The 221,686-nt window shown below is 37.8% G+C and overlaps 2 protein-coding genes and 1 pseudogene across 3 annotated transcripts; 2 read left to right on the top strand and 1 right to left on the bottom strand.

Annotated features, from left to right (window-relative positions):
- The first annotated feature begins 9,299 nt into the window (after positions 1-9,299).
- On the top strand, positions 9,300-50,945 carry Gfral (GDNF family receptor alpha like). The gene is made up of 9 exons (XM_057768794.1): positions 9,300-9,321; positions 13,588-13,722; positions 16,605-16,757; positions 26,714-26,770; positions 27,572-27,902; positions 31,022-31,272; positions 48,021-48,113; positions 48,566-48,638; positions 50,882-50,945. Exons 1-9 carry the CDS (start codon positions 9,300-9,302, stop codon positions 50,943-50,945), a joined length of 1,179 nt encoding a protein of 392 aa, XP_057624777.1.
- Positions 50,946-76,002: 25,057 nt separating this feature from the next.
- On the bottom strand, positions 76,003-186,677 carry Hmgcll1 (3-hydroxymethyl-3-methylglutaryl-CoA lyase like 1). Of its 2 annotated transcripts, XM_057767464.1 has the most exons (9): positions 186,331-186,677; positions 146,145-146,225; positions 145,837-145,944; positions 131,423-131,518; positions 129,479-129,627; positions 121,718-121,781; positions 119,083-119,271; positions 79,831-79,956; positions 76,003-76,497 (listed from the first exon to the last, which is right to left on the bottom strand). In XM_057767464.1, the coding sequence occupies exons 1-9, from the start codon at positions 186,436-186,438 to the stop codon at positions 76,387-76,389; spliced, it is 1,032 nt and encodes a 343-aa protein (XP_057623447.1). In that variant the 5' UTR covers positions 186,439-186,677; the 3' UTR covers positions 76,003-76,386. The 2 variants fall into 2 exon arrangements, with proteins under 2 accessions (XP_057623447.1, XP_057623448.1); XM_057767465.1 differs by lacking the exons at positions 145,837-145,944; positions 146,145-146,225.
- Positions 186,678-195,492: 8,815 nt separating this feature from the next.
- Positions 195,493-195,650, top strand: LOC130873918 (COP9 signalosome complex subunit 9-like; annotated as a pseudogene).
- The last annotated feature ends 26,036 nt before the right edge of the window (positions 195,651-221,686 follow it).

Below are 221,686 nucleotides of genomic sequence, written 5' to 3'. Positions count from 1 at the left end.
GGTTGTAAGACACCTAATATGGGTGCTGGAAACCAAACTTGGGTCTTCTAGAAAAGCATCAAGTCTTCTTAACCACTGAACAATCCCTCTAGCCACCCTTGGTAACGTTCACTACTGTTAACTTCAATTACTTAAGAAAAAAATAGCCGGATTGAATAATTGTCTTTATCAGCTTGCTCTCGGGACATGCCTGTGATGGATTGTTTGGATTGGCTTCATTTTGCAGAAGGGTCTAGCCCACCATGGGAAGTATAATCCCTAGGCAGATGATCCTGGATTGTATAAGAATGTTGAAGAGCATGAGCCTGCAAGCAAGCCAGAGTGAGGCAGCAAACAGTATCCTCAATGACTTAGCCTTGAGTTCTTGCTCTGCTTAAGCTAAGAGTTTTCCCCTTTCTCTCCAAGTTGCTTTGGTCAGAGTGTTTTATCAGGGCATCAAAATAAAATTAGGAAGTTAGTAACAAAAAAGTAGTGTTTCCTATTTAGGTAGATATTATATGAAAGGATGTATGATCAAAGGGGTTCAGTTCTCACCCATATTTACCCAATGCAAAGAATATTTGGAGTTAAATCAAGTTTTTCTCGGCAGAGACTAAAGAGGGAAAGTTTCCTATTCTGCATAGAAATGCTTCTGTTGAGTTCACCAGCCGATGGAAGGCAGGCTGGTCTGGACAGAAGCAGCACATTAGCATCGCGAAGAAGAGCTGATCCTACTGCCTAGAGTTGCACATCACTGAAAGAGAAACCAGGCTCTAGCTGGAAATAGTGTTGAGCATGTAAAAGCTAGTGGGCAGCAAAAGCAAATTTAAAACTCATGCGATGAGATAAGTGACAAGCAACCAAAGGATTGTTAAGGTAGAATTGCATGCTAGAAAGCTTAATAATAACCATGTAACCCATGAGTTCGAGACCTGACATTGCTTTGTTGGTTAGATATCAGATAGGTTTCCATAAAATGGCTTCTTCTTCTTCTTCTTCTTCTTCTTCTTCTTCTTCTTCTTCTTCTTCTTCTTCTTCTTCTTCTTCTTCTTCTTCTTCTTCTTCTTCTTCTTCTCTCTCTCTCTCTCTCTCTCTCTCTCTCTCTATATATATATATATATATATATATATATATATATGTATGTACATGTATGTTCTTTTTTCATGAGTGTTTTGCCTGAATGTGTGTCTGTGCACCACATGTGAGACCAGAAGAGGACATCGGATTCCCTAGAACTAGAGTAGCTGATCCCTATAAATTGCCATATAATGCCTGGTCCTCTGTGTGAGCCGTCAGTGCTCTCAACCATTGAGCAATCTCTGTAACCTCCATAACAAATACAATTATCATCTAAAACAAGTCAGTGGCAACAAGGTTGGAAAATACAAATGTCGTCTAGATATTTTAATTTGGGGTATAAGAGCAGTCATATTGTGTTTGCAATGTGTCCTGGCATGGTCCACTTTAGCAAAAGTGCTCCGACAAGAGCTGAGAGCGCCAAGAACTTCAAAGGCATTCACACATTTGTCATCCTTGTTAACAGCATTCTTTCTTCCTGTGTGGACAGTGAGGCTGAGTTATGAGCACACGTAGAAGTTCACTCCATCAAACTTCCTTTCTCCTCTTTTCTAGTATGTGGTGCCACAAGCACCAGAAACTAGCCAGTTTGCTAGTCTTATAGCCAAAATATGCTAGCACCTGCCCCACAGCTGCCTGCTCTGCATGTTGCTCTCAGTAATAGTGGTATTTCTATAGCAATGTAGTGGATGAGACACTCTTATTCTCTCTCTCTCTCTCTCTCTCTCTCTCTCTCTATATATATATATATATATATACACACACACATATATATGTATATATATGTGTGTGTGTGTGTGTCTTTTTCTCTGTGTCTGTGTCTCTGTATCACCTCCCTCTCTGTCTCTCTCCTCCTCTTTTCTATCTCCTAGGAGTGTTTTGGTATATTACTATCGGCAAGAGGAAAACAGACACATTTCTATGAGTTCTCACCTAGGAGCCTCTTAGATCAAAACCTATCCCCAGGCCAAGTCTCTGAAACTCTTTAGCAGGGCATCTTGCAACAGTGCACCTTCCAGCCTGCTGACATGTTTACATCACACTATATATCCTACCCTATAATCCTAAATCCTTCTTAGATTTTGTGTATAAGTGGAAAAAGGAACTGTGGGCAACGGATCCAGAATGTATCAAAGGTTGACAATTTGAGACAGTCAATCAATCTAAAAGAATACTTCCCAGGAATATTCTTGAAAGTACCATCAAATACTGCTCTAACAAGTTCTAAATACAGTAGAAAACAAAGACAATGAGTAAGCAGTAGGAAATCTCGATACCCAGATTTACAACTTCAAACTGAAATTCATTATTTACTGGGTAGGATTCACTTTAAATGCAGAATCCCAAGTGGAGTGAATGTCTTAAAGAAGCTGAAGTCTATTCATCTTTCACACAGGGTCCAGAGAAGGGGTTGTGTCTTCACAGTCTGCAGGGTGTGATCTAGGATTTAACTCCTTAGAGAGGAGGAAGCATCACATAACAGTCTGCAAGTGATACAGGCCTTCGGTTCCAGTCACAAGATTAGAGAAAGTTCTCAGGTTTGAGACTACCCCAAGTGTTACTGAAGCTATATCTGCTAAGAAGAAGAAGGAGAAAAAAATGAGGAGGAGGAGGAGGAGGAGGCAAAAGAGAGGATGAGGAGGAAGAAGAAGAGGAGGAGGAGAAGAATGAGAAGGAGGAGGAAAGTTCTCAGGTTTGAGACTACCCCAAGTGTTATTGAAGCTATATCTGCTAAGAAGAAGAAGGAGAAAAAAATGAGGAGGAGGAGGAGGCAAAAGAGAGGATGAGGAGGAAGAAGAAGAGGAAGAGGAGAAGAATGAGAAGGAGGAGGAGACCGGATGATACAGAACATCTGCATTTGCACTTTTCAGTACCTTTGTGGAGATAGGGACCACCTGTTTCAAATGTCAATGAGGCCACAGTACAAAGTGATTAAATGATACTTCAGGTAAGATTTGGGAAGAAAAGTCTCATAGATATCCACGGGAAAATCAACACTTCTGCAGTGTTTAAAGTGGGGCTTTAGATGCTTGGTAGCTTGAAAGTTCAGGAAAGTTGTCAGAAAAGTAGATATCTGAGTGATAGAAGTAACTCAAGGGACTGGAGAAATGACTCAGCTTTTTAGAGCCCTTTGAGAGGACTCAAATTCTGTTACCAGCACCCACATGTCAACTCATAATGCCTGTAATTCCAGCTCCTGGAAGTATAATGCTACTGGTCTTCCTTAAGACAAGCATTGTCGTGCATACACCGACACAGGACACATAATTAAACAAATAAAAAGAAATAATAAAAGCAATAATTTTTTTATTAATTAATTAATTTAATTATTAAAGATTTCTACCTCTTCCCCGCCACCACCTCCCATTCCCTCCCCCTCCCCCAATCAAGTCTTCCTCCCTCCTCAGCCCAAAGAGCAAGCAGGTTTCTCTGCCCTGTGGGAGGTCCAAGGACCACCCACCTCCATCCAGGTCTATTAAGGTGAGCATCCAAACTACCTGGGCTCCCACAAAGCCATTACATGGGATGTACTCACTCATATTTGGTTTCTAGCCATAAATAAAGGACATTGAGACTATAATTCGTGATTCTAGAGAAGCTAAATAAGAAGGTGAACCCAAAGAAAAACATATAAGCATCCTCCTGAATATTAACCTTCATCAGGCGATGAAAGAAGACAGAGACAGAGACCAACATTGGAGCACTGGACTGAAGTCTCACGATCCAAAGGAGGAGCAGAAGGAGAGTGAGCACGAGCAAGGAACTCAGGACCGCGAGGGGTGCACCCACACACTGAGACAATGGGGATGTTCTATCGGGAACTCACCAAGGCCAGCTGGCCGGGGTCTGAAAAAGCATGGGACAAAACCGGTCTCGCTGAACATAACGGACAATGAGGACTACTGAGAACTGAAGAACAATGGCAATGAGTTCTTGATCCTAAAAGCAATAATTTTAAGAAAACTATTGATATAAGAAAATGGCAACAAAGGCATCAAGACAAATATATATTATAATAAAACCAAGTAGTTGACCAACCATACTAAAATTCTAGTTACCAATAGTTTATAACAAGCATATTTAAGTTAGTAAGAAAAAAATCTAAATTAAAATTATAAGCAAAGATACTCTGAGCATGTACAAACAAAAGTACAGCTGGTGTTAGTCAGGCAAAGTAAAAATTAGGTGAAAACGTGACAAAGGGGACATTAGGACAGGATTAAATGTGCAACCCAAAGTCATAAACTTCACAAATTTGAGAATATACTAACAAAATAGAGACACTGTAAATATAAAAAAACTGTGTAAAATTCAAATGTTAGATAGAAAACTTAAATAATTACATCTGAATAAATCTATTAATATTTATATATGACACATCTGTGTAAAATATATTTTGTTCGTATGATGTTGAAATATTTACAAAAGTTGTTAATTTATTTGTCATCCAGAAATCCTTGATAAATGCAGACAGAGATGTGGTCAGCCATTTTAATGTTAATTGACTAATGTTAGCTCATAAATAGAAGCAGTGTTCTACAGTGATTGTGATCAACTATAGATTAATCTCATTGTGACCTTGGAAAGTTGCTTATATTCCATACTGTTCAATTCCATATCATATCAATAATATTAGGAAAATAATAATTTCTTTGTGTGTTTGGGTGTGTGTGTGCACAGTGTGTTACTTATGTTGGTGAAGGTTAGACATGTGTGTGCAGCTCTACATGACATGCTTGAGTGTATGGATGGAAGAGGTCAGAGATCCACGTCAAGTATCTTCTTCAGGTGAATAAAAAGGTTTATCACTTAGCTTGGTACTCATCAAGTCCGTTGGATTGTCTGGCCAGTTAGCTCTAGGTAACTGCTGTTTCCACTGCACCTGAAGTTGCAGGTGGACTCCACTGTTACCGACATTTGTAGTAAGAGGAGCGGCGGGCTGTGTCCCACCGCCTGGCTAGCTTAACCCCAAAATAATTACACAGAAACTGTATTCATTTAAATACTGCCTGGCCCATTATCTCTAGCCTGTTATTGGCTAACTCTCACATCTTGATTAACCCATCTCTATTAAATGTGTATAGCCACTTGACTGTGGCTTACTGGCATGAGTCTAACCAGTGTCCATCTCAGGCAGCAGAATCATAGTGTCTGTCACACTTCCCTTCTTCCCAGCATTCTGTTCTGTCTACTCCGCCCACTTAAGGGCTGCCCTATCAAAAGGCCAAGACAGTCTCTTTATTCAACCAATGAAAGCCACACATAGAAAGAAGAACCTCCTACACGAGACATTTACTTGGGTACTGGGGATCTGAACTCAGATCCACATGCTTGCACGTCAGGCACTTTACTGACTCATCCTGCTCCCCAATCACAAAAATAATAGTTTCTACATCATAAAGCACTTTGGAAAAGTAAATGTTGCAGCATAAACCAAATGTTTCAGATCACTATAGTTCATAGTATACACAAATAATATTAGTATGAATATTAGCTCAAAAGTTAAAAGCATTTTTTATTTGTTTGCTAAGAGTTGCTTTTATCGCTTGACTTTTGAAACCAAAGGTCAATTGACAAGCTCTGTTCAGATGCACCCAACCTGTGTGCATCTTTCCTATTTAGTAGCATAAAGAGATGCACTCACTCAGATTCTAATACATTCTCTCACATATGATTAGCATTTTGGAGAGTTATCTGAGAATGTGTTTTTTTTCTTTAATTAAAATAGATTCTTTTTCCATAATATATTCTGATTACAAGTTCCCCTCCCTTTACCCCTCTCAGGTCCTCCCCACCTCCCCTTCCAACCATATCCACTCCCTTTCTGTCTCTCTTTAGAAAAGAACAGGCTTCTAAGAGATAATAATAAAACATAACAAAGTAAAATATAATGAGATAAAGCAAAAACTATCACATTGAAGTTGGATTAAAGAGACCAGCAGAAGGAAAAGAGTCCAAGAAAAGACACAAGAATCAGAAACCCATTCATTCATACTCAAGAATTATATAAAAACACTGAACTGGAAGTCATAATCAGAGGACTTGGTACAGACCCGTGCAGGCCCTGCACATGCTGCTTCAGCCTCTGAGTTCATGTGAGCTTTAATGGTGTTTGTTTTGAGGGCCTTGTTCTCCTGCTGTCCTCCATACGCTCTGGCTCTTACGTTCTTTCAACCTCCTCTTCTGTGGGGATCCCTAAACTTTGAGGGTAGGGAAAATGCATGCTTTTTAAAGATATCTTATTTAAAACAAAACAAAAAATGAAGTGGCATTAATTCAAAATAACTTATATTGCATTATTATTATTATTATTGCTTTGTATGAGTGCACATGTGTAGACGTGAGGACACAACTTGTTTAATTTAGTTTTCTTCTACCACATGGGTCCCTGGGATTGAACTCAGATCATCAGGATTGGCTTCAAGTGCTTTAAACCTCTGAGCCATCTCACTTGTCCACAGCTCAAAATAAGGTAAGGAGTGGAAGCTGGAGGCATAGCTCAATGACTGAGCAAGTTCCCTTAGGTGCAATCCCTGGGGCTGTATACATGTGTGTATATATGGAACAGGAAGGAAGAAGAGGAGAAGAGAGTGAGAGGAATCGTGAACAGTGGGTGACATAGAAAGACAGACTGAACACAGCAATAGGGAAATAGAGAGATGGTGAGGGAGGGAGACAGTGAAAGATGCTGGAAGAGTCACAGAAACCGAGCACACTAAAATCAGTATACAGACAACATCTATACATACAAACAAGAAAAACACCTAGAATTATCTTCTTATTTCTGTGATAAGATATCTAAATATTTATTTTAGAGATTAAAGACTTAGGACCATGGTGAGAAAACTGAAAATTTTCTGTAGCAAGGAGCCAGGTGTTTGCCAATTGACGAGAGATGCACAGAACAGATTCCAATCGCATGTGAATGTTGTAGGTGCCACCCTGTAGAGTGGAGAAAGTACTACTGACGATATCTAAAACCCTGGTAGAGGGCAGACATTAAAATAATGTGATTACAAATAAAGCCAGTGTGCTGGCTATTTGTTCTTATCAATTTGACTTCACCCATAATTAACAAAAACCCAAAAATAGAGGGACATACCTATGAGAAATTTTTGCTTAGATTGATGTGGGAAGATCCACTTTTACTACAGATTTTTTTTGAGGTGAGAAAACACACCTTTAATTCAGATCTTTTGAAGTGGGAAGACTCACTTCTAATCTGGTCCACACCTTTTGCTGGAAGCCTATATAAGGACATGAAAGGAGGAAGCTTGCTATCTTTGCCTGCTTGCTGTTGCTCATCCTGGCATGTCCATTCTTCACTGGCCTTAAAGCCTACTTCTTTAGGATTCCAGTGTATACTGAAGACCAGCTGAGACATCTATCCTAAAAGACTAAGCATCTACTTGATATATAAAGGTCCAAGAGGCCTTCCATGACAGCCATTGTTGGGTTAGCTGGACCACAACCTGTAAAGCATTCTAATAAATCCTCTTCCTATACATATATAAAGAGATTCTGTAAGTTTAGTTATTCTAGAGAATCCTGCCTGAGACAGTCAGTCAATTAAGTAATGCTATTTTCTCCAGTGTGGTAACACAAAGATAATTAAAGCTCATTTGTTTTTTGTTTTGTTTTGTTTTTTGTTTTTTTTTAATGTATTTGAAGATCACAAGAAATGGGTACCAGAACATAAAATGTGAACAATTATCTAAAATATGAACAAGATGAGAGGAAGGTACTGAAACCAGCAGGAAAGTGATGAAAATTATATTAGAATTTATATTGAAGTATAATAATATAACAGAATGAGACAACATGAGTCATGAGAAATCTATATGCTAAGTTTTATCTTTCAGTTATTATATCACCAAGATATAGCCCATTTCGTATGCTGTGTTCACAATGTTGTGTTGGTACTTTTCCATCAGGAGGTGGGGTCTAGGTCTATCCCTCCTTGGAACTCAGCAAAATTTTGCAGTTGCCTCCCCCAGAACACTGCAGTGAATTATGTATCCTGATTCTGGAGGTTACTCACGAGAGTCACTACTATATTTTGTGTATCCTTGAGATTTGTCCCCTCTGATTTAATTCATGCACTCAAAAAGAGAAGAGATTAATTTTTATGGTACTATATTTCTCCTATCAAATAAATCACTGGGTGTAATATTGCCATTAGCAGACTTCTGTTGTACAAAACCTACATACAAGCATAATGTAATTTACAACCATGATGTAATCAATCCATTTTCAGAGAAGTAATGTCTGATATTAAGTCTTTTACTTAAATCTGCAGAGATAATTTATAGTGTTATAATTTCAGTTCATTGGGTTTTAGTAAACTGTATGCATTCTGAAAATAAAATCTGATTTCCCTTCTAATGTAAAATGAACATTAACAGAATGTAATAGAAACAGTAAATTACAAGGCAGTGGAAACACAGATGCTCCTCTTTCATTTTCATCTCTTTTTGTTAATTTCTCGCCAAAGGTAATACTTTATATTTACTAAACATAGATTTTCAAAGGGATCAGGGTAATTCGCTTCATTGAATTTCAAGGAAGTTGTGGATTAAAGTGAGGAATAACTGACGATCTGGTGAATAGTTAGCTTCCTGTGGAGGATTTATGCTTCTCTGAAAGGAATCTTTTTTCACACTGAGACTGGGTTTTGAAGAAATGGGAACATGTCACAGAAGTGACATAGTTTTTAGTCATCTTGGGGTTTGAAACATTTGCAAACATGAGACATATCTATCTCACATTTGAATGTATCTTGGATTTACATATTTTCCTGGGTTGTTTATGCCATTGCTCCTTTTCTATATCCTGAAATTATAAGAAATTGACTTAATGAGACATAGTCATGAATAGGGGACTAAACATGGTCAAATGTCTTGGAAGACTGTTATATCCAGGAAGTACAGCTTAGGATTCTAGTCAATGTGCAGAGAATGCATCATTTCCCCTGTTATTCTGTTTGCAAGCTTTTGTGGAAGCTTAATATCCTGGGTTTGCACACTGAGGAGAATAATTGAATTTGGATATAATTAGGAAAGTTCACAGCTCAGAACAAATTGGTGAGGAAATGGTGACATCAGAAGCTGACTCTGATTGGCGGTGTGTTCTTATGAAACAAGAGCAGAAACGGAAACCTTATTCCAAAAGTTTCAGTTGGAAAGTTGGTTGGAGTCAGCACTTCTGCTTTTCTCCCAGGTGAACAGCAAAGTTGTTCAACATGATAGTGTTCATCTTCCTGGGTAAGTGAGCTGTGTGGCTAGTTCTGAATTGATTGCAATATTAACTCTTTGTAAACTGAATGCTGTCCCATCTAGCTTAAGTTCATGGAAACAGCCATAAGAAATGCCAATGATATTACCAACGTGTGCTTTGATGTTATTTACTGCTTTCGAGAAATGTGCATTTACCTGCAGTCACTTGTTTCTAACTCTATAGAAAATACAAAACATGAGCTTTTCATTGCTCCATCACATTGCTCCTGTAAGTAAAATAACCTAGATGACTTTGAACCACTTATTAAGATCTATTTTCTATATGTGCAAGAACTTTTGAAAAATGCACCTATCCAGTATATACTCATAAGTTAAAGATGACAAAGTTTTATTTTTCTATTTAGCTTTAAAAGCAGATTAAAGGAGGGAGAGAGATAGAGAGAGAGAGACAGAGACAGAGAGACAGAGCAACATAAACTGTCCCTCTAATTTTCAACCCTAATAACCAGGATCACCTGAGGCAAGCAAAACTGCTGAACTCTGTATTAATTCTCTGCTCTTGAGTGACATATATGGCCTCTAGGTAAAATGTGGGCTCATCTCTCTTGCATTGGGTAGTTGTAAGAGACTGGTTCAAATAATTTTCCTTTAATATAGAGCCCACAAAAGTCTACTTGGTAGATATGTGATTGATGAAGGTTAATATGTTAGCATCTATGTATTGATTTCAGAATGAGGGAGTAATTGTGATTATACTGGATATTAATAAACAAACTGGAATATTTTCTGTGCTATAACTATAGTTGTTGATGAATGGGACTAAATAAAACCAGAAAATAATGTAGGTTATACCAAATTACATTTAAAAGAAAGGGAAACAAAATAAATAAAATCCAAGAAAATTAGCCAGGAAGTAAAGGATCATTTGTACATTTTCAATCTCTCCATGGAAATTCTTGTGTTGAGAGGTATTGCTTGTTCTTGTTTTTATAATGTTTTCTTATTTCTTTATTAGTTTCTAGTATTTATAGCTTCATTATATAAAAAACTCTAGTAGCTTCAACTTTGTAGCAAAGTATCAGATCACACACACCATGTCCCTTCTTCCTCAAAGCCTCAGCTGAGAAGGCTATTGTCATTTGCTGTCATCTTTTACTTCCAAATAACACAGAAAACAGGTTGTGTGAGAAAAGGAAATTATTGGTTAGGACTGAAAATTTCTCTATCTTGCCCAGCTCTTGTTCAGTATTATATATAATTACATGCTATGACGAAGCAAAGTCCTGTTGCCCAAAACTATGGGGGAAATGGTGAATTTGTTAATGAACTTTATACATCCTTAAGAGGGTAATATACTTTACATTTCTTTGTGTTACTACTTTTAACATGACTTTTTTTTCTTTTAACATCAGTAGAATTTTTAACAAATCCCATTTCAAATATCAAGCCCATAAATCATAGCCAGGAACAAGAAAGGCAGGGTATGGAAAGAGAAAGCTGGGCTTTGGTTTCTTGCGGGTCAAATCATTGCATGATTTCTTTAGTCCATTAGGTACATGAAAATGCTGCAAAATTCAAGTGGAATACTCAACAAGCAGTTGAAAAGGAGAAAGACATAAGACACATTTGAGGAAGAGCTTACATAGGATCACTACGATGAGGACCTGGGGAGGGTTTCCTAACTGAGTTGGTCACATATGCCAACATGACTGCTATGCCAGCTTTGGGGACTCTGAGCTAAACACATGAGCCTACCCTCTTAGTGTAGAAACTCAGGAGGAATTATATGGGGCCCAATCAATTTTTTTGGATTCTTAGAAAACGAGAGTTGGAAAGAGGTAACACAAAAGAAATTTACTTTATACCTTATAACACTATATTGCCACAGAGAACCACAATTAACCCCTTCATGTAAAATAGGTAGATGCCTTGGCCAAACAAAGCTTGTAGTACCTATATCTGACTCCATTGGTATTCTTATATTTTTGAATTTATTGAAAAGGCAAGTATCTGTTTTATATGTTTGCTAAAAGAAATTGATTTAATTGTAAAATACCTAAATTAGGATTGCTATTGTCTTGATTGCTTTCAGAAAACTTTCCTGAAAATAACTTGTAAATACCTGTATGATTTATTAGTTATTATATAGACCTCATCTGTTAAGAGCTAAACTGATGTAAACCAACATATACTAACTGGATAGTTGTAAAATGCATCTGTGTGTTGAGAGTACAACCCTGAATTGCCCCTATTACCTATCTAGCAAACCTAGAGAACATAGTGTTGTAGAGAGGCCCATGAATACACACTGCAGGGCAAGAAATTCTACGCTTTTGGGATTTCTAAGCTTCAAGGGAGACAAAATAGGGGTGTGTGCTCATTTCGGTGATAGAAAAAAAAGTAGAAACTTCAGAGTTTTCCATAACATAGATAATGATCACAATCAGTTTTAAAGGACAAAGTGTTATCCCAGAGGACAAGGATTAGATTGTTTACTAGAGGCCAAAGGGTAAACTTCAAAGAGGAAAGGCAGCTTGGAGCGCTGCAAAAAGTTTTATGATTTCTGGGTTGCATGTGATAAAGAATATGAAAGTCATGTCATGAGGAGCCACCCAAAGAGACTAAACAAAGAAATGCAGTACTAAAAGTGTGTTCCATACATAAGGTGACATAAAGGACTGCTCTGAGTCAATCAAATCCAGAGAGCAGGCAACTATCCAGGGAAAGATGTTCGAAGTGCAGAGGCACAAACTTTGTAGGGAGAGAGATATGGGGCATGAAGTTGGGGATGCATTAAAGCATCTTTCATGAATTGTTTGGATGTCTACCCTATCAGTGCCATTGTTGATGAAGTGCAGGGATTCACCATAGAGGACTGATGAAAAGGAGAAGGTTAAATAAATCTGAGTCTGGAATCTTGTCTACAGCATGCCAATAGAGGAAATACTCTTTATCTAGGCTTCGCATTGAAACTATCAGCATTAAATCATATATTTGACAATCTTTAGTCTAGATTTTTATATCAGACCATGAGAGAAAGAGGATTTTCCCTGAAGAGTATGAATAAAACCAAGCAAGTTCTGGAAGCAGAACATAACATGAAAATATATTTTAACTGAGCATTAAGGGGATGACAGGTCTCAGTGGATGGTATAAGGTGGTGAATCATCAAGAGATCTAGAAGAGACCCTTTCTAGAGGAACAGGGAGACTCTAGGAAAACAAATCATCCAAGTGACCAGACACTGACAGATGAGTCAAAGTCTTAAAAGTGTCATGTGTGATGTTAAGGGGGTGATAAAAGAAATTTGTTAAAAAGAGGTTTAGGGACTGGAGAGATGGCTCAGAAGTTAAGAATGCTTGTTGCTCTTCTCAAGTATACAAGTTGGGTTCCCTATGCCCATGTTTGGCAGCTTGCAATCACATTAAAAACCAGCTCCAGGAGATCTGACTCCCTCTTCCGGCCTCCATGGGAACCCACACATGTATGCATAAGTGCACATACACACAAATTGAAATAAATCTGTTTTTAGAAGTGTTTTTGATGGAACAAAAGGAATAAAAAAATTTCACAAGTCGAAAAGTAAACGGAAAGTGAGAATGCGGAGCTGACAAATAATAGACCTTGTCTAAGAATCTTAACACATCGCAGCAACAAGTAAGGATGTGTAAGTATTTCTGTGCTTTGTGGGATTGGAATTCTTTGGGTATAGGCCCAAGAATGCTAGCGCTTCATCTATCTTCAGTTTTTGGAGAATCTTCCACAGCAATTTCCACACTCCTGCCAATAGTGTATAAGGGTCTTTCTTCACATTCTCACCAGCATTGGTTGTTTGTTTCCTTGACAAAAGCCATCCTGCCTGATGTGAGATGCAGCACCAATGAATTATGCATTTGTACTTCCTTGATGACTTAAGGGTACTGAACATCTTATCAAACAGAGGGACCATGTGGCGGGAGGAGGAGGATAAGGGAGAAGCCATACAGGGTCAAGTAAGACTAAGATACAAGGATGCATACGTCTGAAAATGTCACAATGAAACCCATTACACTGTATGATAATTAAAACAATTAATGAAAATTACCTATTTACAATAGAGAAATACAGAACTATGGGGAGTGGGGAAGAAAATTTTTTTCTGCCTCCTAATAGTTCTGCCACATAGTATTGCCCATAATTCTGTCTTTCACTGTCAATAGCTTAGATTTGAGGGAATTTAAAATTTGGACACCAAACTGTAACCCTGTGAACATGTCGTTGTTTTCTTGTTGTTGCTGCTGCCGTTGTTCCAAGTTGCGAGGCTAAGCTCAGAAAATGAATCCTCTTCCCAGACAAACGACTGTGCACATTTAAGGCAGCAATGCTTGATTGATACAAATGGCTGTGAGCAGTCATGGAGATCAATGGAAGACACCTGCGTTGTTCCAGGTAAAACCCAGTGTATTAAGTCCAGTTCTAACAATGCCGGCGTCTCCATCAGCAGAACTCCAAGGATTTCACGGGGTGTTGTAGATGACTTCTCTCCCTGCCCTGGAGAGAGGACAGAAATATTTAACCCATAGGAAAGTGACAACTGTCACACCCAAGTGCTCACACATTTGCTCAAGAATAAAATATTTTAAGATGAGGTCAGAAGATGACAAAAAAAAAAAACCCTTACTTGTTTTAATGATGAAATACCTAGTTGACTAGAGAAAATTAAATGTTGTATTAAAATATTATACTTAATATGCCATAAATCAAAAGTTATTTAATATGTTAGCAAACAAATGAGTCATTTGCAATACATTGTGATAATATTTGAATAATTATTTTATATGTGAAGCAGGGAGAAAAGTACCCAAGTATACAAGTAAATAATTCAATTACTTTTTTAATGAAAAACGTTATAGGTTAAAGGCAAATTGATTTTTAACCAGAAAATGAAATACTGGTAATTATAAATGACTTATTTTTTATTCATAAAATGCTGAGTGTTAGGAGAATTTTAACTTTTCATAAAAAAAATTAGAACCACTTGCATATCTTTTAATATAGTTTTAGTAACAAATACAATAAAATAGGTTACAACAAAAGAGCAAACAAAACAGTTAAAGTGACAGGATAGTGGAGACTAAACTGCACACCAGCCACCCCGTATAAAATCAGCTTGGATATTATTGAACAGCAACCATCATTTAAAACACAGAAAGCTTTAAAGTAGTTTGGGAAGCATTCTGTGGGTGGACACACACACACAAAAAAAATATTTTGTTTAAAAAGTTGCTTCTAATCTGTTCCACAATAGACATCCTGGTATTCTGACTCTTGTGATCTTTCTGCCCTCCGCCCACATGAAGCTCCCTGAGCCATAGATGCAGGAACAGGGATATAGATGTATCTGCTGGGGCTGGCTGAGATCTACTGGGGCTGGCTGCAATCCACTTGGGCTGACTGGGATCCGCATGATTTATTGATCTCTGGACTGTATCCAGTTGTGATTTTGTGTCATGGCATCTATTTACTGTGAAGAGGAGCTCCTTGGGACTGGAGAGATGGCTCAGCAGTTAAGAGCACTGACTACTTTCCAGAGGACCTAGGGTAGAGTTCAAACACCCGCATGGCACTTCACAGTTGTCTATACCTCCAGTTCCAGGGGATCTGATAACTTCTGTTCTCCACTGACACGGGACATGCATGTTGTACAGAGACATACAGAGTCAAAACACTCAACACACACACACACACATAAATCTTAGAGAGAGGGGAGGAGGAAAACTACTTTGATGAAGAACTAATAGCTGCATTTGTCTGAGGGTAGAAGGATAAGATTTAGAATGTAGTAGGTCTAATAATCTTCTAAGATCCATGATCTCATTAGTCAGGGGAAGTTAGCTAGGTTTCTAGTAACAGACATGACTGCTTTCCTGTCGAACAGGTCTTCACTCCAATTAGAAAGCTACTGGTTACCACCAGCATGTGAGTGACACTTACTGCACCTTTATGAATATCTTTCCAAAGTCTGTTTGAGAAACAGTCTGCCACAGAAATGGCTGTATAAACAGGATTTGAACAATGGCAAGACTAATAGACACATTAGTGAGGAAGGGAAAAATCTCAGTAGAATCACTCCCCTGGACAAGGAACTACAGGCGTCTGATGACTGCCAAGAAGGGAGTGTTAGTCTCTTCAAGAGTTGAGGGGCATAATTGGTTGTTTAATACAAAGTATCAGCCTTGAAACATATTCATACAAGCAATAAAAACAGACTCAGTAGCTTTTTTTTTATAAATCTGTGCAAACACACACACACAGAGAGAGAGAGAGAGAGAGAGAGAGAGAGAGAGAGATCATCTTTCTCTCTATGTAACAAATCAGAGAATAAAAGACTATCAGTTTGAGAGTGGGAGTAATTGAAAGAGTAGGAAGGAGGGGATTTGAGAGGAGCTTGAGGAAGGGAAGGGAAGGGAAGGGAAGGGAAGGGAAGGGAAGGGAAGGGAAGAAGGGAAGGGAAGGGAAGGGAAGGGAAGGGAAGGGAAGGGAAGGGAAGGGAAGGGAAGAAGGGAAGGGAAGGGAAGGGAAGGGAAGGGAAGGGAAGGGAAGGGAAGGGAAGGGAAGGGAAGGGAAGGGAAGGGGGAACAATGTGATTGTATTGTATAATTACAAAAAATTATATTGTATAATTGTAAAAACTGTATAAAATTTTTAAATAAAATAAAAATGAACCTGGGGGTACATGTGTAGCTCAATGGTAGTGCATTAACCTGATACATAAGCAGGCAAATTACACCCCTCTTAGGAGGGATGAGGGGGGCAAAATAGAATGAGTAAGCTGTCCCTAGGCAGTGTGGTCAAGTTTCTCTCTTTTCTGATTGTTATTTGTAATTTCTATGCATTGGAGGACTTCTTAGTAATTACACTAGTAACTCCAGCCTTGATCCAGATGCTTTTATATCCTCAATGGTGGATTGTTTAAAAACAGAGTCCAGAATTTATGAGTATTAAACAAATCCTGATTGATTCTGATTCACTCAGTGTTCTTTGGCACTTTCTGAGTAACTTAAATATCAGGGGGCCTGGTACTTTGAGTACTATACCCGTATAAAATTTAATATTTATAAATTAAAAGGCATCCCATAGCTGATAATATTTCTGTTTATTGTTAAAAATCTGGAGGATAAAGTCACTTTGATGAACACCCTTTAGCAAACCAAGATAATTTCTAAACTCATTAATTTCTTGGGTTGATGCATTAAAACACTTTGGGAAAAAGAACTAAAATTTATATTCAGATTAATATCTTCAGTATTATATGTGATTATGAAACCCAGGTGAATCCTGCAAGATAAATAATTCATCACATTGTAACCTGAGTATCCAGTCTTTGGTGGCAAAAGATTTCCGATTTAAAGAGTGTCTTTGTATCGATGACCTCCACTGTACAGTGAACAAACTTTTTGGGAAAAAATGCATCAATAAGACAGGTAATATTCATTGAATCAGTTTTTTATTTCAAACCTAAATCCTCCTCAGTCATTGTGCATTCATTTTTGTAGCACATTTACTGAATTTCAGTTGCTAATATTTTATTGATATGTCTGAGTTCAAGCAGGATATTGATATATTTTCTTATGTTAATAATTCTGTTATATGTCTAATGCTGGCTGTTAAAGCTAAGTTGAAAAGTACTCTCTTTTCTGTACTCTAGAACAGAGAAAGAATTGAAGCTCTTGCTTTCTTCAATTACTTTCTTCAATTACTGGTTTACATAGTACTATAGCGGCACAATTCATTACGTGATACATAAAAAAGTAAATTTGTGTGATTAATTGTTATAGAATTGGCCTAGTTTTAATGTCACAAGTGAGCTTTTGTAGCTTATCATCCATTTTACGTATTTATATTGTAGTTTTTTCCCATGTGACTATGACTTCAATGTCTATAGATCTCTGTAATATGCTGCTCTTAATAGTTTCTGGTTGTCGTTTTAGTATGTGTAGAAGTTGTACTGTTTTTGTTCATATGTTGATAGTTTGTTCTCTCTCTCTCTCTCTCTCTCTCTCTCTCTCTTTCTCTCTCTCTCCCTGTGTGTGTGTGTGTTTCTCATATTTTGTGGGGTTCATTTGACTATAGGTTGGCCTTCATTTTCAGCTTTCTTTTCTTTAACACGAAATGATGACAAACACTCACCTGTGTATGAATCAGCTGTAACACCCCCACATTGTTGTTAGATCTTGTATTCTTTGGCTCTTTTGGTCTTTGGGGGCTCACAACCCAGCTCTCAAATAAATTACATGGAGTCCTATTCTTTCTTGAAAATGCCCAGTCTTAGCTTGGCTTATTTCTAGTCAGCTTTACTTAACTTAAATTATCCCATTATCTTTTGCCTTTGGGCTTTTACCTTTCTCTATTTCTGTGTATCTTTTCTTTCCTTCTTAATCTGTGTCTGGCTGTATTGCTGTGTGGCTGTCCCTTTCTTTTCTTGCTTCTCTATCTTCCCTTCCCAGATTTCCCCTCCTATTTTTTCTCTCTGCCTGCCAGCCCCATCTACCCTTTCTCCTGCATTGCTATTAGCCATTCAACTCTTTATTAAACCAATCAGGTGTTTTACACAGGCAAAGTAACACAACTTCACAGAGTTAAGCAAATGCAGCATAAAGGAATGTAACAATCTTTGCATCATTAAACATATGTTCCACAGCATAAACAAATGTAATACATCTTCAAATAATATTTCACAACACTCCAAATCAAGGCTCAGGAAACATTGAGGAATAGAGAGTAGAATGAGTAAGTGCAGGAGGAGGTATGAAATGCTGCTCTCTGGACATGATACAGCTAATGCCAAGTAAACCCACACCATCCATGGTTGCCTGCATGAGACCCACACAAAATAAGGCCTTTTGAAATTCCAGCATGGGTGGAGAAGAAGCTCCCAAGGCCCGACCCTTAGCAGAGAAACTACTGGCATTAGATGGTTAATGATGAAGGGCAATGACCTTAGTTTGGAGATACTGCCGCTAGTAGTTTGTCCATGTTCCGTGGATATTTCCATATCCATTTCCCAAACAGAATTAATTTGACTCAGTGGTCTACCACTACTACTACTAGGAAAAGAATGATAAGAATAGAAATAAAGAATAAAGAAGAGGACATAGAATTTGGAGTGAGACAATGAGACAATTTGGTGGGTCTTATGAGAAGCCAGAGAAACCTATAGGGTGTGGATATGATCAAACTACATTGTAAACATGTATCATAATTTAAAAAAATAAATAATTATAATAATATAACATAGTAATACAAAAATGATAAAAATGTACTCTGCACTCTGTTTCAGCTCATTTTATAAGGAGTCTAGCTAGCAACACTTTTTTCATTGAATCAATTCATTTTTTGTCAACTTACATACTTCTTTTTCTAAGAGGGAAAAAGCAGGACATAATCGCAATTAGATCAATGCAAAACCAAACTTCAATAGTGTGTAATTAATTATCTCAGTGTCCAAGTGTCTGGGATTCATACACTCTTCTGACCTCCATACAGCTTGGGAAGCTCCACATCTTTGGCTCTGCCCTAAACAGAACACACAGTCTATCTTGTCGGCTTATTCCATACATACTGCTGTTTTTGGTGGACACCCCATATTCCTAGCATCTCTAATATACTGGAGCCCCCACTGTAACTCCATGAATAATCTTCTGGCCTCTCTCTAGGTATTTTGAGCCTAGTACTTAATGTCAAACCTCAGTTTCTCTCCATGATTTCCTTAATCCTTGAATCTCCATTTCCACTTAAACTGAACCTTTACAAATGGCCTCCTGGCTTCTCTGAAAGGATTCCATCATAACCACAGGGTAACACGCCTCAGCTTCTCTCCATGACTGTTCTGTGCCTTCAAAACCAATACCAAGTGGTAGCCTCTCACGCATTACCAAGCTCAGCTGTTCTCATGAGATGTAGCCTTTGCTCCCCTGAACTACTACTCTTCTCAGAAGAGTTCACCTGAATGTCCTTTCAAATTATCGTCTCCTCTGCTTCATCACTCCGTTAATGTATAGTTCATTTAAAAGTTGTTAATTGTCAGACACCAGAGTTGTCCTAGGTGCCTTTCTTGTTGATCTTTAGTTTAATTCTGAAGTCAAGAAGCCTATTTCAGACTATCTCAGTTCTAATGAAATTCAAAATTTCTAGGTATCACTTTTACAGTGTGCTGTGTTCTATGTGATAGCTATGCACTCACCCACAATGAACATGTGCATAGAGTATTTGACAACATAGCAGAGGAAATAATTGTGACTTCAAACATTTCATAGAACTGGTAGAAATTCGGTGTCCTGGGATTCTTAGGGAGGAAAAAAGAAATATGTGTTGAAACCAGAGGCAATAAAAGGAATTAATAACCATTTGAGAAACAGCAAATTCTTTGTTGTGCTGTACTGTAAGATGGAACAATATCTCAAGATGATTTGAGAAAGAAACCAGATGCTATAAATCAGGGACAGTTGGACTTACTTGCTTTTATGACATGATTAGATTTAATGCTTTGCTGCTAGGAGCTGTTGCATATTTTAAACAGAGAAATGCAAAATTGACCTTTTTTTAAATGTCTCTTTGAGGAATTGGAAGAGAATGGAAAAAAAAAGTGAGATATCACCCTTGTCCAAACTAATGAGAGGTGACACATTTTCAAATTAACACAGAAGTCCTGAGAATTATAAGATACACTTCAGTGAAAAATTATGAATTATAATCATGAGTACTTGGTGACCAGTTGGGAATGTGTGTGAAGGCATCTAAAAAGTCAGGAAGAATAATAACATTTGTTAGTGAAATTTCACAATCTAATTAAAGAACCCAAAAGTTGACAAGTTGATGAGAAACATTGTGGCTACTGTAACGCCCTCCGTCTCTACTCAATCCCCCTTCCTTCCCATCTCCCCACAAATTCTTTTCTACCATTCATATCATTCTCTTTTCTTTCTTTCCTTTAGCAATAGGGAGAAAAACTACAAACTATTAAATTTCAAAAGCCAGAATAAAAAGAAGGCAGGGAGGGTAGTCAACCATTCTAGATGGGAGAAATTAGTACCAAAGGGTGTGGAAGTGACATTATTTTGGTAATTAGTATGTCTTCCTTAGTTTTAGGTTGAAAGTAGACTGAGTTGCAGTCATTTGAAATGTTATTCAAATGGTGACTCATTTTTTTTCCAAGACAGTAAACTCTTAACGATGGCCATCCTCATGCCATTTTCACAAAATACCATCAGTTAACAAGTACAGACAAATTCAGACAGGTTGAACTCATTTCACATGAAAAAAAAAAGTGTTTTTCACAGAATACAAATTCGTTTAAGACTGCAGTGTGAAATATGGACAATCCGGGCAACAGAATCCTTCTATCCACTGACCTGGAGGTGGAAACCTAAATGATTCCTCAGGGGCATTTCATTATGGACCATTTGAGGGCTGCAGGTACAAAGAGCACCTAAGAGACTGCCTACAACTCAGCTTAGAGAGCAAAGGGGCATGATAGCTTCAGTCTCATCATTCATTCTATTCCAGGCTCAGCGCTCTCCGCAAACCCTTTGGTCACACTGCAGGAAGAAAAGTCTTTCTCTTTCCATGGTGTCACTAAAACACTCCCCAGCATTTACAAACCTACATGATTAAGTATGTACATTTTTGATTATGTCAAAGTTTCCAGAATAGTCCCTGAAACTTACTATACTATCATCAAATTTGTTGTGTAAATACTTAATTTCTCAAAATTTGATCATATGTTGATTCATAAAATAGTTAGATTCAGTTAATATAGATAGGCATATCATAATCCCTGGTGCAATGGACATAAACCTTAGTAAAGGTGTTTAGTAGCTAATGTCATAGAGCAAAACAGACATTTAGGATTATGTAATTTAACTTGGTTTATTTCATATATAGTTATAAATTATATATATGTATATATATATTATAAAACAGATTTATATTTAAGTAGATGCAAAGCTTATTAGAAAAGAATCAATGAGGAACTAATTGCATGAGGCCAGCCTTCATGCACATATATTTCACATATATTTCACATATATTTCACAATGTGTGACCAGGCTTGCAAGCTAAGATTGCCTCTGTTCTTATTAAAGAGTCTGACTTACAGCAATTTACTGTGCGCTCTTGTTTGAAAACTGTTCGAATTCTACAATAGTGTGTGTTTCAAAGCATATTCCAGAGTTATAACCAAGGACAAGTTTTTGTAATGGTACCATAAGTAGATTGTAAGTAAATATTTACAAAGCATGAAGTTAGGAATATGGTGTTTTTCTCATATACCTACAAAGCATTTGAAAAATTGAAACTGTGACAAACACTTGTGTAATAAAACCAATAAAAACAACTTAAAAAAATAAATAAGGGAAGTATAATCCCCTCTAAAAAAGACCAGCGAAGGAATACCAATGTCCATGATGCTCACTGTGGAGGTCATCTGAGGTACCTTGGAGGAAGATAAACATTTTAAACAGACCCCAAAGCCTATGCTAAGGGTACCCAACTTTATAATGAAATTGGATTTCTCATCTTCTTCCTATGGAATGAAAGTGATATAAGTTACTGGCTCTATGAATAGACTCACAGGAAGGAAAATTGCTACGTGAGTATGGCAAAAAATATTGTACTTTATTATGTGTAAAAGCAACATATAAATTGTAAATATGTATATATTTTTGTTTATTTTGTCTTATTTCATGTGTGTGGATAAATATGTGTGGAATTAAATTGTATGAGGAGCTAAGGAAATTAGGGAAAAATACCTAAAAGGAGAGAAATAAGAAAAACATCTGAGAAATCTTTCAACAAAGACACATTTAAAAAAGGAAAAAAAGTCTTAAAAATGTATGGGGGAAATAGTGTACTAAATTTACATATTTAAATTAATCGAAATTTGTGTCAATTATCAAAATATAATGAAGACAAAAGCAAATAAAGACAAAGTATCTCCAAGAGAAACTCAGTACTCTGTTATGGATGTATGTGATTGAAAACTTGCTGTGTCAATCTTCCTAAATTTCAGACCATTTGAAGGAAATCTTTCAAAATAATTTTCCAATATTTTTGAAAGATATTGAAATATCTATAAAAATGTTTCTATATTCTTAAAAATACATTAAAGAGTCATGACCACATAAAGAGTAAATTGATCTATTCTTAAACCATTCTTTTACTTTATTCATAGAGCTGGTACTGCCCTCGGATTTGGTGCCACAGTCAAATGTCACAGGAGGGCTCCAGAGAAAAGATGATCCATCCGTAAAGGCTGAAAGAAAGAGTGACTGTGTCACAGCAGTGGCGGCCTGCCAGGAATCCCAGCACTGCACTCTGCTCCATGAGAGCTTTAAGAAAGCCTGTGGCAAAGGAACAGCACAATGCCACACCCTTAGTGGCCGACTGTTGTGTGTGGCCCTAAGACAGAGCCTGACAGAGACAGTTTTGTGGGGCTGTCAGTGTGCGTTCCCTTTCGAAGGAAACTGCATTCAGATTTGGAAAAGTTTATTTGAAGACATTTGCATACAGGATACTCAAATCGATCAAAATCCCACCTTCAGTCAAGACAATGAAGATGGACTCAAGGAGAACTTTGCTTCAGGTTGGTCTTCAGGATTAATTTAGGAACATTGAATTAAATCACACCAAAAAGAGCTAACTAAGTAATAATTAATTCCTGGTTCTATCTGCCATTTCTATCTTGAAAGTTTATCAAATTTCTCTTGGAAGTTAAATGTTTGTAAATCTCCATACCATGACGATAGGCAAAGGGTATCAGAAAAAATGAAGCAATGTGATTTAATTTGCTGGCATGTTGTCAATGTTATTTATTCATTTATTCACTGACCAAATGCTTAGGAAACATTAACAATGTGTTAGGTCTATGTAGTGAAAAAAGAAAATCTGTCTTTCATTGAAGAAAATCACTATATTTTAAAATTAAAGAAAGAAACAGGTGTAGTGGCACATGCCTTTAATTCCAGAACCCAGAAGGCAGAGGTAGGTGGATCTCTGTGAGTTTGAGGATATTCTGATCTACAGAGTGAGTTCCAGAAGAGCCAGAATCACACAGTGAGATGCTGAGAGAGAGAGAGAGAGAGAGAGAGAGAGAGAGAGAGAACAATAGATAAAACATAGCAAGAAATAGTCCTTAGTTTCTACCTTCCCATGGTAAGTTCTAAACCCCTGAGACAAAGGAGCAAATAAACAAAACCACTGCTCTCTAGAAAGGAGTTTTCATGACACTTTCCTGAGAGACATATGCTGTGAAGCCCATTTCCGTGCAAAGGACTGAGATGAATACTTAGCCAAAAAGAAAAAAACATGAAAAGAACATACAGGAAGTGATAGAGAAGATGAAATACAATGTGGTTGCTATAAGAACTTAGCTGCTTGCACACAACACTGGACTTGCAGAATTTTCTCCTGTTAAGGCAAGGGACTGATCCTTTGTCCTCCTCTTGTGGATCTCTAGTGGAAATGACTGATGTCCCAGGTAAGTCAGTAGCCTGTCGGGTAAACACAATACCTGGAAAAGCACCAGTTAAAAATGAGCTCTCACTCAACTATACTCACAACTGTTATGAGACTTTAATGTTTGTGCAGCAAATGCATGTTGGATGATGGACCAGCATAAAAAATGTTAGATTCTGGATAGATGCTTATATTCGTGAATCACACAAGATGCATGAACAGTAGCTGAAGTTAGTCCTAAGGTTTTTTTGTTCATTTGGTTACCTGATTTTTTTGAGTAACTAACTCAAAGATACCACTGTCATTCCTTTCATTAATATGGAAAGTTCCTGGAAGAAAAGGCTTTAGTGGGGGACAGAGGAGATATCCAGATCCAGATGTGTGCATGTTTGAGTTGCAATGTTTTCTAGATATCCAAATGATGGCCTCAAGTTCTAAGTATGAAATTTATGTTTGATTCCATATATGGCATAGGGATATGAAATTTGCATAGAGGGTGAAAACTGAGAGGAAGGGATCATTCATTTATAAATTAAGAGCCTATTGGACTAGTCAAGATTAATACAAAAAGTTTATGGTGTCTTAGACCAAAATGATAGCATAGTGAGATGATGCCAAATTGTCAAGCTGTTGGTTCAAGTGAGTCAATGAGAGAAGAATACAGAAGTTGATATAATGAACAAAACTTCTCTACCTGATTCCATACGGAAAGTAAAGAGTCATCCATAGCAAAGCAGGGAAGCAGGCTGGAGAAGAGCCAGGCTTCAGTACACGAAAATCCTCTGTTCCTTGGCTGATTCTAGCAACTGCCTTTGAGGACTTTGTTTACATTAAGTATTAGGAGAGAAGCTGTCTTCTGTTTTACTTAATTTGATTTATCATCCATCATAGAGAAATACATCTATTAGTTTATTATAAGCATATTATATGAGATTATAATATTTAAATCAAATATTTGAAAGCAGTTAGCTCTAGACACTGTCATGTTAAGGAAGAGAAGAAAAATGGGAGCCATTCTGACACTAATTTTAGAAATACCTTGTAGTTTTTGCTGCATTTGTATATGATTGTATAACTCAAGTGAGGTCTGATTGGTGCATAATTGTTTAGCCCCAGGACATACTGACTTTTAACTGTTATTCAATAATGAAACTGTTTAAAATATGCCTGCATAGATACATATACAAACATAACATACACACTTCTGGAAATGACATGAGGTTGGCATTTAATATACAGGCATTTTATTGTACTGCTTATGGAAATAGCATACTATCAGAAATGAAGTTCACTTGTTTTATACTAAATGTAAATATTTTGCTGTTTGGGTAATAACTACTCACACAATGAGTTGGTTGTTCTGTGCAGGCTGGGAACAAAGCCCCATAGACTAAATGATCTTGAGGGAAGAAGCTTTATTCATCACAGATTGGAAGCAGAAAGCCCAGATAGCCAAGGGTCTTCATTTGATGAAGTCTCTGTTCTTCCTTGGCCTCTTGCTATGTCTTTAAGTGACCCTTTCTTGATGTGTGCTAAAGAATGGGTATGGGAAGGGATGGAAGAAGCGCATGGTGCATCTTCTTTTAAAAAACAGTAGCCTATCCAATCAGACCTGTTTCCCATTAGTATGACCTTATTTGTCCCTCACTGATTCCTTAAAAACACTACACACACACACACACAAACACTTGGTGTTAGAGCATTAATATTCATGTTTGAAAGCAGAGCATAAACATTCAGTCAATAACAAGAAAGTGATTATAAATTGATGGGTAAAAGGTATTTCCTGAATAAGTTTTAGTCTATAGCATAGACTTGCCAGTTTATCCAAGTAGTGGTACTTACTGTATTAATATTTCTATGTTTTAGAAAATCTGTATGACTCACCAAAATCTGGTCTTTGTTTATTTGTTCGCTCTTTGGAGTTTTATTCAATATAGGTTTGTCCCACAGAAATAGAAGTCAGCTCTTCCTCAGAAAGGCAGGAGGTTTGGATTTTAGAAGAAATGATGATTCCTTGACCTAATCAATAGAAAAATAAAATTATAAAGTTCAGTTAGGGCAGTACAGAGTCTATGGAGGTTGGAGCTCCCAGCACTAAGAACTTGCCTATAGTTGTACAATAGTTTGCTTGCAGTAGGCTCAAGTGCAAGGGGCACAAACAGTTCAACAAGGACAAGTTCAGTCTTGCAAGAATGCTTGTATCAGAAAAAGTTGATGTCTTAGTAACAATTGTAAAAAAAGTACATTAATTAAATGTTTTTAAATGAAATTCTGATCACATTGATTTCCTTAACACTCTTTCCACAGGCTTGTTGTTGCTTCTTGTGTTTTATGTTGACTTTAGCTGTGTTTATTTTTTAGGAAGCCTTGAGGTATCAGTCACAAGGACTGCATGTTGCTATTCTCAATATGCCACTGGTACCCAGTTAATGCTTGTACAATGAACGATTCTGTCTATAAAATTTTCTAGTTCTACCTGCATGAGTCCCAAGAATTCTTAGAGACTAAGATAATCAGAGGTGGAAATGACTATAAAATTCCATTTCTACCTGATTTATGATACTGGTTTTATGGAAATTTATTTTCCTTTACTTTCTTTTTCTTTTTCTCCATCTCTCTCTCTCTTTTTTTTTTTTAGAGAATACTCCTTCTGTTCTTTTGTCTTCAGATCTTTTTTTTTTTTTGCTTCACTGTTCATGGTGTAGTGATTAACATTACTTTATATTCTCAAGTAACTGAATCCAAAATCAAGACATTTTCAATTTTCTGCATGATTTTTCTTTATCTATCTCTCATTAATTTTAAATATTAAAAGTTAAACAAGTATCATACACATCTATACATATTTGGTTGACTATGCATGCATAGCTTATAGGAAATTTTGAAAACTATTCAATAGTAAATTGGTTTATTTCCTTTCCAGATAACATGAAAAAGGATAATAAATACAAATGGGATCTAACTACTCCTTTGTACCAAGGTAATGTGTATAAACTATCTTTTTATCTACATTATAAACTGGATGATAAGGTTTAAATGTTATTATCAGAATTTTTAACGATATACAGATATAAAATAATTTGTGTAGTTTAAAGGTTGTATAAAACATGCTGCAAAATCATGATATTCTTTCCAGTGAGTATTATGAAAACAATAACTTTGCCCTTCTGTCCTCTATTTATGGATGTTTTGAGAAATATTCTTCCATTAAAATAAAAGTTTGGGCCAATTTTAAGTATATTTTGATCATACAAGCCAATTAACTGTTTTTGTGTATGCCTATAGTGACAGCAGAGGCAGCAGTTATATATATATATATATATATATATATATATATATATATATATATATATATCAGAATGTGAGCATCTTCATAGGCAGAACTATGTAGAACCTTGGTTTAGAATTTCCTACCCATCCCCAGTTAACTGTGACCAAACAATGACTTTGACTCCTGACTGTGAGCTCACAATAAGTTACATAGTTCAAAATGTTTCTGAAGAGTTATTACTTGTTTTTGAGAAACTTAGAGATTTTTTTTCCATTAAAGCTCCCCTTTTGTCCTATCCATTCCTTACCAATCTGGACTACAATAAGCATATAGTATTGATGAAAGAAGATTGAAAGATTGCACCCTCAAGCCTCAGTAAATTTATACTTTTAAAGAACTCATAGCAGCCTGGTACACCTTTGTACTCAGCTTAAATTCTTATAGTTTTGTTTACAGGTTCTAACTGTGCAACCTTATTTTCCTATGACCTAGGCATTTTATTGTTTTCAGGATTCAAACAGATGCAGTCTTGTTTGGAAGTGACAGAGGCATGCGTAGGGGATGTGGTTTGCAATGCACAATTGGCCCTTTACCTTAAAGCATGCTCAGCAAATGGAAATCTGTGCGACGTGAAACACTGCCAAGCAGCCATACGGTTCTTCTATCAAAATATGCCTTTTAACACTGCCCAGATGTTGGCTTTTTGTGACTGCGCTCAATCTGATATACCCTGTCAGCAGTCCAAAGAAACCCTTCACAGCAAGCCATGTGCTCTGAACATCGCCCCACCCCCCACTTGCCTCAGTGTAATTCACACTTGCCGAAATGATGAATTATGCAGGTGAGTAAAAACACACATACCTTGCTTTCTTATTTCGGCACCTTATTTATTATAGTCCAATCCTAACATTTGATCTCCTTCCATTGCTGGAGTTCCCACCATTGTCCAAAACAGTGTAAATAAAGCCAGACAATTCTCATTGTGAATCTGTGGTACATGTGTGGTATCCTGTTTGAAATTCAAATGTAAAATGCAGAGTAGGGTTTTACTGTAGAGAAACCCACTGTGTTGAATTGTGATGGCCTATATTTTTTTAAAGATCGTAGTGTGTGTGTGTGTGTGTGTGTGTGTGTGTGTGTGTACGTGCAGACAACAATTTTCATGAGTTGGTTATCTTCTTCCACCATTTGGGTTCTACAATTTTAGCTCTGTTTATCAAGCTTTTTGAAATTATCTTCCATCCCTCATCTATCTCACTGGTCCACAGTCAGCTCTTTAATTAGTCTTTTTTCTTAATGATTTGATTACAGAATCTCTGTTGTTGTTTGGTTTTTTTTATCTGTTTTAGATAAGGTCTTCCTATGTATACAAGGTCAGCCTTTAGTTGACAATCTTTCTGCCCTCAGACCCCTGGATACTGGGTTACCAGGCTACCAACACACATGGCCTGTTGTGTTGGAAAAAGCTATTAATTTTGACAAGGTGACTCTCCAAATTCAGAATAAATGCTTTTTTTTCTCAGCCTGTGGATTGAGAAGAACAAGGTACTTCTGACTATGGCATAGGCTTTCCCAGCAAACCTGTGTACTCAATATCAGAAATGTATTCCTTCCCTGCTTTCTCAAGCTCATGCAGTCTGTTATGAAGGAAAGTAAAGCTAGTTGTTTGTTTGTTCATTCAAAACACACATGAATTGGGCATCTCTCTAGGCATCAGTTAGAAGTGTCTGTCCAGCTGTTTGCTGCAGTCAAAGAAGACAGTTAATTAGAAAATAGGTAACATATAGAGTTATGAGTGATGTTCATATTAAAAGGGTTCTGAGGGAGAAATGTGATACAGTTTAGAGATTTCGATTGAGTTCGTTTTCTCAGCCAAATCAAGATTTAAAAGACAGGGGGAAATAACAGGTAGCAGCAGAGAAAATGCAAGCACTGCAAACAGAATCAGCATTAGAGAAAATGTTTACTGGGGGTGAGGAAGGACACACATGCAGCAGATACACAGAGAAGACCCTCCACTAAGCAGATGAGAAGCTCAGGAAGCCAAAAAACTTCCAATCTCTTCCCGGGGACTGTTTTTTTGTTGTTGTTGTTGTTGTTGTTGTTTGTTTGTTTGTTTGTTTGTTTGTTTTAAGTCTCTGAAGAGTTTTACCTTTCTTAACTTAGGGGCTGGTCAGTTTGAAGAAGCCAGCCACCTTGGCACCTCTGCCTATCTGTCTGCCTACCAAGGTGTCTAACTCCTTGTCTCTCAAAATGGAAGGGGGAAACTGTTGTAAAAATAGGGTCATCTGCATCAGGAATGATAACAGAAATGTCATAATTAAGTTGTAACCTCAAAAGAGTCCAAGAAAGAGAGTCAAAAAGTTGCAACTTAAAGAATGCTCCCAAAAGGAGCATTGGACCTAAATGAAAGAAACGACTGAGTAGCTCTCTTAAATTACTGTCTGAGAGGGCACAAAGCAATCCAACAGGCAAGATATTGCAATGGCATTGAAAGCGCATGCCACCCTCTGATGGAGTATTGGAAGCAGAAAGCAACAGAAAAGGAAGCCAGAAACTAAACAGGGTGAGGCACCAGGGCTTGGGGGCTACTGCCCTGGAGAGGCTCTTGAAGATTTGGAGTGACAATATGAGTAATCTGCACCCTCTGCTGAAACTTCCATTCTAGCTGCAAGCTGACATCCAACTGTCCTGTGCAGGTATTCATGCTTAGGAACCACGAATGAATTCAATATGTCTGACTCTTATCTTCTCATTGAGGTTCTCATTAGCACATGTGATTTTACGTCCAAGGTAAATTTATCTCTCCAATGATTAGAAACACATGGTTATGTAGACAGTTTGGGATATGAGTAAGAAATTCAGGAAAAAAAATGAGAATCAGAAATAAACAGAGAGGGAGTTTTAACAGGTAGTCCCCAGTGGTCTCACGCTAGCCTAGGTCTTTCTGCTCCAGCTTCCTAAGTCATAGGATTACAGGTTTGTCATATGTACGCTATGTCTAATTTTTTTGTAATCAAACTTGGTGGTGTGTGTGTGGGGGGGGGGGTTGGTCACAGTCTATGGCCAAGCCAGGTTCAACCACTTATCCATAATAAGTCAATTAAAGGAGTCAGATTATTAGTGAAAAACAAACAAAAAGGAGACTTTGTCAATGTTTCTTCACTGGGAAAAGGAAAGAATAGATTCAGTGAAACTCCCCACCTCCAAGTCCACCTTGAGGGAGGCTGAAGCGGTATTAACATTTAAAGAGAAAACCAAGGTTTTTCATTTATAAGCAGCTCTAATCAAGTTGTTGTCCTGCCCATCGTTGCCTGGGCTTCATTCTCATCTGGTAAGGTGAGAATGGACAGGTCATTAGAATTTGTGAAATCTCTTTTGGGGAGACATGTTCCCCAGCCTTAGTTAAACGTCTCAAAATAATTTTGCAAATTCTATTTGGTATAATTAGGAACATGGAAAAAGAATAAAGTACGGTTGAAAGGGAAGAAAGAGGGAGGGAGAGGAGCAGAGAAAAATGTACAGCTCGATAAAAATCAATAAAATAAAGAAAAAAGAATAATGTCTATCCCATTGTGTAGGAAAACTGGAGTGGAAGTGCCTTCTTTGAATTTTCCTGGTGGGGGACAGTGTATAAATGTTAGCTCCAAAATCATACAACATTTAAAGCTTTTTAATAAATCTCTCAGGTAGTTGACACTGCAAACATCACCCGTTGTGATAAACATATAGTGGTAACGAACATCTGCATGAAAGGACAGTAATTTGTAGAGTTTTGCTGCTTTTTTTTTCTCCACATTCTGTATAGCGGCAACATTTGAAAGCACAAAGTTAGCTTTGGACGGGAACCTAGACCTCATTTTGCCCCATGCGAGTGTTTCACTAGGTGAGAGAGCATCACATCCTAATGGGAAATCTCTCTAGTCATAGGCTAATTCCAGTTCTTCACTCTTTTCCTAGGACACACTATCGAACATTCCAGTCAGAATGCTGGCCCCGTGTGACAGGGAAGTGTCATGAAGATGAGACTTGCATGAGCACATTAGGCAAGCAAGATCTTACTTGTTCTGGCAGTGACAGTTGCAAGGCCGCCTACCTGGGAACCTTTGGGACAATCCTTCAAGTGCCCTGTGCTTGCAGGAGCATTACCCAGAATGAAGAACCTTTATGCATGACTTTCCAGCACATGCTTCATAGCAGATCATGTTTCAGTAAGTTATCCAACTGAAAGATTGTTGGGGGAGGCTGCTCGTTTGTTCCCAGCTGCTCGGTCCTGAAATAATCATACACAAACCATATTATTTGCAATACTGTTTGGCCAATGGCATAAGCATATTTCCAGATAGCTCTTATACCCTAAACTAACTCATCTCAATTAATCTGAGTATCACCATGAGAACATGGCCTACCGCCAAAGTTTCGGACCTACAGAGGCATCTGTCTCTGACAGGGGTTACATGGCTTCTCCCTGATTCCTCCTACTCTCTCTATAAATCTCTTTCAGCCTGGCTTTGCTCTGTTAAGGCATTGACCAAAAACAGCTTCTTTATTAACCAATGACAATAAAACATATTCACAGCATATATCAGCTCCCACATCGAAAGATTGTTTAATCTACTTACCTACACACACATCTATCCTTTTTTCTACTATACCATAAAAATGGTAACCAGTGAACCCCTACCAAAAATGTTCATGAAGACAATTGCATTTACTATTTTGGTTATGCTCTGGTTTTACTTTCTTTCTCATTTATCAGAAAGTGATTCATTTTTTAAGTTGATGAGCTACTACTGATTATCATTTATTGATTTTTAATACGAAAATCATATAAGGCTTTATTTACATGCTAAAAATATTCATTATTCATAGTTATCTAACCACAAGTCAGCTCCAAACATGAACCTAAAATCATTTATTATTTAGCCATTTAGCTGGACAGTTTTAATCACTGGCTTTGGGTGCATTGTGGGGACACTTTCGTCTAGATTTGAGCACATATCGGCACTCAGACCTCATGACTCTACTGAGGCTGGATTGACCAAGATAGTATTTAGGAAGCATTGTTGGCTGGTACCGCACAGCTCTCCTCTGGTGTTTCCTTCAGCAGTATAACCGGTGACTGTCGCATGGTGCAGCAGGATTCCTGGTGATTAAGACCAAACATACAGGCATTTATAAAGTATCTCTTCCTTTCATACTGGAAATATGCCGGTGAACAAAGCAAGATACATGCCAGCCTCAGAATGACTGGGGAACAAACTACAAAAGGATGTGGGCTGTCAAGGTGGGCTTTTAGACAAATTTGATTTTAGGTAGGATTTAAGCTGTTCTGTGCCTGAAGTATACCTTTCCTTTGATTTATTTTTCTCTCCCCTAGGACTTAACAAATCTGTTAATTAACCTCTAATGATAAGATGAAAATTACATTTCTTTTAAAGTTAATCTTTAATGTAAGGAAAAGAAAACTGAAATTTAAGGCCTGGCCTTAGTTAGAGTTGGGTCCTCTGACAACATTCTCTTAAGATTCTCGAACTGTTTTGTGAAAACAGCTCATAGGACATCCCAGAGGCACTTGAACTTGAGCTCATGTGTGTTCTGTCTGCTGTCACTCTCGTCTCACCATTGACAGTCAGTTTCCAGAGAGCGAACCGTCTCTCCCTGGTGACCCAGCCCTGCACCAGTCTAGTGCAAAGAGGTTGCCTGTGCTCATTGTTTTCCCTTCCCTTTTGCACACTGATCTGTGCCCTAGATCTGATAAGGCTTTTGTAACTGGAAGGACTGTGGCTCTGCTCGGTCTTATCTCTTACTCATGGTCTACAGCCAACTCTACTCAGTATTAGAGCTCACATTTTAATCCTCTCATCTCTTTTTGAAAAACTATTGAGTTTCTATCTCAAGTAACCATTCTTTTTTGAAAACTTTACATAATGCTAATGTGGAATAGCCCATTTATAATGTCATTCGTACTATTTAGTAAGATGTCCCATCTGAACTGGAGTAATTTGGATGTTGAATCTCCCTTTCTTGTTGTACAGAATTATTGGTCTCTGTAGAAAATGAAGGCTTTGTGTCTTCCCAGACTCCAGCAGGCATTTCCCACCTACATGACTGCTGCGTATTCCTGCATAGTTGATACTTATACTGTGGCAGTACCCCACTTCAATCTGCACATTTTTTATGCAGATATCTATATGACTAGTTTCTTCGACTAATAACACCAAATATCAGTAGATTAACACTGACTTAATTACTCACCAACATGAAACAATTATGAAGAGAACAGATGGAATGAGAATTGAAGATTATCAAAATTCATGTCACCAAGCTATTTAGTGTTCTCCTACTAGGTGACTGATTCTCCTCTGAGTTCATAGAATCCAACCAACACATCCACCCTGCTAATAAAGAATACAAAAACTGCTCTTAATACTTTGGTGGGTCCATCCTAAGTGCCTCATTCATCACTTTCACTTTGACTAATTTGCAATGGAAGCAGGGTAACACAGTTCACTTCTGTGCCTGCTAGGAAGGAAAATGAATTTGGTATATATTTAACCTATCTCTGCCACTGTAGCTCCAACAAAATATATAAAGCTATGACTCCTTAATACTGATCCAATTAATTTATCATTATACTGGGAAGTACAAATTCATGTTTGAACATGTCTGTCACATATGCCAGAATACAAACCATAGAGCAATGGATTATGGGTAGTAGTCTATTTGAAACCATTTTTGAAGAATGGGAGGAGTCAATATTTTGCACAGATATATGTAGTTTTCTTCTATTTCATTGAACTAAAACTTGCTCCTTTTGGATCATTCTACAGTGCTTTGTAAATATACTATGAGACTATGTCATCTTGTCAATAGAGCAGAAAATTTCATTGCCTGGGTATAGGGATGGTGAAAATAAACCCTGCAGACTTACATCACCTAACCCATTAACTTTACCTTGTTATAGAGTGCCCACTTTCCATCACTAGTACGTATTCTTCCACACACCACTCCCCATCACTTTGATGTCTACCAATTTCTGTATTTGTACTTTCAAACCATTGACCTAGAAATGAACCTAGAAGTAAGACTTACTTCTAGACACTTTTTCCAGACAAAGCTAACTTGAATACCATGCACATACTGCCAGCAGACAGGGTTTTTCTTCCACACTGTTCTCTAGGGCCACCTCTGTTTTTGCAATGTATGGAAGATGTCCATGAACAGTAATCACTGGCACACTGCTACACTCAACTTTTCCTTGAGTCAGGTTTCTAGCTGATCCAATAGTATCCAATAGGAGATGTATTTCAAATGACAAACAGGCCTTGTGTGTGCCATGACCTTGTTCCACAACACAAGAGATGTGCTCTCTAGGGAAGCTTATCAGAGATTGTACACTGCACTGAGAAAGAGATTCAGTGTATCAAGCGACAATTATTATTATCCTAAACACACTACTTTAAAACTATTGTTTGGGCTTAAATTGGGCTTCTAGTAATTGGGCTTCCAGGGTTTTATTTCTGGATTTTTCTCATACTTTACAAAGACTATACATATCTTCAAGATTTTCTGTTAAGTGTCCACAGAAGTTCCCCCAATTTTATTTGGAATAATTATTCTGTTATAATGAAGGAAGACCCTGATAGCCACAAACACAGCTCCAGGGAATAAATTGACATTGAATTTTTGGTTCTCCAATTTGAAACATCCTCAGAAATATCAACAGACTTTCTTATATAAAACCAATCTCACAGCCGGGCGGTGGTGGCGCACGCCTTTAATCCCAGCACTTGGGAGGCAGAGGTAGGCGGATCTCTGTGAGTTCGAGACCAGCCTGGTCTACAAGAGCTAGTGCCAGGAAAGGCTCCAAAACCACAGAGAAACCCTGTCTCGAAAAACCAAAAAAAAACCCAATCTCACCCAGATAACTCTTATGCTCTTACCCTCATGGGGAAAAATTCAGTCTGCACTGTCCGGTCTGAGAACCTCTTTCACATTCACTTACAGCTCTGAGAATAAGACAGGTCTGTGTGGGAAAAGACAAGGCTGCTAGGAACAAACCCATCAGTTCCTCAGGAAGCACATTTTGCCCAATCCTCCCAGACAGCTGTGCATACACAATAGCTCCTCTAAACAAACCATGAAAGGGTGAATCAATATACCCATAGAAGAAGGAGCAAAGCAGTTATATACTGTTCCTACGCAGCAGCCCTGTCCTTGAAAGCAATCAGTGTTCTTTCCCTTGTTAGAATTCTTCTAATTATGTTTCCAATTAAAAGCCTAAATCTTTCTGTTTTTAGAAAGCTATGTTTTTTATTAATATTTTTTAGAAACCAGCATCTACAGAATTCAGATTATGAGCTACATACACCTTCATTTATATTTTGAAGAATTTCCAACATCACTACTTAATCTCAATGACAGTGGGGTGGGGGCATTGAATGAAGGACATGTCATACGGTACTTAACTCATGACATCTACCAGGCACAAATACTTTATTAGCAGATCTTATCCTATGAATATAAATTGATTTTTCCTCATGGTTAAAAAAAATTGGCTCTTTGTCTGTACTTACAGATAGAGTTAACTGGGTCCTTCTAGCAAATAAGAGTAAGTTCCCTTGAATAAATGACAGCATAAATGAGAAAGGCTACGTAAGTATAGGGATCTCTGTCTCTGAGCATCATGTTTATTGATTGCCCTACACTTAGGTCAGGAAGAAAGGTCTTACTTTACAGACTGTAGAGACTCTAGAGTTTACCTCAATCTTTTATACTTCATCTTAAGACTGAATTTTTCAGTTCAGATTTTAAGCAGAAGAACCAGGAGCTAACAAGCACTGCTGCAGACACTCACTGGAACACAAACACTGGTTGTCTTTGCTTCCCAACACTGCTCTTGCATACCGATCTACTTTTCTAAGTTCTAAGTAGTAGGTGTCTATTTCAAGTCAATACTTGAGATCATATCAGTCCTGAAAATAAGCCTCTATGCTAAAGCAATTATGTTTTTTAAAGTGTACATTACCTAAGCTGCCTATGTTTTGACTGTATTTACCTGAAAAGATAGAAATGGAAGAAGATTGTTTTCAATATTTCTATATCAAGCTTACTTTCATGAAATATTGGGTGCTTATGTATTAAGTGGATACACAGTCTTAAGAAAAGACCATTCTGGCCATTCTATACTCTAGCATTTAGTTTCATTTTATAACCTCATTTCTTCATAGACATCATAAACATGATAAATAAAAACCATTGCATTCACTAGGCAGAAGATTTATTCTTGCCTGACAGCATTTGTCTGCCTCTTTCTCAGTGAAGGTCTGGCTCCAGAAAACCATTTCATCACTCGCTGCATTCATAGTCAGTCTTTTAAACCCAGCCATAGATGCAGGATGGTGTGTAGCACATCACTGCACATTTTTCTGTACTCATAAATATTTGCTCTCTTTAAGAACAATAAAGTCTGTGAAGATGAATTAATACAGGGCCAAACTTATCTTTTAAAATATTTGTCTTAATTTTTAGTGTCATGAAATCACTGTCTCCCTAAGAAGGAGGATTATACACTAGAAATAAAATGAGGAGCAAAGTGAACTGTGAAAGACATTCCCATTCAATTTTATCTGTCTGTCTTTCTTCTCTCCTCTCATACACATGCATACACAGAACACACATGCACGCGCACAGACACGCATGCACACACACACAACCATTTCTTATAGCCAAATCATAAGGCAGTGGTCCAGGAACTTTATGTTAAGTTCTGTCTTTAAATAAACCTCTTGAACAAGCCAAAACCACTGACTTTTTCTTGGTGTCTACACAAAACTCTAATTCAAGTTTAGTTTCCTTCAAATTCAATCCAGGTGCTAAAACAGTCTTCTGGTTTTCAAGGAACAGTCAATAGACTTTCTCTAGTCTATATTCATATTTATTATGCAGTTGCTAAGCATTCAAATATGTTGTATTTTCTGGATTAAAGTGGCTCCATGGTGAATTTGTAGGCCATCAAATTCATAGACACTCGCTTATAAATTTTTTTTCCCTTTAGAACTCTGTGATTATTAGATCTTGTTTTCATTGTTTGAAAAGGCTTTTGTGTTTTTTAGAGATCAAGCACATATATTTTAAGTTAGCAATAAAAAGAATAATAAAAACAAACACACAATTTCTTTAAAATGAATTCAGTTACAAATCGATGTAGAAATGTATAACCATGGTAAATTCTGTAAGTTTTGCCTTTAATATATGTTAATTTAAAGACTTAGAATTCCAAATGTTTTTTAGGGCTTGGATCTCAGAAGAAAACTGGTATTTTTATATTTTATTTGCTTTCAAACATATAATATAAACAGAGAACCTTCTTGTACTTGCTTTCTTTTCAGGCCAACTTTTAAATGTGGATTAGAAACCATGATCAACATAAACAACCCTAAAGGTTTACTGTCATGTTTGAAAATTAATAGAGTTTAGTGCAGAGTGTGGCTTTGGAGAGGCAACCCAACACAAGCAAGTATCTACTGGGAATGATTGTCATCATCTCTAAGCCAGAATGCTGTCACAAAAATTGTAGAGATGATTCATGGGAAGTATCTGAAACTCAGTGAACAGTGACTTGGTGTAAAATTGAGAAATATGGAAAATCACAGAAATTCACAGGCTTGGCATTGTAACGATGATGTTGTAGGCTGATGATAATTTCTACAAACCCTAAGAAGTGGCTTCTTAAATGCAGTGTTACAGTTGAGCAACTGTATGGCATGTGTTCAACTAGAACTAAACAGAAATACATTTATTATGTATGAAATTATATTTTAAAATGTTAGTTCTTTCTGAGGCAAGGTGAATAGTGAACACTGAATCGCTGTTCACTGAGTTCCAGATACCTGCCTACGAAATCTCCTTAAGAAAAGCCCAGAGAAGCCTCATACTCTAAGAAAACCTTCTGCCTCTAAGTCCAGCTTTATATTTTCTTAAATTATTTAAAATATTTTCTAAATTACTTTTATACTTTCCCCTCACAATTTTATACATGAATACAAAGTTTTTTCACCATATCCATCCTTCCCTTCCGTCCCCAACTCCTCTTGCATCTTCATTCAAGAATTCAACAGCAACAGAGCTACTGTGACCTTTTCCTTCCTGGTAGTAGCCAGCATAGCACCTTCATTCATCAGTTTATGAACATCATATCTTCTCCTGTTTCCTACATATGGTGAACAGAGCATCAGTGAACATGGGCAAGCAAGTATCTCTGTAGTAGACTGCAGAATCCTTAGGGTATATGCCCAGAAATGGTATAAACTGGGTCTTGTGGAAGATCTGCTTTTAGCTTTCTAAAGAATCTCTATGCTGATTTGCATATCAGATCCACCAGTTTGCATCCCTCTTCCAGCAGTGACTGAGCATTCTTCATTCTCTGTGTCTTCCATGGCATTTAAAGTACTTGTTGTCATTTGTCTTAATCTCAGCCGTTTTGATGCAGGCAAGATTAAATTTCAATGGAGTTGTAGTTTGCAATTCAGTGACTGCTAAAAGCATGGGATAGTTTTTTAGGTCATTATGTTTGGAGACTGTTATTGTGTGCCCTTAAGTCTGGGTCTCTGTTTTGTTTCATTGACCTACAGGTTTGTTCCGTTTATTTGCCAGTGTAATGCTGTTTTTATTACTCTGATTCTGTAGCATTTCTGAGGTTCAGTATGATTGACCTGACAGCATTATTCACAGTACTACTTGTACCAATCTATGAGCATTGAGACATCTTTCAGTCCTCTAGTGTCTTCCCAAATGTAGAAGTCTCTCACTTCCTTATTTACATATTTTAGTGTGGTTTAGAGGCTAGTGTAAATGGCACTAATTCCACGTTTTCCTTCTCAGCATGGTTGTTACTTCTATATAGAAAAGTGACTTGCTTTTATAAGTGAATTTGGTATCCTGTGACTTTGCCGCTAAAGCTGAGTGAGGAAGCCTCTCTTGGACGACACCACCTCTTCGCTTTCTCTTTGTACCCTTTTTCTTATTTTGTCTTATGGCTCTAGCTAGGGTTTCAAGTGTTGTATTGAAAAGGAATGGGAATAGTAAACAACCCTATTCTTATTCTAATGGAGTTTCTTCCAGTTTTCACCATTTAGGGTGATGTTGGCTGTGGGTTTTTCTTTTATATATAGTATTAACTTTACATGTATTGATTTGCTTAAGTTAAACCATTCCTTCTACTCAGAATAAAGTCAGCATGATTGGGGTAGGTGACTGTGCTTATTAGTTTGTCAACTTGACACAAACTAGAGTCGTTTGGAAAGTCGGGACCTTAACTCAGAAGATGCCGCCATCAGATTGGTCTGTAAGCAAGTCTGTGGGCATTGTCTGGAGTAACAATTGATTCAAGCGGGTCCAGCCCACTGTAGGCAGAGTATTGGCTCATATGAAAACAAAGCTGACTCATCCACTGGAAACAAGCCAGTAAGCAGACTTCCTCCATGGCCTCTGCTTCAGGTTTGTCGCTAGGCTCTTACAATAAGTTCCTCCCTGACTTCCCCTCATAATAGACTGTAAGACATAACGTAAACTAAAGATTTTTCTCCTCAGATTGCTTCTGGTCATGGTGTTCATCGCAGCAATATGAAAGCAAACCAAAACAATGAACTTTTTTGTTTTATTCTTTTTTTAATTGATTTTTATTGAACTCTACATTTTCCTCTGCTCCCCTCCCTGCCTCTCCCCTCTCCTTCAACCCTCTACTGTAGTCCCCATGCTCCCAATTTACTCAGGAGATCTTGTCTTTTTCTACTTCCAATGTAGATTAGATCTATGTATATCTCTCTTGGCATCCTCATTGTTGTCTAGGTTCTCTGATTGTGATTTGTGGGCTTGTTTTCTTAGCTTTATGTTTAAAAAACACTTCTGAGTGAGTACATGTGATAACTGTCTTTCTGGGTCTGGGTCACCTCACTCAAAATGATGTTTTGTAGAAGGAGCTGTGGGCAGGCCTGCTTTTCGTCCCGCCCGGCTCCCACATGGTTAGCTTTACACCCGAAATAACAACACACAAACTGTATTCATATAAACACTGCCTGGCCCATTATATCTAGCCTCTTCTTGGCTAACTCTCATATCTTGCTTAACCCATATTTAGTAATCTGTGTAGCACTATGAAGTGGTGTCTTACCGGGAAAGATTCAGCATGTCTGACCTGCATCCATCTTGGGCCGGAGCTTCATCGCATCTGCCCTGGAGAGGAGCAGCATGGTGTCTGAGCTCACTTCCCTTCTTCCCAGCATTCTGTTCTGTCTACTCCATCCACCTAAGGGCTGGCCTATCAAATGGGGCAAGGCAGTTTCTTTATTAACCAGTGAAATCAACAGATTGACATGTGACCTTCCCATATCAATGTTTTCTAGATTCATCCATTTCCTGCAAAATTCAAGATGCTGTTATTTTTTTCTGCTGTGTAGTACTCCATTGCATAAATGTACATTTTCCTTATCCATTCTTCTGTCGCAGGGCATTTAGGTTGTTTCCAGGTTCAGGCCATGACAAACAATGCTGCCATGAACATAGCTGAGCACATGTCCTTGTGGCACGACTGAGCATCCTTTGAATATATACCCAAAAGTATTACTGGGTCTTGAGGAAGGTCATTTCCTAATTTTCTGAGAAATTGCCACACTAACATCCAAAGGGGCTGTATCAGCTTGCATTTCCACCAGGAATGCAGGAGTGTTTCCCTTTCTCCACAACTTCTCCAGCATAAGTTGTCATCGGTGTTTTATACCTTGGCCATTCTTACAGGTGTAAAATGGAATCTCAGAGCTGTTTTGATTTGCATTTCTCTGATGATTAAGGACATTTTATTCTTATATTCAGTAATAGGCTTTTGATTTTTAGGCCACCAACCAGCTCCCCAGTCATGACACAAGACTTGTTATTAGTTATGAATGCTTAGCCTTATCATATGCTTGTTGTACTAGCTCTTATAACTTAATCTGTTTCTCTTTATCTACTTTCTGCCTTGGTACTTTTTAGCCTTTCTTTCTGTATATTTTACTTTCATTGCTTCTCATGTCTGTCCTGCTGGCAGCTGCCTGGCTTCTGACTCCAGGCACGTTCCTTTCTCCCTTGTTCTCCCCTCCTTCTTCTTCTCTCAAGAAAAGATTTCTTTCACCACTTATTTTCTCTGCCCACCAGCCCCTCTTATCCTTCTCCTGCCTAGCTGTTGAGCATTCAGCTTTTTATTTGACTGTGTAAAAGTACTCATTCTTTCAGGTAACTGAATTGAAATTTGGAGTAAAATGAGTGTTCTCTACTGTAGATTATCTTTTATTGCTTTGTTTTTAAAACTATGAAAATTATTGTATTTTGTTCTATCTCCTAATAGCATATGTTTGTTTGTTTATATTGTATGTTTAAATCTATATTACATACTTTTTTATAATAAGCAGTAAACTGGACAGTGGTGATACAGACCTCTCAACCTAGTACTCAGGAGATATAAGCTGGCGAATCTTTGTGAGTTTAAGGTCAGTATGGCCTACAGAACTAGTTCTAGAACAACCAAGACTACTCAAAGAACCTCTGTCTTTGGGGACAAGAAGGAAGGAAGGAAGAAAGGAAGGAAGGAAGGAAGGAAGGAAGGAAGGAAGGAAGGAAGGAAGGAAGGAAGGAAAAAAGACAGTTATTTCCATCTAAATTTACTTAGAAAATGGAGTAAAGTTTTGCCATCAGCAAACCCAGTAAGTTTGCCATTATGTTCCACCATTGCCAGATTTTGCTGTCTATGTTTATGGATTTAAATCAATGTGAACGTGCCTCTTGGTTTTTTATTTTGAAAGTACATGCATAGAAGGCATGTTTTGAGAAACTAGAATCCAGGTTGCATAGAGACCCTGCATCTCCTTACCTCTGAATTTTGACTATGAGTGACAACATGCTAGCTTGTTTTTTAGTTTTGTTGGAAAACACTCCAAACAGATACTCTAAGGAATTATCTGGCACATTTTATTTGAGGTTCTTTCAAAATTCAAAGTTCTCTCCAGAGAAGATAGATGGAAGGGATAGCCCAAAGACTCATCGATTCCAGTTTGGAAAAATGCTAGCTTTATTTTTGCCACTAAGTTTTCTTGCACACAAATGTTACCAATCAGATCCAGCTGGTTCACATTTTGTCTGCAGACCTGAAACCCAGTGAATTTGGCTTGGCTTCTTATTTTGCAGAAAAGGTTTCACACGGCTCAAATCTGGAAATACTGAAATATACAAACCCTCAACAAGAACAACAGGAGAACATCTGACTCCAACCTTCACTTTTCCCAACTCTGCTCTTAAAGGCTTAGGTGTTTTTAGGGGAGAAGGAAAAGTCTGCCACTGAGCATGAACTGATGCATGAATCATCCATGACTACCTTGGCTGTGTGGTTATGCCAAAAAATAAAGATTAAAGAGTTGCCACTGATGAGTGAGACAGCTCACATTTTGGCATCACTATAGAGGACAGAAACATTTAAGATCACGGAGGGAAATAAGGAAAATACAAAACAATATTGTTACAATTTGAACAATTACAGTCTTTATTATGTGAAGGCATTGTGTTATCTTTTCCATTTTCCAGCCTATGCTTTCATTGGCTTCATCCAGTCCCTTATTGCCTATAATTGTGGGTGGAATTCATGCCAAGCCTGCATAAAACAAGCAGTCTTTGCTCTATACTTTCTGTGCATCAAGGTTGTGTATGTGAAGTCATAAAAGTCATTTATTATGAGCGTGTGTATTCCTGGCTTAAAAGCCAAGTATTCATGTGAGAGCAACAAAATACTATCAGACTCTTCCCATAAAACACCACATGTGGGCATTTAATAGTTACTGCTCTGGCACCTACACTTGGGAATATTATCTTAAATGGGGGATTCCTATAGAAAAGGATATTTGGTACTTAAACAAACTCAACCTCTTTGATGAGGCCAGTAAGTAACAAGTAAAGCTTTTCTAGGAATTCACTGGTAATGTCAAAAGGTTTATCATCTATTAATATCGGGTTTTCCAAATTTTCTGCTGGAGTACTTTTCATGAGCCCACCAAAATCCCCACAACATTAAAAGCATTGCAAGAATATTCAAAAATCACTTCACTGCCCTGTAAACTGTAAGAGCACTCAAATAGCTTTTATTCTCTTCATTCATTACCTTCAACCAATCAGCTTTCAAACAAGAAAAATAATGTGGAATGGTCTAAACTTGCCTGATGGCCTACAGGAGTTCTTAGTGATGTCTAAACAATGTGCCTCTGTAACGCAGACCACAGACACTTTCTCTTCCTCGTTTTCCTCTCTGTAGGGTGCGGGGGGCTTCTTTGTTTTGTTGGTTGTTTTGTTTTGGGTTACCACCAAGGTTGCCAAAGCTTTCCCCACCATCAATACTCTTTTAGTTTACAAAAGTTGGGTTTATATTCTGTTGTTGCAGAATCACCTGGGCTTGGTGGATATAAACTCCCCAGAGTATTGTGTCAAGGACTTTCAAAAATAACTCAGTTACTTAAGACCCTAAAGTTCACTAGTTTCTGGTTGTGTCGACTTTGGTTGGAATGTCAGGCACTCTGACAAGTGAAAGGCCACATAAATCAGTTGACAAGGCTTGTCTTCAAGGGAAAATTGACCACACTGAGCCACTGTGATGTGTTATGGGGTTCTGCTCACAAAGACTTAGCTGGTGGTATTGTAAGTGTCCAGGCCACCATGATTCAGTCCCCCTCATCTACAGGCTCCCTTCTCCTAGTGCAGCAGACTGTCTAAACTTTACAACAGTATTCTGTTTATGCTACATGTGGTAGCTATTACCTTGAAAACATACACGAAGCATGTGTCTACAGCCTTAATAGCTACATCCAACACTTCTCCACGCTTGCTCTGAGCCAGTCAGCTTCTCTCACTGTTGCATTCTAGCACTCGTACCCTCTAATGGATATATTGTTGCTTTTAATTGTTTTTGTTCTTTAAATACTGCCAGGTACCTGGCTCAAAAGAACCTTTAACAGGGTGCTGTCTTCTACTGATTAGGTATTGGCTTAGTACCTAATAGGATTTTACTATCTCTATGTCTGATTACACATCTCTACCAATTACGTGTTTTTGACTCCTATTTTAAAAAACATAAACCCAGACATTTTCTCTCGCTTATCATGATGAGAGGTTTATATGGCTTACGACAATTTCTCTTTTTTAAGATTTTATTTTTTATACTCACATTTGAATACTGTGTGTTTGTCATTGCCCCTCTCCTTTTCCTCCCTCCAACTCTCCCCATGCCCCCAACTACTCAAATTCATTGTTTCTTACCCATAGTTATTATTATTGCTGTGTTTATAAATACAAATTATTGCCTTTATTTAGTGCTACTCGTCTTATGTTTTTATAGGACTGACCAGTTAGGATTGGATCATCCTGACGCAGACCAATTCTTCAGCTCTCAGCACTCATTAATGTCAGTAGTTCTTCATGTCGGGGTGGGACCTTGTAAGAGTTCTCCCATTCACCTTGGCAGTTAAACCTGAGTGGTATTAAGAAGAGCCAATAGTGAAAAATAAAGGGAAAATGGCGGTTCAACTTTAAGCAGTCTTGAACAAAATAATTTCACTGTAACAGCTGAAAAGAAACCTTTGATACTTGAATTGAGTCTCATGGAATATTCTGAAGATTGCATGGTTGCATGGGATTGCAAGGAATATTATGAAGATATCTGAAAATGTATCACTGAGAAAAGGGTGAGAAGAGAGGGATGAGGGCATGCCCTGAGACACGATCACCTAGGGATGACAGCAGGCTTAGACATGTTGTACACAGTGTTGAAAAGGTACATGGGATCAAGAACACATCTCCAGTGTCTGTGAGGATTCTGAAAAACAAAATATATAAATTTCCATATTTCTGCATAGAATGTTATTTAAATTTGTTTCTTAGTGTAATGTTAAAGTAAATCTAGATTTACCACCAAATATACAAAAATTTTATAATGTAACTAAAAACGTTTACTTTCTCTAAAATGCAGACTATGATGAATAAGACAGATGATAAGGGGCTGAGGTAACTCTCAATCTACCAACTTCAGTTTTATCGTAATAAACCCCCACAATTTATAAACATTAAGGAAGACTGTCAACTTGGTTTTAGTAGCCAACAAACCTTTGATAACACTAACCTACCTTTCTCATTGACATTCAGTGTCCTGCCAGGGAGCAATATTTAAGTAGCATAGTGACTGGTAGACACATTACGTCTCTGACCTTTTAGATTTTGCTCATGAGTACCATCGAATGAAACTTACTGAATGAGATATTTTCTTCTATTTTTCTAGCCATTAGTAATTATCTTAGTTCTATACATAAAAGACTGCAAAATTTGTCAGAATAGATTTTTCGTGTATAACAATAAGTTAAATTGTGATATCAAACCAAAACAAGCATCCCTACAAAAAGAATTTCCAAAAGGAAATTCATATTATTTGAATAATTGATCAGTCAATGTCTATATGTGTGTGTGTATATATATACTGAGTCCATAATAATACTAAAACTACCAAAATATCATAGAATTAACAAGAAACTTTTGTTTCTCATGTCATTATATATTAGACATAATTGCATTATCACTTATTTTATTGAAAGCCTGTATGTTCAAGTTGATCAAAATTAATTCTTCCCCTCAAGGACCATTAGTATAAATGGCTCAGTGTATAACACAGATAACAAAATTTGCCTCATAAACACAGAAAATGGAAAATACCCAAATTGTACATCTGTTAATTTTGTATTCTGACAGGGTGTATTTTTCAATTTCTAAGACCCGGAAATGAAAAATAGTGTGAACTAAAAATGCTTTAAATGAATTAGAAGCTAAAAATCCTGAAAATAAGCTTCTAATGCCACATCACTGCTTGCATATTTTTTGTCTTCTTTGGGATTCTTCCTGTTCCACCCAACAATTTCTGTTACTGAATTTTCCAGTGAACTGAGGGTTAGTAAGGGAGAGCTTATGGCCTGGCAGTTGGCTACGTGAAGCAAAGATTGGCTGCAAGCTTTGTTATTACATCTTCTCATCTGCTTTCTTTGATAGAGATTTAACCTTGAATGTCATTGCGTACAAATTTCCTGATTGTTCTGAACTATAATGCCTTAACAAAAGAAACCTATCTATTCGTAGTTATATTTCTAGGTCCCCAAATGACTGAAACAATCTGCAGCAGAGGACAGCCAGCTTTCCTGTATGGAGGCTTTCCTTCATCCCCTACCTCTTAAATGTTTGGATCATCAGACAAATTTGCTTGTGAACTATTCATTTTGCATTCTTCTTTCTGTTGTAGCTACATGTGATGATAATTGGCTGTACATATCCATTAATTTTTTATTTTGTTATTTTTTAAACAAGAAAACAAACTATGTTTTTTTATTTTACATATCAATCCCAGAACCCACTCCCTCCGTCACCCCATTCCTTCCACCAATTCTCCCCACCCCACCCCATCCACTCTTCAGAGAGGGTAAAGCACATTGCTTTGGGGAGGGTCCAAGGCTCTCCCTACTATACCTAGGCTGGGAAAGGTAATAAATCCATTAATTAATCATCAGGATTTTATCTTCTTAATGGGTAAAAGTTAGTGTAAACATTCCTTTACCCCACAACCTCTCCAATAGGAAACAACCTTCCTCAAGACCCAGTAAATATACCACTTTTGGGTATATATCCAAAAAAATGCTCAATTGTGCCACAAGGACATGTGCTCAACTATGTTCATAGCAGCTTTGTTTGTCATAGCCAGAACCTGGAAACAACTGAAATGCCCCTTGACCAAAGAATAGATAAGGAAAATGTGGTACATTTACACAGTGGAGTACTACACTGCAGAAAACAATAACGACATCTTGAATATTGCAGGAAAATGGATGGAGCTAGAAAACATTATTTTGAGTGAGATAACCCAGACACAGAAAGACAATTATCACATGTACTCACTCATAAGTGGCTTTTAAACATAAAGCAAAGAAAATCAGATCATAATACCAGAGAACTTAGACAACAATGAAGACAATAAGAGAGACTTACATGATCTAATCTACATGGAAAACAGAAAAAAACAAGATCTCTTGAGTAAATTGGGAGCATGGGGCCCTTGGGAGAGGGTTGAAGGGGAGGGGAGAGGCAGGGAGGGAAGCAGAGAAAAATGTAAAGTTCAATTTAAAAAAAGTTAGTGAAAGCAATGTATATCACAGAAAAAATACGTTTTTTGACCTGGCCACAAAGAAACATGCCTTTTATAGTAGTGAGGCCAGCAGCATCTAAAAGGACTGAATTTCTCAGAGTTGCCCTAGAAGATTATTACCTCCACAGAGAAGCCAGTAGTAGCCCTTCAGGAAGATAAAGCCAGTCTCAAGGACAGAAACTGGGAGTCTTCAGATTGGTGAGAGTGCAAAGGAGACGTGCCAGTGGAACGAAAGCAGCCTGGTTTCAGGTCTGAGCAGAGGGGCTCCACGTGTTGAGAGGCTTTCCTATGCAGGAAGCCAATACCAGTGGTTCTCTGGAAAACATGATATCTTTAAAACAGACTGAAATAATACTCATGTAAAGAAGAAACCTTCTCCAAGATCCAAACGGGAAGTCTAGATACACGGTCCTCTGTCTTTCCTCCCTGTGCAAGGCCCATGAGTCCTTCTATAACATGGAACCTTTTTTTTTTTAATTATGACCTGTAGGGAACAGATTTCTTTAGTGAAATTCGCTGATTAAATATGGCAGGGACACACTATTAAAATTTTAGCATTCCCACTTTCATATAAATCTTTGGATTTATGAAACAGTGTCATAGAACCAGATTACTTTGATTTACTATAATATGAAACAAACTATAATAATTTGATAAAGCTAAAGTATGAATCTTAAATATTCAGTATCAATTTTTATTATTTTCTTTCAGATTATCCAACTCCTAATGTCAAAGACATTTCCTCATATAAAAGAGAGCATTCAAAGGAAATTACTCTGAGTGGGTTCAAAGCTCCCTTCAATGGTCAGTTAAAAATTGTCTATGAAAATAATGCTTATTTTCTCTAAAAGTGTAACTAATTAAAAAATATTTCTTTTTACTTTTTTTGAGATCATAATACAGTTACATCATTTCCCCTTCCCTTTCCATCCTGCAAACCCTTGCATATCCCCATCCTTGGTCTCTTTCAAATTCATGACCTGCCCTCTTTATTTATTGATAGTTGCTGCATACATACAAGTATATGCATATATATTACTAATATAACCATCTCAGTCTGTATGTTACTGTATGTGTGTTTCCAAGATTGGGCATTTGGTATTGGATAGCTGATTAATGTCTTCTTCTTTGGGAAGATCATTTCTCCAGCTCTCAGTATTCCTTAATTGCCTGTGATTCTATAGATAGGGTTGAGGCCTTCTGCCCACCTCATCCACATCAGCATATCCAGTAATTTGCTGATCTTTACTTCCCAGGAGAACTAGTCTATGTTGTGTTGTGCATGATCGCTACCTGTGGAATTCTTTTCTTGGTGATGCTCAAGTTGAGGTAAGTAAATGTATCTCAGAGGGGGCGGGCAGACAACACCAAGACCTGAAAATGAAGGTATTACATACAACTTTATGTGGGACAGGTCTATGGGAACATTATTTAGACTTCAAATGTAAAGAAAATGACCACGGGGGATTGGTTTAATGATATAATTACAGGTACATATGGATTATGCCCTTCCATTTAAAATGTTTATCAGTATTTCACCTGGGTTTTCCTTAAAAAAAAACTGAACTATGTTGTTTACAGTTCATGTTATTTAGAAAAATGATCAACTCAGGGAAGGTACATATTGTATAATTCATTTACATTTATCTGAAGACGTATTTTTTTCCTGTAGCTTCCTATGTATTGACAAGTTTTGCTCAAGTTTTAATATATATTCATTGAAAGACATATTCAATGAGACCTCATATGTCATACCAATAAAAAGAATGCCACCATCAGATATTAATGTACTCTTTGGAAATCCTTTTCCTTAGCTGCTTTCATTGCCAGAATGTGTTGATTTTTATAAGTCTCTGGGTTATAAAATATCTTTACTTGTTTAGTATGCCTAAGTGAATAACTTGCTAACTTTTAATTTAAAAGAACAACTGGGAGAGAATGCAGTTGGTATGTTTTATATGAGAGAATAAATAAAAAGAAAAAAGTAAAGTATCAAGTTCATTTGCTCATTCATTATACATGAATGCATGAGTATGTTGAATTTGAATATCAATAATCTTTATATGTGCTTCTCTTTGACATTTGATAACTATAAATAAAAGTTTGCTCAATCAACTGCACAGTACATGTACACATTATTGCTTTCCCAGAAGCAAACTAAGAAACCTAATTCCTGGACTTGACAACCATGCAGGAATAATAAAACTGAAGTGAAGAGATGAACAGCTATAGCAAAGGGCCATGTACATGATGACTGAATGCTTTGCCTGAGGACACTCAAATTCATTTATTTTTAAATGCAACAAGGGTTTAAAAATGTAACTAACTACTTCTCAGCTTCAACCCTTCTAAGCATTTAACATTTTCTAAACATGTAATTTAACATCTACCAAAAGCAGTACCAACACATACTGCTACAAGACATTAAAAATTCTCTATGAAGATATGGGTTCTGATATATTTTTTGAAGTCCAAATAATTAAAAATCATTTTCTAGGGGGTGAAAAGTTCAGTTAATCAACTTTCCTTTATATAGTTTTAAATATTTAAAAGCACCACTCAATTATTCTGCTTGCCTAGATATTCCACGACAATCACACTGTTTTGAAGGCACATAGTTTGCTAGCCCTGTGAAACCCATAGAGTTATGGCTCTTGATATTACTTTTTAACCACATACATCATACAAAGTTGACATTGGCTAAATGGGCTCATGAGGCCTCAGATACAATACACCACAGATAGACATGCATTGGAGTTCCCATGAAATAATTATACCTCTTTTTTGTTTGAACAAAAATACACATTTCTTTTTTAGAGGACAGAGTATTGTTATTAATATACATAACATTTTGAATTTACTCTAATATATATTTTGCTGGTTTGGTTTTGGTTTTTCTGTGGTACTGAGGATTGAACTTAAGTAGACTACTAAGGCAAGAGTTCTACCATTGAGTCACAGATTTTGTTTTAATGGATATATTTAAGGAAATTATTCATACTACTAAGTAAAAAGTGTTTCCCATGTAATTTGAAATTTACTGTGTTCTGTAATCAGACCTAAAATTAAGAATATGGTAAAAATCAAAGGTAATATGAACAAAACATACATCATCAACCACAAAGCTTCCCCTGCCACCCCTGATAAAGAATTATACAATGTTCCTAAAAGATTTCATTCATATGTCTTTGATGGCCTGTATAACCATGCTTGATACTTACCTTAAGTCACTATTAAGAGTTTCATGTGTGTTTTATATAGTCATACTAAATTAAAATACTCTGTCTTAAGATAAGCTTTCAAGAAACTTATAGTTTTAAACTGCAGCACTGAATAAAAATAAAAAATAACGTTACATACTTGAAAATTGGCCATTAATTAAGATTATTGGGAAACCACAGTAAAATATATGATGGTCCTCAGAGTCCTTAGAATATTCAACTCTTGAAACTTTACATTCAGGAACTTCATTATCCCCATCCTTCAACAAAGACTCCATCCCCAAAGATAAGCACCCACATTTGTAATGAACTGACACTGGAATATAAACTTTTTCTCTTGTTTTTCTATAGGATAGCAAGTAAAAAAAGAGAGCCCTCACCTATTGAAATAGCTGGAGGTGTCATTACTCAGTGAGTCACAGAGCACTATGAACTGCAAGTCTTTGTAGGAAACCAACGCAAAGTTACATTTGCCAACAATACGATTTAAGATGGATTTGATGATAGTAGGTCATTATATACAACAATGCCTGGCACAATAATATGGCATAATGGTCACAGAACCTATTTTTTCTTAATAATATGAGTAATTTGATGTCATAACTAGTTGATAACATTTCCTTTGAAGGCAAAAAGTGCCATCTAAAAGGTTAACATTTTTGCTTGAACAGTATCACTGAACATATCAACATCTCTTATATGATTTGACATAGTTAGAGCATGCCTTTTTTTCCAAACAATCTTATAGTTTCTCATTAACTTGATAAAATGAAAATGCTAGTGCAAATGTTGAATATATTTGATATGTGCTTATTCTAACTCAGTATCTGATCATTAAACAAATTAGTAACATCAAACGTATTTGGTTATATGATTGGTTGTAAAAATAACAACTGATATCCTATGAATTTTATAATTTAAATAGTATTGAATTTTACTTTTAGTCTGATGTCTTAATATTCATAAATACATAAAACAACTCCAGTGGCTGAAAAAAGTCAATGTTCCCTCCAATAATAATGTATTTTGTGCATTTATTTTTCTTTGCTGATTAATCATCATGAAACTCTGTAATAATTAAACCATACTTAGGTTGACATTTTCTATACTTTTTATATTGCTACTTTGGTCTGGCTTGCCATTAGTGTAATTGTATTTGAACATATACTTACCAGATAATGAATAAATGCATTAGAAATGCATACAATTGTATTAGCATTCTTTGTTCAGAATCTTAAGGTTGAATTGTCTATAATCATACAAAAACATAAATATTTAATAAACCAAGGACATCATGCTAGCAATTAAAGACACATTTGGAACTGAAGGCAAAATATTTTCCTCTTGCTTGGTCTCATTTTTTATTAAAGTACCTACATTAAATTAAACTTGAATCTAACATTTTGCTCTGTGTATTTAGAGCAACTAAAAAACCATAGTTTACATTTGAAAACAAACAAGACTTGGTATATCACAAATAACCACAAAAGACTGCCAAATAGTCTACTGCTGCAGTTCTCAACCTGTGGGCCACAACCCCTTTGGGTCTTTAGAAAACAAACAGCAAACAAACAATCTTCTATAAAAACAGGAAACACACATGCAGACTCATATACACTAAGAATTAAAACTATAAAAACAGAATTGAAAACCATAATATACAATCACAAGACCAGGGAGGTCAATAAATGCTTGAACAAAGCAACATGAGACAAAGAAAAAATCTACAAAAATACCATTTCTTTCATTTTGTTGATAATCTACTGCTGGGCATAGAGTCTGCCCTAAAATGTGGTTTATAAACCCAACGAGATATGCCACTAGAGGAAACTCATTCTTCTATTTCCAAGCCATTGTCATCAAGACACAGCTTCCTGGTAAGGGATGGGAGATTTTGGCTTGTTGCCCTCTTTGAGCACTGGGTCCCATCTAGCTTGGAACTGTTCAGATACTGTGCATACTGTCACAGTTCCTACAAGTTCCTATGTACATCAGTTCTATTGAATCTGGAAGACATGGTTCCCTAGGTGTCCTGCATCGCCTTTGGCTCCTACAATCTTTCTGCCTTCTCTTCTACCTAGTTCCCTAAGCCCTGAGGGGATGGGCTCAATGAAGACATCCCATTTGGGACTGAGTGTTCCAAGACTTCTACACTTTGCACATTGTCTACTTGTAGGCCTCTGTGTTACTACCCACCTACTGCAGGAGAATGCTTCTCTGATGATTGCTGAGCAAAACAATCATCGATAGACATAAAAGAATATTATTAGACGTCATTGTGTTGCTACTAAAGCAAAATCTTATCTCCTGGATGAGAAGGGCAATAAAACAGGACAACAGCAGAAGGACACAACATCCAACACTTTAGAAAATTTAAAGTCACCTGTCTCTAGAATATGGTACCTAGCTATTGAGACAGTAGGTGTCTGAAACACAAAGGGCCCTTAAAGACAGAAGAATCATCATAAATGTCACTTGAGGGCTCTCTCATATCATGGCATTCTTTTCAACCCTATCATTTCTTCTGTCTTTGCCAATGCCTTTTAGAAACATGCCTCCTCTTCTCTGGGCCAAGGACTCTTGCTCAGTGCCTCTCTAACACTTACTTCTCTTTTCCCTTAGATCACTACATCTCACTGTAGCTGTTTCTTCATTGTTTTTCTCAATAAATTGCAAGTCCCAGTAACTGTATCTGTTGTTTCTATTCTTTAGCACCTAGTATACATTCAGTAAACAGTTGTCCAAAGAATCGATTGCTTCATTTGGAAGGCTCTGGGGTGCTATAAAGCTGTGTTTTGAAACTCTATTCACAGCCTGCCATGGCATGACCATTGTCTACTTAAACAGTCAGCAGATATTACTCAATATCTTGCATAAGGTTAGGCCCATTACTTTCAGTTATGGGGCTGTGGCTTACCAAGCCATTCCCTTTAGAGGGACTTATAGACAGTTAACAGTACTCGAGGAAAGGACTGATAAAGTCCATTGCTCTTGAAGGGTGTATAGATGCTTGACAGTTGCTGGGACAGAGAGTTCTTTCAGCAGTGGTGTAGCTGCCTATAAGCCTCCAGTGTGTCTGTCATACTTTCATGCACACTCTTTGAAGTAATTCTAGTTAAACTCATTCTTGCACCAAACCCTTTCTTTGGTCTGTTGTTGTATTCTATCTGGGATGAATGGATATTTTCATGTCTCCCCAGAAAAGATTCACACAATATGAAGTTTAAAAAAAAATTAACTGACAAGATTTCTGAATGAATAAAAGTGAGCTAGGAAAAAATGTAAACAAAGGGTTGGAAAATTCCAAGACTTACCTCTAGAAGGGATTATAATACTAATGTCACAAGAAACATCTGCAGTGATGAATTTGCTCAACACTCATTTACTGAGCAAATGTGAAACATCAGTCAGTATCCTAAGAATTGGAGGTACAGTTCTGAACACATCAGATCTAAACAAACCCCTCAAATATTTAAAAACTAAAGATGCACAAAAGGGTTGTACATGTGCAGGTTAGTTGGAGGCTGCTCATTTGTTCCTGGCCACCCAGGCAGACCCAAAATAGTCACACAGAAACTGCATTAATTAAAACACTGTTTGGCCAATAGCTTAAGCGTATTTCTAGCTAGTTCTTGCATTTTAAATTAACCCATTTCTATTATCCTACACATTACCATGTGGTTGTGACCTACCGGTAAGGTTCAGCCCAGCATCTGTCTCCTGCGGTGGCTACATGGCGTCTTCGTGACTCCACCTTTTCCCTCCTCTATCTGCTTGGAATTCCCGCCTTGCCCTATGTTTGCTGTTATAGGCCCAAAGAAGCTTCTTTATCAACCAATGGTATTCACAGCATACAGAGGGGACTCCCACATTAGTGTAGTTCTGTACTACGTGTATCACGAAAGCTGAAGGAAAGTGGTCCAGAAGAAAAGGAGGACTGAGAGGACAGAGAAGGAGGAATAGGCAGGAAGAATATGCTAAATGATTAGTATAGACATCTATAATTTTTAAATAAACATTTTAAAAATATATATAAACTAATTTCTGAGAAGTGATAAATGTGACAAATAAATGAACAGGTTGGAATGATAGTAGGATGCTAACAGGAGATATTTTAGATGTAATATTAAAAAACTGATGTTTTTTGTAAATAATACATGAAATGGAAAGGTATTGGGGATTATGCATTTGTAGGAAGTTGAAGTTATAAAGATTGTTTTAAGAACATTAAAATAGGCTTTTGAGGTCAATGGTTCTACCATGGCACCATTTGGAAAATTACTCCACACACAGGAGAATGAGACTGGGAATGAAAGTCCACCATGCCAAGTCATCTTCGTAATTGCCCTCACCATCACACAGCATGGGTTTCCTGACCTCGGGTTTCAGTTGAGCTTATCCAATATAGAAAAACAGCATATTAAAAATATAATTCCCAAATCCCTCAGGCTATCACCCTAGGCTCTCCTTTTGCCATTCACATTCTATCAGTGTGGAAATTTCTACATGAATCTGTCCTTCTGGTTTCCAAAACCACTTCGTCTCTTTTTCCTTGCAGGTTTGTGATACTAGCATCTAACTTGTTACTAATCCTGGGTCTCAAAGTTACCATACTGCTCATTGTAGTTTTCCTACAACTACTCAAACAGGAGTGGAGACTCCTTAAATCAAGGACACTCGAAGGTCATTAGATACCTTGAGATATAGTCTATCTATTTCTTATTGGTTCTCTTATTGATGATAATTCCAGATATAAACTTGCTAATTTTTAAGCCTGCAGAGTATCCATGTGGGATAACCTAGCAGTCAAGTAGAAAATACGTTGAATTAGATCTGAGCTGGATCTGGTAAATTTTGAGTTTTCTACTCTCTTCCACACATCCCTTTGTTACCACTGAGAAGGCCACTTCACACAGCATATTCACTGTGGTATCATGTGGAAAAGGTCGATAGGTCTTTTTTTCAAAAGACCTTAACCGTGATAAAGTTCTCTCAAGTACAGTCTTAGTTACTTTTCTATCTCTGTGAAGAGACATGACCAAAGTATCTTATAGAAGAAAAGGTTTATTGGGGTTCACAGTTCCAGAGGATCATTTCAGGGGACATGGCAGCAGACAGGCAGGCATGGTGCTGGAGCAGTAGCTGAGCATTTACATCTTGATCCAGACACAGCAGGCAGGAAAAGAGCAATTTAACTGGGAATACCATGCGCTTTTGAAACCTAAAAGTCAACCCCCAGTGACATGCTTCCTCTAACAAAGCCACACTTCCTAATTCTTCCTGAACAGTTCCACCAACTGGGACCAAGCTTTGCATCACGCTTTATGAGCCTTTGGGCTCATTCAAACCACCACATTCAAACCATCCCAGGAGCTATCCAATTATTCCAGTAATAGGAGTTTTCCTTCTGCCTGCTTCTGCCTATTTACCCCTGGTCTGCTTTCCTCTGTGTCCTTCTCATGAATTTCCCCAGGATCTCCTGAAATGTTGGCAGCTACTAGGGAGGACTCAGCAAGGTCTGTTGGGCAGGAGTTTCAGGTACAAGAGAATCACTCTACAGCTCATCTGTGTTTCCTTGTTTTGTTTTGTTTTGTTTGCTAAATCTGTATCCTATTGTCACTCATGTCAAAATTATTACAAATTAACAGTGAATAGAATAAACCTTTTAAAAAAATTTCCAAACTAGTCACAATTGTAAGCCTAGTAAATTTAGGACTAAAATCTAAACAACAGTGTCTGCATTTCTTCTCACGTTCCTGTCAGCCTGGCTTGCTGTTACAAATCGCTACTCTCCTTAGAGCCTAAGGTGAGAACTGTCTGAACTGAATAAGGCATGGCACTTGAGTTTCCCGAGTTATTCCCAAAATACTTCTCTGAGGCATCAATGTTTGTTCAAATGACACTGACTGCACTCCAACAATAAGCCAGTAGAATGACTGCCACCAAACTCTCCTCTTAGATAAACCTGAAACAACCTAGATGTCCTTCAATGGAAGAATGGATGAAGAAAGTATGGAATATATACATATTAGAGTACTACTCAGCAGTAAAAAACAATGACTTCTTGAATTTTGCATACAAATGGACGGAAATTGAAAACACTATCCTGAGTGAGGTAAGCCAGACCCAAAAAGAGGAACATGGGATGTACTCACTCATATTTGGTTTCTAGCCATAAATAAAGGACATTGAGACTATAATTCGTGACTCTAGAGAAGCTAAATAAGAAGGTGAACCCAAAGAAAAACATATAAGCATCCCCCTGAATATTAACCTTCATCAGGCGATGAAAGAAGACAGAGACAGAGACCAACATTGGAGCACTGGACTGAAGTCTCACGATCCAAAGGAGGAGCAGAAGGAGAGTGAGCACAAGCAAGGAACTCAGGACGGCGAGGGGTGCACCCACACACTGAGGCAATGGGGATGATCTATCGGGAACTCACCAAGGCCAGCTGGCCGGGGACTGAAAAAGCATGGGACAAAACCGGTCTCGCTGAACATAATGGACAATGAGGACTACTGAGAACTGAAGAACAATGGCAATGGGTTCTTGATCCTATTGCATGTAATGGCTTTGTGGGAGCCCAGGTAGTTTGGATGCTCACCTTAATAGACCTGGATGGAGGTGGGTGGTCCTTGGACCTCCCACAGGGCAGAGAAACCTGCTTGCTCTTTGGGCTGAGGAGGAAGAAAGACTTGATTGGGGGAGGGGGAGGGAATGGGAGGTGGTGGCGGGGAAGAGGCAGAAATCTTTAATAATTAAATTAATTAATAAAAAAAAAAAGACTGGAAAAAAAAAAGATGAAAAAAAAAAAAAACCTATTGTGATAAATACAGCTAACCAGAGGTCCATAATGCTCAGTTTTCTTAACCACAGAGGCTTCAAGTTTAAATTAATAAAGATTGGCAGACTTAAATATAACCATACAATTTTATTATGTTGTGGATTTTTTCTGTCTAGTTTATGTAATTATGTTATCTATGAAGTGTAATGAATGATTTTATGTTGAGTGTAATGGATATCTGATATTTTTTTGTTTAACAGAGATATAACCAGATAAAATATTTTCTAAATCTTGTATATCTAAGAGCAACTATAGAAACTCTCTGAAGTAAAATATCCATTCTTAAACCTCAAGTTTGCTTTGGATACATGGTCTCAGTGCAAATTAAGCATAGTCTTTGATTCACAAGTAAATATTTTAAAATAAAATTGGCACATGTTGTGGGTAGACATTCTTTAAAGGATTAAGAAAGACAATATATCCTTTGTTATGTTCCATAACATGGCATTAAGAGAAACTCTGTGTGCCTTTGGGGCAGTAAGATGCAAATAGACTCAACATAAAATATTTTAAGAAGTTGCTGGGCAGTGGTGGTGCACACCTTTAATCTCAGCACTCCTTAGGCAGAGGGATCTCTGAGTTCAAGGCCAGCCTAGTCTATAGGGTGTGTTCCAGGACAGTCAGGGCTACACAAAGAAACCTTGTCTTGAAATTTTTTTAAATATATGTTGAATTTTCTACAAAGATATATGTTTCTACATATATATATAGAATATACATAGAATATTTTAATCGTAACAAAAATTATATAATTTTTCTATAAGTTTTATTTTCAGTACTGCGAATTGAGCCCAAGCTCTTGCATATGCTTTCAGGCATTCTACTACTGAGTTACTTACACAGCCCTATTTATAGAATTTAAAAAAAAAATGGTAGTGACTAAGCACAGGAAAAAAATTCTCAAAGAGTCACAGTATTAGATACAAAGAACTACTAATTTAACAAATATCAATCATATTTTATAACATTCCAATACCCAAGAACCACCAACAGTTTCCTCAGCTGTATTAAAGTTTTGAACTTGCTAAACAAACAAGAATACCCATTTTAAGCCTCCAATTGTTTTTTTGAGTTTCTTATATTAAATTCTGTATATTTGGTTCACAATCCAATGGTTGCCTCTGTGTTTCCTTTTTAACTTTGTAATCTTATGGAGTTGTAGTTAGCTATTTTTGCTTTGTTTTTCTATGGTTTGGGGGTTAGATCAACTCTTTTAATCACCGCATACCCAGTGAAGTATACAGTCTATGGGAGGAATCTGCCTAAAACGGGTGAGGTTATGAGATACAGTCTACAGATACACATAGGTCATACTGGGCCCTGTTCTGTGGTTCTGAAACTTCAATCCTTCTAAAATGACAGATTCCTGGGCTCTACTTCCAAAATTTCTCATTTGAAAATTTGCATTTCCAACAGATCCCACAGTATGCTAACACTCCTCCTCTGGGGGCCACTGCAAGTAGATCTCAATTCTTTATGTTCATTTTAATATTCTGACAAACTTTAGACTTTCTGATATCCTCACCCTTTATCAAAGATGACGACTAAATAGATACATCATGGTGCAGAGTATTGGCATACTTTTTATCTCCTGGTCTTTTGATAGATCTCTAAGGAGTAAAGGAGTCACTGTGCATTCCATGGGAAGTAAAATTTTCAGTTATTTCCTGTGTACATTGAAATATTAATCAGTCATGAGTAAAAGTCACGTTCAACTTCATTCTTCAGTTTTGGCTTCCTGTCAGTGTTCCGGTACCATGTTGATTTGACATACAATTTGCACACATCTTGTTGTTGAGAAGCAAGAAATAAGGAAGTCATAGTTGGGAAGTTTCCTACACTTACCTAGATGCCAATGCTACTCTTCTTTGGACCCAAGTCCATGCTAGGATCAACCATGAGTAGGCGCTGATGACTGAAAGGGGAGGAATTAGTTGTTCAGAAGGGATGGGGTCAGGATGTCAAAGTTGGACTTCTTACCAATCTTTCTTACGCCCCACTCTCTCCAAGGGTCAAGACACCTATGATATTTGTGACTTTTTCAGCCTCACACCTCCCACAGATTTTCTATTATAAATTTCAATACAGAATGACAACTTAAGTCTGCAAAAGTTGGATCATTATAGGTACAAGTTTTGAAAGCTTAGAAATGGCTCTCTAAACAATGCCTGGCTTTTAATTCTGTTGCTTTCATGTGTATTTGAAAAGGCTAGTGTTGAACTCAAACTCAACAATGGCTGCTTTATTCTGAGACTGGAGTCAACCTGTCTCTCTGGTGATGAGTGCTGCTCCCTAAGTTATTTCAAAGTTGGAGAATATCATGATTTAAGGAAACCAAAATTATGACTATATGGTTTAAACTGTTCCATTATTTTTCTTTTACATGCCCACAGTGGTTCAATTGAAAATGGTTAAAGTAAAAGCTACTTCAATCAAAAGTTAATAAACATAAATAAGGACATAAGGATAAGGGAAGTTGGAAGAACTAGGACTTGAAGTCAGGTAGAAGAGAGGAAGGATAAAAAAAAAGTAGAATTCTAGAGTTTGAGAATTTGCATCCTTTCCTCTCTTTCCGACTTCTGAGATGTCTCTATTGCATACAAAAGTGATGTGGGATCCCCCTCTGTATACTGTGAAAGCCATTGGTTAATAAAGAAACTGTTTTGGGCCTGTGCATGGAATAGAGGTAGGTGTGGGGGCGGGAACTAAACTGAATGTTAGGAGAAAGGAGGCAGAGTAAGAGAGAAGCCAGGTAGCTCCACGGGCCAGATAGAACTTTACCCAGTAAGTCACAGCCACATAGCAATACACAGATTACTAGAAATGGATTAAATTAAGATATAAGTGTTAGCCCCTAAGAAGCCAAGCGGTGTTCTAAATAATATAGTTTCTGTGTGACTATTTCAGGGCTGAGCAGCCTGAAACCAAAAAGTGGCCTCCACCAACACAAAAGACCAGAAAGTTCTTATGTTATGGACAGCATTACAAATTTTAAAGGATAATTTTGTCCTTGTGTTATTATGGTTACCTCGTTATCATCTGCAAGTCATTTTTGTATGACAACCACAGCTCAGAGAGAAGACAACTCTAGGTCAAATGATTTTCCCACATTGGATTTCACTTCTGACCAGAATAACCAATTTATTAAATCCATGTGGTGCAGCTCTCTGTTTAATCCAAACATTAAATACTTTGATTCCTTTAATAAGTGATTTTTCTGCCTATATGATAGATATTGAATCTGTCCTGCACAAAAATTTCCCTTTATAGTCATCACAAATCTGGAACTCCTACTTGCAACAAAACTCACTTTGTCCAGATTTATGTTTTAATTTCCCCTCATCTGCATTCATTTGCCTTTGTTTTCTCCCTGATTTGCAACAACGATTCTGATAATCACTGTATAAATTGCGTAGTTTGGATTATTGTATGGTAATAAGCAATCATGAGCTCCTAATGATTTTTAATAATAACAAGGTTGGAACTCTGCCACTTTTGTTCTCTATCATCATGGTACAGTTTCGCTATTGGTCAGCGGTGATGACTTACTGTTGCCTGATCTGGAAGGTTTGGGCTGACAAAATCACTGTCCTCTGGAAACTGAAGCTTACAATAGTGAACATGTTTACCTTTAAAATTCCTATCTAGAAGAAACATGTGTCTTTCTGTTCATGTTTCATTGCTCAATACAATTCATGTGTTTGTTTAAATCAGTGAGGATGGGAAATGAGCTCTAGAGAAGCCAGGGGATATTGGGGGAATAACATGGCAGTTTAACAAAATAGGTTGCATTTATTTAAGTAATTACTCTACCTGGCACTATTCCAAGATCCATATATTTAATATACATCAGAGTTTTGTTTGGCATGTACTAAGCTTTTCTTTATTTTACAGATAAATAACAGTGAGCTTAGAGAGTCTAAAACATGTTTCAAAGTGATACAGTTGATAAGGGACAGAGCTGGGGCCGAAACTTGATTTTCGTCTCAGTCCAGGCTCTACTGTTTATTACACTGTATGTGCTCCAGAACCTCTCCTGGGATGGGAAAGAGACCACACTTTTAAACATGAGAGACTGATAAATAAATGAATGGCTCCCATTAGCACTTCAAGATTAACCTAGTTTGGATGGCTCTGAGTTTCTTCTAAACCTACTTAAGAAATCAATTGCTCCTGGCCCAGAATTGCTTCTAATAAGCAAGTAATGTCCTCTCACTGGAAACAAATGAACTGCAGCCTGCGTAAACGTATAGGTAAGGGCTTCAGGAAAACAGTAAAATGTGGGATCAACTGAGAGGGGTCAAAGAGTTCAGCGACTTTTGAGAAATAAAAATTACGTACACAGTGTCATTAAAGTACAAAAGAGGATGAAAGGAAGAAGAGAAGCCAAGCTTTCCTTTTGTCTTCCCGCCTTCCTTGTGTTAAGTCAGAAACATTCTAATTTAGCTTGGCATCCACTCCACTGTTATTGAACAGGTGGCTTCACAGTTACTGGATCTCATTTCTTTTGCATAAACAATGCTCTTACTTCCCCAGTGCTATTCACTAGGGTGATTTTTTTTCTTTCATTTCTTTTGAGATTTCTTTATTTAATTTTTTTGTATATGAGTGTTTCATCTGTTTATATGTATGTGCGTGACAAGCACACCTGTGTCCAAGGAAGTCAGAAAGGGGCATTTGCGCCTCTGCTACTGGAGTTGTAGATAGTTTTGAGCCATCATGTGGATGAAGAATTGAACTCCAGTCCTCTGCAAGACCAACATCTACTCCTAACCACTGGACCATCTCTTCAGCCCCAAGTAATGACTCTTATGGTATCACTGAGGGTGGTTAATCAAACACATTTTGAGATACTGTTATCATTCTGAGTATGGCAAAGGCCTTGCTTCACAGTGATGAATGTTAGCCAGGCAGTGGTGGCACAAGCCTTTAATCCCAGCATTTGGAAGGCAAAGGGAAGTGGTTTACTGTGAGTTCGAGGCCAGCAATGATGATTTAACTACACAGATACCTTTACAAATTAACACTAATCATGGCAGCATTAAAGCATTTTAACAGTATATTCAATTTAACTTTTCATTATTTTTGACCTAAATTGTACAGAAAAGCGATATCCAAATTTAATCATTTTTAACTGGAACATTATGGTTAATTTGTACTCTGTATTACAAGGGAAGTATTGGTTAGCATTGTCAATAGCTGATCATTCATAGACAATAACACACTAGGGGGTTAGAATAATTTTTAATTGTGCATAAAAACTAACGTTTGAAGCTCCTTTTTGCATGCTTAATTCTTTAAATCCTTAATTAAGTACATGTTAATGTTCAAAAACTCTACCTATGAGACAAATAAATATTGCTATCCACACATTACTATAACAAAAAACTTAAAATTTTCTGTTTTTAATATATAACCATGTACTAAACATATCTTCAAATGTATTAAAATCTACTACACAGCCTACCATAAAACTAACAGGCCTTCGAACAGGTGGATAACATAATTTTCTTTTTCCTAATGTGTACCAGAAACTAAATTGCATTTTGCCTTCAATAGAAACCCAACCATTCGGTTATGGTAAACTGGCTTGACAGGAAGTTTATCTTAAGACATATGTAATCCTTGCCTCTTGTGTATCTTGATATTTGGGGAATATATTTTCTGGGGAGAACATATGGTGGAGCAATCTTTCAGGTTACCTGTTCTGACCCTGAGTTTGCATCACGGGAAGAAAATATGCTTCCAATTAAAATTGTCCAGTGGGAATCCTATTCTTTATGAATTCGGGGTGAAGAATAGCTGAGGAGTCTGGGCTGCGTCTGACGGCTGGTGCAAAGCACCTCGAATCAATAAAACTCTTATTAATTCTATCCTAAGTATTTGCTATTGGCTCACATGGACATGATTCTAAGAGAAAGAAACTGTAGATCTGGGAGTTTCTAATGCAGGTTATTGTAGGGAAGAATGCTGAATATTTCTAAAATGGCCTCTGTACTGACAGAAATAATGGCAACTAAATAAAGAGTTGCATGCCAGAAATTTGTGCATCAAGAATCATAAAGAAATGTAAAGACATAATTTATTTCTCTACATCGTTTTTCTACAAAATAAGACATCAAACTTTGAATTAAGGTTATATAGCTATGGCAGAGATGAGGTCCCAACTATTCGAACTCACTTTCAGATCTGATCCAGCCGCCTACACACTCCTCCCTCCTAACTGAGCCCTGCAGAGTTCTGAGTCTATAGACTATTCTGATGCATCAGGTAAAAGCTGCTTAAGGGAGATTTATCTAGTTTTTATTTTCTCTTCTCAAAGAATAGTATTTAAGATTCTTCTGGGGTTTTTTTGTCACCCAGTGCAAAATAACACAACACAAAACCTTGTTAATTATTCACTAGTTTTCTACTGTGTGTCTCTATACTGTCTTTTTCTGGATAATATTTTTTAACCTCTTTATTTATTATAGTGACTGGCTCTCACTAAAAAAATCAGCATTGTGACTAAAAAGTAAGAAGGGTTAACCTTTATTCTTTTGCTATAAGATTCTCACCTGACAGGTGGTGGTAGCACACATATTTAATCCCAACACTCAGGAGGCAGAGGCAGGAGAATCTCTGTGAGTTCCAGGCCAGTCTGGTCTACAAAAGCTAGTTACAGGACAGGCACCAAAGCTACAGAAACCCTGTCTCGAAAAACAAAAACAAAGCGAAAAGATTCTCACCTAATTGCTATGATGTGCATAGGGCTCACACGTCCTCCAGGGTTCCATATATTGAAATTCAACCCCAATTGTGGGATATGGCACTAAGAGAGAAAGTCAAAATGTTATCCAACTCTGGGTTTAGAAGTGTGGCTTTCAGAAGGTGACCAGGATTAGAAAATACTTTTAAGGGCACTGCTGTGATTGAATCTGGTTTTAAAGAGAGGACAACAGAGGAAATATCTATGTACTCACTGATGATCTAAGTTACAGCCAGAAGACCATCACCAGATGTGACCACTCACCTGAAACCTCCAAAAGTTAATGCTAAACTATGCTTCTGTGTATTGCTCCTTTCCTTGTTGGCATTGCGGCATTAGTTGCAATAAAACCTGGCTCCTGCAGAGATTAAAGCAGATAGTTCTCACTAGCAGCCAGTAGATAGGAAGATGTAGCCACTGTCTTCTTTATATTAGCTAAGTTCTAAGGAACTGGTATACTCAGAAATGTTTGTTCAAATAATGGTGTCTTATCAAATGGTAAAGCGAGCTATTGTTAGTGGGTCTTTAACACTTATACGATTTTACTTAAGGAATACACAGGTAAGGGGGGTGACTGCATGGTTTCACTCATTGATCACATTATAAAATGCAACTTCAAGATCTGCCCAAATGAGTTCCTTGAACACCGTATAATTTAGAAGTTCCCTATATACTTGAGTTTACTTATCTGTCTTTCACCCTTTTCTTCTGTCCTTCTGCCACAAACGCCTTCTGTGAATTTTCCAAAATGCGTTGTGTGTCTGTCTTCCAGGCTTCTTTATATATGTGTTCTCTTTTTACAGAATAGTCTTTGCCTCCTCTCTTCAAATTTTACCACCTTATTCCTCATTCAGCTCTCGTCTGAATCATTTATTATGTCTCCAGGATAGGCATGCATGGTGCTGGTTTTGTGCACTTTACTCTGAGCTCCTTCACATCACATCATTTGTGTAATTTTATTTGAGGAAAATTTCTATAATTGCCTGGTTGTCATTTTACAGGGAACTATTAGTTATTTTACTAATTGCTCTGGCTCCAACACATGATAGAAATTGGTCCCTATTTATCACACTTGACACCGTTGTTTTCCAATGATCCAGTTTCACACACTCCACACAGGGATCTCTAATTTTGTGAGAAGTGACAAGTTTCTCAAGACAAAATGTTTGCGTTTATAGACTAAACAGTGTGATGTAATCCAGTTGTGCTCAGTTACATTCGGGGTTCCTTGGAGAGCTACACAAAGATAGATGCAACGAGATTGTTGCCGTCACTTCTATCCTTGAATGTGAATGGAAACTTTAAGCTGTAGTAGCTACCTTGGGACCATGAGGAAAACATGGAATGATGAGAGTTAACTTGCTTCTAAAATATCAAAGACAATTAAGTCAAGATGACACTATAGAATGATGCCATCACTCACAGGAGCTGGAGGGGACAGAACTGCTTACCTACGAATGCTGTCTGTGAAGAACAAAGCACATAGCCATCCAGAACTGAAATGGCTTAGGTGATAAAAAAAATAAGGCGATACTGCATGTCTTTGTGATGGGAGCGTCTCTGTAAGATCCTGCAAAGAATGTCTCACTGACTTCTAATGAATAAAATAAACTATTCTGAAACAGCTATCCAACTAATAACTATGGTTTCTATCTGAACTTTTTCAGGGGCAAGAAGGATGGCTTAAGTAATTAAGAGCACTTACTGCTATTTCAAAAGACCCAGGCTCAGTTCTCAGGACCCATGTGGTAGTCACAGCCACCTGTAACTCCCGTTCCAGGGATCTAACCACTTTACACACACCCACATGGTGCACTACATGTTCCCAGAAAACAATCATACACATAATTTTTTTAAAATTTTTTTCAGTTGGTTTATGGGAGAATCAACAAGTCTTCTGCAGATTACTGACTCACATGTAAAACATACCTAACAGGTCCAAAAATCAGATATATCTAGGATATTAGTTAACTTTCTGCTGGGCTTTACATCTTCAGAGAGCTAAAATAATATGTGAACTGAAATTTGTCGTAAGAACAGGTTTGTAGAAGTAATATGGACTTAGCCCATTGAGATGAGGCTCTTATTCCACTTATTCTGCCTTATTCATCTCAATATTTATTGAGGATTTTTACCAAATAAAGCTTATCATAACATTTCCAAATAAATAAGATGAAAATTATGTTGATTTATTTCTTCATCAATAAATGCTATAGTAAAAGTATTACAATGAAGAAACCTTCAAAAGAAAAATGTGAATAGATTGATATATATGGTATATTCTCTGTATTTAAAAATCTTAGGAAAATGTCTCAAAAGTTGGCACAGCACATTATCACATTGGAAAGGAAAAAAATATGAATATTACCATGAGAAGATGTTAGATAAGACTCAGTTCCTTGAGTGAGAAAGACAGCAAGACCAAGAGCATAGTAAGGAAGGCTGGAATAGAAGATAACAAGACTAAAAGCTAAAGGGCTGTCCCCAGTAATCCACTCCCTAAAGGTTTCACAGCCTTCCCAAAGAGCATCACCTGCTGGAAACATAGTATTTAAACACATGAGCCTGGGGAGACCATTTCATATTCAACCTGTACCACCAGTGGAGAAAAGAATGACATCATTATATGAATCATATGTTACATAGCAATGTTTTCTAAGTTGAAGCAGTCCCTCCAGGAAGGAGAAGGGATGTTCATGAGACTCAGGAAGTAAGCAAATTTTATATGCACACAAAAACTAACACTAAAACTGATGGGGCACCCTCCCCAAAGTTATAGTCACACTAAGCGAGTGATGAGGAGGGAGGTTCTTACCAGCCCAGTTACACAAAGCAGAGTCCTGAACTTGTTAGCTGCTTACAAGCCAAGCAGAGAGTCCCAGGACAGCAATTTTCCTATGAGGCAGACTTTATAGAAATGCAGCTGGGTTCACATCATTCCTACTCCTGTAAGATCTCCAACATCTACCTACTCCCTTGCTCATCTGCTCATCTGCCAAGAGTATAAGACAATTTACCAATCTTTTGACATTTACTGACTTTGGGGCATTTGAAATGTAAAGACTGTCCTGATTAGTTGTGGGGGTTTTGTTGTTCTTGCCTCTCTCTTTGTTTGTTTTGTCAGTGTGACTCAAGCCAGAGTGATGTTAAAAAAAAAAAAAAGAGGGGGGATGAATATTCATTGAGAGAAAGGCCCAATACACTCAAGCCTATAAGGCATTTTCTTGAGTTATGTTTGATGTGGAAGGGCCCAGCCCTGTGTTCCATCCCTGGGTGGGTGGTTTTGGATTCTCCAAGAAAAAAAAAAAGTGAGCAAACCAGGAAGAGCAAGTCAACACACAGTCTTCCTCCATGATTTCAGTTCCTGCCTTGAGTTTCCTGCCTTGGCTTCCCTTGATAATGGACCTTAATCTGTAAACCAAATAAGCCCATAGTGTGATAAACATCATCTTTATCACAGCAATAGCAAACAGACTAAGACAAATATTGAGCCTTGTGCTTGATGCATGTTTAATCGTTAAAATTCTTATAAAATCCCAAGGCAAGTTGCATTACGCACATTCAGGAGAGGCTACCTCGGGATGCAGAGCTCAGTAGATGAAGCAACATACAAGCATCCCAATTGAAAAGTACACAATTTGGTGTTTGGGATAAGTTGTCTTTCGGATAATATGGCAGTCCTTTTAAAAACAACACAGCCTTCACATAAACAGAGAAGAGGAGAATCTTTTACGAGCACATCTCTTGGGGTTAACTTACAGTAGAATAAGACTGGGCCATGAGAAGGATGATACTTAACATTTACTGGTCACTGAGTAAGTGCCAGGCACTTTGCCAAACACGTAGTATTTTTTTTCATGGAATATTTACCTTAGATATACAAAGACTTTTTGGTGGGGTATTGTGTGTGTGTGTGTGTGTGTGTGTGTGTGTGTGTGTTTTGCAGGTAAAGGCAATGATGTTTAAAGGCATTAGATGAATTTTACAAGGCTGCATAGCATTGAGTAAAAGCCAGGACTAAGAGCAAGCTGCTTGTCTCCAGAGCCTAAAATCAGGTGATTCCATAGAAGCCCCAGGGAAACAGAAACACACTGACCATTAAGTCCCTGTCTACTTGCAGTGACATTGTTTGCTGCCCATCCTCCCTTCTGCCAGCTGACATCTTGTTTCTCGTCTTTTTTCTGTCTATTCCCCCAGTGACTTTGATTTACTTTTATATTTATTTTTTTAAACAGCAGATCCCTGGTCCTCTAGATCTTACAATCTTTCTGTCCCCTCTTCTGTGGTGTTCCCTGAGCCTTAAGTGCAAGAGCTGTGTTGTAGACTTACCACTGGCACTGGGAACCCCATAATATTCTCTGCATTTTGACCAGCTATTGTTTTCTGCAATGGTCTCTGTCAGCTGCAAAGAGACGCTTCTTTGATGAGAAATCAGAGCTACACTCCTCTGTGGGCATAAGGATAAACATTTAGGATGCAGTTAGGAATTGTTCTGGTTTAGCAAAGTGGCAGTAGAAAGTTCTCCTCTAAGATCTATGGCCACACTAGCCCTGGTCAGTCGGCTAGGTTTCCTGTACCAGACATGATTACCTCCTATCAAATGGACCTTAAGTCCAATTAGATACCTGTTAGTTACTAAAATTATATGAGACACGCTACCGCGCCTTTAGAGCTATCTTGCCATGCTCGTTATTGTTCGAGCCATGGGGGTCACAGCTCAGTAGGAACTTGGTTGTCCCTCCGTTGTCATCTTCTATAGCATCTTCCGGTACTGTAAAAAGTAGTTCTCAGGGAAGAGCTTTTCAGGTCAGATCCAGCTTGAATCCTCCATGCCCTGTGTCTGAAATTCGTGTCTTCAGCAATAGGGAATTTCCTTCGATCCAGGAAAGGCAACCAAGGGCAACAAAAACAGACTTTATTGTTTCAGGAGTCTCTTAGATTCCTCTGATCAAGAGACAACTAAACCATATTCCATTCCACATTATCATATTTCATCCGTCGCTTGAAAGATATTTGGGTTGTTTCCATTTTCTAGCTATTGCAAGGGCAGTGATGAACACAGCTCAGCAAATATCTGCAGAGTAAAATGTTGTATTCTTTGGACATATGTCAAGGAATGGTATATAGATCATATGGGAGATTTATTTTTAGCTTTCTGAAAATTCTACATACTGATTACCAGAGTGGCTGGAATCCTGCTAGCAGTGAATGAGGGTTTGCTTTTCTCCACATCCTTGCCAGCATTCCATATCATTTGTTTTGTTGATTTTTTATCATTCTAACTGGGATAAGAGGAAATATAAAACTTGTTTTGATTTTTTTTTTTTTTTTGCATTTTCTTAACTGCTAGGGATGATGGACCAAGTTCTGGGGTATTTTTTAGCCACATTGATTTCCTCTCTTCATAACTGTAGCCTATTTTTTGAATGGGTCGGTTTTTGTTGTTGTTGTTGCTGTTGTTTCTCTTGACTGTTTTTTGTTGTTGTTTTTGTTGTTTGTTGGTCATGCATTCAGCATCTTAACAATCCTCTGCCAAAGCACAGCTAGCAAAGATTCTCTCCAATTTTATGGGTTATCTCTTCACTCAATTGTCTCTAACCTAAATTCCCTAGCAAATAGAGTCATACTCAGAAAGTTCTTGCCTACACCTGCATCTTGTAGGATACTGCCTAAGTTTTCTTCTAACTATTCCTGCATTTTCAAGTTTTACATTGGGTCCTTAATCCATTTGGAGATAATTCTTTTTTTTTTTTTTTTTTGCAAAATGATAGATATGGATCTAATATTATGCTTCTACTTAAGAACATATATTCTGATTGGAAAAAATCAACTCAGCAAGAAAGCAAATAAGTTAAAAATCCACAATAAAATTTGGTAAATTGTTGAAATATTCTGGGTGAGCAGGCCTTCTGTGGGGCCTGCCTTCTTCAGGTGAAGAGTTCCAAAGTGCTTAATCCCAGGCTCAAAAATGAGATTCAGGCATTCCGCAATTAGTGCCCGGCTACTTAAACTAAGCCAAGTGAGAAAGAAACCATGGGTTTACCTGTTACCTCCTGTAGATCTGCGTGGATCTGTTTGGGACTGTTGCTCTGACTGCCCATACCAAGCTTGGCACTCAGCAAGGATTCAGTAACTTGTAACTGGATGAACGGATGACTGATATGTAGCATGCCCACCATGTTTGTGAACAGAAGCTTAAATATCGCGAGACTTCTCTGGCCAGTCCCACTTTGGTCAGTGAGTCTCAGGGTTACTTGAGATTATGCTGCAAAGTTGATGCTGAGTTTTTCATCGCAAGGAGCCAGTCATGAGCCGCGAAAGCAGAAAGGATACGAGGTTTAAAGAATCTGGTCGTTGAGGTACCGATTTGAACTGCAAGCACTTCAATTTCCAGGTTCTTTTCTATTGTTGGTTTGGTTTGGTTTGGTTTGGTTTGATTTGGTTTTTCAAAACAGGGTTTCTCTATGTAGCTTTGGTGCCTGTCCTATTAGACCAGGCTTGCCACAAACTCACGGAGATTCTCCTGTCTCTGCCTCCTGAATGCTGGGATTAAAGGCGTGCACCACCACCGACCAGCTCCAGGTTCTTGTGTCTCTTTACAATGAACAGTGGGTTTAGAGACACATCCATATCTACAAGAAAGGAATGAGTTCATTACAGGAGAAAGACAGAGGAGCTGGGAAGTGTGCCAGACATCACTGTGTCCTGGTTCTAAGAAAACAGAAGGAAGAGACAGGGTAGTGTTTTTGGATTAGGTGGAACTCAGCCACCTTGTTTGAGGAGCAGGTCAAAGACACAGGTTAGAGTATGGTGCTTGATGAGGAAAATGCTATAAAATATTTCAACACAAAACTTATGATGTGTATTAGACACCAAGGTGATCTTAAACAAGCAGAACAGCCGAGTATTTACCAACTTAACTGCACAGGTCTTGTTAAAATGCAAGTTGTGGCACGGTAGGTATTCCTTGCTTAAAAGAGAACCTGGTGACCATGATCCTGTCCGGCCTGAACCCATGGTAAGCAGGACAGATGAAGGTAATTGCGTGTTTTGAGTCTGAAGTTAACGATACAGGACCAGAAGAAGAAGCCCCAAAGCAGTGGAAGTAAGGAAGACTGAGCCAGGAAGGATGTGGGATACAGAGGGAGTGCTATGTAGTAAAAACAGAAAATACTTAAAGCAAGTGGGAATGTGTCACTGGCTGTGTGGTAAAAATGGAATGAGAACAGTTATGTAAGTTTCGACTTAGTGTGAATTAGGTGTAGGAGACCATCAGGAGAACACGTTAACCTCTGATACAGGGCAGATGCTGTTATTCATTCACCACACAGCAACCTTAAAGTGGTACCATTCCTCATGATCCTTCACTGTACAGCCCCCACCCATGTCTGGTGGGCTTTTGATACTGCCTAGAGGAGCCCCTGACAATGGACTGGTCCAATGAATTCAAGGCCAGACCAGGATGTTTTGGAATCAAACTTGTGGACCAATAATATCAGCTTCCTGTCTTTGCTCAAACTGATCAACCCTAAATTAGAACAGAAAGACCACCACAAAGACCCATAAAAGCCCCATCCCTCAAGGAAAGACCTGCCTTTGGCTTTCCAAGTATCCCTGGACTTTGCAGAGTGATCTCTCTGTTACTTGATCTATGTGTGTTTCCTTGCCCCCAGTAAAGCCCTTTTCTCTGGATGATTCTGTCTGCTTCTGCCTGCTGTGTTTGAGAATTTCCCCCACTGTTCCCTGATGACATTTTCCCCTACCTTTTAATTTTTTAACTGGCAAAACAAATGAACCTGATCAAGACCTCCTAGATGACAATGCTTTCATATTAAAGTCTACACCATTGCAATAAAAAATTATTTCATTTCCTGCCTGTCCCAGAGTAGTTGGAGACAGGCTTTTCCCTTGGGCTTACAGACTCACCTCTTTTTTGTGTAACATAGCATATATTTCCATCAGAATTTATATTCTGACCCCTCCCAGACGCGTATTTAGTTTGTCCTCCTGGTCTGGTCCTCGAAGAACAAATGTCTTCGGAAAGGGTCTGTCATGATACTCAACTCAATAAAACATGGGAGGAAGCTTGGGAAGGTGTAAGTGTATACTATGCTTTGAAGATAACAAATCACAGGAAAAGCAAAAGGCTCTGCCCACACTGAGAGCTGTGTGGAATGCAAGGCTGGAGGCGCTGCAATGAACTTGCACTCTTAGGAGCTAGAATCTGCAGGGGAACGACACCGCGGTGTGGAAAAGCCACTTGTAACATGAATGAGTCACTGCGTTAAACACCAGTGGAAAACCAGATCCTGAATATTTGCCAGATAAGTGAGTTTTAAAAATTATTGTTTCAGGTTTTTCTGCTTGCCTACAGTTTTTTCTTTTGTTCTTCTCTCATACATTACATCCCAACTTTGCCTACAGTTTAAAATATACTAACTGATGTGACCCATTTATAATATTTTATATTGTTTATAATATTTATATCTTTTATCATTTTAAACCACATAATATTTAATGCTGTTATAAGAGTGTAATGTTTTTGTCTATAGGGCATTCATTGCCAAAACTTCGATTGTTTTATCTTTTTTTCTTCTCTCATTCTGTCCCCTCTCCTGACTGTCTTCTGTAACCCAGTCTTCACACGTCATTCCTCCCCATCTCTCTCTCTCTTCACTTTTGAGCCTACATCACTCAGGCACAAAATCCATATCTTCCAGACCATGAGAGCAAAATGATCATGGATATTTACTGGACTCTTCCTTGTCTATTGTTTTAATTCACAATTTGTTTCTGGTTCTGAGTCTTTAGTTTTACTTATTTACAAATATGAAAGGGACAATATATATGAACTATTTACTCAAGGCTGAATCCTTTGACTCATATTGAGAATTATGTATTAAGATGATAGAGTATTCAAAATTATCAAAATTAAAAGCATATATGTAGAAATTAAGAGCCATATGTGCACACCTAAGAAAGTCTTTATTAAATTTTATATTAAATAGAAAGCTAAAAAGGTAACATTGGATTTACAAGAAAATTAGCATCAGATTAAATGCTTGCTTTGAATTCATAAATGTAAGATTTACAAAACTTTATTTTCAGAATGCATATTCCTTTCTGCTTGTTGGTTTGTTGAGTGGGGAGAACAATGCAGGTCCTTACACATCCTAGGTAAAGTGATCTACTATTTAGCGACAGTCCCAGCCCAGAAGTTACAGAGGCCCTGTCTATCACTGAAGAGCAACACATCTATAGATTTCAAGTCTAAACATACTTCAAGTTCCAAGATACATAATAGATGTTTTCCTTAAGAATCAGGACAGGCTCCAAAGCCACAGAGAAACCCTGTCTCGAAAAACCAAAAAAAAAAGAATAGATGTGAAGAAAGATTATTGCCATTCACAGTCCACTAAAAGTTCTATTTGCTTTGTCAATCTTAAGCCTTTCTAGGTAGAATCAAAGGAAAAATTGATATCAAAATATGTGTGGTTGAGCTTTTTGTTTGTTTTTTTCAGGGGTCCTGCAATAATTGCAAATCCTCTTGGTTAGCTGAAATGCATTGGGAGAACTCTTTCTAAGAACTTCAGGCAGGATAGGGAGAGAAAGGGATGACAATATCACACTAGTTTTTGTCAATGCAATCAGACAATATCAAGGTAGTTAGGGAAGTTAGCTGGTACACTGAGGTAGGCACGTGTAACTGTGTAGCACTGTATATGAGATTTATATTTACTGCGTCCTTGGAAGAGCTCAGAGCTTCATTTTTAAAAAAAAAAAACAACACTGGTCACTGCTTTTACAAGTAGTTTGCATAAGTAGATGTTTCCCCAAGTATCTCAAAACTGAGCACTCCATGACTATGAGAGAGAAAAATCAACTTCCCAAGAAATTGGAGGGATCAGCACATTTGATGCAGCCATCTTAGGGTTTCGATTGCTGTGAAGAGACACCATGACCACGGCAACTCTTATGAAAGGAAACATTTAATGAAGTGGCTTACAGTTTCAGACATTTAGTCCATCATGGTGAGACATGGTGGCATGCAGGCAGACATGGTGCTGGAGAAGGAGCTAAGAGTCCTACATCTTGACCCACAAGCAATGGGGAGTGCTCGGAGACACTGGGAATGGCTTAAGCATATATAAGACCTCAAAGCCTGCTTCCAGCATGACACATTTCCTCCAGTAAGGCCATACCAACTCCAACAAAGCCATGCCTCCTAAGAGTACCACCCCCAGTACGCTCATGGGAGCAATTACATATGTAACTACGCTGCCCTGTGTGCAAGAGAGGCCTGTAGAAAGATGGTACTGAAGCATAACTGGCTGCATCTTTGCTGCCTCTGCTTCATCCATATTCCAACCTGGACTCCCAAGCACAGAACTGCTTTCAGTACTCTGGAAGAAAAGCATGCTGCCACAGAGCCTACTGAAGAACCATGTTACAAGCTGACAAGCTGGAGCCGTCCGTGGAAATTTATGTTTCTTTGTCAACCCACATGTTTCTACTCTAAAGGTACTATGTACCTTTAATGGTATTTTGATTCTAATCAATATCCTACTTATTTTCTGGAATATTTTCATTTTAATACCTTTACTGCGTTCTAGGATGTCTGTGATATTTTATGTTAATGGATGTTTGACCTGCATTTATGCCATGTACAACTTGCCTGACTAGTACATGCAGAAGCCAGAAGAAGCCATCAGATACCCTGAACTGGAGTTATAAATGGTATTTAATCACCATGTGGGTGCTGGAAATTGAATATTGAATCCAGGTCCTCTGGAAGGACAGTCAGTGCTTTTAACCACTGGGCCATCTTCGGGCCTTGATCTTTGATGTATTAATTTTGTTATCCCTGGCAATGTTTGTTTTGGCACAATAGATAGCATTTCTACCACTTCAACTTTAAAATAAGCATCCTAAAGTCAAACCAAAATAAATAGATCTAGGGTACAGCAAGTCAATGGAAACAGAATTTTTATCAGTTAAAAATCATATTAACATTCTTTAAATCACAACAGAATTTCCTTTGCAATTCAGAAGTCAGCTAGATATTATGGAAATAGACTGGCGTCTGTATCAGCCTCCTGTCATCGCTGTCCCTTGGACACCAGGACAAAAACTAGACCTTAGAGTTTCTCTTTGTTTAAATAACATTGAACTTTTTCTACAATTGATATAATTGTAAAACACAGCAAACTGGATGCATGGAGCAAACATGGGAGGTATGATGTATTTTCAGGATATGGCATCTTGCCATTGACCACAGCATCTTGGAGCACAGTAAAGTCATTGAAATAGTTAACAGATGTTAGCCATACTTGAAGTATAAAAGTTCTATTGCTAAAAATTATGAAGGGTCAGATGAAAATTTGGCTCTCGGTCCATAACTTAACAAACTTGGCAAATGGAAAGTCGGGATCCATAGGCAGAAAACACAGCGTCAGGGCCACACACTCTGTGTTGTGTTGACGCTCGTAAACTACTAACAATATGTACCCTGTGGTAAGCTGGCTTGGTGAAGGATTAACACAGTACTGGATACTTCGAGAAATCTGAAGTCAGTTTTCACATCGACTAAAATAAAAATTAAATGAATTCTGTAAGCGCAAATGAGCAGGCTTTGTCCACATCCAGAAGGCTGCCCACCAGTGTTAAGTCTCAGCTTGCAATTCAACCGACGGCTGGTACTGCCTTCCCTCTACGTCGTGGTCTAGCCAGTGATAATCTTTTTATAGCATGGTTTCTTTCCCAGCTCTTTATTTTTTTTGTTTAATTTATTTATTTATTTATTAAAGATTTCTGCCTTCTCCCCGCCACCACCTCCCATTTCCCTCCCCCTTTCCCATCAAGTCCCCCTCCCTCGTCATCCCTAAGAGTAATCCAGGTTCCCTGCCCTGTGGGAAGTCCAAGGACCACCCACCTCCATCCAGGTCTAGTAAGGTGAGCATCCAAACTGCCTAGGCTCCCACAAAGCCAGTACGTGCAGTAGGATCAAAAACCCATTGCCATTGTTCTTGAGTTCTCAGCAGTCCTCATTGTCCGTTATGTTCAGCAAGTCTGGTTTTATCCCATGCTTTTTCAGACCCAGGCCAGCTGGCCTTGGTGAGTTCCTGATAGAACATCCCCATTGTCTCAGTGTGTGTCTTTTTTTTTTTTTTAAATTAACCTCCACTTCAGAATGGGCTGGCATTAATGATTCTGTGATGAATTGGGACTGAAATGAATCTTTTAACTCTCAAATCCTACAGTCATTCAAGTCGAGCTTTGAAGGTGGCTTGTGAGACTTTGGAGTTTGTGGTTTTATTCACTGCCTTGCAGATAAAGTCGCCAGCTTCCATCACCTTGTAGAGATTCACACCCTGGCAAGGAAAAGAGAAGACACTGAATGGGATGGGGAATAAGAGTGAAAGAGAAAAGAGATGAAGCAAATCCCTTTCCTCACTAGTAGTTGCTTAACTGATTAAAATTATGAAACATTGTTTTGCTCACTATTGATTCAGGGTCAGCATTTATTTCCATAAACTATGTAGGCAGTGCTTTATTTCTCCACTTTATGAAGACATAACTCCTCTGAATAACGGTCTAATTCACAAACACCTCTGATGTTTAAGAAGGATACTTGTAGAATTTGAAAACAGCCCATAAAGTATTAGGAAAGAGAAGCTAAAATAATAATGGGATTGGAGAAGTTTATAGTGAGAAACTGAATTGGGAAAAATAATGTTTCTATTATATATAAAGAAACAAACTGGATGCATTTTTATGTATTACAGGAAAGATGAATGCTTTCTTCCCCCTTTTCTTTTTCTTTCTTTTTTATTTACCATATACAGAATCAGAATTGTGACATGGTATGAAATGGGGAACTGTAAGTCAGAGAAAATAAGCAGTATTTAGAATACAATTTTATATATAATGGCACCTTCTGTGCCTAACACTTTCTCTGTGTTAAGAATAAATAAAAGCACTGAGGCTAGGAGAATCCATGAATGACAGACCAGAGTTGGTGTGAAGGCCAATGTCAGGGCACAGGCCCCATCTGGGGGCCTTGAAGTAACAACAGTGTTCTTCCCAGTACTTTTGTTGTGCCTGGGGGACACATATATGGGCGTGTCCAACATATGTTTGCCTTCATGCAGCATCTCACGTGCCGTTACATCCTTCTTCAACTAGAAACAGTGAGACAACAATGAAAATTAATCTTCCCTAGAAAACTGCTAGTAGTTATTTTTAATATATATGGAAACTGAGTTTCTCCTAAAATTGACAAGAATAAAAATTCACAATGCTTCATAACATGGCCATTTTAGTTTTTCTTTCTTGAGATGTTTTGGAACACTCTTTTTATTATCTTTTAAATAATGGCTACGAAAATGTTTTGTAAAATGATTCTTTAAAAATGGCCTTGATCTTCTTTTACATTATGAATTTGTTTTCAGGGTAGCAGCATTCTTTCTGATTCGAGAAAATTGTTTTTGTCATGGAGCATCTGAGTCTACTTTTTAATTTAAATTCCTAATCCAATGATAGCTAAATAGTTTCATATGTCTTACATTTCTGAATTAGATCCAGCAAGGGTTTGATGGAATATTTCAGTCATTAATGTTACTCTAAACTTTGTAAGAATTCCATTTCTAACAATTATGCATAGAATATGCTAATATTATCTCAAGAAAAAATTTTGTTTTGGTATTTCTCTATAATTTCATTTCATTAACTGACATGATTATAAAAATACTGTATTTAATCTTGTAATTTATCAGATGTCTAGAAAGTAATAGGATATGTCGTGTGATTTCACATAGATTATACCTTATTTTGTATTCATGAAGCTTATGTGTACACGGGCAATCACAGACTTATAATTATAAATTTCTGTACTATACTTAAGTCTGTGAAGAGAGTATGCCCATATTATTAAAAAGACCAAGTAAGTCATGAGGAAAGAGTAGAAAGAATATGCCAGGGAAAGGCTGTGGAGGTGCCACTCATGTTTTATGTGCCAGGGAAAGGCTGTGGAGGTACCACTCATGTTTTATGCCGTGGCAGGAATAAGAATCCACAAGAGTCACTGCAGGCAAAGAAGACCAACACCAAAGACCTAAAAACTAGCACAGTGTATATGGATGATGAAGAGAGCCACGGTGCATATGGGTAGCAATGGGCAAACCTGCCACAGATGTTGTTTGTAATGGAGAGGTACCAACAGGCCAGAGTGGGTTATGCAGCAAATCTTCTTTTGGAGGAAATACAAGCTCACTGATAGTTGCTTAAGCAGAATCATAGTATGTGCATCCTTGCATTGCAGATAATGTCTTAAGGTAGTGATGAACTCAAATGCAAGTCTGGAACCACAATTAGTGCAGGAGATGAACACTTGGCAAAGAGCTAAGAGTCTATAATTACTTGCTCTTGTAAGTAACTAGGACTGTGGTTCATAGTGGCTGCCGTGTTCCTTAATATTTAAATCCTCCTTAACTCAACCAGGGTGACATTTGGTTTTCTGGAATTTGGCACTGAAACCTAAACTTACGGAATATGTTTAATGCTGTTGTTAATTAGATTCAGTTCATTTCATTTAAGTTCTAAGAAAGGATCCATTTCTCTTCATTTTCAGTCTCTGCCTTCTAAAATAATGATTAGGCCACTGTGTAAATAAGCCAATACTTTTCTACAGAGAAGATGAGCAATAGATTTTGTTGTTTATAGACAACAGCTGTTAGTGTTTGGTGCCAGGTAAAATCTCAATGAATATTTATTGAGCATCTGTATGTTACAGACACTGAGTAAGAATAAGCTATAATGACTGCATTTTAACTGTCCAGAAAATTAGAAGAATAAACATTATCATGTTACAACTCTAGGGGGCATGAAGAAATAAAAATACAGAATGCCAAGGAAGCACCAAGATCCTTACATCTTTACCTGATGATAGTCGGAATGGCGCTAGGAATGGACCAGTTGGTGGTACCTTACTATCTAAAATAAGGCATGATGTAAACGACCAGTCAGAACCACATGGAAACATAAATGAGAGAAGCAGTGAGGAACAAAATGTAATGGCAGGTGAGTTGGAAGCCGTGGGATATTTGGAGTAATTACAGTGAGACTAGAGAGAAAGGAGGAGAGGGGGGAATTTATGTTGTAGCTATCTGATCTTTTTATTGTTTGGACATACAGTAATCTCAGAATAGTTCTTACATTTTCCAAAAAGTAGAATTTCTCCTGTGCTGATAGATTTTGTTACTAAACATAAAGAAATCTCAGTGTTGGCTGCAGCTGGTGCTAGCATATAAGACCTACCATTGCTCATACTTAGAAAGAGGCTGTTCTTGCCACCTAGTGTCTTACATCTCAAGCTTTATTAAACTTTGCTTTTCCGCTGACCATTTGCAAAATGTCAGAAGTCTGAGACCAACATAATAATCACAGCCTGCCTGAGAATTTCATCTTCTATGAGGATCCATACAAAAAAAAAAAAAAAACCCACAAAACTACAAAGCATTGTAATCACAAGGACACAAGCTCTCAGATAGGAAGTATGCTTTCACTGTATTTTCCTTCTGTGCCTTACTGCAAATAGCAAACGTGTAGGAAAACTTTGACCTCTGCTGCTTTAAGTTTGAGAAAGTATGCCTATTTGAACCTGAAAAGAAAGCACGGATATTTAAAAATATGTTAAAAGAACTTACTGTATCGAGTCCTATGCCATTAAGCATATATATCAAGTCCTCAGTGGCTACATTCCCAGAAGCACCTTCTGCATAAGGACAGCCACCTAGCCCAGATACAGCAGAGTCCACCACATTAACTCCCATCTGAAAAACAAACACCAACACCTAAGGACGTGCACGTGTGGACTATGAATCACTCATTTCTATTCAGCCTGTCGTGAAGAAATAGCAGGCAAATTTTAAACCTTCTGTTTTAACATAGTCACTATTCACTTGATGCTAGAATAGTCCCTGGGCAGCCAGTCCCTTTTCTAAGTTTGTTTGACCAACAAACACTCTGCTAAAGATCTTTGCATCTGTGACAGTCTCGTACCAAGACATAAAAGGTAGGGTTTTGACTCTGTGTTCTCTATAACAGCACAGCTGGTGGGGATATAGCTTAAAGTAAGGTTAATTCATCTATGGTTTTGTATATTCTCTGATTTCTCTGAAGCATTGCATGAATAACAAAATATTTCCAACACTACAGCTCGAAATCAAAGTCTCAGAAGACGAACTTGTGGGCGGTAGTTAGGGCTGAGGCTAATATCTGCAATAGGCTTGGTGGGCCCGATTTACCTATCCAATTTACCAACGTTATTTTGCCCACAAAACTCTGTTACTCTGGAAGTAAGAGGTGTTTAAGAGGCAAGGTGTTCATCTCCAACTACAGCACTTCACACACTCATTGCTATTTATCAGTTTTAAGGCTTTCGGTGCATAACTCACATCTCTCACCAAAACCCACATAGCATCCCCACATCACAGGGAGGAACCACCAGGAGAGCAGGTTCAGGGAATCTGTGCAAGTGCATGGTTTGGTGCAGAATTTTGTTGCCAGAGGACCATTCTGCCTCCATCCACAGTCTCTGGAAGCCGCACATTTGTGAGGACTAAATGTTTGGACTTGGGGATGCAGACGACAAAGAGTTTGTTTGCTGAGACTATGGAAGATAAATGCGCAGTGATGTCAAGCGAAGACCTGGGTATCGGCTGTTGATAATATAAAACGGAAGCTGAATGTGCCATCCTCTGGGAAAGCTGACAGCTCAATAATGGGAGCGCGGACTGGAGAAATAATCAGTTCTTCACTAGTCAGCTAATCTATTTAGGGTAATTTAACCCAGCATCCAAAGAGACAGAAGTTTCAATGGTACCCACTAGAATTATCTATGGTCCCTTAAAAGTGCTAGTGGCAACTCCTTCCCTGCAAATTAGTTAAACCAGTTCTCTAATATGAATGGGTTCTGTTGTGCCTTTGAGCTGTTTCTGGTGACTTTCTGAAGCCAGGGTCCTTATTCACCCCACTCCTTTAGATCTTGGGTATGTGCCTGTTTTAATCGTAGGAATGCTCTGCACTCTGCAGTACCAAGATGCTAACAATGTGGTGAGGACCAAATGCTGATCCAGGAAAGGCAGAGGATCGTGGGAGGATTTGAGGCTAAAGAGACTCAAGGTTGTGAGGAGTCAAGGGCAGATAAGACGCTATTTACCAGCACAGACTGTTAGGTAGGCAGCAGCCTGCATGTACCTAGGCACATGCCAGCACCTACGGGCCACATACAGGCAGACACAGGAACACACAAAGACCAATGCGCTGGCTTCTTGGAGGTAGGCACATAGGCCTACAGACAAGACACACATACACAAGCTCCTGAAAGTAGAAACGGAGGTCTCAGACACCAAGGTCTTATTGGTACAAAACATACACAAAAGGTGGCATTCTGCCAGTAATAGCTATATAACAGATTACATCCTGCTTACTTTGGGGGTCAACCTGGTCTAAGCCACACTGTGATGATTCATAACCCCCAGGTGGCTACTATTATGCACCTTATCTAATACCATATAGCCACAGCAAGGCCATGCTGTTCAGACACAAACCTTACAACCTTCTGTCACAAATACCGTGGTTCTTCCACATTTCAAGGTAAGTGGTTTTAGAAAGAAGAACTCAGTAGCTGCAGCGCACAACGCCTGTCTGCGCTCTATGCGCTACCATACAGTTCCCGAGCTTCAGGCAAGGGGCTGGAGGTTGAAACATACAGAAACACACAGAGACAGACAGACAGAGAGACAGAGACATGGACCTCTAATCACTGGTAAGAAGCCCTTTATTCAAGAGCACCATGGAGGCTTATATACCCAACAGTCAAGTGGGCCAACAAGTGAAAACCTCATCCTCTGATCCTCAAGGCCAAGGCAACATGTACTCGTGAAGCAGAGCTGGTAAACGACTTTGACACAGCTTTCAGTGACTCAAATCAGAAGGAAAGTAAAGATCTCTAGCAGGGAAGAGCAGCTGGAAGCCAGGACTCCAAATGGCCCCAAAAAGTAGAGGGTAAGATAGAAAAAAAAGCAAAGCTGCTAGCACAGTGGGTGTGAGGTGGCATCAGCCTACCACCTGGATGATTCACTCTTGATGTGTAAAAACCTTGAACCACACTCATTTTCTAGCTAAAAAGTAACTAGACCCTGTAAGGACAGGTGTCCCAGAAGAAAACGCATTAGTCTATCAAAAACAAAAGCAGTTTTTAATCTTAATTGCTCTGTAGAAGACAGTGAAAAGACAAAATACATTCTTTTTTTCATTTTCTTTTTTAAAACTATGTATAGGCTTGCTGTATATTATTATGTTTAAGTATGTTCCTTGTCTACATGGGAAGTAGAAAAAGACAAGATCTCCTGGGTAAATTGGGAGCATGAGGATCTTGGGAGAGGGTTGAATGGGAGGGGAGAGGCAGGGAGGGGAGCAGAGAAAAATGTAGAGCTCAACTAAACATAAAATAAATGAATAACTTAATACATAATTTTAAAAGGTAAGACTGTAAGAACTGAAAGTCAACAAAATTCCAGCTAGTGGGAATTTAAATTGAAATTTTATGAGGAACAATTATTATCAATATCCAGGATTCCAGAAATTCTTTACCAAAGATATCCTGTCTTGTAATGTTTAATATATCATAATGTATAAAAAATAAGATGATTAAAATCAAGTAAATAGATGCAATCATCTATGAAAAATTCATCACAATTCTAGAAGGAAAATTATAAAACAATTAAAATGTCATGTAAGAAGCAACTTAACCTGTGTCTATAAAGCTGAGTGACAATGCTGCATAAACACAATTAAGGGATAGAAATGGGCACTAAAATGATGCACACTATACAGTCACAGTCCCTCTTAAGAATTTTTATGACATGCACACCAACATGCTAACAGCATTGGCGATCATGCACAGGGTGGTTATTCATTTCTTTTGGAATTTCCTGTCACCAGGCTGATTGTGGGGCATGACCTTGAACTTCAGATCCTATTACTTCGACCACTTGGGTACTGAGATAACAAACATGTGCCACCCGTCCTGGTTTCATGTGATGCTGGAGACGAAACTTGGAAATTCCCATGTGTAAGGTCAGGCTCTCTACCAACTGAACTCCATCTGCAACCTACATGGAATCTCTTTTCATGTTAATCCTGTTTCTTTTGTCAGTGACTCACAGTGCTCAGTGCATCTAAGTAAATAGAAAACAGAGGAGTTTTTGCACAAGCTGGTTAGTCAGTATAGGATAATAAAATGGAAATGATTTTCAGTAAAAAAAAAAATTCCTGAATTTTACAGTTAGCATTATTTTGCACAATCTTCTATCTCAGGAGTCTAAGACTGCAAGGATAACCCACAGCATGCTCCAGTAAAGGTAGACATTAAAGGCAAACTGGAGAAGGCTCTTTGCCTTTTTGCTAGTGATCAGATTAGCTCTGGACACAGCTCTCAGGAAGCTATAACTACAGAGTAGATCCCAAGTTTAAGTAATCAGTTTTAAACAGAGTTCATTCTTTATATTACCGTTGAAGAGAAATCAATATTCTATCCTATACTGGGCATAGTGGCACACACCTTTAATCCTAGCCATCTGAATACAGGTGGATCTCTGAGTTTTAGACCAGCCTGGTCTACATAGCAAGTTTCAAGGTAGCAGAGTTACATAAAGAGACTCTGTCTCAAAAATCAAGTCAAAACAAAACAACCCTCCAGCCCCCCCACCCCCCACCCCCCACGTCAAATATTTGAGACCACTGAGATGGCTTGTCTGGGAAAGGCACTAGCCACCAATCTGATTTTGAACCCTGGGAGCCACATAGTGGATGAATAAAAACAAATCCCAAATCTGTTCTCTGACCCTCACATGTGTGCCACAATGCGTGCCCCACTCCTCATAAATAAATGTAATTTGAGACTGGAGAGATGGCTCAATGGCTAAAAGCACTTCTTGTTCTTCCAAAAGACCCATGTTGTGTGTCAGGAACCCACACTGAGCAGCTCAGAACTGCCTGTAACCCCAACTCCAGGGGATCTGCAGCCTGCTTCTGGCTTCTGCAGACACCTGCATCTCCATAGCATACAGACACACTTGCATGCACACAAATAAAAATAAAAAATTAAGAATTGGAGAGATGGAGAGATGACTCAATGGTTAAGAGTGCTTACTGCTCTTTCAGATTAATTAGACTTTCTTGCTAACATTCAAACCGTGTGGTTTACAGAGTGTAATGCTAAGATACCCTCTGCTCTCTGTGAGCACCGGAGCAGACATGGTACACACAAACTCACACACACACACACACACACACACAAATAAACAAGTAAATCTGTAATAAACTTAAGTCCCTTTAGAAAATATTTTTAAGAAGCATAACATGACTTTGAAAACTATTTCATGATATTCAATAGTCCCTAAATTCCCTCTCAATTATATGTAGTCTTCTAAATAAAAGGCTTTCCAGTGGGAAGTTGGGATGATTAATCTCCATTGCCCACTTGATGGGACATGCTTGGGAAAGATTATAAATTTACTGAAGTGAGAAAACCCACTGCGGGCAGCAACACTCTTTAGACTGGGGTCCTGAACTGAAGAAGGAGGAAGAAGTGAGTAGAGCATACATCCCTTTCCTGCCTGACTTTGAACACAATGCGATCAGCTATCTTGGCTTCCTGTGGCCTTGATTTTCTTACCATGATGTGTGCAAAGATAAACTTTCTTCTCTTCAGTTTTTTTTCCCCTCAGGCACTTTTGATACAACAACAAGACAACTGATACAGTAATGTCATCCAGAAACTAAATTATACTCAATTACAGCAATTTAAAAATGTAGTACATATGCATAATGGAATACACTCCCAAAAGAATGGCATTGCATCATTTGCAACAACACAAATGGAATTGCAGATCTTTTCAAGAACTGAAGCAAACAAAGAATGGGAAACAAATACCACAGGATCTCCTTATGCATGTGCAGGTAACAGAAAAAAGAATTCCCTAGAACAGGATAGTAGAATGGGGAAGGTGGGGATGAGCAGGGCTTTGATCAATGGCACCAGACTTCAATTAAATGAGAGTAAGAAATATTTTGCAGGATGTGATTACAGATAATGATGATAAGTGATAGATGTTAAAAAGACAGGAGAATGAATTTAAAATGTTTTAAACCATGAATGATGAATGTTGAAGAGATAGATATATTTCATGTGATTTAAACATTGCACAATGTTAGTCCATGTGTGGAGGCACCTGTCTCTAAGTTCAGCACTCAGGATGCAGCTGGTGAATTATGAAGCTGAGGGCTCTCTGACCAGCATAGATAGAATGACTTGTGTCAAATGTAAAAGGAAACAAACAGAATCACAATTTGAATACACATTAAAACATTACATGGTACTGCATAAGTACCAATTTTATACACCTGTTAAAATAAAACAATAAATAAATTATATGCTTTTACTTCTAAAAAAAAGCTATTGAAGAAATTTCTAGTCAAATTTTGGAAATGGTGATACCAAACATGTAGACACACAGAACAGACAAAGAAATATTTTTTATTCAATTGTTTTTAATAGAGGACTATGTTTAGAGTTCATAACTAAAATCTTATCATCATGCATATTTGAAAATAATGCACAGTCCTCTTATCCTTATTTCAGAGAGATTATCAGCTTTAGAGAATGTCCTGTATCTCATTAAACACAAAGCTTGACTTAGGACAGGTTCTTGATGGGTGTGTACAAGGTTGTGTGAGTGTGTGTGTGTGTGTGGATTGTGTTTGTGATGTACACACCACAAGCTTTCATTACACTACAATAGAAACAGAAGGAACATTGCCAAACTCTTTTTATGAGGTTACAATTACCCTGATACCCAAACCACAGAAAGACATTACTAAGAAAGAGAATTACAAACCAGTCTCACTCACGAACATACATTGATGCAAATATACTAAATAAAATATTGGTAAATAAAATCTAAGAACACATCAGAACCATCATTCACCATGATCAAGTCATCTTCATCCCAGAGATGGTTCAACATACAAAAATCTGTCAATGTAATCCACCATAGCAACAAACTGAAAAATAAAAACCACATGAACATCTCATTAGATGCCGAAAAAGCTTTCAAAAAATACAACAACCCTTCATGGTAAAGGTCTTGGAGAGAGCAAAGATACAAGGAACATACACTGCAATAAAAGCAAAGTATTTGACTTTTTATTTCTTTATCTCAGAAGCAATGTCCATCTTGAGATGAGCAGCCACGTGGTGGCAGTGTAACATCAGAATCCCCAAGTTCACATGTAGGGATCACAACCCACTGGGTTCCAGTCAGAGAGGATAGCTAATATGTAAAACAATCCATCAAGTAAACAACTGTTTTACATTTAAAATAAATATAAGAGCAATAAGGCTGCAGAATGCATAAGGACACAGTTAAAATATTCTTTCTGTGTTTGTTCACTTCCTCCTCTGACTTGAAATATTTATTAACTGAAACCAGGATTCCAGTAACTAAACATAAACTCCCGGCAGTCATGGTGGAACTTAGCATTAGAAACAAAAATAATGAAATCCTGTGTCCTGTATGCCAAGAGGTAACTTATGAGAATCAAAGAAGACCCCAGGCCTCAAACACAAAATAAAGCAAAGCAAACAATAACAAAAACACTTAACTGAATGTCCTTACTGCCCCCATTTACTCCTCCTCTAACCAATCAATAAACCAGCCCTATGACTTCAGCTGTGTTTCCCAAATGAGCTCTGCAGATCTGTGTGAAATTGATATTAACTGCCATCTCTGGGAAGCAATAAATTGGGTATGGATATATCGTAAGAGCAGAAATCAGTTCTTGTGTTAAATGTACAACAAGGATAAAATAGTTAATAATTTATGTAATAGAAACTATCATGGCATTGTTAATACTTTCAAAGAATACTTAAAGTTTGAATTAATTTTTGAGGAGATAAAAGAAAATAACAAGATACTCTGGTATAAATTTGCATTTCCAGACTGTATCCAGTCCTCTATAACAATCGTGTGTCCCAGGTACTCAGGGCAAACGGACTTTACTAGAGAATGGTTACTCTATTCACAGTTCTCTTCTTCTGGCAGTACAATGATCACAGAAATATTCCGATCCATCTCATCCACTCACTGAATTCAGTTCTGTATGTGATTGTTTTCAGTGTCACCCATTTTCTCCTCTTAAATTTGTGTTTGTCGATTGTACGCTACAGTGAGCTTCGCAACAGTGTATATGTAAAATTCATGTACACAGTGAATTTTAGTCATACTAAACCCTGTTGTACACTTGCTCCCCTTACTGCACAGAGTTATCTACTTTGCTTCTTCTTGGGCAAATATTACTTCTATCTCTTTGTTTCTTTATCAATCACCCATGGTTTCCAGCTAACAAATTTAATATAAAATATCCAATGTCCCTTCAACATGGAGGAATTTAATGAGCGTCTGGTTTCTGTCAATAGATAAATATAAGGCAGGACCTAAACGTCCACACCTTTAACTCTTAAATGATGACTAAGGTTCAGGTTACTTCAGTAGCAAGAGACAGAACTGACATTAAAACATTATACATGTCAACACTGAGATGCTAATAAATGCTGCTTCCTGACTTGCACATTATTTCTTGAAATAAGAACATTTACATGTCAAAAATAGTCTGAGGTTCTAGTTTAATTGAGGATTTCTGTCTTCTATGCCAAAAAAATTCAGCATTTGCTCTTAAGAACACTAAAAATATGCATTGTTTCAAATCCCAAAATGAAAGTTAATGCATAAACAAGATTGGATACCCATAATCTTTTGATCTGACTGTGTAAGAATTACAGATCATTGTCGCTCTTCACCGAAGCTCTGCTTCATCTTCTTCCAGGATCCAGCCACACACTGGCAAACTGCTGCTGTAGCTAAACACGTGAGATTGTGCTTAGGCAATAGCATGTGAGCAACTCCATACGTGCCCTTTCTCAAACAAGTTCTTTCTCTCAGCAACTATGCGGCTTTTTCCTTTCAAATAATCAAACACAAATGACATTGAGGCCTGCAGAAATGGTGACCATAAGCAAGAAAACACCTGGGGTCCTAGATGATCACATGAGCCCAGACCATACACAAGGAATGAAGAATAGGCGAAGCAAACGCTGAGCCGTTGTTCATTTTGACCTATTTAAGAATATCCAGCCAGAACACAGTTACTAAGCTCTTGGCTACCATCTGCTGTTTGACTCATTTCTTTTTATTTCCTACATTCTTAGTTTCCTCTTTTTGGATAACTGCTCTTTTGTTAATTGCTATTTTTATGTTTATATTTTGTCTATGATGGTAACAATATTTTTACTTCTAAGTTACTTTGTGAATGACTCTATACATGTGTGAAATTGTCAAAATTGAAAAGGCAAATAAATAAGTAATAAAACAAAAATAATAATACCCTATAACACCTGTACTATCCTTCTTTAATTATAATTACCTTCTAATGGTGTAACAATAGACGGACCTCAGAACAATTGGTTTTTAATTTCTTCTTTGTACTTTCATTTCTCTTCTTTTTGTTTACATTCCCCACTTTTCACTTCTGTATAGAATATCCCACAATATTTATTCTGTGTGTGTGTTGTGTGTGTATGTGCGTGTATGAGTGCTGTTGCTTACAGATACTAGAAGAGAGCATCAGGTCCCCTGGAGCTGGAGTTAACAAGTGATTGTGAGGTGCCGTGTGGGTGTTAGGAAACAAATTCTGAGTTAATGCTCTTAACTACTGATCTATCTCTTAAGCCACTGTTAGATCAATTAAAACTTTAAATTTATTTACTATTCCATATCTGAGCTCTCTAAAGAACTTGTATAGGATAAGAAAGGCAGAGACAAGGCTTTGTCTTGATGAAAACTCATTTGTGTGTGTGTGGGGGGGGGCAGACCAAAAAAAAAACGTGAGTTAGGGAAAGAGAACATTAGAACCCCAAAAAGAAAATAGTCCCTAAACATTTACAGTTCAATAACTAACACTACAGAAAATTAAGAAAGTGGCATTAAGTGGTGGCATCCACTAGTTTTCCATCATTGACAAGCTCTGAAACAAATATCGTCATCATGATGACAGAGGACAGCGGAGCTATCAGTAGATTTAAAGGCAGATGAAAAACACACAGTTTAGTGTTTTATCAATTAGTTAATAAAGACCAAACTTTGCAGTGGGTAACAGTTAATACAGGGACTCATAACTAGTCAAGGTGCTAAAATACACAACTATGGTGCTAAGTCCTGAAAATAACATCCATTAAAAAATCTCCCTCTGCAAGGATCAGAGCACATCACAGAAAAGGCAGATGCACATGCAATAAGGTGAAGTGGGGGTAGGACTAGATGTGAGGGAGATCACAGGAGTGGGGAGGAGAGAGAGAGTGACGAGGGGAATATACCCATAATGCCTTGTATATGTGTGTGGAATTGTCAGAAATTAAAAGCGTAAATAAATAAGTAATAAAGTAAAAAGACAAACTTCAGTTTGGTAACCTCTGGCACTGTTGACCATGTCATTTTAATATTGCTATTTTGCCTCCCGGTTTCCCTAGTTGTAAAATGAAGAAGACTGCAGTGCTTTCCAGAGCTGAGGGATGTGCGGATCACACAACATCTAGCACTCAGCTATGTAGAAGAGGGGTCAGAAAGATCCTAATGGCCAGAATGGTGGAGGACTTTAAGGAAACAGACACAACAGGAAAGACACACATAGGAACTCAAAGAGACTGTGGCTGAAGGCACAAGACCTCCACAAGCTCAAGACAGGCAGGGTCCCAACAAGGAGGAGAAGGTGAGGGTGACAGAAAGTCCCACCTCTAACCTAGAGACTATTTGCAATTGATAGCTGCTGAGAGAGAAAAAGTTGATTCTCTTCAATAGAGTGATGCTGGGTTTATCAAAAGCAGGCTCTAAGTCTAGGTGAACCTGTAGTTGGTTGGCTAGGGACTAGGAACAGGGGATGGTTTGGACAATGGGAAAGAATATGATAAAAAATATATTGTTTGAAATTCTCACTGAATAAATAAAAATGTTTGAAAATTAAATAAAAATCTGTGTGACATGCTTACTGGGGAAGAATTATGCTATGCACAAAGACAAGAGTCGTGGATGGAGCTGGCATCTCTGAATGAGAGGAAGGAAGATTACAGACAGCATTTAAGTTAGATGCCATAGGACGGTTCAAATTCAAAGTGTAGAATGGTACCTTACACAGGAAAAAAACAACAGCATTCTTATGACTAGTGGCCATAGCACAAACAAGAAGATGAAGAAGTAAATTAATAGAGGAAGCTATTATTTGAGGTACTGTGGAGCAGGCAGATAAAAGTTCAGAGCTATGCTAAAGAAACAAGGGCGCTGGATCTTTTGAGAAAAATTAGTGATCAACCTAGTCAAAAATATAGTACTTGAGTCTACAAATTCAGAGTCCAGAAAAGATTTGACCATTGCATTCTGGCTCTTTGACGCAAGCTCTCAGCCTAGCTTTCCTCTTACTGTATTTTGCTGAGTTTGTACAAAGCTGGGGGAGGGGAGAGTGACGAAGTGCAAGGAAAGAGGACAGATCCGCATAGCTGTGTAAACCGCTCCCCCCTCCCCAGTGGTGGAGACCACTTCATGCTTTTATAATAATCTAAAAAAATCACAGGGCTTTACAGTCAGGTAATAGGCAAACCTCCTGTGCAACTGATCCGTTAACTAATTTTAAGTGAGTTGAGCTGCTCTAGGAAGTTACAGGGTCACAAGGATTTCAGCTATGAGCTGATTCAGAACAGGCTTTATTTCTGGACTGTTTCTGGTAAAGAGGTAAATAGCTTCCAATTTTGAAACAGATGCTGATGTGAGGCCCCTAACAGTTACAGCTGAATGCCAATAAACATAAGCAAAGAGTGGAGCAACAAAGATGGGAACTGATTAAAGGAGAAAAGAACTGGAAGTGCAGTGTTTTGGATAGAGGGTAAATAGTGCTACCCGTATTGACAAACCAGAGAGGGCTGTGAGACTATGCAGAGCAGCTGTCTGGAAGAAGTCAAAACAGCAAGGAATATATTGGCTTGAACATCACTCTTCTGATCCTGCACTATATGGCATGATACCTAGACTCAAACAAGCCATTGTGAAAAGTACTTAAAGTATAACTGGTGAAGTAATTATAGAAATACAAGATAGACAGACTCCCAAGAGCAAGCAAGTCTGTGAATGGAACAACTGGGGTTGGTCCAACTCACGAGACAGCGTTACATATTTGAGGGTAGGGAAAAATAAACATTTATGTTATTTATTCATTACCTGTGTTTACCCCACGAACCATAGTTCCTTAAACACCCAGTGTGTGTGTGTGTGTGTGTGTTGTGTAATGTGCACTGAGGTTGATCACTCCTCACCTGGAGCCATCATATGTTCCACCACAGATCTGGACAGAGAACAGAGGCAAACAAATCATCCATTTTTGAGATCTCTCGTGTAAGAACTACAGGCAAGCACTGTTTCTGTGAACACTGGCAACCCCAGACCTTCAGTTCTTAGAAAGTAAAAGTAGATATATCTACAATTAATTATACATGAAATAATAAAGTGGGTTGTGAACAAAACAGCATATTCAGAAAACATTATGTAATTAATGTATGAGATAATTGTGCATATTTTCTTAGAAAAGACAGATGTAGATAAAGAAAGACTGTTAGTCACATAATTTAAGATGTTTCTGTGGTCAATAAAAATTCTGTATAATAAGAATACAGAGGAAAATGTAGATTTTGGTTGATTTTGAAATAACTCTGGTCACCTATTTCTTCTCAAATGTTAGTACTCAAATAATTATCTCTCCATTTCTGAAATACTAAGACAATCTAAACTTTATAGAAAGAGATCATCAACTTTGAAAGCAGACTTTCTACAAATACTGGTTTAGTTTGCTCAATGTATTATTACTTCTCATATTGCATAGATAGATGATAGATAGATAGATAGATAGATAGATAGATAGATAGATAGATAGATGATAGATAGATAGATAGATAGATAGATAGATAGATAGATAGATAGATACAGATAAATGCCTCAGAAGTCCCGCCCTGTGCCTTTTACAATCTTTCCATTTGCACTGATCTTATGTTACCTGAGCCTTAGGTGTATGGGAATTGTTATGGATGTACTAATTGGAACTGGATACTTCATAGTCACTTATTCTCTGCATTTTGATTAGTTGTGAATCTGTGCAGTAGCATCAGTCAGCTGCAAAATGAGGCTTCTTTGATGAAGGATGAAAACCATATCCATGTTTATAAGGATAAGTGTTGAAAATATAATCACACACACACATACAGTTTAGGAAGACAGTAGTTGTAATTGTTTTAACTCTAGGTTCTATGACATCTACAGTCATGGGTAGCTGACAAAGTTTTAGAACCAACTACGATTTCCCCCTTGTTGAGAAGGCCTTAAGACCTACTAGACAACCCTTGGTAATACTCAAGATCTAAGTACCACTATAGCATCATTGGGAGATCTTGTCAGTGCGAGTCATTGTTGTGTTTCACAGGTTTAAAGCTGGGTAGGACTATGGGTTATTTTTCTCCTGGAAGCTTGCAGAGTATTGAATGTGAGAGCTAGTCCTCAGGAAAGAGGATGCCAAGTGAGCAACAGGCTGAGTCCCCAAGTACTGTGCCGCAAGTGTGTGGTGTCTTCAGTAACAAGGTCTGATCTCAAGTTCTTGTTGTTAGCCAGAGGCAATGACAACAGCCTATATTGTTTGGGGGATGACTCTTGGACCAACTTGAGCAACAATCTGAAGAGATGTTGTCCTTGCATGGCATTGAAGTATATGTTATAAAATCTACAACACCTATGGGAAGCACTATCACTCTGTATGCCAAAACTCCACTAAAACAATAAATATATACACACACACAATGTGTATTTTAAGCAAACTTATAAAATAATATTTCCTTATAGCTTTTTCTAACATTGTTACTGTTAGTTTTCTCTCCTTCCTCATTCTCCTGGGTTTTTTTGTTTGTTTGTTTTGGTTGTTTGTTTGTTGTTGTTTGTTTGTCTGGTTAGGGTTTTTTTTATCATTTTATTTTTCAAGACAGGGTTTCTCTGTATCTTTGGAGCCTGTCCTGGAACTACCTCTTGTAGACCAGGCTGGCCTCATACTCACAAAGATCTGACTGCCTCTATCTCCTAAGTGCTGGAATTAAAGGCGTGTGCCACCACCCAGCCTCATTCTCCTTTTGCATTGCACCCCTTTCTCTAGTTAAGCCACCCCATTCCCCCCTTATATTACCTGTGTCCTATGATCTCTTTTTCTTAAACACAATCTTGTCTTCCCTCATAGTCCCTTTCATTTTTTGACTCCTATGGTAACTTCAGGTTCTGTCCTCAAATATAAAGATTTGGAGCTAGGATACCCAAATAGGAAAGCGCACATTTATGCTTGTCCTTTTGGGTCTGAGTTATCTCAAGCAATATACCATTTTCTAGTTCTGTCCTTTAACTGCAAATTTTATTATCTCATACTTTTGCAACTAAATAAGATTCTATTATATATGTAGACAAATACAGTTATATCTGTCTATCTCACATTTTCGTATTTTTTGTTTTTTATTTATTCTTTTCTCATACAACACATCCTGACTGCAGGCTCCCATCCCTTCATACTTCCCAGAACCCGCCTCTTACCTCCCATCCACCCCAGACACACAGATCCTCAGTTTCCCTTCAGAAAAGAATAGGCCTCCCAGGATATCAACCAAACATTACATAACAAGATGTACTAAAACGATGCAATATCCTCATAATAAGGAAGGATGAGGCAACCTAGTAAGAGGAAAAGGGTCTCAAGAGCAAGCAAAAGAGTCAAAGATTACCCCAGCTCCACTGTTAAGAGTCACACGAAACCCCTAGCTAAACAGCCACAACATATTTGCAGAGGACCTAGCTCAGACCTGTACAGGCTCCCTGGTTGTCACTTCAGTCTCTCTGAGCCCCTATGAGCCCTTCTTAGTTGATTACGTGGGTTGTGTTCTCCCAGTGTCCTTGACCCCTCTGACTCCTTTAATCCTTCCTTCCTGTCTTCTGTGGGCTCTCCTGTGCTATCCCTAATATTTGGCTGTGGGTCAATATCCATTCAGCTAAAGGATATTTATGTTTTTTTTTTTTCCATTTTCTAAATACTGTGAATACAGTGGCAGAGAGCATGCCAGAGCAAGTGTCTGCGGAGTAGAAGACGGAGTCTTCTGGGCACGTGCCAAGGAGTGGTATAGCTGGGTCATATCTACTTTTACCTCTTTGTGAATTCACACTGATTTCCAGACTGGCTGCAAAAGTTTGCAATCCCACCAACAATGAGTGATGGTTTTTCTTTCCCCACATCATCGCCAGCATTCATTGTCAGCAGTTTCTGTGATCTCAGCCATTGTGACTGGAGTGAGATGAAATCTCAGAGCAATGTTATTTCACTGGTTGCTAAGGATGTAGAACTGAACACTTCTTAATATAGTTCATAGTCATTCTTTTACTTTTTCTTTTGTGAACTCTCTGCTCAGATCTGGTACCCATTATGTTTAAAAAAATTGTTGATAGTGTCTTATTTATTTAGTTTTATTGATTCGTTTAATTTTTGGCACTTATAACTTTTAATAAAGATTGTTCTTTCCTCTTGAGGATCAATCAGTGTTTCCCATTGATATGTTTTGTTGGCTGGTCTCAAACTCAGAGACATCTGCCTGCCTCTCTGTCTCCCTACTACTAGGATTCAAAGTATATGTTATGCCCAGCTGATTCCTAGTTGATTTTAACTTTAGTTTTTTGTTAGAAAAATATATATATTATAAATTCCATAAGCTTAGATATTCATTATGTAGATAACAAAATGATTGTCATTGCAAGTAAAAATTTTGCCAGGAACTGACATCGCTGTATTGTTTTTGTTGCTGTTATTGTTTGTTTTCCAGACAGTAACGACACTGGGTGTCTGTTCCAGATTTCTTGCAAAACAGTTTTGCATTGCAAGTTACTGAGTTGTTAAGACCAGCTCAGGGATCAGTATCACCACTTTCACTGTTGAGGACAGAGGCTTTTGAAAGTGGTCCTTATACAGTCATTAATAGTTTTCAGCGTATAAAACCAAGTGAACTTTAGTAAACACCCAACAAAAAAGCACACACATTTCCTTTGACAAGTATTTCCCATGGCCATTGTTCAAGAATTCTTTTACACAAAAGTCTTGTTTGGGTTCCGTATTTTGTTCCACTTTATAAATTTTGGCAGAAATGTTGCTCCATGGAATCACAAAAGCCCCTGGGTACCCAAACAATCCCAAGCAAAAAGAACAGTGCTGGAAAGATTACCATTCCAGATTTCAAGATCTATTACAGACTCATTTTTTAATTGGGCTGTTTATTTCCTTGATGCTTTGGGTTTTTTTGTTTGTTTGGGGCTTTTGTTGTTTTGTTTTTGTTTTCTTTTAGTTCTTTTTATATTCTAGACACAAATTCTCCATCAAATGCATGGCTGGCAAAAACCCTCTTCCACTCTGTGTGCTTCCTCTTCACTCAACTGGCTGTTTCCTTTGCTGGACTGAAACGGTTTAGTTTTTATGACAATTGTAGTTTCATTTGTCAATGGTTGGCCTTAATTCCAGAGTAAATGGAGTTCTTTTCATAAAGTCCTTTTAAAAATCTGTATCCTGTAGAGACTGCTTATGTTTTCTTTCTCCAGTTTCAGAGCTTCGGGTTTCATATTGAGACCTCTGGTCCACTTGGAGTTTATTTTTGGGCACAGTGATATATAGAGATATGAATCTAATTCTATTCCCCTACATGTGCACATCCAATTTTCCTGGCACCATTTGTTGAAGATTCTGCCTTTTTTCTACCATGTGATTTGAGACTTTATCTCATGTATTTAATTACATGCATTCATATATGGGGGTTCTGTTTTGTTTTATTGGTTTACGTCTGGTTTTGCATCAGGATTTTCTTTGTTACACAGTATCTTTGTTATCACAGGTCTATATGTAGCTTGAAATCTGATATGGCTATCCATCCCTCCAGCAATATTATGTTCATTCAGGTTTGCTTCCATATGAATTTTAAGGCATTCTCCTATTTCTGTGAAGACTATTGTGGGAACCTTGAGTAGGATTGCCCTGAATCTGTAAATTGTTTACAGTAGAATGGTCATTCTCACAATATTAACTCCACAAATCTATGAGCAGGGGAGTGCTTTCCATCTTACTCTTCCTCAGTTTCTTCAGAGATTCAAAGTTTTCATTGTAGATTTTTTCCATTCCTTGTTCAGGTTTATTCCTAGATACCTTCTTTTCTAATATTATGAGGGGAAGTTTTTCTACGATCTCTCTCTCAGCATATCTGTCTTTAGGATACAGAAGGATTACTGACTTTTAACAGCTACTTTTGTATCCTACCACTTTGCTGAAGTGTTGATTATGTCTAGTTTTCTGGTGGAATTATTAGGTTTCCTTCCACATACTGTCCTATCTTCTGCAAACAGGGATTGTTTCACGTCTTCCCCTTTGTGTATGCCTTTAGTTTCCAATTTTTTTTCTTATTGCTCTATCCAGGCCTTCAAGAATTATATTTAAAAGGAGTAGAATAGTGACTAGCCCTCTCTCATTTTAATTTTGATGTCACTGCTTTTTAATCCATTTAGGATAATGCTGACTGTGGGTTTGTCAAATAAAGCTTTCTTTATTTTTCAGTATCATCCTTCTGGTCCTAGTCTCTCTAGAGTTTTTATCATGAAGAAATTTTGGAATTTTGTCTACTTCTATTGAAAGAGTTATCAGATTTTAATCCTTAAGTCCATTTATATGATTCATTAAATTTATTGATTGTGTATGCTGGCCCATCTTTGAATCTCTGGGATAAAATCAACCTGATCATTGTGGGTGATCATCTTTTCTATACTCCTGCATTCTGTTTGCAAGTATTTTATTGAGAACTCTTGCATACCTCACAATACAAAAGTAAGTTCTGCAAATGTCTATAAGCATATTTAGATTTTACATGACTGCCACTTTTAATTTTTCCAAAGAATCCTGCAAAATATTAGGTTTTATTATGACAGCTTTCACATAAACTTTATTTTTGTTGTTTCTCTACTCTCTGATTCTCCTTCCCTGTCCCCTCTTCCCTTACATCCTTCTGTAGTCTTATCCATCATATAGACAGGACATATACATTAATTGATTAAAGCAAATATATTTGCACTTATGGTAGATTATTTTCCAAATAAACATTGTGAATATTTTGAATGCACTTCAAGACAAGGACACTGCTTATCATGCTGTAGCTCTCCATACTTCTCAAGAAAAAAATTCTAAAACAAAGTTCTTGTTTGTAAAGCATGGGATCTTTTAAACAAAGTTCTTTTTTGTAAAGCATGGGATCTTTTAAGACCTTGCAGAAAACATTATACACTCTAGGTAGGAAAAAACCACACAGAGACACACTTAAAATTATTTACATTGATCTGATCTATGACAGAACACTTGCCTAAACGAGGCATATTGAATTCATTTCACTATTACCATTATCCAATGTGGCAGGGGCAACATTAACTATTACTTGTAAGTTCAGTAATTCATGTTTTTTAATATCCTTCAGTGTTGGGAATCTTTAAACCAGCATTTTCTATTGTTAACTGTGATGTCGAGTTTTAATGCCAACATTATTTATCATCATAACATTAACATCATTTAAAAATTTGTCTATGCAAAGTTAGAACATTTCTGTGAGATATAAAATACATGCTATAACTTAATCTCATGAAAGAACACTTCACGATGCTTTGTTACTTTTTTCCTTGCATGGTGCTACTACAGAATTTCAAACCAAAAGATCACTTGACTCTTATACCGTATGTGAAAAGAAATACACAATGTAATTTGTAGTCAAGCAGTGTAGACATCCTAAAGAATAATGACCCACTCTGTGTTTTTAGTCATCTACATGTTCTTTTTAAACAGTAAAGGTTTTTTAGGTTTTTTTTTTTAATTCCTTGAAAGAAAGACCTTATCTTTGAACACACTACATACTTAAGTTATAGAATGTGATGAAATCAAACTGGTGTGAACATGGAGCATAATCCTTACTGAAGAGCTTTCCTAGTGCTGGCAGGCCTATGCAAGCTGCCAGTGGAGAAAAGTAATCATCAGTTATACCCAGCTATAAACCCGGAACGCTACAGTAATGACTAGCATGGCCAGGTATGCCTCTTGTACAATAATGGCATGATGTCTATGAGAGCCAACCAGTAGGAAAGAAGCTTCCTAGTCAGTAATGAATTGATTTCTCCATGCTCTGTGACTTTCAAAAAGTAGTGTTTGGAGTGAATCTTTGGGTTCAGCTAGTAGAGGTCTTACTTTTAAAAGCTATTGCATGTGCACAAAACAAAGTCATCCTATGGACTCCCTACACCTGGGGCTCAGCTATACATTTAGCCATACAATGTGAGATATACATCCTATATGCAAATATTTTCAGCTTTTTTCTTTCTCTTTTCTTTTTTTTTTTTTTAATGACTGTGTCAGCCAAGTTTGAGATGTCAGTGAAGACTTGTTAAAAGCAGTTAGGACTCAGTGGCTATGCCACCTGACAGACCGCATTCTTTCTTTACCTTAAACTGAATGACAACTAAAACCACATTTCAGATGAAAACAAGAAATTCATGAGACCTAGAAGCTCAGGGCTTTCAATTTTAAATAACTTTGCAAGGACTTCCAGAGTTTGACTTCAGTGGCAAGTGTGCTGCTCCTTACACAAGGAAATCAAGTGGGTTTCAAAAATCCCTGTAAGTGATAAGAGCCTCAAGCAACTGTTTATCTTGACAGCGTATGCCATTCCTTGCACATAGGTAACTAAGCGTAAGCACATATGCTAGATTCTGAAATTGAGACTAATACTATAATGCACGCTCTTCCTCACGAATCAGTGCTGTAGTTCAAGAAAGGAACAGAGAAACTGTGGGTGCAATGAGCCAGATGACAATAGGTGAGGGTGCCATGTAGTCCCAGAAACAACTGCTCAAGAAATCTTTCTTTTTTAATTTAAATTTTTTTATTCATTTTACACACCAATCACAGTTCCCCCTCCCTCACTTCCTACCACTCCCCCCAACTTCCCCCATCCCACCCCCATCCACTCCTCAAAAAGGTAAGGCCTCCCTGGGGTGTCAACCAGGCTGAAGGCGCAAGTCATAAACAATCCCACACCAGTTTGGAATGGGCTCCAAAAAGCCAGCTCATGCACCAGGGATAGTTCCTGATGCCACTGCTAGGAGCCCTTTAAAGAGACCAAGCTACACAACTGTCACCCACATGCAGAGGGCCTAGCATGTAAGAAATCTTTCTAAATTGCAACTTGAAGAATGAATAGGAGTTGTTGAGGTGGAGGGGGGTGAAGGTTGCCATGGAGAGGTACCTTTTCAAAGACCTCTAATACAAAGAGTTTGATAGTTAAAAAGGACCATGAGGCACAGGGCAAAAATGGAAGGTTTGCAGCAGTCCAAGAACTTAGAATGTTTCAAGAATATGATATTGAGGATGTAATGGAATATCAAGAAGTATCCATGCACAATCTAAGATGTATCTAGCAATACATACTGTAAGTTTATGTTGGATGGAAGTTTCACGATTTGGAAAATTGTTTGAGAATAAATTGCCCAACATTATCTCCTACTCATATCTCGGAAAAATTAGAAAACAGTTAAATCTAGAACCTAACAAAGCACAGTGCCTTGATGTGACACTCAATAACTGTCAGGAGACCTCTCATGAGGAACACAGCAGGATGCTTTCACGCACAATGTTGCCTGATCCAGAATGACTAAGGTTGGGAAAACAATTGACAGCAATTTCTGGCAAGGATGTGGGAGAAAGGGAACCCTCATTCACTACTGGTGAGATTGCAAACATAGTGCAGTTACTGTAGAAATCAGTGTGATGAATTATCTAAAAGCTAAAAAAGAGACCTACCAAAAAGTCTTGACATCCTATTCCACAGATACTTGCTTAGCCATGTTCAAAGCCACTATGTTCATACTACACAGGGAATGGAAGCAAACTGAACATCTTTCAGCTGATGAATAGATAATGAAAATGTGGTATATATACACAATCGGATTCTATTCAACCGCAAAAAAAAAAAAAAAAGAAATCATGAGATATGCCGATAAATGAATGGAACTAGAAAATATTGTGCAGAGTAAGGCAACGCAGACCCACGTTTTCTTATTCATAGATCCTAACTCTGAAATTTTACTTATGAGTACATAACCTGGAGTAACTTCAGATAACAGGAAAGTACAAAATACCAGAAAAACTGGGAAGGGTGGTGCAAAGCAATAAAACAGAGGGAGAAGGGTGTGGAGGGAAAGGAATAAGAAGGTGTAAATCTAAATCACTCTCCAGCTCTGCTGAGGCCATGGGCTTTAAAGAACCCACTACTATCACTTCTCTAATCCAGTGTAATTTCTAGCTTTATTCTAAATATTTATCTTTATACCCTCACATATCAAAGGAATTTCTTTTTTCTTCAAACAGAGAACATTACAAAAATCCACAACAGTTCAAAGTGCAGAGAACAGGTGCCCATTCCCAACTGTCACATCTACAACACAACCCCTATATTTATGGCTCAAATCCAACACAGAGCTGGGCAGTGGTGGTGCATGCCTTTAATCCTAGCACTCGGGAGGCAGAGGCAGGCGGATCTCTGTGAGTTCGAGGCCAGCCAGGTCTACAAGAGCTAGTTCCAGGACAGGAACCAAAAGCTATGGAGAAACGCTGTCTCGAAAATCAAAAAAAAAAAAAAAAAAACCACCACAACAACAAAAAAAACCAACACAAAAAAGGGGTTGGAAAGATGGAGGACCAGATGTCTTCCCCGAGGTAGTGTCTTTTATATAAAACCAGGAGGCTGCATCCATGGAATCTCAACAACATGAAATACACAACACAAGCTGACATGCCAGTGTGGATGGAGGAAATGCCACCAGCCTCGCCTCTAGAGAAGAGTCAATGGAATCTAGTGGTTGGTGAGAGAAGTAGTCAGTATTCTCCAGGGATGAGCCCTCTGATAGGTTGTACAACACCAGATGCTAAGCCCTACATACATGTACACAAAATAGCACTACATTAAGTTATATTTATAAATTCATGTGTGTGTTATATGTAACAATAATAATTAAACAATACAAGTCCATGATTTTGAGGAGTGGTGGAAACATGGGAGCAGGTACATGGAGGAGAGGAGAGGAGGGGACAAACAACATAAAGAATACACTACTCATACACTAAAATCTCATAAAATTAAAATATAGACTCATCCTTTAGATTCAGTACAGACTTCAGAAGCCAGCCTTCCATTGGAAAGATAAATGATATTCTTGAGTGATTTTATTGGTTTCAGTTATGGAGGCAAAAAACTGAGAGCCGAAGAATGGAGTCAATAGGAAAAGAGAAGCAAAACTAACACTCTCAGAAGCCATTTGTATTTCAGCTTTACATAGGAGAACACACAGGGGACAGGAACTTTGGTAGCTTGTCCAAGATAACAGAGCAACATTTAGATCTTAGATGTACATGTATAAAAGCCCTGCACTTAACCATCATGTGACATTTTGCTTTTCAGAGGTTAAAACTCAATAGACAGTAACAGAAGGAAAAAAATTAAGTTTGTCAGAAATGATTGCTGTGCAGTATTCTCTTTAACTTATATATTTATAAGTGAATTTCTTTATTAATATATTTTTATCTAGACATCATGATTCTTGGGATTAGAAAAGAAAGACTCTTGAGTAGTTTATGTTTGATGGGTAATTATATAGACCTACATTTATATTCAATATTTCTTTCATATTTTTCTTTGCTGAGCTTAAATCCATGGCATTTGTGGTTAGTATATAAAAATTTCAACACATATATTCATTCTGAAAAGAAAGATCTTGTGACAGAAGCACCGGGAAAAGAGACAAAACTGCTAGAAGTGAAAGCCACAAAGCATCTGGAACGCAAGATGGGAGCGGCAGAGGGACTGACACCAAGTAGGAGAGCAGTTGACTGGCTTCCTTATGCCACTCAAAAGTGGCACCACCCACAGTGGTCTGAGCTCTTCCACATTGGTAATTAATCAAGAAAAGGCTCCTGAAAATTCACCTATGGGTCAATTGATGGAGTCACTACCTTAACTGGCGTTTCTCTTCACAAATGACTTCGAGTTGAGAAAAACTAACCACCACAAACAAGGAGTTGGCACCATACCCTGTTCTGGGATAGTTTTGTGCATCTTGTAGGGGCTACAAAATATAAATGTTTTCTAGAATTTGTTGCTTGTAAAGACAGTTGTTTATCTGTTTAGAGACAGAGAGACACATACAATTTCTTACATGTTAAGCCTATTCACACACTAATATATCTGTGTAGTGATCCTGAAGGTCATTTACCAGCATTATAAAATATTCAACTGCTTCTGTTACTTGGTTTCTTGGTTATTTGAAATATGTAATACAATAAAGGGGAGAAAGGGAGGCTCCTGATCCAGCATGGAGAGCAACAGAGGAAAGAATGAAAGGAGGTGAAGAGACAGGGGATGAGAAAGCAGTAGTTACTTGCCACCGTTTGCTAATTTTCACTGACCAAATGAAACCAAAGTAAAGGTTGACAAATTATAAAACACAGGTGTAAACAAAGAGCATAAAGCCGCTTCGGTCCTTTCGTCAATGCAGGTGCATATTCATATTTTGGTACCATTGGGAAATAAAGTGCTATTCTGTATTCAAATGCCATTAGGTTATTTACAACTAGATCTGGAAGTTTCATATTTATCATCATGAAGCTTAAAGCCAAATGTCCCTTGTTCAGGAGCACCAAAGATTAACAGATTAGAATGTTTTCCACATGTCCATTTTTACTGTCAAGAGAATTTTAAAGACGTTTTCCAGCTTCCGCAGCTGAACCAGATGTCAGTGGATCCCACAGAGAGATGAAATTGGCAGAGTAGCCTTCTCATAACCTCGGGGTTGTTTTATCAGGGATCAGTTTAATGTCTAGGAGCCATTTGTTGCTGAAGGCTATAAAGTTTTGGGGTCCCATCTGCCACAATTAAAATATCTGCTGACTTGCGAAACCAGGAGTCTTTCTTACAGCTTTTCCCACACAGCACTGTAATTGATGCTGATGTTGGCGTAAGAACTGTAAAAGGTCTCGTTTTCACTGTGTGTTTCCGGTCTCCAGTTTCAGAAACATCAGCACAGAATATCTCACCAGCCACGAACTGTGTTGTGCAAACACATCCGGGGGGCTTTATTTACTCAAGTGGTCTCTTCATTGCATTCTCAAATGATGGAAAGATCTGATGGGCACTGGCTAGAATAACTTTTAGGGGTAAAGATCAAGTTTTATTAAATTTTCATTGATAGCTTTGGTTTAGAAAGTCACGGCCAGAAGCCCAAATGTGGCTATAAAGGAATACTTTATCCTCCCCTTTTTGTTCTTTAGTTTTTATATTTCTGTCACTTTAAGTGTGGAAACATATTTTTAAATTAAATAATTAAATGAACATACTTCTACTCCCTACGCAGTAAATGGAACATTACTAATATGTTGGGTTTTCCTGTAAGCTCTGCCTGCTCATTTACCCCCTTCTTTCAGAAATTTAAAATAATTCCACTTTTTTTACATAAAGCATTACAATTTAAAATATTTGGGTGGGGATTTTTTGTCTTATTTGAACCTTACAGATTGGAAATATTGTTTTATATGTTTTTTTGAAGTTTCTCATGACGTCTTTCAGGTTTTTACTCTTTCCTTTGTCATGCCAGCTTGCCAAGAAGCCTGTCTAAAACACCTTCATTTCTGTTAGCATGGGATTGTTTGTATTATTTTTCTCTAAACTATGTCTAAGTTTCTGCCCATGTATTCATAATCTTATTGGACACAATGTCTATGTCTACTCACACAATGTATGAGTCATCTAAGTCTGACTTGGTAACTCCTATATTTCCATGGCTATATTAGGACATTTGTCATATAGGACATTCTATAACAATCATAAAATCTGCTTATAAATACCTACACAGAGAATTGACACAGAATTTATAAGTTTTGCATGAATAAATAGATCAACTTAAAGTTGTCATTTCTTCAGATGTTAATTAAGTCTTCCACACCAGAAATTTAGTCTTTCCATGTACCTAAATACTAGTTTTCTCCATAGTATTATTTTACTTATGAAAAATCAAATTTATTGCTAGACAAATGTCTTATTATTTGATATCTTGATGATTACATAGTTATAAATTTAGTACATCTTGCAATGAGTTTTTGCAGCTAAGCATACTCATACATATTATGATTTTTATATATTGTGCTTGTGTACTATGATCTTGTTGTAGTTATTGATTTTAACAATTTTCCTTAAATCTCTTTGAAGATTTTGAGTATAGAAATAGGATATCTTGAATGAAAACTCTTTTATTACAGATTTTTCCTGTCTATGTCTTGTACTTCTGTTCTGGTTAGAATCTCCTACTTTGTTAAGAATGTCAACAATTTTCTTTGCTTTCATACACTATATTTTGATCATATCACCTCCCAAAGTACTCCCAGATCCTCTTCATGGCAATAGCCAACTTCCTGTTTTCTATCCCTCCCTCTCTTAAAAATGAAATTAAAACTGAAAATCATTGAAAGAACAGTAAAACAAACAAAATAAAACATAACAAAAATCCTCCCTCCTCTCTCACATGGAGTTCATTTTTTGTTGATCAGTTACTTCTGGAGATGATTGTCCTGGAGTGTGGACAATAACCCAGTGACATTCCTTTGGAGAAAATCGATTTTCCCTTCGGGTATAAATTGCACATAGATCTTGGCTAAGGGTGGAAAGAATGTCAATGATTTTCTAAATCATTAGAGATATCATAAATCTTTTTCTTTTATTATATTGATAAATTAGTTTTACAATCACTGTTTCTGACTATTTCCACTGATCTATCTAAAAGCTTTCTATGATTTTACGAGTCAGAATATCAGAGTGTCTTCTGAAACAGTCTTTTCTAGAAATCATTGCATAAACAAGACCCAAACAATGGCAGTTTCAATAGACATGCTAATGTGGAGGGAGAGAAAACATCATGGGTCTCACCTCCAAACAAAGAAGTACAGTCAACAAAAGACTGTTGAGATAGGAAGAATTAGTCTCTCCAAGGGTGAGTGCTTTAATTGGCTATCCAATACAAAATGGCCAGACCTGAAATCATATGCATATCAGCAATACTTTAAATTGATTCTAAAGGCAGAGAGAAATGTAGAGCTCAATAAAAAAAATCTATAAAAAGATTGTATTTATATATGTATGTATATGTGTGCATAACAACAATAATTAAAGAAAAAGAAGCTGTCAATCTGAGAGGTTGTGAGGAGTCCAAGGGAGAGGTTGAGAGAGGAAATGTAACGGGAAAATGATAAAATTTTATTTTGTTTTTCAAGAAGATAAAAATTAAAAATAAATAAATTTGGAATGTAGAGAGGAGCAGAATGCCTCATGACTGCATTAACATTACATTGGGGATCTCTGCATCAATGACTGCTTCTAAAGCAACTTACAAACTTTTTCCCTTTGGCCTGGGGACATGGGTCAATCAATAGAGTGGACCAGGACTTGAGTTTAGATTCCTAGCACCACATAAATGCTAGACACAGCAGCACACCTCTGGGACCACAGTGCTGCTGGTCCTGTGAGATACCCTGTATTCAAAAATATATGGACAGCAAACAAGAAAGACAAGCATCAGTGACCTCAGTCTTCCACAGGCACGCTCAGATGCACATGTGTACAGTTGTGCACATGTGCAGGTACATAACATACATGGGGAGGGGGATTGTCTAGGAAATAGTTTACATATGTTTTATCTTTCAGTGACATGACAACTTCCACATAATTTGTGGGGGAAAAATTTCGGCTCAATTTCTTTGACTCATCTTACGAGGAAATCTTGTTCACTAGACCATGCTTTATTTAGACAAGCTTCCGATGGCATGTTACTGGCTAAAAGGGAATTTCGTGTCAGATTCTTTTCATGCTAAATGGATATATTCAATATATTTAGGGGAAAGTACACCGTTAGAAAATCATTCCTCACTAGTATCCTCCTACCAAATTTAAAAACTAAAAGACTAAGGCTGCCAGTGTCCTTGTTCGGTAACTGAACTCTTTTACATGCCTACGTCAATGACTTGTACTGTACAGACCTTTAAGTAAGTGCCTTGATCTCAAGTCTACTTAAGCTAAAATGGACCTCAGAGACCATCACCAGATTGACCTCTACATTATCTAAGCAAAAGAAAAAGGTTATGGATAGAAGGGCCTTGTTCATCGGGCTTGCTCTCCACAGATCATAGATTATGCAACAGTCATTAGTTGCTTTTCTTAACTTGTGATGGAATATCCCACAGAAGAACTGGAAATGTTGCAAAATAAAATGAGTAATAACTGCCATAACCTGAATACTATGCTGTCTTGGAATTTCCTCTGCCAAACAAAACAGTTCATTTCTTCTGAAAGCAGCCCAAATGAAGCTTTCAGAACACAGAAAGAACATATTCCATTTCTTTGCCAGAATATAGCATAAAAGACCTTTAGTGTATTTCATGATGGAGTCCTTATTCTCCTCTGAAACCCAATAACCTGGGTCATCATGGCTAGCCTTTCTATTGGCATTTTTCTTTTGCTTTTCCTCTGTAACTGCACATTAACTCTGCCTGTAGCACTCTGCAGATGCTCTAGTCTACGGTTCCAATATGTTCCACATTTCTCCAGCAAACTAGTTCCAAATGCTCAATAAATAGATAGGTTTCTTATACTCCATTTCTCAGTATCAGTTGTTTTGTTTTATTTTTTTGTTGCTGCTGTTTTGCTGTGTTATGTTTTTTCAGACAGGGTTCATCTGTGTAACCTTGGCTGACCTGGAACTCACTATGTAGACCAGGCTAGCCTCAGACTCAAGAGATCAGCTTGCCTCTGTTTCCAGAATGCTGGGATTAAAAGCATCTTCCTCTATGCCCAGTACCAATGACTTTTATTAGTGACTTATCATTGTGACAGATTACTTAACAAAAACAGATGAAGAGATTCAAGACTTACTCAGGATCTCTGTTCAGAGGATGCAGTACATTGTGTCAGGGAAGGCGTGGTGATGGGAAGAGCCCCCAGCTGTGGTGACAGAGTGTTTGCTTGAGTATGGGACAATTTGAACTAAAAGTCAAACCCAGAAACAATCCTCCAATCTCATTCATATGAGCTTATATTTTCCAGCTAAGAACCCTATCCAAATAGCTTCACAATCTCCCCCAAATAGCACCATCATTGGGAAGAAGTGTGCAAATGTGTGGGCCTGCGGGAGCATTTCACCTCAGATCTGATGAGCAGGGACAACCATTTGCAGCGTTTCTACACTCTTGACGACGGCCTTTACTGTTTAGTCGGAACACGATCTGCTGAGAGGCTCCTTGTAAGCTCATATCCTGTGTATTGCTTAGGTTTTTGTTAGCTTGACACTAACTACTACCATGTGAGAAGAGAGAAATTCAATTGAGAAAATGCTGCCATGAGACTGACCCTAAGGTAAATCTGTGAAGGCATTTTCTCAAGTGAGAATTAATGTAAGAGGCTGAGCACACTGCGGGTGCTGGGATCTGGAAGGTAAATTTAGAACATGGAGAGCAAGCCTGGGGGCAGCATTCCTTTTTGACAGGTGCCTGCCCTGACTCCTTTCATGACAGACTATAAATTGTACGATGAAACGAACCCTCTCTTCACCAATTTGCTTTTGGTGCTGGTGTTTATCATGGCAATAGAAGCAAACTGGAACAACTGGCTTTCCCTCCTAACAGCATGCCTATATATTGGTGTTGCCTATATGCTTCCATTATAACACTTGCCCGCTTACGTTTGAACCCATGTAGTATGGCTCACTAAATACAGACCTTTAATAAAAATCTGGACAAGTTTAATAAATTCCCTAATTATTTTCGTGGAACAACATATCCTTTTCCACTATTTTTTCTTAGACATCATTTTCTGCCTTAAAAATCTGTGTGTCTATATGACAGCTGTGTAGTGAGCATCCAGGGGTATGTGTGCCATGGCATGCATGTGGAGGCCAAAGGTCAGCCTTGGTGTTGCTCCTCAGCTTGTATCTTGTTTGAGTTGAGTTGGAATCTCTTGTTATTTGTCACTGCGAAGGCCAAGCTAGGGGGGCTGACAAGCTGGGGATTCTGCTACCTCTGTGACAACGTTGACATAGGTGTACTGGGATTACCGATACACACTATTATACCTGGATTTATATAGGTTATAGGCCTGGGGTTCAAAATCAGGTACCTCATGGTTGTTTGTCAATCTTTGTCCTGGTTGAACCATATTCCTAACCTCCTCTCATTTGTTTTAGTACAGAATCTCATTAGAATACACAATGTTATCTATATTTATTTACTTAAATTGAATATTGAACCCTGGAAATTGATCATGCTAAGCAAGGCTCAACAATAAATCATTCCTTAAGTCCCAAGTTATTTACTTTTAAGTAAATCCTTCTTCTTCAGCCATGGAAGTCTGAACTTTAAGAGGGTAAGAATAAAAATAATTATAACTAGCCATATATAAGTTAATTGTGTCTTCTCCCTTGTTCAATTGAGCTCATTTTAACCTATAACTTTTGCTAAATTAATCAACAAGGTACATCTGCATTAAAATCTACTGTGTCCACTGGGGGATATCTTCAGCAACAGGGACTTGCCTTTAATTCTTGAAGGTAAGTAGGTGATCAAGAGCAGCAACAACAGCAACAACTAGTTTATATTAGTTTGGGTGTCTCTTAGTTTCCCCTGCCCAACAATTCAAAAGGAGGTTTTTCATGCCTGATTCTTGAGGTTTTGGTTTTTGATTTTTGTTGTTATTATTTGCTTTTTTTTTTTTAAAGACATTCTATGGCTCTTGGGGAGATTATTATCACCTCAACTGGTGTCACTTCATTTTAAGATATAGGTATTAACACACATACACACACACATATAATTTTAGATAAACATAAAATAATGATTCCTTATATATTTTTCACATTGCCCCCCCTCAAAGCTCCCTCCCCATATCCCATTCTCCCCTCCATATCCCCTATATCCTTCTATTTCTCTGTGTGGGGTTCTCCCCAACACAGTCCTTTTTTACTTTCCTGGTTCTGTAGTTACTCCAGGTATAATACTCCCACCTGAAGAAGGGGAGATAGGAACCACAGATGAGAGGGATGCATGCTGTTTATCTTCCTGGTTTGGGCTATATCACTCAACATATTTTCTTTTTTTTTTTTTTTTTTTTTTTGGTTTTTCGAGACAGGGTTTCTCTGTGGTTTTGGAGCCTGTCCTGGAACTAGCTCTTGTAGACCAGGCTGGTCTCGAACTCACAGAGATCCGCCTGCCTCTGCCTCCCAAGTGCTGGGATTAAAGGCGTGCGCCACCACCGCCCGGCTCAACATATTTTCTAATTCCATCCATTTATCTAGATAGTATCTTGGTGGTAACCAATAGCTGTCTAATTAGAACCAAAGTCTCTTAACGGGGGGGGGGGGGGGAGGGGCAATCATGCCTGACACTATAAACGTAGCCAGCTAAATGTAGCTGGTAAGGGCATGATCCCACAGGAGAAGCTACTGCTGTTGCTTTGCTTGCCCAGTCTAATTCCGAACTATATTGTAAATATGTATCCTTCCACCCACACATAAACTTAGACTGTCCCTCAACAACCAAGTTTCTTTTTGTAGCAGAGCATCACAGCTATAACACAAAACAACTTCTGCACCTAAGATTCAGAGGACCTAGTTAGTGGAAGAGAAAACAGAAATGTGATAAGAACCAGAGGACCAGGAAGTCTGCTCGGAGACTGTATCAGGCCTGCCTAAACAAGTCCTAAACAATTTCAACGCTGGTTAGCATCCCAGTGCAGAGGGTGGCCCCATCTAGATGAAGGTTACAAGCCGTTAATGACTGTGAGAATAAGAATTACTATACCCAGGGATGAGCCCCTGGTTGCTTATCCAATGCCAAGTGATCAGTCCTAGAAACATACATGCCAGCACCATTGAATGGACTCAGGCTTGTATTTTTATCTTTATTGGACTGATGTCTTAGTAATAAAAATGATTTATTTTGTGGAAATGCAAAATTCATGCTTTATTGGCTTAACCTCTTATCTTTCTAAAATCATGTTGTCTTTCTTACAGCGGAAGTGCATACTAATATACTCTATGGTCACTGGATATAAACTCTTACATTATTTTCAAGGAGAAGTGCTCCAATATGTCTGTGTAGCAAAAGGAAATGAGTGCTGGAGAGATGGTTCAGTGGTTAAGAACATTGGCTGCTCTTTCAGAGGACCAAGGCTCTACTCCCAGGACCCACAATGGCAGCTCACAACTGTGTGTAAGTACAGTCCCAGGGGATCATATGCCCTCTTCTGACCTCAAGAGGCTCCAGGCATGTACATGGTACTCAGACACACAGGCAGGCAAAATCCTCACACATGAAAAATAAAAATATATATATATAATTTCTAAAAGAAGAAGCAAATACATTTTGGTCTTTACAGAAAATCTATTCATATAGGCTCAGACTTTCGGTTGAAAACAGTAAGTCTGGGTTATATAAACAAATGTCTCCAAGAACGCTTACTGGAGCAAAATCACATCAAGAGCAATGAGCGTTATTTAGTTTTCTGTAGCTCTTGTGAAAGCAAAGTAAAAGGGAAGTAGTTCTCAGACACACTATTTAAACCACATTCTTCTTTTTTTAACCTCACAAAATTAGTCTTAAAAATAGTTTCCACATCCTACAGGGAAAAGTTTTCCCAAGAAATTTCTCAAGGTATCTACATGTTTAAAATAAATACATTTTAATATTTTATACATGAATAAGCACGAATATCTTAGCTTTATTATTTGGATAATTTTCTCATAGATGGTCAGACTATTTCCAGTCCCGATTTGACGAGGTGAAAGCAATTTGCGGTGTTAGATTAAAAAGGCTCAGTACTTGAAAGCAGCCTCACAATGCACAATACCAGTATTTATTAATTTCACAGTATCAGTGAAGGTTAAATTCGACTTGGAAAGGCAGTAAAAGAGTTCAGTAATTGCAAATCACACGCTCTGGAATCCCTCCCTAGAAGCAGCCAACATTTCCAGTTCTTTCTAAATCTCTTCACCATGCAACGGATTCTTCAGTACAAATTACTTGGGTCAAATGTGCTGAATTATTTCAGGTTGCTCATTGAATCAAAGTATTTACTGATTGACTTCCATATGCTAATTTGTATCCTAATAGGTACATAGATAAGAAAGGCATTTTTATAGAAATAAAAATCATCTTACTTTTCAAAATATTAATTTTTATTTGTATTATGTGTATATGTGTGATGTGTGGGGGTTTGCTGTATGTGTGCAGATGCTGGTAGGTCCCCAGGACCTGGAGTTACAGATGCTTGTAAGGTATCTCTCCTCTGCAAGAGCAGCAAGCGCTCTTTAGCACTGAGCCATCTCTCTAGCCACATCGTTTTCTTCAGAAAATTATTTTAATGGGCTTATGTAACAATCAAGTTTTACCCCAGCTTATAAATTTAAGTTGTACTGACTTAATTTTTAAATATGTTCAAACAGAATAACTGCCTACTAATAACTTTTCATATTAAATAAATTATTTTTCAATGGTTTTGTCTTATGCTATGAGGAGTACACATAATTACTCAGGAAACGTGAAGATTGGAGAAGCCTGTGAAATCGCGGTCCTAGGCATAATTTTGTTTTGTTTTGTTCTTACTACTTAAGCAGCGTGGAAGCCTCACATGGTACTATATCCCTGGAATCCCAGAACACAGGGGGAGGCCTTTGCATATTTAAGAAGTTTGAGACTAGCCCCCAATACTCAGGTACAAGGTCCTGCCTGCTAGCAAGTCTTGTAATCTCAGCCCTGGATAAGTGGGACAGGTGAATTCCTGGGGTTCAATAATAAAGCAGCCTCATGGTGAGCCACAGTTCTTCCTGAAAGATCCAGTCTCTCAATAAACAAGGTATGAGGAGGGGAGGGAGGGGGAACTGTGGTTGGTATGTAAAATGAATAAAATTTTTAAAATAAATTCAAATAAATAAGGTATAAAATTAAGAACATAGGAGGCAGTTTGTTACTGCCTGTTGAGGAGAATAGCAATACTATATGGGCTGTCCTTTCCCACCCAGTTCCTTCAAGACTCTTACCATAAAGAGATACAATATATTCTATCTGTTGAATCCTCATTGCAACTTTGGATTTAAATCCACTTAATAATGACAGAAGATCATTTAATTGTTCTATTGAATCAAATTTCCAAGTATTTCATTGAAAAATTTTGTATCTATATCCATTACAATAATTGGTTCAGGGTTTTTTCCTTCTTTTTTTTTTTTTTTTTTTTGTCTTCATCATTTCTTTTTGTTGTTGTTTTTGAGAGCTTTTCTGGAAAAATCATATTGGAGTCAGTTCCCTGGAGGGGTGCTAGAAACTGGCAGTGAATCTATCTGTTCCAGGAATATTCTTGTGAAATTTTTCATTACTGCTTTAGCCTCATTATTTCTCAGACTGTGTTTGGTCATCTGCATTCTCTTGATTCATTTAGATAGGCCACATGTGTTTAGAAATTTATCTATTCTGTGTTTTTCAACTTGTTGACATAGTCCAAAATTTTCTCTAATTATTCTCTGACAAAATCTGTGAAATGCCCTATGGTTTATCTCCACTTTTATTAAATTGCACTTTCTTTGGACTAGTGAAACCATTTGTTGACTCTGTCACGTTCAAAGAACCAATTCTCTGTTGTTTGCCCCTTTGTGTTGTGCTTTAAGTGTATCTCTGCACTGCTAATCATAGTTCTCTACATCCATTCAGTCCTTGTTTGGCTACTTTTCTTTTTCTAGGACCAAAACCATACGACTAGATTGTTTATTTGAAGATCTTTTTAAGGATGCACTAACACAGAGACAAAGATTTCCTACTTATAACTGCCCTCATTGTGTCTCACAGGCTTTCATTATTCACGTTTCATTTTAATTTGCTGCGGGAATTTTAAAACAATCATTTCTCCCCTGTTTTCTTTAGTAGCCAACCAATCATTCAAAAATATATTGTTCAATCTTCATAGTTTCTTTTTGTCTAGTGTTCTTTTACTAAGATTTATTCTTGCCTATGGAGGGATACCTTGCTCTAGATACAGGGGGGAGGGCCTTGGTCCTGCCTCAAGTGATGTGACAGACTTTGTTGACTCCCCATGGGAGGCCTCACCGTCTCTGATTAATAAATGGATTTGGGTTGGACAGAAGATAGAGGGGCATGGGAGGACTGGAAGCAGAAGGAATTGGAATTGGTATGTAAAACATGATTGTTTAAAAATAAAATAAAAAAATTTAGTCTTACCAGGCTTTCACGGTTGTGATTTTTATCTCTCTTCTTGGTGTGCTTTTCTTCTGCAGGGCTGACTTAGTTGTTTGCTATAAATTGCTTTAGCTTTTGTTTATCATGGAATGTCTTTGCTTCTCCTTCAGTTTTTAAAAACAATATTCTGGGTACAGCAGTAGTTTGGCAGGTTTGATATACATTTGTCTCTTCTTTCTTTGCCTGAAATTTTCTGCTGAAGTTTTGGTGTTACTCTAATAGATTTCTCACGATAGCACACATGTCTCGCATCTTTCTGCTGCACAGATTTTTAACAATGAGATGATATGGAGGAGGCTCTCTTGGTCTTCTATAATGAAGTTCCATATTTGTCCTTTAGTCCTTTACTTAAATAATTTCCTCAGGACATTTCCTACTTTTTGATGGTGACTTTTTTACCCTCTGGGATCTGTAACTGTATTGTCACTTCTTCTTAACTTCTATAGCTCTCTCTCTCTCTCTCTCTCTCTCTCTCTCTCTCTCTCTGTGTGTGTGTGTGTGTGTGTGTGTGTGTGTGTGTGTGTGTGTGTGTGTGATATCGGCTCTCCTCTGTGGCCTTACCACTTCTTATTTGCAAATGGCAGAAGAAGCTTCCCATCTTACTCTAGAAGTCCCCTGCATCCTTTCCTTTGTTGTATATCTGTTTACATAGCTGTTTAAAATGCATCAAATGAATGAGTAATATATAATGCATTTATTTATAAATATATTTGCTACCCAATGTTCTGCACTGTGTCTTTGCTTCTATATAAGATACACACTAAAAGTTAAGAGTGTTGGCTAAAGCAGTAATCGCAATTGAGTGTCGCGAGTTTGCCAACCAAGTGTACCATTATCAAGAAATTCTTCTGGAAATTCTGTGACTTGTCTCAATTTTGCACAATTACATCCTTTGTAACAAGTAGGAAGTGAAAAAAAAAAGAGAAAGACTTGGCTAGGTAGTAGAGGAAATCGCTTTAAATCCTCTTTGAGAACCACATAAACCAATTACAATAAGAAAAACTTGTAGTTTGGTGGCATTTTAACATGGTTTAGTAAGAGTCTACATAAAACCATGAATGCTTTTGATGTAAAATTAGGTTAATAATTTAGTCTTTCTAAAAGAGAATAATAAACATATGGAAAGCATTATAAGGAAAGGCACACTAGCTAGAGGTCTATTAAATTTAAGAAAAAGCATGTAGTATTTCTTCATGAGAAATATTGGCCTTTCTGCTCTGTCTCTATGCTAGCAATTAACATGTGACTGTTATTTGTAGCATTGGATCTTATTCGTTTTACCCTACTTTACCCAATTATGAAGGCTCAAAACATTTTAACAGAGAAAAATGAGCAATTGTTTTATATTAAGTAGATTAACCAATTTGTTAAACTGGTGTTTTATTTAGGGACTTGGGGAATATGGAACAGAGTAAAACTCAGTTTTTAACATAAAATTGGAGACACATATATAGGTCTATGTATGTTTCTTCCATTACTAAATTATTGTACATTTTATCACCTCATTTTCTTGCTCTATTGCTTTTGAGTAGTTATAAATATCCCACACTTGTATCTATAATCAGAATAATTTCTCTACATTAAAATATCTGATAATTATGAATTATTAATGTTCACATACCCATGTGGTCCTCTGAGTTACATGTTTAAGCAATAAAAGACACATAAAACCTGAGAATCCAAGAAAGGCTCCTCTAGTAGTTGATTCACTGTGCTTTCCAGACTGAGGGGGACATTCCTTTTATCACTCCCCTCTGTTTCCTACCACGATAGCCAAGTTTCTGCTTAGTACATGTCTCTTCGCCTAATAGTAACTTCTAGTTTGGAACATTGCAAACAGTTTCTCCACCCCTGAATTAAAGCAAATGATATCCACTCCACCTCCACCACAAATTTTACTAGAAACCACTTCAAAGATTCTATTAAAATGAAGTATGGCCACTGCCTCCTGAAGCCAAGGTTAGCTGTGTTCTTAATGAAGCTGGGCTCTCTCATTTCCCCTGCACTGAAACTTTAAGATTTTTTTCCAAGATTTTTGTTTCTTGTTATCTAAATTTAAACCTGCCTCTTTTATTGTTGTTGCTGCCTTTTCTATTAAAAGTTGTGGTTAAAAATAGTCTCTGGTAGATTTTTCTTCATGTAGGACTGTTAAAGACCAGCACCCACATTCGTCTACAGAGACATCCCAATGCCACACCCATCTGTCTTCAATGAATTTAAAATTATAAAAGACTGAAAGATTGTCTGAATTATGCACAGTTACCAGAAAGTGGGAGTGTGTGTCTTCCTTTGGTTGTCGATATCTCATCAAACTACATGCAAACAAAAGTAAAACTGATAAACAGAAAAGAAAAATAAATAAATAATTTTGAAACATTAGCTTCCTTTGCTCACCTCCACTTTTGACCATCTTCTCAATAGTTCATTTATGCACAATATATTTCTTAATACACAAATTTCTGTAACACTTTTTAATCTGTATGTTTACACTGAAACTATAAATGAAGTTCTTGGATTTTATGGAGTTGGAAGAATACCACTCCTTTCCCAGGCCATCTTGCCTCTCTTCTGTCTTCTGCCTTCCATATATACATAGAGCTTATCTATATTAGGATGGGTATGACAGAATATATAATCACAGGTTCTTAGAGCTTTTACAGATTAAAAAAGGAGTTACTGAGGACTACAATATCCACCTCTTTTCTAATGAACACACACACACATAAATTGCCAAGAGCTTAGCTTAAACAGAAATACATTAGAATCCTTTCAGAATGTGATTTAGAAATGAAGGGTCCTACTGATCCACAACTATTTGAAAGTAATTCATCTTTCAAATTCAATGTAAAGCCAAGCTCAAAACTCATGAGGGCTACAAAATTTATGATGCACAAAGAGAGGACTTCTGTCTATCTTCCATTTATAGTCAATGCCATGAAAAATAGCATGCTTATCTTCCTTGCATGGGGAGAATCGTGCCGTTGTTGTTTATCCTTTGATTAAGAGTGTGTTCTTTTGAGGAGTCCTGGGCACATAAGGGTTTTTTCATGTTCCCCACGTGCTTGGATGCAAACACGTATAATGTTCCCCTATATGACCAGCACGGGATTCCAAGGTTCCCCAACGTATGCAAAGAATGCCGAGTATGCCACTCAACAAATCAAGTTCTCTAAACCTCAATCTAATCTTTCACCCCATCTTCCCAAGATATTTGCCTCTGATTATTTTTTATGTTCTTGAAACACACACATCCCTGGGAATTATTTCTTCTTATTCTGTAGGTTAATTTTAACAAGTACAAACAAATATAACGGCATTCTGAGAAATGCATTGTGACTAGGTTCCATCACTGTGCATCATATAATGTATTTACACAAACCACAGAGTGGATCACTCTGCATGGCCTCTTGATTCTGTAAAATGAAATATATGAGGTTGTACAAGCATAATATTGCACTAATTCTCAGTGGGCTTTTTAGCAGCAGTAGGGCTGGGCTTACTGCTCAATATTAGAACATTGGCCTAGCATATATGAGGAATCCCCAAGTTTGATGGTCAGCATCAAACACACACACAGAAAAGAAAGGAAGAAAGAGTTTAAAAATACATAAACCAAAAATATTTGCATACTTTAGTTGTCAATATTGGCTGTAAACACCATATTTATACAATTATATAGCCAAGTTTACAATATATTTATAATACTAGACATGACTTCTGTGGTGTATTGTTCTATATTAGCAACATACATGTTTGATAACAGCAGCATCAAAGCACATGGCTAATCCTCCCATTAAGGCATCACAATGACCACCAGATTCCTTGGAGACAACAGCTTTTCAGCACTAGTGTCATTACATGAGAACACTACTGTTTATGTAATTTGTGGTTTACTTAAATGTTTTAAATATTTAATATAAATATAAGATAATAGCAATATATAACAACTAAAATCACAATAGATATAAAAATATTTAGTACCTAGACAATAAAGACTTTTGTCTATATTCTCAGACTCTACACTATAAGCCTTTATCCCCAATAAACTACCATCCATAGACTAATAAGCATATTATATAAATAAGTTACTACTCATAATGTGAAAAATAGAAATAATGAGTAAATATCAGACTTGTGGGAAAAGCTTAGGCATGTGTTCGGAGCACATACCCTGAAAAATCATGAGATAATCGTTTTTTCTTCTCACATACAGAACACAAGTCAAATAAGCTCCTCCCATTATCTCTAAACATCTGTCAATACCTGTACATGTTGGAATTGTAACATTAAAATTTACAAACTGGCTTTCAGTCTTACCAAACTCTAATAGTATTATCTCTGTCAAAATTTTAGCTGTACAGATATCAAATGAGTTTATTTTTTCATACAATTAAGAAAATTTTAAAATAAAATCATTTAAATTTATTCTTTAGATAATCACACTTAGAATAGCATATAATTTAGTGGTTTTTAGTATTCTAACTTTTTTACATATTTTTTTCCTTAAACCACATAAAGGAATCTATTTGATTAAAATAAACGAGAGTTCTATTAAAACCAAGGTTGTGGGCTCAGTGGTGGAGTGCTTGCCTAGCACACATAGGCTTTACGTTCAATTCCTAAGTGTGTGTGTGTGCATGCAATGTGAGCTTGCAAACTTTAGAAAAATGCTTGGATTTTATGGAGTTGGAAGAATACCACTCCTTTCCCAGGCCATCTTGCCTCCCTTCTGTCTTCTGCCTTCCATATATACATAGAGCTTATCTATATTAGGATGGGTATGACAGAATATATAATCACAGGTTCTTAGAGCTTTTACAGATTACAAAAGGAGTTACTGAGGACTACAATATCTGCTACCACTCCACATATACTCATCATAGAGCAACCAAATTAGCAAAAGATCACTTGTTTCATGATCACAACAGTGCATGCTCCTGTTTTGTGTCTTTACTTCTCAACATGTCATAATATTCAAGTGCATTAAATTTTATAGTTGAGGTACATAAACATTGAAATTAGAAGTCATAGATCTAGTAGAATTTATACTCTAAAATTTAAAGACCACCAATTTGGCCAAATCATATAAATAGTAATGAGACCTCCATTTTCCTAAAAAATTATATAGCATTTACAAATATTTCATGTGTGTAGCTTTGTTGAGACATCATACTTATAGAATCTTAACATAAACTATACAATACATATTGTTTAAGCATTACATTGCATTTAATAAATTTATTTCACTAAAACTCTCAACATGCTCATATCATAGATAACTGTACATGCCTATAACATAGCACGCCATAGCACGAGACTACAAATACCTGAAGAGCTGTTAGGATATTTGCGAGGGCTTGTCCGTATGTGTCGTGGCAATGAACAGCAAGAGCCCCTGGAGGGATTTCCTTCATGACACTTTCCAGCATCATCTTCATGCTGCCTGGGGTGCCCACTCCAATCGTGTCTCCCAAAGAGATCTCATAGCAGCCCATGCCGTACAACCTCTTTGAGACCTGCGGAAAGGCAAACCGCTGGTAAGAAAATGGAAATAAGCTGACTCCAACCCTGTGAGTCGTGAGTAAGCATCACCTAGAGATAAAAAATTACAGCGATGATGAGTTTGCTCGTGGAAAGTGTTTGCTTCAGTTTACCGGTCCTCTTTTATGGTCATTTAAGTTTTAAACCCTAGATCAATATTTTGGATGAAATTGTTGTTATATTGTCTGTTCAAGTTTGTTTTCATATATGCCCACCCATCTATCTATTCATGTTTAAACTGTAATTTCATATAAATTTCTCAACTGTAATTGAAAAGAAGTATTGAAAGTCTACATAGGAAGTAGTGTTTCTTTGGATATTACATCAGAGGTCATGAGACACCAACAGTAATTTCAGTTCTGATGTTAAGTAGCTTAGCAATAACAATCACTTATTATTCCTAGCTTAAATGTTCTATCTCATGGGTGAAGGTGCTCACGTCAGATAAATTTCGAGTTATCTTCCAGCCTAACAACCAATGCTGCAATGAGAAAGCAGTGTGGGCTGAGCAAAGACAGCATGGTATTTGGGCAGAGGTTCTATAATCAGACAAGTATGGATTTGACTATTAGCTCTCACTCAGATCATCCCTTTAATACTGGGTTGATCACGAGAGTAAATTACTGGTGCTTCAATTACTAATTTGCCAAATAAAAATGACAAAATGTCCCCATCTAGAATGCTTTCCAAAGCCTTGACAGTATGCTCTCAATACTTACAATAACCATGGCATTCTTGGCTGCAAAATAAAATAAAGAAAAGGCATTTTGTTATTCAACTTGTGCTTGTCCAGAATCACCTTATTCCAGGGCTGTGGTAGCTGATGAGAAAGCAGAGAGGACCAGGACCACTTGTTTGTTTGGTTGTTTGTTTGGGTTTTCTTGTCAATATCATAGATATATGCAGAAATCAAACTAAAATAAAACTCTGGACAAAGAGCCTAAAGGACAGTGGTCACTGGCCTAGAGCTGTCAGTTAGAGGGCAGGCAGTGTGAGTACCTTGAAATGAAGTAACTTGAAAAGCGTGAGAGGGGAGAGTCTAAAATGTGTTTGGAAAAGTACACACACACACACACACACACACACACACACAAAGGTTACTGGGTTCCAAATCAGTGAAGTGTGAAAGGAAGAGAGCATTCCAAAGCAGGGAAAAGTCAAATGTTCAAGAGCAAGCAAAGAACAGGGGCATTAAGTGTGAAGAAGGCTGAGCGTCTGCAAAAATAATCATGTTTCAAATAGTCATTTCAGAAAGAAAAGAATAAATTCACAAAATGTATTAGGCTAGCAAAAAGACCTCTGCAGCATGGCTGCTGATCGTGATTTTTTTAATATTTCTAATCTGTCTGCAAGGCTTCAGCAGCACCCCAGTTGTTATGATATAAAAAAAAAAATGAGTATGTAGGTCTTCCATGATAGAACAGTGCAAACAGTCTGGTGTTTCCAAGAAGTGGACATAAGTCTTAAGACCCAAAATCAAGTTCTTTGGAAATATTCCTTTAAAAAGACAATGTATAATGGTCTGTGCAGATGCATAACACAGTCTTGGATGCAAGTAAAGTGATATAAAACCTAAGCTTCATCATTTCCTAATACATTTGCCACTGTAATCAAGGACCTTTAATAAAAGACATAATGAGCTAGTCTTCATTTGAAAAATCTTCAGTTATCTTCATAGTTCCAATGAGTGAGCAAAAAAGGAATTACTTCAACTGGACTAAAAGTTCTATCTACATAACTTGGGGTTTACTAATGATGTAACATTTACTCTTTCAGTGTTATATTACAAAATTTAAGAAAAGTTACAATCTTAGCAAAAGTTTACATTAATATGCTTCATCTATAAATAAGTTTCCAAACTAATTTCCAAAGGAGAGTATTTGACATTCACTGATATGAATTATTAGTAAAGAAAGAGTTAGAATACAATAAGTAGATTTAATAAGCCAATATGCAGGTTCTTAATGACTACAATCTATTTTCATAAATTTCCGTCATAAGAACATAGCCCGTATAGTAATGAAGATCACAAACATACAGAAACCCTGAAACACATGCTCTATGTAAGTATGAAGGAAAAAGAGCAGTACACATGTGTGTGCACAACTATCTGACACTGTGCTAGGATGTGGGAAAGCACTTCTTTTCCAAGGTCATGCACAAGCAAGACAGAATTCTTTACTCTTTAAAGTATCTGAATCATGACTCAATTATCACCCACCTTTAAACAGTTAAAGCTGATAGGCCTATGTTGAAATGAAATGACTAGCTATGTAACAAAACACATCTTCAGTGAAAATTTCCCAGCCATAAGTCTCTTTGGTCTCTGCTACTGAAATTCAATAAACAATAAACTGTCTAAATTTACCAATAATACTCATCATTTTACCAGTAACCATAAAGGCTGGAGATATTTCTTACTTCTGCGACTTTCTGTGGTGCAATGCTTCCTTCATATGGACAGCCCAGGGCACAAGACACATACCTACATTGAAAATAGAGAACAATATGGTATTTCATTTCCAAATTTCCAAATAAATAACAAAAATACATCAAGCTATAGCAGTTGTTCTTGACCTATGGGTCTTAACCACTTTGATGGTTAGAAACCCTCTCCTAGAGATCACCTAAGACCATGCAGTATAGCAGATATTTACATTATGCTTCATTATAGTAGCAAAATTGCAGTTATGGAATAGCAACAGAAATAATTTTGTCATTGGAGGTCACAAGGAACTGTACTAAAGGGTCACAACATTAGGGGGTTTGAGAAACACTGTACTGTAGCATCATATAAATATTCAAAGCAGGAAATACTAGTTAAATATATTTGTTTAGAATGTTATAAATTGCATATCTATATAGCCAAGTCTTTAGAATTATATAGAGCTGACATGCAAAAATGAAGTTTCCATGCATATCTGGATATTCTGACAACAAATAAGATAGAGCCATTATTCATTTCCAACCTCAGGATGCAGTCACCACCCCAGAATCCACCTTATTTCTCTCATGAACTTATCTAACTTGTTTCAAATAGAATAATGTCTAACGGGTTTAAAGGTTCTGGATAAGACATTCTGTGAGCTTCCTCAGCAATTCATTTCCACTTAAAGATGGTGATTCCTTTCCATGTTATTATCAAGTTTGATGACAAGCCTATTGTAACTATTTTCAGCTTATCACCAACCCCATTTTACCAAAACATCCTCAGACACTCTTACAATGCAGTATTAAAATAATGCATCATATGTCTTGTGTTCAGGGTGAAGAAAGACACCCAGGGAGTGGGGCGTGGTGGAAGTGGGGTTGGAGCTACAATTCTTGATCTAGGATAAGAAAGCTTCTAGATAGCACACGCTATGTTTACAAAGGAGGCTAAACTTTGAGACGATTCAAAAAGATTCTGAGGCACTTAGAATATTCAGAAAAGGTCCTGAAAAATGAAATTTGATTTATAGAAATCAAGTTTTCATAAAGTGGCCATCAGAGGGAAGGTAGGAGCAAAGAGAACATACTAACATGTTCATTGATCTAAGCTGTGATTCATTAGAAAACCCAAAATGAAATTTCAAACAGAATTTAGATACACATTGAGTGGGCTAGTACGCACTGATTGTCAGCTGTAGCTTCATTTGGAGGTATTAATATACATAAAATTTAGGTTTAAGGATGGAATAGATAAGCTACTTAACAAGTCCATCACACAGTTTAAAGGACAAGGAAGGAGAATTCAAATTTGTTGAAATGTAGCTTGCTCTTCCAGTTCTTATATAAACTTTTATCAACATTTTAGATAATTCTTAAAATGTAACCAAGATACATGAGAAAAATGGCATAGAACTAGAGAAAGCTGTATAAAAGAGGAGACATTCCAATCCAAATGGTTATTACAGTATTGTGCAAAAACTGATTGATTACGTTTGTTCTAAGTTCCAAACAGTAATATGTGACTAAATATAAGACCTAATAAGATCTAAGGTGACAGTTATATATTTTATATTTTTGACAAGGTTTATCTGTATAGCTTTGGTTATCCTGGAACTCATTCTGCAGATCAGGCTGGCTTTGAATTCACAGAGATCTGCCTGCCTCTACCTTACAAGTGCTGGGATTAAGGGCATGTGCCACCACAGCCTGCCTCATATTTTCCTTTTCATTAAGTTAAATAAGAAAAATAGTGCCAATAAACAACAGTAAATTCAAATTGTTCAAAACATGCATCCCATGCTTATTCAGTTTGTTGCTAGGCCGTGACTCTGTCCTGCTTGCTCCTAAGACCTAAATCGCTATATGGGTATTTTCATTCATTTCTCACCAGTGGGCTTCCAAGGTATAAAGTTTTCTGGTTTCACCTCTGCTGAACTTTATTTTCATAGGACCTTCCTCAATTTTGTGTGTGCCTTCTTTGACTTATTTATGCATGGAGTTATTCATACAAAACAAACACAATATTCCACAAACTATATCTTTATCTGACTTTAAGATACTTAAATTGTACATTGTAAAAAAAAAAAAAGCATCTTCAACAGATAGTGCTGGTGTAACTAGATGTCAACATGTGGAAGAATGTAAAAGATCCACATCTATCACCATGCACAAAACTCAAGTCCATGTGAACAAGAGAGGGAATATGGGAAGAAATGGATAAAATTAAGGGTCATTTTACAGGCAGTATGGTAACCTAATATAGTAGAAACTTCTAATATATACGAAGATGATAAATGAAATCACCAAATAATAGAAACATAGAGAAGGTGAGTTTGTACCTGTAAAGAGCCTTCACCCCTATGTGTTACCATCTTTGGCACAGGAAGGTAGTCTGTTCTTTGGTAAAAGGAGAAAACTAAACACCAACCCAACTACAAATCCTTTGATCTGCAATAATGACCTGCCTGCACAATAGTCTAGTGCAATGATGGCATAAAGCTTATGGAAGTAACAAAACGACAGTTGATTTTACTTAAGGTCCAATGCACAAGTGTTGACAGAGGTTTCTGTCCCACCCGGTCCTGCAGCCCTTTAGTCCCAAAGAAACACACAGAGGCTTACATTAATTATAAACTGGTTGGCCTATTAGCTCAGGCTTCTTATTAACTCCTATATCCACATTAACTCATAATTCTTGTCTGTGTTAGCCACATGTCTTGGTACCTTTTATCAGTTAGGCATTCTCATATTGCTTCCTCTGTGTCTGGGTGACAACTGCAGACTGAGCCTTTCCTCTTCCCAGAATTCTCTTATTCTGGTTACCCTGCCTATACTTCTTGTTTGGTCACCCCGGCCTATACTTCCTGCCTGGCCAATCAGTGTTTTATTAAACCAATACAAGTGACAAATCTTTATAGAGTACAAGAACATTGTTCTTTGGGGGCTTGCCAACAAGCTCCCAAGTAAATACACATGAAGTCTTAGTCTTATTCTTTCTCACAAATGCCCACCTTTAGCTTGGCTTGTGTGTCCCACAGCACACAAGATGAAATCCATTCCTGATTCTGCTTAGGTGACAAAGAACCTGAGACTAGATGGCCCAGTAACCTAGGATAAAACATATACTACTGTGCTACTGAAATAATGTAGTAATAGAATGTCTCCTAATGACATTCTGCTATACTCATAAGTCAGAGCCTTGTTTAGCCATCATCAGAGAAACTTTCTCCTACAACAGATGGAAATAAAAACAGAGATCCAGCATCCAGAAAATATGCAGAGGTTGAGAGATTTTGAAATACTCAGCTCTAAAATGGATCAGGGAAAAAAAAAGATTAAGGAGTGAGAAAAGAAGGAGCCAGCTACCTAGCCACACAGCAAGACATGAAATAAGAAGAAAAGATATTAAGAAACAGTGGAAGGTAAAATCCCAGAAGCAAAACGTAAATGGAATAACTTAAGTAAAGCTTGGGTACAAACAAGCCAACCTAAAGCTGGACATTCATGAGTAAGAATAAGATTTCATGTGTATTTACTTGGGATCTTGGTGGTAGGCCTCCAAAAAACAAAGAGTCATAGAGTTTTTTAAAAAAGGAATCTCTCCATTAAATCCCCCACTCCTTCTGGTCTCTGTGTTTATATCTGATATATTATATGAAAAAAAAATATTTTCAATAAAATGAGAAAGAAGAAAAACAAAACATGGTGGTACATTCCTATAATTCTGGGTAGGGGGAGAATAAGAGGAGTTACACAGTTTTGAGGTCAATCTGGGCAATTTAGGACAGACAGTTATGTAACAAGACCTTGTATCCAAAACACAAATCAGAAAGAAAAAGAGAGAGAGGGAGGGAGGGAGGGAGGGAGGGAGGGAGGGAGGGAGGGAAGGAGGAAGGAAGGAAGGAAGGAAGGAAGGAAGGAAGGAAGGAAGGAAGGAAGGAAGGAAGGAAGGAAGGAAGGAAGGAAGGAAGGAAGAAAAGGGGGAAATGGAGAGAGAGCTGGAGGGAGGAAGGAAGAAAGAGAGAGAAAGGATGGGGGGGACTTATCATCATCCATCTAACCTGAGCCTCTTGTTTTACTCTGATGTTAGGTTACATACATTTATATGAAATACTGGTGTGGGAGGTCCTTCTGTCTATGTGTTGCTTTTATTGGTTAATGAATAAAGAACTGGCTTGGCCTATAGCATGGGAAGAGGAAGGCAGTGTCAGAGAGAAGCCATGGAGCTGCAGGAGATAGATACCGGAAACTTTAGCTGGTAAGACACAGCCATGTGGCACTACACAGATAAATAGAAATGGGTTAAATTGATATAAGAATTAGCCAATAAGAAGCTAGAGCTAAGGGGCCAAGCAGTGTTTTAATTAATATAGTTTTCTGTGTGGTTATTTTGGTTCTGGGCAGACAGGACAAACAAGTGGCTCCTCCTCCAACAAAATATAAACCTTTAACCTCTAAGCAAACACTCTACATATGAAAAAATATGTCAAAGCAGATGTCAGTTTTAGTTATATTTCAGTAACCAATTATTTCATGTTTTCTTGCAGGCCAAAATCTAGGCCTGTTTAATGGTGGAAGGTAAAGGGTAGCTTTATAAGCATCTTCTGCTACTAGGAGATGGTGATGCATGCACAAGCAAGTCCTGGGAGGTAGACCGTGTGGTGGAAGCCATTCGATTGTCATTCAGAAGCTGCCCTCTGCAAACCTAAAAGCAGAGCTCTGAATACAGAGACTCATTATCCCTTAAAATAAGGCTGCCCTCACCTTCAAGGTCAGGATCATAATCTATGTGGCATCTAGCCTCAGGCGCAACAAGAGCAAGACATACAAACTGTGTAACACAATTTAGATAGATGGCTTGGCTAATTCAGGTTGAAAACTGAATGTTTTGAATAAATGTGTTGGGCTATAAATCATTCCTTGGAATGAAAGTTGGGGGAGACTGCCCTCCGTTTTTGGCAGTTGGGGAGGTTGCTGTTCTCCAAGTTGGATGCTCAACAGAACTGAGCAGCCAATTAGAAAACGTTGTATAGCGGAGGAACGCCTTTACCTTTACAGTGAGTGTCTTCCACTGAAGAAATAGATCACTAGTATCTCTGATGCAATATATTTTGGAAACAAAGCACACTTGGTTTAGGTTGCTTTTGATTGACAGGTAAAAAGGTAAATAAAGACTGCACTGATTGTGACTGGAAGAAAGCCTGATGCCTCACCTCTGTCTAGTTAGTAATAAATATTAGTTACATTATAAGAACAAGTTATTAGAATAAAACATTAGATCCCACAATTATCTTTGCTTTCTGAACATAAATAAAATCTATGAGTTTTTCATATTATTTAATTAATAATTTGCCTTATTCTTTAGTCTCATAATTTCATTTTAAGTTTTTTTCTGGAAAGTTGAGAATAAATGCCACAGACGCCGTTCACAGATATATATTCTTGCATTTTGTAATCTTTTGAAAATAGATAAATGACTTAGGCTCCTAGTAAACAAGGGAGTAATACACTTATGCCTCACATAGTTCAGATGTCAGAGGTAAAATGGCAACCCATATCACTCTGGCCAGACACAGATCTTTCATGTTTTATGCTTTGAACTAGACTTTTTATTTTATAATATACATTTATAAGGACATGAAGTTGGAGGAGGCATGCAAAAGTGAAGAAGAGGTAAGAGGATTTGGAAATAATGGGTGATTAACATGATCAAAATGTGTGTGTGTGTGTGTATGTGTGTGTAAGAACAAATAAAATACAAACATAAAACAGAAAAAAAGAATCATATTTAAATTCAGTGCTAAGTTAGGGAAGAAAATGAAGTATTCAAACAATTAAGGATCACACTGCTGGAGCTGTATTTCTAAAAATGAATAATCCTCTGGAAAATCCAGAAATAAACTTCAAATTGAGATAAAAGAAAATAAACAGTGTGTTGGGAAGCCCACATTTGTCTACATTACAACTCTGCAATAAAATATCCACAGTAGTCCACTGATACGGCTTTATACTGTTTCCTTAACTTTCCAGTGAGAAACACTCTCCTCCAAATATTGTTCACATTTTGAAGTAGACGAGGGTATTTATTGTAAAGGTAAGAAAGGCAAAACAACTCAGTGATATTTGAATTTGAAGGTTTATAGACCATCTCTCTTTTTTATTGTGGTTATATAATTTGACCTTAAAATAAATACATTATTATGACATGGGTGTGTATTATCTTGGATTTAAATTTTTTACAAGCTCTTTACATGAAAATTATCTATTAAACTACAAAGATAATTAGATACTCTTTAAAAGGCTTTATGGTAGAAAGTTGAGAAGATAAATTTCAATAGAAAACATGGTGTGGTATACTCTGTCTGTTTCTTTTCCAAATGACCTAGGCTTAACTCCAATTATCACAACTTCCTTCCTCAAAATGTCTTTAACATTCTCCTGGTTGGTTTTGTGTGTCAATTGGACACAGCTAGAGTCATTGAAGAAGAAGGAGCTTAGGTTAAGGAAATGCCTCCATGAGATCCAGCTGCAAGACATTGTTTTCAATTAGTGATCAATATGGGAGGGCCAAGCCCACTGTGGGTAGTGCCATCCTTGGGCTTGTGGCTCTAGGTTCTGCAAGAGAGCAGGATGAGAAAGCCAGGGGAAGCAAACAATAAACAACTTTCCTCCATGGTCTCTGCATCAGCTCCTGCCTCCAGGTTCAAGCCCTGTTTGAGGGCCTGTTCTGAATTCCTCCAATAGATCTAGAAGTATAAGCCAAATAAACTCTTTCCTTTCAACTGGCTCTTTGATCATGGTGTTTCATTGCAGCAATAGAAACCCTAACTAGGATATGCTTTATTATTATTATTAAATTTGCAGTGCTGGTGATCATTAAGCCAAGCATCTTCTCTTAGTAATTGTTGAATTATTCCGCCGCTATGGATTTTGCTCACCTCAACTAAAAGAATTACAAGGTACAGTTAAATCCATTTCCCAGAATGAATAGTATTGTCATCATATCTGAATATTTATATAATTATTAGAAAACAAACTACTGTCTTTCTTCAATATAACAAACAATTTATTGCTGGAACAACTCCAAATCTATGCTGCATCTGCTCACCTTGGAAGCAGGTGAAAACAAGTGCCGATTTCCTCCCTTCCTTTGGTCCCACCATGCTAATGGCCTCCTTATCTTCCTGTCTCTCTTCTCTACTACCCTGTTTTCTAATGGCTTGCACATGGCTCTATTGTAAGAGTCCCAGGACAGTGAATTCAGGAATGACATTACATGATATTTCAATTCAGAGCAGCCATGTAAACTCCTAAAAGAGAAAACTGGCTTTTTGATCTATGACAATTTTTCCTCCTCTGTTGCCCTTAATGGGATTTCTTATAATGAAAGCCAGCAATGTAGATCCAAAGCAATATAGTTCCTACATGAAAAGGCAAAGCCTAAGGATCTCAAATACACCTGCGTTTACAGAAACAGCTCTAATTTACTGACACATGTGAGTCTGATACAACACATAACCACATCTGGATAGCTGAATCTTAATGTCAGATTCACATCCAGCTCCCCTGGTATCAATCCAATTCTATATTCCATGGACTAGAAACATGGTAATTATAATTAATGAGATGTAAACACAGTGATTACTATAAATAAATATGGTCCATAGTATATGTATATATATTCATATATGGTGGTTTGTAAGTGAACTCTAAAAACAGATACTAATGGAATGAGTTGGGTTTCTTGAGTACCCTCGTACTGGGATGTCCATGTGCCTTGCAGAGCTGATAACCTCCTCGAACCTTCCCATACTTTCTTCAATGGAGCAGTTAATATTCTTCTTGCTGAAAGATTCAGAAGCAGCACCAAAAACTGCTATCTCGGTGGCCCCAGCAGCAACCTGAAAGACACAGTGTACAGCCCAATGCTAACATGTTCTAAAGTCTTGTGAATGGTAGCAGGAGATGGACTAGCCTAACGGCATGTCTGTGTTCTCATGTTGCCTTAAGATTTAAAGTCAGATTCCTTTCTTTTTGCCACTTGCACTGTTTTGAAATGGAAAACCATTTTGTAGTAACAAGAATATTCCACAGACTACAATATTCTTAAGATTATGAGACACATAGAACACAGTGATGATGAACCAGTTAATTCTGTCTTTCATCATGTTATCCTCAAAACACTTTAACCATAATTATGGGGGAAAAACTTGAACCCCACTAAAGCCTGCTTTTTTTTTTAAGGAGAAGATTATTTTGAAACCTATTGTTGAAAGAGAGCAATACAAACTACTTGTTTTTCTTTTCTTCCTATAATCCAACAGAGAATGTCTTGCCAACAGAAAATATTTCCCCAATTCATCACTTAGATTTTGCTGTCTATTCCCTTTGCCCCTTTGTTGTAGTTATACCACCATACTATACACGACCACTGTAATAATAATTTCAAAAGTCAAGCTTCCAAGATTTCTAAGATTCATTGGTAAGATGTCATGTTAATGTCTCACTTACTGAGTAGGATTTACATGCCCTCATCTCTGATCACCTGTCAATACATTAAGAAGAAAAAGAATTTATCTTTTTCTAACATTTAGTTTTTGTTCCACTGTTTAAATGTGAATTTTGAACAAATTAAATGAAAATTCTATTTCATTAATAGAAATAATTAGCACAATTCCTTGCCAGGAATGTTAGAACAGAACTTTGCCTGCATTTTTTTGTAATCTGAAGACCTCCTGTAACTATTATTGGGCTCATTTTACAAATGCAGCACAAAGTTGTTTGTCATCCAATCTCAGGTGTTAGTAACTTATTACACCATGCTTTGATTATAAACCCACAACTCCCATGACAATATTTATTCTGTTATTAAACTATTGTTAGGATGTATCCTGAGTATTTTCTCTATAACAGAGACCTTCTCTTCTTTGGATGACTTGATGACAGCAATACTCTTTAATTTTATAATGCCATGAAATTCTATCAAATCAAACGAAGGACAATGGTTCTAACAGCATATACACCAACAGTAATGTACTAAATAGACTCATATAACTTCAACTTCATGCAGCATAGGATCAGATGGAGAGCTTCAAACTCACTGAGGTGAGAAATATATACCGGAACATCTTAGCAACAAATATATGGAAAGGTTTTTGCATAAAAGTAATGTGACTCTTTGCTTATGTGTACTCATTAAAACTCTTATTTAAATCACATAAATCCCTAAAGCACACAGAATCATAATAAATAAAACAGAAGAGAGATAAGAAAGTCACTAGAAGCTGATGCAATGACAATGACTGGTTTTAAGCCAAGAGGAGAATCCATAGAAACAAAAGACTGGCCCCAAGATATTGACAAAACATTTATTTCAGGAATATTAGCAATTACAATGCTTCATCAATAAATGTTTAAGATATACCCTATATTAGATTCTTAATAGGGAAGCACAAAATAAACTTTCAAATTTTCATCCAAAATGAAGAATTATATTTTTATTGTCAAATTCTTGAATAGTTACTTGAGCGAGCTATATGGGGAACACGTTAGGTCCTAACAATGTCGTGGGGAATCTTGATCTCTGTTTTTATGTTAGTTTATCAGCAGAGTAATGAATTGAACATGACAGCATTTTAGCTTTCAAAGATCTTCAAGACAATAAAGGCAATTTTAGAGAAACAGTAGCAGACTTACAGCATGGTGAAAACCCTGAAGATTAGGTATAAGGACAGGATAGCGAACTCCTGGGTACCGATGAATGCCTCTCATCACTTCAGTGTGATCAGCCATCTTAAACACATAATAGTTATATGTAAGTATGGATCTAAGCAAGGTATCAAACACATTATTAGCCTTCTGCATGAGTTACACAGAAATGTGTTACATAGAAACATAGTTACATAGAAAACATGTTGTACAAATTAATGTCTGAAATGAGGTTTTCACATGTAACTAAGAAAAGTATTTCTCACTAGCACTGTGACAACAAACACAGTGTTTGGCCGTGTATTCTCCATACTATCATGAGTGTCTGATTCTTGAACTATCAAATGACTGCAAGAAAAGTGGTTAAAGAAAATGGCAGAAATCCTGGTTTTCTGTAATCACCCCTTTAAACAGATAATGCTATATGAATTAGGAAGGTCATGCCTTGTTATAGTGCATTTACGACAGTGGACTATGAACTAAGAGCTTTAACATTATGTATTAGTTTTGTGTTATTTTAAATCAGCCATGATGCTATTTCTGGTCTCTTATTCTTTCCCAAGTTCTCTTCCCTGCTGATGAAGATATAGAATATATTTGTCCATCTATTTGAAGCTGTGTATACTGTGATTGTTCTAAGTAATATTTAGAACAATTATAAGTGTTCTTATAGTGGAGACAATATTATATGATTTCTAAAAGTAGGTTATAAAAAGGAGACACAATAAAACACCTGATATTTGAGGAGAAAGCCCCAAATCACCTAGGCAATGGCCATAAAATGAGGCTGGCCTCCACAGAGAATATACATGAAGATGAATAGAGTCACCAAGCCAACAACCAGGGTGAGTTCCTGTATCTGGATTAAAGCAACTTCAGATGACCCTAGCCCCAAAGAGTTCAGTTTATGGTTGTGATCCTAAAAACTATGTAATAAAGACAAGCACTCCATTATGCCATGGCCAAATTCCCAATCCACAGACTTAGTGAATACAACATGTATTTATTTCTACCACCTAGATCTCACTATACAGTAGTAAAAGCTCGAAAACTGAAAAACAGGTATGGTTGGTAGAGAGGATGCATGTGGCCATAGTGTAAGCGCATAATTTGAGGCTACGGTCATAAAGGAAGACCGTACTCAGTGGCATGTCTTTGAATTGGGTTTATATTAGTCAGAACTGATTTGTATTGAAGACAATGTAAAGGCAGAGAATGGGTATTGAAATAGTGAAATGCCTGGAATAAATTCAGAATCAGAAATGAATCTTAGGGTGGTATAAAAGTTAGTCCATCCCTTTAAGAAACAGGCCCCGCCCACTCCCTCCCCCATCCACTGAGGCAGGCAGCTCTTCCTTCCTGCTTGCAGCCCCAGAACCTCCAACCCCACTAAATCAGCGTAATTCCTAACTACAATCTAAATATTTATCCTCATTCCCACAGATAAGTGTCGGTCCCACCCTTTATCAGAAATATCTCTTTCCATCAGATGGAGACCATTATAGAAAACCACAACCAGAGTTCAGAGAACAAGTGACCATACAGTTACAATAAACCATATGTAAATTTATTTTTAAATTATTTTGTAATATATAATTTTTGACTCATTAAAAATGCAAGTATATTTGCATAATAATGAGATAGAAATGCTAAATTATTTACACATAAGAAGTAATAGTTTACTGAATATTTGATGATGCCAACTACAGATAAAAAATTTTCAGTGCATTTAGAGTTAATATTTTAAATTCAAAATAATTAATGTTGAAAATACTGTTTTTCATGAATACATAGCCCAAAATGTCAGAAATAAGTTGATTACCACTTCAGAAATTATTGTAGATTCTGTCTATATCCCATGCCAAAATGGAACTCTTATAAAAATCTAGTCAGCTACTCAACAAGCAATTCTTTTTCTATTAATTCTAGATATTAAACTCAGGACCTTGCAGATATTAAGCAAAAGTTCTAACACATCAAACAGTGTGGGTGTATGTCTCTCTCTCTCTCTCTCACACACACAGAGAGAGAGAGAGAGAGATCTCTCTGTGTGTGTGTGTGTGTGTGTGTGTGAGAGAGAGAGAGAGAGAGAGAGAGAGAGAGAGAGAGAGAGAGAGAGAGAGAGGCGTGTTTGCTGAGAATGTATGGCTGAAAAGAAAACCATATTGAGTGTGTGGAACCTGCTGGCATATGAAAGTTTGTCTGAATATTATACATGGACAGGTTTGAGCGAATCGGGTTTTTTTCCAATTTTCGTCAATATCACATGTGTACACAATGCACTGTGGTTACCTTCCAGGAACGTCTTCCATTCCTTTTTCACTAAGTCCTTCTTCTCAGTGCCCCTCCTTCTCTCCTGTCTCCTCTACTCTCTCTCTTCTCTTCCTATTCTCATGTGTTTCCTCTTCCACTCTCCTTCTTTTCTTCTTTCTTCTTCAGGCCCTGTGCAAGCAGCCAAAGCTGTTGTTTACTCCTGACTGCAATAGTGATGCTGTATCCAGAAGACGGCACTTCACTGCACTCTCCCTATCCTTTGGTTTCTACAGTTCTTCTGCAGTATGTCCCCAGCCCCAGAGGGTTGGCAACAGTCTTCTTGGGGCCAAGCACTCAGCAGTCCCTTGCTCTCAGCATTTCAGCCAGCTAAGGGTTCCTACTTGGACAGGTGCCTATAGCTGAAAGAAGCTTCCAAGGCCAAGGCTGAAAGGTGCACTAGTCCATGGGTATAAAGGAGCCACCTAAGGGTTGGCAAGAGACTTGAACTTGGAGTGGCTACCAGGTGCCCAGGGCAATGTCCCCAGTTAGTTCCTTGGGCACCTGAGGAGAGGGAACCTGAAATGAACCTATCCTATAGCCATACTGATGAATATCTTACATATCACCATAGAACCTTCATCTAGCGATGGATGGAGATATATACAGAGACCACACTGGAGCACCGGACTGAGCTCCCAAGGTCCTAATGAGGAGCAGAAGGAGGGAGAACATGAACAAGGAAGTCAGAACCACGAGGGGTGCACCCACCCACTGAGACAGTGGGGCCGATCTATTGGGAGCTCACTAAGGCCAGCTGGACTGTGACTGAAAAAGCATGGGATAAAACCGGACTCTCTGAACATGCGGACAATGAGAGCTGACGAGAGGCCAAGGACAATGGCACGGGGTTTTGATCCTACTTCATGTTCTGGCTTTGTGGGAGCCTAGACAGTTTGGATGTTCACCTTCTTAGACCTGGATGGAGGGGGGAGGACCTTGGACTTTCCACAGGGCAGGGAACCCTGGCTGCTCTTGGGACTGGAGAGGGAGGAGAAGAGGAGTGGGGGGAGGGGAGGGGCGGGAGAAGGGGGAGGGAAATGGGAGGCGGGGAGGAAGTGGAAAATTTTTTTTTCAATAAAAAAATTAAATAAATAAATAAATATTTAGAGGGTGACTTTCCTGCGTGTGCATTTGACAAGACATTGGGAGCAAATTACCAAATAGGTCCTGTGACCAACCATCTGTTTTTAACTATGCCTTGAATTCCAGAGGCATGAATATCTCCCCACTAAGCAGGCCTCATAACCAACCAGGAGGCAGTTGATATTCCCAAAACATTCATGTCACTATTGTACCAACTATCACAAAGCTGTGCTAGGCAGATCTGTATTGTCACATGCAAGGTCTATGGAGTGGGACTCATACCCCAAGACAATCAAGTCACTGTGGCAAAATAGCAGTATCCTCATCTATCCAGACAGTTCAATATTGTAGCATGCACCATCTATATCTAGGTTTGATATTAATTCTTCTTCTTCAAAAATCTGCATATTACCTTCTTTCACTAAGAAAGTATTAAAAAGCATTGTCACACAAAAAGGCAATTAATGAACAAACACCGAAGGAAATATTTTATGAAATGATCTCTCACATTCATCTTAGTTTTTAAAATTATTGTCATACTTAATTTATAAATACATGCCATATTTATAAAGTTTACATTTCTGTAATATGATGAGTTAATTTTTATCATTAGAAATTAACATTTTGTTGCCATACCTAAATGAAATCTGGTATCATAATTATTTTTATAAGAGAGGGTCCTCCAGTCTTATATCCTCAGGAAGGAAGCTCCTTACCAGTGGGTGTTATTTATTCTTGGTATGTTCATAGCATTTCTAGGTATATCTAGTTATTAATTCTTTTAACATACTATCTTAATTTTTTCCAGACCAGACCTATACATATGGACATATAACTGTTCTTTCTCCCACTCACCAGTATCTTGAAGTATTTGCTTTAGTCTAGCATTAGGACAGAACAGTATTCAAATCTTATTGAAATAAAACAATAATGCTGGAAGTTTTTGTTTAGAGTCTCCTCTGGCCAAGTCTGCCAGTGCTACTTTCTACACGCAGGGATACAGTAAGTGGGAAAGAAGGACAGATAAGAGAATATGCAGTTTCTTCAACACATGCCATCGATTAGTGGAAAAACATGAATGATGTGGTTTCAGACCCTATAACTCAAAACTCAATATGAATAGTAATTCTTCTTAAAGGCAACATTTGGAAACTTGATAATGAGAAAAAAATGAGACTCGAGTGCTTCCTGACAATCCTGGGTGAAAGTGCCGAAGGCAGCTATGAATAGCACTCTAGCCTGGGTCCTATAACCACGTCCCATTCATAGACGCCTAGCACAAACCTCATCTATCTTAGCCTCAGTAGCACAGGGGAAACCTTGGTCTGCTTGAAGAAGTAAGACACTCTTAATAAATCATAGCCTTACAATAACAAACACAGGAAACCTCTGGAAAATTGAACATCCTTTTTTTTTTCTACCCAATACCCTGCTTGACTGCCAAAGCTAAAACGATCTGACACCAATCTCACAAAACTCAAGTCCAGAAGCCTTAAAACTAATTTGGTCTGGTGTATAATTTCCTGTCCTTCCTTGTTCAACTTAGCTTTTGTATGCAAAGGACCTTTGTAGTGCCGTCTATTGGGTGGAATGTTGATGTGTCTCAGAAGCTTCCACGACAACCACCCCTCCTCTTCCCTTGTGAAAACGAAGAGATTCTAATCATAATCCGCTGACATCTACAAATACTCATTTTTATATTACAAGACAAACACCACCTACATGGATTTGTAGGCTAAAAACTGTAACATTAATGTTTTAGAGGGAAGAAATGAAAGTCATTTTTTATTCAATAACATCTCCCAGTTCAGGAAGATAAACATAGCAATTATACATTAGTTATTCTTTATTAGGGTCAATGCCTTTGGACCACCTGCCTGCTCTTCCCATATTAAAAATAACATGTTTCCAACATCATTCTGAAGTAAGGGCAAGAAGTTCCAAACTTCCCAGTATAATTTTCTTCCTGTGCCTGTGCAATTGTGTTGCCTGTCACTATTATGTACTACGTACTATACCTTTTTATATCTTAATAACATTGCAGCCATTGTTATTTCCCTTGCATGGAAGAATGAAGTATTTTTAAAGTAGGGGGTAAATTGCTATCAGTGTGTTTTGTTAGTAGAGATTTGCATTCTTAACACTTTAAACCTACAAAACTGTGGAAAGCTTTAGCAGAGAGGATAAGCCTGGGTTACTGACTCATTGCTGATCAGACATTATCAAGAGAAAACGTTATGACAAAAGTAAGGTCTCATAACCACAGAAAGGATTGTTGTCACTTGTAAGATCGAGGCTTGGCTATGATATGCATGCTGGAGGTTTCTGCTTTAGTAACAGTGAAAGCGGACCATCTGAAGGTGCCAGCTTGCTGAATGGCAACCTGCTCAGCATATGCTGGTTAGGCAGTTCTACCAGATTATAACTCATTCATACTCACCTGCCTTTAAAATCCCCTTGTGTGTTTTCATTTTCCCAGCAACTGTATCCTCCATCCATTTCAACATTATAATTACAGTGTTATCCCTACACCGTTATTCACTTTTGAGTCTAACAAAGAGCTCTGTATAGTTTTGAATACAGAAAAAAGTGAAAGCACTAAATGGGAGAATGAATAAGTGGAAAGGATCCAACACATAGAGAAATGAAAATGCCCTGCCACAGCATACCAGATATGAGTAAAAGTCAGCTCTCAGATTTTCTACTTCATCAGAAAGCACAAGTTAAACAACAGACATAATGGTATCGCCAAAGTGCAGGAAGCCTGGAGGATATGGGGAAGGAGTGAGTGTGTGTGTGTGTGTGTGTGTGTGTGTTTAGACTCCTGGATTACACCATTCTTTCTTTTTTATCGTTTTTATTGAGCTATGTATTTTTCTCTGCTCCCCACCCTTCCTCCCCACTCCCCTTTTACCCTCTCCCATGATCCCTATGCTCCCAATTTACTCTGGAGATCTTGTCTTTTTCTATTTCCCATGTAGATTAGATCCAGGAATTTCTCTCTTAGGTCCTCTTTGTTGTCTAGGTTCTCTGGAATTGTGAATTGTAGACTGGTTTTTCTTTGCTTTATATCTAAAAGTCACTTATGAGTGAGTACATATGATATTTGTCTTTCTGGGTCTGGGTTACCTCACTCAATATGATATTTTCTAGATCCATCCATTTGCCCACAGATTTCAAGATGTCATTATTTTTTCCACTGTGCAGTACTCTGCCGTGTAAATGTACCATATCTTCTTTATCCATTCTTGGCCAAGGGGCATTTACGCTGTTTCCAGGTTCTGGCTATGACAAACAATGCGGCTATAAACATAGTTGAGCACATGTCCTTGTGGTATGATTGAGCATCCTTTGGGTATATACCCAAAGGTGGTATTGCTGGGTCTTGAGGAAGGTTGTTTCCTAATTTTCTGAGAAATTGTCATACTGACATCCAAAGGGGCTGCACCGGCTTGTACTCGCACCGGCAACAGTTGCATCAGTCTAAGATTAGTAGTATTAATGTTGGAGCATAAATAGCATGAATTTACTACAACATATTTGTATTTCAAAGAATATATGCATATGATCTATAGTCTTTTTCATGTCAAATTTGAACAATAAAAGAGCTCAGATTCATTATTCTCTTATTCTAAAAGGTTTTCAACACAATCATCCCAATTATTATGAAATTATTACGGTACACCAGAAGTCCCCAAGTTATTTCTTTTTGGTCTTGTGTCTCCCACAGTCCACTGCATGTAGGAGGCTCAGTCTGTAGACTCTCCAAAGGAGATAAATTAGCAAAACAGTCAGAGTAATTCCAAATAGGCAACGTAAAATTTCAAAATCAAATATTTCTGAGGGAAAATATATCTCTACTTGAATTTTGTCTTTTACATAATATGTACATAACTCTAAGATGTCACCACATAAAAGATAATTATAGAGGAACAAATTTTAAGATAATTTTGATTACATAATAATAGGAAGGGAATTAGTTGGTAAGAATAAGGGGTCCTCTGGGAGAAGGAAGTGGTAGGAAGCGTAATAGGGAGTGAAAATTACTAACATTCATTGAAAACATCTATGAAACTGTGAAAGAATTTAAATGAATTTGAAATGTTTCCAATTAGATACAGAAGTGTCTTTAAGGAGACTAAAATGTTTTTGAAATTTAATCTCTATGTTAAATGAGGAAACAAAAATTTTGATAAAGACAACAAACTCAAAAAAACTAAATATAAGATGAGGTACCACCATTTATTATAGCGTTTCATCTTGATTACTTTTATACATTTAAAGACAAAGGAAATCTAATTTGTTAATGGAAAGGTAACTAATCAAGTCAATTAATTATATTAGTGAAAACCAGAATACATAAATTTCTGAGTAGAATAAATTTTAGAGTACAGAAAGAAAAAAAGCTAAAATAAAATTGGATTATTCCTACACTTAAACATTTAAAGAGCTCAACAATAACGTTGCTGGAATCACATCAGCTTTGCTTTTCCTTTGACATAGTAGTAAAAGTACATCTTGGAGAAGAAATTACTATTTAATTCTGTGTAATGTAATACAGTGTTACTAGCATGTTTTTTTTAATTTTTATTGATTATTAATTGTAATCAAGAGCAGGACAGAAAGTTAGTTCCTACTACGACAACTTTGTCTAATTTTTCTTCATGCTTTCTTATCTTTCTGCGACAAACAAAGGAGTTTTAAAGATTTGGAAATAGGTTTCAAGCAGCCATTTGCCTTAGAGTACAGTGAAGTTAATCACTAATTTCAAAACAGACACACACACACACACACTACACACCCCTTGCCGCTTCTGACAGAGAAGTACAGAAATCGACACCATCACTCTAAAGATATGCTGATGCCCACTGATACAGAAATAACACTGGCCCAAGATAGGAAGGAAATTCACAGTACAGCACAAGTAGTTACCATAATGCTAATAATATATGCTCTCTTTATTCAAAAGAAAAAATTGTATACTTGGATAAGCATTTTAATAGATCAGAACAACTTAAAGAGAGAAACAGTTTCTGTGCTAATGAAATAACACTCAGTACCTAATGACCACGTTTCCTTTTTGGAGTACATTGACTTTAGTTGTGAAAAGAGGTTTTGTTTCCCTTCAAAAATAGAGATTGTGTACTAACAGTGTTAAACTAAGTCATGCTCAGCATGTCCTATCCTACGTTAGACCCTCCCACAATGAGGTTGGAGAGATTCTCAGGTAAGTGATTTCCAGCCTTTATTCTCTCTTGCTTGGCCTATGTGTTCAGACACGGGTATAGGGAAGTGTCAGATTCTTGCCCAATAGATATGGTTAAGAAGACCGTGCCTACGATGTGCCTTCATCAGCTTCTCCCCCGTGTCTGCCTTAATGTAAGCAGGTAAAAATGAGCAAGAGACGGGCTGTGGAGGCAGGTTTCTTTCTTTTCATTTTGCAAGCTGTCGTCGTGTCAACAGATTTTGCTCACATTTACACTCAGTTGTTTTTAAGGCAAACAATTTTTTTTTTTTTTTTTTGGTTTTTCGAGACAGGGTTTCTCTGTGGCTTTGGAGCCTGTCCTGGAACTAGCTCTGTAGACCAGGCTGGTCTCGAACTCACAGAGATCCGCCTGCCTCTGCCTCCCGAGTGCTGGGATTAAAGGCGTGCGCCACCACCGCCCGGCCAAGGCAAACAATTTAATAAAGGAAATGTGTTAGAGTGAGGGGAGTATGAATAGCCCAGGACTTACCATGCCAGGGCTAACATACGTTTTCTTTTAAATTTAGGGGTTTTAGATCGCAGGCTTTATTCCTCTGTTGACTGCATTTACCTTTTAATCACTACCATGAAAAAGAAAATAGTTTATTATTTCTAGATCAGTTTTGAAAATAAATATGTGACACTTGAAAAGTGATGATTCCAATGACATTCCCTTTGTCACTTATCTTCCAGAAATCCATACTTCAATTAAAAAAAAAAGTGGTGACTTTCTTCCTTCTTTGAAACTTGCTGGGCTTTGTAATTGTTTCCTACATGTCATAAATGAGCATTTAAATCTAATATTCCAATCTAGTAAATGTACCTGCATTACAATAGAATGAGCATATGAAAAAAGGCTACAGAGATCTTTTGGTTAACATGTACCTTGACCCTACTTTTACATGTTAGAGTGACTTGCAAAAAAAAAAAAAAAAAAAAAGCTACATTTTTCTATGTACAATTTTTTCTACTCTCATAAAGAGTAAATAGGGATCATGAGAGAGGGTTGAAGGGGAGGGAAGAGGAATGAAGGGGAGCAGAGGAAAATGTATAGCTTAATAAAATCAATTAAAACAAATAAAAAACAAAAGAAAGAAAAAGAAAAACACAATTCTTTCCCTTCTGGGAAGACTTTTTACCCATTTATTCCAGTAGGTTAAAGCTTCATCAGGAATAAATAATATTTATAACCAATCCATTTCATATGATATATATATTTATATGTACAGTGTTGCACACCTAATTTATTCTTATTTTCAAAATAGCATTCATTTTAATCATATAGATAAAAATATTTACAGATCAAAAGAGAAAGTTAATGACTAACACAAAAATTTAGATCACTTTAAAAATTATGATAGTCACAATAATTTAAATAGCTTACTATTAAGAGACACATGCAGGAAAGCTGTTTTTAATGTGCTTTCTTTCTCATGCTAGTGTGTGTTCCGTCTAACTGAGGGGCTACCTGGACTAATTTCAAAAATTCTTATATTGCACGTCACTCTAAGGAAATCTCTTTCCAGATAAGCTATAAAGAACATGCATTTCTTAATGGCAGGCATTCTATCATCTGTGGTCATTTAAATTATAGGTGCAGGCTCCTGTTTTATATGGCACCCTGCTACCGTGGAACTTTTCTTTAAGCTATTTGAGTTAGCAGCTTCTGCCAAACAAAACAGTAGGAGGGAAACTGTAAAAAAAAAAAAAAAGCTTTAAAATGCTAAAAAAAGAAGTAAGTGAAGAAGCAGCAATCTAAACATAAACTGAAGAACTTATTCCCATGACCTACGTCTGAGACAGAATTGGCTCCAGGGAAACACAGAACTCACAGAATACCAAAAGGAGCCACAGACATTGTCTTTAGAACCAGAAATCACTCCAGACAATATATAACAAGTTTTTATATCAAAATTTACTGTATGTCAATCTCAGACATTCTTTTGAAAGTTTCTATTACATGATGTTCTTCTAAAAGAAAATTTAAAAAGAAAAGTTTTTGAATGTAAGGTCAGGGAAATCTAAAACAGCCACGCAATGACAGCCAAACTACAAGAACATGGGCTATGCAAAAGACTGTCTTTAGAGAAACATTTGCTGTGTTGTGTGTAATGTAAGGCAAGGCTAGGTGACTTTGAAAGATGAAATTTGTGATATTTGTCTTTGATTCAGGCACACTGCTCTTTTGTGGCTATATGATTTATATAAATCACTTTCTTCTTTAGATGAATATAACCAGATGAGGCTTAAAGTGAACACATATTAATAGAGTCACTATAGAGCATACTATTGAACATGAGTCTAGAGGTAGGCCCTGCCATCATGCACACACAAGGACCATTGATGTGACTGACCTTCTGTGGTTACCCACAACCATCCTGTACTGCAGGCATCTGTGCTAGGATTTCCAAGGTTCAGAGAGGTTAAATCACTTCATGGCACACTCTGGATAATGGCACAAATCTAGAACCATCTGTCCTCAACACAGATGTTCTCGGGAAATATGTGAGACAATTCACACCACTTATTTAATATTACCTTGAGCTGAAATGGGCTCATTAATTTTCACAAATTCAACTCAGGACCAAATGCAGAATAAAATCCATCAATTTATATTCTCATCATGTGTATTTAAGCAAGGTCAGGAACACAATCCCATTCCTACTATAAAAAGACTGTATTTCTTTTTCTTTTGTCTATATTTTCTTGTCATTAACTATAAGAGAATAAGTATGGCCTTTTAGGAATTGTTCTATCGTTATTCTTCCAGATGTCTCCATGACCATCATAGGTGGGTCTAAAGGATAGTCTATCAAATAATTTCTATTATCATAAAATAGTAGTAGCATGAAGCCATCAACATTATCATATGAGAAGAATATTTTGTATGCAACTTTTTAAATCACTGGAAAATTAAAGAATCTTGAAAATAGCAAAATTTAGTATCTGAATGAAATTTTGGTTAAAATTTTTTCTTAATATTAACAAGATTTAGAGCTAATTTTATAACTATGCCAGTGTGTCCTATCTCTCTCCAGCTATAATCAAATATGTAAAAGAGCACAGAATGTGCTGCAAACAGAGCAACTTCAGTTCTTAAAGATGATGAAAATTTCTTGTACCCCTTAAGATTAATGACAACCAGTGAAGTATAGTTGTTTCAGAAAATAACTAAGGAAATGTGTTTCTATCAAGTAATGCTTTCCTAAGGAAGATAGCTGTATACTTAATTACATAATAACAGATATATAGATAAAAGACTGGGTCGGTTGCCTATGCAGATAATTGAAATTATATGTTACAGTTCTTTCAAGCCGACCTATTCATTATTCATTTCACAATAACTTACTGTGTATCTACTAACTATGGCCCAATCACCAAAGATGGTGAACAAAAGAGACACTGACATTATCTTCAAGACATAGTATGAATAGCAAATAATCAGAGATTTATAAGTATATAAAGAGTTTATGATTATAAACAGCAACATTGAGATGAAGAAAAATCACTCTCTGATAGGAAATGAGAGCAACTCAGTAAAGAGTGAGTTATTGCTGATGGGATGATGTTTTCTTTCACATCAAATGCGTTGCAACAGAAAGGATTCATTGTTTTCGTTATTTCACATTGTCCTGTTAGCACTGGAAGAAAAAACAGAAACTGAGGGATAGCTAAGCAAACGGATGTGTACAGTGCCTTGCAGAAAAGGACCTGCGTCTGAAAGCCAGGAAAATAAGAACGAGGATCAGCTCACATTAGCGGGAGTTTCAGCAAAGCAAGTTGCACCAATGGAGCTTGTGGTGAAAAAGAAAACTGGGGTCACAGATGCAAAGACTTGAACGTGAATATTCCAGCCTTTTTCAGTGAGAGGGGAATCTTTAGGAGTTAGAATGTGTTTGTTAGAGCTGATATTCCTAGAAGCCTATTCTGGTCACTTTAAGTAAGATGTGAGAGAAAGGAAGAAACAGCGCTCATGTATTCCATGTAAGGGAATGTACAATCTGTGGTTTTGTGGGTTGCTAATATGTCTGTGGAATTGAAATAGAAAATAAACATAGAATATAGTAGATATTAGCTTATTGCATAGTTATTTTGTTGTGGGTTTGTTTTGAGTGTGTACGTGCACACATGTGCACATGTGTATACACATGTGTAGGTGTGGGTATGTTATAATGTGCAAGAATTAGTTCTATTCTTTAACTATGTGGGTTCTGGGGGTTGAACTCAGGTTGTCAGACTTGATCCAAAGTCCCATTACCCACTTAGTCATCTTGCCAACCCCAGAAACATTTTATGGGCTTTTGTTTTGGTTTGATTTTTGTTTTACTGTGGACCGAATGCTTGCACCACCTTTCTCCAAATTTCCTTGTATTAGTCCTGACAAGATCATGCTTGAAATGGAGGACTCTGAACAGTCTCACGTCATCGCAACAAAGCCCCAACAATGGAATAGTGCTCTTGTAAGAGGAGACGGGAAATGGCTTCCTTCCTTACTCTTCCGTCTACCAGATGAAGATGCAACGTAAAGACGGAGATATGAAAACTGGAAAGCAAGACTTCACAGACAGTTGAACTGTTAGCATCCTGAATTCGGGTCTCCCGGACTCTAGAATAGATCTCTAGCATATGAACCACATTGGTACTCCATTACTCTAGCCATCACTAAACAGGACAGTTATTGATTACATATACAAAGCAACCCCTTGGAGAATCAAGCATAAGATTCTGAGGGGAACCCAGAATCTTGTTATATACAAAGCAGTGTGTGATAGTGAGCTTGCATTTGAATACAATAAGTCTGAGATGACAATTTCATATCCAATTGAAGTTTATCAGAAAGATAAACCTTTTCTTCCTTAACAAAGGAATTTCTGGTAAAAAGAAGCACAGTGAGGGGAGAGAGTTTAGGCAGGGAAGAACATGAAAAGCAGAGAGTCAAGGGAACCAAACTTTAGCAGGCAAGACAAGGTGCCACAGATAAGGGAAATAGAATGATATGAAATCGGCTGAATAAAGAAAGAGTATAGAGAATAATGGAGACTATTGAATGGGATCAAAAGTAACCAATGAAATGAAGTACATGGGGAAAAGGTGGGGTTTGGGGTATCGAAATGATACTGGGTTACGAAGGGTGAGGCTATACTGGTCACTCATTACTAGTTATGCTTCAAAAACTCTAATCAAGTCTCGGGATTGATGAGTTTGGTTAAATGTCTGAAATTCTGGGTAGAGCTGCAACATCTTTTCATTTCTAATGAGGAGAATGTAAATGGCTTCTCTCTTCCCGTGTGTATCTCCCACTTTACACGTCAGCAAATGTGAATGGTAAAAGAAGCAAGAGAAGAATCTCCTCTCGTCCTCCATCTGCTAATGTGAGTTCTACCACACCTGAAGATGCTCAGGTTACTCGAAATGTCAATCATAAATAGTGAGTCCAAGGCAGGCCCCAAAGCCGCTGTTTAAGAGCTTTGACCTGTATTTATTGTTTGGGATCATATGTTTACATAGTATTAGCATATGATTGAGGTTATTTTTTAAAGATAGATTAATACTATATTGATTCTTAGAGAGTGTTAAGATTCAATTCATATATCACAGGCTTTCCAAATCCTATCAGAAATAAACTAATAATGTATAACATATGGAAACTATTATACCAGTTACATCTGGCTATATATATATATATATATTTATACACATATATATCACAGTGCTCACTAAACGTAAACATGTTAAATTATGCAACTATAAATTGGAATACCTGTGGTACCCATCTGGAGGACACGAAACTGGTAACTTCTATTACAGACAAGCCAGTTTGGGAAAGTTGATTGATGAATTCAATTTTTATATCTGTAGGCACTATAACCTAAAAAAGCCATAAACATATTGTATAATTAAATTGTATAAGACCTATTGAAGCATAAGGTATTACTTCCTAATTGAAATAAAACACAATATGCCTTAAGTATTCAAATAGTAACTACACACAAATATTATTTAAAATATAGAATCTACATATCATTAAAGCTTTAAGAAATTCACTATAGAAAGATAATACAAACCTACCTTTTCATTCTGCAATCCATCCCTAGGCCCAACTTCTACTATTTTCACATATTCAGGGAGTCCAGATAAGTGGGGTACTTCCTGAAATGCAAGGCACGAGTGCAAGAAAAAGAGATTACTTGATTGCCACCCTAATTGTAGAGGCTGAACTAAGAATATCCCTCATAGACTTGGTCCTGGAGACACTTGGTCCCCAGCTGGTCGTGCTATTTCAGGTTAGGAGATGTAGCCTTGCTGGAGGAAGCTGCTACCAAAGGCTGACTTTGAGGATTCATTGTCTTGCTCTACATCCAGTTCTCTCTCTTTGTCTCAGGTCCTGGCCCCATTCCTGCTGCTTGCTGTTGTGCATCATGGTGGAATATTAACCATCTAAACTCTGCAATATACCTTGGTGATGGTGTTTTATTGCAACAATAGAAAAGGTAACTAATGTTGTAGTTGGTACCAGAGAGGGGGGTATTGCTGTGAAGGACCTGGTTTTGTTGCGGTGTTTGAGGAATGCTGGGAGTTGGGACTAGACAAGTGGGTAAATGCTGAATGTAGAGATTAAAGCACTAATCTAGTAGGAGCCTAAAAGACAGTGCTGCACATAAAGCAAATTGTAGAAGCCTGGCTCACAAGACTTCAGAGGGAAGCAAAGACTTTTAACGGCAACGGGGCTAGAGGCCATTTGTGTGATATTCTGGCAAAGAATCTGTGCCTTTTGCCTGTGCACTAAGAATTTAGCTGAGGCTAAATTAAAAAGTAATGGGCTAACTTTTTGTCAGAGGAAATTTTAAGACACTATAACATTGAGCCCAAGCCAGGATTGATACTGGTAATGTTTATGCAGGTCTACAATGAAATAAGAACAAGTGGGACAGAAAGAAACACAAAACGTACAGTTTGGAGAAAAAAAGCACAAGGAAGCTAAAGATTACGGCCAAGGCATGTGCTGGAAGAGAAGCTGTAGCTGTGAAGGCGATTAGCCTGCAGAGAGAGGGCCCACTCTGCACCATAATAAAGGGAAAGACCTCACCCAGCTAAGCTTCCAAGTGGTGTCAGAAAGCCTGGGGCCTTTTCTGAGAGCAACTGAACAGAAAGCACCGCTGCTAATGTGATTCAAGGTGCCAGGGCCCAACCCAAGCTGGCAGCCTAACTTGGCAGTGTTGTTCACATGGTTTGGGCTTCGGAGACACAGAGAATGAAAGAACTGAAGAGGTCTTGGATTCTACCTCTGTGGTCTGAGAGAGCCACTGAGGCCAGACGGCACCTGGCAGGGGAGTCCCTTCATGGAGGTCTTCAGAGTGGCATATGCTTCAAGAGGCCACTACATGAAGTTGTGGAAGGAAAACCTGAGTTGCAATGAAGACCCCACAATGTTGGAGATTTCAGAACCATGGCCTGTCTCCCAAGAACAACTGCAAACGGGAATGAACCTATCCCATGTGTGTTGCAGGCGGCCAAGCCTGAGGAGCAGACCATGCAAGCTATCAGACACCGGACACGGAGCTACAAGACCTGCTAGGTTTGGGTCTTGCTTTGATCCAATGTTTCCTAACTATGACCCCATTCTTCCTTTCTGTGTCATCTTGTTTGAAGAGTTTAATGTGCTTTTTATTTAAATTGGGGATTATAATGAAGACATTGCCTTGAGTCTCAGAAGAAACTTTGGATTCTTCAACAGCATTATATTTCAAAAGTGGGGACTTTAGGCATGGACTAAATGCACTTGAATTATGATAGGGCCATGAATGGGGTGGTCAGAGAGTGAAAAGTCATGATTTAAATGGGAATGCTCCCCACTGGCTCGGGTATTTGAAAACTTGGTCCCAGTTGGTGGTGACATTTAAGAAACTTTAGATGTGACCTTTGCTGGAGAGAGCATGTCACTGAGGACAGGTTCTGTGAATGTGTGTCCGGTTTGCTCTGTTTCCTGCTTGTAATTGAGGATATGAGCTCTCCGTTTCCTGTTCCTGACCCCATGCCTGCTTCTTGCTGCTAGGTTTCCCATGATGCTGGACTCTTCCTCCACTGGAACTGTGAGCCTGAAAACTCTTCCTTTCAATGGTTTCCTTGTCCATCGTGTTTCATCACAGCAGCAGAAGAGTAACTCATACACTAGTTTATTGTTAGAGTTAAATAATTATTCTCTGCTAAATAAATTCTCACTCCACAAGGTTAAAACAGTAAGAAATCAATAGGTTATAATCCTGATATGTCATGTATACTATTTGCAACATTGAAATAATTCATTTATTATAACTTCATGATATGTATTGATTGAAATTCCAAAAGTCAATTTTTGAATAACTCAAAATAATTGCCATAGATCATTAAAAATCACTGCAAACTAGTCATAGACATTAATATCTACAGTAAATAATTCAAAGTAAACCAGAGTGTCTGGAGGAAAGAGCGTAAAAAACACCAAAAGAGCAAATAAATTAGTCACTATGTGGCAAAAGAACTTAACACTTCTCAAAGTCAGAAGTACAAATGCTCAATAAATATAAGAAAAAACTGCCCAACAATCTTAACAACTTTAACCACAAGGAAAACTCTAATTAAAACTGCATCGCAGTTCCATCTTACCCAAGTCAGGATGGCTGTCAAGATAAAAACAAGTTTGGGCATGGATGCAGGAAAATAAGAAACATTTATCTACTATTTGGTGGTTAGTCCAGATACTATGGAAACAGTATAGCGGTTTACTAAAAGGCTAAACATATAACTACCATATGGTCTGGCTAAACCACTCCCAAATACGTACCCGAATGAATCAATGCCAACTCACAATATGAATACCTACATAGTCATGCATACATATTGTTGCTGGCAGTACTTAGAACAGCCAAGTCAGGAAATCATTCTAGATGCCCATCGACCAATATGTAGAAAAAGAAAATGTGGTCTCTTTATTTTATCCATCCATAAAGAAAGATAATGCTATTTTCAGGAAAATAGATGGAAATGCCTGCCATTGTGCTATGCCAAATAAGTCAATTTCACAAAGATAAGCATCATTTTTTTGTGAATTTACTTGGGGGGTGGTAAAATGATACTATGAGAAATATGAAAGCAGAGAAAGGGTAATAAAACGGATAATGAATATATGAAGAGACTCCAATTCGAATATATTATATCCGTGTATAGAAACATCATAACAAAGCCAGTACCTTGTACAGTTACTGTGTATTGCTTTAAACATAGATTTTTGTATTAAAAGATTTCAGCCACAAAGGCTCAAGGTAGAAGCGACTACTGTCCCCTGAATTTGAATGGGGTTCGGTCTTCTGTGCACAGACAACTGAGGCTAGAGAGGAAGAAGAGGGTGCTGCTTGCTCCTTCTCCTCACACATCACAGATGTCAACAAATGCAGCTTACTGACATTCACTCTCAAATAGGACCCAAAGCGCCTTGCCTGCCCTACTACCCCTCTGTAGATGAGACGCAGAATGATTTGGATTCTGTAGCCTCTGGTTCTATAGACTTAGTATAGAAGATGTATTAGACTATCAATTATAATATTAGATAATTAGATAATAATTAATAAGAATATGTATTAATAAGCATGGTAGGAGAAAAAATTATGCTTAATTAAAAGGTTCACATTAAATAAGAAAAAATTAGGCTTTACAAAGTTTATATAAAGTTTAAATGAGATAGAAGCTACATCTTTCAAACAATACAAGCATATAACTTGGTATTTCTGAACTGGGTGTGGATAACTCATCGTGTTTTCAAATGAGTTGATGAACTCAACTTAGACACTCAGAACCTGCACTAAGTTTTGGTGTTTTTTTGTGGTTTGTTTTGCTTTTTGTAAAATAAAGTGCACTCAAATTGATCAATTTATATGGTTTATTCTGTCCTTGGGATATCATATATATTCAAGGGAGAGGTGGCTTTCTAAAATTTATTTGAGAATTTCATATACAAGTACACTGCAATTAGATCATTTCCACTCCTTCTTCTCCTCTGTTCAACTCCTTCTGCTCCCCACTTCCTCTTGAGTCATGGCCTCTTCTGCTGTAATTCTGGTCATTATACATACATAGCTAGCAAATGTGTACATATACACACAACCTACTGACTCAATTAGTGTTGCCCACATGTACAAGTGTCTACAGCTGACCACTAGGATTAGGGGACTCTTCTGTGAGGAAAATTGATTCCCCCTCAGAATCCACTGATTGCCTGTAGCCTTGTGAAATTTTGTTCCACCCATGTTTGCATGTTGACTGGATGTGTGTGTGTGTGTATTTGTGTGTGTGTGTGTGTATATATATCAGGTCTTGTATAGATGATCATAATGTTGAGACTTCAAGGATGTAACATCCTTGTCATGTCCATAACACAGTAGAGCATAGTATTCATCTAATATTGAGTCTTTAACAATTTTAATGCTCCTTCTTCAATGTTATTTGAGCTTTAAGTGTAGGGGTTGTGTTAGAGATATCCCATTTTGGGGCTGGGCATGATGGTCACTGTTCTCTGCCTTTTGACTAGACATGAATCTCTGTAATGGTCTCTGCATTCTGCAAAAGGAAGCATCTTTTATGAGAGCTGTATTACCTATCTACATCTTATATGTGGACTGTACTACCTGTGACAATGAGAATAAGAACTGAGAATGTAGTTAGAGCTTAGAGTGTTTGGGGAAAGTGTTTGAGGTTCTCCTCTCAGGTCCATGACCCCTTCAGCCAGTGGTTCTTGGTTAGGTTTACAGTAGCATGAATACGTTTCATCTCATTGAGCAGGCCTTTGATTCAATTAAACATCTTTGGTTAGCCCGGGGTATAAATGCCACTATTACACCATTGGGACTATCTTTCCAAGCAGTTAAAGTGACTATTTTTGATGCAGGCCCCAGTGGTGTGCGTATGTGTGTGTGTGTGTGTGTGTGTGTGTGTGTGTATAACAAGGAAAGAACTTCCCTGTCTTATTTGCATCCGAAGTTGTGATTGCCTTGGTTAGTGTTCTGTGTTAATTTCCTGTAAGAATCCAGACGATCCCTGACACAATTCTAACAGATCATTTTTGACAATTTTCGTAAAACTACAATTCATTAACAAAAAAATATCAAAGGAGGAAGTGAATTCTCATTTCTGCATCTTCTCTGGTTATGAGGCACGGGATTATCTTGGGAAGGTGTGGGGGCTGAGAGGGTAGCAGAAGATCCTCAGCTTTGGGTTCAGTTGTTCTGGATAACAACACTGAAATCATGCCTAATGATGGAGTGGTTATAATTTGATGAAGAAGTAAGAGGTATGGCATGAACAGATGGAGTAAGAGGAGACACTCCCTTCTTTTTATGAACTCTCTTCCTCAAATGGAAGAAATGAGACCAGAACAAAATCAAAACCAGGAGACCATAAATGTGATCTCATTATCATTGTTTCCACTGCCTTTTCGCCATGGATTATGGACATAGAGTGCTGCTTTATTAAAGGGACTGTTTACACAACGAAGGAACACGGTGTTTTGAAGGTGACAATTATATGTATGTACAATTAAAAAGCTGGGTGTTATTCTTTGCATCAGTGTGATTTGGGTGCCATTATTCACCAGCTGATGAAGAAAAGCAAAAATAATGACCATTTCAGTCAAATCAGAGAACCTTCTTATTGAACATGCTTTTACTTTCCTCTTGAATCTAATCTCACTATTTCTAGTCAACTCTAATTAAGCCAATGACAGAAGAAATTCCCTAATGTCATCAACATATCCTCATTGAACACAGACCTTGTGTTAAAAGATGAGAAGTTATAAATGAACAGGTCTCGTAGAAGCAGTAAGAAAAAGAGGCAAAATATAATGAGTGATGGGTCATCTAAAGGCCAGTAAGCTCTTGAGGTAAGACAATGAATGACATTAATTTAAGCCCTTGAATTCAAAATACTTGTAAATTTATGTCAATATTATGAGGTTTTGTCTGCATATTTATAAAGCTTCCTAGAAATTCAATACACAGAGAGATTGCTAGGGAGAGACTTAAGATTGCCAAAAGAGGGCTTTTATACATACTAAAGCTGAAAGATGAATGAGACACTGGAGAGCGCAAGTGTATGTCTGCACAGGAAGTAGGTTTCCTTCCTGGAACCTCACTTGAAGAGCCTCAAAATTCCATGATATGTAGTGAGAATTATCTATATTTTTCCAATACCATCTGTTAGACCAACATTATTGAAAAGATCAGCCTAAGAAAGACCTTACTTCCTAAACATGTTAGCATGCAAGACACCCATGAAAACTCCTTTCCCAGTCTTTACTCATACCAACAATAAGTTAACTTCCCCAACTATATCCTTCAGCATCTGACATTCTGTTTGACATCTACTTGGAAACTCTTCAGATAGAAGTATAGTAATTTCATTTCTATAACCTAATAACACTTTATAAACCTCTATTTTAAAATATATCTGCTAGTCCTTCTTTGCTTACCTGTCTAGAATCAACATATTAACAATTAATCTTGTTTTTTAAAAAAATATGAAGGTGTTGGTCAATTAAGTCATTCCTAAAATTTGGAAAATTAAAATTATCCTTTCATTTAGCCAACACATTAACCAACATTTTTATAGTTGTTCTGTAGATGTAAAGAAGCATACAAACAAAGCTCTCTGACCATAATTTACCGCAGCACGTGGCAAAGGCTCTGCATGCTGAGCTGGGGCAAGGGCTGCGGTGTATTCCTCTCATACATGGAACATGTGAGAGTCAAAAAATGATTAATAAGTAACAATGAACGGATAACTTAAAACGTTACTTTATAGAAGTGAGCAACATTGTCCTTAAAAGAATCTACAGTATGTCCCATTTAGTGTGGAGAACAGTGTCTGACAGTACTGAAACCCGAAAGACATGCTAGCCAGCATGAGCAGTTCAAGAGACTGCCCATGCCCATGCCCACATTTGGCAGCAGAACCTTTGGCAGCAAAGGTTCACTTTCATAAAGAAACATTAGGCTAAATTTGCACATTGCTTTACTTTTCACATATGAAGCTACACTACTAGTTAAGTAGAACTGAAAAAGTTTGGATGACATGGGTTTAATTTGCTAATATTCCTGACTCCCACCCTAGTTTTCTTTAAGATGAGATTAATCATATCATCAGCTATTGAGCTTTGGTTGAAAAATAAAATGAATCACTTTCATGTAGAACATACGTGAGCTACTTGAACCATGTTTTCACTTACACATAAAATTAAATGGAAGTCTTATACTGATGGTATTTCTCTGCAATATTTAGTGTATGGATGAGCATGTGAATAGCATATGTGTTTTCTATTAGCAATAACTGGCAGCTTTTTGCAGTCAATTCCCTTCATGGTAATATATAAGATTCTTTAGTATCTGCCATTTAAGTATTCATATTTTATCTACAAAACACCATCCATTTTAGGCAGATGTGTGTATGTCCCACTTATTTCATTCCTTCTTAATTGTTGTTGTTTATTTTCTTGGTTTTGCATCCTGATCTGTTTTTTTCTCCCTCCTGTCTTCCAAGTTCTTCCTCTACACCCTCCACTGCCCCCCTTCTGCATCTACTCCTCCTCCACTGTTTCTCTTCAGACATAGGCTGGCCATGTATCTGAATGGATATCAGCCAGCAATGGTATACCAAGTTTCAGTGAGTCTAGGCACCTCTTGCTCTATTAAGGCTGGATGTAGACAGAAGTTTCTGTCCCTTATGGTCCCACAGCTGTTCAGTCCCAAAGAAACACACAGAGGCTTATATTAATTACAACCTGTTTGGCATATAGCTCAGGTTTATTACTAACTAGCTTTTACAACATAAATTCACTCCATAATTCTTGTATATGTTTAGCCAAGTGGCTTGATACCTTTTATCATTATCATCTTGCTTCCTCTACATCTGATTGGTGACTGCATTTCTGCCTTTCCTCTTCCCAGAATTCTCCTAGTCTGCTTCCCCCATCTATACTACCTGCCTGGCTACTGGCCAATCAGTATGGGTGACAAATCTTTACAGTGTACAAGAGCATTCTCCCACAGCACTGGATGAGGCAATCTTAAAAATAATATGTTATTAATTCTTTGAAAATGTCAGACAATGTATTTGGTCATATTCACATGCCTCTAGGTTATCCCATAATAACCCTCACCTTGCTACCTACCTGTCTCTGAATTTATCTCCCTCCTCCCAATGGAGTCCAGTTTGAGTAATCTTTGTGTAAGTAAAGTCTTCCCAGATCATGGAATATCCAGTTTCATAACATGCATCCTCAGAGAGAACAACTATAATAGGCAAATCAAATGTTACTATAGATATGTAAAAAAATCTGGACCTAAAAAATAGATTTTCTTTTGAAATTAAATTGGACCTCTTAAGGGGACATTAGTGATCAACTTTCAATAAAAATCTGTTATTTTTATATCATCTGAATTATGTGCATGGTGCATTTTATGGCAATGTTAAACCCTCCACATTCTTTTTTATTATCAAATATTAATTTCCCTTTTCACCCAGAATAATCAGAAATGTGTAAACCATTATCATTGGCAATAATGTAGCTATCTATATGAAGCTGCCTTCCCCAGAATGATTCAAAGACAATTCTATTTCTCAGGCGCTTTCACAGAACGAAGGGTTGACTGAGCAAAGCTGAGATTTGAAAAGTCTTTTTTTAGAAAATCCATGTACCTAGGCTAGTTTGAAGCCAATTTTTGGCAACCTAATAAAAATGACTCTGGAACCAAAGAAATAACATCCTGTAAAGGCACCTAACTCTCAATGGAGAATATTTCCATAATTTGTTAGCTCAGAATATTAGCAAGGGTCCCCACTTATGTCTATGAATTTGTAGACAACCAGTGGAAAAAAGCAGCCTTTAGCTATAGTTTAAACGGAGATTTGAAAAGAGGTTTAAAAGTGTGAATTCTTCTCTATTTGTACAGTTATAGAAAAGCATAAGAGCATTAAGCAATTATCACGTCTCACATGCAGCAGATTATAAACCACAAATGAATAATTTTAAATCATTTGAAATTACTTATTAATTTAAAAATACAAATCTCAAGTCCACTATATGTCTTTTTGGGTAAAAGAGCTTGCTGCCAAGTCTGAGGACCGAAGTTGATACCCTGAAATTCACATAGAGATAGAAGCACCAACTCCCCAAAGTTGTACTCTGACCTCCATATGTAAGCTGTAGTATGCATGTGCACAAACATAGACACACATATGAAGGCACACAATAATATTTTTAAAATGTGACTTAAACAATAAACATGTGGATGTATTTCTATTCATCATTTTGTTATTTCTTCAATATGAAAATACAACTGTAGCATGTACAAGTCAAGTCATCAGAGGTAAAAGAAGAGAATATATAAACATATGTGAATATATACAACATATATGAACATATGCAACATATATAAAATCATATGAAAACTTCCAAAAACAAAGCCATTGAAAAATGACAGAAATAAAAATGAATGGAAGTATATATAAGAAAAAGTGTAAGGAGCTAAAAACAGCAATTTTAATGCAAAAATCAAACATCCCACAAAGGCTTGAAAAATTAAAAAAAGAAGAATATTAATGCATTTATAGAACCAAGGTTGTATACATAACTCTGCTTCTTTAAATGTCAGCTTTTACTTAGTTTCAAGGAAAAACAATTCTTGCAGTCATGGTAACTTAATAACACAACTATAAGAAACCAGACAATGTGATCTCTAGACTTTTCATCACTATTATCAAGGTATTATGGACCAAGATAGAAATAAAATGCTAATCAAAACCCAAAAGGAATTTTTGACCGGCAGTAATGTATGTGTGAAATTTTTTGTCTCCCTGGTATTATTCCTAATAAAACCTCTCTGGCTCACACTCTTCCACCTTTCTGATGTCACTCCCAATTTTATTTTGAAATCCATTAAAACTGCTCTTGTAATTTCAAACACAAGATATTAATTGATTGAATTATTCAATTCATTATTTTAAAATGCTGTTATTTTGACAAAAATACATTTCTTCATCAAGCTGCAGTTATACTGTATCTTTTGTATAACAATGACGACCTGGGGAATCAAACCAAAGATGTATTGTGACCTTCTAACTTCATAATACTCTTTTTGATGTATAATTGAACTAGTCAGCCATCTACAGGATCTGTTTAAACTTGGGGAAAAGTGTCTCAGATTTTAATGAAATCCATCAAAACACTTGTATGTAATGTTTAAGTCTGATAGCTAATATCGGTTAAGATACATGCTCATTTTCAGGACTACAAATATGCATAAATATACTTAGAAAATAACAAATAAGGGCATGGTAGTCTAGTCTACATGATACATAAATGGTTGGGAATTTGTTACAGAGGACTGCTGGGTGTGAAACAAAGTGTTGATAGACATGCTGCCACTTTTCAGTGAGACCAACAAACAATAAATATGCTGAGAAAGGATACGGAAACACTTGGTTCACAACAGCCTTGGAAAATTACAGTATCTGAGAATAAGCTTAATGACAGATGTGAACGACATCTACAATGAAAGGTTTAAATCTCTGAATAAAAAGACAGGAAAATGGACAGACCTCCCACGCCATGAACTGGTAAAGCTGATATTATGAAAATGAGCCTTCAATCAAAAGCCATTTAATATGATCTCAATCAAAATTCCCATGACATTCTTCACAGAAAATTTTTAAAAAAGAACATCCTGAGATTCATATGGAAGTCCCTTAAAATCCTAGATAGACAAAACAAACCAGAGCAAAAAGAAAAACAATGGAACCATTACCACACCACAAATCAGGTCTCTTAATACTGATTAGACATCTAGTGAATACAAAACCTGATGCCACAACTTGGCCAAAGAAAATTTCTTTGGATACAGAGGTAATATTAAAGGAATAACCACCATGTTTAAACATATCTAAAGTAAAGCATTAGCCATACAAGCATCTGATTCTAATAATACTATTGAAGCAAACCCTAGAGATGTCTTGAAAATATTATAGTTAGCTATGTAGTGCAGTAATTACAAGGTATAAATAAACACCTTTCACATCATGAGCTATTATACAAATGCTAACAACACATCATTTAATTGTTCTTTCTCTCCCATCTTGGCTTAAAATAGGAATAACAGAATTCAGGAGAATGGAGCAGGACACTTTTAAGTTTTAAGATAAGTGGGAGCAAATTAAAAAATTCTGTTTCAAAACTAAAGAAGAAAAAGAAACAAAAAAAATTTTTTAAAAAGGGTTATGAGTGTTACCTCAGTATTGAAATCCTATGAACAGGACCCTGTGTTCAATCTCCAGGCTGTACCATAGAGAAAAAAAAATCAAAGGAGGTGATATTGGTAATTGGTCCAAAATTCACTGCCAAGATTTATTGAGGTCATGGCTCTAAAGTGTGCAGCCTGGTACTTAGTAAAGAGTTAACATATGATGTAGGTTGTTTCTTGTCTTTAATAAAAATAACTTTAAGATGAGAGGTTTTTAAATTTTAATATCTTTACGGAAAAGTTAACATAATGATTTCATTGTCCACTGTAAAATATACTTATTGATTTAAACATTTCTAACAAAATGAATTGCTGATAGTAAAGGTAGACTACCTTAAATAGAGTTCTTAACCACAGTCCAAATAAGTTATGGAAATTATTCAAGATCTTTTGGTAAATAGCTCAAAACCTTTGGAGATATTATCCCATCTGCAACTTGCCAACACTTTAATTAACCTTCAGTGCTGACCCCATTCAACTCCACCCATCCTGTTCCACTGGGCCATGCCAACCTCAATCTGAGCCTCTGAGCAGCAACAGAGGGGTACTCACTTCAGCAGGAGAAAAAAAATGAGAACTCGGGTTCAAAGTCTGGCTGAATAATGCCATGTATGAACACAAGGCCAGTTACTGACTAGCTGGAAATGTTTTATGGAAAAATGCTAATTTAAAAAGCAAATTAAACATATTAACAATCATGACTGGCACCAAATGCTCAGAGGCAAGAGCTCCTCAAGGAGCTCTACAAATAATAATGTTAGTTGTAGTTTCTCCTTAACTCCATCGATCTTTTAGCTTGAAAGCATAGTTTTAAGTACAAATGTAAGAGGTTGGTTGTTTTGCTGTTATATGTTTTGTGTACATATTGCAGTCTTTTTCTTTCTTTCTTTTTTTATTAATTAAACTTTTTATTTATCTTCCATCCCAACTGCAGTTTCTCCTGCTTTCTCTCCTCCCGCTCTGTCCCCTGCCCCCCCCTCCGTACCCCTACTATCTACTCTTCCTCTGTCAACAAAGCATGGCATTTCAGGTTGAAGTATGACTAAGCTCCTCCCTCTATAGGTGTTCCAACATGCCGTGGAGGTCAGAGTACAACCTCGGGTGTCTGTCGTCACCTTCCACCCTTTGTGGGACAGGCCCTTTTTGTTGGCTTCTGCTGTGCACACCAGGCTAGCTGGCCTACGAGCTTCCAGGGATTCCCCTGTCTCCGCCTGCCATCTTGACCCAAGGATTGCAGCCTTGCATTATAACTCCCACATTTGTGCTGTCTTAGGGGAGTGGAAGTCATGTCCTCATACCTGCACAGCAAGTCCTTCGCCTACTGGTCTAGCTCTCCAATCAAAAATCTCACTTTTTAAAATGCAGAGTCTCTTATGCTAAGGAGATTTTAGGTGAATAGACATTCAAATGACTACGGAAGTTTTAACTTGACCCCCAGGTTGGGCACAAGGGACTTCATCAAACCTTCATGCAACCCAGTCAGTCATTATGTCATTGTTATTGGGGTGAGACACTCAGTCTAAGTGCACTATGTGGAATGTAACAAAAAAAGTTTGTTGACCTCAAAAATCTATTAGAACCTTCAGAAATCACATCACATGGAATTCTCCTATTTTAAGAGCCATAAAATACACTGTGAACAGTCAAGCAGTGAAGAAGACTCAGCGATTTTGAGGAAGTGACGCCAATACATATGGCCCCATTAGGTACAACGTTCATCAGTAATCAATCACATTTGCTCAGGCCTAAGGGCTTCGACCTGTTCCCCTAAAGCTCACCCCATCTTTGCAAGCACATTTTTTAAACTGTCCGAGTCTGCATGTGGACTCATCACTGGCTGGTTCTCTCCTTCACTGGCATTCCACATAGGGGCTATTTGTAAATCGTGCTTTTGTTTTCTCGGAAATGATTTCTTACCTGTGTTATTTCAAGAAGACAATGAGTGGGCTCTTAGCTTCCACTCTTTTTTTTTTTTTTTTCAAAGTGTTGAGCATTTTATTTTAACTTCAGGTGGCACAGGTTTAACTTCATGGCTGTTCAGCACCAAGTACACAGGCAGAGCCCCACAGAAGGAGGAAAAAGGAATGAGGAAGAAGTGCCCCAAGAACACGTTACCTGAGACACACTTTCTCAGATTAGGCCCTGCCTCCTACTTATCCCTTCCTCCTTCAAATATTGTCACATTATGAATTGAATGAATTAATACATTGATCATGTTTGATCCTTCAGGATCCACTCAGTTCTAAAAAGTTTGTCAGCTGGTAAGCATAGCTTCCACTCCTGCCAGCTCTTCTCTAAGGTATCCAGCAGCCTTACTATCATTTCAAAACAGAAACCCGCTCACATCTCATCCCTCGCCAACACCTTCTATCTCATCCCTTGTAAATAAATTCCTGTCTTTTCCATAGCTATGAACACGCCCCCATGATCTTGTAGCTTTTGGCTGCCTGGTAGCCTCTCCCACTTGCTCTTCACCTCAGTTCTATGACACTGAGTTCTCTGCCCTCTCTTGAACACTTGTACTTTACCCTAATGAACTACTCTTCCCCTATATCTCTGTGGTTCACTGTGGCGGCGCAAATGAATGCAGACAGATTATATAGATATATACAGCTTTAATAAGGAAATAAACTTACAGGACCACAGGTTCCCGCGGAGCACTGGAAAAGCGGAGCAAAAGAAAAGGGCTGCTGGGCTCACGCCCGGCAGATTTATCCGTAAACATTAGCCCGAGGCGAATATGCCCCCAATGGGTGGGGCTATGTCCCTACATCTCCCCCTTTTGTCTAAATAAGATAGAACCAAACCAAATACAACTATATACAATAATAACAAATAATAAATATAACAAACAATATTGAGAACAAAACTTTTGTTAAACATTTTATCTCAAGGAGTCTAAATAACATAGAGAGTAACTACAATTATATAATCTTTAACTCCGTCAAAGATCTGAGAAGGGAATAAATATTACTTAACAATCGAGAGATATCCAAAATGTGCAACAATTGACAGAGACAACTGACTACCTGGGCAATCACCCAAAGTCTCGTTTGTAATGTTGAGTCAACCAACTTTGGCTAAGGCCTAACATAACTGGCATACCATTATTAAAGGCAAGGAACTTTCTTAGGACTATCCTACCCTGTCTTGGCAAGATAAGACAATCCTGTTTTATCCACTTAGGGATATTCTGTATCTTTGTCAGAAGTTGAGGTATGGGCTTTTCTTAACCCAAAGGCCAGTTCTGCCAAGAAGACAAGCTCCCAGTGGAGTGTCTTTGGTGCTCAACGTTCTCTCGGGAGTAGAGTGGTGTTGCCAGGAGTAATTGTGTCTCTTTGGCATAGAAATTTTAGGTTAGATTAAAGGCCATTTTCTACAGCTCTTTGAAGAGGCTGAAGATCATACTATCTATATTAAATATAATCTCTATGTAACTAAAAGACCTGATAAACTTAAAAATAAATATGACAAACATATAATTCTCAATACCTATCTAACTTTGAAGACTAAAAGAATAAACAACTGTGCAATATATGAAAACAATGATCTTCAACTGTAAACAATGTCATAGTATCAGAGGTAGAAATGTACAATGTAATATGGTAGATGTATCAATACAATATAGACAAAGTTATAAGCATACTCATACAAAAATAGAGGTAGGAACACTCACATTCAATATTTAACATATCAATATACAAGAAACAGTCACAAATACCAATCATCCCATAAAACCAAATAGCCCGACGTTGGGACGCCAAATGTGGCGGCGCAAATGAATGCAGACAGATTATATAGATATATACAGCTTTAATAAGGAAATAAACTTACAGGACCACAGGTTCCCGCGGAGCACTGGAAAAGCGGAGCAAAAGAAAAGGGCTGCTGGGCTCACGCCCGGCAGATTTATCCGTAAACATTAGCCCGAGGCAAACATGCCCCCAATGGGTGGGGCTATGTCCCTACAGTTCACTTCCTCATTTCTAAAATCTTTTCACAAAATAATATGGAAATAAGTAAAATACAACAAAGAAACTCTTTTCTATCCCCGTCATCCTTAATCTTTATCATTGTTGTGTAACTTTCCTACAGAACCACAAACAGGTTCCTATATGCTGTAAACACAGTGCTTAGACAAACTCAATGACTCCAGAAAAGTCTAGCTTAGTGATCTGCTGGGTTTATTTAGATAACTTACAGAGGAAGAAAGAGTATCATGAACTCAGATTTAACTCCAGGCATCTGCTTCACTGAAAAGCCCGCCCCAGTGAGGGCAATGATTCACAAAAGCTGCATCCCTGAAGTCCCCTGTCCAACTTGCAGAGTAGCCCTGGCTGTTGGAGAATGTCCCCTCCTGGACATAGTTACCATCAGCAGGAGGTGAAAGTCAATGGTCAGCTCAGCTTCTCATTGTTATCAAGTCTGGCAATGCAGCTTCCATCTCTGTTAACCTAATCTAGAAAATCCACTACAGGCGTGTACAGAGGTTTTCGTCTCCATGGTGATTCTACATTTTTACACAGTGACAATTAATATAAACCACCACACCTTGTCAGCCCCAGTTCCTGTCTTAGGAGCCTCCTTCCTATCTCCAGGAAGAAAGGTTTCAAGGTAGAGAAGATGCTTCCAGTGCACACCCCTCACTTACCGAGTTACATATGCATAACTTGTTTGAGTCTTGTTTCTTTTCCTAGAGTGGAGCCCATGTAGATACACACACGTGTTTCAGTGCACAGCCACCTCTTAGAAGAGCGCCTGGCAAGAAGGCATCCTCAAGAAACATTATGAAACAAATGGGTCTGTCCCACCCAGAATTCACAGACCTGCAATTATTTTACACCCAGTTATATAACAGAGGGTGTCATGTTGGAGTTCAAAATGAAAATCCATTACGCATGGAAAAGACAACCACTGCACATGGCATGTCCAAGGAGAGTCTTCAAAAAGAAAACTTTGGATGAGAGCTACATTGGTGTGGCAGCTTCAAAACAAGGGCAGGCTGGACACCTTTATTTTCTAAAGGACAGGATGCCCCATATCTAAAGGAATATACTTGTCTCTGTAGTGAAGCTTCTGCTAAGCATGGTGGATTAGCTAAGCCTTGATGTTATAGAACTGGTGATTACATACCAAGATCCTCCATATTAAAGTTCTAAAATCTTACCACTCCGTAGGTGTTGTAGGAGCAGCAGCGGGCTGCGTCCCGCCACCCGGCTAGCTTTACCCGAAATAATTACATGGAAACTGTATTCTTTTAAACACTGCTTGGCCCATTAGTTTTAACCTCTTATTGGCTAGCTCTTATATACTGATCTACCCATTTTTACTGACTCGGCATCTTTTTCCCAGCATTCTGTCTGTCTACTCCACCTACCTAATTTTCTGTCCTATCAGGGTCAAGGCAGTCTCTTTATTTAACCAATAAAATTAACACAAAACAAAAGACTCTCCCCCATCAGATAGGGTCACTTGAAATTAGAGGAGGTAAGCAAATGTATCTGATCTTTGGACATTGCGAAATGATGCTGTCATCTCCAAATACGTCAGGTCACAGTCACGGGCTCCTGGGACAGATGTCCCTAAAGCTACAGGTTGGGTATCCCTTGCGGGATGGTTATTATCACAGTCAACAGAATCAACTGAGTGTCCTGTGGCATTCATGCACTTGACTCCTTTATTCATTTAGTGCACCTCAGCACATAGCAGCCGCAGCGATAGGGAGCGGCTCTTTGTTTGCATAACTCCTAGACGACACTAAAATTGTAGTAACTGTAATGTATGGCAGTAAAGATATCAAATAAGGGAGAGAGAAGCTGGGGGGACAGCAGCCACCGTACAGTTTTACAGAAAAAGGTAGGCTTTGAGTTAGAACAAAATGAGGTGGGTGAAAGGGAAGAGTGCCAAGCTACACGATACTGGAGAACAGTCGGCACAGTGTTCTTGAGTTGGCGGTGGAAAAATGAGCCCAGGTGCTAACAGCTCCAAGAAGAGCCAGAAGGCAAGGATTAAATAGAGAAGCAGTAGAAAGGATAACTTCAAATATCAGGATTGGAGATTTAAAGAGGACCCAGGGGAAAATTCTTATTTCTGGGCAAATGCAAAGCTATGGCGGGTGGAGGAAGGGAACAATGACTCTGGGTAGAGGAATGGTGTAGCCTGAGGTGCATTGGTTGCATTATCTCCAGCTAGTGAGAACAGACAAAAGGAGAGCAGAGAGGAAATGGTGAGACTACCAAGTAGGAAGCTGAGAATTCCAGATGAGAGACAATAGTGGCAGCGATGAGGGAGTGCTGCAGGGGCAAGACTGGACCCTAACAGCAATAGCGGAGGCTTTAATTCTTGCAAAGTAAGTCTCCTGGTACCCAGGCTGTTCAGAGCAGATGTGTATCTTAGATACTGATTTCCTTTAGAAGTTTAACAACGTAAAACGCATACAAAAGCCAGGATATTTACGAGAGGGAAATAGTCCCAAATGTAAGAAAAAGTAAGTTGTTAAATTTATTTAAAACTTACATCTCCATTAAACTCTTTCCTACCTTCCCCAGAACAGTACTAAATATTTTCCTACAGGAAGCCGCCCCACACTTTATAAAGTTAGATTCAGTCGCCCTAATGATGCCAACATTTCGCTCTCTCCATTTTATTTATAAGGTCTCAAAATTGAAAACTCACTTACAGACACTAATTTATACTAAACCTTCTTATAAAAGTGCTTCCCCCCCACAGCTCTCTTTAAATTATATTACTGTTTAACCCATTTCCCACTGATGAGTATCTGAACCTGAGAGCTTTGGTCTCACTGCCTGTAACATCCAGCCCTGGCCAACACAGGAAAACAGCCATGCCCAAGGTTGCCTGGCAACACCTCTGTGTCTCCTGGCAGAACTCATCAGCAACCTCGTTTTCATCTTCAGTGGCTTCGTGGCTGCTTCCCACTGCCTTATTCCTCACCTGGCTTGGATTTCGAACAGTGACCTTTCCCGGCCCTCGTTCTAATTAAAATGTGTGCTATATTTCCATAGCACTCTATGCGCTGCTGATGAGGCTGCTACTGACTTTCTTATCCATTGCTTTCCAGGTGGCCTATTTCATTTCAGAGACACCGTATCTCGAACCCCAGAGGTGTCTCTAATGTTGGGAATGTAAACAGGCTGATGAGGGGTGGTCCGGGGCCACTGCATTTAAATCGTTCTTAAATCATAGCATGTGTAGTTTTCATTCCATGTAAACCTGAATCCAGTCCTGCTTAAATGCTCTCTGCATCCTGGGAAGTAGGGGGCTACTCAGTCAATTACGTCGGCTGTACAGAGGACAGCTGGTGCCCATTGTGAAGACTGTGCCTAATTGGTTCCACAACCTGCTGTCCTAAGCAAGTTAACAAGAGTGCACAGAGACTGACATTTTGCAGGCTGCGGTCAGTCTAATGGACTCCCACCTCTGTGAGGATTTGAGAGGAACCTAGGAAAGCCGAGACATGGTACAGACTCCTTAAAAAGGACGTCTGTGAGGTCTGAACAATGACTAAAGCAGCCGGCATAGGAATCAAGAGCAGGGCTGGCCACTAGGCGGTGGGGGGGATATCCGATCTTGCACAGAAACAAACGGCAAGTGTTTATATTACTCAGACGTGTGTTGGGTTACCTCCTAAGGTTCCCTTTTCTATCACAATTTATTTAACATAGGATTAAAATTAAGCTGCCAGTTGAAAAGGCGCTGTCTGAGAGAGGTGGCGGCACCTCCTGTCATGTGATTATGATCCCCCATCTACACCTAGATATCCAAGGCAATTAATTTATCCCCCTTGACCCTCAAAGTGTCATTTTCTTGGACTATCCATCACATTAAATTTAATAATAGTTATAATCTGAAGGAATACACGCTTAATCATATTATAGAGCAATTCTAGCCCTCCAAGAGCACAGAGCCTTTACAGAGTCACAAGGTCAATGGATCTACCTACCATCCATCCATATGATTATAACCAAGAGCAGTCACAAGTAACTAAAACCTTCCATACAACAATCTTTTATCCCAGCGCATGAACACCCCAGAGACAGAGCCCCTGCCAGCCACTGCATTTCCATATGTCCACATTTCCAGAAAAAAAAATGTTATACATAGGATAAACTTCAGGCAAACATGAAACAAGAGACTTGTTTCCATCTCTGCATTCCCCCATATTTGATCCTTTTGTCCTTTTAAAATTTGTTTTCTTTCCATTCATCTATGATCTATCACCACCAGAGGTATCAAAGGTGCTACTCTCCCTAAATCCCATCAATGCTTGTTACAATCCTATTATAATCAGAAAGAGGCATGTATGATCGTGGTTATGGAGATGATATTTTTACCACAGGCTAGCTTAGAGCAAATATGGGGCCTGCAAAGTTCTAGACCTCTTACTACTGATGTACCTAACCTCACTCACATTTTAACAGTGTGGAACCTCTGAAATTTTGACTGTTCAGACCCATTAATCAAATAATTACCCCAGGGGAGAGGGAATGCAAGTATAAAGAGTGGAAAAATGTTGAAGTAGAGTTAACTGTTCTGGAACTAGCTCTTGTAGACCAGGCTGGCCTCGAACTCACAAAGATCCACCTGCCTCTGCCTCCTGAGTGTTGGGATTAAAGGCATGTGCCACCACTGCCCAGTTTAACTAAGATTATTTTTGAAGCACCATACAAAGTTTTGTTCTTCAAAAACCCATGCAACATACAAGCCCCATATATAACCATCTACTTAACTATCCCAGTCCTCTGTCCCTGCCCAAGAAAATTTCCTTTACATTTGCTTACGATAAAGAAAAAGAGCTGTGCTCTCTGCATCTGCCCCCATCAGCTGCCAGAGTAAGCTTCTCTAACGGTGACTGAGCTAGGCGCCAATATTTGAGTACATTTTTTTTTTTTTTTTTTTTTTTTTTTTTTGCCAATCATGTATCATGTTTGGTTCTAGCCTAGGTTTCTTGGGCCATCTAGCCTCCAGTTCTGTTGCAGGATATTTGAGCACTGTGTGAAGATGTGCTGCTGTGACTGGTGTAACAAAAGGCTGAATGGCCAATAGCTAGGCAGGAGGTATAGGAGGGACATCCAGGAAGAGAGAGAGAGGAAGTCAGAGGGGTGAAGACCCAAGAGACACCAGGGAGACACTGAAGAGGCCGGATATAATGTATAGAGTAGAGCTAACTGAGCCATGTAGCAGAACATAAATTAATAAAAGGAGGTAAATTTTAGTTAAAAGAGCTAGTGGAACAAGCCTAAGCTAATGGCCAAGCTTTCATAATTAATAAGAAGCAGTTTGGATGTTCACCTTCCTAGATCTGGATGGAGGGGGGAGGACCTTGGACTTTCCACAGGGCAGGGAACCCTGACTGCTCCTGGGACTGGAGAGGGAAGAGAAGAGGAGTGGGGGGAGGGGGAGAGGGGTGGGAGGAGGGGGAGGGAAATGGGAGGCGGGGAAGAGGTGGAAAATTCTTTTTCAATAAAAAAAAAATAAATAAAATTAAAAATAAAAAAAAAGAAGTCTCCATGCTGTTATTTGTGAGCTAGTGGCCTACAAAAAAGTTTATTACACAGTTCCTGGCCATTCAGGCAGTGTCAGACATGGGCTCCCTCCCTTAGTGTGGGTCTCAAGTTAAACCAGTCATTGCTTGGCCACAGAACATCATGTTAGTTCTTGAGTGTCATGGTAGGAGGTAGATGTGTCTTTCCCTGGTCATCACTCAGCAAGTTAGAGAGGACCCAGTGAAGAGTGGGAACACAAGGAAGAGCCTGGGTCCCAACATCTTCCACATTAGACTTGAACAGAAATTATTTGTGGTTATTCAGATGCAGGCTTGGGTGTTACAGAAGTTAGATGTGTTAACTAATGAAACATGAGAAACAGAAGCATGGTAACTAAGCATTATATTTTCAAAGTCCTAAGGTTTAAAGGACCTCCAAGTGACTGCTAGGAACAATGCCTACAGCCAAAGACCCCGATGTCTATCCTGCTGATACCTATTTGAAACTTCTCATTTTTCTAAGATGCTCCAATGTCTGGCACAAAGAACAAAATCATAATCAAGCGCAAATTTGATTTTGCTTTTAAGGACAAAGGTGACCTTGGGGGATAGTTATTACCTCTTTTTCTAAAGAGAAATAGATCTTATTCCTTTATTCATTAACTAGCTTGTTTGTCCATTTACAGATGAGACTGGACAGGAAGGCCTGATTGATGTTGACAAGAGAAAAGTCTTCTCAAAGTATTTCAGAGCAACACTGTCTACTGCATCATGAACCAGTTAGCACCAAGCTACTGCTAAACCAAAACTACTCAATTGATCAAAGCTTTGCTAGGACTTTAAAGCAGGGCCAATATAATTGGAGAAGACTAGAAAGTCGAAATTGGAGGGTGTCTTTCCAGATCTAAACATGGTCTCCAGGGCCCTGAATAACTAGACATCATTGTGCTTTACGGTTCCAAAATGTTGCTTCCCAGTGTGCTCTGTGTCCTGTGAGTCCACGCTCTGTTCCAAGTGATACCTATAAGCTGTTCTGAAAAACGTCCAACTCTCGTCTTGCAAATTCAGCTGTGATCTCCAGTTCATTCTGTCTTTTCCACAATAGCCCCGCTTCATGTTATATACACACCAGCGGTGCTTCCTTCCCGCCTTCACATCCTAACACCTCCATTTAATCACCTCTTAATCATTTGCCTGAAAACTAAACACGCAGTCACTTATTGTTTCCTTCCAGATGCTGCTGTGGAATGGCTCCCGGAGGGCCTCACCTAGCCTTCCAGCCCTGCTCATTTGGCAGGGCAGGCCCTGAGCCCAGTACTCCGAAGCTTTTAAGCACTTTCTTTCCAAGAAACCTCATAGCTAGCGCCATCATTTCCTCACAAAACAGTGAACATCTGCAGACTGGAGCATCAAAACAGCAGCAAGATTTTGCACAATTCTTCGAAACTTGGATGAAGACTTTATCAGCCGTCTTGGGCTATAAATCAACATTCTCTTCAGTTTCCAGTAAATAAACCATAGTGGCAAATTTCAACTTCCTCTCAAAGGAATAATTAACAAACATGTACTTGCAATTACTAATTAGTTTCCATGTCTCCCAGATAAGTGAGCTAAACCTTTTGGAAAACCAATGTCTTACACAACCATCAGGTTGCTCTAAAGTTCAAGTTTATTCTTTGTATATACAGTTGATTTAATTGAAGAAATAAACTAAAATGCTCCACTGAACTGCTTACTTTATGCGTGTACTTTGTAAAGTTTACCAAAATTATTTATTCCTAGAAGACATTAGTATAAATAACAATAAAAGTAAGTAAACTACATTATCTTACAAAAAACTAATTACAGCTTTGGACCTATCCTACAGTTTCAGTAAATGAAGACTCCTTTTACAGAATAAAAAAGTAAGGCCTTTACAGATTAGACTGACTCAGACCTGTACCTCTAAGTTCCCAGATGTTTCCTGCATAGACTGTGATGGTTTGTAGTCATGGGCTTTCTCATTCAGGGTTCTTAAAATTTTAACATGCATTTCAGTCTCCTGTAGAGCTGGCTACCTCAGCTTCCCCAGGTCAGTTCCAGACAAGATGATCCATTAGGTCAGGTTCTTTACATGGATTTAATTTCTAATCAGTTCTCAGGAGGTGATGTCACTGTTGATCACAGTACCACAATTTGAGAAATGCAGTTATAGTTTAAGCCAACTTTGTGAAAAAAAATTATGATTATGCTTAAGCAATATCCATCACTATCAACTGCAACATCAATTAAATCCCACTCTCAATATAGCACAGCAGGAATTAAAAATTAAGGTCCAATGCTTGCAATAATAATGTATTCTGTAACATAATTTGAATAACACTTTCCCAGTTCTTCCGCTAAAGGTCCAAAATTACTTAAGAGCAAATCAGGTAATTTTAAAGGGTCATTTGACAATTTACTGAAATTATGATTTTAAGTCTGGCAAAAACAGATTCTCTAATCAACTACAGGTAGATGACACAGACAAGAGGAGGCTTTATGGTAGCCAGTGCCCTCCATTGCTGTCCCTACACACCTGCTTTTGAGCAGTCTGTCTCAATCAATCACATACACAAATGTTGTCAATTGTTCTAAGACCGAAATTCTCTGTGATAAACTCATTAATTCCCTCTGAATACTCAGTGCTCTACCCTAATGAAAGTGTGTTTATGTATGCTACTATTGACCAAATATTAGAAAGCCTATCCTTATACATATTCATAAACATAAGTTAGTATATTTTATACACAATGTTCTAATAAATAAGTTCTTAATTATAAGAATAAATGATAAACAATTAATGCTTAACCATGCCAAAAAATACACCAACTAAAGTATATAGACCCTTGACTAATAGTCAGGACTTTAGTGATAACTAATAATTTGTAAATTAGTTCCAATGGTTTTGATGTGTGCTGTTAAAGCACAAATTGAAAATAGGAAAGATAGACTTTATGGACCCAATAACAGCATCCTCTGCCACAGCTGTAATACAGACAGCACACCTGTGTCAGACACTCTTGTTTTCTGACTTTCAATTTTTTTTTACTTGAACAGCACACAGAAACTGTGTATTTTACATATTATGAATAACTAATTTTATAATTATCTTTAATGAACTGTAATTATTTTAGCATATCTCTGTTTATTTTATTCATAACATTTGAATGTAGTAACTGTCCTCCATACTCATTCCATGCTCTCCCTAACAAAACAAGCCTGCAACTGCACAGTTAATCTTCATACGGGAAAAATCTGCTGCCCTACTCGGAGCAACTAAAGATCCTGACGAGTTTTATTTGTGGCTTTATGAAAGCCAGTCAAAACGGAGCTCACACAAAGTCAGTTATTAAGATCATAGGTTATTCTCTGTTCCCAAACTGATTGAGGAGTTTCTGGGCTTCTGCTCTTGCTTTTAGATCAGCGGTTCTCAACTTGGGGGTCACGACTCCTTCAAATGATCCTGTCACAGGGGTCGTATATCAGATGCCTGTGTTTCAGATATTTCCATGGCAGTTTATAACACTAACACAATTACATTTATGAAATAGCAACAAAAACAATTCGAGTTTGGGGTCACCACAGCATGAGGAACTGTATTAAAGGGTTACAACATTAGGAAGTTTGAGAACCACTCTTTTAGACAAAGAATTTTGCTGATTATTAATCATAAATATAATGTAAATATCTGTTTACGGGATATCTGATGCACAACCCTTGAGAAAGAGTCATTCAACCCCAAAAGAGTTGCAACCCACAGGTTGGGAACCATAGTGGAAGAACAAAGATTCAATGGTTAAAGAAAGTAGATTTTCATAGGAATTTTTCCAGGAACTTTAAGTTATATGTGTATGAAGTCTGTGCTCAATATTAGGAATAATAAGAATATACTTCATATAAACCCCAACTTTATACTGACTTTAGTCAACTGGGTGTATCCTCAATTTTAGCTATCTGCTAAAGAACTAAAGAGGGTGTGTAGAATATAATTTCCCTGTAAGTCTCTTTGCTCTTAGACCCAGAATAAGCCATTTCTAGAGCCAGAGTATTGAATTAGTTCATGTCAGGTTGGAAAAATTGTATCTGAAAGAGAATTAATAATGGAAGATAAATGACAGTGTAAGCATTTGTAATCAATGGATGTTTCTTTCCTTAAAGTGACAACATAATCTGGAACCTGATAATTGGTTTTTTTTCTATAAAAAAACACCAAACATCAAACGATAAATAACTAAGAACTTTTATTCCTATTCTGCAAGTGCCCAGAAACTTCTCCACGGGTTACTGACAAGGTTACTACTTTTTCAATGCTAGTCCTACTGGGCAAGTCACTGCCTGGCTATGACAGAAATAAAAGATGGTTTGCAGCCTGACCTAAGTTTAAGTCCTGTGCTTCCAGGTTAATGGCCTGGGAGGATATTTATTAACTCTCAAGTTCTCTGTTGATTCATCTTGAAAGTGAGAATAATAATGATTTTGCAGAAATCATATGCAATATTTAGAAAAGCCACTGAAATTATTTCAATTCTCTGATAGATCCATCATCATTATTATTATATAATTACATAAAATCTTGTTACTAATTTTAATATTTAATATAACTGTCATTTTCATCACATACACTCTCTGATCTGTCCTATGTAACAAATCAGTTGCAAAATCCACAGCAAGCATACTAAGATAATACTACTTCTATATATAATGCATTTTGATTAAGACAATCGACATTCGGTTTAATAAATCATCACTATATCTTTCCCATTAAAAGGTCAGCAGCTGTGTAACTATTTCAAAGAGCAAGAAGACTGGAGAGATCTGGTTCTCTACAGATGAGCATTCAGTAAGCTTTATGTTCCATCGTCTTTAGCTTAAGTTTTCCTTTCCATATTTGCTAGAGCATGCATTCAGCAGAATTATATTAAATTAAATATTAAAATCATGTCATAAGGGAATGAGGGCTAAGTGATAGCAGACATTCATGAGCAAAGTCCTGAATCAGTACATCTGTTTCTCCACAGGCCTTGGAAATGTCTTTTAAACATACCCCAAAAGCCTGGGCAAATGGAGCGCCAAATTGCCCTGTACTGTAACGTCTGAGCAAATCCACGGCTTTCTGTGCAGTGTAAGGTTAGAACCATTCCGTATCACTTTAAAAGTCAGAGAAATCTTGGCCCCTAAATCAAAACTCTCAAAAAGTAGAAATTGTGTCTAATGAAAATAAGATTCCTATTTTGACTTCAGCATTAACCTATGATCAGTTTCCATTTCCCGGTGAAATGAATACATATTGGGTGAAGAATTTTAAAAGTGAATGCCAGACTCTGTACACCCAGTGGGTTACAGATGGAGAAACGCGGTGGCAGAGAGCCACTCTACTTCCTTTAAAATCCAAAAAACATTTGGAAGGAAACCCCAGAAGGAAAGACGTCTGACAGACAAATTCTCCGGGGTTTCCAGCTGCCTGGTTTGCCAAGCTTCCTAGACCCCGTTGCTTGTTAATAAAGTTCAACAAAGAGACTTTATGAACACTGATTCTCGGAGTGAAGCGTGCACTAAAGGAGTTTGTAATGTAGTTGAAGTTTCCTGCCATCTGTACTTTCCTACTTCACAAATCCTAAGACACGTGACTTAGGAAACCGTAACCGTGAGGTGCCGTTTGCTGAGCACGACTGCTGACTCGGGACCTGCAGGCCACAGGTTAAGCTCAGCATCTGAACAGCCAGTGGACTCACAGGATACCACTACAGGGACGTTAGTGTTTCTCTTCTGGTGCGAGGGAGAGGAACAGGGAGATAAAATGCTGCACACTGTATCAACTAACTCAATATAAACACCACAGTGGAGAAGGAACAAAAAGTTAGATCCGAATTTCTCTGGTCTTTACAACGGTAAGCCACAAAAGGAAAAAAGGAAACGGACTTCTTAACTTAAGTTTCACTAAGACTTAAAAATAAGTAGTATATGAAAAATAGTAAGAAAAAACACAAATTCTAGCTTAAAAAATATAATTAATAATTTTAAGAACTACAATAATAGCAATGTGTTTCATAAAAATAAATATACATTTTTCCAATAAAAAAGAAGTGCCATGCATGCCTGTCATTCCAGCAGGACGCAGAGGCAGGCAGATCTCTGAGTTCAAGGGCAATCTGGTTACAAAGAGAGTTTCAGGGAAACCCTGTTTAAAAAAAAAAAGAAAGAAAAAGAAGAAAAATAAGTAAGAAGCAATTATAATTTATACCATGGAAGTATGCTATGCCCATCAGACACAAACCATTTGCTTCTATAAACACTTAATGAAGCTTTGAATATTTTGGTCCACTAAATAATAGAAAGAAAAGTAAGAAAAAGAAACTATTAAAGACTTCAACCCAGGGATACACAAATCATATATTTAACACAGTCCTTCTCAGTGTGTGTGTGTGTGTGTGTGTGTGTGTGTGTGTGTGTGTGTGTGTTAGGGTTTCTAATGGCCTTCAATTGCTTTGATAAAACACCATGACAAGAAAGAACTTTTTATACTTCCACATGGTAGCTCATCAACTGAAGGGAGTTAGGACAGGAACTCAAACAGGACAGGGACCTGGACGGAGGAGCTGATGCAGAGGCTGTGAAGGGGTATTGCTTATTGGCTTACTCTCCCTGACTTTCTCATCCTGCTTTCTTATAGAACCCAAGACTACTGGCCCAGATGTTGCATCATCCACAATGGGCTGGGCCCTCCCACATCAATCACTAAATAAGAAAATGTCCTACAGGCTTGCCTACAGCCCGAACTTATGGAGGTACTTTTTAAACTGAGGTTCCTTCCTCTTATATGGCTTTAGCTTGTTTCAAATTGATATAAAACAATTCAGCATAATATACCCTTTAAAAGGGTCACATAGGGTAACAATACTAAATGCTGTCACAAGAACAATAGACTATCTAACAAAAACCCAGTACCAGAAATGAGAAACCTCCATTCAAGTTGTTGGTTAGCGTAGTGCAAGTGACTTCAGAAACATTTACTTCCCTTGCCCTTGGTTACCTCTCAGAAGCTGAAGGTAAGCCCCTATTGCTAAAGACATCTCACAGTTAGGACACAGGTTTGATTTGAGCTAGATCTACCCTGAAAGCCTACTTCCTATTGTATAGCTTTGGAAGTACCAGAAAGCACTATGTAATCTGCCAAGGGAGGGAAGTGATCAATAGTTCTATCCAGTTGTAACATCGATGACTCACAACAATGACCAGCATGGCAAGATATCTGTCAAGGTACAGTAATGGCACTTACATGTTGGCAGGAACCACAGCTCTCTAACTGGACTAAGTGGACAGACCACTGCACAGGAGGGAAATCACGCCTGGTACTGGAAACATAGCCAATTATGCAAGGCAAGTAGGGTCGTGGATCTTAAAAAAGAACCTACTCCCACCATTTTACTAGACCAGTATACGTCCTAACTGTTCTTTAATACATTTTAATGTATCCTTATACCCACACATAGTGTAGCTCTTGCCCCTCATTAAAAAAACTTCTCTTTCAGAAAACCCCAATTAGATATAATACATAGATCAATAGATCATAGAGAACTACATCCCAAGGAACACACCTTCAACATAACTCCTGAATCTAAGGATCAGGAAACGTATCAGAAAGATTGTAAGAGCTATAAGGCCAGGAAGTCTACTGCCAGGCTCCTAGAAAATGACTACCTATACAAGTCTGGAACAATGATGATATCAATAGACATGCTAAGGAAGAAGGGGGGGGGGTCTCATCGGGTTTCTCTCCTATGAGAAATAACTATAGTCAAAACATGCAACTAATGACTGCTGAGAAGAGAACTAGCCCCTCCCAAGAAAAACCCCCTAAGAAATTAACCAATGCAAAGTGGTTAAACCTGAAATTATATACACATAAACAACAATGAAGTCAGCAGATTGCACTTATATATTTCTATATCTATACACACACACGCATATTAATAAAAAAATGAGTTCAATTGGGTAAGAGTGATGGGGAAACATGGTGGGAGGGCAGACAGGAGAAGGGAGGAGGAACGATGCAGCTATAGTAATTATGCTTTAAGCAAAATATATTTTAAAAAAGAAAGAACTCTCCATATTTCTTTCCACTAACCCTGCAGCTCATATTCTGACCAGAAATGCATTCTTACCTACTCAAATTTTACATGACTCTCAAATCTACCACTTCCATAAGAACTACTATTCCTATGTACTGGATTATAGATTAGCATTTTTAATATAATGAATTACAGAAGCTGGATAGGTAGCCTAGGAATTTAGAGCATTTACTTCTCTACAGAAGACCTGAGTTTGGCTCCCAGCATCCACAATGGGGCAGCTCACAACCATTTGTAACAAGATGTCAGAGATCCTTGCTGGACTCTGCAGGTACCTGCGCTCATATGCAGCTACATACCACCACACAGACACAGATACAAATAATTGCAATTAAATAAGTGTTAAAATGATTAATTGCAAGATAGAATTGGAAAATAATGATTTAAATAAGAAGCAGAAGAGAGAGGCTATATATTAAAGGAACACCATGATGCAGAATAAAAATGTAGCCTTGGAGAGCTAGAGAAATCCACTCAATGGACTGACTGCTCTTGCAGAGGATCCAGGTTCAATTCTCAGAATGCACATGATGGCTCACAACAGTTTGTAATTACAGTTTGAGGGGATTTCACACCTTCTTCTGGCTTCTGGGGGCACCAAGCATATACATGGTATACATACATACATGCAGGCAGGCAAAGCACTCATACACATAAATTTAAAATAAAAATAAATCTTTAAAGATGGAGTCTTGTGAGAAAGGTTCTAGTGACTTCATTTCCCATAAGTCTTTGTTCCTCCCCACTTAAACGGTCTTCACCATGCTGTATCAGAGAGACAGACCCTCATTCTTTCTTCTTTCCACTCACAGCATTGTAATTACCAGAAAAAAACAGATCTTTCTAAAACAGGAAAAGAAGCACCAGTTCCTTCAATGAAAATAGTGAATAGAACTCACAGATCTTAAATATTAACCATCCCTCTCCACACTCCCTCCTTTACCCTATTCTAGTTTGTCCTTTATCTCTTTATAACATGATATTCTATTTGCCTATCTTTGTAAGATCACCACTTACTGGTCTCCTGGTAGGTAGCTTAGCTCTGTGGTTATGTGGACTGAAACACACATGTGGCCTGCCTACAATATGTATTTTGCAATAGTGACACAAACGATACAGACATAACCAACCACTTTGTGGTTGGGTTTAAGGCCTGCTCCACAAGAGGAAACACATTCTTGACACTGCTAAAATGGCTAAGAAGCTGAGACAAGAGATGGTAGGGGCCCAGGGGAAAACTTATTGCTATTATTCTGCTAAAGAAATACAGCAATAAAGTGACCCCCTAATAACATATTACTACATCCACAGGTTAGTGAATCATTCAACCCTCATCAGAGAAGCTTCTCTTTTCAGTATATGGTAATTAACACAGATACCAAAATCTGTACAATGTGCAGACAGTGAGAGACTTTGGCATACCAGCCCTAAAATGGTTGTCTTTATCAAACCTCTGCCCTCAAGGTTCAGGGATACAAGTGGAAGAGGAAGCAGAAAGTTCAAAGAGCCCGAGGTGATGGATAATTCCAAGAAAACAGCATCTCTTTTGTGGTGATATTTTGTTTGTGGTTTAACAAATAAAGCTTGCCTGAAGATCAGAGTGTGGAGTTAGCCACACTAGTTAGCCCTAGAGCCAGGCAGTGGTGGCACACACCTTTAATCCCAGCACTGGAGAGACAGGCAGACACATCTCTGTGAATTCAAGGTCACCCTGGGCTACACAAGATTGATTCAGTCTAAAAGAGAAACAGGACCAATCAGCGGTGGATCACACCTTGAATCCTAGCACTAAGAAGGTGGGAGGAGAGAGGGATATAAGACAGGAAGAGAAAGGAGCTCAGCATTCAGTCTGAGAATTTGTAGATACAGTATAAGCCATTCAGTCTGAGGATTTGTGGAGACAGGATCTTGCTCCCTTCAATCAGAGGATTCAGTAGAGATAAGAACTCGAGTGGCTGACTGCTCTGCTTCTCTGATCTTGCAGCTTTCACCCTCTAAGGTTTTAGTATTAAGAACAATTAGAATTCATGCTACATCTTCTAGATACAATAGGACTGATGCACATATGAACTCGCAGACACTGTGGCAGAAAACACAGGTTCAAAACAAACAAAGGCTGGGAACTAAGAAGGGGAAGTCAACACAAAGTTCTGCCCATAACCAAGAAGCTATTTGCAATTTATGTCTACATGGAAAAAGAAAATTAGTTTTCTTCAATGAATTGTCACCATGTGTGTCAATCACAATCCAGGGTGGACCCCATGCCCAGGAGTAGGTTCTTCTTGGTTGATTTGGTTTGTTGGTTTTTTTGTTTTGTTTTGTTTTGTTTTGTTTTGTTTTGTTGTGTGTGTGTGTGTGTGTGTGTGAGAGAGAGAGAGAGAGAGAGAGAGAGAGAGAGAGAGAGAGAGAGAGACTGTGAAATTTGGTGGGTAGGGAATTAGAGAGGATCTTAGAGGCATTTGGGGAAGGGAAAAGAATATAAAATATACTGTATAATTATATAATATATATTGTTATAAAAGAAAAAAGAGTTCACAGCTTTGATCCCTCTATGACTATGGAGAAATGATAGAATAGCTTTTAAATTCCCTTTTTAATGCAGGGAATTAAAATTGGAGCTTTCCAATGCTAGGCAAGGGCTCTCTACCACTGAGCTACACACAAGCCTTTTAAGTTTATCTATTGAATGCATCTAATTACTTGATACTAACATACACTGTGAAATGGCAGATAAGTTAAAATTTAAACCACATAGATCTGGATAATTTTAAGAGTCTTGATATATAATTATTTTCATGTAAAGTCTTATTTTGAAATACATGTTCTGAGAATAAGATTTCTATAAGAAAATATAAAATGAGTTATAAAAAGTTTCAATTTAACAGAAGAAATTTAAAAATTTGAAAACTAGAAATGTTTAGAACAAACTCATCACACTATTCCCACACTATTGTCCACCACCAAAGATCCCCAAAACAAACCTTCCTGATGCCTAAGACAGTTAGAAGGCAAATGTGTATAAAGGTATTCTTTTTTATCTACATGTTTAAGTGTAGGACAATCAAATGTTTCCAGGGATTAAATTTTCTCAGCTAGGCAGCAATTTATCTCTCCTACATAGATTTCTAATTGCCAGGATGCTAGTAGGAAACCAGAATTCTAAAAGCTGCTTTTGTTCTTAGGACTTCAACCAGGCTTGACAAAAACTTACAAATCCGGAATCCATTCAAAATTATCTAAATATGTGTTCTGATTTTGTCTCTCCAACACCATATGTCACCTGCAAGTGACTCAAGACATCTCTGGGTCCATGATGTCTGGCCTCCTGGTTGACTAGGAAAAATAAAAAAGAAACAAAACTAAAAGCTAAGTGAGTAACAGGGTGAAAAACAGAGAAAAAAGGGTCAGAGAAAGTTACAGCACAGAGTGAATAACCAGAAGAAAAGCCAGAAGACTTGGAGGAGCTTGAAGCTGATGGGGAAAAAAAAAAGATCACACAGCTCACAGCATAGGGGGAAGGAAGGATGTGAAAGCCAGCTGGAATCAGACAAACCAAGGAGTCCAGAAGCCAACAGAAATCCAAGGACAGACAGAAAGTATTGAAGATTGAAGGGAACAGGAAATTTATTGGAAACTGAGTTGTTTTTCCTTTTTTATCCAATGCAGTTCTATTCCAGACTGAATTCTACTCCCAACCTCAGGGAGGGCAGAAGGGAAGTCAAAATTCACAGCAGTCTCTCCCCAACCTGAACCCCATGAGCAAAAGCCAAGAGCCAAGGAAAGACACAGAGAAGGAAGGATGATACTAGCCCAGGCTGACTCCAGTTGGTAGGCAGTGGTAGCCCCATCCAGCAAAGTGCTCTTCAAGGCAGGGTGACGGGAACACAAAGACAGCTGGCAGTCAGCTGCATGTTGCTGAGTAAGAGCTTCCCAGCATCCAGCATATTCAATAAACTCCACAAGTGACTCCTCTCATGACTACAATGGAAACAGCAGTACAAACTCAATGTCCTGAAAGTGGAACTTCCTGAGTTCCCAACCTAACTCTGCTCTTTGCTAGCTGCTGGCTATGAACAAGTTATTTAACCAATGTGTGCCTTACTCATGAAAACTATTAAATAGACTACTGTGACAATTTAATAAGCAATCAGGTGACACCTGGAATGTACTTAGCATCCAACAGTGGTAGCTATACAGCTATTAAAAAAATGTACTTGACACAGAAAGTCCATACAAATTAATATAGTTTGATTAAAGAAGATGAGGATATGTTGTAGAATATTATTTTAAGATGTGTTACATTTGTTTTTGCTGTAGAATATTTGTTTAATGATTCAAAGATGTGTTGTGTTCTTTTATATTGCATTTGTTTAGCTCTGAGAAGCTGTGATTCTTTGCCTGTCTAAAACACCTGTTTGGTCTAATAAAGAGCTAAATGGCCAGTAGCAAGGCAGGAGATAAGACGGGTGGGGCTGGAAGGCAGATCAAATAAAGAGGAAACATCTGGAAGAAGAAGATATCAAAGAGCAAGAAAATAAGGATAAGAGAATGGTAGGAGCCAGCCAGCTATTGAGTAAGAATAAAAGTAAGATATACAGAAGTAAGACAAAGGTAAAAGCTCAGAGGCAAAAAGTAGATTGGATAATTTAAGTTAAGAAAAGCTTTCTATAAATAAGCCAAGCTAAGGCTGGGCATTTATAAGTAAGAATAAGACTCTGTGTATGTTTATTTGGAAGCTAGGTGGTGGGGGACCTAGAATAAAAAAAAACTACATGGATACAAAATTATTACACATTTTATAAAACACCAAGATGTACACTTCCTAATAATATAGGAACTAAGACATGGTCATGATTTCCAGCCATGTTTCCATATATCCAGGCCAGGCATGCCCATTCAGGAATCTAAGTGTGAGCAATTTTGACATAAAGTTATTTGATAAGTAATAGTGTAAAAATGGAAAAATGTTCTCCTGTGGGTTTAAGGATAAATATTTAGAGCACAATGAGAAATTATACATGGGGGAGTGGCTGGGTCCTACTTCAACTTGGTATGCCAGACTTTGTCAACTTCCCAAGGAAGGCCTCTGAGGAGTGGGTGGGGAGTGAGAAGAGGGGTGGCAGAGGCAGTGGCAGGAAAGAGGGAGAGAGGGGGAACTAGGATTTGTATAAAATGAAAATAATTTTTAAATAAAAAAGAATTATAAAATCAAGACTATGGAGATTAATCATTGGCTTGGGGCTTGTACCTGTCCTAGTTTTATTTTTGTTGCACTGATAAAATATTCTGAAAAAAAGTAACTTAAGAGGATAAAGGGGTTAATTTCGACTTACTATTCCAGGTAAGAGTTCATCATAGTAGAGAAGGCACTGTGGCAGGAGCTTGCATCACATCCATATTCAAGGGCAGAGATAAACAAATGCATTCTCGTAATTTGCTTGCTTGTGCTCAGTTCCATTCCTCCACTTATATAGTCCAGAATCCCCTTTCTAAGAAATGGTGCTGCCCACAGCAGGCTGGATATTCCATAGCAATTAATTATATGAGACATACACACACATTAACCCAATGTAGGCGATCCTTCATTAAGACTCTCTTCCCAGGCAATTCTAAGTTGTGTTAATGGGATAAGTAAAGCTAACCATCATACTGCCCAAGCATAAGGACCAGAGTTCAGGTTCCTGGCACCAACATAAATGCCTGGTGGTGGGTATGAGGCTCTGTAATTCAGGAGATGAGACAGAGGATGTCAAGATCAAGCTCACTAGCAAAATTAGCAGTAACAGTAAGCTTTAGGTTTAAGTGAAAGACCTGCCTCAGTGTATAATGTAGAGAGATACAAAGAAAACCACATCAACCTCGGCCTCCAAATACATGCACACACGTGCACATGTACCTGCGTACACATGGGCACACACACACACCATAAATACATTGCACATACATACACACATAAAATTGTGAAAGATAAAGTTATAAAATCCAATAATTAGACTGACACTAAGACAGCGCTGAAGAAGGAATTGGCACAAAGGAATACAAGAAAAGAATGTACCCACTGAACATGGAAAGGAGAGAATAAAAAATACAGTAAGAAATGTGAAATATACCCAAGTATCTAGTTATCAGAATTGCTACACGCCACTAACTGAAAAAATGAAAATAGTTTCAATATATGTGATTGGAAATCAAAAAGATAATGAAAGATACATTATTATCAGACAAGAAATAAGACAAATAGCTAATATTGCTTATTAATCTTTTCATTGTAACTGCTAAGAAATCTGTGGTTTTTATTGCTTCTATGTATTTAAATTATTTATTAATTTGAATTCTTTGTGTCATAAGTGCTTATATTAATAGTCACTTGTTTCTATTGTATTATACACACAAATATGTTGAAAGAAGTAATCATTGCCTGGTTTTACACAAAACAAGCAAATACATTGTTTGTGTGGTACTGATGACTGAACTCAGAGACCCGTGAACGTTAGATTATCGCTCTTATTCTTCTCTCTTCTTAACCACTCGAACACTTTACTTTGTGAGAGCATTTCACTGAATTTCCCATTGTCTCATTTAGTTGCCTCTTTCCTCAGTTTCTCCATTACTTGAGCAACCAAACTGCTGTTTTTCTTTTTAAGTTTTCTTAAAATTACATTTATTTATGTGTTCATTTATTTATTTAATGTCTGGGGGCTGTGTGTGAGAGTGTGTGTTTGAGTGAGTGTGTGTGTCTGTGTGGAAGTCAGAGGACAACTTGTAGGACCTGGTTCTTTTCTTATACGACGTGGGTCCCAGAATTAAACTAAGGTCATCAGGTTTGGTTGCAACTGCCTTTGCCCACTAAGCCATAGCACAATCCAGTGGGTTTTCAATAAAGAGGAGACTGGAGGGAATACTCCTGGTTAAAGAAAATAATTCCAGTGCAGGACTGGAAATGAATAAATGAATACATAAGAAAGGAAAAATGCATGCATAAACAAAAATTAACAGTGATTGAGTAAACATATTTCCTAAATATCCCATGTGGAGAATAAACACACACAACAAGAAGTATCAAAAGCCAACAGACAGCTGTGCGTTGTGTTACATCTTCAGTTTACATGTTATAATACCAAGCATATTATAGTTTAGCAAGTCAAGGTTAGATGCTGACACATTATGGTTAACAACTATGAACATAATTTTTTAAAAAGCATATAACTGATATTTTAATTCCATGGGGAAATTAAAAATACATTATTTCAAAATAAAATAAAAATGAAGAAATGAAAGGTAACAGTTAAGAAAGAACACAAAATAAAAATAGAAAGAAGTGAGGTTGTTTCTTCTTCTAAAAATTCATCTCCAGTCCTCTCCAGTTCTTTGGAAAGGAGGCTAAGGCTACAGGATCACAAAAAAAATGTGTAGAGTTTAGATTACTCCTTCACCAAATTTAAGCAGAAATATTGCATACAGTTTAAAATTAGATATAGGTATTAAATTTTACTAGCCTGATAGATTGAATTTTAAGAGGTTACCTCTAATTATCAGGATATTTTATATTTAATGTGTACAGAGAAATTTAAAGTGTACAGTGAAGGCAGGATAGTTTATGCACAAAGTCAAATAGTAAGTTGCACAGCACACTGTGATACTTTGGGGAAGGGAGAAATGGAGAAAGGAGGGAAACAACTTGGTTTCTAGCCTGTTGGTAGCTAGCATGGCATTCTTTCACACATAGACATTTCTATCAATCCCAATTGCAAGCAAGTTATCTCAGAATGCTTCCCCCAGCCCTGTTTATCATATCATCTATCAAATTCAACAGCAAATGAGAGGCAAAGTTTCTTACGGTTCATTTACAGTATTCAAATTTCATTTTCATCATTTCTTCATCATCAAATCCTGGCTGAGGTCTATTTAATAAAAAGGCAAGTCATAAACGTAAAAACACCCTCCCCCCCCCCACACACACACTGGTACTAAGATTCAAATGATAACATGTGCTTGGTATCATTAATTTTGAACTAAGTTAACAGTTGTGTATTACAAACTAATGTGCTAATCATTGTTTTAGAAAGATTTTCCCAAGTATGAGATGCATGGCTTGTTCTCTGTACAGATGAGCAGTCCTTCAGTTGTTTAACAAGTACATACTGATCATAAGAACTAACCAGGCATTTTGTTAGGTGTGGTAAGTCCAGTTATGGGTTGTTTTTTTTCTGGGTTTTATTTGGCCTTAATATATGGCATATGGTTATATTCCAAATGATCACCAAATAAATAGATGACCCATTTAATATACAATAGGTATATAATACAGTAAAATCATAGCCAAGACTAATGGGAAGGTTTCATGAAAATGTGACATTCACATTGAAGATTGAATAAAAGCTAATTGAGAAATATCTTCTAGCAGAGGGATGAAACGAGCGAAGGGAACATGATTTATGGACAGCAGAAAGAAGGAAACTATGGCAAAAAAAAATGACAAGAACTAAGTGAAGAGTTTAAGATGAGGTGAATGAAGACTACTGGAAACTTCGGAGACCCAAGTCAATGTTCTGTTTGTCGATTTCTGAAAACAATGGAATTCACAGATGGTTATGGAACAGGGTAATGGCATGATTTTACTTGAAATACAAAACTTCTTGACTGTCTATACAGTGGGTAGGAGAGGAAAGATGGAAAGTAAGAAGGGGAAGGCAACGGTTTAGTCACATGGAGGTCACATAGAGCTATTTTAATATTGAAGTGCTGATGAAGCTGGAAAATAGATACATTCGAAAGGATTTCAAGAATGAAATTCCAGGACTCTGTGATGCTTTAAAAGTGATGGAAATGGAGGGCAAGGAGCCTTCGACTTGGACCTTGTAGAATGAAACAAACTGTGAGCAGATTCTTTGCAACAGGAAATCACGGGGAAAAATCTGTTTGGAAAATGTTTTAGTAAGGGTTTTGGTGGTTATGATAAAACACCATGACCAAAATCAACTTGAGAATTTATTTTAGCTTACAGTTCCATATCCCAGTCCATTACTGAAGGAAGTCAAGGCAGAAACCAAGATAGGAACCAGATGTTTCTAATGCAGAGACAATGGACAATCTCTGCTTACTGACTTGGTTTTCTTGGCTTGCTCAGACTACTTTCTTGTAGCATCCAAGACCACCCACTCAGGGGTGGCACTGCCTACAATGAGCTGAGCCATTCCACATCAATCATAAATCAAAAAGTAATGCACTACAGGCTTTTCCACAGGCCAATGTGGTGGGAGCATTTTCTTAATTGAGGGTGGCTCTTCCCAGATGACCCCAGAATGTATGGAAATCCATCCAATGACTTTGAAGGACTTGTGCATAGAACAAGGGTGATTTTCCAGAGAGAACTTGCCAGCACAGGAAGAGAGGACACGAATGCAAATTGGAGATGTTGAGTATCAATTTCTGTTGAGATGGCTAAGTGCAGTCTGAAGCTCGGAAAAGAGAAGAAAATATAAAACCAAGAGCTGGGATACAAATAATAGCCAGGACTACGAGAGGAGAAGCTGTAAGACAGGCCGGCATGATGGCCCAGAGAGACAGAAGCTACTGAGCCTGGCAAGGACACAGGATAAAAGGGCTGAACTAAAGAAGTGGTTTGCAAGGCATAATTAAGGAACAAATGGGAGGGTCACAGGCGGAAGAGTTGGAAAGTGCTAAAATGTCTTAGAGAGTTTTCCAGAAAAGCACACGTCCAAGTCATGCCCTTTTATTGCCTCATCAGTAATCCAAGCAATCTTCCTTTTCCCTGTTTCCTCATCTTAACAGATAAAGTGGAAACCATCCCCCAACATCCTGATGTTAGTCACCATCCACAAAGCCACAGAATGTACATACGCACATCTATAAGGATCACCTAAGCAATAAAATCGTGTGATTTCATCCTAAAACAAAAAAAATAAATGTTAGGAATTCTTGATTGTGTAAAACAAACTGTTAGAGATTGTTGGTAGCATTCTAGGAAGTTCACATGAAAATACATGGGAATTATTTGTGAGGATGTGGGAGGAGATAGAGCATGACTTCCCACTTCACCTCTGTCATCCCTGGGTTTCTATCAGGGGGCCCTTATCCACCCTTTTGTGCCTTTTTATTAATACATATTACTTGTAGAAAATAATGGATTTCGTCACAACATTTCCATGTGCAATCATATTGACTGCCTCGTTACCCTCATTAACCCTGCTGATCCTCTTCATTTCTCCCAATCTCTGCTTCTATTGTTTCTTTGTTTGTTTTATTGTTTCTCCCCACCCCCCAGGGGACAGGAAACATGCAGAGCTAATCTTTTCAGGCTCTGGCTCAATTCACGTGACATGGTGACTTTCTGTTCCAGGCGGCTACCTGCAAAAGACTTGATTTGGTTCTTTGTTCTGAATAATAGCCTGTTGTATACATAAGCCATATCTTCTGTATTGCATCCATCCATCTGTTAATAGATACCGAACTGATTCTAGGACTCTTGTGAATAGCCCTGGTCATAATCTAGTTGATGAGGCAGAAACTGTCTACAAAACAGCCCACAAATTCTGAGTCCTACTTGTGCATCCAAGGTTTCAATTTCACCTGTTGGAACACTGGACTGAGACTGCGCCAAAAAAAAAAAAAAAAAAAAACAACCTACTGTTAGAATAGCTGTTGCAGCACCTATAATTAAAGAAGCTAAAAGTCAAAATCTTGCGGAGTCCATAACTCATAATAGGCTTCAACAGTTATTACAACTTTCGGGAAAATACAGGAAAAATTTTATTCTATAATGCTTTATCCAAGTTTGTTTGGTTTTGTTAAAACACAAAGACATTAGAGACAGTCACCGCTCTGACCTGACAGGTGATTTTAACGTAGTGTACCTTCCTAGTGTGTATTGGCTTCATTCCTTTCTTTAATCCACAAGGTGACATGCTTGTAGTCAGTTACACACTACAAGGAGGCACTGTCCTTGAAAGAACGCCTCTGGATTTAAATTACATTAGATAATGCATCCCTTCCAAGGGAAAACACACAGACGTGATCACTCCTATAGGCCACCTGTAAATGGTCCGGAATAGGGAAATTGCTAGGCCTGCAAGGACGAGTCTACTGGTTCACAGCAGGAAGGATGAAAAGTATTTTCAGCTACAGATCTGCAAACAAACAGCAGAGCTGCTGTGGGCAGGGTCCTGGCATACAGAGGTGACACAAAGGGGATTAGGGTGAGGTTGATAGGGAAGAGGCTGTGCCAGAGGGTGGGGGCGCCCTAGGCCGCGAGGTGGTACCTGCGCGGGGTCCAGCGCCCCTGCCACTGACTCTCCGCTCCACAGATGCTCGCGGAGAAGCTGTTGGTAGCTGAGGCAGTGCTTCGCAGCAGATGGTAGATTCCCCATGGCGCAGCCTGGGTGCCGCAGGCGGTGCTGGAGCCCACGGCCTGAGCCGCAAACGCGTACGAGCAGGGAGAGAGTACCGCGGGTGCTCGCGCGGGGTCCGAGCTGCACTGCGGCGGCGCGGTTCCCGGGCAACGCCCAGGCAAGGGTGCAGCTGGCACCTGAGTCCCGGCCCTGAGACCCAGAACCCGGATGGGAACAGCAAAGTGAGACAGAAAGGCACACATCCAGGCTCCACTCCACTCCCCGAACTTGGGGCTCTTGGGGCTGATTGTCTGCAGGTCCTCACCCACCTACTCATGCCTGAGTCAGAGCTCTGGGGGAAAACAGAGGCCTCTAAGAGGAAGGAGCACAGACATTCTTTCATTTCTAGCCGCAAGCCTGTAGGGTTGTCCCTCCGAATTCGTTTGAGTTTGTCTTGTGTCAAAACTCTATTAAAAATTGCTGAGGCGCTTTGCATAAACCCTATAAAAGGGGATCCTAAATTAGGGGAGATACTGTAGGTAGACAGCCCAAGAAGTTGTCAGTAAAGCCGATGGTGTATGATAAATGTTAAAACGTTGAATTCTTTTCGTTGGTTTACTTTCATTGAATTTAATGGTTCTCTCCTTCCACTACCATGTGGAGTCAGGAATAGACCTCAGAGTGGTGTGGCGGTCTGGCCACAAGCTCCTTACCAGCTCCCTGGGCCTGAAGAACTTAAAAAGAGCTTTAAAAGAAACATCACAGTAACCAAGGCTCTAAAGAGATAGATCCATTCAAACAAAAAACAGTTCTTAGGAGATTAGAACTGACCAAACAAGCTCTGCTTCATTCTGCCCACTTCACAAACACTCTCGGACTGCAACACTGTGATACTCTTCGGTGTGGAGGCTGGAGCCTGCAGTTAATAAGACACAATGGACCAGGAACAGTCTTGGGCGGCAGGAGGGGGGAGGTGTCTCTGCAGTCTCCCAGAGACTCAGCTCAGTGTCTATGGCCAAGATGCTAGCTGACCATACTGTCTCCCCAGCTAGTAAGATCAGCGTGGACTGATGCACACGCTTGCACACCCGATGGAGGGCACAAAGATTAACTTCTGGAGCATAATAGGAAGAGACTTCAAAGGGATGCATGATCCAGATCTGTTAGAGAATACTTTTGTTAACTCTCTGAGAATTCATAGAAGGCATTTTGAACATACTCACTCCATCTCCCCGTCAGCCACCCTCTCCACCAAGTTTAAGGTATCTCTTTTCATTTTCCTTTCCCCATCAAGTCCAGTTCGTGTTGCCCAGCCACTCTTGAGAATAGGGCCCACACTAGGGTGTGTTCAACTGAGTTTCCCTCTTCAAGGGGTTATCACATGCCAATAGCTCGTCAGCTACTGGAGGGATTTCATGCCTGACTGTCCCAACACCTGGAATCTGTCAGTCTGGAGCCTGTGCTGGTCCTATGTATGTTGTTACAGCTGTTACGAGTTCATTTGTGCAATTACCCTGTGGTACCCGAAAAACAGTTTCTTTGATGTTATTCACCACCCCGGGATCTTACTATAAGCTGTCTCTTCTCTGAGCCCTGGGGCTCAGAGTGGGATATGTATGATCCATTTAGAGCTGAGCACTCAATACCATATTTTCTGCATGCAAGCCTTAAAAGTTTTAGAGAGCACAGAGCTTTGGGGCACACTATGTAGTTCGCTCTCCTCATTTGACAGGTTAACTAGGAGTCCGGGCTCTGGAGAGACTGCTCCTTGGTTAAGGGTTTGTACAGTTCTCATAGAGGACGGGAGTTCGGCATCTATGGAGGGTGACTCACAACCACCTGTGACCTCTAACGCCAGTGGATCTGACTCTTCTAGCATCAAGGGAACCCCTATGCACATGCATATATACATGGGGTTTTGTTGTTGTTGTTGTTGTTTTGATTTGCTTTGCTTTTCAATGAAAGAAAACAGAAAATAGATTTATTTGAGTTAAAACTTATAAAAATAAAGAAATTTGGATTCTAAGCCTGGTGTCGTAGAACATGACTATAATTATATTGCTTAGGAAGTTAAGCTAGAAAGACAGCCATTAGTCTAAGGCCAGCCTAGGCTATATAACTAGTTCTAGACGAGCTAGGTCCACAGAGAAAGACCCTTATCACACCACCAAAGAAACCTGGGCTTCCCAGGCTGATAGAAACACCACTCAGCAACCACAGAGATGTCTAATACCATATCCTGAACTCTATTCTCTTGAGACCGCATGTGACTAAGCTTTTGCTTCAATGTTTCAATAATCTAAAAATAAAAGATATAAACACCCATTGAAAATTAAAATGAATTAAGTTTCCTGTTTTCTTCAGTGATTTCATTGATTTTAAGTAATGTCTCAAAGTACCTGTCTTTTCTTGAATCCTACCTATCTTTTGTGAATTTTTCTTGACTCCTTTCTCTCTTTAAGGCTACTCTAACCACCACCCAACCCAATGTGCCTACAAATATTTCAGACATCTTCACACAATACTGGCCTTTTTCCTGCGCATGCATATTTGGAAGACAACGCCACAATTCAGTGAGAAAGATTTTAGATCACCTGTGATTAGGGACCCTTCTAAAGACTGAGTGACCTCGGGCAAGTTTTTTAGATTCTCTTTTATTGTCTGTAAGGGGTCATAACGAAAATTCCTAGTGATTGCAAAATTCAAATGAACTGCAATATGTAAAGTGTTCATAGACAGTCTCCAGCACATACAAAGTGTTCAGTAGATAGACTCCAGCACATACAAACCACACACTTTTGACTACATCTTCAACAATAGAATAACTTAATTCATATTTTTCAGCCCCATCTATATTGAAATTTTGAATTTTTCAGTTCTTTATTACAAGGACTATCCTGTACATGATAAGACAATAATATTTTAATTTTATCTTCATGGGTATTTCACTTGTATGACCGTCTCTGCACCACAAGTGCACAGAACCCGCAGAAGTGAAAAGGGGGTGTCAGTTCTTTCGGAACTGATGTTAAAGTCGATTGTTAGCCACCGTGTGAGTGTGAGGAACAGAACTTGGGTCCTATGCACAAGCAGCCAGGGCTCTTAATCATTGAGCCATCTCTCTAACCCACATGAAAAGAATTGACCCTACCCACTAAATATCAGCTTATATGTAAGACCACCACTCCTAATAGACAGCTTCTGGTGTGGCTGCTGCTGCTACTGCTGCTGCTGCTGCTGCTGCTGCTGCTGATGATGATGATGATGATGATGATGATGATGAGTGGTGGTGGTGGTGATGATGGTGGTGGTGGTGGTGGTGGTGGTGGTGGTGATGATGATGGTGGTGGTGGTGATGGTAATGATGGTGATGATGATGACAACGACGATGATGCTGACGGTGATGACATTTGCTGAGCATTTATCACAGGCCTCATACAATTCTAAGCACTTTCTGTGGTTGTTAACACAAAGAAGATCCTATAATTCTCATTTTAATGATTAAACTGAGTACAGAGAATGTAAGCCACTTGCAGCACAAACTGTTTCTTGAGAAAGTCAGAATTCAATGTCAGTAGTTAATTTCAGTCCACGTCTTTTATTGTGACTCTGATGCTGTCTTGCAGAAATCACACTCAGCCAAATATACAATATTTGAGGCATAACTTCTGTTCCATTATTTCAACCATTTAAACATTAGATGAGACTTATTAGAAATTTAAAACTGCTCTCAAGATAAAGTAGCTGGCTCCCCTCTCCACAAGTTGTTAAAATTGCAAAAGAAACCAGAATATTCAGGCAGAGGTCTAAGTATCAGGTGGGGTTAGAATCCTGGGCCCACACTTTGACCATAAATATCAAAGATTGCTGTGCATCCCATTACATTACACCCATTATTAGAATATCAACTGAGTCTTACCATTTTTATTATCAATAGTGCAGAAGGAATCTTTACACTGTTAAATCCAGGATTCATTCCATATATCTCAATACTTGTATCTTTTACTTAAATCTTTCACAAATAGCATCAGAGGATAGAGGTATAGGCCAGTGATAGTGGTATCTTAGCAGATGCGAGATCTTGAATACAGTACCCAGTACTGAAGCCATCATTATCATCCAGCAAAAAATCAGTTTCTTTCCCCCATCTCTCTATCTTAGTCATATATGAAATCTTCATATTTCTACACAAAATACTCAAATAGCATAATTAAAGGTTTTGTTCCCATTTGGATTGCTATACCTTTAGAAAAATGTGATTTTTCCCTTTCATTCTAAAACATTGTTTTAAATAGTTCCAGACTGACCACAGACTATTAAAAAGAATACCATCTAGTTATAGAATTTTAAAAATCTAATCAAAAGCAATTTCTAATTTGAAATGCATAGAGTATTTGATTTGATTTCTAGTTTCTAGGGAAAAAGATGGAAAATAGCAATTATAGTAATCTATACTTAAATTACAATTATTAATTAATTTTCACATACTAGGCATCAACATAAAATTTTTCATGTGATAACTCATGTAATCTTAGTGACAGCCACCTCACATAGGCTTCTCTAATACAGTCATATTATACATGGAATATGAGAGTTACACAAACATCGACCAAAAGTGATCCATCTCTCCAGTGACTCACTGTCTATAGACTGTCTTGATATAACAGGTCGATGATTCAGCTGCCATATAGATCCACCCATGACCAAAGTGATCCATCTATCCAGTGACTCAGCTGTCTATAGTCTCATTCATTACCAAAGTGATAGATCTATACAGTGATCAGATGTCTATAAACCCAGTTATTTGACACCAATGCTTTGTTAGTTTCAACTTATATAGACTGCCTTTCTAACCGACTGGAGGAATTACCACCAGATACCATATCCCTCATCCTTTGATAGATAGACTAATTAGAACATGTGCCTTACTCACAACAGGAAAAATTCATTTATCTATTTAAACTATGCCATCTATAAAATTCCTGACAGCATAGGTTGATTCTTTATTAATAAATAAATTAGTGTTTAAAGATAATTTTAAAGTCAATAATTCTAAAATACCACTCATACACTTAACTTCCATTCCTCCTTCTGCCAATAATTCAAGTACCTGCCCTCATGTTTTTACTTTTTAAAAGACTTATCTATTTTTATTTCATGTGTATGAGAGTTTTGCCTCTATAGACATAAATGCATTATGTATGTGTCTGGTACCTACGAAGCCCAGACAAAGAAATGGGATCCCCTAGAACTGGCCATGTGAGTGCAGGAAACAAAATTCTACTCCTTTGTGAGAGCAGCAAAACTCTCTCTCCAGACCTCTCCCCACCTCTAGATTGCCTTGAACCACAATGAGAAGATAGGAAGTTGAGGGGACATGGGAAAGGAAGGATCCATCCAAGTCTGATGGAAATCTCTTTCCAGCTGCAAAGAGCAATTATAATCCCAGCAGGGCTAGCATTTGCTCGAGGCCCTTCTCCTTTCTCATCTCCAGACCTGTAATTGAGAATCTTTCTATCATATTTTTCTATTAGAACTGCCTGGTATAGTAAAAGGTCCAGTTCAAAGACCTTATGACTTCAATGACTAAGTTTTACAATATCAGATTATAATCTCATCCAAGGCTTCTCCAGAGCAATCCCATAACTTCATCAACCAAACAAATAGAAAAGTGGACAGATTAAAATGTTTCTTGGAAACCCTTTGAGGAATCATTGACACCATTTGAAAGGCACAGTGGTATGTAGGGTTATGCTATGGCACATAACTTTGACTGTGCCTTGAGAAGCCCACACCAACACTTGGGTATGTCATTTTCTTTCTCCGAGCATCTCTCTTTCTTTTAATCTCTGTACTTAAACCCTATATTAAAAATAAGGATGGGAGATGGTTCAGTAGACAAAGGATTCACAGTACAAGACTGAGAACCAGAGTTCAGATACCCAAAATTTACTTAAAAGTCAGACATCCATGGCAACTGCCTATGACCCCAGCACTCTGGAGGCAGAGAAAAAAATCCTCAGAGCAAGCTGCTTGGCTAGACTAGCCAAATTTGGGCTAGCTCCAAGTTCAGTGAGAGACCCTTCCTCAATAAATAAAGTGGAGGATAGAGGAAGGCATCCAACACAGGCATGGACACAGAATGATTACAAGTACACTTGTGGGGAGGGGGGGAGAGAAAGCGGGGAGAGAGAGAGAGAGAGAGAGAGAGAGAGAGAGAGAGAGAGAGAGAGAGGAGAATACACTTATAAATACCCATACCATATACACATTCACACACTAAATAGAAGGAATAAAACTATAGCAAATAAAAAGAATAAAAATGTATTTTAATAAACTTTTACTAATCTCTGAAAGGTCCATACCCACTCTCCTGGGTGTGTTTTATTCCTTCTCTGAACACCTTTATATTTTTAATAACCTCAAACTTCACTTCACAATGATGCCCACCAATGTTCTCTTCCACATTCAAATCAAAGATCCTATTTCATCTGAATTGAGGTGCTTAAAAGATTAGAGAACTTCTCAGGCTGCTGAGGGTGACAGTGTGGAGCTGTGCCTCTGTCCCTGGCTGCTGAAAGCCTGTCATTGAAACGGTATATCCCCATTCACCTGGTTCAGTCCTGGTGAATACCGGTCCTGTCCTGCTTAGGATTAGCTTAACTGGTCATTTTTAGCAAAGAGATTTATCTGATAACTGAATAAAACCAAGAGGGGGAATTTATCCTCACAGTGTAGCTCTGACTTCTGTCCTACCTCTTCCTGCAGTGTGTGAGGCATTTGCTCTGAGAATGGAGTTCTCAGTTTAGCACATGGTTACATCTGCAAGATGACCCGGCAAGCCTCGCCTTAGCTTGATCTCTTCCAGATGCAGCATATCCACTATCTCCCTTTCAAAGTCAGCATGCAGAATGCCCGTTGATAAAATGAGATGTGTTCTGAGAGAAGCAGCGAGGGAGTCCTAACTCTCTCTGATCTTGGGTGCTGATGGTGGGAGGATAAACCAGCCCTGGCACTCTGACAAGTCTTTGTTCTACTAGATAATTTGGCTCCTGATTGTCCTGTGACTTCTCTGAAGCTGAATGAAGGAAATATTTGAAATTATGGAAACATAAACATCGTGAGATAGCAGAGGCTGGGCAGGCCTGCCACATATGGCAGAGAGGCCAACACGTGGGAAAAACTGTTTTTCATGCTATTCTTCAAACATACAGTTTCTCTTAACTTTCTTTCCGTCACTGTTAATACTTTGTATTTTGCAACGAAATCAGAAGACACCAAATTCTTCCTAAAGTATCAGCTATTAGGAAAACAATCCTTGAACTGATTGGCAGTACCTTGAAGAGTAGGTACACAACACGAATGCGTACTGCTCCCCAACTGTTAGACCTGCCCCAGGTAAATAGTTCTTTAACTATTTTAAATCAATCATACCCACTCACATTCTAAGAGGTTTATTGTTGTTGCTGTCATTTCCACAGAAGGTTAATTAGCCTGTTCTGTGAGCAACAATTCCTTAATAAGAACTTCCTGTTTATTACATGGCTCTCAAAGGCTTTCCGAATCACAGCTCACTCAATTATAATGAAAGTTGTTTTCACTGGGATTCTAGCTGTTATTGTGCCAGAGGAAAAGATCTAATTTTATTGATAATGTTACTATTAATTTGTTTTAAAATTCAACATTAGAGATGAAATTATTTAATTTTTGCTGTGATGATAGAAACAAAACTTTGGGTGAAGCACAGAAGTAGAGGACAAAGTTCTTAAGAAGAAGTATGATCGGAACTGGATGGGAAGCACAAAGAATCCAATCATGTGAACAAATGCAGGGAAACAGTCTACTAACTCCCACTGAAAAGTTAATAAGGAATATTGGGGTGTCTGGGAACTACAGAGTTCTTCCCGGTGAGCCAGGATTCTGGAAACTTGTTGGCTCCTGAAGCCACCTCCATTTAGTGGCTTTCACGTTCCCTTCTTCCAGAGTTGAAAGATGAATTTCAAGGGACTTAGAGGCTGAGATTTAAAGAGCAGCACATCATAGATTTATAGATGGGAGCTTAGGAAGGAAAGTTATTAAGCTGTTAAGTTATGCATGGAGACAAGACACATGTGGGGGACAGGCAGCTGGTGACAAAACGGGGAAGGGAAGCTCAGAGTGCCAGGAAAAGAGTGATTAGGCTCTGGCCTAATTCAGAAACAGACAGAAGAGAAGAAAGGGGGAAAGATGAATGTTTCTCTGAACTCAGAAATGTGGGTAGACCCCCAAAAAACCTCATGACGGCTCCTAGAGATGACAGTGAAGGCAAAAATTTGGGGAAGGAAAGGTACATTTTTCTCCTTAGGAGCATTATTATTCTTCCTATCTCTTTAAAAGGAATGCTGCTCCCTGAGAGTAGTTCCTTGGTCAGGTGTCTGGCTGGCATAAGGGAGGGGACAAAGGCTTGTCTTCACCCAGGGGAGATTGTCCTCATCACTGTAATAATGTAGGTGTCAACCAAACTACACACACTAGGAAACAAATCATTTATGTACAATTGTTTTTACAAAGAATTTATGTCAAAAACAAAAATAAAAACTTCAACATAGTGATATTGTGTTCACTCCTCATGACCTTTGGTCCAATGTCAGAAACCTTTTGGAGCAATGTCATACTTCAGCATGATATTAGATGTCTCTGCTAAGGGTTCCTCTGTAATGTGATAATGTTTTCTTTTAGAGAGATGATAAATATAGAAAATATTAATGTTTATTGTTACTACTTCAACTAAATAAATTTAAAGTGATGTAGAAGATTTAAATCTAAAATTACATGATTGGGATTTTGAGTGTTTGGAATTTTGGAAAAGATCTTTTAATAAACATAGATTTTTTTTTCCCTTTGATTATCTTATAAATGAGAGTGGAATTAAATTTAGTGACAAAGCTTATACCTTCACAACCTTTAATTGGAAATGTCAACAAAGTATATTCTGAATAGACTATTAGCCTTCATGCACAAAAATGCATTGAATTGTTTACAATTGCTGATATACACAGCATGCTTAATGAGTTCTGTCTTGAAATTTGTTGGAGGCAATGCCGCAGCCCTGAGATGAAGCCGGCCATGGATGAGATGTTCCCAGAGGGCATAGGCCCTATGTGGTCCAGGACAAGGCTAGAGGGAGCACCAGGCTCTTGATGGACTTGGCAGCCAATGAAAATGTAGTTTATGCAGACTTTTAAAATGATTTTGAAGATCTCTTTGATGATGATGATGATGATGATGATGATGATGATGGCGGCCAGTGAGGCCCTCTAGTTGCATATGCTCCACTTTTGTGACATATCTCGAATTTCTTAGAACAGGATCAGATGGTTGTAGAGACCTTGCTAAGATCACTAGAAGTCAAGACCTGGTCAACCACGGGAGGAGACTATCTAAACCAACTGGGTTCTACAGTCTCTGAGAAAGCTAGTCCCTTATCCTTTTTTAAATTAAAAACAGCAACATAATAAGGAGGGTAATTAAAAAAAAAAAAAGAAAGAAATTTGTTGGAAAAGGAAAACTATTGTGAAGGCAATTAAAAATATCACTTTAAATTCATTTATAATGCTATTCTCAATCTGGTAACTGTCGTGAGAAGATGACAAGTTTAGTGTTTAGTGCCAGCCTAGGCAGGCTATATAAAAAGCTTCAGGTCAGTCTGGGAAACAGGATTTCTCTATGTAGCTTTGGAGCCTGCCCTGGCACTAGCTCTGCAGATCAGACTGGCCTTCAGGTCAGGCTATATAAGGAGTTCAGATGTACACTAACAGAAAGCTAATAGAATCTCACTACAGGTGTATCTGGGTTTTGGCCTGGATTTGAAATGTGCCCCCCACCCCACCCCAATAAGCACCCAAAGTACCTTGCTGTGTGGGCTCCTTTGGGATGGCTTCTTTCTTCACTAAACACATGAGAATTCTGGCTTTTGGATGCTAATACAACACTTTACATCATGCAATGTAATCATTAAAAAGATAACTATAAACTGTAGGCGGGGAACAATTTGTAGAGCTGCTCCATTCCCAGAGAGGACCATGGTTAATCCATGCGCAAAGATGTAAATTCTAGAAAGTGAGACTTTCCAAGTATTGACTTGGGGTCTGTATACAACAAAGGTGATATCAAACATTTCTCATTTTATTAAAAAATAAAAGCTGGGCTAAAAGACAGACTGCTAAAGAGACGGCCTAGTGGTTAAGAATGTGTACTGCTCTTGCAGAAGATCCAGCTTTTCAGTTCCTGGCGTCGGTGTGTATACAATACCGCAACTTCTGTTCCAGGGGGAATCAGATACTTCCAATATTCATGGGCACCTACGAGCACACACACGCACACACACACAGAGAATAATTAAAATAAATTTTAAACAATATAGAAAAACTGTAATGTGTTGGTATAATCACATGCTGTTTGGATGGTTTTAAAATACTGAAGTGCATGTACAATCAAAGAGATAGCGTGGTTGGTAAAGTGCTTATTGTATAAGCACAAAGACCTGAATTCAACGCCCACCACTCATGCAAAAAGCTAAGCATGGTGCCACATACTTGTAATCCCAGTCAAGAAGACAGGAACAGGCAGGTCTCTGGTACTTCCAGGCAAGCCAGTCTCACCAACCTGGTAAACTCCAGCCTGCTAGAAACCCTGGCATCTCCAAAAGGTGAATGATACCTGAAGAAAAAACCAAAAGGCTGAATTGTGGTCTTCACATTCATGTGCACCTCCACATATATGTGAACATACACATATAAACATGTGTACTCATATAATAAAGTTTGACCATTTTGATTCTCCTACCACAATGGTGTCTCTTCCTGTGTCCCTCATCTTTAACTTAGGACTAATCTTTTTTAGTTGTTGGGTTTTTTGTTTTGTTTTGTTTTTTGTTTTTGTTTTGTTTTGTTTTTGTTTGGTTGGTTTTCAAGACAGTTTCTCTATGTAGCTTTGGAGCCTGCACTGGCACTATCTCTGTAGACCAGACTGGCCTTCAACCCACAGAGATCCACCTGCCTCTGCCTCCCAAGTGCTGGGATTAAAGGTGTGCACCACTGCCGCCCAGTGACTCAGGGCTAATCTTAATTGGTTCATTTCTATTACAGAGTCCTGTGATACGTGTGCATAGTGACTTCCAACTCAGGGTTAGAAAGAATCACCATTCTTTGACTGAATCACGTTAATCACTCACTCTCACAGGCCTCTCTTGTCACATGTCCTTTGAGAATTCACTTGATATACTTGAAGGAATTTGCACCATCTGAAGAAGCCCTGTGTAAACTCTCAAGTCAACAGACTCAGTCTAAATGTCAAACTGCAAGTAGACTTTATTTTTAAAGTAGACTCTCCAGCCCCCACACTTTTTAAGACGTAGTCATTTTTTGGTTTTCCCAGCAGGGGTACCAGACATTGTGGAACAAGGAATATTTGTCCTCTTTAAGCCCTTTCTTAAATAGAAATCCACAAAATCTATAAACATAATGAACTGTCATGGTGGTGGCTTGGATCTGAAATGTTCCTTCAAATGCAGGCTTAAAGGCTCGACCAACACTCTAGTAGTATGTTGAGGCGGGGTCTTGAGAGGTGACCGGGTCATGAGAACTGCGCAGTGGATTACTTCATTGGTGAATTCGTCTGAATGGGCTAACAGTAGGTGAAGATCCAGTCTCAGAAAAGAGGTCATAGAGCGTCACAGGCTTCTGAAGGGAATATCCTGTCACGTGAGTGTTCTCTTCCTTTTCTCATTCCCTCACCTCGTCTCCTCCCCTCTTCCACAGACACCAGTGAGGAGTGACCTCCTCTATCACACGTCCCTGCAGCCAAAATGTTCTGTCTACTCTCAGGCCTAAAACCATGAAGTCAGCCAGCCTTGGACAAAAATGTCTAAAACTGTAAGCCAAAAATAAACATTTTCTTTTTGGGTTCTTTGAATATTTTTTCCCGAAGTGTTTGTTACAATGACACTGTATATGGTTCTAAGTTTAATACCTCTTTCATTTATTTCATTTGTTTTAATTTTTACAGAACACTAGTATTAAAACCTGAGGACTTCAAATTTTAGGTTAAAATCATTGTCTGTAAAACTCTCATCTAACTCAAAATGCTTCTGACAAATCAATAAAAAGCAGAAAAACTTTGGAAACTTCATGAGTTACCACTTTACATTATTTTCAGGTCATGTCTTTATGCATTTCAACTACACACACACACACACACACACACTTGAAAGCATATTTTCTTTCAGGAAAGATAGCAGAAGTTACTTTCAAATTAGTTCATGTAGCTTATATCTCCAAAGATTCAATTCTTTGTTAAACTGTTACTTGCCTACTTAAATATTTTTATTTAAAGCAGCTGTGGCAATTCTACTTACTATGTAGACTTTGAAAAATCAATGAAGAACACTAAAATATATATAAAACTTATAATTAAAGCCAGCTGTTAACTTATCAACATACAAAAAATTTAAATCAAATATTACCATTTAAATGAAAAATATATTAAAATGGCATGTTGTGCATAAAAAATAAAATGTTGTATACAAAACTCAAATGTTCTTGTGCTCAGCAAGCAAATATGGACATCATTTGCTCCTTCACATTTTGTTTGGATTTCATTTCAAGGTTGAATTGCAGTATTTAAATGTTAAGAATAATGTAAAATCTTCCTTGGAATCTATGATATGGAAGTAAAAATATTGTGATTTGGGGTTTCTATTGCAAATTCCATGTCAACAAACTTAGTAAGATTTTAATAAAAATCTGGAAAACTTTTGATTCCTATAAATTTTTGTAATGTACTACAGTCATATTATAATAAAGTATTTAGATATGATTCACAACTACTTTCTATCTATGAAGACATAACTTCTTCCAAGCAAGACTGTTCAATGTAAAAATTAATCCCAGATTTTCAGAAATGTGATTGAAAAGGCTACAGAGGTTGACAGGAAGGAATTGAAAAATAAATACATGAATAAGTTGTTAAAGGAAAAGGTTGAAAAGGCTCAGAGCTCATGGCCCAGAAAATTACATGTCTAGGTTGTATGTGAAATGAAAAACTCAAACAAAACCCAAAACCTGCTTTTTCCTTTACTGGTGAAAATTGATGGAAAGGAAATACTAATTAAAATGGTTGAAATGAAGTCATTATTTAAAACCTAAGGGAGTACAATATTCATCTAAGGAAGGATGTTAGTTGAAATTATAAATGGGGCAATTTATAAGAACAGAAAATAGAGAGGGTCTTCAGTGACCAGCACAATTTGACACACACACATGCACACACATGCACACATGCATGCATACACACACACACACACACACACAAATGTTTCACTCTATGCTAAACTCACTTTCTAGATTAACTAATCAGGTAAGATAAGAATAAAAAATCAAGAACCTAAACCCTCCTCCTTCACAAGATAATATTTGCAAAGCAATATCCTAACTAACAGTAAATGTCTGAGGAGATTCCATTACTTCACCTGTGTGGCTACAAAGATTAGAGTTTGGATTGATGATAGAATCCTACATTTATGGTAATAAAGTGTAACTTTCAGCGTTGAGCTCATGGTGAACTAATTCGTACAACTAATCTGCACAACTTCAGAAGACAGGTTGTCATCACTAGATATGGTCAAATATCGGGTCAGAGCAAACAAAACTCCTGCTCTAGAGTATTCTGTCAGTTATCTACAGCCACTAGGATTGCCAAGTGTTGGGTACATTCAGACATGGCCAAATCTGATGATTTTGTGCTGTGTCCTGCTCTACCTCAGACAGCATGTCCCAAATGTCTTGTATTCGGTGGATGCCAAAGAAATCACAAAAATGTCAAAGAGCTATTTATCTGTCACAATAATGGGTGCTTAAATTACTTAAGTGGCAACACCAGTCGAAAGACATAATTCATACATTAGGAGCTGGACAGACTCTTACAGAGTTTCCTGCTGTCCTGGCTAAAAGACCAACCAAGGGGACTGAGACTTAAAAGGACTTGCTTTTCATAGCCAAAGAGAGAAACAAAGAAGGCTGTTTTTGGCTGGAGGCCCAAGTCATGACAAATAGCCACCATTAATTGGTGAAGGAAAGCCAAATACGTTCGTTCACATGCTCTGAAACTCACAAGTCAACAAGAGCCACACTTCTTCAATTTCCAGATGAATGGCAGCTTTACGCTTCTGAAAGGAAGCTCTTGGTTCCTAGAAGGATAAAAATGCATACTGGAAGATCTGTAGTCATATTCGAAGCCACCATCTTTTAAGACTCACTGCTGACATTTCAGAAGTTTGTTTTCCTGACTTTGCCTTTCCTTCCACATGAAAAAAAATCAGTTCAGTGGTTAAGAAGGCATACCCTGATTGCTCTTTGGGCTGACGAGGGAGGAAGACTTGATTGGGGGAGGGAAATGGGAGGCAGTGGCGGGGAAGAGACAGAAATCTTTAATAAATAAATAAATAAATGAATGAATAAATAAATAAATAAATAAATAAATAAATAAATAAATAAAAGAAGGCATTGAGCACACCCAAAATCTGCAGCTTGGTACCCAGCAACATCCCTAATAAGTAAACACAAAATCAATAGAATCAAGAAACGTGTCTAGGTGACACTAAATATTTGTAATTTCTGGTGTAGGTAATAATGATTAGATATGAACCCACAGGTATTATTTTGCGTAAAATTTGCATGAATTATATTTTAATAAGCACTCACAGCATTTTGGTGGTTTTCTGTTTCTTATTCTTTGAAATAACAAAGCAAAAAATCAAAATAATTTTGCCAATGTCTAAAGTATATGTTATTCAAAACTCAAGGTCCTGAAAGAGTTGAGCTGTTGACATTGCCATACATGAAACTAAGTCAACAGCTCAACTCTCTTTTATGATATTCATCTGTATTTAAGACTTTGTTTGTTACATTGATGAGTACAATTATTCAAAACTGAAACATATAAGTGATAGAATCTGAGTATAATTTTAGTGGAAGTATGTGAGTCTTTTCAAACACAAAGGTTATCAGTCCTCAGTCTCAGAATCACATAGGGGGCTGCTAAAATATGAATTAATGAGCCTTAGACAAGGACTTTGATTTAGCTGTTCTGATATAAGATCCCAGAGTGTGAAGTTTTTTTCACAAGTACCATATGTTTATGCTGCTGATCCCAGGAAGAAACTTTGAGAACTGTTGATTTAAGGACCTGAGAAGTAGCATGAAAATGTTATTCTTTGTTATTCTAGAATCTCTTGTCTACAATTTATTTAAATAAATGATTCTATTTTCTATAATCAACTTAATACATAATACGGTTGGTTTTCTGCTTGTACAAGGCAGAAAAGATTGCTACAGCTAAAGAATGCATGACTATAAGAAATGGGAAGTATCCATATGAAGAATTAACACTTCTTCATAATTCAGATATTAGGAACTTGAAGTTTTTATTTAAACTTCATTTAGGTTATGATTTATCTTCAATTCTATCTCTAGCAAATTTTGTTTCTAAATAAAGAATAGAGGGATATTCTGGGGGGCTTTCTGTATCTGACTATTCAGGGTGGTTTTCCAGAAAAGTGATATGTTCTATCATACTTTGTGACTTCATCATGGAAGTGTACAGGCTATGAATACGGGACTCCTTTCAGTGGGCTTGGAATGTGATTATTTCCCTTTGCTTCTAGAGGACAGAACATGGATTTACCAACTGGTAAATTTGTCACCACAAATCTTCATGTGAGAAAAGTGCTCTGTTTCCTGCCACTCATATTGATTTAGTCTATTACTAAATCTCCACAGCAAACTAGTCTAAAACTTACTAGGATCCCTTTCGAAACCAACTAAACGTCATAGAAAACAAACTTTTAACATCTTCATGTGTTGTTGATAAGCCAACTAAAGATGAAACTACATCCTTTTGGAAACTCAAGAGTATAGGACTTGAGATCTGAGTGTGATTTTAGAATACTTTACATCTTTACAAGTTAGATGAGGGCAATTAATATGGCTCATCAGGTGAGGGTGCCTGCCTCCAAGTCTGACCTGAGTTCAATCCCTGGCACCCACATGGTATAAGGAGAGAAACAGTTAATTCCTCAAGTTTTCCTCTGCCCTTCACATGCGCACACATACACGCACACATATACACACCACTGAGTAATATAAATTTTATAAAATTATATAAAAAAAATCAATTAACTTTTTTCTGCAGATTACACTTTGCCCAGCACGATATATTCTTTTCCACTGGAGAGAAACTGAGGGGCTCAAGTGTGTACAGTCTCTAAGCTCTCTCATGTACTTCGCTGACATTTCTTTCCATGAGTGAAAAAAAAATAATGAGCTTGTTCTACAATAACACACAAGCCTTCTATTGATTCAACAGTTAAGACGATAGAGAAGTTTGGTGGAGAGAAAGTTCATTCACTAAAGTGTCTCATCCAAAATTTCCCTCCCTCTCCCCTTTTTCTTTTAAAGGAAACCTTTTAGAGGAAAGTTAAGCACTGGATGGGAGTTGGTCCAGTCGCTGCTGCAGGCTCCAACACCACTGAATGCTTTATCTACAGAGCTCTTGCCAAGTTTCCTACTGACAGAGAAGCCCTGAAATATGAACCTAGAAGTCAATTCATCAGAAAACAAATATTACATATAAATTAGCTGGAGGAGATGAAAACTGTACACATTCTCCAACTTCCATAATTATTTTGAAACAAAACAATTCCCTCCTACTTCTGCCAAAGTATTTGGCAAGCATACACAAGTGGCTACAAATTAGCATAAAAAAAACTTAATACTGCATTCATCTTTCTAGATTAGTTTAAATAACTTCCAATTTCTTAAGTTTTGTAGGTTGGTATTTTGAAACAGTAAAGGTATTTTTTTAAGACTATGCACATAATTTCCAGGCCCTTTAGGTGAAAACAAAAGGGAATTTTAGCTGCTAAAATATTTACACTAGGTAAACTTATTAAAAATACAATGAAAAATTCAGAGGATATTGGCAGATCAATATGCAGTTTTAAAGGTTTATTTTACTTTTGAAATTAACCATGAATAAAATGTTTTTTTTAAAAATTTTTTCACTTAGCAATATATCTAAATCTAGAGAAGAGATTATCATTAGAATGGTAATAATTATATTATTTTAACCTTTCTGAATGCAGGAGATTATACTGACATTCTATACTCACATTTGAACGGTGGCCACTACATTATAGGGAATACTCTAAATTTACTAACTTATATCAATTTCAATAATTCTTTTTTCTTTTGGTTTTTCAAGACAGAGTTTCTCTGTAGCTTTGGAGCCTGTCCTGGAACTTGCTCTTGTAGACCAGGCTTCACAGAGATCCACCTGCCTCTGCCTCCCGAGGGCTAGGATTAAAGGCATGAGCCACCACTGCCCAGCCCAGTTTCAATAATTCTTATTGAAAGAAAACTACAGCATAAAAAAGTTAATGGACAGTTGATCATGTATGTATATTCATATGTGACATTATTTTATTTAATAACATTTAAATCTATAAGGCTCTGTGATGAAAGTGGAGCATTGTCATACCCAGAAAAGTCTTTGGCAGCAGATTCCACAAGTACTATTTCAGGTAGGCTCAGCTGGCAGCACTACCATCTGTTTTAGGATAGAGAGACCCATGTCCTCCCTGGGGAGTCCTCCATTCAGTGATTGATGAGGGCAATGAGAAAATATTATGGCTATTCCAGCTGAAGTTGAGCCAACTCTGGTTGCCCATAGCAGCTCCAAAGGCTATCTTCAGCCTTACATTGAAACTTGACTCATCTCTCAATTCAATCCTGTTTCTTCCTCCTCCCTTCCACAGACTGGGATTCCATGAACACTTCATAATATATGTCTCACCTACTAATCTCCATCTTAACATCTGCTTCCCAGAAAACCTAGCCTACAATGATTTTCCACAATCTTCTTAAATGCATTTGTGTTAGTGCATACTTCAGCTGATATATTCTTCTGATTATAAAACTTTTCAGTGAATATCATTGTATGTATATGTAGACATTGATAAATAATCTATACTCAAATGGTTATGATATGTTTTATTTAGTGGCTTATATTTCTTGATTTTAGAATTCCATTTCCTTTTCTAAAGATTTTTCTAACATAGTAAGATATATATCCATAATAACACTACAATTTAAAGTCTCACTACAAGCTGTAGATAGATTTCCATTTTCAACTGTGCCAGTTTCTGTAGTAACAAAGAGTGGTCAATGAATGTTACCACCACATTAATGCTCTAACTCCTAAAAAATATACTATGAATACCACTATTTTTTAAACCCATATTTGTTATATAGACCCTGTATTGATGGTATATTGTAATTCTCTTCTGGCAAAATAGCAATATAAAGTCCTATATTTTTCTTTTTTGAAAGAGATGAAATAGTATTCATTTTATAATTTTATAATAAAATTTTATAATGAAAATATTCATTTTATAATTTGCTATTGAATAGGCTAATGTACTAGATAGTTTACACGAGCTAGAATCACGTTGGAAGAGGGAACCTCCACTGAGAGACTGTCACCACTGGAAAATGCCTACAATGCATTTTCTCCCTGGACTCTCCATCATCAGTTCCCACCTCTGTAGTGATGTGATGAACAGGCCTGCTTTTCTTCCCGCCCGGCTCCCGCATGGCTAGCTTTACACCCGAAATAACAACACACAAATTGTATTCATTTAAACACTGCCTGGCCCATTAGCTCTAACCTCTTACTGGCTAACTCTCACATCTTGATTAACCCATCTCTATTAATGTGTAATGCCACTTGACTGTGGCTTACCGGCATGAGTTTAACCACTGTCTGTCTTGGGTAGGAGAAGCACGGCATCTGCCTGACTCTGCTTCTTTCTCCCTGCATTCTGTTCTGTCTTCCCCACCTACCTATGTTCTGACCTATCAGGCCAAGCAGTTTTCTTCATTAATTAACCAATGAAACAACAGATAGAAGACCCACCTACATCACACCTCTAGGGTCCCACTGATGGGGGAGAGTCTTCTGTTTTGTGTTAATTTCATTGGTTAAATAAAGAGACTGCCTTGGCCCCTTTAATAGGACAGAAAATTAGGTAGGCGGAGTAGACAGAACAGAATGCTGGGAGAAAAAAGCCGAGTCAGACAGTCGCCATAATTCTCCCACTGCAGACAGACGCAGGTTAAGATCTTTCCTGGTAAGTCAGATCGTGGTGCTACACCGAATATTAGAAATGGGTTAGATTAATATGTAAGAGCTAGCCAATAAGAAGCTGGAACTAATGGGCCAGGCAGTGTTTAAAAGAATACAATTTCCATGTAATTATTTCAGGTAAAGCTAGCTTAGTGGCGGGATACAGCCCCGCCTCTCCTTTCACAACATCCCACCTTGAATTCCTGCCCTGACTTCCTTTGTTGGTGAAAGGGTTAGCTGAAAGGAACATTTTCTCCCAAGATTCTTTTGTTCATGGTGTTTATGTTTATGTTCATGTTTGTTCACAGCAATAGAAATCCTACCCAAGACAGCTGTTGGCTCCAGGTCCTGCAGTATTGCTGTGACAAAGCTAACTGTGTTTGGGGTGGGCCTTGTGTTGTTATTGAAACTTGAAGCTGAAGAAACAGCTGAGAGCCCAGAGATGAGTATGGAGTATGCTGGCCTCAAAAGAAAGGAAATCTATGGTTTAGCAGTGATTCGTTTGTGTTTTGAGTTGACAAGGGGTCAGTTATGATGGCTGGATTTATATCAACTCGACACAGCTAGAGTAGTTTTGGAAAAGGGAACCTCAACTGAGAAAATATCTGCATCAGATAGACCTGTGGCCTAACCTGGGCACACTTTCTTGAATGATGATTGATGTGAGAAGACTCCACTCACTCTAGTGCCACCCCTGGGCTGGTGGTGGTCCTGGATGCTGTTAAGAAAGCAGGCTGAGTAAGCTATAAGGAGCAAGCCAGTAAGCAGCATTTCCCCATGGTATAACAGTTTCTTCCCAGACTAAAACACTATATCCTACAGGGAAGCTCTCTAAACAGGAAGGGAAACAACTCAAAGTAACTAAAAGTTTCTCCTCTCAAACCAAGAGAAGCTGTGCTTCAAAAAAAGAACTGAACCCAGACCCACTGCCTGAAAGATGTGAAAGTCTGAAGAGCTGCCTGGAAGGTTCAGACCAACTGAACCATCTGGAAAGCACACTGCCCACCCTGCTAAGCTACCTACAGGCTGTGCGTTGTGCTTCAGGTTCCCAGGTTTACAAGCTGTCACTCCTGCTGGGGTGGGCTTTGCTGATACAGCTATCTTGGAGTCATTTCTGCCCCTGTAAGTGATATCAATAAAACCTATTGGTTCACCAAATTGAATGCTGTTTGTATCCATACTTTGGTGTGTCTTGAGTTCCCCATCTGGGGTGAGTAGGCAAGCGATGTGTCTTTCCAGGCGAAGTTTTGTTACTCAATACCTCTGCATCGGTTCCTGCTTAGAGGCTCCTGCTTTGCATTCTTGTTCTGACTTCCTTCAGCAATGGAAGTCCTAATACACTTTATTTAAGATCTAAGTTTCATGATTATTTATAAGTATTTTGGTACCTGTCCCTCTATACTTCATTAGCTAGCTGTGGACCTCCTAGTCACAGTGCTTCTTTTAATCTGCCATATTCAAAAGGTTAAGTAAATACTTGTAAGGACCTCTTGGCAAGCATCCCAAAAAGAAGACTTCTGCATTTCCACACCAGAGATGTTACCCAAAAGTAAGTCTTGTTAAAATAAGGTTTGCTCTGTGCAGAAAAGAGAAAATGTGCCAACTCTCAGAATATCCTTGTGCTAATCCCCATGCCCTCTTATATGACAAAGATTCACATGTTGCCATTTTAAGTCTGAGTGAGATGATTATCCTAGATTAACTCTTAGGAATGGACTTATAAGACAGAAATAGAAGAGTCAAAAATCAAAGGAATTATGGCAATAGAAGGATAAGGATGAGGAGACAGAGGTGAGTAGGGAAGGATGGAGGGAGGGAGTAAGTAACGGAGGGAGGGCAAAAGAGATAAATCAAGTTAAAAATGCTATGTTACTTGCTTCATTTTAACCAACTGTGCCTTGCTTTCTTGAAGCTGAAATGATAGCATAATGTTTCAATGCTTATAGAAATTAAGCTTGTAATATTTAATTATAAAGCACCAGAAAGCATGTTCCATGCTTGCAATTCTGCAGACTCCTTCATGTGTAAGAGATGAAGTGAGCCAGGGTGGCTAATTTTTGTTCTTACACTTAGAGTAGAAATAAATATATTTTTATAATCCCACAAAATATAGTGCTAATATTACCTGTTAATAAAGTGATATGCAAAGTTCAACTTTAAATTCATAACAAAATACTACCCTGTCATTTTTACAGGAGAATACTATTTACCTCTTATACTCAACTGTATTCCCTACAATAGCTTGGAAAATAAATCATCACTATAAAGAGGAGTGGCTCAAACAGCTGAAGATCACAAAGGGGTTTGAAGGAGAAGGTAATGGGGCAGGCACAGGTCATATTCTCAGATCGTTTACCAGAGACAGGATTGATACACCAGGTTCCAGGATGTTTGACAGCAGATTAACTTCAGCTTACAGTTCATTTAGTGTCAGCCTTAGCTGCAGAGAACTCAGCCACACCCCGTCATGCCTACACACTTTCCAGGGTAGCCTACATGAAACGTCAGTGCATGCCAGAGAACAAAGGAGTGGAATTTTATCTCTGTTAGGGATATTGTCAGGAGCTATTACAGTACCTGGTGGTCTCCGTGGAGCAGCTGTGGCTGTCCCTAGTACCACTTTCTCCTCCAATCACTCTTAGTTCATTTTCCCTTTCTTGGGGGTTGGTCTCAAGTGCCTGCTTTGGTTAACATCCCGATAGTAAACTGCACCCTAAGCATCTGCTTCTTCTAAAATCTAATTTATAAGAAATAGAATTCATGGACACCTTCCAGGCCAGGCTCCAAAACCACAGAGAAACCCTGTCTCGAAAAACCAAAAAAAAGAATTCATGGACACCTACTTCCATTTTTACTGTCGAATATTAGGGAGCTGAAGAATAGAATGACTTTCTTTTTCCTTCAGTTAACAGCTCTGTATGAGAAAAAAATAAGTCAAATACACACACACATAAACGGAGGCTGCTCTTTTGTTTCCTGGCTGTTCAATTCTGAACATAGAAACTATATTAATTACAACACTATTTGGCCTATTAGATTAGGCTTATTTTTAATTAACTCTTACATCTTAAATTAACTCATTTCTATTAATCTGTGTATCACCAAGAGGCTGTAGCCTACAGGTAAAGGTTCTGGGGCATCTGTCTCCTTCAGCAACTACATGGCATCTCTTTGACTTTGCCTACTCTCTCTATATATCTTTGTTCGGATTTCCTGCCTGACTTTATTCTGCTAAGCCATTGACCAAAACAGATTCTTTATTAACCAATGGTAATAAAACATATTCATAGCATACAGAGGGGAATCCCAATCACATGAACACATGTACACGCACACACACACACACACACACACACACACACATAGAGTAAAAATGTACAACTCTAACTTCTATTTCCATTCTACTCCCATATGAAACATAGCATTAAAAATACTTAAAACAAAAAAGGACAGGATCTCATGAACTCTGGCTAGTCTCAGTCTGGTGAGGCTCCTGACTCAGCTTTCTCTGTGCTAAGCATATATAACCTTTCTTGTTTCACTTCTGGCTTACTTCTGATCATTAAATGCAGCTAATCTGTATCCTTTCTTCATATTTACCAAGACCAATGTTTTTCATAGTAATACATTAAAATTATTCATCATAATATTAGTAAATATTTAGGATAACTCTTGAGTTCTTCCTCGGTTTTCTTAACTCTTTTGCAGCATTTTTCCCACTCAAACTTGTTCTTGGTCCACTAGAACTTGCTACTCCCACTTAGCTTCTTACCTTCCCTCAAGGATAACATGCTTTTCATATCACCTCTGTGTAACATTACATTACAACATTACACACTTCCATGCATCTTTGAAGAAGTCAGCACCCTACACAGATCTCAGCCATATAAAAAGTTTATTAAACAGATAAGGCAATGGTTCCAGAGATGTTTGTGGGTTCTTCGATTTTCATTTTTTTCCCTGATCTATCTACACATAAAGGAAGACACTGTCAAAGTTTGTGAGTCTTTGCTACTGAATCACACATTCTTTATCTAAAAGTCTTCAGAACAAAATTAAGAGCAGGCATTAAGCTAATCATATTCAAGGATAGAAAGGATAAACTTTTTTTTCTGAAGATGAAATGACCTCCCATGTTCCAGGATTTGTACAATTAATATTGAAAAGTGACTTATCAGATTTAAAAAAATGTAGATTTAGTGAAATCCCCATCAAAATTCTAACTCAGTTCTTCATAGAAGTTGAAAAACTCTTAAATTTCATTTGGAACACGTGTGCACACACATACACACACACAAACACCTAAGTGTACACACACACACACACACAAAACAAGACAGCACAAACAATTCTGATAACAAAAAATATCTACTGGAGGTATCACCATCCTTGATTTTAAATTATATTACAAAACTATAGAAATAAAAAAAAGCATGATACTGATATAAAACAGGCACATTGGTCAGTGAAACAGAATTAAAGGCTATGGAGTGTCCAGCACTAAATCAAATATTTGTATCATATCCCTCCACCAAAAGGCTCACAGATCTTGGAAGAAGAAAGGATATACAGATGGTAAGACACGGAAGGAGTTAATAACATCAAGGAAGCAATATTTTCAGACACTTGGGGGGCAATTGCACAAATGAACTCTCTGAGAGTGCCCAAGACCTGTACAAGTTCTAAAACCCTATCATAGAAGTTAATCTAGACATCCAATCCTATCTCTCAGTACCCGCTTTTTGAAAAACCAGTTTGTTATTATATTTTGACCCAAATGTGAAAATTTCCTTCAGAACTCATGTCTTTAATGTTGTTTTCTGACTGGTAGCTCTATTTTGGGAGGTTGTAAAAACTTTGGGAGGTAGAATTCAGTTGGCAGAAATAGATTCTTAAGTGTGTCTCACTGACACTTGAACTATGATTTTGGTTGAGGTCTCTATTTCCTCATCTGTCATGTTATAAACAACCTTTGCCACACATTTCTTCCCTTTGAATCTTCACCATCATGCCTTTCCTGTCATGATGGATGGAAACTCTTGAAACCATGAGCTAAAATAAACTTTTCTCTATGAAAAAAAAAATACCATCACTGATGAGGGGATACTGACATTTGAGAGCTGATTGGGTAGAGTCCGTTTTCTTGATAAAGTAACCTCTGATACTAGCTGGACAAGAATAAAGAAAAAAAGAGAATCAGTCTCAAAGTGGTGTGGAAACAGATGGGTGTGTTCAAAGTGTGATAAAGGCAGGCGTTGGGGGAGAAGAGAGAATGCAATCAACATTTTCAAACAATATATTTTTATTTAAAAACTCTGATATGCCTATTATTTTTGCCTCTAATTCATATTGCTTAAAGAAAGTTTAGAGAATTAGTTTCAAATTCTACAATTTGTTAGAATTTTCTTTTAAGATTATCATTATAGAATGTTACTAATATTTACACTAAGAAATCATGTAACATAAACAACAGTAAGTAATATCCCTATGAAAGTCAATATCTCTACTAAATGGAAAGTGTCATTCTGTAGTCTATTATGTATATGTATAAAATAATAAATATAAATTGAATTTTGAATTTATAAAGAACTTGGGTCTTCTGGCTGGGCTTGCTGTTTCCAAGATAGTTTTCCAACACCAGGTGATATGTGAACAAAGTGCTATTGAAACATTAATTTAAATGAGAAAAAAATAAAAATAATAATAGTCTACCAACCTATTCTATACCATCTATTTTAGCTAAAATTTATTATTAGAGCCAAAAGAGCAGAAGACACGATTATAGGACATGCTGCAATGTGAACACAGGACTGTTAGCTGCATCACAGACCTGAGAGAAGAAAGCCCAAAGCTAGCCATTGGGGAAGCATTAAAGAGAGTTTAAAGGCATCCAATGCACCTTGAGAACTGCCAGCAGTACGGTGTGATGGTGTACAACTTTAATCTCAGCACTCAAGAAGCAGAGGCAATCAGATCTCTGTGAGTTCCAAACCATTGTTGCCTGCATAGGGAGTTCTAGACTTGTCAGAACTCTACTGAGACCCTATATATTAGCCACCATTCTGTTCCTGGGATAAAGCACCATCACCAAGGCGACATCGCCAAGGCTACTTAGAGAAATAAGGCTTTATTTTTTTATCTTGGGTTTCTAGAGGGCCAAGAGTCCATCAGCATTGCTGTGAAGAAGCCAGGTGCCAGGCAGACATGGAGGTAGGAACAGATGAGAGCTCACATTTTAAACTGCAAGCAGCAACCAAAGAGTGAACTGGTTGGTACAGCCTGAGACCCATGCCATGAGAGTGAGTCCATTCTTGACACTGCCTGGAGAGCTGGAACCCAGAGGCTGGATGGTCCAGAAGCCTACAATAGACTCACACACGACTATAGGGGAAAAAAATGTCAATGTAATGATGCCTAATGATATATTTATAGGTACAGTATTTACCCCAATTGTCATCAGAGAGGTCTCATCCAGAAACTGGTGGAAAAGGATGCAGAGACCCACAATCAAACATTAAGCCAAGCTCAGGGAATCCTGCTGAAGGAGTGAAGAAGCCAGAGGGGTCAAGGACACCACAAGAAAATCCACAGAATCAACTAACCTAGGCTCACAGGGGCTCACAGAGACTGAACCGAAAATCAGGGAACCTTTATGGAACTGACCTAGGCCCTTTGCATATATGTGATGTTGTGCAGCTTGGTCTTGTGGGACTCCTAACAGTGGGAGCAAGGCCTGTCTCTGACTCCTTTACTGGCTTTTGGAACCCTATTCCTCATGTTGGGTCGCCTTGCCCAGTCTTAATACATGGGGGAGGTGCTTGGACTTACTACAACTTATTATGTCTTCTTTTGTCAATATGTATGGAAGGTCTGACCTTTTTCTAAATAGAAATGGAGGAGAGTGGATGGGGGAGGGGCAGGCAGAGGGGAGGCCAGGGTGGGGGAAGGACAGGAAGGAGAGGAGGTAGGAAAAACTGCAGTGGGGATGAAAAAAAAAAAATGGGAAGTGGCTCAAAGCACCAGCAAGTGACACACTTCCTCTAGCAAAGTCACAACTCCTACACCTCCCCAAACAGGTGCCAACAGGGCAGCCACCTGGGGACCAGATAGTCAAATGCCTGAGATTATGGGCAATGTCTTCTTCACACCACCACCCTGTCTCCAACGGAAAGAGTAAATAGAGGAAAAGTGAACACCAAAGAGGTTGCTAGCAACCTTCAGAAGAGCTTCCAGCTCCCTCCTAGGGTGGCTTACTGGAAGGTACTTATGGAATACTTTGAACTTACTGAGTATTAAATTTAGTGTCTGAGGCAGGAAAACCCACAATATTTGAAATCTGCACAAAAATAGTGAGACCTATCCACATGCATTGGGCAAATCTTACTTAAAAACTCATTTAAAAAATAAATAAAGATCTATTTTGCTTTTAATTATGTGTATAAAATTGTGTCTGTGTGGGAGTCTATGTATATGAGCGCAGGTGTTCCACGGCAGCACCAGGACACTGGAGCCCGTGAGCTGGGGTTTTAGGTGCTCATGATCTGCCCGATGTGGGGACTTGGAACTGATCTTGGATCCTCTGCAAGAGCAACACATCCTCTTGTCTGTTAGATCATCTCTTCAGTCCTAACGCATGGCATTATTAACTGTGATTCCAGCATCGTTTTTTATTTATTTTTCCATTTCAAGACTGTCTAGACAAATCTGTCCTCTATGCCTCACCAGCAAAAGATCAGATGCGTACTACCTGGGGACATTAGGTCAAAGGGCCTACAGCTTAAATGCCAATAGAGAAAAATGAATGCGGGGTACAGATGGCTACAAGAAGTTCTCAAATTCAGTAGTAGTGACTGAAATTACCTGGCAGGAGTGAGAAGAAAGCACGAAACATGCAACAAACCCACTTAGGAGTTTATTAGAGGAGACGTGGGCAAGCCTGGTGAAGTCGGTGTGCAGACAGAGAAGGCTGGAGATGGTGCCTCCAGCTTTTAAAGGCTGCCTAATGCATGCGCACAAGTAGTTGACACAGTTACGTCATACGCACATGACGGAGCTCACACATGCTTACAAGGGCTTACATAGCTTTGGCATTCTTCAGCGAAGCAACCACGCCTCACGTAGGTCACACAGGGCCTTTCAAGGTCCCCAGGGCGGCTAGGTATTTTGCCTGAGGGCTTGTCTGTACATTCATAGCCCTAGAACTCGCAAGTGCCAGACATGCTATGTGGCTGGAATCATGACAGTGACTGGTGGTGCTTTTCCAGCTCTCTTCCAACTGGAACTTACATAGCCAGACTCAAACCCCCTTGAAAATTTCACTCTTGGTAAAATGTTCCTAAAATACTTATGGAATATGATATTTGAAAATACTCAGCAGAACAGCTGGGAGCCATTCCATTGCAGATGATAAACATAACCACAGGGTCTGTTCATGCATCTTGCTGTATAACATTACAGATACTCCCGCTAAGAGATGAGAGCAGTTTCTCCACCCTGTGTATCTGGGCTTGGTATGTAGCTTGCTTTGGCCAAAAGAACATTTACAAGCACAATACAAAACAGATGCTTGTGAGCCACTTGTGCATTAGGTCTTGCTCTCCACTGCCCCTGGGATACTAAGAATATCGTGTAAATGAGACCAATCTAGCCTGCAAGAACAGGAAAAGGGAAAAAAAAGTCTTAGACAACAAGCTGCCAACTACAGCCTCTGAGGCCCTAGACCATCCACCTGCCAGCCAGTGTAGCTGATGGTTTTAGAAGCATGAACAAGACAAAATAAATCAGCCAAGTCAGTCAAGAACCAGCGCCTATAGAGCAAGCGAGTAATTTTGTGTTCAAGAATGGTTCTCATTGGAATCGCTATAGCTATTACTATATAGTAACCACCTACTATATCCCGTAGGTTCTGTTGTGTAGAAATCTAATCCAAGATGAATAGCTTAAAGCAATAACCATTCATCTATTCCATATTTTGTTGTTATTGATTAAAGCTGTTTATTCTTAATTTCTTTATATAGCTATTCTATTGTAGCTCTTAACTAGAAAAACAATGACATGCAATCAACTCATGTTAGGAGTCACCAGAAGACTAAGAATAAGCAAGTTTTTTAAATAAAGAATTAGTAGAAAACAAAATCAATAAAGAGAAAAGATTAAACTTTGAGAAACTTCAACTTCCTCAGAAAAATGTGATCTTTTCACCTATATAATAAGAATATAAGTTTATAAAAAAAGGAAACAGAGCAAACACACACAAAAAGTTCTTCCTGATTTTAAAATGCAATTGTAGAAATGAAAATGTGGCAGACAATGTCAGAAGAATCAAATGCGGAAATGGGTAAGGAAAACAAAATGAAAAGATTAGGGACATTTATTTGTGAGTTGGTTTAAGAATTTGAATATGAAGAAAAATCCTTTCAGAGAGAAGAGAGAAAGAGAAAAAATTGTCAGAAACATATTTCTCCTTATGAAACAGAGAATGTTAATTTCTATGCTGGTTTCAAAGATCTACACTAGATTGATGATTTTGAAACATCGTAAACTGGAAATTAGAGACAAAGAAGAAAAGAAAGAAAAAATATTATGTCAAGCACTTGAGCTAAGCCATTTGTGGGCCTGAGAATGGGTAGACTCCTAGTTGCAAGATTTTAGACAAGTTTCTGTTTGCTGGGAGTGCAAAGATTAATAACTAAAACCTAAAATGCAGTTAAAGCTAAACACCTTAACAATTTGAAGAGCAATAATTCCCAACTGGAAAATCAAGGTATCAAATGTGAGAGTGACTAATGAGATTCTCAGCCATGCAGGTTTTAAATATTTTATTGTCCATGCATCTTTTCTCAGGGATTACCACAGGAGATACTTCTTAAAAAGAGAAGATAAAACAAAAAAGATGTGGAGGCAGGAGAGATGTGTATTTCAGGGAATAAAGGATCCATATAGAACGATGGAAAGAGGTCTTCTGCAAGCCTCATAGCCAATAGGCCAGGGATATGGGAGAGGGAGAATTTAAGGACATAGAAAAACAAAACTAATAGAATGCCAGGGTCATATAGAAGGGAAAGAAAAAGAACATTCATGCTGGTGTGTGCACTCATGCATATATAAGGTTAAAACCATATGGTTCTTGTGGTGAAAAGTGCTTAGGCTTAGAAAGTCATTCTGTGGGCCAGTAAGATAGTCAGCAGATAAAGGTACTTGCTGTATAAACCCAAAGACTTGAGTTCAATTCCTGGAAGCCATGTAAATGTGTTTGGAGACAACTGACTCCACAGGATAGTTTCTACCTGTTTCTTCAACAAATCAACAAGCTAGTGAACATTTCATACTCAATCATTTTACCCCATTATAGGCAGGGACAAAAATTCTAGAAAATCAATAAGGTGTGGCTGTCTCCCAAAGGCTTGAGTACCCAGACAATCTTTCAGATATAGCTCTGTCCCAAGAACAGACAGTATCCTTCTCTGGCCTCACAACTCCCAACAACATGACACATGAGGTCTCCTGATCCAAGAAGAGAGTTCTGTTCAAGGATAACTGTCTCATCACTCTAAGAACATGATCGTGTATATTGGTCTTCTGTGCAACTAACCTGTACACTTTATTCTTCTCTGAAGCTGATATGTATTCTAAGTAAAACATGATATATAAAAGGAAATTATGCATAATCAAGTTGAATGGTTCAATAACGGCTTTCCTCCCCATGTTCTACTGTCAATTCTAATAAAATGAGATTTGGAACCAACCAGAGCAGGAAAGAAAAGGTGGTCTATCATGAATTAAGATGAATTTTTAAATTTTTGTTTCTTTCTTTTTTCTTTCTTTCATTCTTTTATCTTCTTTGTTGCTATTGTTTAAACCAAAGTCTTAATTATATTTTATGTATTGCAGGCCAGGCTGAAACCCCTCATTTAATAGAGATAACTTTCAGGTGACCACCCGTACCTACACCTACTGATTACAGATTAAGTTTACAGTTCCATGCCACAAGACCAGGGTTTCCTTTCAGTATTGAAGATTTTGAAGTAGAGTATGGCTGAGAAACATCGGTTAGTCCTTCAAGGGTACAGCCTAGAACACAAAGCAAAGCCAATATAAGCATCATACATAACAGTTCAAAATAAGAAGGTGAGAGGATTAGAGAAAGCATACAATAGCTTTGATAATTCTGAAAGCAAATGTTTACTGTCTTACCTCAGTATTCCAATGACTAATGAAAGTGAAAATAATATATTGCTAATCATTATAAACCAAAATAATCTAAACGCAGCCATGGTCTCCAATTGAGTCAGTATAGTTTACTATATTTATTTTTTTAAAAAACTTCATCATTAACTAACTTTAGTAAGTACAAATATTTTAAACACAATTATGCATAGTCAATAGTTTTCATTAATTCAAAATGGTTTATTCCTCTCAAGAAAATCTCAAAATAGAAAACGTGTAGTGACATTTCACTTGTATTTTGATAAATAAGTTTGCCTGAGGATCAGAAAAGTAAAACAGTCACACTGGCCAGCCTTACAGATCAGGCAGCAATGACACACACCTTTAATCCCAGTAGCCACACTAGTTTGCCATAGAAACCAGGCAGTAGTGGTGCAAGCCCCTAATCCCATAACTAGAGAGGATTATAAAACAGGACAAGACAGCTCTCAGTCTCATACTCATTCTGAGCTTCCTGGAGACAGGATTGCCCTTTTGGACTGAAGTAAAGGTAAAAGCCAGTAGCTGGCTGTTTTGCTTTTTTGATCTTCAGGTTGAACCCCAATTTCTGTCTCTGAGTTTTTATTAATCTCACATCAAAGGGGCTTTTCAATTTTGTTCCACAATACTAAAGCAAGTCTTTAATTATTTTTAGACTTACATAATAAGTATCTGTGTTAATTTTATCTATATATCTTTTCAACTTAGAAACAAGTGTATTTTGTACATAAGCATCTCACATATCATAATGGACAGTAAGCCCCTCAACTTGGATAAGTTATTCACAGTATTAAATGCCATACTTGGTATGTAAATTATGCCCTTACTTTAGTAAGATAATAATAATATTTTTTCTAATATTTTTTTCTAGAATTAAAAAAATAGTTTTCATCCTGGTCCACTGTCGTGCTTTTTATAAACTAAGGAGATAAGAGACAGCAATACATAAGGCAGCAAGAAAGCCATCTAAAGTTGCATGTACATTCATGACATGTCTAAAAGAATCACCAAGAGTCCCGTGTGTACCTCAACATGGGTAAACACTCATATTTCATCCTACTTTTCACATGAGAAAAAAATATTTCTTACTTTACAAAAGACTATAGATGTGAACAAACCAGAGAAGAAATGTGCTAGCCCATACACTTACTGGGAAGTGATGAGCTGACCTACATTCACCTCAAGGCAAACATGGTTAAAATTTATGCAGCACCCATAGAAAAAAAATGCATGAAATTTCTGTGTTCCTGCAAAAAATCAAGACCATTAATACAAGCACAAGAGTATCTGGTCTAATACAATTCACATGTCTCCTTCGGCTACAATAATTAATAAAGACATTTATTATGTTTATTTATTAATTGTGGAGAAAGATATGTATTTACTTAGCATTGTAAAAGCATGTATTGGAATAAAGAGAGAATTACAAGCTCAAATGTTGGCATCACTTAGTCCTAAAGATGACATGAGAATGATATATGAATATATCAGGAAACTCTAGAGGAAATATTTTTATTAAAAGAACCACAGCTACATCGATGGCAATTTGAGAAATCCATCCTCAATGAAATTGATTTACCAGTCTGAAAATGATGTAAGCACATAGTGTATTGCTCTACAAGACAAATCCAACACTGATGAGCTTAACGTACTAAGGAGATTTGAATCTTGCTACAGCAGGAACAATCATTAGGAAATGGAAATGACTAGAGCAGGCAAGAGGAAGTGAAGAGGAAGGTATAAAACTCAAAGGCACTGAAATGGTATCCAAAATGAACAATGGAATATTGGAAAGAAAAAAAAGAGAGATGAGAAATATATTACTTAAGACAATTTCCTCATATTTCAGAAAATTCTTCTGAGTTTATAAATTTCAAAACTCTACACTTGTGCTAAAAAAATCCCCTTCAAATAAATTATGTATCTCTGTATCTTGTTATATTTAATCTCTTCAAACATACTGAAGATCCATATTTTTCTTGTTTGTTTATACTCTAAACATCACTTTATTTAGCTAAAAAAGATTAGAATTTTATTAAAGACAACACTCAGCTCAATGTCCTGTTAATATCCTGCACTGTGGTATCCTTGATTCTAAGTGAAGCTAGGAACTGAGTCAAAAGCTGTAGCCAGAAGACAAACATTAACAACAGATTTAGATCATTGCTGTAAAGGTGTGTGCATAGTAGAACAGGTTGTTTGTTGAAACATCTACCTGACCACAACATCCAATAATAGTAAGAAAATAATAGTAAAAAAAAATACCCCAAAATGGTATTGCTGTGTCTTGAGGAAGGTTGTTTCCTAATTTTTTGAGAAATAGCCATAGTGATTTCCAAAGGGGCTGTACCAGTTTTCACTCCCACCAGCAATGCAGACATGTTCCCTTTATCCCACAACCTCTCTAGCATTAGTTGTCATCAGTGTTTTTGATCTTGGCCATTCTTACAGGTGTAAGAAAGAATCTCAGAGTTGTTTTGATTTGAATTTTTCTGATGACTAAGGATGTTGAGCATTTCCTTAGGTGTGTTTCTGCCATTTTAGGTTCCTCTGTTGAGAGTTCTCTGTCTAGTTCTGTACTCCATTTTTTAATTGAATTATTCATTCTTTTGATGACCAATTTCTTGAGTTCTTTGTATATTTTGGAGATCAGACTTCTGTCCGATGTGAGGTTGGTGATGATCTTTTCTCGTTCTGTAGGCTGTTATTTTGTCTTTTTGACCATGTCCTTTGCTTTACAGAAGCTTTTCAGTTTCAGGAGGTCCCATTTATTAATTGTTTCTCTCAGTGTCTGGCCAACACCATTTGTTGAATATACTTTCTTTTTTCCATTTGATATTTTTTGCTTCTTTGTCAAAAATCAGATGTTTGAAGGTGTGTGGATTAATATCTGGGTCTTCAATTTGGTTACATTGGTCCACCTGTCTGTTTTTATGCCAATACCAGGCTGTCTTCAGTACTGTAGCTCTGTAGTAGAGTTTGAAGTCAGGGATTGTGATGCCTCCAGAAGTTCCTTTATTGTACAGGATTGTTTTGGCTATCCTGGGTTTTTTGCTTTTCTATATGAACTTGAGTACCATTCTTTCGAGGTCTGTGAAGAGATTTGCTGGGATATGATGGGCATTGCACTGAATCTGTAGATTGCTTTTGGTAAGATTGCCATTTTGGTCTGTTAATTCTACCTACCCAAGAACATGGGAGATCTTTCCACTTTTTGGTGTCTTCTTCTATTTCTTTCTTTGAAGATTTAAAGTTCTTGTCATACAAATCTTCCACTTGTTTGGTTAAAGTTACTATGAAATATTTTATGCTATTAGTAGCTATTGTGAAGGGTGTTGATTTTCTGATTTCTTTCTCAGCCCATTTATCATCTGTGTAAAGGAAGGCAAATGTTTTTTTTTTTTTTTGTTAATCTTGTATTCTGCTACATTGCTGAATGTGTTTTTGAGTTGTAGAAGTTCCTTGGTAGAATTTTTCAGGCCACTTACATAAACTATCATATCATCAGCAAATAGTGAGTCTGACTTCTTTTCCGATTTGTATCCCCTTGATCTCCTTTTGTTGTCTTATTGCTCTAGGTAGGATCTCAAAAACTATTTTGAATAGATATGGAGAGAGTGAACAACCTTGTCTTGTTCCTGATTTCAGTGAGATCGCTGGGAGTTTCTCTCCATTTAGGTTGATGTTGGCTGTTGGCTTGCTGTATATTTCTTTTATTATGTTTAGGTATGTTCCTTGTATCCCTACTCTCTCCAAGATCTTTATCATGAAAGGAGGTTGTATTTTGTAAAAAGCTTTTGTCATATCCAGAACCTGGAAACAACCTAAATGCCCCTCGACTGAAGAATGGATAAAAAAAAAAATGTGGTACTTTTACACAATGGAGTAATATACAGCAGAAAAAAATGACATCTTGAAATTTTCAGGCAAATAGATGGATCTAAAAAACATCATACTGAATGAGGTAACCCAGACCCAGAAAGACAAATACCATATACACTCATTAATAAGTGGCTTTTAGACATAAAGCAAAGAAAACCAGTCTTCAATTCAGAATCCCAGAGAACCTAGGCAACAATGAGGACACTAAGAGAGATCTAACATAGATCTAATCTACCTGATGAGTTCCAGACTTGTTTTGACCAATTATTCCCTCACTGGGGCAAAAGCAACAAAAACAAAAAACTACCAACCAATCAACAGCTCTTACCTTAAAAGTTATAAGAGATACTTTCTTCTGGAACTGTTTTCAATGACCGTACCCTGAGTAAACAGATGTAGATTACCCCAAATTCCTTGTTCCCAAGTGGAATTGGTTTCATGAAGTCTTACAGTTTTACACAACAAAGAAAGTCATGAATAAAGACAAGTCTAAATATATTGGTAGATACCTCAGAGAGGTGGTTACAGCAAGATGGAGGGGGGTTCTTTATAGCCCTTATGTGCTGTCTTTTGGGATGGTGGGAGACAGTTATCTGATAAGTCAACAGGTTTCAAAAGGCTTTTATGTATTACTTACAGAATTTTAGTTCTGACACAAGGGTAGGCAAGGACTGGCTATTCAGAGAGCTAATGTTTGCCCAGGTAGGGGAATTCACCTCTGCATCTGCAACATTCCAACCTTACCACATCACTGAAGTTCTAATTAGTTAATCAGTGTGTGCAGTCACACCCTCTTCCTAAGAATTCTTGTTCCCACCCTTAACTCTGCCTTTTGGAAAATTAATGTATATACTTTGCCATTATATGTTTGGAGTATGTAATTTGCTCTTTTTATTTTATAGGGTGGTTACAATTAAGAGATTTCCTACAGAATCAGAAAAGACTTTGGACTTTGAACTTTTAAATACTGTTGAGACAA

Source organism: Chionomys nivalis, chromosome 4, assembly GCF_950005125.1.
Source record: "Chionomys nivalis chromosome 4, mChiNiv1.1, whole genome shotgun sequence".
NCBI lineage: Eukaryota > Metazoa > Chordata > Mammalia > Rodentia > Cricetidae > Chionomys > Chionomys nivalis.
This window is presented reverse-complemented; position numbering and strand designations above follow the sequence as displayed.

Excerpts from the sequence above, each read along its gene's own strand:
- Gfral (XM_057768794.1), top strand. The coding sequence starts at position 9,300 with ATGATAGTGTTCATCTTCCTGG. Across the intron at positions 13,723-16,604 it reads AGACACCTGCGTTGTTCCAG|GTGAATCCTGCAAGATAAAT; the intron begins GTAAAACCCAGT and ends TATGAAACCCAG. Across the intron at positions 48,639-50,881 it reads TTGGTGATGCTCAAGTTGAG|GATAGCAAGTAAAAAAAGAG; the intron begins GTAAGTAAATGT and ends GTTTTTCTATAG.
- Hmgcll1 (XM_057767464.1), bottom strand. The coding sequence starts at position 186,438 with ATGGGGAATCTACCATCTGCTGCGAAGCACTGCCTCAGCTACCAACAG. Across the intron at positions 145,945-146,144 it reads ATGGATTGCAGAATGAAAAG|GTTATAGTGCCTACAGATAT; the intron begins GTAGGTTTGTAT and ends TGGCTTTTTTAG. Across the intron at positions 131,519-145,836 it reads CCTCCAGATGGGTACCACAG|ATGGCTGATCACACTGAAGT; the intron begins GTATTCCAATTT and ends TATGTGTTTAAG.